The following is a 243,793-nucleotide window of genomic DNA, read 5'->3' on the forward strand; positions in this document are numbered from 1 at the left end:
CAGAAGCACATAGTCTAGCATCTGTGTTGGCTGTTACTAACAGTCCTGCCTCTTCTATACCAACTTTAATTTAGGGTATAAATGTCTAGATTTGGCAATTCTACATTAGCATTTGCTTTAAACTTTGGGGAAAAAAACCAAAAACCAAAAAACAAACAAACAAAAAAAAACTTTGGGACCTCTGCAGATTTAATAACCACAACTTGTATGTATTCAAGTTCCCACTGCTCAAAGTACAGGCTATGCCCTAGCCCCCTAGAAGTCTACCAGAAATGCAGAACCCAGGCTCCGGGTAAAGTGCAGCTACATTAAGGTTTGATTTAAGGCTCTGACAGAAATGACAAGGAGCACAGGGCTAGTGACAAATTCTTATGAACATACTCTGGAGACAACTCTTACATTTAATACTGATTAATGTTCAATTCTGACCAATATAATGAAAAACAGATTTACACAGGAAGGATTCTGAATGGTAGAGCAGAACCCAGAGGAAGGCAGGACCAGAGCAGCAGCAGGAGCTCCTGGACCCCTCTGGGGTATGGCTTTAGACGCCTCAACTCCACCTGCCTGTGTATTCCATTCAAATTTCCTCTTACTGGTCCAGTCTGGGTCAGTGTCTTCTACTCTTGGACCAATCAACACTGGCCAGTCTTGAGTGGGCAGCCAGGAAGGTGCTAAGCCAGAAGCTAACCTACTTTGTATCCACTACAAAACCATGTTCCTAAAAGATATGAGTCCACCTTCCTGCTTGGAATAGCTTTTACACGTGTCCATTTAAATGAGCAATACTAGGGGCACCTGGGTGGCTCAGTCAGTTAAGCGTCCGACTTCAGCTCAGGTCACGATCTTGTGGTCCGTGAGTTCGAGCCCTGTGTCACGCTCTGGGCTGATGGCTCAGAGCCTGGAGCCTGCTTCTGATTCTGTGTCTCCCTTTCTGTCTCTGCCCCTCCCCTGTTCATGCTCGGTCTCTCTCTCTGTCTCAAAAATAAATAAACGTTATAAATAAATAAATAAATAAATAAATAAATAAATAAGCAAGCAAGCAAGCAAGCAAGCTATACTAGTTGTCTACAATGGATCCTAAACAAAGTTAATGCCTAAAGTTAGGCATCCAAACTTACCTCAAAAAAAAAAAAAAAATGGAGAGGGTTGCCTGGGTGGCTCAGTCAGTTAAGCGTCCTACTTTGGCTCTGGCCATGATCTCCTGGTTCCTGAGTTTGAGCCCCACACTGGGCTTTGTGTTGACAGCTCAGGGCCTAGAGCCTGCTTTGGCTTCTGCATCTTTCTGTCTGCCCCTCCTGTGCTCACGCACTCTCTCTCTCTCAAAAAGAAATAAATGAAAAAAAAAAAAAAAGAAAGAAATGTTTAAAAAAAATTTTTAAATCTAAAAAAGAAAGAAATGGAGATAGGAGGCTGACTTTGAGAGATGTTATTTTTGAAGGATAACAATATATTTACCTTATTAAATTATTAAAAACAACAGCTAGCACATTTGATGTTTGTTCTTAGCAAAGCTTTCGTTTGGAGAGTTTAATCGGTCAGAAGATTCTTCTGGAATTTTAGCTTCCTCCAAAAGCACTAGATCTAGAGGAACAGATTGTTCTGGGTCTGGAAAATAAAGCTCAAATTTCCCAGCAGGCCATATTTGAGAACTGATGTTAGAATAGGGGCTATGGTAACCTGAGGGAGAAGAATGAACTCTATACCTTCATCTGACCCATTGTTTAATCTGTGACAAAAACATGCATGTTGATAAAATCTCAACCATCTGGAACTAAGGTCAGGAAAAGGAGAGGCACATTTTTGGTTCCCAGTCAGCTAAGGTATTAAAGGAATATTGCAGCCAATATTTTGAAAGCAATAATCCCACTGTTCTTTGGAACAGCTAAGCTTTACCTGGAGTGTGTTCAGGCATGTGTGCTACAGCCTAGGAAGGGCATTGGAAGCTAGATGGATTCCAGGCAAAGGGCATCAGGAGAATGGGTAGCATGGTTTCCAGAACTTTTTTCCAAAGAACCATATAAAATAGAACCAGGAATTGGGAACCATGGAATTTAGCTGGAAGAAGCATCTTCAGCCAGGGAGGCCATGTGAGAGACACCACAGATGAACTAAGCGGCAAACTAAGGCCACTGAGTGGCAGTTTTGAAGAGAGGGTTTTTAGTGAATCCAAACATCATTTCTTTATCTCTGGCACAGAATTTATTTCATGGAGAAAACTGTCTATGATGGGGGAAATGTCTTAATAAGTCTAATTTGGAAAAGAAAACCAAAGCTGGAGGCATCACAATCCCAGATTTAAAGCTGTATTACAAAGCTGTAATCATCAAGATGCTATGATACTGGCAAAAGAACAGACACTCAGATCAATGGAACAGAATAGAGAACCCAGAAATGGACCCACAAATGTATCGCCAACTAATCTTTGACAAAGCAGGAAAGAATATCCAATGGAATAAGAACAGTCTCTTCAGCAAATGGTGGTGGGAAAATTGGACAGCAACATGCAGAAGAATGAACCTGGACCACTTTCTTACACCATACACAAAAATAAACTCAAAATGGATGAAAGACCTAAACATAAGACAGGAAGCCATCAAAGTCTTCAAGGAGAAAGCAGGCAAAAACCTCTTTGACTTTGGCTGCAACAAGTTCTTACTCAACATGTCTCTGGAGGCAAGGTAAACAAAAGCAAAAATGATCTACTGGGACCTCATCAAGATAAAAAGCTTATGCACAGCAAAGGAAACAATCAGCAAAACTAAAAGGCAACCGACAGAATGGAAGAAGATATTTGCAAACGACATATCAGATAAAGGGTTAGTATCCAAAATCTATAAAGAACTTATCAAACACAACACCCGAAAAACAAATAATCCAGTGAAGAAATGGGCAAAAGGCATGAACAGACACTTTTCCAAAGAAGACATCCAGATGGCTAACAGACACATGAAAAGATGCTCAACATCACTCATCATCAGGGAAATACAAATCAAAATCACCATGAGATACCACCTTACACCTGTCAGAAGGGCTAATATTAACAACTCAGGCGACAACAGATGTTGGCGAGGATGCGGAGAAAGAGGATCTCTTTTGCATTGTTGGTGGCAATGCAAGCTGGTGCAGCCACTCTGGAAAACAGTATGGAGGTTCCTCAAAAAACTAAAAATAAAACTACCCTATGACCCAGCAATTGCACTACTAGGCATTTATCCACGGGATACAGGTGTGCTGTTTCGAAGGGACACAGGCACCTCAATGTTTATAGCAGCACTATCAACAATAGCCAAAGTATGGAAAGAGCCCAAATGTCCATCAATAGAAGAATGGATAAAGAAGAGGTGGTATATATATACAATGGAGTATTACTCAGCAATCAAAAAGAATGCAATCTTGCCATTTGCAACTACGTGGATGGAACTGGAGGGTATTATGCTAAGTGAAATTAGTCAGAGAAAGACAAAAATCATATGACTTCACTCATATGAGGACTTTAAGAGACAAAACAGATGAACATAAGGGAAGGGACACAAAAATAATATAAAAACAGGGAGGGGGACAAAACGAAAGAGACTCACAAATATAGAGAACAAACTGAGGGTTACGGGAGGGGTTGTGGGAGGAAGGGATGGGCTAAATGGGTAAGGGGCACTAAGGAATCTACTCCTGGAATCATTGTTGCACTATATGCTAACTAATTTGAATGTAAATTAAAAAATAATAATAATAATAAAATAAAATAAATACTTTATTGCCAAAAAAACAAAAAGACGTTTCCCTATGGTTTCTGATGCAATTAGAAAACAAACTTAATTTTGGAAACCACAACATTAAATGACTTTTAATGTTTCCTTCAATTCTAAACATTTTTTAAAATTCTTTGTTTATTTTTGAGAGACAGAGCACAAGTAGTGGAGGGGCAGAGAGAGATAGAGGGAAACACAGAATCTGAAGCAGGCTCCAGGCTCTGCTGTAAGCACAGAGCCCAACGTAGGGCTTGAAACCACAAGTTGTGAGATCATGACCTGAGCTGAAGTGGGACACTTAACCTGACTGAACCACTCAGGCACCCCTAGTACTAAACATTTTGAATGGCATGAAATGTCAGCTCTTACACGAGGTTATCTCATGCACATATATACATGGATATGATAAAACCATTAATCCTTTGATTTACAAAAATATGGTAATAATTACTGCAATTTGCTCTGTACACTTGATAATATGTGTTAAGGATCTTTCTATGTTAGTACATACACAGCCACCTCATTCTTCTAATGACTGCCTCATGTTCCTTTGTAAGGCTGTATCATAACATAATAGACATTTAAGCTGTTTCCAATTTGTTACTATTACAGCCAATGCTGAAATAAACATCACTGTAGTATACTGATGTTTATTACAAGCATGTATTTGGCACACATTTCTAGAATTGGAATTTTGAAGACATTCCATAAGACCCTACCAGTTTATTCTCATACCACCAGCTGAATAAAGATTTTGTTTCCCCATCCTTCTACCCTTCAATGATACTATCAATCTTTTAAATTTAAGATAATCAGATGCATGAAAAAATCTTATTGTTTTAATTTGCATCTGTTTGGTTGCCATTTCTGGCACACAGCTCCTAAAACCCTTGGAATTTCCTGAGTGACTTTTGCTATTCATAACAAGCCCCTTCCAGCCACACCTGAGTTTGTGTTAACGAGGTGACTTTTGGAAAGCACCCAGGGATAGGGGCCGGTTGCCAGGGGAACCAACTTTATGGTTAGAGGGATGGAACCTTCAGTCCCATCCCCTGATCTCTGGGGATGGAAGAAGTGTTAAAGAGTGACTGAGTCACTAATGGCAAAGATCTAATCAATCGTGTGTACATAAATGAATCCTTCACAAAACCCCCGAATGAGGAGCTCAGAGAACTTCTGGGTTGGCTTCCAGGAACACTTTAAAGTGCCTGAAGGTGGTGCATCTCAAATTCAAAGGAACAGAAGCTCTGGAACTTGAAAGATGTACTTCTTCATCTGGTTATTCATTCGTATCCTTTAATATCCTTTGTAACAAGCCAGTAATCTAGAAAGTACTGTTTTCCTGAGTTCTGTGAGTGGCTCTAGCAAATGAGCTGAGCCTGAGAAGGGGGTCATGGGAACTTCTGATTTATAGCCAGTTGGTCACGAGTTCAGGTAACAACCTGGACTTGTGATTAGCATCTGAAGTTGAAGGGAAGGGCGGTCTTCTCGGATTGACTTTGACTTTGTGGGATCTGATACTATCTTCAGACAGAGTGTCAGGATTGAGTTAAATTATATAACAGCCTGCTGGGGTTGCAGGATTGCTTGGTGTGGGAGAATTACCACACATTTGGTGACCAGAAATAGCAGAAGTGAAGTAGAATGCTGGGACTAGAGAAGACACGTAGGAGTGTGTTTTTTCACAAGAATCTTTGTTCATTTTTCTATTAGGTTGAAACTTCTTATTGATTTATGAAGGCTTTTTATTTATGATGGTCTGTCTTAGTTCAAGCTGCTGTAAGACTGGGTGGCTTAAACAACAAATATTTCTTACAGTTCTGCAGGCTGGGAAGTCCAAAATGAAGGTGCTGGCAGATCCTGCGTCTGGTGAAGGCTGACTTCCTGGTTTGCAGATGGCTGTGTTTTCATTGCAAAGAGAGAGAAGGAGAGAAGAGAGAGGAGAGAGGAGAGAGAGGAGAGAGAGAGAGAGAGAGAGAGAGAGAGAGAGAGAGAGAGAGAGGACCTTTAGTATCTCCTCTTATAAGGGCGCTAACTCCATCACCAGGGCTCCACACTCATAACCTAATTACCTCCCAAAGACCCCCATCTCAAAATACCATCACTTTGGGGGGTTAGGATTTCTTTCTTTCTTTCTTTCTTTCTTTCTTTCTTTCTTTCTTTCTTTCTTTCTTTCTTTCTTTCTTTCTTTCTTTCTTTCTTTCTTTCTTCTTTCTTTCTTTCTTTCTCTCTCTCTCTCTCTCTCTCTCTCTCTCTCTCTCTCTCTCTCTCTCACATTTATTTTTTGAGAGACAACAGAGCACAAGGTGAGTGGGGCAGAGAGAGAGGAAGAGACAGAATCTGAAGCAGGCTTCAGGCTCTGAGCTGTCCACACAGAGTCTGATGCGGGGCTTGAACTCACAAACCACAAGATCATGACCTGAGCCAGAATTGGAAGCTTAACCAACTAAGTCAGGATTTCAACATAAAAATTTGGTGGTGGTGGTGTGTGTGTGTGGGGGGGGGGGGGGGGGGGTGGGGGGGGTGTCACAGACATACATTCCACAACATTCCATGACAAACATTCAGTCTATAAGATGGCTGTTAGTCTTTTATGTAGTTTCTCTAGAATGTCATTTAACTTTTGTATTTAATTACATTTTAAAAATAGTTATCTTACAAGATTCAAAAATCAAAACTATACAGAAACAGAGAGCAGTCTCATTTCCACCTTTATCCCTTCACCTTGTTCCTCCCTATCCCCTGTATGAAATCATTTTTCCTGTTCTTCATTTTGTAAACATAAGCAACAATGTCCATATAGTCTTTCCCCTCATTTTCTTAATAAACTGTGTCAAACAGTAGACAATGTTCTGACCTCTATGAAGTGTTTTCACTTAATACACATTGTAGATATTCTAATAACCACTCCGCATCTTCCTCATTCTGTTTCTCTGCTTCTTCAGACTCCATTGTGTGGATGTAACTGTAGTTTATCCTGGACACTTGGGTCGTTTCCAACTATTTTACCATTACAAACAACAATGAAATAAATAACTTTTGGGATATTCTGTTTTGTATCCGGAAGTGTATTTGTAGGAGACAGATTCCTAGGAATGAAATTGCCAGGTCAAGGAACTATCACTTGCTTTTTAACTTTGCCATGACATCTTTCATTACGGAGATGTTTTAAGTTTTTATGGTGATTTTTTTCTATTTAAAACTGGAAGGTGGGGGCTGGGTGGCTCAGTCGGTTGAGCATCTGACTTCAGCTCAGGCTTTGCGGTGGGTTCGCACCCTGTCTCTGTCTCTCTCAAAAGTAAAATAAACACGAAAGAAAATTTTAAAAAATATGTTGAAGTGGCTACCTACCGCTTAAAAGAAAATGTCATCTTTGTATTATTCTTTGATTCACCCTTAATCTTCTTTATATCCTTTCTAAGTATTTTTAATCTTATAAGCATTCTTTTACATTATGTTTAATATATTTTTGAAGTCACTGCTACCGAGGCACGATTTATATTTATGTTAAAGTTTCACTTTTTCAAGTGTATGGTTCAATGAATTTTGACAAACGGATGTGGTTGTGTTACCACGGCTTTAATCAAGATGTAGAACGTTCCCATCACCCCAGAAAGTTCCCTCCTGCCCTTGTCGTCAAACGTTGAATTGATGAACTGAATTATCTGTTGGTAGACTGGGCTCCTGGAGTCTCTCTTCCGTATTTTATTTACAGACCGCCTCTTCTAGGTGTGAGGACAAAGGTCTGGCAGAGACAGAAGTGGTGGGGACCTTCACAGCACCCAGAAGATCTGGGAAGTTTATCTGGAGCAACTAGCGGGTGTTCAGTTGGGCTGGGATCAGCCAGTCTGCGCGGGGAACCCACTAACGTCAAACCCACCTGGGAATGTTTCTTCTCAACCAGAGTGTTCAGACCTTCGCGATTTATCTCCCTTTTAGTTTGCACCCATTCTCGCTGCCCAGATACTTGTTATCCTAGCCTCCTGAAGCCTTGAGCTTTCTCTGAAGCCTTGAACTGTTTTGGTCTGAAATTCACGGTTTGTGGATGTCTGTGTGGGCTGGACACGTATGCTCTAAGTGTGACCTTCCTTTGAAGGGTCTGAACATAGAAAGAGAAAGAGGACGCTAGCAATGAAAACCTCTGCAGAAAGAGGTTTAGGGATGTGTGCTCTGATTCACAGGGAAGTGTAACAAGTAACAAAGCTCATGATTCACATGTGGATTCAGCAGCTGTGCAGAGGAGGCAATGAGACACTAGTCAAAGTTTGATCTCCTTGCTGACTGTAAATGGACAAAGAATAAATATTGCCAAGCAGTCATAGTCTATATCACCAGCCTTTCAAAGGAATACCATACACTGGTATTCTTTTCTGGTCTTCAGGATTTACAACCACCATGCAAGACTGTTTATTTTGACAAACAATGTATGCAAGTAAGTCAAAGTGGCATTAATGTCTAAAGAAAGTCTTACTAATATAGGCAGTATTAGATAATCAATATATCAATAAGAACATATTAATGGATTTTTAATCAATTTATTGGTTATCTAATACTACATCTATTGCTATAGAGAAATAATTCCCAAATGTGACAGACTCTTAGAACTACCTTTAGAGCTTGTTGAAGATACAGACGTCCTGGAGAGTCTAATATAGTCATCAGGGAAGGTTTCTAGAAATCTGCATGCTGATCAAACTTCCTAGTTGGTTCTCACGTTGCTTTCTAGGGTCTATCCTTTAAGGGCATTACATTTGAAACTGGAAGGCTCGGGTTCCAGAGTTCTGGATTCTAGGCTTCCATTTACTGTCTGTGCAGACTTGATTTTAGCATGCCATTGCTCTGGGCCTCAGTGGATTCATTTGGGAAATGAATCACAAGCAGTTTTTTGGGCAGGGCAGACACAAGGTAAGAAGTATGCTTTTGAGAGGTTAAGCTGGTGAGTCCCTGTGGATAGGGTAATAAGGGCTAAGACATGGGGGCAGGAGGCTAGTGAGGAGGAAGTCACCACAGTATAGGAAGACCTGTAATGAGAAATGATGGGAGGAAAAGCAATGAGGGGTCAGAAGTGACAGAGGACACAGAGTGGGAGTCACAGGACTTGGTGACTGATTGGATATGCAGCGTTAAGCAGAGGAAGGGGAAAAGGGGGCTCCAGTGTTTCTACCTGGGTGACTAGGTCAATAGAGGCTGCATTTCTAGAAATAAGGACAGATGGATGAAACATGCAACAGCCCCCTCAGAGGATACTCCCTAATGGTACCGTGTTCTATTCCAGAACTTTCTTCCCCATCCTGACTGAAGAAGGATATGGGAATGCGCTATGGAAGATGCAGCTACCAGCTGGACTCCTTCCATCACCTTGAGCAAATCATCTCACCTCCCTCCTCCCTGGAACTTAGTTTCCTCATTTGTAAGTGAAAGAACGTGAACCAGAACTTCTTTTGGGATCCACGGACGATCTGCAGGGATTCCATGGACCTGCTGAAACTGTGCACAGGACTTTCATACATGGGTCTATCTAAATTTTTCTTTTTCTTTTTTTAAGTTTATTTATTTATTTTGAGAGAGAGAGAGAGAGAGAGAGAGCACAAAAGCAAGCAAGAGCAGGGGAGGAGCAGAGAGAGAGGGAGACAGAGAATCCCACGCAGGCTCTGCACTGTCAGCACAGAGCTCAACGCACGTCTCAGTCTCACGAACCATGAGATCGTGACCTGGGCCGAGATCAAGAGTCAGACGCTGAACTGACTGAGCCTCCCAGGTGTCCCTAATTTAAATTTTCTATGGAAAGGCCCTAGGCTGTCATCAAATTCTCATCAGTTAGTGACCCAGGAGGAAGTAACAGCTATTATTATAACAGATAACTTCTTAAAAAAAACTTTTTATCATGGAAAACTTAAAATACACATACACACAGGATAAGTGAGAATTGTGTCCTTGTTAGTCAAGTTTTAATAATCAATATGGTCTCTCAAGTCCTTTTTGAAGTGTTAGTATTTCATTGAATGTAGGTACCATTACTTCTGTTTGACTTTTTTTTTTCATGTATTACCTCTAAATGGGTTTTATTCTTTAAAAATTGGAGTTGGGGCACCTGGGTGGCTCTGTGGGGTAAGCCTCTGACTCTTGATTGTGGCTCAGGTTATGCGGGTTCATGGGCTTGAGCCCTGTGTGCTCATGCACTTGCTCTCTCAAAATAAATACATACACATTTTATTTAATTTTTTTGTGTTTTTAAAAATATTTTTATTTGTGGGAGAGTGCAAGTGGGGGAGGGACACAGAGAGGGGGACAGAGGAGCCCAAATGGGCTCTGCACTGACATCTGACAGCAGGGAGCCCAACACGGGGCTCGAACTCACAAACTGCGAGATCGTGACCTGAACCAAAGTTGGACACTCAACCGACTGAGCCCCCCAGGGGCCCCAAATAAATAAACACTTTTCAAGACAACAAATAAAGAAGTAAATAGTGGGTCTTTAAAAGAGGGAATGGTAAAATTCACAGACCTCCACTTCAGCCACTCATTCACCACTCGGGATTCTCTGTACATGGTGGTGAATGTGCTTGCTTCTTTCCACCCAGGTGAGATGTTGTGTTTTTTGTTTTTGTTTTTGTTTTTGTTTTTTACTCCTGTCAATTTCACTGTGTGTTTTTTTATTTAAAAAAATTTTTTTTAACGTTTATTCATTTTTAAGACACAGAGAGAGCATGAACAGGGGTCAGAGAGAGAGAGGGAGAAACAGAATCCGAAACAGGCTCCAGGCTCTGAGCTGTCAGCACAGAGCCCTACACGGGGCTCAAACCCACAGACCGTGAGATCATGACCTGAACTGAAGTCGGCCGCTTAACCGACTGAGCCACCCAGGCGCCCCTCACTGTGCGTTTATACCAAGAGTCAGTTGTATCTGTTTCCAAAACTGTGCCAGTTGTGGTAAGTATTAAAAACATGTAATTTCCTTCAACGTGTACCTAAAGTATTTAGTAAGAGGTCAGAGCATATAAACTGAAAAAAAACCAAACCAATCCACAACTTTACTCTTTGTCACCTATGCTGGTTTGAATTCTCTCTCCGCCGCTGGCCAGTCTCTCCCGCAGATGTCCAACATTTCTACTCGCTTTCAGCTCTCGGTGAGCAATCTCACATTTAGTCATTCACAAGGGCAGACCAGCTAGCTGTCTATCAGAGCTTTACCTCCTCCTCCACGGTGGCCTCGCGGATTGCCACTGAGGGAGGAGCTGGTTCTCAGCCTTCCCTCTTCCTCTGCCGCGGCTCCTCCCTCCCTCTCTGCCCCGCATCCGAACGAGCAGGCTTGGAATCAGGCAGGGAAGGACAAAGGACGCGTTTGAGACCAATGACTCTGCAATCTGGCACCAGGGCTCCCGAGGGACAGACGCCCAGATATTTGCCCGTTCTCCACGGGGCGCTTTTGGGGGTTCCCGCCTCACCACGGACCTCCCGCTTCACCACGGACCTCCCGCTTCACCACACCCTAGTACAGGCGCTGCTTCTCCATTTATGACTTTCCACTCAGCTCCTAACTCCTGAGGACTATGCTGGGCTCGCAGGCGGAGGTCTTGGACAGGGCTGTTGCACGATGATCAAGTTCAGCTACCTTCAGTGAGGTCCCCTCTGACCACTGGGGTGCACACCTGCCTGCCCGCCACTGGGGAAGCCTGATGATGGTAGGAGTGCCCTTGTTCTCCCTGTGCACTCTCTTCTTCTGCAGCCAGGGGCAGCTTCCCGCTTTAAACTTTTCTAGGCACAAGTCCAGCTTCAGGTCGTAGTGACCTTCCTCTCCAGGGTTCCACATCATGCTCTGCTAGCTGTTCACTTGAAGGTCACTTTCTGACCTTATCTTCAAAGAAATTCCTTCTATCAACCTCCTCCCTTTCTCGTGTAGCCTGGAAGTTGGTGATAAGCTAAGTTGTGGTGGAAAATTTTGGCCATGCCCCTTAGCAAATCGGGCAAAGATGATGTGCGTCCTCTCTTAAGACGCGTGTACTCATAACCTTTATTCTCAGTTGTTGGGCCTCAGGCAAAATTGAGATAAGGGAAGTGTGCCATTTAAACATCCACTGTAGAAATACCACTTAAAATGGGAAACGGGGAAAATGTGAGTGTGAAAGGGAGTTACTTCCATGAAAGCTGTTAAACGTTTGGGAAAGGCAAAAAAACAAAAGAGAAAACCCGAACCCAAATCATTACAAAGATCCTATAGAAATAGGTGCAGGTGAGATGCCTACTGATTTAGAGAATCATAAAAATCAGTAAGATTATGTCCATAGTGTTCAAGAACTTTAAGTTCCTGCTTCTCCCTTTTTTCCCCCCTAAGAGAAAAATTTATTATTTGCTGCCACACAAAGAATAATATAGTACTTAAATGCACATTGTTGGGGCGCCTGGGTGGCACAGTCGGTTAAGCGTCCGACTTCAGCCAGGTCACGATCTCGCGGTCCGGGAGTTCGAGCCCCGCGTCAGGCTCTGGGCTAATGGCTCAGAGCCTGGAGCCTGCTTCCGATTCTGTGTCTCCCTCTCTCTCTGCCCCACCCCCGTTCATGCTCTGTCTCTCTCTGTCCCAAAAATAAATAAACGTTGAAAAAAAAATTTTTTTAAATGCACATTGTATCTATGGGGACAAAAGCACGCCAGGCAGTTACGTTTTTAAAGCAAAGAAACAACAGAATATTCATCTACTTTCATTTTTGAGCGTCTACAAACTTAACTCTATTATCTGAAAAAGTCACACGTTTCTGAATTTGTACTTATAAATCTTCAAACACTTGCAAGTTCACATTAGACAATAGATGAAATCTATAGCCAGATTCCAAAAATTCAGGTATGTGAATGGAGAGTTCATACATGGCTCGGGCGTGTCACCAGCGGATTTCAGAAAAATCCCGTCATCCCTCTTCTGAACTTCACAACCCATGGTTTAAAGTAAGACAGCATCTGCCAAGCCCCGTTCCTCTGTCTTTGTGGTCAAATCTTGGTTTTGGCTGCTGTCTTCCTTCAGGATTCAGAGAGCATGCACCACCCACTGGGCCAGGAAGGGGTTATTGTCATCGGTGCCGCAGCTGTCTAGAACCAAGAGAGTGCCATCCAGCTCATTTGCCTTGCCTTGGATATCTTTATTCTCATAACGTAGATTTCCAATCGGACAAATGAAATGGGACTTCTACCCCTTGGCCACATCGGAGATGTCACCTGCTGCTTTTATGCAACCAGAGGTGCTGAACATGTTCGTGCGGTCTTTTCCGGCTCCATGAATCAGTCATAAAAAGATTAGATTACTAGGTTATTGTAAAAGGATATAACTCAGGAACAGCTAGAGGGAGGAGAGGTATAGGGCAAGGAATGGGGAAAGGGCCTGGAGCTGCCAAGCTCTTTTGGAGGATGCCACTCTCCCTCCATCTCCACGTGTTCAACCAACCCAGAAGCTCCCTGCTTCTCTCTAAAGAGGGTGTGGTGATCTCCACTGAGAGGATCCAAGACTAACTGCAATCATCTGCCTTGTACTCAGGGAAAGTGAAGAATGACATACTGTGTTGTGTTAGAAGTTAAAAGCAGCATTTAAGGGGTGCCTGGGTGGCTCCACTGGTTGAGCGACGACTTTAGCTCAGGTCATGATCTCACAGTTCATGGGTTCGAGCCCCGCGTCCGGCTCTGTGCTGACAGCTCGGAGCTTGGAGCCTGCTTTGGATTCTGTGTCTCCCTCTCTCTCTCTCTGCCCCCCTCCTGCGTGCACTCTGTCTCTCTCTCAAAAATAAATAAAAATTAAAAAAAATTTTTTAAAGCAACATATAAGGTAAGTATCATTGATATGTAAATATCTTCTTTGTAATTCCATATCTTCTTTGTAATTCCTTCCTTTAACTAACTTCTTAATTATCAAACACCTACCAGTTTTAATAGAGTTGGCTAAAAGTTTTGCAGAGAATGCTGTTTTCCCTTCTCTGTACATTCTTCCCTTCTTCCATATTAATAGAGTTTCATTTTTTTTCCACTGGGCTCTAGCTTCCCAGAATAAAAATATTTATCTTTGTCTCTTGCAGCTTAGCATAACAACATGACTTAATCGTGGTCAAGAAATATATGTTGACATATCTTTTGGTAGCTTCTGGGAATGTTCTTTAAGCAAAAGCTACCATATGCCCTTGCCCATGTCTTTTATGCCCATCTTCCAACCTACTACCTGGAATACAGATATGATAGCTGGAGCTCTAGCCACCATCTTGGGTCATGAGGAAAAAAAAAAAAATGGAAGGCGGCTGGGTCTCTGAGGACTTTGTGGAACCAAAGTGCCAGAACAACATGGAAGTAAATGTCTGCCTTCTTTAAACTGCTACTGTTTTTGGTCTCTGTGATTCATGGTCAAGCTTAACCATAACTGAAATACAGGGCTTGGGACTAACTATTTTTTTCTGAGCAGAAATGCAATCCGCTCTGCATATTCTATTAAGAAACTTATGGGCAACCAATATCTATGTAGATTTTTTTTTTTTTTACAATACTCAGGAGCTTTATAGAGGGGCTACTTGAATTAGGAAGAGAACCCTCTTCAGGTCTTTTGGACTCAAATATTTTACAGTGCATCATTTTACTTGAAGAATATTCAGTTTTAAATCATTGCAAAGTCCATACTTTGCCCAGAGATCATTCTTTTAAAATCACTGATTTGGCTTACTGTTTCTGGTAAATGTTTTCATGTTCTGCAAAATTTCCTCAGGCCATATTGATTTATTGTCCCAAGTCTAACTCCAGAGCTGGGAACACACCATTTTAGAGCCAGCACCAATGTGCTAACACATTGTACCTTGGGGGCAGAAGGACCTCATTCCCTCAATTCTGAGATGTCATCACTAGAAGGTGCACCAAGGGTGTCCTGACAGCTTTTGAGAAAAGAGGAAAACACACTAAAGGACCCATATTTTTCTCGGCAAATGCTAATAGCATACGTATATATGCTCATTTACTCCTTTTTTATTTTTTTCATTCATTACTTTTTTTTCCTCCAACTTTGAATTCCAATCATTTTCACATTCAGTCTAAAGATTCTTTTGAATTACTTTTTGTTTCACGGCACCCTGACTCTTTGCTTTATTTAACCAGTTCTTGCATTTTGGAGTCTTTTGCCCCTTCGTTACAACACAAGGAATGATTAATGCTATGTGCTCACATGTAACTGTGCTGAAGTATGGTTCTTCTCATCCCTTCCTCTATTTTTGCCCATCAAATCGGTCTTTAGGCCGGACTCTTTTGAGAGTTAACTAATAAAATTCCAGACCATGGCTCTAAGTTGCAACGCTTCACTATGAGCAAGATGGCGTTGTCTCTCCCCAGTGAAGCCCCAGAGGGAGAAGATCACTACGTCGTTGCTCAGTTAAAAGAGTCATCTTGGCAAGGTGGTAGACTGAGAGCCCTCACAAGCACATTGGTCTTGTTTTCCTGTGCCACGCAGAGGCCTGTGTGAAGGTATATAATTAGCAACCAACTGTCCTTGGAGGTACAATTTGAAACAAGGAGTTTTGGAAGACGCTAAAGACTTTAGAAACATGTTGCCACGTCCTGTGAAAAATAATTTCCGAAAGAGACCTACAATTCTGACTGGCTGATGGCTTTCCTTAAATAAGTTGCTGCCTTGGTCCTAATGTTGAATTAACATCTCCATGTCTTTAACAGTATAAATATTTGCAAGATGGTTCTGTCAGATGAGAAAAGGATGATTAGCTCTTTCCCTGTCGTGTACGTGATAGAAATAATAAATGCTTACCACTCATTTTAACAATGGGATGAAGAGTCCTATCTCATTTAAATTTATATTATAATTTCAGAGCACATTAAAAAAACATCAGGGCACTGGATATCCTGGTAAGACTTTTTTTTTTACATCAGTTGTGAGACAGCAGTTGGATTTCAGAGATGCAGCTATTTTCAGAAATACAGATTTTTAAAGGCATTTTCACATCAAGAAAACTTTGTATTTTTATAACGTAATTCTTGTCATTGTGTGTGTGTGCCAACAGATATTTAATTATCAGTCACATTTCTGTAATTGCGAGGCCATTCTTAACAGAGTATAACATTTAAGAGAAATTACAGCGAGTGTCCTTCTCTCTTATCTGTTAACATTTCATGCTGGGGCAATCTGTTTAAAATCACTATCCAGAACAACTTAAAAGGTCGATGACAGTGCAGTATCTCAAGGAGGCAGTGCCTGGCATTTTGAATGGTGTGTGTGGAAGTTCCTGGGAAGCCTTGATGCTTCCTGGCCATCCATCAGGTGACCGATGAGATACGGAATATTCTGTCTACCTATATATGGACACTCGAGGCTTTTAGCACAACCCTGGGTGGCACCATTTCTGCTTCCATCGGCAGGCTGCTGCCTTCTCAAATCCTTGGCACAGCACTGGGCGTCTCATCTAAGCGGTGTGGGACCCAGATTGTTCCCTTTTGCTCTGCCCGAAGGCAGTGTTGTCCTAACTTCAGTCATTCAGGTCCCACCTCTATGGTTCCAGCTATATCTATATTATTTATTCAGTAGGGGTGCCTGGGTGGCTTAGTCGGTTAGCACCTGACTTTGGCTCAGGTCATGATCTCCTGGTTCGTGAGTCTGAGCCCCACATTTGGCTCTGTGCCGACAGCTCAGAGCCTGGAGCCTGCTTCAGATTCTGTGTCTCCCTCTCTCTCTGCCCCTCCCCTGCTCACACTATGTCTGTGTGTCTCAAAAATAAGTAAACGTTGAAAAAAATTTATTTATTCAGTATTTTTATACTTGTACTCTGTTTCCTTAAATGCATTTGCTTTAAAAGAAAACTTTCTACTCTCTTAAATGGCAAAATCAAGTATCACACTATAAATGGAAGGCAACTGTAGGTCAGAGATGGAACCATATCAGAAAAACCCAGAATTTAATCATGTTCTCCCCACTTAACACAACCAATTTCTTCTGAACACCTCTCCCAGATGACAAAGTTCTGTGGAACCTGGTCTCCCAAATACTACTCTTGGCTTTGCCCTCTAAAGTTCTGGCCCATGATCTTTTCCCTAGACCTTAGGCCTACCAAGCTCACTCTTCCTCTGTATTTGGCATGACCAGCTTCCCCTTCACTCCAGGGGCAGCCTAAGTGACCTGACTCCAGGAGGGGAGTGGTCACTGTTGGTGTCCTGCCCAGAAATCCTTGAATACGATTTACTAGTTCCATTTCACCACTTTCTTTCTCCAAAATTCCCCAAAGCACCAACAGAATACTTTATTTACATATACATATGTATATATGTATACATATATACATATAACACATTAACTTAACTTATATATATGAATACATATAATAAAATACATATTATACATATACACATATGTATATAACAATGCATATTATAATACATAATATAATACATGTTACATATATACATGTATGTACATATATATAAATATACATATATAGTTTACAATTTATTGAATAGCAGGGGGAACAATGGTAAATGGATGGATCAATACATTTGAAGTCCTGAAATTAATTAGTTGATGTGAATAATTCATTAATTGAAAAGGCAGAAAACGTGTTAACTATTATGCATTTGTAGAATCATTTTCAGAACAGCAGAGAATCAACTAAGGGAATGGTACTAATACAGGAACATCTAAGGAGGATTTATCAAGAGGAGGCATCATAACCAGAGAGGGCCATCCTGGGTGAGTCAGCACTGAGGAGGAGGGAAGATCTGCTTATCTGGGGACTGGCACAAAGGGAAAACCAAGGACAAATTTATTTTCTCTTCGCTTCCGTGAGGCAAATGCATAAAATATCTCAGTTTTGGTGCAAGGCAGACTGAGCCTTCAGGAGACACAAAGCTCACTGCCAGTATCTGGATACCGTACTCGGCGGGCTGGAAAGTGGCTGAGGATGCCACCCGAAGGGGCCAAACATGGCTGTTTCAGATAAAACTCCCGCTGTCCCTGGCCCCATTGGGATTTGATTTCTGAATTCCCAGACTGATAAGAACCTCCCAGTGTGGAGAGGCTGTGAATCATCTGGCTGCACGTCTTCCTGTCTGCCTTCCTCCCAGCTCATCGGTTGGGTTGAGCGCTAAGCAGTCTGATTCCTGCTGAGACAACCGTGTAAGTCCTACTCTTTACTCTCCTGCTCTCCCGGATGCACGGACACGCTCCTAAGAGGAGATGAGCTCTCAGAGTTAGAGCAATAATCTAATCTATTGATCGGGCTCTTCCAGTTGCCTGTTCTGAGAAGACACATTACCGTGAGGGCAGGTGTGGCACTGCTGATGTTTGCAGGAAAAAGAGCTTGCCACAAGGTATTGGCACAGACTGAGGAACCATGATATGGGGAGCCGGTGCCTCAGGAGTACTGCCACTGATTCCCCAGGCCTCCCTGCCCTTGGTGGCCCATTGGTGGCCTGCCCATTTGGCACTTCAGCGGATACCAAATGTGCACATGCTCACCGCATCACACTAGAAGCTCAGACACTGTAAGCAACAAGACAGGGGAGAGGGAGAAAGGTGGCACTGGGGCACCTTCCTCACTCAGAACCTCTATCCACATCCTCCAAAGCTGCCAGGGAAAAAAAATCCATATAATGATTGTTTCTTACTAGGCAGTTTTAAAACAAGTAACTTAATACCTCTTCTAACCATGAAGCTGCCCATGAACCCCTTCTGGAAGAAAATTCTGAACCTGCAAACTTGGCAAAGAATTCTTCCCTAAGAGAAGTTTTATGAGTTAGAGTAGTATGTTTGTCATTATTGTGTTGACCAATATCTGCTTCTTTTCCTATTTTAGGCATATGAAAGTCTGCCCTCCTTAGTCTCTGCAGTCCTTGCAGTTGGACAGGGCCACGTGACTAGTTGTGGTGGCCAATGTAATGGCATATATCATTTCCAGGCTGAGACAGTGAAATGCCCATGTGTGATCCTCTAGGCTCTTTCTGTTACACGAAGGAAATCACAGAGAAGGCCTTTTGCTGAGATAGAAGGCCCAAGAGTTTGAAGCAGCCAGAAGAACTAAGTCTTTATGCAGGGGATAACTGCCCTGGAGAGCTGCCTGGGCCCACAGAGGATTTTGCATGAGAGAGAAATAAACCTTTGTTGCATTAAGCCTTTGAGATTTGGAAATTGCTTGTTAGTGCAGCATAACTTAGCCCACCCTTACTAATATAGAATTCATGTTCCATAGAGTGCCTGTTGTTTCTCCTCTGACCCCATCCTTCTCCTCTAGCCAGGTATTCTTTTCTAAGCTAGACTTCTCTCCTGCAATTTTCTGCTTGGCCAGATACTCCTCTCATGTCCTTCTTCCCCCCGTCAAACCATCCTCAGACCCTGCTCAGTTATAGCGTTCATGCTTCAACTGCTCAAACCTTACCATCCTGAAATCTTTCTCAGCCACAATGGCCTAAGTAAGCAGGAAATTCTGCTGAAAACTCACCCAATTGTTTCATGAAACTGAAACTGTCAAGCCCCATGGAGAATTAGTGTAAGTACCGAGGGAGGAGAAAATATTTGGCTGTCTTTACTTAATAAGTATTTTTACCTAACTAAATTGTGGAGCAAGTCAAGATAAGACGACTTTCCTTTCATCCTGACACCTATATGTCACCCTTAGGACTTAAAATGTTGCTGTAAAAATAGTTGTTTTTCTGTGAAGTTAACAGCTAAGTGTCTGGGAGGCTGTGCTACTGACCCAAACTTGAGACACCAAGCATTTGTACGGAAAGATGCCTCCCTGGCCAAAGACAGTGCCTCCTTTGCCTGCAAGTCAGCAAGTCAAGCTGGTAAAGGGCTCCAGTGATCTGAAACTTCTCACTCTTACACCGTGACCGCTGGAAGGAACGCTGGTAACTAACACGATCACCATTCTCTCTGATCACCTGTGAGCTGAGCCAAGCAGCGTAAACAAAACAAGGGGCCCGTAGATGTGCTTTGAGAAATCTACTGAGATGAACCGTGGAGTTCGGAAGGTAGACACCGCTTGGATGAAATGCCTATTTGCCATTATGACTTAGTTAGAAGCAAATAACAGAAAATCTCATTATAGAGCCTTAAACAACTGGCAGTTTCATTGACCATTTCTCGTGGTTTGATACCTTAGAGCTTCAAAGAACTCTCTGAAGGTGAGAAGTAGACCTCCGAGAGTACCAGAATGTTATTCTGGCCCTCATGATACAGGGCTCTGTCAGCTATGGAGAGGTCAGAAAGCAGTTAAACGTGAGAAAAAGCCTCTGTGGACCATGAGCAGGACAAAGAGGCTCCAGGACAGAGACAAAACTGATCCACTTTCTGTAGAGGATGTTATCGGTTGCTTCAGGGGTAAACCCTGTTAATTAATTATCCACCCCAAATCTTATGTCCCCTTCCCCTTCCTTCTACAATTCTTCTGGCGTGGCAGGCAACACATCTGATGATAAATCATTCCTAAATATAAACCAATCATGACAACACTATTTCCTGCTTCCTCAGACTCATTTGCAGATAAGAATGGCCGGGGACCTCATCTGAACCAACGGGTATGTTTGCTAGGGGACTTCTGGGAAAAATATGTTGCATTTAAACTGAAACGGACAAGCGTGGCTGGCAAGAAATCCTCGGTTAAATGTAATGACAATGCTCAGTGATACAGTAACCGTTTGTGATCATGACTAGGCCCCACGCATGAGGGAAAGCTTCCAGAGAAAGATGAAGATTGTAGACACCCCCTTGCCCCTCAGGGACTTCTGTTTCTGGCTGAGATGGTGTAACAGGGATCAGATTTACCCTTCTACCTGAAGTGAACATAAAAGAGGACAGAATATATGAAATGACAGATTTCAAGACCCAGGGACATCAGGCAATGAAAAACGTTGATGCATAAGAGGCCAGAAAAAAAGAATGCGAGGGGCGCCTGGGTGGCTCAGTCGGTTAAGCGTCCGACTTCAGCTCAGGTCATGATCTTGCGGTCCGTGAGTTCGAGCCCCACATCAGGTTCTGGGCTGATGGCTCAGAGCCTGGAGCCTGCTTTGGATTCTGTGTCCCCGCGTGTCTCTGCCCCTTCCCCGCTCATGCTCTGTCTTGCTCTCTCTCTCAAAAATAAATGTTAAAAGAATTTCAAGATCCAGGGTTTGTGTATCCATCATGGAATTCTTGAACTTTCCCAAAGCACAGGAGTGTGCTATTTTGCTGAAATATTTCAGTAGTATTTTTAAAGATTTATGGCATGCTGTACTAGCTTCTAGAGTACTTCTTTTACTGTGAGTCTCGACTTTTATCACAGCAGTTATTTCAGATATTAAGAAGCAAGGGGCGCCTGGGTGGCGCAGTCGGTTAAGCGTCCGACTTCAGCTCAGGTCATGATCTCGCGGTCCGTGAGTTCGAGCCCCACATCAGGTTCTGGGCTGATGGCTCAGAGCCTGGAGCCTGCTTCCGATTCTGTGTCTCCCTCTCTCTCTGTCCCTCCCCTGCTCATGCTCTGTCTCTCTCTGTCTCAAAAATAAATAAACGTTAAAAAATTAAAAAAAAAAAAAAGAATGTGAGCCCTATAGTTGCCCCCAGAATTCTGCCTTGAAAGAGTATCCAGGCTGTGGAGCAGGGAGGGGAAAACCAGGTAGAGCCCAGCAGACTCCTTGAGTGGAGGTGAGAGGGACAGAGTTGGAGGAGACCACAGCAGCTAGAGTTTGCAGGACAGAGAACCAGAGAAGAAAGAGCTGTATAAAGAGAAAAATCCAGAGATCTGCAGAGGGCCCTCCTTGAGTTTGAGCCAATTATTGATTAGGACAGGCATGTAAGAAAATTACCTAAGGCTGTGAAAAAGAACCACCTGAATGGATTATGGTATGTTGCCTGACCATAGGGAATTAAATTAGAAATGAATAACAGAAAGTTCTCTGGAAAATCCCAAAATATTTGGAAATGAAACACCTTTCTAAAAAAAAAATACGATCAAAGAAATCAAAAGGAAAATTAGAAAGTAGTTTGAACCGGAAAAAAAAAAAAAAAAGAATACAACATATCGCATTTTATGGGATGCCACTAAAGCAGTACCTGGGGGAGGGGGGATATCATAACATTAAACATTTATATTAGCAAAGAAGAAACATCTTAAAATCAGTGGTCTCAAATCACTGGTCCAAGTTTCTGTCTTAAAGAACTAGAAAAAGAATCAATGAAACCCAAAGGAAACAGGAGAGTGGAAATAATTAATACCAGGGTAGAAAACACTGAATTAGAGGAGACAGGGATAGGGATAGGGAGAGGGAGAGGAAGAGGGAGAAGAGGGGGAGGAGGAGGGGATGATGGGGAGGAGGAGGAGGGGAGGAGGAAGGGAGCGGGAAGGGAAGAGGCAGGGGCAGCAGCTGGTGATGGAGGAGGAGAAAGACCAATGAAACCAAAAGCCAGTTCTTTGGGAAGGTCAGTATAATTGATAAATCTTATTAGGGGAAAAAAAAAAAAGACAAATTACCAATGTTAGAAATGACTGAAGTATTATCACTATAGATTCTATCAATATTAAAAAGATAGTAATAGGCTATAATGAATGCTTTTATGCCAATAAAATTGATAGCTTAGGTGAATGGAAAAATTCTTTGAAAGACAAATTATTAAACTCACACCCACAAAGATAACCTGACTAGCCCTATTGAAGAAATTGAACTTGTAGGTAAACAGTTTCCCATAAATAAGACTCTAGATCCAGATGGCTTCAATCGTAAATTCTACCAAACACTTAAGAAAGAAATAATATTAATCCTACAAAATATCTCCCCCCAAAATTAAACATGAGGAAAATATGTCCCAACTTATTCTATGAAGCCATCATTACCATTAGACTAAAACCAAAGACATTACAAGAAAACTAGAGCCAGAAATGAAAGACTGGTTTAGCATTTGAAAAAAAAAAAAATCTATCAGCAACAATCTATCAATAATTCACTATATAAACAAACTAACAACTTAATAAAACAACTCTACAAGATGATCTCAATAAATGAGGAAAAAAGTTAACAAAATTCAGCATTCCCTCCTGACATAAACTCTTAGCAAACTAGGAATAGAAGGAATTTTCCTAAACCCAATAAAAGACATTTGCAAAAATACACAGTTAATATCATTTTTAATAATGAAAGACTAAGAATAAGAACAAGACAAGGACGACTCACTACTTCTGTTCAACAATGCCCTTGAGGTCCCAGCCAGTGAAATCAGTCAAGAAAAAGAAATAAAAAACACTCAGATTGGAAAGAAAGAAACAAAACTGTCCATTCACAGACAACATAATCTGTAGAAAAAAAAGCTACAAGAATGAGAGTTTGACAAGTTAGCAGGATACATGCATAACGTATAAAGATCAATTGTATCTTTGTATACTCGCAGTGGACGATCAGATATTTGAAATTAAAAAAAATTAGCATTTATTCATTTTTGAGAGACAGAGAGAGACAGAGTGCAAGCAGGGGAGGGGCAGAGAGAGAGGGAGACACAGAATCCGAAGTAGGCTCCAGGCTCTGGGCTGTCAGCACAGACCCCAACACGGGGCTCAAACCCACGAACCATGAGGTCATGACCTGAGCCAAAGTCAGATGCTTAACCAACTCAGCCAGCCAGGCGCCCTGAGATATTTAAACATTTTAAAAGAATACTAATTACCATACATAAAATATATGAAAAACTTAAGGAAAAATCTAACAAAAAGGTACAACATCTGTATACTGAAAATATTACTGAAAGAAAATTTCCAATATACAAATAGATGGACAGATAAACTGTGCTCATGGGTCTGAAGACTCAATACAACAACAATACCATCCCTCCTCAATTTATACATTCCATGAATCCTCGGGCACCTGGGTGGCTCCGTCAGTTAAGCGTCCGACTTCAGCTCATGATCTCACAAATCTCACGATTCGTGAGTTTAAGCCCTGCATCAGGCTCTGTGCTGACAGCTCAGAGCCTGGAGCCTGCTTCAGATTCTGTCTCTCTGTCTCTCTCTGCCCATCTCCCACTTGCACTGTCTCTGTCTCTCTCAAAAATAAATAAAACATTAAAAAAAAATTTTTTATAGATTCCACAAATCCCAATCAAAATCCCAGGAGGCTTTCTGGTAGATATTTGAGAATTCATATTATAATGCAAAGGACAAAAACTAGCCAACCATCTTTGAAAAAAACTATAGGACTTACATTACCAATTTCAAAACTTCTTTATTATTAAGCTATAATAATTGAGACAGGGTGATACTGACACAAAACTAAACAAGTAGATGAAGGGAGTAGAATGGAGAGATCAGAAATAAGCTCAAACAAGTTTTCACAAAATTACAAAAGCAATTCAGTAGAGGACAGTCTTTTCATCAAATGATGTTGTAACAAGTGAATGTCCATCAGCAAAAAGAAAAAAAGTGAAGGCTGATCTAAACCTCAACTGCATACAAAATTTAACTCACTTGGCCTAAGTGTAACATCTAAAACTTGTTCTTAAAAAGCTTCTAGAAGAAAATGTAACCTTTGTGACTTTGGATTACACACAGATTTCTTAGATACACCACTAAAAGCATAATTCATAAAATAATTTATCAATTGAATTTTGTCAAAATAAACAACTTCTGCTTTTTCAAAGACACAGGCAGAAGAATGAATAGATAAACTGCACACTGGGAGAAAATATTTGCAAATCATATATCTGATAAAAGACTTATTTCCAGAATAAAGAATCTTCAAAACTTGAAAAGAGGAAAACAAACAACCCAATAAAGAAAAGGACAAATTTTTGGATAGACACTTCACCAGGAAAATGTTAAGAAATAAACACATACAGAGGATACTTAACATCATTAGGGAAATGTAAATTAAAACCACAATGTGATACCATTATATGCTTATCAGAATGGCTATAGTGAAAAAAAATGACCATACCTGGTGTTGCCAAGGATAGAGAAGAACTGGAACTTTCTTACACTGCTGGTAGCAATGTAAAATGGTGGAATCATGTTGGAAACAGTTTGGCACTTTCTTTAAAAAAAAAAAAAAAGAAAAAAAAATCTACTTATCAAATGATCCAGCCATTCTGCTCCTAGATATTTACTCAAGAGAAAAGGAAATACATATCTGGACAGAGATTTTTACACAAATGTTCATGGCGACTTCATTTGTAATAGTCAAATTCTGGAACCAATTGAAAAAAAAAAAAGTTTGGAAACGATGTCAATACCCTTCAATGGATAAACAATCTGTGATATATCCATACAGTAGAATACCACTCACTTTGTAATTAAAAGGGATAAATTACTGATACATGACACAACATGAATAATCTCAAAATAATTATACACAGTAAAAAAGTCAGGCAAAGAAGGGTATATACTATTGATTGCATTTATAAAAGTTTCTAGAAAATGCAAACTAATTTATAGTGACAGGATGTAGATCAGTGGTCACTTGAGGGGTGTGAGAAGAGACAAGAGGGAGGGACTAAAAAAGAGAATGAGGAAACTTTTGAGGGTAACGGGCATGTTCACTATCTTGAGTGTTGTGATGATTTCACGGGTATATACATGTGTCAAAATCCATTAAATGGTACAGTTTCATTAGTGGAGTTTATTGTAGGTCGACTAAACTTCTACAAAGCTATAAAAAAGAAAAAAGAAGATGCTGTCCCTGACATTGTTGAGCCATTCGACCAATGATAGATAGCTATCTGTCTCCAAATTTTTGATTATGAAAAACAATGTAAAGAATTAAGCCATGGCAAGCCATTTTCCCCATATTTGCAGCTGGAAACAAAATTTGCTGCTACATCAACCCCAAACCGTGGCATACATATAAAGATTACAGAAAACTAAAGCTTGAAGGGACATTGCAGATTAGCCATGCAAAGCCTTCCCAGGCTCCCCCATTAAAAACAAAAACAAAAAGGAAACAGAAAACTAGAGGGACTTGCCCAGATCTGTTGGAAGATCCAGAAAAGACTCACATTGTCTTGACTCCCAAAGAGGGGATCTTTCTAAGTACAACATACTGCGGTGTGCCATTTCAATCATTATTTTCTAAATTGTATTTTCTTAAAACAGCAAAGACAAAAAAAATGCAGAGTGAAATTGAATGCGTACAAGAGGAATTAGCAAGAAGAATGGTTGTATGTTTTATAAATGAGGTAACGGAGCCTTGAGGTATGGGAAAGAAAGGTGATATTTTCTCCTAGACTCACAAGGCAAACATTGACACTGGTCTCTTGAGGTAAGTAAAGGAAAATGACACCGCGTGCCTTAAACAATATCAAATGCAGAATTACTTCCAGGAGTCAACATCTGTCTCTGTTAGGTGTCCCTCTGAGCGTATGTGTGTGCCTGGAATAGCATCAGACATTTCAATCCTGATGTTTCCGAGGGTGTTCACATGTTAAAAGTGAAGTGTAAAAATTCAGTCATTCTGTGTTAGTTGACATTTTTTAAATGGCATATCTTTTTTGGTAATTTCACACTAAATTTGTTTCAGATTAGGCTTACTCATGAAGGGCTGAAAGTTTGTTTTATTCCTGAAACGGTCTCATCTTTGAGCCAAAGCCAAAACAATGAAAATTCTAGCTGAGGTAGAATAAGGAAATGAATATTTTGCCAAGTTATGGGTGATGGAAAACCTTCCTGGCTCCATATGCTATCAATATCTTATGTGTCAAACCAAAGTTAGGAACACGGCTTTCATCTGCGCGGTTAACTTTATTTTTCTGGGCCACAGCACCAACGCACATACTTTATAGAACTGCCCAGCTGAGAAAGGCTGATCTCTACTATTCTTCCTTTATAGGAAGAGTAACTCCAAATCCTGGTTCCCCAGGGATGTTGGAAAGTCAAAGGGACTTGGGGAAAAGTGACCGAAATGACTGAATTTTGAAAAATACAAACAAACTGTGAAGGAAGATGAAAGGAATTGAAATCACTCAGCCTCAGTGACAAGTTAAGAGGATACTGAATCTCCACTGGGTATTATCTTCCAGCCTCCCTGTCCAAATTCTGCTGGAATTCTTCATGACGTTAATGACACCATATGGTAGACACTGATATTTGCCTGCCCAATATCCATTCCGGTCTCATCCCCATAAACAGAATCAAGGTCTTGTTTAGGAGTGGCAGTGCGCCCACCCAGACTACCCTCCCACATTCCCTTGCAGCAAGGGGTACCCATGTGACACTCATCTGACCAATGAGAAACAAGCTAGGAGTTTCTGGCCGGCTTCTCCCCCTGTTCTCCTGCACCACTCCCTCCAAGCCTTTTCTGTCACAGAGGCAGGAAGCCTGGAGGGACAGCAGCCATCTGGAGATAAAGGTAATGAGCATGAAGATGACGTACCAGGTAGCCAAGTGACTTTGTGAAACTCTCTGCCAGGAAGAATGCCCCTCAGGCATCTCAGTCACAGCAGGCCCAAAAGGGAACCCAGTATCTGCTCTTAGAATTTTCCTGTTTTGGTAAATGCCATCACCAGGCATGCCGTCACTATCATCAAAAACTTGGAAGTCACCCTCGACCTACTCCCCTCACTCCCAAATCCCTACAATTCTGCCAGCCAAACATTGCCCTTATTGTGCTCTCTTATTGTGGTGAAATACACATAACACAATTTGCCATTTTAATGTATTGATTTGGTGGCATTTACTACATTGACAATGTTGTGCAAACATCGCTTCTATCTTGTTCTGGAATATCATCATCATCCCCTACGAAAACCCCATGCCCTGTAAGCAGCACTTCCTATTCTCCCCTACCCCTGCCTCCTGGGGTAATTTGCTTTCTGTGTCTATAAATTTGTCTATTCTGGATAGTTCATGTAATTGAAATCACACCACATGTGGCTTTTTGTGTCTCGCTTCTCTCACTCTGAGTAGTTTTCAAGGTTTATCTGTGTTGCATTACACATTAGTATTTCATTCTCTTTTATGGCCAGAGTACCCATTGTGTAGCTAGATCACATTTTGTTTATCCACTCATGAGTTGAGCGGTGTCTGCTTTTTTCTACCTTTTGGCTATTGTGAATCGGGTTGCTATGCACATTTGGGGATGTTTTTGTTCGAGTACCTGTGTCCATTTTCTTGGGATACCTGCAGGTGGAACCAGGTCATATAATAAACTACATCGAACTTACTGAGGAACAGCCCCTATTTTTTAACAGTGGCTGGAAAATATTACATTCCCACCAGAAACTGGAGGGTTTCAATTTCTCCACATCTTCGCAACACTTGTTATTTTCTGTTTTGTTTTCCTCATAGTCATCCTAATAAGCGTGAAGTGAGATCTCACTGTGGTTTTGATTTATACCTCCCTAATGACTAATGACATTGAACATCTTTTAAGTGCTTGTTGGGTGTTTGTGTACCTTCCTTGGAGAGGTAATTGGCTTGTTTGGTGTACAACTGCTCACGTAGAGTTCTTTATACATTAGATATCAGATCCCTAGCAGATATATGATTTCTGAATTTTTCCATTCTTGGGTTGTCTTTTCATTCCCTTGGTAGTGCCCTTTGATGCACAAAATTTTTAAATTTTGATGAAGTCCAATTTATCTATTTTTTCCTTTCATTGTTTGTACTTTTGGTGTCTTACATCCACCTTTGAGTCATTTAATACATTCACAGAGCAGGATGATATTTTACATACTTAAATCTGATTATCACTCCCCTCCTTAACACCTTCTATAGTCTTCCATTGCACTTAGGATAAAGCCCCAAATCCTCCCCATGGACTACAAGGCTCTGTATATATAATTTGGTCCCTGTCTTTCTCTTTATTTTTTTTTTCAATATATGAAATTTATTGTCAAATTGGTTTCCATACAACACCCAGTGCTCATCCCAAAAGGTGCCCTCCTCAATACCCATCACCCATCCTTCCCTCCCCCCGCCCCGTCTTTCTCTTTAGTCTCATTGTTCCCCATTTCCCATCATCCTCTTTGCTCTCAGTTTCTCAGGTATGCCAGGCTCTCTTTAATCCCAGGACTTTATTTTTTTTTTTAATGTTTATTTATTTTTCAGAGAGAGAGAGAGAGAGAGAACATGAGCGGGGAGAGGAATGGGGGGGGAGACATAGAACTCGAAGTAGGCTCTGTGTTGACAGCAGAGAGCCCAACATTGGGGCTCAAACTCACAAGACACGAGATCATGAGCCAAAGTCAGAGGCTCAACCAAGTGAGCTACCCAGGTGCCCCTAATCCCAGGAGTTTCTCCTGTCGGGAATGGTCTTCCTCACCTCCTCTGTATTTAGCTAATTCTAATTCAGCCTTCAGGTTAAGGATATCACCTCCCTAGTGTCACCTCCCTTAAGTGTCACCGCCCTAGGCGTCTTGCTTAACCCCCAGCCTCAAACTTGTTCCAGCTCGTGAGAGGTGCAGGTTTGCAACTAGATGTTAAGCAGGATCATTAGAAATTAAATTATATAAACACAAATGCATTATATTAAGAACAAACATGTGAAACATTGCATCCTGATTATTTATTATGTTGTACTATTTAAAAAAAATTTTTTTTTATCGTTTATTTTTGAGACAGAGACAGAGCGTGAACAGGGGAGGGGCAGAGAGAGAGGGAGACACAGAATCCAAAACAGGCTCCAGGCTCTGAGCCATCAGCCCAGAGCCTGACGCGGGGCTCGAACTCACAGACCGTGAGATCACGACCTGAGCTGAAGTCGGACGCTTAACCGACCGAGCCACCCAGGCGCCCCTATTATGTTGTACTATTATCCACACTCCTGAGACCATCTACACCTGGCAGTACCATGTACTGGTCTCCTACCGTGTATCTCATCCCAACTCTGCCTTTGGTGGCAGGGACAGCCTGAAATCAGTCACAGTGGCAGCATTTACACAAAGGACACAAGGCAGGGTATTTTGGGGGTGGAGTAGGGGTAAGATTTACCAGCACAGCACCATCAGATCTCCCCCAGGTGCTGACATGGCATCCCAGACTTTGGTCTTTTCCACTCCCGTGATCTCTCAATTTATTATTGAAATAGCGGGTTTCCTGTTGGTGCTTCTCGTAAGGATGCCAACTCCACGAGGGAGGCAAAGCTGTACCTGCCACCCCCTGTTGATCGCTGCACTCCCAGTACCCAGCACAGTCAACAGCATACGATAAACACTTAATGATTTTGTTGACAGGTTGTCAACAAGGCCCAAGGAGCAAGCTCTAACCTTTTAAACACAGAGGGGTTGACAGCAGGGATTCATCTAGATGAGTATGAAATCTTCCATTTCACGGACTGGGCTATCTTGAGGATGTACACACTGGTGATCACTTAATTATGTTCTGAACTTGACCAGGCTTGAACATGGCCTTGAGGATTTTTTCATTAGAAGATAGTCAGTGATGGCCAACGATGCTTTTCACCTTGGTTCTCTATACAGACGTGCTGGTTTTCCCACCCTGTCTGTTGGTTTCCAGCAGCCTACCTCTGGCCTCTGCTCCATTCCACATGGCGTTCTTCCTCATATGTTTTCAACATCATCTTACAAGGACATCAGTCATACTGGATTAAGTAAGGGCCTACCCTTGTCCAGTGTGACCTTATCTAAACTAACTGCATCTGCACAGACCCTATTTTCAAATAATGTCACATTCTGAGGTACTGGGGCTTAGGTTTAACTGTTAACTAGTAAAATACAACCATCTTGGCAAACAATTCTTTTTTTTTTTGTTTACTAAATTTTTTAAAATAATTTTTTATTTATTTTTGAGACAGAGAAAGACAGAGCATGAACGGGGGAGGGTCAGAGAGAGGGAGACACAGAATCGGAAGCAGGCTCCAGGCTGTGAGCTGTCAGCACAAAGCCCGATGCAGGGCTCAAACTCAGAGTGTGAGATCATGACCTGAGCCGAAGTTGGACGCTTAACCGACTGAGCCACCCAGGTGCCCGTTGGCAAACAATTCTGAAGGCACTGGGTCTGGAGCTTTGCAATCCAGGTTCATTTTATTTAGAGACTTAGGAAGAATCACACGTCGTCAGGTCTGATCAGAAAAACCAGTATCATATGCCAGGCTAGCACTCTTACTTCCGAGAGGCCTATGTGGCTCTCACTGTATGTTCCCGGGAAGCTAAATGAATTAAAAGTGATTGTCAGAGTTATATATTGATGTTTCTGAAAGGCTCTGGAAAGTCTCTGGTTAAATGTGGCAGACTAAACACTTGCTTTTATCTCCACCATCTCCTGAAATCCCCCCCAAAATGAGAGGGAAAAAAAGTAGGGGAGGAATAGCCATAAATCATAATTTCTAAGAAAATGGAATGGAGGTAACTAAGATATAACAACAACAACAACAATAACAATAACAAAAGGTGTGGGGAGTTGGAAAGAGAAATAACTGTTACCTGACTTATCAGACCAAAGAACACAGAAACCTAAGGCTGCAGTTGGGGAAGCCAGCAGGAAGGGAGTTAATTTCCCCCCGAAGAACCCTGAAAAGCCATGGGAATCTGAGAGCGAGAGGCACAGAAGACGCTGAGAACTGACAGATTGGTCGCAGTGAGGCAGGAGGGTCTATCCTTGACCTGGCAGGAAACTGGACATGGACTCTGTGAAGAAACTGAGTCACAGAGGGTGTGGTCTAGGGGACCCAAGACAGGGCTGGCAAATGTGTGTGTGGGGGGTGGGGGCCTGTGTCTCACAACAAAAACTGGAGTCTGATCTCTCAACGGTGGCTTCCAACTTGGCCGCACATTGGAATCACCTGAGGAGCAAGGTAGGCTCCACTTCCAGAGTTGATGAAATTGCTCTGAGGTGCAGACCGGCATCAGGAGTTTTTTGTTTTTTTTACATTTATTTATTTTTGGGACAGAGAGAGACAGAGCATGAACGGGGGAGGGGCAGAGAGAGAGGGAGACACAGAATCGGAAACAGGCTCCAGGCTCTGAGCCATCAGCCCAGAGCCCGACGCGGGGCTCGAACTCACGGAGCGCGAGATCGTGACCTGGCTGAAGTCGGACGCTCAACCGACTGCGCCACCCAGGCGCCCCAGCGGCATCAGGAGTTTTTAACGTTCCCCAAGTGATTGTAATGTACAGCCAAGCCACAGAAATTCTACTTCAATGTAACCTACAGGCAACAGCTTCTTGTGTGTCATTCCTGATCTTTTCAAAGAACCAACTTTTAGTTCTACTGATATTCTCTATTCTTTGTCCATTTCCTACTTCACTCATTTGTCATCTTATTTCCTTTCCTCTCCTTTGCTTATTTTGGGTTTAATTTGCCCTTCTTCTTCTAGTTTCTTAAAGTGGAAACACGAAGCATGGGCTTTATGAAGACTTTTTTTTTTTTCTAAAAGTAGCATTTAATGCTATAAATTTCCCTTAAAGCACTGCTGTAGCCATGTCTCACAAATGTTACGTTGGGTTTTCTTTTTGATTGTGTTCCAAATATTTCTTAATTTCTCTTGTGATTTCTTCTTTGGCTTATGAATTATTGAGGCATATCCTTAGTTTCCAAGAATTTAGTATTTTTTTTTTTCTGGACATCTTTCTGTTATTATGTTTAATTCTATTGTATAGAGAATAATTTTGATCCTTTTAAATTCACTGAGACTTGTTTCATGGCCCAGAATATGTGACACCCTGGGGCATCCTATGTTCGTTTGAAAAGAATGCATCCTCAGTTGGGTGAAATGTTCTATAAAGGTCAATTAGGTCAAATCAGTTGTGAGTGTTATAAAACTGTCTATAGGCTGACTCATTTTTTGGTCTGTTTCATCTGTTCATTCTTGAGAAAGGAATATTAAATCTTCAACAATAACTTTAGCTTTGCCTAGAAATTTCTCCTTTCAATTCTAAAAGTTTTTGTTTCAAGTATTTTAAAGCTATGTTATTGTGTGCCTACACACTTTGAATTATTACGTCTTCTCGATGAATTGTCCCCTTTACCATTACGAAAAAGCTCTTTTTATCCCTGCTAATATTATTTGTTCCAAAGTATACTTTATCTGAATACAATTCAATATAAGCCTCTCTCTAGCTTTCTTATGATTAGTAATTGCACAGCATGTCTTTTTCAATTATTTTGCTTTTAGTCTATTTGCTTTTATACTTTAAGTCAGTTTCTTGTAGATAGGGTATAGATGGGTTGTTTTATAAGATCGTGAGATTCTTTTGATGGGAGGTCACAACAGAATGATGCTAGGATAACAGAAAGGCAGAACTGTGTTATTTACAGCTCCAAAGGGGAGCAGGCTGTCAGGCAGGGCCACACAGGGCTCTGCCCATAGGGGACAGGAAGTCTGAGCTGCAGGCAACAGTTTTTGGGTTTTTTTTTAAATTATTTTTAATGTTTACTTATTTTTGAGAGAGAGAGAGAGAAAGAGAGAAGGCACAAGCGGGGGAGGAGCAGAGAGAGAGGAAGACACAGAATCCAAAGCAGGATTCAGGCTCTCAGCTGTCAGCACAGAGCCCGCCGCTGGGCTCGAACTCACAAACTGTGAGATCTTGACCTGAGCTGAAGCCGGAAGCTCAATCGACTGAGCCCTTAGGCGCCCCTGCAGGCAACATTTTAGATATGGTAAGTGGGGTAAGGTTAGCTAGGTTTCGTGGGGCCCCTTAAATAATATCAAGGGCTCCAGGGACAGGGGGGCTGTACCTAGCTGTTTGGTACCTGACCCTGGTTAGTTAGGGCTGGTGCACAGTGGTGTGGGGTGTGACAGCCCTAATAAAGGAAGTTGTAGGAGTGCAGACTCCATCAGTGCTCAAGAAGAGGAACTCGCTGGCTTCCAGCCAGGGACAAGATTGGATCAAGACAGCAGTTCAAAAAAAAAAAAAAAAAGTTGTTTTTTAAATCAAGTGTAATAATGTCTACTTTTAATTGGAGGGGTTAGATAATTTACATTTAGTATTTTGGTTAAGCTTAAGCCTATTACCTTGCCTTTTGTCTTCTATATTGCTATTTGTTCCTTTCCTCCCTTTTCCTGACTCTTTGTATTTATTTATTTTTAAATGTTTATTTTTGAGAGAGAGAGAGTGAGCACTCACAAGCGGGGGAGGGGCAAAGAGAATGGATCTCAGAGGATTAGAAGCCTGCTCTGTGCTGGCAGCAAAGAGACCAATGAGGGGCTTGAACCCACGAAGAGATCATGACCTGAGCCGAAGTTGGGTGCTTAACTTAACCGAATAAGCCACCAGGCGCCCCGCCTGCCTGCCTCTTTTTAAATTTAGTATATTTTATGATTCCACTTGATCTCTACCATTGATTTATTAGTTATATACCTCTTTGCTGCTTTTCATTTTTTCCCCCACATACTGTAGTTTATATTTTTTGTTATAGCTTTTCACTTTTAAATATTTGCCCTAGGGTTTCACTCTATACCTTTAACTTATCACAGCCTCCATCCAAATAAAAGTATGTCCTAAGGACCTTGTAACAGAGAACTTCCATTTCCTGAAAACCACCCATTCTTTGTGCTGTTTTTGTGATAAATTCTGCTTTACATATGTTTTAAACCCTGTAACACATTTCAGTGTTTACAAACTTAAACAATTATCTTCTAAATAGTTTTTAAATAAGGAACAATGTTTTTTATGATTATCTACATATTTATAATTTCCAGCATGCTTCATTTTTTATGTAAATCCAAATTTCCATGTGGTGTAAATTTGCTTCTGCTTGAAGATTTTCCTTTAAGGTTTTGTGTGTGTGTGTGTGTGTGTGTGTGTGTGTGTGTGTGTGTGTGTGTGTGTTGCAGGTCTGCTGGCAGTTTATTCTCCCAGCTTTTTGATTGCTTGAAAAGCCTCTATTTTGCCTTCATTTTAAAAAGATTTTTTTGATAGATGTAAAATTCTAGATGGACCTTTGTGTTTTTGTTTTTGTTCAGGGCTTTCAAGATGTCACTTTAGTGTCTTGTGGATTGAAGTTTCTAAGGAGAAGTCTACTTTAATTTTTAACTTTGTCCTGTAATTTGCTTTTCCCTCTGGCCGTTTTGAAGATTTTCTCCTCATTATGGATTTCTGGCAATTTGACTGTCATTTTCTGTCTGGTTTTTGTACTTGGATTTCCTCGAGTTTCTTAGCTCAGCGTGCTTATAGTTTAATCAAATTTTGGACTTTTTGGGACACTGTGCTCAAAGATTTCTCCTGCTCCCTCTCCCTCCACTGCACGTATGTTATGCACCTTGAGGTTGTCTCAAACTTCACTGAGGCTCTGTTCAGGGGTTTCTTTTGTCTTTCAGTTCAGGCGGCTTGTATTGCTACATCCTTAAGTTCATTGATCTTTTCCTCTGCACTAAATAGTTAATCTCACCCAGTACCTATTTCATTTCAGATATTTTTCACCTCTAAAAAGCTTCATTTGATTTTGTTAACCATTCATCTTTCTTGTCGTCACATCCATGTTTCCTCTTACATCCTTGAACATAAGAAGCACACTTATAATAGCTGTTTCACGTCCTTGCTGCTAACTTCATTTTCTCAATCATTTCTTAGTTCGCTTTTAAAGGCTGCGTTTTCTCCTTCTTATGGGTCCCATTCTCCTGCTTCTTTATAGGGCTAGTGATTTTTGACTGGATGTGAAACATTGTGAATTTGTTATTACCAAATGCTGGGTTTATATTCCCTTAAAGAATATCAAACTTTTTCTGGCAGGCAGTTTAAGTTGCTTGCGGATTAGTTCGATCCATTTGAAGTTTGTTTTGCAGCTCTTTTAAGGGAGGTCTAGGGAACCCACTAGCCTAAAGCCAATAGAATCCCACCTTTAAGGCATGGCCCTTCTGGTCTCTACTGAATGCCCAGGCATTCCGTGAGACCTTTCCACCCTGACTGGCGGGAACTTACGTGGTTTTCAGACCTATGTGAGATTTAAAATCTGTTTATGGGGGCGCCTGGGTGGCACAGTCGGTTAAGCGTCCGACTTCAGCCAGGTCACGATCTCACGGTCCGTGAGTTCGAGCCCCTCGTCGGGCTCTGGGCTGATGGCTCAGAGCCTGGAGCCTGTTTCCGATTCTGTGTCTCCCTCTCTCTCTGCCCCTCCTCTGTTCATGCTCTGTCTCTCTCTGTCCCAAAAATAAATAAATGTTGAAAAAAAATTTTTTTTAAATCTGTTTATGTCATGGCTCCCTGTCAGTTATTCTTTTCTCGAAAAACGTTGTTGTCCACACTAGTGAAACTCTACCATGGGCATGAGCAGATTAGTATTTAGCCTAAACCTCAAGAGAGACCATATGCAGATTTCTGGAGGTCCAACTTCTGCCTTTTAAGTACTCTGCCCTGAAAAGTTTAGCCACCTTGCCCTCTCTAAATTCCATTCTCTAGTTAGGCTTCTTTTTTGCACCATGGTCTGAGCATTTCTTCCCAGCAGAAAGCCTAGGTGATAGTAAGGCTCACCTCATTTTTCTCCTTTTCTCAGTTTTGTGCTGCGTGTTGTCCAAGTCTGAAAACTGTTTTTTCCTATGTGGTTTCCAGTTTTCTAGCTGTTTATGGTGGGAAGATACTTCCGGATGATCTTATCAATAGGAGCCCAAGTACCCCGCTCTTTTTCTATTCTTTTCTTTTCTTTCCTTTCTTTTCTCTTTTCTTTCCTTTCTTTTTTTCTTTCCTTTCTTTTTTCTTTTCTTTCCTTTCTTTTTTTTCTTTCCTTTCTTTTTTCTTTCCTTTTCTTTTTTCTTTTCTTTCCTTTCTTTTTTTTCTTTCCTTTCTTTTTTCTTTCCTTTCCTTTTCTTTTTCCTTTCCTTTCCTTTCCTTTCTTTTCTTTTCTTTTAGCACTAGGGTTTATTAAGCTGTGCCTTAGTACAGACACTAGGGCTTGCCCGTGGTGTTCTTCATGTATAAAGCCTGGACATCCTGCCAATTCTTCTTGAGAAATTACATGAGGAGATGACAGCTAAGTGGATGCTGCACACACCTTCATTTTCTGTCATCTTTACACGGTCAACGGCCACTACCAGACAGAGCACCTTCTTCATCTGGACTGTGATTACAGACTCCACTTCATCCACTGTGGCCACCATATTCTCATTGTGGGTCAGTCAGAAAGGGAACTTGCCCGCCTTTTAAAGGCCTGGGCCCAGGGTTCATGAGAGTTGCTTCAAGAGAGATGCTGAAGCAAAAAATAAGGCATCATATTTCTTGGCTAGCTTCTTGATCAATTTCTGATTTTTGTTGAGTTTCTTTAGTGCCTCAGTGTCCATGTGGGGAATATCCACCCCCTTGGCCTCATCACAATGCTGCTGGTCCCCCCAAAATAGTTTGGGGTGGGGAGTGGACCCAAGCCTGATGGTGCCCCAGAAGTGTTCGTCCTTCTGAGTGTCACAGCTCTTCAGGCTGACCTGCAGCTCCGCCATGTCCCGACAATTCAGCGCTCACAGTAGTTCCCACGCAGGACCTCCCGCACCACCTCCCACAGGGTGTCTTGGGAGACTTTGCTGCTCATGGTGTGGAAAGCCACTATAACCAGAAAAGAGAGCAAATGCCCCACTCTTAAATTTCAGTTTCTGGCAGCAGATTACCTGATTATCTGAGGACTCCCTCAGTAAGAAACAGACACTAAAAGAGGAAAAGAGGAAGAGGGACCAAAGAAAACAGATAATGCCAAGATCAAAGTATTTTTTTAATGTTTATTTTATTTTTGGGGGGGGAGGGGCAGAGACAGAAGGAGACACAGAATCCAAAGCAGGCTCCAGGCTCTCAGCTGTCAGCACAGAGCCCGACGCGACACTCAAACTTACAAACCCGTGAGATCATGACCCGAGCCGAAGTCAGATGCTTAACCGACTGGGCCACCTCAAAGAACAAAGTATTTTAAGAATTTATAATTAAAACCCTAAAAGGGACCCAGGAAGATACCACATCACTGAAATCAGAGAATGCTGTGAAAATTTTTTCTAATTCAGGGAATAAGAAAGTTTTGAAATTAAAAATATGCTAGCAGGAGCTAAAATTTCAGCAGAAAGTATGAAAGGTACAACTGAGGAAGTTTTTTTGGCAGTTGAACAAAACGACAAGGAGAAAGAAAATACAAGAGAAGAGACAAAATCATTACAGGACTGATCAAGAGATTCCAAATTGTCAATTGAAAGGATCTTTAGAAAAAGACCATAGAAAAAAAATGGAGGACAGGAAATTACAGAAAAAAGAACAGAAAATTTCCCAAATCGCAGTGTGAACCTCTAGATTTAAAAGAGCCAGTGACTGACCAGCTCAATGGATTAAAAAAAAGAAAAAGGATCCTTACCAGGTAAATATGACAAAATCTCAGGACGCCTCAACAAATGAGATGCTCTCAAAAGCAGACAAGTGGTCAGAAATTAGAGTGGCACAGAGACACAAGAGATGAGAGGGTAATGGGCTAGTGCCTACGACTTCTAAGAGGATGTGACGGACATCCAGAGATTCATACGCTAATTATCAAGTGAATTTAAGGGCCTAATAAAAATATTTTCAAACAGGCAAGGCAACAGAAATGTGACTTTCTATACATTCATTCTCATGGCAGAACAGAAGGATGTACTCCATCAATCACAGCGAAAACCCGGGGGAAGATACAGGGTCCAGAAAATGAAGCATTTCCTTTTTTTTTTTTTTAATTTTTTTCAACGTTTATTTATTTATTTTTGGGACAGAGAGAGACAGAGCATGAACGGGGGTGGGGCAGAGAGAGAGGGAGACACAGAATCAGAAACAGGCTCCAGGCTCTGAGCCATCAGCCCAGAGCCCGACGCGGGGCTCGAACTCACGACCACGAGATCGTGACCTGCTGAAGTCGGACGCTTAACCGACTGTGCCACCCAGGCGCCCCAAAATGAAGCATTTCCAACAAGAGATTGTGGGAAGCCCCTGGAAAGTTCTGGAGGGAAATTCCAGGGTCACAGCTGTGTAGCCAGCCCAGAGGACAAATAGCATAGGCCTGAGCAGGACAATGGCAAGGGCATATGCAGAAAAGCAGACAAGGGGACCTGACTATTGACTTGATGTGACTGTATTGCTAAGACTTTTTCTTTAGTGTGTTATTTAGAATTACGAAGGCAATACAAAACATTGCAAAGATTTAAAAATGGTTGCTCTACAACGTGGATGGAACTAGAGAGTGTTATGCTGAGTGAAATAAGTCATACAGAGAAAGACAGATACCATATGTTTTCACTCTTATGTGGATCCTGAGAAACTTAACAGAAGACCATGGGGGAGGGGAAGGAAAAAAAAAAGTTAGAGAGGGAGAGAGCCAAACCATAAGAGAGTCTTAAACACTGAGAGTAAACTGAGGGTTGATGGGGGGTGGGAGGGAGGGGAGGGTGGGTGATGGGCATTGAGGAGGGCACCTGTTGGGATGAGCACTGGGTGTTGTATGGAAACTAATTTGACAATAAATTTCATATTAAAAAAATAAATAAAAAATAAAAATGGTTGCTCTGGGTAGTGGGTATTGGAGATCCCAAGGGCCTCGGGGAGTGACTGTCAGTTTTCGTTTTAACCCAGTACTTCTGTTTAATTTTTAAAAACTTTTCATTTATTACTTTGATAAGAAAAAATAATAATAAAAGGGTAAGAGGCCCAGAAACAAAAATACACAAACACTAGACCCATTCCTGGCACAACTTCTTGGCTGCTCCCCCAAGGATGTGGGACTGTGGCAGGTGGTCAGGTCACCCCAGTGGGGTGGGGTCAGCTCAGGGCCAGAGTGTGGTCTTCCAGCCCTGGAGACGCAGCCCTAATATCCAGCCAGGAAAGCTAGAGCCCTGGACAACTGGAGTTCCCATTGTGAATTTATTTTTAATTTATTTTTTTAAGTTTATTTATTTTTGAGAGAGACAAAGACACCATGAGTGGGAAAGAGGTGGGGGGGGGAGGAGAGGGGGAGGAGAGGGAGAGGGAGAGGGAGAGGGAGAGGGAGAGAGGGAGAGAGGGAGAGAGGGAGAGAGGGAGAGAGGGAGAGAGGGAGAGAGGGAGAGAGAGAGAGAAAATCTCAAGCAAGTTCCTCACTGTCAGGACAGAGCCTGACACAGGGCTCAAACCCACAAAACCGTGGGATCGTGATCTGAGCGGAAACCAAGAGTCAGACACTTAACTGATCGAGTCACCCAGGTGCCCCCACCCAGTGTAAATTTATAAGGGACTGCACCAGAGGGCCAATTTAGTGAGAAACAGAATCGTGAAGGCTGATTGGAAATTCACATGAACAAGTCGACACATTCTCTCCCGAATAGAGAAACAAACTCAAGAAGTCTACATTCAGAAGGCGGCTTGATAAAGAGGGAATCAAAGTGTAGGGAGTCAGATAGTTCTCAGAAATACTGTAAATACTTAAATAAGATATACGATTAAAATAGCCTGGTGAGTCACCTGCTCCTTTAATGGTTATCAAAGATCAACAAACTTTCTCCGTAAAGGGCTGGATATTCAAAGTTTCCACTTCACAGGCTGTCCCTGTCATAACTGGTCAACTCAGCTGTTACAGCTGGTCCTAAGTTTTATCTGACCTGGTGTTAGAGATAGCGTGTTCTGCCTTTTCATTCAAGTCCTATTTTTGTTTCTGTTCCAAGAAAAATAATAGCAGAATTTGCACCAGTGGATTTTCTAGAACAAGTTGGTTAATGGCTAAGATGTCTGGAAGCATCTATGCATTTTGGCTTGTCATTAAGATTTCACTTCATGAAAGGATGTTTCATGAGATTCTTACACACAAGGACAATTTAAGGTTGATTCTCTGAACTTACAGATGCTCTTAAAAGAATTGAAGAGGTTTTCTTACAGCTTGGCTATCTGACCAGCTCTGCTTTTTGTGTTCATTTGTTTTCACCACAATTAAAAACCACAGCAATCACTCAAATGCAAAGAACTGAAACAGCAAGAATTATCGTTTGACTCTTAGAAAGTGAACATTTTGCTTTCCAGTTGCTACATTCTGGCTTATTTAGTCTGCTGAGAGCAAAAGGGTAAAATAAGCACTGTTTTCCAAGAGTTAACGTCAGTTCAGATGACAAACAGCAATTGTAGGGTCAGCCACAGAAAACTCAGAATTTTAGTCATTCAGCACCTATTTACTAGGTGTTTACTGTGTACCTGGTACACACACAGAACAGAGTGCTGAATGAAACACCTTGGTCCCTGGCCTTTTGGAACTTAAGCCTAGTGGGGGGAGACATAGGTTTAAAAAAGAAAAACACTTGGCATAACATCCTCCAGTTCCATCCACGTAGTTGCAAATGGCAAGATTTCATTCTTTTTCATTGCCGAGTAGTATCCATTGTAGATATATACCACATCCTTTTTATCCATTCGTCAGTTGATGGACATTTGGGCTCTTTCTGTAATTTGGCTATTGTTGATAGTGCTGCTATAAACATTGGGGTGCATGTGCCCCTTCAAATCAGCATTCCTATATTCTTTGGATAAATTCCTAGTAGTGCAATTGCTGGGTCACAGGGTAGTTCTATTTTTAATTTTTTGAGGAACCTGCACACTGAAGAAAGACAGCACATGATTTCACTCATATGTGGAAACTGAGAAACTTAACAGATGATCATAGGGGAAGGGAATGAAAAATAGGATGAAAACAGACAGGGCGGTAAACCACAAGAGACTCTTAAATACAGAGAACAAATTGAGGGTTGATGGTTGTGGGGAAAATGGGTGATGGGCATTAAGGAGGACTCTTGGGATGAGCACTGGGTGTTGTATTTAAGTGATGAGTCACTGGGTTCTTCTCCTGAAGCGAAGACTACACTGTATGTTAACAAACTTGAGAATAAATAAATAAATGAATAAAAAACAAAAGAAAAACACTTGTAATTAAAAATCGTGATAATGGCCATACAGGAAAAGTAAATAGAGGAGAATATCATTTAGACTGTGGTATCTAAGGAGATTCTCTCTTTAGTATCTGAGGTATCTAAGGAGGAGTCATTGGAGAGATATTATTTGATCTGGGACTTACAAGTTATGAATAGGAATTTCCAGGCATCTGTACCTGCATGACAAACCACCCCATACCTAGTGGCACAGAAGACTCTTTTGTGCTCAAAAATAGGTTAGGATTTCAAACAGGGCATGGTGGTAACAGCTTATTTCTGCTCGACTTGTAGGGTCTTAACTGGGAAAATGGGAATGCCTGGGAGCAATTCCAATAGCCAGGGACTAGCATCATCTCTGGGCTGCCTCACGCACATGGCTGGTGCCGCATTGGGCTGGATGGTGGTTCCAAAGACATAGATGCCCAAGTTCTAGTGTCACTACCTGTGAATAGGACCTGATTTGGAAAATGGATCTTTGTAGGTGTGATCAAGTCGGGGATCTCAAGATGAGATCCCTCTGGCTTTAGGGTGGGCCCTAAAGCCCATAACCAGGGTCCTCCTAAGAGACAACAGAGAGAGAGTGGAGAATAGCAGGGGCACAGGGGAGAAGGGAAAATGAAGGAGGAGGCAGAGACTACAGGGATGCATGTACAAGCCCATGAGTGGCAAGGATGGCTGGCTACCACCAGAAACTTGGAGAGAGGAGCGGGTCAGATCCTCCCTCAGAGACCCCAGAATGGGGGGGGGGGGGCAACACCAGCTGACCCCTTGCTTTCAGACTTGTGGCAGATTTCAGAATTGCCAGACAATGACGTTCTGTTGCTTCAAACCACCAAGTCTGTGGTCATGTTATTACGACGGCCACAGGAAACTAGGACAGGGGCCTAGGCTGGGATGACTCAAGGATGCAGCAGCCACAGGTGGCCGGCCTCTTTATGTGGCCTTGGCTCCTCACAGTGTGGCAGCAAGGTTCTGAGACAGAGCTTCCTGAAAGCAAGGGACCCAAGAACACAACCTTCAAAAGACCAGGGCAGAGGCTTTCCTTGCCTGGCCTGGGAAGTCACACTGCAATCACCCAGATCAGAGGAGAGGAGACACAGGCTCCACGTCTCAATTGTAGAATTTGTGAGCATCCCCTAAAATCGCCTCGAGGACTCAGCCGTTTCTAGTAGGGAGCAGAGTGAACAAGATCCGTACTGTCCATGCCGGCAGCTGCAGGCCCCCACACGGCTATTTTTAAAAAATTTTTTTTTTCAACGTTTATTTATTTTTGGGACAGAGAGAGACAGAGCATGAACGGGGGAGGGGCAGAGAGAGAGGGAGACACGGAATCGGAAGCAGGCTCCAGGCTCTGAGCCATCAGCCCAGAGCCCGACGCGGGGCTCGAACTCACGGACCGCGAGATCGTGACCTGGCTGAAGTCGGACGCTTAACCGACTGCGCCACCCAGGCGCCCCTCCACGCGGCTATTTACACGTGAACTAACCGCCTCTGAAGTACTCCTTTGCCACACGTGGCTAGAGATGACCAAGTTTGACAGTGCAGACAGAGAACATTCCCATCACCGGACAAAGGTCTAGTGGACAGTACTGCCCCAGACTGAGGTAACACTATGGGTCAAGTCTAGGAGCTAGAAAATAAATGGCCTGGAAAGTGGAATGGAGAAACCTGGCTTTAAGGACAGGTGTTTGGGCTGGTTTTTGTTGCTGTATGCCCAGCATCTGGGGCAATTTTGTTTTGTGGAATGAAAGGATGCATACATAAGGCTTAAAAGTATGCCATGTGTCACGCTAGAGAAAAATGCCTCAGAGTAGATTGGAGAAGTAGACAGGGGTCAAATCACACAGGGCCTTTCTGAACACTTTATGGAGTATGTATTTTAAGTAAAATAGAACTTGCAAAATATGTTGTTTCTTATTTTGAATATTTATGACAGGCCTAAAAAAGAAATACATTTATTGTGGCTAGTTGGTTTATTTGTTAGTGAAAAAGGCAAGAGACAGAAATCCAGAAATAACAAAGGTTTAACCAAATTAGAAATCTATTTATCTCCGTTTATAGAAATGTAGGCTGCTATGGCAACTCCAGAATCATCAGGAACCCAGGCTCGTGGTGGAAATTTCCCCCTTATGCTCTAGGATGTCTACTTTGGTCCAGACAGGAGATGAGAAAAGGGGAGAGGGAGAGCTTCTGGCCTTCATATCCCGGATCATCTCACCTCCAGATCCTTAACTTCATTATGTCTGCAAAAACCCTCCCTCCAAATAAGATCATATATACAGTTATGGGGTAGAGGTCTTGGACATCTGCTCAATTCAAGGACACTTGTCAGGAAGTTGCTTGTAAAACTTTCACTATATCCCTTCGACCAGTACTTTATTGTATGACCACACATACCTTGCAAGGGAGGCCAGAAAGCATAATATTTATCCTGGGAAACATGTACTGAGCTAGCAAGGAGAGTTCTATTACTACAGAAGAAGCAGAGATAAGACATGAGAGGCACCAACTATCAATCTCTGGCATAAATGTATGCACATGTGCATTTCCACTAGACCATGAACTCCTGGAGAATGAGTCGGTCTAATTCAACCCCGATCCCTAGCACAAAGCACTGTGCTCACCATGCAGTAACTCATCACTGATGGTGTGCTGAACTGTATGCTTTTCAATTTCAAGGGTCTTAAATTCCAACATCTTTTTCAGAAAGATTTATTTCCTAGAAGCCACGTTCCCCACCCCCCCACCCTTACTTGCTGAAGCATGAGGGGACTTTTCTCCGGGCTTCACCCTGAGAATCTGATAAGGCTCCCGGACATTAACAGAAGTGTAGGGTTCCCCTAAAATTCCTTCCCACCCCTATCTCAGGACTTTGAACTCTCACCCCTAGCAATGGGCCACTTACAGTTGAAGTAATCCCTCTGGTGCTGGCTCCAGCTGTGAGCTTGTGCTCCTGGTAAGGACGTTGCCTGTCTCTCCAAGTCTCAGGGTGATGGTGGGCCCTGGGAAATCCGTTCTCTGAGGGATCCAAAAATAGTTGTTGATTTTCAGTTTGTTCATCTTTTTTTTTTTTTTTTTTTTTTAACTGCAATGGTTCGGAAGAGGAGAGATTGGTAGGGGGACAACACGAGAGAAGGAAAAGGTGAGGGTCAGTGAGGAGAGGCAGGAAGCACAGGAAATGAAGACGCTCACGAGCCAGGAGCTCCACCTTCCCGTAGCCCCCGCCCCCTTCTTCCATCCGGCCAGGTGTGCCCCCCACTGGCCACCCAATTCCTGCTGCCACTTCAGCCTCCGAACACTTTTCAACTCTGATTGGTCATTAGAATCCCCTGGAGGGCTTTGATAGTACCCTGCACCTCGGTCTCCCCTAATTAGAAACACTTCCGGGGCTTCTAATGTGTAACTGGTGTTGAGAACTAGCGGTCTAGATTCTTGCTCCTCGGAGGAAGGCCCACGGACAAGCACCATCGGCATCAATTGGGAGCTTGTCAGAAAGGCAGCGTTTCAGGCCCTACTCCAGACCTACCGAGTCAGAGTCTGCCTTTTAACAAGATCCACAGGTGATTTCTATGCACATTCAAGTCCGAGGAGCTTTGAGGAGGTGACCCTCCTATAACCCCAATTATGGCCGTCTTTGTGAAGAGGACAGCTCTCTGAGAAGTGCTGTGTGAGCCGGGCGTCCTACGGAACACACGGTCTGTGGAAAAGTCTGACGCAGCCGGTGTAGACGGCATGTCTGCTGTCATTCCCCAAGCATAATATATTTGAAATAAAGAGAATTACATCCTCCAAAGGGAAAGGGGCTTGGGCCCTTTAGTCTGAAACGCCAATACGGGGTTCAGCAACTTCAGGGTCCACCAGAGGAAACACCGCTCTGATTCAATTAATTGAATAGGTTATAATTGAAGAACTGGGGTTAACTTGGAGCCTGGGGTTGGAAGCAGGCATAAGAGACTTTGGCGTGAAAACAGGGTCAGGCATGAGGCCAAGAGAATGACATTGAGATTAAGGAAGTAAGAGCAGGAAGATCACAGGTCAAGTCAGCTCGGGGGTGAGGGGAGCACCACAGAGAGGGCTGGTGGCCTCCAGCAGAGTGACGAGGCACAAGAAAGGCAACGATGACCCTCAGGACCCAGGGTCTCCAAGCCCCACGGATGTGTCCCTCAACCCTGGCTTCCTGTTTACATCCATAAGCTCTGGTTGCCTCCTTCCCTACAAGATCTCAGCACCGTGTGGAGTAAAATAACCACAGGCATGTGTCTGGTACTTTCCTGCTCACCGGGACTGGTGCATAAAGCACAGGTGTTATCAAGTGGCTAAGAGCGTGGCCTCGGCAGCCACAAAGCCTCAATCCCAACCTCAGCTCTACCGTTTACCACCTGGTGACCTTGGACAAGTCAGCTGACCTCCTCGGGGTACTTCGTCGTCTACAAAATAAAGATGATATAGGCAACCACTCATAATGGTAAAAGCAGAAGGATTGGAAGCAAAGAGTATCATGCTTGGCACAGTGATATACACACACATATGATATATTATTTACACTGAGACCTGATTCTTTTGGCTTTTTTTGTCTGAAGATTGTAAACCATTCCATGTTACCTGTTAGGTTCCTTTGAGAGTACTAAATGAGAATTACAACACTTAAAAAGTTCTTTGCTTTCTTTCTCTCTTTATTTTCTTCCTTCCTTCCTTCCTTATTTTAGACAGAGAGAGAACTCTAGCAGGGGAGAGGGGCAGAGGGAGAGAGAGAATCCTAAGCAGGCTCCACACTCAGTGCTGAGTCCAAAGCAGGGCTCGATCCTACGACCGTGAGATCATGACCTGAGCTGAAATCAAGAGTTCGATGACTGAGCCACCCGGGTGGCTCAAAAAGTTATTTTATTTATTTATTTTTTTTCCGTGAAAAAAATTTGGTGTTTCGCAGTCCTCCCTCACCCAAGAATCCCTATTAAATTCTAACTGTAACTCCATTACATTTATAAGTTGATTTTGTATCCTCATTTTAAGGGTGGGAAACTGAAGTTCAGTGGGGTAAGTTCTTCCCCCAACAAAATTCACTTGGTCCAAAGAGGCAGTTCTGGGACTAGAACACAGATTTTCTGGTGCTTAAATCAGTGTCCTCTCCACCAAAACAGCTTCTCAAATTTTAATATGCATAAAATCACCTGGGACTCTCATTAAATGCAGATTCTGATTCAGTAAGTCTGGGGTAAGGCCCAAATTCAGCATTTCTTCTTTTTTAAAAAAAAAATATTTATTTATTTATTTTTGGGAGAGCGCAAGCCAGGGAGGCGCAGAGAGAGGGGGACAGAGGCTCTGAACTGGGCTCTGAGCTGTCAGCACAGAGCCCAACGTGGTGTTGGAACTCATGAGCTGTGAGATCATGACCTGAGCAGAAGTCGGATGCTCAACCAAGTGAGCCACCCAGGCACCCCCAAATTCAGCATTTCTAATAAGCACCCAAGGGATGCTAATGCTTCCATCTAAAGATGAGATTGAGTAGCAAGGGCATTGTATCTTTCAATCCATATAGTTCTGACGTGGCTGCTACGTATTAGTTGTTAGGTCTTGGGTGCCCCTGCTTAGAAGAAACGGTCACTGAAAAGAAAACTTCTTTCTTAGCTTGGGCTGCCTTGCACCCACCAAGCCTAGCTTCTGTTCTTTCCTAAGGATATCAGAGCAACTGCCTTGTTCCTGAAGTCCCCAACTGTGTCATTTGTCACAAGAGGATTCACAAAGCTGATCTTGTGGTGCCGGCCCATTCTTCGCTCTTGGGAAGAAACCTTGGTGGTGGTGATGTCTAGGCCTTCGTAAACCTGCACGGAATCGGCACTGACGATTTCGCCACCGAGGGGTCGGCCTAGCTACAACATTAGGGGGTTTCCCGGTACCCGTGGCCCCAAGAATCACTACAAGATGCAGTGTCCTTGGCAGGCCTCCTAAGCCCAGAGCCCACGGAAATAGCCGCCACCGCCCCCATCTTGAAGATCTCTCCGAAGAATTATTTTTAACAAATTAATGCGCAGACCTTGTCTGGATCCTGATTGCAACATGGTGGCTACAAAGACATAGCTGGTAAATTTTGAAAATGGACTCAGTGTTACATATTAAAGAATTGTTAATTTTGTTAGGTGGGGTAATGACCTGGTAGTTATGTTAAAAAAAAAAAAAAAAAGAGTCCTTAACACTTAGATTCATATGGAAGTATCAGGTAAGACCATCAAACGTTGCCAACATTTGCCTGCCTTTGACCTATAAAAGCAGCAATTGCAAATACCTCAAACATGGACAGAACAGGAGTGTGTCCGGCACTTTCCTGCTCACGAGGACCAGAGCATAAAGCACAGGCAGGCTGCATATCGCTAAGGGAAGTGTTACGATGTCTGGGATTTTCTTTTAAAAATGTTTCTGGGGAAAACAGGGTGGAGGGATAGGCAGATGGAACAAGATGGTCACAATGTTAGTAAACGTGAGGCTGGGTAATGAGCATTTATCATGCCATTCTCTCTACTTTTGTGTTTGTTCGAAATTTCCCATAGTAAAATTATTTTACAGTCTTGTTTGGTGGCATTCAAGTGTATATTCTTATTCTTTACGCCTACAGCTGAAAGAAACTCAAACCGGTCTTGTTTAAACAAACAAAAGGAAGGCTTTAATTGGGCTAACTGACCAGAGGGCAGGCTGGAGCTGGTCTCAAGAAAGATGGGATTTAGCACCTTTGAGGATCCTTTCTCTCCTTCTCTACTTCTTCTCTGTTCCTTGTGGCACATTGACTTCATTGGTTGATACAAACTTGTCCGGGTGGGGTTCGGAGCTGCCCATGGCTCATGTGCCTGTATCCTTGGGTTTTTACGATTAGAGACAAACAAGAGGTCTATCATCCATCTATCTATCTATCTATCTATCATCTATCTATCTATCTATCTATCTATCTATCTATCTCTTTTTCTTTTGGAAATATGGGTCAGCCTCTCTGCTTTCTTTTCAGGTACAAGAGGTTCTAATCCCCTGACAGGAATTTGGAAAGTCCCAGGAACCCCAATTAGCCTAATTGGTCCACGCAGTAGACAATCACTGTGGCTATGGTGGGGGGCGGGGGGAGCTGTGCTTGCTCGTTCAGTAGTCAGGAGGACTGTTTTCTGAAGATTCGGGGAGGGAGGAGGGCTGCGCAGACAGAAGTGAGAGCCACTCTTATGAGGTCTCTGGTTATTTGCACTAGCTATTAGATTATAAGAAAAGTTGCTTACAGATCATGTCTTTTTCCTTCCTGGTTGCTTAATTGGCTTTTTTCCAGTTTTTATTTTAAAGTTTATACAGGTGGTTGCAAACTTTGTTGCAAAAAAGCGTAGCAGCTTCCATTTCTTCCCCCATTTCCCTTCCCCAGTGGCAACTAGTTTCACCTCTCTGCATTGGTTCTTTCGGTTTTATTTCGACCTATCTCAATGACATTTTTGTATTGCTAGGCTTGATTTTTCAGTTTTAGGCATTATCTATTGATTCCTAGCATGGGAGATAAAATCTTTCACACACACACCCACACTTCCCACCCCACATATTCATCCTTTCTATCCCCCCAAATTCATAATAAATTCTCTCAGACCCTATTGATGAGATCAATATTTAAAATTCACATGTTAAATATTACATGATTAACATTATCTGATCATGACTGTGTGAACAGTATGTCCAACTGAGTCACAGGCACAGCTACTCAACTTTCTGTTCTTCTTCTTTCTTCTTATAAATGTTTCCCATAGACATTCAGTCCCTCATTCTCCACTTGGTCTAATTTGCCTCTAAACAAATACATTCAGACTTATGAGGTCTCTATATCTTCATCTTCCTGAAGAAATATCTGAAGCTTTCTGGCCTACTCCAGCGGGAACGGGATGCCACCCTTCCTGGCACCTAGCTCCCATCCTGGGATACCCCTTCATCATCGCTCCAAGGATCCACTTCCCTTCTTTCCACGTGGGATCCCCGGTTTCCTGTGGAGGTGGCCTTCCCAACGACAATTGGGGAAACTACCTGTAAAGCTGGATCGATGATTACCCTGAATAAAAAAGAATTAACAGCCAGGAAGAGTAAATGAAATCATGGGCCATACTTACCGCCATGAAAATCACCTGTTCCCCGTTGCTGTTTAAAACAGTGGGAAATACTCTTAAATAAAAGTAGGAGCTACTTTCCCTTAGACAGATACATTTTTCTGAGTTTTCTCTGGCCGATTTTTTTTTTTTTTGAGTTTCCACCCATGGCTAAAGTAAAAACTTAGAAACATTTAGAGGATGACATATAACTCGGTATCTATTTTGCTTTGACATTCCTATAGTAGCTTGAAACAGTGAAGAGTTAGAATGATATGGCTGTTTCAATATTTTTAAATTTTTTAAGACGGTTACATTGAAATGCTCATGAAATATTCCATCTGGGTAGTCTGTCTCAGCAGCACACATCGTTAAGGGAGTTAACACACAACTCTGAATTTGAGACTTCACCACAATAATTTCAGGTTGGGGTTCCCGGGTGGCTCGGCTGGTTAAGTGTCTGTCCGACTCTTGATTTCAGCTCAGGTCATGATCTTGCAGCTCATGGGTTTGAGCCCCACAACAGGCTCTGTGCTGACAGCACGTAGCCTGGTTGGGATTCTCTGTATCTCCCTCTATTTCTGCCTCTACCCTCCTGACTTGTTCTCTCTCAAAAATAAATAAACATTAAAAAACTTTTCAGGTTACCTATACCCCCAAAGTTCATTTGTTTTTTTGTTACATTTTATAAAATAGTGGGGCGCCTGGGTGACTCAGTCGGTTAAGCGTCCGACTTCGGCTCAGGTCACGATCTCGCGATCCCTGAGTTCGAGCCCCGCGTCGGGCTCTGGGCTGATGGCTCAGAGCCTGGAGCCTGCTTCCGATTCCGTGTCTCCCTCTCTCTCTGTTCCTCCCCCGTTCATGCTCTGTCTCTCTCTGTCCCAAAAATAAATAAAAATGTTGAAAAAAAATTAAAAAAAATTTTTTTAAATAGTTACAAATAAGGCAGTAATGTGGTTGACGATAATTTTAGGAGGACCTGCAGTTATGGAAATATATCAACTTTGGTCATAATTAAAAACAGGTAGAGTGGGTTTCTGCACGGATCCTACTTAGGATTCTCTTTCTCTCTCTCTCTACCCCTCCCCACTCATACACTCCCCCCCACCTCTAACAATAGATAGATATAGATGTAGATAGATATAGATGATATAGGTATAGAATATAAATAGATAACCACCTCTTCAACAACGTAGAGACAGCATATAGGGCAGAGCATATAATCTATTTCTGAACTTCTGATCACAGCTTTTTAGGATCTTGAGGTATGTGTGCTTATTGTAATATTTGGTGCTTTCTATATGCTAACTTGGCCAAATGTTTCTCATGTAAAGAAATAATTTCAGGAAAGATATCCTACAAGTGGTTCTCAAAGTGGGGTTTAGAACAGCATCAGCAAATTCTCCTCTCCATCCACCACTCCACTTCAAGACAGAGTGAAGAGGGCAGAGGGGGAGCAATTTGTATTTTAACAAGCCTCTAAATGATTCTGCTACAGACTAAAGTTTGAAAACCATTGTCCTCAGAAACACTGTAAGTTAGGGATTATGCTCCACTGTTAGGAATGGAGAGCTGAGGTCACAGTAGCTCAGAGTATGTATCACCCATAAAAGAAGACGAGATAGGTGGTCTTGGATGGTTCAAATGTTGTATTATTTTTCTCTCCTTGCTATAGAACTTGCATCCGCATGGTTTTAAAATGGCTGCTGAGATTCCAGCTATTACAAACACATTCTAGACAGTAGGAAAAGCAAGGAAGGTGGAGGGAAGGCAAACTAAGTAAGCCATCTTTAAAGTGTATTCTCGGATGCCCCACCAATGACTTTTGCTTTTTCTTATCTGCCATCCCTAGTTGAAAGGGATGGGAAATAATGGTTATGTTGTTGCTCAGAATAAAAAAAATAAAACACAAAAAACACAGGAGCCAAGGAGAACGAGTACTAGAAGGAACTGGCACCCTTGAGAGCTGTCCTGGAACAGAGTTCATCATCAAAGGCAAAGTTTTGAGAATATTATTCTGAACGAGCACTTCACTAACCATACATTAAAACACCTTCTTTGATCTGTTAGAGGAACGGCTGCCTCCTTGCTTTAGATAAAGGTCTTTGCTACTTTGAAAATCACAATAGTCATTTATCAGAATAAATAAATACAGTTGATTTCTTTAAAAAAATTTTTTTTAATGTTTATTTATTCTTGAGAGAGAAAGAGAGAGGGTGTGAGCAGGGGTGGGACAGAGAGAGAGGGAGACACAGACTCCGAAGCAAGCTCCAGGCTCTGAGCTGTCAGCACAGAGCCCAACACAGGGCTCAAACTCCTGAACCATGAGATCATGACCTGAGCCGAAGTTGAATGCTCAACCAACTGAGCCACCCAGGCACCCCAAATACAGTTTATTTCACATAGGTTGAGGCTATGTTTGATATATACCAACCAAATGTCCTATGCAATTCTTTGACAGGGTGATTTATAACATATGAAAAGCAATCAGAAAAAAAATATCCATTCTCTTCAGAACTGTAATTCTTTTTCAGAAAGTAATTCAAGGAAAGGAGAAGCTATATGTATAAAGCACAGCACTATTATCTATGACAGCAAAGGGAAAAAAAAAGTAATTTACAATCCAAATGTCCTGTAACAAAGGAAGGGCTGAGTGAATTATGGTAGGACCATTAGACAGCCATAAAGATCATGCAGCAGCATGGGAAAGTGGTTGCAAATACATTGGTGGGAAGAGAGACAAAAAGCGTATATGTATATGGATAAGGTAGGAGAGGTATTCTGAGAACTATAATGGTTTGGTCAGGATGTGAGAATTATGAATACAAAGGGTTTCTGTTTAAATTTCCTTTATTCTAGGGGCGCCTGGGTGGTGCAGTCGGTTAAGCATCCGACTTCAGCCAGGTCACGATCTCGCGGTCCGTGAGTTCGAGCCCCGCGTCAGGCTCTGGGCTGATGGCTCAGAGCCTGGAGCCTGTTTCCGATTCGGTGTCTCCCTCTCTCTCTGCCCCTCCCCCGTTCATGCTCTGTCTCTCTCTGTCCCAAAAATAAATAAACGTTGAAAAAAAATTTTTTTAAATAAAAAAAATAAATAAATAAATTTCCTTTATTCTATAAGGAGCAATGGCAGCAATGACAACAAAAAAAGTAAGATAAATTCACCCAATCACTGACCATAATTTTTCCTCAAATTCTCTTCTGTTTGTCTTCTGCATGATTCAGTGCCAGGGGCTCCCAGGAAGGGCTCTGCTGCTCTATCGTGAAGGCTACACCTGAGGCCAGGCGGATAGTCTTCCTGTGGTTTTTACACACCCATACGATTTGACACACTGATTATCTGTCTCCAAAGCAAAGCTCAAGCTGTTCATTACACATCCTCATAGGAATATTTTTCCAGTAGTGAGAATAAATTTGCAATCATCTGCTCTCTCTCCTGCCAGGCTGTCCCCATAATCAGTTTCATGAAACGAGAAGCCAGTTGTCCTAGGTTATATGTAGATTTGTAGACCCCAAAGGGAACAAAAAAATATGGAACTAATTATCTAGGAATCAAGCCTATGGGTCTTTAATATGATGCCGAGTACCCCCACCCCCAACCACTACTGAAAGAAGTCCAAATCCTTCCATAACATTGCTGTGGATTTGTATGGTTGTCCAGCTTGGCAAGACAAAGAATTAACCATAGGTTAAGAGTAGATTTAATTTTTATTATGTAGAAAATTCCCAAAATGGCCTTACTCCTTGAGCTAGATTGTGATTTGTGACAATGACATTTATACTCCTTGCCAGCTAGGGAGGTTGGTGACGGTTACAGCTTTAGAAAGGGTGACAGAGGAAAACTGGCCACTGGGATTTTCAGAGTGGTTGGAAGGCATAGCAATCAGCAACAACAAGTAGTCCTTAGCTTAGTAGGGCTGGGAATGGCATTATCCAGAACAGAGGGGCAGTTCATCAGGAATAAGCAGCCAACCAAGCCTGAGGGCCGGGTGGAACCACAGTGAAGGAGACTCACACCAAGGCAGGAGTCCTGGTAGAGAGAGAAAAAGAGTCTTGATTTTCCGGGAACTGAAGAACCTGAGATGAAGAACCTCAACATACTGTATTAAAAACTGACTTCCAAGGGCTCCTGGGTGGCTCAGTTGGTTAACCGTTCAACTTCGGCTCAGGTCATGATCTCACGGTTTGTGGGTTTGAGCCCCGCGTCGGGCTCTGTGCTCACCGCTCGGAGCCTGGAGCCTGCTTGGGATTCTGTGTCTCCCTCTCTCTCTGCCCCTCCCCCACTCATGCTCTGTCTCTCTCTCTCTCTCAAAAAGTGAATAAACATTAAAAAAATTTAAAAAATAACTAAAATCCATAAACTCATCAAGCAAACATGAATACTTGTCTAGATAATTAATCTTGGAGGAGAAGTCAGTCTGAAGGAGAATGAAGACAGAGATCCTGGAAAACAACTCAAGTTTGTGTGCCCATATTTTGGGTATAATCCACACGCTGAATTCTTTTACTCTGAGTGAAATTAACTTGCTCTTCAAATACTGGGCAAGTGTCATAAACTGAAAGTCTTTGTGAGGAGCCAGCACAGGCAGAGAAAGGAAATATAAATTCCAGGGACTTGGGGGCACCTGGGTGGCTAGGTGGTTAAGCGTCTGACTTTGGCTCAGGTCACGATCTCGTGGTTTGTGAGTTAGAGTTCGGCATTGGGCTCTCCGTGGTCGGCACAGATGCTGCTTGAGATCCTCTGTCTCCTCTCTCTGCCCATCTTCCGCTCTCTCTCTCTCCAAAATAAATAAACATTAAAAAAATAAATTCCAGGGATTCGGCTTTTGGAGCACATTTTTATTTTATAATACCAGAGAATTAACATCTACCAGCCACACAATACCAAAATGCAATACCAATCTATTTAAAACTCACAGAATGGGAAATATGCTTTTCAAAAATGGTAAAAAACAATAACACAAACAGCTGTAACATACACATAGGACATTCACTTTACATTCACAAAGAAGACTGTCTTTTTGTTTTCAGGAAATATGTAAAAAATATATATATATGTATGTATAATATTCACATTCTGGAAGGCAAGAGAAATCTTCATATTTAACTCTGCAAATTTAAACATTATATATATATGTATATATATATATATACATATATATATATGTATATATATATGTATATACATATATATGTATATATATATATATTTTTTTTTACTTAGAATAGCCAAAACATTAAAAATAGCAGCAACATTGATCTTTAAATATTATAATGTTAGAGTAGATTATTCACATAATGTAGATATATTTTAGTAGCTTTCTAATATCTAACACAACTTACAAACTTCAAGTCCTGGTCTCATTGCCAAACAACTTAGAATCTAGATTCAATAAATACTATGCAAAGAATGATTATAAAACACAGACTGTAGAACATTCTCTAGAGCAGGAAAAATCATACCAAAAGGTTTTAGGGGAGAGTCAGGTCTGAAGGAGGTTTGAAGGCCTATAAGGAAACTGTAGGATTCCCAAGGCAAAAGAGATGACCAGACAAGCCCCCTGAAATGTTGAACTGAATCATGGGAAATGTGTCACTGGGGAAAACAAGGTGCTGTCATCTCTTTGTGGTGGCATGTTTCATGTGGATATGGTGTGAAAGTGATTAACAACTGGAAAATTTCCCAATAAACAGGCGATAGAATCATTTGTCACCAAGAGGCAAGACACGGGACAAGGAGATCGAGTTTTCAGCCTTTACATTTATTCTGATGACCAAAGCCATAAAAACCAAGCTGTCTGTGAGAACTTGTGTATTTAAGACTAGAAGGTAGGAAAAACAGTTCTACCCCTAACCTCCATCCAAGACACGGGATCAATCTGCTAATCATATTGGCTTAAAAAGAACCCCAGATGTGGTGACAGGGGTTTCTTTGTACCTGGATTCATTTACAGAAGTTGCTCCTGCAAATGTGGCTTCTTTTATATTTCAGAGGTTTTCCAGAAAAGGTAAAGGGTTAAGCTTCACAATGGGGTTGGATCTCTGTTTTGCCTTATAATAAGACTACTCTCTGATATTTACTGTCAATAGTTTGTCTCCATTTTCAAACCAGTTCACATATTTCAGTTGATTCACACACACACACACACACACACACACACACACACACACACACACGTGTGAGGAAGCCAGGGTAAGCATCCAAGTGTTCACTTTAAAGATCAGGAAACCTGAGGCTCATAGAAAGTGACTTAGCGTCTCACAGTCACACATGCTAACAAATGGTTAAGTATCTTCTGCAGAACTTAGCTCTGTCCAAGGGTGACTTATTTTTAAGAACAGGGGCTTGGTCACAGTTTTCTGAAGAATGAAGTAATTTGGAGGTGGGGGGAAGGGGGAGGAAGAAAAATGAGTTCCAGAGAAGAAGAAATGGAGAATAGTGATCCCGCTTGGCAGTCAGTATTATATACTTGAAAACAAGCAAAGTGCATTTCACATGGAGAACACAGACATTTTAGAAAATATTTAAATACATAGATTCTGCAGCCGACATTGAAACATAAGATCAGGAAGAAATTTTTACATGAGCTCCATGATTTCCCAAGAGACGTAAAAATATTACAGCCTGTTCTCAGGACTCTGCTCCTGTCCCATTTCAACTCAAGCACAATATAGCTACATTGAGATAGATGTATATTTGATTCATTGTGGTAGTTTTCTAAGGAGTAGGTTTTACAAAATACCATTAGTGAAAATTCTTGCTATGTCTTAAGAAAATTAACGTTTTCTCTCTCTGTATCTAAGCTGAGAAGACTTCAGTGAACTTAGAGGTTTTATCATTTTAAGTCTAGATTCTATTTGGATAGTTACTGGAGATGTAAGCAAGAATTTTAAATGACCATAACAGTTGATTTAGAAAGCTGTCATATTTTATACAATCTTTTTGAGAAAATTCAGTGGCTCTTAGCTTAATGGTTCCATAAAACAAAATTATAACAATTCCACTGTAAAAAAAAAAAACACATACTTTTAATGATAATCTATGAACTAGAAGACTTAGGTTTAACGTTCAGGAGTGTGACATTTAGAACTACTAACCAAGTTCTTATTTTTCATCAATAAATGTGTTTTAAAGAAATAATTGAACTAAAAAAAGGAAACCATTCATGAAATTGTTGTGTACGATGATGCAAAAATCCTGCAAATCCCCTTGTTTCTCTTCAGGCACCACCTGTCCCAATCCCCTCCCCCCCACCCAACCTCCCCAACATTCATACACTATAAATGCCCCACTGACAGAGTCTTGCGACTCCGAATTGAAAGAGTGAGGCACTAATAGGTAAATTATGCTTTGGCAAACAGGAAACTGGACATTCTTTGAGCTTTCCTGAGGTAGTGGTTTCTCCTTCTAATATTCTTTTTTTTTTTAATTTTAATTTTTTATTTTTGAGAGAGAGAGCATGAGCAGGGCAGGGGGCAGAGAGACAGGGAGACAGAGGGAGGGAGAGAGAGAATCCCAAGCAGGCTCTGCACTGACAGAGGGGTTCGAACCCATGAACCAACCATGAGATCTTGACCTGAGCCAAAGTCAGACGCTCAACCAAGGTATCGCACACGCCAACACCTTTTCGGTAGAATCCTGATGGCTATGTGGAAAACTTAAAGTATTAAGTGTGATTAGGGTAAGCCTTGAGGGCATCATATGACTCGATCTCTGATTTAGCTCCATAAGATTACAAGGAAAAACAAACATAAAGATCACCCGACCAAGTGTAGTCTTATTGTCATCAAAGCCTAGGTCATTTTGCCTTATGTGTGGAATTTTGGACACCTCTCCAACTATGAGAAGGTTAAGCTCACGTGGTAGTGGGCATAGTATAGCACACAGTTCCATATTAGCTCCATTTATCAGATAGCTTCTTTCTGTCATGATTTTATCATGATGTGATTATGGGACTTTTAGCCATGAATAACTTTTTTGAAGACAAAGTAATCCATTCTCTCTGCTGTTCTTCAAGCTTTTCTGCCAGGCATTTAATCAAGACAGGGTCCACCTTAGAATCAAATTTATTAGCAAACCAATGTCCATCATTTATAAGCCACCTTAATTCCGCTGCTCCGTAGATACACACACTTCGAAGGTGGGAGCCAGTACAACGGGGATACAAAAGGCCTTCATGATAATTCCATTTGACAAGGCGGGTCTTACTCTGTAAGTCAGACACGTCCTGGGCTGACCTAGAAATCTCCCCAGGTATTCCTGGTACCCGAATTAAGGTAGCCCAAAAATGTTCATCAGGTGAGTACGTATCTTTAGACCAGGCAAAAAAGTCCTTAACGAGGGAGTTGTTGAAAATATATTTAACAAACGCCCGACTTAAAACAAAATAAGCACTTCCAACAAATATCTCAATGTTATGAGGGGGGGCTTCCTTGGAGATGTTTGTCCTTATTGGTAGCTTCACATATTCATAAGGCACCTGTCTTAGTTCATGGTGGTAAGTGAATCTTTCCATTTTACTGTTAGGGGGTTTTACCGTTTCTAACATATTTGCCCCATTGAGCTTCTTCAGCTCTGACACTAATTCGAAGTTTGACTTCAAAGGAAAATCTTGCCCACACAGATTGATAACATATTTCCACTGAACCGAAGACTTGAGGAGGTCTGACAAGCAATTTAAATCAGCTTGGAGTCTGGAAATGTGGGCATATTGTACTGTCTCTATTTTGGAGGCAATGAAAACATTGGAGAAGCACTTAGCTAAATTGTTCATGGCAACTTTGAAGGTATCAGGTGACTTATAGTCATAATGGATGCAGTAAATATTGTGCTCGTTGTATATAGCATGGATTAGTCTTTCAACCATAATTGCGTCTTTATGAACAACCAAAGAATAGGCTATCGGGAAGCTTCTCTCCTCCCTTGAAACAGGCTTTTGATGGTACCTTCTTAGGGTCTGATAAATGTCACAATCACTGGTTATTGCCACGACATCCTCATCATCCAAGTCGATGATTTCTCTCCTTCTTATTTCCAGACTCTTGCCAATTTCCAAAGGTGCCTGTTCATAGACACCTGAACAGTTAACTTCATACCTGATTTCATTCTTAACATTGGTGTATCTGTTTCTTACAAAAGGTGAGGTACTCAGGGAGTATTCAACCAAGTAAATGCCTCTTTGAGGGAAGAGGAGTCTCCTCACATTTAGAAGTTTCAACAGGGAGAACAGCCATAGAGTTAAAAATAAGACGAAAACTTTCTGCTGTGCTGGGTATTTAAAACAGCATTTGAATGTCTTCATTCTGTAAGAAGGAAAAGGAATAATTCAGGTGGAATAAGAGAAAGACAACTAAGAGGCCGTTAGTTCAGTTCAATCAACATTCACTGGGTACCTTCCACATGCCAGGCAGAAGGCTGGGCCCAGAGGTAAATAAAACAAGGTTCTCACCCTTGTAAGAGGATCCAGAAATCAGGAAGTGAGAACACACAGAATGGTGGTATTTTGTGGTATGCTGTGTTAACTATACCTAAATTCTGAGAGACATTGGTTACCAAATAAAGGCAAATAATGTAAGCGCCTAAAATCTAGGTACTATGTAACTTTCACTGTCTGCATTTCTACTTAGAGTATTTGGGGAGAGATTACTCTGGTTTGGGCAGAGGTCTACAGAGTTAGAGGTCATTAAGGGGTCATCAGAGATGCAAATGGCCCACTGAGCCTGAAAGTAACATCCATCTTGATTCTACCTGCAGATCCTTATTAGATATAGATCTGAAGTCAGACAGGAAGAGCCCAGTGAACCCCACTGCTATAGACTGAATGTTTATGTCCCTCCCCAAATTCATAGGTTGAAAGCTAAGCCCCAGGGTAATGACATTAGGAGGCGGGGCTTTGGGAGGTAATTAGAACACGAGCGTGGGTCCCTCATTAATGGATTAGTGCCCTTATAAGAAGAAACCCCCTCCCTTATCCCCTCTGCCACCTGAGGTATGGATTAATTACATCCACACTATGTGCAAAAGCTGGAGACAAAACTGCATGTGCCCATGTGGAACAATTTCCAGGATATACTGTGAAATGGAAATAAGCGAAATGCCTAACTGTGTTTAGTGCACTCACATGTGTGTCAAAAAAAAGATGATACAAACCGTATCTACAGAAAAAGGGCACACGTTGGCAAACTTTTCTTTCCCTGTCACAAGTACTCGACTCTGCCACTGGAGTGGGAAAGCAGCCACAGATAACACACCAATGAGAGGGCATGGTTGTGTTCTAATAAAACTTTATTTATGAAAAGGCAGCTGGCTGGCTATTTCCTGAAGGATACTATGGAGACTCGACATTGGGAATGGGAGCTGCTTTGCAGGGTGAGGTGGGAGAGGGTGGAGGGTTAGGGGCCCACGTAGGAGGGAGATGTACTTATCCGTGAATATCCTTTTGTATTTGAATTTAAAAAAATGATTATACCACTTTTTTTTTTTTTTCAGATAAAAACAGGCTAATCAAGTGAGGGCACAGATGAGTTTATTTTGGGAGCAGTAGGAAGGGGGGAACCAGAAAGTGCTATTGCAAGGCTTGAGGACAGGAGGACCAGCTGAGTTCACAGAGCTGCTTCAAAGAGGTTCAAATCCTGAGAACTGGGAGGTCTGAGGGTCCCATGAGCAATTTCCTAACACATCTCAATAAATCTTAGATGAGGACATAATCATTGTTCCCAATTGTCTTAGAATTAACAAGCAATCTGAACCTCATTTATTTTTGTAGTTCAGATGAATTGAACTAGCTCTCCTGGGAAGGTCATGCCCTCACTCACTTTGTTTGAATCACTCTCGTTACAGAACAACACCTTATGGACAACAGACTGTCCTGCAGAACCTGGTCCTCCCCAGCCACCTCGCAACCTCTCCTCGGGTTTCCCCAGCGCCCTACTTCAGCTCACTGCTCTTCTCGTGCACACTCTCCCCAGCCCTCTGGATGCTGATGTCCACACACACATTGCCAACACCTTTATCTCCAGTCCTCACCTGCTGCCCAAGCTTCTGACATGAACATCCAGTTGCTTGACGGACATATCCACATCTCCACTAGATATCCCACAGGCACCCAGCTGAGTCCAAAACTGAATCTGAATCTCGCCTGTGTTTTCTGTGTCAGTTTATGGTGACACCACCCATTCAATGACCCAGGCTTGAAACTGGAGGGTCATATGACTCTTTCCTTTCCCTCACGTCCACATTAACAAGCCATCTCATAAAGACGCCCAATTCCATCCCTTCTTCTCCATTCTCATTAGCTGAATCAGCACCCAGGTCACAGAATCCCCGTTAGGCTCATGGCTCTGGGTCCCTTTGTTAGGTCTCAGGCTTCTCCTCTGAAGCAAAACGAGTAGGGTTCTATCCACACCGGCTCAAGGCCAACGTTCCTGCCAGTTCTTACAGAGCGTGGGAAAACTGACTCCCCATGCACAGGGCAACAAGGTTCTTCAGAAGTTGGAGCACATGTTTAGAAGCAGGTGTTGTGATAAAGTTTGATTCCGAAGATTCATCAATCCCAAATCAATCTATCTCATCATGGTCCTAGTTCATGGCAATTACTCATACATAGGAAGGAGCATACATAAATGGCTAGAATTAGAATGAATCTTACCCAAAGTAAAATTTTGCTTTGTCTTTTCCGGTCCACGGGATCCCTACTTAGCATCAGTCAATAGTTCCCCCTGATACCATAGTGGTAAAATGAAAAAAATCTCCTTACATTTCTAAAGAGGTCTGCAAAGTCTTCCAGAGTTATCATGGCATTTAAGATGTACCATTTAACTATCATCTTCACACTTACATAAAAAGGCAAAGGCTGGCTCCCTGTCCTGTCGCCCGTTTTCAAGGGCTCCTCTGTACCCACGCTTCCCCTGTCCTTCCTGAGAACACCTGGAGCACACACTTCCTGATTCCAGCCTGGTGCCTAGTCGGTTCGATTTGGGCTAGCGGGCGTGGCTGCCTGCCCACAGAGGGCAGGTGGCAGGGCATGTGTGGAAGGGAGACATGGCAGGCTTGCTGTGAGAAGTCCTGTGGGAACTGGTTCTGGTTCCACGTCTGAGCTTCGCCAGCCGGGACGAGAGTTAATTTTAAAGGAACGAGGGGAGGGAAGTGGGACAGCCCAGGCATCTGGCTGTCTGATTCTCCTTTCCTCCTCTGGGCATCTTTAAGGAGGAGAGCTCATATGTCTACGGGTCAGCCCTAGATGTCAAGGGATCTGAGCAGCCCTCCAATACCACCTTGTCCCAGGTCAAAGTAAAACCCCTCCCCTTGCTTACCATGGCCAGAAATTCCTTTGACTGAAAGGAGATGTGGTATAGACATACGATGGAATACTGCTCGGCGATCAAAAAGAATGAAATCTTGCCATTTGCAACAAGGTGGATGGCGCTAGAGTGTATTATGCTAAGTGAAATTAGAGAAAGATAAATACCACATGATTTTACTCATATGTGGAATTTAGGAAACAAAACAGATGAACATAAGAGAAGGAAAAATAAGATAAGAACAGAGAGGGATGCAAACCATAAGAGGCTCTTGAGGACAGAGAACAAACCGAGGGTTGCTGTAGGGCTGTTGGGTGGGGGGGATGGGCTAAATGGGTGATGGGCATTAAGGAGGGCACTTGTTATGATGAGCCCCGGGTGTTATATGGAAGCGATGAATCACTAAATTCTACTCCTGAAACCAATACCACACTCTATGTTAACCAACTGGAATTTAAATAAAATCTTGGAAGAAAAAAAAAAATGCACTCCTTTCCCCACGTGAGAAGTCCGAAAGGGGGAAGTGAATAAGCTTCTGTCAAATCCTGAAAAGGGCTGTGGGCCTCTTCCCAGCTTTGGTGAGAAGTCAGCAGGACATCCGTGGGCACAAAAGCCTGCAGGAGGTTAGAGACCACAGTTTCCAACCGTGGCTCTGCTGTTTCCTGGACAGAACCTGTGTGTGACATCCATGGTCAGGAGCTGCGGAGGGCAGACGCGGGCAAGGGGTGGGGGTGGCAGGCACCTGCCCGTTGTGGCGCTTCCTCCCCTCCCTGCCACCGGCAGCCCAAACTCACGAGTCCCCACGAACCTCAGGTTTGGAGGATGGAAACAAGCTCCTGATGGCTCACGAGAGCTGGCGGGTGCCAGACTTCCAGTTCTACCGGCCATATGGTTCCTAGGAGACTAGGGCAGCAAGGCCACCTTCTGCAAACACCCCACCCTGGCTCCTTCCCTGTTACAGGCCCTGAGCAGGAAGCAGGCTGGGGTTTTGCTGCCAGGAAGTGGTCTTACAATTACAATACAAATGAGCGCCCACCCACCTGCCCAGGCAAATAAGGAAGCTCGGCCCGCTGCCAAGTTCACTGCCACATAGGTACGAGTTCCTAGCGATGAAGACAGGGCTGGAAAGGACATGATATCGCTGTAGCGAAGCGGAAACAAGCTGTTAGGATAATTCAATAAAAGCCCAACAAAGATGCTGAATGAAGCCTTTCCCCCAAACCATCTTCTATTCCCAGTCCTTCCAGGGGCTGATTACAGTCTTAAAAGAAACAGCAGGCACACTCAAAGTGAACTCAGCTAAGTGGTTAGAACTGTAGTCAGGGCTAAGCGGCCACAGCCATTAGCAGCTCGTCCACAGACTCTCCTTAAGTCAGCAGTTTCAAAACCCAGGACTGTCCAAGAGGGGGGCACTTGGGAGAAAAGAAAAAGTATGCGGGCTTCACGATGCCCCAGACCCGGGCTTGAATCCCTTGGAGGGACGCTGAATCCAACGAATTCACCTCTGGAGCCCAGTTTTCTTATCTCAAAACGGGAACGACAAATCCCCTCCTGAATTGCAGGGAGCAGCTGCAAGGGGTCAGGAGACTCGGCATGTGAACGGGGTCACCCCGCAGAGGTGCGCAGCTTGCCTGACTCCAAACCTTTTCCTAGTTTTCTAGGTTTTCTAGTACGTCACACAGAATGCGCGGAAATGCAGACAGTGTTGACCTTCTCTTTTCTGGCCAAAGTAGGAGGTGGAAACATCGTAAGGGAGCAGCCGACAGCTAAGCCCTCGCTCAGGGGCTGAGCTGGAAAAAGCAGAAGCCACGCAGGGTCCTGCGATACACGTTTCACCCTCCGGCCACACAGCCAGGACTTCAGCTCAGAGGAGACCTCCTTTCAGCTCAGGAACAGCCTACTGACCGCCTGGACCCTGGACAAGTTGCTCAACGTCTCCACATCTCTGTGTCCACATCAGTAGAAGTACGTTAATACTAGCAACTACCTGTGGGATTTTGAGGTAAGTGGGGTAACGCATGCAAAGCCCTTTAACACAGTCCTGACGGTGACTTGGCCAATGCGGGCTGTGGCTTCATCTTCATCAACATCTTCACCTGGCCTAAGCTACCCTCCTCCTCCTGACTTCTTTAAAGATCCTGCCCCAGACCTATGGCTTACTGTCCTATTTTTTCAAATCTATTTTCTATTTCCCTCCAAAGTTCTGACACAAATGCAATGTTTTAGAATTAATGCCTGAATGCCTCCATGTAGTGCTCCTTACTAATTTAATACCATCATTATTATTAATGAAGATTCACCAAACAAAGAGGTGTTACCTGGGGCCATGTTCTGAGCCCTCTGCATGTACGCAATCCCCTCACTGGGTCAGTGAGGTAGGGACTACTTTTATGGTTCTTTACAAGACAGGAGACTGAAACATGTGGTAATTAAGAAAGTCCCCCAAGGTGAGCTAGGATCCCCGTCACATGGAACTTGAACCCAGAGACTCTTGCTCCAGAGAGGTACTCTTAACCTTCTAGGTAATACCGTCTTTTACAACATAAAGGTTTCCACAGTGGTTTTAGTCCTTGACTGAAATTTCTCATTACTATGTCTTACCGATCCGTCCTAAAACTGAAACAGGGATGAACATAAAATCGCCAAGTCCTGAGACCTTCGCCCAGTTTAAGGGATTATATACCTGGAGAATCAGCCTGCAAGGACACTGGGGGAGGAGCTCATTCTATTCCTGCAGGCAGAGGCAGCGGCAAGCCAGGTGCTACTGATGAGAGTAGTCAGTCTTCCAGCCATGGAATCCATCGAAGGAAAAGAAAGCCAGCTCATCCTATGGGACTCTGACGGCAGTTATTCTTGTCTCATATCCTGTCACTGACTACTTACCGATTTACTTGTTCTCGTAGTGACCAGTCAGTCACTGAGAGTTCAGGCTCTCTGAGAATTAGTACCTAGTTTAAAAAGCTTTCTCTCCACATGAAGAATATTCCCTCTGTGGGCCACCTTCGAATTCTTAAACATAATATCCATACATGTTAGTATGAAAAATAGGATTTGAAGACTTTATTGATTTAGAAATATCAGGATTTTGTTTCTTCCTAAAGTTTTCCAAAGAAGAATCGTCACTTAAGTACACTGATATAAAGATGAATTCATTGGGGCGCCTGGGTGGCGCAGTCGGTTAAGCGTCCGACTTCAGCCAGGTCACGATCTCGCGGTCCCTGAGTTCGAGCCCCGCGTCAGGCTCTGGGCTGATGGCTCGGAGCCTGGAGCCTGTTTCCGATTCTGTGTCTCCCTCTCTCTCTGCCCCTCCCCCGTTCATGCTCTGTCTCTCTCTGTCCCAAAAATAAATAAACGTTGAAAAAAAAAATTAAAAAAAAAAAAGATGAATTCATTAAAAAAAAGAAAAAAAAGTCCTGATGTAGTTGAATAAGCTAAGGTCCTTCTACCGCAGCTCCTTGATTTCAATAAGGTCATTGATTCTCCCCTTGATGACATGCTCATCACCAAACCGAGAGAAAGTTTTCAAGTAAGACCATTCGTGGGAGGATGACTCAGCCGGGATGCATTTCCTCAACACCCCCACAGCACCCTACAAGTTCCTAAAGAAGCAGAAAGGCCACAACTTCTTACTCAACATGTCTCCAGAGGCAAGGGAAACAAAAGCAAAAATTAACTACTGAGACCTCATCAGAATCAAAAGCTTCTGTACAGCAAAGGAAACAATCAGCAAAACGAAAAGGCAACTGACAGAATGGGGGAAGATGTTTGCAAATGACATATCAGATAAAGTGTTAGTATCCAAAATCTATAAAGAACTTATCAAACATAACACCCAAAAAAACAAATAATCCAGGGAAGAAATGGGCAAAAGACATGAACAGACAGTTAGTTCTCCAAAGAAGACATCCAGATGGCCAACCGACACATGAAAAAATGCTCAACATCACTCATCATCAGGGAAATACAAATTAAAGCCACAATGAGAGACTACCTCACACCAGTCAGAATGGCTAAAATAAACAACTCAGGCAACAACAGATGTTGGTGAGGATGTGGAGAAAGAGGATCTCTTTTGCATTGTTGGTGGCAATGCAAGCTGGTGCAGCCACTCTGGAAAACAGCATGGAGGTTCCTCAAAAAACTAAAAATAGAACTCCCCTATGACCCAGCAATTGCCCTACTAGGCATTTATCCAAGGGATACAGGTGTGCTGTTTCAAAGGGACACATGCACCCCCATATTTATAGCAGCACTATCCACAATAGCCAAAGTACGGAAAGAGCCCAAATGTCCATCGATGGATGAATGCATAAAGAAAATGTGGTATATATATACAATGGAGTATTACTCGGCAATTAGAAAGAATGCAATCTTGCCATTTGCAACTACGTGGATGGAACTGGAGGGTATTATGCTAAGTGAAATTAGAGAAAGACAAACATCATATGACTTCACTCATATGCGGACTTTAAGAGACAAAACAGATGAACATAAGGGAAGGGAAACAAAAATAATATAAAAACAGGGAGGGGGACAAAACAGAAGAGACTCACAAATATGGAGAACAAACTGAGGGTTCCTGGAGAGGTTGTGGGAGGGGGGGACGGGCTAAATGGGTAAGGGGCACTAAGGAATCTACTCCTGAAATCATTGTTGTACTATATGCTAACTAATTTGGATGTAAATTTAAAAAAATAAAAAATAAAACAAGTTAAATAAAAAAAGCAGAAAGGCCAGTTTCTTGCCCAGATGACCTTATATTCTCATTGTTCTAGAAGACGGCAAAGCAAATAATGATCTGACTGTGAGGAGATAAACAGTGAGCATACAAAACATAAGAATGGCCTGATTGGTCCAGAAAGACAATACAAACGGAGGACAATTCCTCCACTAATAAAAGGTTATAATCTCAAAAAGGAAAAAGAAACGCTTTTCCATTCTCCGTTTACAAAAGTAAACACTTCCATTTAAAAAAAAAATGAACAAGTCCATAAAGTGTAAGGAGGGAACTAAGGCTCACCAGTAACCCATCACCCGGCAAAAGCATTCTGTGGACCTTCTGTCCTTCCAGACCATTTTCAATAACGACACCTTTGTGGACTTGCTTTTGTTTAACAAGAAGTTTCACTATACAGATTCTGTCTTATCTGTTTTTTTCATTTCACAATATACTGTGATTAAGTCCTATCCTGAACTGTGTCTATAAATTGTTCGAAAGTAAACAATTTCTAACTGAGGTCAACATACTTTTCTGTAGGAAAAAAAAAATTCAATAATAGAATTTACTTTTCTGGGCCTTCTTCACCAAAGCTTAATTATTATCCCATAATTCCTGAAGAAGCCTAGAAGCAAAATCCTAAAACTGACAAAGGACTTTAATGGTAATTGAGTCCAAAGTCCTCCTTCTCTAGATGAGAAAACAGAGTCCTAGCTGTCATTTAACACTGTTTCACTCTTGGGATGCCAAGAATATGTTTCCTCCATTACATACATGGGTTATTTATTTTTTTATGTTTTTATTTATTTTTGAGACAGAGAGAGACAGAGCATGAGCAGGGGAGGGGCAGAGAGAGAGGAAGACACAGAATCCAAAGCAGGCTCCAGGTTCCGAGCTGTCAGCACAGAGCCCGACGCAGGGCTCGAACTCACGGAGTGTGAGATCATGACCTGAGCTGAAGTCGGACGCTCAACCGACTGAGCCACCCAGGTGCCCCACATACATGTTTATACATCCAACTGCTCTCCCTCAAAGGACTGGACAGAGGGGGAACTTCTGTTCCCCAGTATCCAGAACCCTCATGGTGGTACTCAGTCCAGCCTGGCTCCACTGCCCCCTCGACTGAGTCTGTTGGTCAAAGTCAACAAAAATTGTCATGCTACCAGATTCGGTGGACACATACCTGTCATTTCCTAATGGGCTACACTGAGCACTAATACTATTTGTGTTCTTTATTCCCTTCAATAAGCCTATGAGGTTTATTATCCCTATTACTCATTCTTTATCCCCCCTATCAATATCCTCATTTTTCAGATTAGGAAACTGAGTCACAGAGGATAAATAGCTAGTATGTAGAGGAGCCAGGACTTTCAACTCTGGCCCAATTTCCGAGCTTACACTGTCAACCACAAGGCCAGCCGCCTCTCCAATCTCTTGGAGGAGAACCCTGTTGGTTCTAAACGTGTTTTGAATCCATCCACACCTTTCCACTCCACCGTAGGCCAAGTTACCATCCACTCTTGCCTCTAAAGGAAATAACTTCCTCACTAGCCTCCCTCGAAAGTCCCTCTAATCCATCCTCTGTACTGTTGCCAAAATGATCGTTTAAATACATAAATCAGACCACTCCTGCTCCCTCGTCCCACTCCCTACACTTAAAACCCTTCACTGGGAATTCTGTTGCACTTAGAATAAAATCAGAAATCCTTTCCGTGGATGGCCGCAAGGCCTAGCCAGTTCCTCTCCCTACCTTCCTCTCCAGCTTCATCCTATTCTGCTTTTCTTGCTCATTCTACTCTAAGCAACACTTGCCTTCTAAGTTTTGGTTAGCAAAACAGAGCCCTGCTTCCAGCTCCGCACTGACAGTGTGGAGCCTGCTTGGGATTCTTTCTCCCTTTGCCCCTCCCCCACATGCATGTACTCTCTCTCTCAAACTAAATAAATAAACTTAAAAAAAAAAAGTTTCTAGAACACTAGTCTCCTGCCTCGGGACCCCTGCACTTGCTGTCCCCATGTTCAGACAATTTTTCTCTGGATCCTGGGGTTACTGGCCCCCTTCTGTCCTTCAAGCTATTTTTAAAAAATGTTTGTTTATTTTTGAGAGAGAAAGAGAGTGAGCAGGGGGAGGGCAGAGAGAGAGGGGGAAACACAGAATCCAAAGCAGGCTCCAGGCTCCAAGCTCTGAACTGTCAGCACAGAGCCTGATGCAGGGCTTGAACCCACAAACCACGAGATCACAACCTGAGCCGAAGTTGAATGCTTAACCAACTAAGCCACCCAGGCACCTCTGGCCTTCAAGCTAGAATAGAAATGTCCTTTCCTTGGGTTGTCTCTGATCACCCTTCTCCAGTCTTTCTCCTGACTATTGCACTCCTTGTTTTCTTCCAAGCACTTACCACAGCAGCAGTTACTTTGTTTGATTGTTTATGCCTGTCTCCCAGACAGACCTTGTTCCCGCTCTACCTCCAGCCCCTGGAACATACCTAACTGGCACAGAATAGTTGCTTGGTGGGACAAAGTCAGAAGACCCAAGTTCTAGTCTGGGCTGTGCCATCAAAAACTCAAGTCACCCTGGGAAGTCATTTAATCTTGGGTAAGTCTTTACTTCCCATGTGTTAAATGGAATAATGGTTTTCTATGCAGCAATGCGATCATGAAGGTCCTATGACACAGGCAAGTCAAAGGGCTACAGAGAGCAACTTTGGTATGCAAATGTTGGTTACCAGGACCTCTAAAAGAGGAATGGTTTCTTGGGAAAACCAGGAATGAGTCTGTATGCTGTGGTTTAGTTTTATTTTTCTAAAATTTTTTTTAATGTTTATCTATTTCTGAGAGAGAGAGAGAGAGAGAGAGAGAGAGAGAGAGAGAGATAGAGAGAGAAAGCATGAGCAGGGGAGGGGCGGAGAGAGGGAGACACAGAATCCCATGCAGACTCCAGGCTCAGAGCTGTCAGCACAGAGCCTGACGTAGGGCTTGGATTCACAGACCGTGAGATCAAGACCTGAGCCAAAGTTGGACACTTAACCGACTGAGCCACCCTAGGGCCCCTAGTTTTATTTTTCTAAAACAGCACATGCATTGCTTCCTTCATTCTGACATTCTAATTATTTTTTGTTTTTCACTCCCTGACAACGGTCTTTTTTGTCAATGTCTGGTATATATATTGTTCCTAAAGACATACACCTATCTTGGATCTTGAAAGACAGGAACATAGTTACTCTAGTTAATCGTTAGAGGTTTTAATTTTTTTTCCCCTCCACCTGCTCGTTATCTTTCGAAAGACTGATAACCAAAGAATTCCTTATCTTTTAGATGGTATTATGATATTTTTGTGCTTTTCCACTAGGATTTTTGGCAAATATTCAAACATTGCTGTATTACATGCCTTCTGAAAAGTTTAGATTTCTGCATTAAAAATGTATGCAATTATTATTCATAAAAAAATAAAGATACCTAGGGAGACACACGTAGCCAGTTCTGCTCAGTCACGTTCAGCTAACCAGCTTCTGTAACTACGGATGGCAGAAGCTATACAATTTTCCCCTCCATTCAGTATGTTCAGGGGCAATGCTTCTCCAGACAGTACAAAGCTGCAGTGACCCGTTCGGGCGTCCCTGCTTGGCAAAGCCATCCCTAAGGACCACATCACAAGCAAAGCAGCTCTGAGGACTCTACAGCAGTGGGAGCGCACAACAGCCTCAACGAGGGCCTCTGCCAGTGCTCAAGGGCTCAGAGGGTTAACACGGTCTCGGTGCAGGAAAGTGGGACGCCCCTCATCCAAAGGGGATGTGGTGGGGGTGCCGGCAGAACGTGGCACAACTGACAGCTTCCTCCACAGGCCCAGCGCTTGGCCTGCGAGTGCAAACAATGCGGTCACCACCTTTGAGAGTAAAGGTCTGGATGAAAATGCTGGGCGTGAACATCAGTTTGTCAACCACCTCTTGATAATCCTTTCAACCAGTAACTTGAGCGGAGCCCCTTAGTTTCGGGGCGGGGGGGGGGGGGAAGAACGAGCAACCCACGTCAGGATGTATTTACCGGACGGTGGTCCCTCAAGGTCATCTGAAATCTGGACTGCAGCAATGGAGCGAAAGAAGTGCCGAATTCAGCCAGGTTTTTTATAGTCACAAAAACTGGGAGGTGGCCAACTTTGCTCTGGCTTCGTTGCCTTTGGTTCACAGGACAAACATCAAAAGCTGGTTGTATATGGGTTTTTTTGCTTTGTTGTTGTTTTTGTTGTTGTTGTTGTTGTTGTTGTTTGAGGGAGAGAGAGTGAAAGGAGGGTAGGGGCAGAGGGAGAGGGAGAGAGAGAATCCTGAGCAGGCTCCACACTGTCAGCACAGAGCCCTGTTGGGCTCTATACCAAGATTCTGTGAAATCATGACCTAAGCTGTAATCAAGAGTTGGACACTTAACTGAAGCAGCCACCCAGGCACCCGTTTTTGTTTTTGTTTTTATGTTTATTTATTTTTGAGAGAGAGAGAGAGAGAGAGAGAGCGAGCGCACAAGCAGGGGAGGGGCAGAGAGAAGAGAGGGAGACACAGAAGCTGCAGCAGGCTCCAGGCTGTCAGGACAGAGCCTGATGCAGGGCTTAAACCCCCAAACCGTGAGCTCACGAGCTGAGCCCAAGTTGGACGCTTAACTGACTGAACCACCCAAGTGCCCCCCATGTACCCCTGTGTGTGTATCTTATTGGGCAAAACCACAGGGCTAAGTCTTTAGCAGGAAATCTAAAGGGCCATAAATGATACTACTGAATGAAGTGTTTACTTTTTTAACGGTTTGTGACCCTCATTATGTTGCAAAACATTAAGAGCTTTTTTTCTACAGGAAAACAAAAACAAAAAAGGAAAGGTGGATTTCAAAAATATCTATGCTCTTAAATTTTAGCTTGGATGGAAACAGCTTAAATGAAATGTTACTTCCTTTGCAGATACAAAAGATAACAAAAAAGAGGTTAATTGATGTACTTGAACTTTGCCTCTCAAGCTTTATAAACCCCAGTCTTACATTCTTTCTTAGATTCTCCTTCTCTTCTCTGCCTTCCACACTTAGCTGGACACAATACACAACAAAAATATATTTAATATTCTAGATGTAAAATGTGGATTGAGTATATCTTGGCTTCTTTTTCTACAAAGAAGAAGAACTGAACTGAAAGACACCAGTGTCTTTTTTTTAACTGTATGTTTAGTGTGCTAGAAAGAGAAAAAAACTCTTTCCCCACCTAAGGTCTGCATGGTATATGATTCACCGCCCACCCCGAAATTTCTAGAAGCACTTATTTGCTATTGTACGGCTAACTTCATATTTTACACGGGCCAAAATGAATTCCTCAGAGGTAGCAGCAGAAGAGACACAGCTACGCTGATTTCCATGTGTGCACTTGAAGTAGAATCTTTAATGTTCGTCACCACATCACAGAGGCGGCGTGGGGGTAAACAGATGTGGATGAAGAATATGGATGGCAGGGATGGCTTAAGGCCAGGCCACACTCTCTACGAATGGATTGGACACACTCAATTTCACATCTTCAGAAGAGCGCCTTTGTTTGCTGGGTTTTGGCGATGCGGTGGGGGGCTGAGCTGGAGACTTCAGTACACTTCTCTACTTCCACTAAAAAACTCAAGCCCAGCTACTCTGGCCTGACTCTACCATTCCGTAAGATCTGTGTTCTCGGTTTACAATGTACAGATTGCCCTGAGAGCTTGTGTGCCTATAGATGCCACAAAGTTAAGGCCCAGGAATTTACAATTAAGATAAACAGGTGGAACAAAGACAATCAGCAGCGCTCGAAAAACTTCTGCCCAAATAGGAATTTTCAAAGCAGGATTTCGTGGAAAGTGTCCCCAGAAAGTCAAATCTAGAAATTATTCCAGGAAGCTCTCCAGTTGGCATCTGCTACAAGGATGTATTCTAGCAATGGTTTTAATGAAGATAACAGGTCTCTCAATACGAAGGTTTAGATTTTGGATTATTGTAATAAAGAAGTCGAAGACTTGAGTGAAAAACCACCTAAGCAAACTTACATGCCAACGGTACAGAATGCAAAAGTAAGAACCAGCCTCTTCAGATGTTCACGTGGATTATAATGTTACAATCATCAGAACAGTCGGGTGCTGGTACCAGAACAGACACAGATCAGGGAGCTGAAAGTCAGCAACAGACCCGGTACATAAGGACTTCATCTATGGCTCTGATAGAGACGGCCGGTTGCTTTCCAACATCCATCCTCCCTTCCTTCTTTACCAAGCAAACCCCTACATTGTTGGCGGTAGAAATATACCCCTCTAAAAGCTTTTTTCTTCAGCCTCCACTGAAGAGGAACAGTCAATAACAGTATATTATACTGTGGGGTATCTGGGCAAGTTCTCTAAAGGAACCTGATTCAGGGGGAGGTACGCCATTTTGTCCTTTTTTTGTTTTTGTTTTAAATAAACAAAGAACGCACTTTTCTGCCTGGAAGTCCAACATGACGGCTAGAGTTATAGTAGCCATGCTGGGACCATGAAGAGCAGGCTGAGAGAATATCAGCAACCACAGCCCAGAAAGCCTCAAACCCCTGACCCAGCCGCAGCAAACATCCACGCTGTATTCCTGTCATGTGAGAAAAATAAGCCCTCACATGTTTAAGCAACTTTGCAAAGATGCACTTTGGAAGATAAGCATTTGAAAAGGGGAATGTTTCATGCATATCAAGCAAGCTTCACACACAAGCAAGATTAAGCTTAAATGGAAATGAGGTTACAATATGGGGGCGCCTGGGTGGCTCATTTGGTTAGGCATCCAACTCTTGGTTTCAGCTCAGGTCATGATCTCACGGTTTGTGAGTTCGAGCCCCGCGTAGGGCTCTGCGATGATGGCACGGAGCCTGGAGCCTGCTTGGAATTTTCTCTCCCTCTCTCTCTCTCTCTCTCTCTCTCTGCCCCTCTGCCATTCTCTTATCAAAAATAAGTAAGTAAATACTAAAAAAATAAAAATATATAAACTAGGTTACAACGACTAGGTACAACTACTTGTCCAACAGTACAATCTGTATGTGGTCAAGGGTGAAATTCTAGGTCTCAGGCGGAGCAAACTAGAGGCAGGTGGAGGCTTTAGGTAAACAGCTGAAGGAAAGTAGTCTCCACGATTGACCAGATTGCCTCTGATACTGGCACAAACCGTGCAGTCTGCACACCATGCTTCAGGTACAACACAACACAGCTCTCGGCAAACCTCTACTTTGTATGGTTCTGGTCACCAGCAGGGGGAAGGCCACATAATCTCTCAAAGTCAACTTGGGCAGGCTGCCTTCTTGTGAGTTTATCTGTAACAAGCTTCTTACCTGTCAAGGAAGATAACAGCGCCACTTAGGGTGAAACATGCTGAGTAGTTCCGATCGCCCCCTCCCTCCCTGACCTGCCTGACCCCATTCCTCTCTTCCCTGCCACACTTGACCCCTCTGCATCATACCCTCCTGCTCTACCCCTCTATTTACAGCATAGCCGGTTTGGAACTTAAAGCCAGCAGTTCTGAATTTAAGTCCTGACTTCACTAAGAAGCTGTCACCAGTCTAGTCAGTCCCCTGCCTCCTTCCCTGTGAAAGAGGCCAAGGTGCTGACTCCCATGGGTACTGTGATGACTGACTGAGCTCCTGCGTGGGGTACATTCTGGCAGGAAAAGCAGACGGGCACATAGGTTGCATGACAGTAAGGGGTCAAAAGCATTTAAGCAAGAGGAGCACCCAGTACCATAGTCCAGGGGCCGTTCTGCAGGCAGGGACTGGGCTCATCCTCAACGTGCCACACCGGCTCCTGCACCCAGACACCACCTCCAGGGGGCGACAGCCAGGGCTCTCCATTGGGCAGGATGGTGCAGAAGCCATAGCAAAGCCTTCCACATTCACCTGCTCCAGGGGAAATGAGGCCGTGCCCACTGTCGTAGTCCTACAACTTTTCTGTAGGCTTGAGATTTTTTTGAAAATAAAATTTGTTTTTTCTTTTTTTAAAGTGGGAATCAAGGGGGTAAACGGGAGTGCGCAGGACTGCAAGGCTTCCAAAGTCTCCGCCTCATACGGAGATGCAGGCAACGCATTTTTAGTAGCATGGTCTTAAACATCTCAGTAAGTCTGGGGTCACTGCTGTCGTCCTTCTGTAAGTACGTGTTCCAAGTATGACCTGGTTCGCTACTTTGTTATGAAAATATCTTCTCTCTTGTTCCGTATTTACGAACTAGTCGATGATCATAAAAATATTCTTTCTTCTATTATTTATTGTGGTTAAAATATACTTGATATAAATTTTACCATTTTAATCATCAGTGCTAAGAAGTCTCTGCTTCCTAGTTTATCCTAGAAAAGCCATTCCATAAATGATGGAGACATCGTGGGTGGATGAGGGTGTGGACAAATGGTGGATGGATGGGTGGATGGATGGATGGAGAGGTAGAGGGACATGGATGGATCAATGGTTACAATTTTAACCATTTTTAAGTTCTGTAGCATCAAATATATTCACATGGTTGTACAACCATCACCACCGGCATCCACAGAATTTTTTCCTCTTCCCCAGTGGGAACTTTGTATCTGTTAAACACTAACTCCTGATTCCCCCCCACTTCTGCAGTTCCTGGAAGCTACCCCCCTACTTTCTCTTTTTATGAATTTGATTCCTCTGGGAACCTCGTAGGAAAGGAATCACAGCCTCTGTCCTTATTTTACTTATCATCATGTCTTCCAAGTTCATTTGTACTGCAGCATCCATCTGAAGTTCCTTCCTTTGAAGGCTGAATGATATTCTGTTGTACGTATACACCATGCTTTGTTTAGCTATTTGTTGGTGGATGCTTCAATCTTTTGACTATTATGAATAATGCTGCTACAGACGTGGGTGTACAAATATCTGTTCATGTCCCTGCTTTCACCTCTTTTGTACACACCTTCATGCTTGTATATCCTACTTCCATCCCCCTTCAACTGCTTGCCTGTCCATCCAGCAAACAGTCTACTGTGTGCCCACCCTGTGCCAGGGAGGCGCTATGTTAGATTCTGGAGAGATAATAGAAACTGTCCTGCCTGGAGGGATCCAGAGAGAAATAAATAGCGAGGTCCCAAGAAATCCCAAGTTACTTTGGTACCTCTGAATTTTATTGTATAATCTCTCAGAATTATAATCACCAGGTGGCATGTAGAAATGATTTTTATTCAGGGAGTTTCCTGGCACAGGAAGGATCCTTTTAAGGATCTCTTCTCTGGTTCCACATCCCCTTCCTTCAGCTCCATGACCTCCGTGTTATTCCATTAGTACTTTTTCACGATCTAGTCTTTGGAACTTAATTTGTGTTTGCCTTGAGCGTCACTCCACTTCCGTCTCCTGACCCCTCGGATACTATGTCCAACTCTGTCTGCCCGAGAGTATGGCAGGGTGCTTGCTGGGATGGCTGCAGGAAGAAAGAACCTGGTGGAAGAGGGTGGAAGAGAGAGAGCCCCTCCTTGCTGCACCCAGGCGTTACGTGGGGGTGTGGAGAAAGGACACGACAATGCAAATATTCCAAATATGCCACCATGATGCAGAGGAGCAGAAGGAAGAGAGAAGGAAGGCTGGCCGGCACAGGAGCTACGTTAGGCTTTGCTCTTCCTGGTCCTGGGCACAAGTGGCCACCCTCTGCTGCAGTCTGAATGAGCTGCTGTCACTGGCTGTCTGGATCTGGAAAACGACCAGGAGAAATACCACGGTTTGCAGAACTTTTAGAAACAGGTCCAACCTATCCAAGAGCAGACAGGCTGACTGTCTGAGCCTGAACACAGACAGGAAACTCTCCTCCAAAGGGACCACCTCACCTGTTTGCCCCTTAACTAGATGAGGAAAGCAACAGAAGGGACTGGGGAAGGAAGAAAAGCAATCAAAGAGCTAGAAGTCCAGAGTATTCAGAGAGATTACCTTGAGGTTATCACCAGGCACTTTTGTTTTGCTTGCCACAGCAAGCGAGCACATCACCTCAAAAGGCGTTTGGTAGCATCTTGGATGGGAAAGCAGGCTTGAATTTTATGGACATCTTTGCATTTTGGTTTAAAGCTAGTCTTTCAGGGCCCGGGGAAAGTACGTGGGAGAGGGCTTGGGTAGGACTGGATACGGCTCATGAATGATAGCACAGTGTTGGATGCCAGGCACTCTTTCATGCTCTAGCAACCATGGCTAAAAGCATTCTTGTCATAGAGCTGTTCTGCTTTTTACATTCTTTTTTTTTAATTGTTTTTTAATGTTTATATTATTTATTTTTGAGAGAGAGAGAGAGAGAGAGAGCAGGGGAGGGGCAGAGAGAGAGGGGGAGACATAGAATCTGAAGCAGGCTCCAGGCTCTAAACTGCCAGCACAGAGCCCAACGTGGGGCTCAAACTCGTGAACGGCAAGATCGTGACCTGAGCCGAAGTCAGACGCCCAACCGACTGAGCCACCCGGGGGCACCTGCTTTTTACATTCTTAAACTTTGTGCAATTAAAGTATTTAATTATATTCCTTTAAAAGCCATACATGGACAAAATTCTACATTAAAAAAATTTTAAATAACCTGAATCTCTTCGCTAAAATGTAAGCTTTAGCACAAAACCCTCTTCAAGTCTAGAGCTTAGTGGTGGTTGTGAGGGGTGGGGTGAAGGAGAGGGAAATGACAAGGCACAATTATTGCTTCCTATTATTTTGAAATATCTGAATCCATCCTAATCTGACCATAAAGAAGCTGAAATTTACCTCTGTGTCACTTACAGAAAACCCCCTAAGCTGACAGTATAAACCAATCAGGACAACAAGAACAGTCATGGAGCTCCTGACCTTAAGCTGCCAGTGACTATAAGGGGTGCGGGGTAGGGGGACACGGAGGCTGGAGTCAGAGAAGATGGTCCTCTCGTCCTCTCCCTCTCTCGGAGCAACCGCATGGGGACGCTTCAGAGCAGCTGTAATTTAAACCAAACAACGATGGGCTGACGACAATTCTTCTGATGTCAGCCCCACAAGGACTGCAAAAGATGCCAAGTTTTTAAGCCTCATTAACCGTGAGGAAGGCCTCTACCAAAGCTACTCACATTGTTATTAATTCCTCTGGCCAGGACATCAGCAGCCAGATCAGCAGAGGACATGAAGGTTTATACGAAAGAGGACAGAAGGAGGATCCAAACAGATTTGGACAGGCTTGAATCCAGTAAGATGCAATCTAACGTCAGTACCAAGACCAGCGCTTAGGTCCAAGAAATTAACTGCACTCACAGCAGATGGAGAAATGGGGTTTAACAGGAGCATCTGGAGAGAACAGTTCAGGGTTTGGCGGACTGTATGTCTGGGGGGAGTAACAGTTTGTTGGGGATGAGACTGCCAAAAGATGTTTTTTTTTAAAGGCAGCAGATGCAAACCAAAACCCAAATCAGTGTGGTTCTGGGAAGCATGAGAACCACAGGGCTGCACAACCTGAGAGCTTAGAGGGCCCTCAGGAAGCATCTTCCCCGGGGTTAGACCCTGGGGCGGAGGAAGGGATGGGTTTGTGTCTGGGTACAACCCCCCACAAGGACACTGACCAGCAGAAGTTAAGCAGAACAGTGAGAAGCTCGTGAACACAAGAGGGAAACGGAAGGTCGAGACTGAAGAAACACAAATTCAAGAAGAATGAAAGCTGGCTCCAAATATTGAAACACAGGGTGCTGGGCCCCATCCCCAGAGGTTCCCATTCAGCAGATCCGGGTGGTCTCGGAATTTGCATTTCTAAGTTCCCAGGGGAGGCTGACGTGGCTGGTCCAGGGACCATACTCTGAGAAACAAAATTGTAATTCAGAAAAAAACCTGTATGTATTTCTGAGATTTTACTAAGATGCAATGGCCATTCCCCAGCAAGTCCAAATTAGGGATAATGTATTGGTTTTAAAACCCCACATATTGGGGCACCTGCGTGGCTCAGTCAGGTAAGTGTCTGACTTCAGCTCAGGTCATGAGCTCATGGTTCATGAGTTCGAGCCCCACGTCGGGCTCTGTGCTGACAGCTCAGAGCCTGGAGCCTGCTTCAGATTCTGTGTCTCCCTCTCTCTCTGCCCCACCCCTGCTCACCATCTGTTTGTCTCTCAAAAATAAATAAACATTAAAAAAACACACATTTATTTTTAAGATTGTGCTCTTTTTAAAATTTTATGTTGCTGAACAGAAGTTTCACCTTTACTTCTGACCCTTAGCATTTCTTATTAGTTCAGCTTCATAGAGCAAAATTCTGTCTCTCTCTCTCTCTGCTTCATTTCTTGCATTTTACGTAGTGGGCAGTCTCCTTCTGGTATTCTTCCATGCATCCTGTCCTGATGTATTATATTCGGCGGGTCAAGCCTCATTACATATTAAAATGTGACCTGCTTTCATCAAATGGTATCTGGCTTCCCACATCTGCTAAAATAGTAAATACTGATCTAGTCCTTTCCCCCTAAAAGCCCACACTGAGCCCACCATGCCCAGGGGCCCATTAGATTTCAAACCAGCTGCATTCAATTCCTGATTAATTTTTATTTGATCTTATATACTTGAAGCTTTAGCCTTTCGATCCCAGTAGGAAAATTACCAGCATATGGAATGCATATACAATGACATGCAAAGCAATGCAAATTAATACAAAACATACACTTCTAAATTGCTTGGGAAAAGTCTGTAAGCTTTGACATTGATATTATCTGCTTTGCTTCTCTACAGTCTGGCGAGCAGTGACCAGATTCTTTTATTACAGTTAATTTTATATGGCACCTAGCACCTGACACTGGTTAGCCTGTTAAATGGAAGGCGCCCCTGTCCGGGAGTCAGGCAAACGGGATCCTAGCCTGAACGTGGCCACTGTTCGGTTCTATGGCCTTGTACAAGTTCTCCCAATTCTCTGGTTCTCAGATCCTACATCTGGAAGTCATGAGGTGACATCATCCTAAAACCGCCAGCACTAAGGCTTACAGGCCGGCACAATGCACACATCGTGTACACGTTGTGCGTGCGGGATGCACACGTGCAATCCTCACCACAGCCCATGAGAAGGTACGATCAAGCGTGCGCCCCGTCCATGTGGTGTCACTTCAGAGGCCAGGAAACTCTCATGGGTAAGCAAGGGAGCGGCACAGCCAGAACTGGCCTCAGCAGTATCGCTCCAGGGGCCACTCAGTGGAGCTGCTGCTCTGTTGCCCCATTTCCAGCTGTGTTACTACGAAACATTAAGTTTGCATGATTCACGAAGTCAAAGTTCACATCTCACAGTCACATGTGCTTCAAAGTACTGTTTCTGTGAGATGCTGAGAGTTACGGGAGTTCGATGTCAAAATGCCAGCCCAATCAGACTGTATTCACCTGAAGGGACTCCATACCTTCGTTCCATCCCTTTCATGTATTGTGTGTGAAGCTCCGTCATCTCACAAAAGCCATCCCCCTTTCCCTCCTCTCACCTGAGGAGTGGCTTCCAGGGAGGCAAGCGTGGAGGCCACTGCCAGTCCTCAGCCCGCAGCGCGCCCCGCAGACCTCGCTCCCATGTGTGAGACGCGCCCCCCTGGCTCTCACCTCTCCCCATGAAGGCAGGGGCTCTGTCCCAGGTCCACACCCCTGCCCCGGCCACCCCAAACGTTAAATAGTGCCCCAGCACAGGTGACGCCTACTCCACTGGAGCATCAGCCAGGGTCTCAGACTCAACCAACCGAACGTATCTTTCCTCCAAAACCTGCCCCTCCTCTAATGTTCCCTTTTTTATGAATGGCAGCAACATCTGCCACAACCTGGAGAGAGTCGCCCTGCCCTCTCCACACAAAAGTCGTCACCAAGTCGCTCCAGAGTCTGCCTTGAATGCAAGCACTTGCTGCCACGGCCTCAGCCCAGCCCAGCCCCCCAGGCCTCTCAGACCCTTGGAACAGCCCTGTTTACCTTCCCGGTACCTCAGATCCATTCTCACACAGCAAACCTAGTCTTGTTTTGTTTTGAATGCAACTCTCACCAGGACACTCTCAGGTGTGAAACTGTCCAGAGGATTAATTCCACAAAAGGGCCCCAAGGCCTGGCATCATGTAGCCCTGGCACCTGCTCACCTCACCTGTGCCACTCTCTCTTCACATCAAACTGGACCTCTCCATTCCACAAACCCTCTGCTAGTCCTTCTGTCTCAGGGCACGCTGCTCCCTGGGCAGGGAGAGTGCTCCTTTCCCCCTTCTCTTCCGTGCACTTAGTGGACACCACTCCCACTCATCCATGAGGCCCACCTTAAATCTCCCCCAGAAGGCCACCTGCCTCTTTCCCAGACTCAGCACATCTGCCCCCTTCCCTCCCCCCCACCCCCCCCTCCCCCCAGCACACGGCACTGGCCAGACCCACAGTAAGGTCTCAACAAATTTAGATTGATGAATTGACTTTTCAACCCGGCATCACACAATCCCATTCTCGTGCCGCCTTCTTCCACTTCCCAGCCTAAGAAGGAAATCCTTTCTTTGAAGGAGACACAGTTTACTTCTGGTAGGGGCCCTAAGATAAGCCCCAGGCTACCAACCAAACTAGCAGCTGCAGTATTCAGTGATTTTCAAGGGAGAAAACAGAAGCTGGGCACAGTCACGTACATTCCCTACTTCCTCACCCCCCACCCCCCACCCCCCACTGCAGCCATGATCTGCATTCATCCAAAGTCACATTGACAACTATTTACTGCCTGCCTATCTTGAGGGTACTTACTTGGCATGGTGCGATCAAGTGCCGACTTTGACTTATTCCCCAATTATGCCATTCACTCCTACCTACCACCGTGCTGATAACTGTGGCATTTAGCAAATCACTTTCGAATGAGTTAACTCTGGAATGAGTACAAGCAATAAACAGGAAGGAACCCTGCTCCTCATCTCCCCCTCCCCCAAATTCTTCTATCAGCTTTCCGAACTCCGGACCACACAACCAAATTCTTTGGCTATTGTTTCTCTGCTAATAAAAGAGGTAATTCAACAGCATCTTAATCGGTCATTTCTCAGACAGTATTGGATCCTTGGAAAGTGCAGCACAGAAATGTTCCCTGCCATCATTCATTTATTTTTAAAGATTTTACTTCCTCAAGACACTATCAACGAAGGCTGTCAAAAGGGACAGTTAGGTTCTAAAATGCCTTAGGCTGATAAGTGGTTTGATAAGGGCACGCTTCATGCACGTAAGATCAAGAAGGGTGACTTCTCTGTCTACCAACTCTCACGGGATACTTAATATTAGCCCTAATTCCCTTAATATTCTGGGTTGTTCCTCTTCGACTGTACGGACGAGAAGAGGGAAGGGTAAGGTCTGAGGGCTAACACCACCTCTTCGTGTGCCCAGGTAAGGGGGCAAATCACAAGCTTCCCGTGCGACAACAACCCGGAAAACCTCCCCAAGACCGAGAACTTGGTTCTAAAACTACCAGGCAATACCAGCTCACTCACGCCGTCAGTCTAAGTAAAGATGGTAAACTGACTCGAGAGTCCAGACCTCTTGGCTTGGATCCCCGGAGGCTCCAAGCCTGCCTGAGCGGCGCGGCCACCTCGCAGGGGGGACGTCCTGGTCAGCTCTGCGGCATGAAAACTTGACCTTAAAAAGCAACGAAGCTCGTCCCTGCGGAGGGCACCGCCAGGAGGTCCGCCCCACAGCTTGCGATCTCCAAACTGGTGAGACCTCACCCCACCACCCCACCCCACCCCTCCCCTCCGCCCCAGAGCGCCCAGTGCTAATGGACAAGCCACTGGTGCAGCCCATCCCCGAGCGCCTCGTCCCTCTCCCGCCCACGCGCTTCCCGCCTACCAGGGACGAGGACGCCAGGGACCCGAGTCTCGGGCAGCGTCGCAGGCGGCGCTGGGGCTGCGGTGAGGCTGGAGCGCTGGGTTGGGGGGGGGGGGAGGTGGGAATAGCCGGCGTCGCGCCCCCTCCCACTTGGCGCCCCTCGCCAGAGCGGCCCTTGTGCCGCGGGACGGAAACTGCGGGCCCCCAGCCTCGGAAAGGGCGCGTGCCGGAGCCGCGTTCTCACCGTTCGGGGAGAGTCCGGGGAAACCCTGGTGCGGACACGCCGCGCGGGTTCCCGAAGTTGCGGCGTCCGCGAGTGCCGAGGCGGGGTCACCCGCAATAGCCCCCGACTCCATCTCCGCCCGCCGGGTGCCCGCGCCCTTCCTCCCGGCACCCGCTAGGCGCGCAGCCAGGCCGGGGCTCAGCCCGGGATCCCGCTGCGGCACCCCGTGGTCGGCGTCCCCGCCCCCACCCCCCCCCCCGAGAGCAACGCGGCGCCCAAGTTTTCCCTAGCGGGAAAGTCAAAGTCTCGAGGAGGAGAGGGTCCGGCCGTCCCGGCCACTCCGGGGCTGGGATCGGAGCCCTGCACCCCGGCCCCGGCCGTTCCTCGCTGGCCTGCGCGGCCAAGTCGACTTACGAAAGGGAGCAGGGGAGCCCCGGACGCGGGGTCCCCGCGGCTGCAGAGGCCGTCCGGGAGGGGGCCGCGAGCTGCCCTCCGGGCTCCCAGCCCCTCTGCGGCGGCGGCGGCGGCGGCTCGCTCCCGCCTCCTCCCCTTTCGCCAACTCGGCGGCGCGCCCTGCTAGGGAGTTGCTTTCCCTCGGCCGGGGGTGGGAGAGCGCCGAGCGGCCCCCGTGACGTGGAGGAGAAAGGAGGAGCGCCGTCGCCGCGCTCCCGCAGCGGGAGCTCCCCGCCCCTGCACTCCGGGGTCCCCGCTCCAAGCTTGGGACAAAGTTGCGAGGCGCGCGCGGCGCGCTCCGCTCCGGCCGAGCCGCGCGGCTCTGCGCCGCTGCCCTGAGCGTCAACCAGGTTCGGGTGCCTCCCCGCGTTAAACAGACAAGAAATCCGAGGTCCGGGGAGCCAAGAGACTTGCCCAAAGTCGCTCAGAGGGCGGTGACAAAGCAAACTTACATCTGCGACTCCTTGCTTTCCCCCAAGGCTGTGCTCTGTGAAGCTCGGGCCCTGCAGGATTTGCCTCGCTCTCATTGGTGAGACTGGGACAGTGTCCCACGCAGCCGGGAGAAATATCTAGGAACAGCGTGGGAAGGTGGAGCTTTATGGCCAATAAATAGGGTACAAAGTTGTTTTCCGTCAGTGCCTACATGCCAGATAGACACTCGAAGGCTTCCTTTTTACCCGAGAAAGCGGGGCGGGGTGGGGGTGGGGGGTCGGTGAGGGCGTCAGGCCTTGAGGGCGTGGGATCCGGTACCAGTCCTGATCCCGGAATAATTGAATGAAAGCAAGCTCAGACCTACTTAACCAACTAAGAAATATCTACAGCTTGAAATATACTAATTTTTGGAAGTGGATGTGATGCAGGCAGGCCAGTCTGAGGACACGGGAGAGGGGCCCCAAAGAACGAGCCAATAGGATCCTTGGCTTCGGGCAGGATAGAAATCACCTGTGAAAAGTTTATGGCATAGCGGGAGTGACCGAGAATAGCAGAGGGAGTGTCTGGGAGACTCCAAAGGGGGAATGAGTCTAGGGGTTGCTTTGGGTTAGGGATTTATATTGGAAAGGTGTCCAGGGTATGCGTTCCTTGAGGATTCCAGGAGAGGGGCCAAAGGCACATGACAGGTGAATATTAGGTGTTATTTTAGAAGGTCCACGGTGTTGATGCCAGCCTCAGCCCAGATTTGATCGAAGCTAATGTCCTGGAATGAGTTTGGGATCTGGCTCTTCTTAGATGTTATCCGGTGTCTGAGAACTTAGGACAGAACTCAGAGAATAACTTTCTTATTTCCCCCTTGGAGTGGGAACATAGCTCCTCTGGTTTATGCAAACGCAAAAAATAGAACATGAGTAAATGGGGCCTAGCAGAAGAACAGCAGAGATGGAGCCTTTCTAAAAATGGAGTCCCTTCCGTTTCCCTATCTCAGATGCTTTATCTGTGCTGGCAGTTGTCTACTTCCAGAAGTCTCCTGCAGCACTCCTGTTCCTTTTAGGGCCAGAGGCTCCTAGGGCCTGACTTTTAGACCAGGAGGCCCACGAGGCAAGTCAGTCACAGCTGGTTTGCTGCTTCCTTCAGTGTCAGTCCGTGTTGACTAAGGGCTTGCCATATGCCTGGTTGGTGGGTGGAGAGCCAGATAAGACCAGACTCTGACACCCAGTGAATCCCAACTAGGGAGCACTGCATAAGACTCCGTATCCTTTACTCCCAGGATCTAGAGTCTGTCCACAGTAGTAGAGACTCTGAGACTACTCTGCCTCTTAAAAACTTCTCTGTGCCAGGGGAGCAAGTACTTCAAGATCCATTTTGCAGGCACTTTCAAGTAAATGGCCAGCTTTGCACTCATCTCCTTTTCCCCAATGGGACCTCCTTTTTCCGCAAGAGTCACTAAAGATCAGGTAATTCACTCTGCTTGTCTCCCCCGTCTGCACACGAAGAAGATGATGATAAAAACAAGTAAGGCTTCTATCATCCATCTTGGGTGCTATTCTAAGATATCTATACAGACTCCTTTAATCATCACAAAGTTACGAAAGAGGTGCCATTTCTATTCTGATTTTATAGATGACAAGAGGGAAGCAGGTGAAGTGAAATAAGTTGCCAATAAATGGAAGAGCCATAACTCAGACCCTGATGGGCTGCCCCAAGTATCCATGCTGTTAACAGCTGAGGAGACTGAGGCCTCTGAGACTGGGATTTGAATGGCCCACCGGCCCACACCAGCCCCCACTCGCACCACCGAAGCTTCTGGTTATCTCAAGCAAGGGGCGTTACGAAAGCCACACTCACAGAATTCCTCCCAAAGAGACCAGTTTTCTTATTCTGAATATATCCAATCAAAAGTGGTTATCCAGGGGCATCTGGGTGGCTCAGTCGGTAAAGGGTGCAACTTCTGCTCAGGTCATGATCTTGCAGTTTGTGAGTTAGACCCCGCATCAGGCTCTGTGCTGACCTCTCAGAACCTGGATCCTGCTTCAGATTCTGTGTCTCCCCCCTCTTTCTGCCCCTCCCATGCTCATGCTCTGTCTCTGTCTCTCAATAATAAATAAATGTTAAAAAATTTTTAAAAAGTGGGTATCCATTCACTCACTTGCTCCCCTGTCTCCAACTCCCAGATCAACCTACTTACTAGTCATAAAGCAAACTGTTTCTATGATGGGACCTTAAAAAACACCTTTAGCATAAAGTTTGGGCACGTTGTTTTGGATTGTTCTATATTCAGACCATGCCCATTCTCTCCCTGCCCTCTCTATTCACTGCCATCAATTAGTCCCTTTCCTTAAAACAGTGCCCCAAGTCTTCCAAAAGCTGATTGTCCAAGGCTGGATGGTGGCCATGGAAGGTCTCTGCTACGCTGTGCAGCACGCTCAGTATTCCTGTTAGTTTCCCAGAGCTGCCGTAACAAATTACCATGAACTAGGTGACTTAAAACAGTAGAAATGTATTCTTTCACAGTCTGAACCCAGAAGCCTGAAATTAAGGGGTTGGCAGGGCCATGCTCCCTCTGAAAGCTCTAGGCAAGAATACTCCTCTGTCTCTTCCTCGCTTGCGGTGGTCAAGGGCACTCCTTGGCGCTCCTCGGCTTGCAGAAACATCACTTCAGACTTTGTTTCCTTTACTACGTTAGCCTTCTTTTGTGTGTGTGTGTGTCTTCTCTGTGTCCAAATTTCTGTCTTCTTTAGGGTTATGGGACACTGGGTTTAGGACCACCCTAATCCAGTATGACCTCATCTTAACTTGATTACATCTGCAAAGACCCTATTTCCAAATAAGGTCAGGTCCACAGGTTCTGGGTGGACATGAATTTTGGGAGGACCCTATTCCACCAAGTACCAGCCCTAAAAGTCACTGTTAATGAAAATGTTTGCTTGAGCTAAGAATGCAAAGAGTTATAAATCACAGGGCCTCTCCTCCAAGTAAGACATTGTTCTTACAGACATAGTCCCTGTACCCAGAACATCAATAACCAACAGGACAGGAGATGCCAAGCGCCAAATGATGGGCCAAATGACAGCCATGCTCAGGAAGTCAGCCAAGGGGACACAGTCACTGAGGACACCACTAAAGCACATCACTCTGAGCAGAGGGCAATCTAAGCACACCCTTGTAGGAAAGCAAAGATAAGTAAGGATAGCTTATCAAAAGCACAGCTGTGAGTGGGGAAGGCGTGCCTGGCAGAATTTTACTTCTGAAGTTTTACTGCAGAAATGAGAGGCTAAAAGGACACCTACCATATGGAGTATAAGAACATGGTAGATTATTTGGCCACAATAATGGTATGTTGCAATGCCATTGCAATTAGCATGCTTTAAAGTGCTCTTTCCTTTCATTAATTTCATTCGGTCTTTTTTTTTTTTTTAATGCTCTATTTATTTTTGAGAGAGCACAAGTGGGAGAGGCAGAGAGAGAGAGGGATGAAGGATCTGAAGGGAGCTCTGAGCTGCCAGCACAGAGCTGGATGCTGGGCTTGAACTCACGAAACACAAGATCATGACTTGAGCCGAAGTTGGATGCCCAACTGACTGAGCCACCCAGACGCCCCTCATTTGGTCTTTATAACAGAGTGTCATCAGAGAAAAGGACATTATATCTTACATCTAAGGATCCTGGGGCTCAAAGGGGGCAAATAATTTGCTCAGGTCAAACAGCAAATCGGTTGGAGAATTGGTATGAAACACACTGGCCTCAATAGTCCTTGTTCAGGAATTTCCTTACCAAATGATGTTTTCCCCCGGGTGAGCCTTCCAGGACTGGCTGTGTTATCCTTGGCCCAAGGAAAGCATCTCAAGAACAGGGTAATCCTGTAAGAAATGAAAAGCCCTCCTAAAGCCATGTGAATTCCAAATTGGAATTGTGATAAACCTCCCCCAGACATCTGAATTGGTTTCACTAAACCTTCTGAGTATTTTTGGCTGTATTAAAGAATCTCCTTTGGCCTTCTAGAAACATAATAGGATACAGTGGCCTTCTGAGAAGCTCAGCTGATTACCTCATGAAAATAGAAGTTGGAGAAGTTGAGATGGTGGATACAAAAGGCAACAAATTACATCACAAAATGGTAAGCTGACAGAAACTGATAATCACAATTTCGTGTTGGATCTCACCAGTGTGGAGTCGTGCGCAGATGACCAGATCTTGGCATGTTTGAAAGATTTTCCCCTAAGAATCTGTAACTGTGGCAAGCAGCTGGAAGTAAGCAGAAAGTCTAACCTTGGGCTGAGTATCTGATGATTGATGTGTGTTTTCCTGGATTTTCCTTTACTTAGTAATCAGGGAACTTGCTGTATCCTCTGCTGGCTGTGTTTAATGGTATGTTTAAGGATGAAATGCTTTTGAATCCAGTGTGATTCACTGAGTTCTTACCTGTGCAAAGTGCTACACTGGTTGCTACAAGAGAATACAAAAATATAAGAGACAGTCCCTGACCTTGAAGAAAAGCCCATATCATTTAGGAGAGATGAGACCTAGAGATTAAAAATGGTATGAGTGGGGCTGCAATGATATTCTCAGCAGTTTCTCATCAATCAGTTGTCTGTTCAGATGCAACTTCTCTTGCCACCCTTTTTACAACAATGGCTTCCTGTACCTCCATATCACCTTCTAGCCCTTTATTTTGCTCTCTGGCCTTTATGACATTTGTCACTGTCTGAAATTAACTTCTTTGCTTGTTTACTCTGCTCCTAGACAGAGGACATGGAATTGTCTCATTTTTTGGTGTATTCCTAGCAGCTAAAAACAATGCTGGGCACATATTTGGTGCTCATGAAAATTTTCCAGACAAATGAATGAAGTACATATTAATCAACTGAAAATGGGCCAAGATAAGTTGAATTAATGTAGTGTTTCCCACATTTGACTGATAAAACTTATATGGGCACTATCAAAAATTTTTTTGTGAAGATTTTGATTCAGTAAGCCTGGAATGGGGCCCAGGAATCTGTATTTTTAAGAAGCATCCCAAATGATTCTTTTAATGGGACAAGTTTCAGAAACACAGGATTAATGCAGTGATTGATGCATTGATGGTGGTTGGAAAAAAAAACAAAACTGAAGTTACAAGATCAGTTTCCAAAGATCAGTGGCTGCTCACTGGAATCACCTGGGAGAGATTTAAAAAACCCTGTGGGTGCCTGGGCGGCTCATTTGGTTAAGCAGCCTACTCTTGATTTCAGCTCAGGTCAGGTACTCATGGTTAGTGAGTCAGCTGTGCGGACAGCACAGAGCCTGCTTGGGATTCTGTCTCCCCCTCTTTGCCCCTCCCCCCCACATGGGTTTGCATGCTTGCTCTCTCTCTCTCTCTCTCTCTCTCTCTCAATAAATAAATAAACTTACAAAAAAAAAATCCCGACAGCACAGACACTACTCCAGATCAATGAAACTAGAATCTCTTGGGATGAGGCCTAGATTTGGTCTGGGTTTTAACATTCATCAGGTGTTCCTAATAAATATCCAAGACTGACAATCCCCTGAGATCTGCAGAAATATTTTATAAGTACTTCATGTATATTGCTAGGTTGTGGTCCAGTGGCTTCCAGCTTATTGTGTCCCACAGCTAGAATCCTTGATCTCCTAGTCTGGAAGAAACACATGCAGACACTTACACAATAACCCAATTTGGGGAGAACTATAGTAACTTTTTGCTATTGTAAAACATGTTATTGGGGCGCCTGGGTGGCTCCGTTGGTTAAATGTCTGATTTCGGCTCAGATCATGAGCTCGTGGTTGGTGGGTTCGAACTGTGTGCTGACAGCTCAGAGCCTGGAGCCTGCTTCCAATTCTGTGTCTCCCTCTCACTGCCCCTCCCTCGCTTGCATTCTGTCTGTCTCTCTCTCTTAAAAATAAACAAACATTAAAAAAATTTAACAAAAAAGGTTATTTAAAGCAACAACTGAATAAAATCTCATGTACTTCATGGCCAGAGAAAAAAACACATACAATATTTTGAAGGTGAGAAAGCCAACGCCCCTTGGGCATAGCCTAGATGGTTAGAATGAGTCATAGAGAGTAAAAATGCTATGCTTATAATAAAATGGGAGAAAACAGGGGCACCTGGATGGCTTAGTCAGTTAAGCGTCCGACTTTGGCTCAGGTCATGATCTTACAGTGTGTGGGTTCAAGCCCCGTGTCGGGCTCTGTGCTGACAGCTCGGAGCCTGGAGCCTGCTTCGGATTCTGTGTCTCCCTCTCTCTCTCTGCCCCTCCCACACTCACAATCTCTCTCTCTCTCTCTCTCTCTCTCTCTCTCTCTCTCTCTCAATAAATAAAAAAAAAAAAAAAAGGGAGGAAACATAGGAGAATCCTGAGTTTCTCTCGGAGGCCTACAGAAAGGTGAGAGGTGGCCCAGGAAAGAGAGAAAGGGGAAGATGTGGAAAGAGTCTGTAACAGTGGTTCTCAATCTGGCTGCATATTAAAATCACCTAAGGTGCTTAAGAAATTACCGATCCCAGACTCGTTCTCAAAGATTTTCTGTATTAAGTATAGGGATGCAGTGTGTGTGTGTGTGTGTGTGTGTGTGTGAGATGCAGCAAGGTTGTTATTCACAGGTTCAGAGAGGGGAGCCCGGGCAATTTACCCCTCATAACAACAACAGCTATCATTTATTTTTTTTATTTTTTTAATGTTTTTTATTTTTATTTTTGAGAGAGTCAGCACAGAGCCTGACTCTGGGCTTGAACCCACAAACGTGAGATCATGACCTGAGCTGAAGTCCGTTGCTCAACTGACTGAGCCACCCAGGCGCCCTGACAGCTATCATTTATTGAGCAACCCCTCTGTGCCAGCCACAGTGGCTGATGCCTACTTTATGCAGCTTACCTCATTGAATCCTCACGTACATCTGAGGAGGAAGGTACGTTGGTAGCTCCATTTACAGACATGGAAACCTAGAGAGGGTCACAAGTTTCCCTAATTAGAGAGTGGCAGAGCTACGATGTCGGCCCCGAGCCTGCTCTCATATCCACTATCTTGTCCTGCTTCAACCAAGGCAGGGTGTGATGAGGACGTCCTTAAGGAGAAACTCCCTGTGGCAGAGGTCATGTCCAGTCATTAAGTTTTGTGCTGTACTGTGCTGGAACTCCTTCCCCTTTATCACGAAGCCTTCCGGGAAGCCCCTGCTCCACAACAGCTGGGGTGGGTGGTGCTTTGGGGAAAGGACCAGGTGGGGTGAGATCAGCATGAGGCAGAGGGATGTGGGAGGTGGTGAGAGCGTTAGTGGCTGAGAGCAGTGTCCAAGGACCAAGCTGACCAGTAGGCTGATGGAGTTTCATAGAAAAACAGCTACAGTAGAGAATGTAGAGAAACAGCAGCAGAGGGACCAAAAATGGGGCAGTGGCGGACTTTGCCCTGTGTGTTGACTGAGCGGCTCGAGTCTGTCCCCTTGGCTTCTATAGGAAAGGGACCTCCACCATTTTAGAGAGGGGCTCTCTGGGCTTGTGTTACGACACATAAAGTAATTTGTGACAGAGAGCCAGGTTCTTCCACATTTGACTGTCTACTTGTTTATTTATCCTGGATACCTTTTTTTTTTTTGGTTAAGTATCAAAATTTTCTTAAACCTCTCCATATCTACCACTAGCATTTCTGTTTCGGGGACCTTTTTACACGAGGAAACCTAATTTTTGTTTTGTTCTGTTTAGTCATTTCGTAACAGTTAATGTGTAGGCATAATGAGCAGAGAACAAAAATGCTGTGCTGAGGTGAAGATGTTGGGTGATTGGCAAGTCTCACCCACCAGCTGGGTAACTTGTCTCACCACTTCCTGGCCTCCGGCTTTGAAGGACATGACCCAACTTCATATCTCAGCCAGCCTGCCAGACGTCATGGAACTTTAAGGTGTCTTGTGAAAATCTAAAAACAGAAATGTTAACTGCTTTTACTTTTAGAAATACCACTATTTACATTACAGCTTCAAATGTTTGCATCTGCCGTTCCTACTTTAAAGTCCCTGGCAAAGTAGCCTAAATGAAAGAATGTGAAGTAACAAATATGTCCAAGGAATTTAAGGTTGACCATGCAGCCTGTACTCAGGGCTTAAATAGAGACTGAGGCAAGCTAATCTGACATGGCCTCAAATTCTGTTCCTCTTATTTAGGTCCATAAAAGAATTATGGACGTGAGAACGTTATGATTAAGTTTAAGCAGAAGCTTACTGTATTTCTTGGCTTTAACAAGTTTAAGAATGATATAGCCCTGGTATCCTTCTGTGAAATAGGCTTCAACATAAATGTGCTGAGGAGAAATAGGAGAGGGTGTCCAAAGAAATACACATGGTGGGTATGTGCTGTTATTCCTCATGGAACTGAGAATCCAAAGGGACTTAAAAGTCCAGGTCCTCTGGGCACATGCATTCATTTAAAAACAACAGGACAGTTTCCCATGAAAATTGAGTTTGGGCAATATTTCAGATGAATAAGCTTTACTCATTCTTTGCACTGGAACTCCCTAGATTGAGAAAGAGAGAGCCCAAGAACAGATACCAATGTGTTCATATTGCAACTCATCCAGTAAGACTGCTGCATTCCATTTGCCACTTATGTCTCCGTCTGCCATGACTACCTGTCATTCACTGAAGTGAGCAAATACTGACTCCCTCAGAGTGTGTAGGAGGAAGGAGTCGATACGGTCGTCATCACTCAAAATGATGTCAATACTCTTGTAATCATTTTGTATATATATAATCAGGCAAATACTTTTGGTTGAGAGAGAGGAAATAGATGGTAGCTGACAGCATGAGTTCTGAAGCCAGATTATTAGGTTTGAATCCCAGCTTTACCACTTGGTAGCTGTGTGACTTTGGGCCAAGTTACTTCATTCTGTCCCTCAGTTTCCTTATTTGTAAAACGGGAATAATATCTCTGCCTCATAGGGTGTGGTGAGGATTAAATGAGTTATTACATTGAAAGTGGTTAACAATGACTGGTACATATTAAGTGTTCAATAAATATTGCTCTTAGCCCAACTCTTACCCCTCACACATATGTTTGGTGTTTTTGTTGGTTTGTTTTACTGACAGATTCTGGAATCCGTACAACGGACTACTCTCCTGCACATGGGCAAATCCTTTTTCCTCTCAACCAATCAAGTTAATCCTACTTCCCAGGCCAGTGACTAGTTTACAAATGGGCAGATGGTATAATTCTAGCCAATGAGACACAATGTACCGGGGTGGTCGTGGTGCTCGGAAAAGATGTGCATTGGAAGAAAGTTATTTCTGTTCTTCTTCTAATGAGGCTGTTTCTACATGTACACCTCCTGTAATAGCCCAGCCATCTTGGCACTGTGAAGGGAGCTGGAAGAAAGATGGAAACAATGTTGAGTTGAAGAATTAATGAAGTCTAAAGTTTCTACCTCTGGACTCATTACAGGAAATAAATTTTCCTTATTGTTTAAGCCATTTTTGAGTAGAGTTTTCTATTATTGTACCTGAAACCTTCTAACTGGTTGATATTTCTTGAGCATCTAGTATGTTTGAGATATTTTATGGAAATAAGGTATAAATCTCTAAGCCTGATATCAACAAGTTTTCCAGCTATTTGCAGGGAGATGAACTATGAGAACGAATAACACCAAGCTGTAAATATTCGGTGCTTGGATCAGGGTGGTCTGAGAAAGCAATACATGAGGTCATATATGAGGAGAGGGCTCAAAGAGTAAAGAACACATAGATGGGCAGAAGAGAGAGGGAATATTCTAGGTAGTATAAACAAATGTATGGGAGAGTTAGGGATTGCATTAACTTGCTCAGAGCGCCATTACAGAATACCACAAACTGGGTGGCTTGAACAACAAAAAGTTACTTCTCATAGTTCTGGAGTGTAGAGATCCAAGATCAAGGATTCAGCAGTGTTGATTTCATTCTGAGCCCTCTGTCCTTGGTTTGCAGATGGCTGCCTTCTTGCTGTGACTCACATAGTCTTTAAAAAAAATTTATTTTTAATGTTTGAGAGAGAGAGAATGAGCAGGAGAGTGGCAGAGGGAGAGGGAGAAACAGAATCCGAAGCAGGCTCCAGGATCTGTGCCGTCAGCACAGAGCCTGATGCGGGGCTCGAACCCATGAACGGCAAGACCAAAGTTGGGCGCCCAACTGAGCCACCCAGGCGCCCCTCACATTATCTTTTATTTGTACATGTGCATCTCTGTTATCCCTCAATGTGTCCACATTTCTTCATAGAAGTACAAGAGATTGTATGAAGACCTACCTTACTGCCATATTTTAATTTAATCACCTCTTTAAAGGCCCTATTTCCACATATAGTCACATTTTGAGGTCTCAGGGGTTAGGACTTCAACATATGAATTTTGAGGAGACACAATCCAGCCTATAATAGGGACAAAGAAAGAATGACTTGCTTTTAATAGTGAGTCAAGGACTGGAGATTATTGGCAGATGAAGCTCGAAGGTTATGTTAGGACCGGAGAGTGGGGGGACTGGAATGTTGGGCATAGATTTTACTCTTGCAGCAGCAGGGAAGGAAAAGAGATCTTTAAGAATAATTTGGCACACTGTGCATGTTTTATAAAGAACTGGGTGAGGGAAATGGGGTAGGATTGCTGTTGCACATAGTCTAGCTATGCACTGATAAAATTACTGAACTCAGGGAAGTAAGGTGGAGGGAAATGAACGAAAGAGAAATTGAGAAAAGAACAAGATGTATGCTTGGACATTCCCAGCAACCAGACCCGTGGAGTCTGTGCCATAGTAATTCAACTCATAAAAAGAAATATGATTTTATCATAATAGGATTGTGAGGTCTGGGACATTGTGGTTCCAGCTTCCCAACAGGACTGACTCCCTGTCTGAAAGGGAATAGGCTTCTTTGTTGAGTATGGAGTATCCTAGAGGTGGTCAAGAAGTTAATGTTATAGAAAGGATACAAATATCAGGTAGAAGACTGGATTGTTAGCTATTCTTGGAGGTCCCATACATGGCTTAAGGCCAGAAGCTTGAGGGCTTCATTTAGGCCTCAAAATAGCCAAAACATCTAGCAAACACTCCACACTGTTGTTTTCTCACGGGGATGATCTGGGGTATCCACAGCTCTCTGAACTCCAGACCCTTTGGTTGTTTAGTTTGGACGAGACTCAGCATGCCTCAAGGGCACTGGGGATTATGTTAGTTACCAGCTGGTAGATACATTCTTAATGGGCTTAGAAAATTAAGTTTAAGAATTTGACCATTAAGATGAAAACTCAGAATTTTAAGTTCTTGTACTATCAACTTAGAATGTATGACTTTTGTAAATTGTAATCACTAAACAAAATACCTGCTTAAGTTATTCTTTAAAAACTTTTTTTAAGTTTCAAAAGAAGCATGTGTTGGTTTTTTTTTAAGTTGAATCTACACTGCAAAAGCATCCTTCCACCCTTCCCAGTCCAACTCTCTTAAGGGCAGACACTACAAATTGTTTTCTTTCTGGCATTCCAGAGCTTTTACTCGACATACCTGCACCCCCCCCATGCTCATTATCTACAAGTACACATTTCATGACTCATCAAGTATATGTCACACACATAATATAAATACATGCATATTTATTGGCTATAAAAATTATATACACACTCAAAGGCACATTTTTTATTCAACACAATCAGGACTTGCATTAACCACTACCTATCAACGTGAATTTTTTTCATTTATATATATAATTTCTCATGTTAGTACATATATTTGCAAATGAGTCATGTTTTAAACATTTCCTTAAATAACAAAAGCCAAATAGGCCACCTCATGTACATTATTCAAGATTTAGGGGCACCTGGGTGGCTCAGTTCATTAAGCGTCTCTTGGTTTCAGCTCCGGTCATGATCTTACGGTTTCATTAGTTTGAGCCCCACATTGAGCTTGGGATTCTCTCTCTCCTTCTCTGTCCCTCCCCCACTCACTCTGTCTCTCTCTCATAATAAACGAATAAACTTAAAAAAAAAAATTTACAAAAATAGGGAGGCCTGGGTAGCTCAGTCGGTTAAGCATCTGGCTCTTGATTTCAGCTCAGGTCATGATCTCACAGTTTGTGACATCAAGCCCTGTGTTGGGCTCAGCGTGGAGTGTGGAGCCTGCTTGGGATTTTCTCTCTCCACCGCCCCTCCCCCCTCCCCACCATTCCCCTGCTTGCGTGATCTCTCTCAAAATAAATGAATGAATGAATGAATGAATGAATGAATAAATAAATAAATAAATAAACAAACAAACAAACAAACATTAACAAAATTCTATAATGTTAAAAAAAAGAATTAGAAAAATATGGTAATCTGAAGAAATGATAATAGCGTAAGAAACTTGTTAGTTCTCAAATATTAAGACATGTAGGGGTATTCTAACCTGAACATTTTCAATGGACTCTCACAAGAAGAAAAATGATCCAAGATGTCTTTACACTTTTATTAATATGCAAACCTTTCCAGGTGCTTCCTTTTCAGATATTTAAAATTTTTACTTGAACAAGAACACACGCATAGTACGCATTTCAAAAGGTGCCAAAGAGCACATGTGGTTCAGAGTCCCCCTTTCTTCTCAGTTCACTAGCCCCACGATTTTTCTTCCCACAGACAACTGTTAACCAGTTTCCCATGTATTCTAAAGATATTTATGACTCTATACATTTAAAATAAGAAAATATCAAAAAAGCAAGATTGTATCTCCCAAAGTCTAACACTTATGAGAGTAATTTTTATCACAGTTTGGTTCCTCTACCCAGATGACTCAAGCCACGGAGTCAAAAAGCTTCTTTGGGTGCCTAGGTTAATGACAGATAGGCAAAGAATAAGATGGCAATCACAGGATTAAGATAGACCCTTGAGGGGTGCCTCGATGGCTTACTGGTTGAGTTGGACTCTTGATTTTGGCTCAGGTCATGATCCCAGGGGCAGGAGATTGAGCCCTGTGTTGGGCTCTGCACTGGTGTGGAGCCTGCCCAAGATTCTCTCTCATTCTGTCTCCTTTGTCCTTCCCTCATGCACACATGCATCCTCTCTCAAAAAGACAGACAGACCCTTGAGAACTCTTGCCAAGTTTCTTTTAAATTTATTCAGGGGAGGGGGGGACAGAGAAAGAGAGAGAATCCCAAGTAGGCTCTGTACTGACATGGTGGCTCTATCTAAGGGATCCTGAGATCATGACCTGAGCAGAAATCAAGAGTCAGATGTTCAACCAATGTGCCATCCAGGTGCTCCCCAAGTTTCTCTTATAAAAATCTTTCTTACAAAAAAAAATAAAAATCTTCTTGACAATGTAGCAAAAGGTTAAGTATATCCTATTTAAAATAATCAGCCACCAAATCAACATTTGATTCATTTTTTGTTCTAAGACTTACCATAGTTACAGTTTTATCTATGCTAAATTTTATGAAATTTAAAATAAACCTCTTTCATAATTTTATATTTTGGTCACAAGATAAGTTCCAAAGTAAATGGGGGAAGGTACCAGGACATTAAGTTCTTATTTTAAGTAGATACACTTTAGCCTGGCCTTTTCAGGACCATTTATCAATCTTTTTTTAATCCTTACTTCCCTTTAGTTAACTGTTATTTATACAAAGGTAGAAGTATTGACTGAAAGATGAGTTTTACATTTATGTTAATAAAAAGAAAGCCAGAGATTCAATGCGGTTTAATTCAAAAATGCCTTTATTACAATGGCAAAAAAGTATTTTATCTAACTACAATAGTTTGAGCTCTATTTTTTCTTACAATAGTAAACACACATCTTAAGTAGCAACTCATAAAGTGTGTATTAAAATAGGCCCTCCGGCCCTTATAAGATAAAATATGAATGTGGCTTAATAATATGAACAAATACCTATTAAATTATTAAGAAAACAAGGTTTTAGAATGTTAGCTCTTCGCATTCCACATAGAACTTCCAATGTTGATCCATTATATGACATGGGAGAAATTCTTGATCGCTGATTAATAGAACTTCTTTTATTTGTAGATAATGTGGGATGCTTTGCATTGACTCTCTGGAAGTTCCTATTTAAAGAAGAACCGACAAATTAAACCCTATTTTAAAAAAAATAGTATTTAAATTTGCTTATTACAAATCTTAGACCCTAGTCAAGTCTACTGAGCACAAAATTAGATTTCTGACCAAGTCATAATTCACTCACTCCATTTTCCATACCCAAGATAAAGCTATAAATCAGCTTTGACTTCTTGGGAAAAAGAAGCCTATCTGCAGTATAAAACACCAAGGCAAGAAAAGGATGACTGCAGCTTCTGAAGGTGGTTATATAAACCCCTCTGTGCCATAATTTCCAGTAAACTGAGAATGAAACAGAAGTGAGGACTAAATGGGCTAATGCATGTCAAATGACTGGCTACTGAGTAGCATATAGCAAATACTCAATAAATATAAGCTGCTATTATTATCGTTATTTCTTACTGAAAATAGTATTAGGCTGGAAGACAGATAATCAGTTTTCTAGGCCACACGAACTTGTGTTGTCTCATGCAAGTTTTATGGCTTCTCCGGCCCAGTACAACTCGGAAAATAGCCACAGTGTGAACATTTGGCTCTTCTCGTTCCTCCTCGTCCCCAAAAAAGACCGCACAGCTAACTAATGAACCATTCTACTCATGCAAGAAGTAGGAAGAAACCCATTTTCCTCAGGCGAGATCACCAAATATTAGATATTCTGCACAAGTCTCCTTAAACTGAATTGCTAGCTTCATCACTAGGCAAAAGGAGAGGCCCATGCACCTATTCATGTTATCTAGTGGCCTAAATTAGCACTTCAAAATGACAAGCTAATTAGTTAGGTTAAAAATAATTTTAACTTTTACTTTTCTTTCTCCTGTAACATTTTAAAAAATTCCCTTAATAGATCGTAAGTAAAAATAATCAGACTCATTATTTTAACTGATAGTTCACTCCTCAAACATCACTAACCTACGTACTCCTTTCATTCAACCCATGTTACCTCTCTGGTTCTCAGTTTCATCATCTGTAAAATAGGTCCAAGACTAGATGATATAGAAATTTCACTTCTTTGCTTACTCTAGTTATAAATGGAAATGAATATATATATATATCATTTTCCCTTTGATTGGAATTATACTTCTTGTTCAGAAGTGTGTATATATATACATACACATTCTCATTCTGAACAAGAAGTATAATTCCAGTCAAAGGGAAAATGATTAGGAATTATTTTAATAGATTGTAAAAGTACATCTGCTATAGTTACACTGGGGAAAAAGTCAATTACAGCTATTTAAATACAAAATTCAATGCCTTTTTAAAATAAAAGGATTCTAAAGGCTAAACATGGTGGTAGAGTATTAGGTGATTTGATATTTAAAACTAAATTAATAGTATGAGATAGATTTATATTGATAAGATCAAAAGCCATCTGTGAAAACTATACTGGAATCAAGAAACAGACTTGGACATTATATTTTGAAGTTTAAATTATTTAAGCCCTTTCTTTATGGGAAAATAAATTTTATACGTGGTTTCTTAAGCTGAACTGGGTTTGAGACAGTTGACTTTATATGTAAAGCGTTCATGTTTTTTTCTGTGTTGTACAGACATCAGGTCTGGAGTTTTACTAATAAGAAACTCATCAAAGGCCTAAGGTATGTAAAACAATCTGGCAGAGGGCCTGGCACACGGCAGGTGCTCAACACATAAATTAGTTTTCTTCTCTTTCCTCCCCTATCAGTGGATATATATCCTCCACTTTAAGAATTAGGTCAAAGTTAATCATGATACTAGGATGAAAAAAATTATGATTAAAAGTAATGAAAAACAATCAAGAATCATCAACAGGAGCTGAAATAAACACCTTCTGCTCTGTTATCAGACACCCATCTTCCTTAGGTGTTTAAGTTTGAAGAAGTTCTTAACCACATAAAACAGAAGCACCTGTGAATGTTTGTGCTCTCTCTGTTACACATACTTTTACAGAGCAATGAAGCACAGTAATAGCACTGGAACGAACAAAACACTTTCTTTAAAGTAATTTATTTACAACATATTATCAGTAGGTCAAGGACAGTTTTTAGCAAAATCAAAAAAGAGTATCTTTTTTTTCTGAAAAAGCATGTTCTATTTTCAAATGAAGAAATGATGAAAGAAAATGATATAATTAATATGCATTAAATGATGGCTTGGGAAAAGAAAGACTTCAGGAGATACTCTTTTTTTCTTAGATGAATACATTTGACATAATTTTCTTTGAGTGTTTTACTACTGTGCTGACAGGGGACATAGATATATATAAGTAAGATTCACTTTCTGAGTAAATAATGAATTGTGATCTGCATTAACAGATTTTTTTTTTAAGTACTGTAAAAAAGATTGATATGTTTGTACACAGTGATCACAAATTATGTAGAAGTTTGGGAATGTTCATTTTTTCCTTCCAATTTATTCTGAAATATCAGTGAAGATTTCCTCAATAACACAGAAGAGAAACTACAGCCAAGTAGGCAGAGGCTTAGGAGGAAGTTGTGAAATTTCAAGGGAAAATGCACCATAGATTCACTCCATCTTATAGCTTCTAAGGACTTTAGTGATATATATATATCAGGATTTCACCAACATAATTTCATTTTTTAAGGCTGGTGTTTGATTAAAATCTTTAAAAAAAAATTTTTTTTTTTACATTTATTTATTTTTGAGAGACAGAGCCAGACAAAGTGAGAGTGGGGGAGGGGCAGAGAGAGAGGGAGACACAGGATCTAAAGCAGGCTCCAGGCTCTGAGCTGCCAGCACAGAGCCCGACACAGGGCTTGAACTCATGGAGGGCGAGATCATGACCTGAGCCGAAGTCGGACACTCAACCGACTGAGCCACCCAGGTGCCCCTGATTAAAATCTTTAATTACAAATAGCATATACCTTCAAATCTGTTATTGTACCACATTCTAGCACTCTGGAGTCCACCAACACATTCACCTGAGTTACCAACTTGACTAGTTTTTGTGCAGGACTAAGAATAAAGCTCTTCCATCATCTCTGATTCATTGGATAAAGTCTCAAAACAACAAGATTAAAAACTTTTATCACTAATCTTCGTGACTCAGGATTTTTTTTTTTTTTTGAGAGAAAGAGAGAGGGATTGAGTATGCGTGTGCCCAAGTGGGAGTGGGAGAGGGACAGAGAGACTGGGAGACAGAGAATCCCGACACTGGACTCGATCTTATGACCGAAATCATGACCTGAGCTGAAATCAAGAGTCAGATGCTTAATCAAATGAGCCACCCAGGAGCCCCTAGGATATTCTTGATACCATGATTCCAAATGATATGAAGAAATAAATTAGTTATTGAGTTTGCTATTTGTCCCATGAAATGCTGACATCATCTGATTAAAGAGGTTTAGGAAATGTTACCAAAACTAAACAGATTTATTATTTATCATGAAGAGGGGGAAGTAGAAGGATATAGCTCTCTTTTAAGTATCTGGTTGAAAAAATGTGAAGGGCCATTAGTCTTCTATCTCACAGTCAGATGTCGAAAATTCAGATAAAGGAGATAATATTACCTAACCGAAATCCTATTTACAATCTGTTGAATTCTTCACAACAAATTCCATTAAGCCTGTGAGATCTAGGCATGTCTACTTCTTAGGACAGTCAATCACAAGTAAATTCAGTTTTAAATCAGCAGTCCTTTGGATCATATTCATGTATCCATTAATTCATTATTATTTGATGAACATTATTCAATGAACATTTACTGGCAAGCTATTGTGCTAGTCTTTGGGGAATATAATAAGGAGAAAAACCCCAGAAAAGTCTCTCTGAACTCAAAGATCTCAGTCCATCAGGGGGTTAAGATTAGGTAGCCAGCAATTATTTATAATATAGAGTGCTGGGGCACCTGGGTGGCTCAGTCAGTTGGGCGTCCGACTTTGGCTCAGGTCACGATCTCACGGTTTGTGAGTTTGAGCTCCGCGTCAGGCTCTGTGCTGACAGCTCAGGGCCTGGAGCCTGCTATGGATTCTGTGTCTCCCTCTCTCTCTGCCCCTCCCCTGCTCATGCTCTGTCTCTCTCTTTCTCTCTCCATAATGAATAAATGTTAAAAAAAAATTTATAATATAGTGTTATGCATAAAATTTGACCATCTATTTGCACAACAGTATGTAAGAATCTATATAGTTCTTATAGAGAACGAACTGATGGTTACCAGAGGGCAGATGGGTGGAGGGATGTGTTAAAAGGTGGCAGGGATTAAGGAGGGTACTTGTGATGAGCACCACGTGTTGTATGGGAGTGCTGAATCACTATGTTGTACACTTGAAACTAATACTACACTGTATGTCAACTAATTGGAATTTAAATAAAAACTTTAAAAAAAGTAAATGAAATTGGAGAGTTTCTCTTTTTTTTACCTTGTCCAAATTTCATTTTTTCCAACACCTATTTGCTTGGTTCCTATACTAGGTCATCTAAACAAGGCGCATCTGGAAGTCAAAGGGAGTGCTACTAATAAATTTGCTGGATTAAGGACTGCCCTGGCCCAGCTGGGATGCATAATCACCCTAGGTCTGGGAAATGTAAATAGGTCTTCCTAATTTCCTTACTCCCAGAAAGCACTATTCTGAAGAGTGTGACCATTAAAAAGTGTAGAGAACAGATTATGTTCATGATACGAAGCAGGCTGATGAAATCTGTAAGGCCTTGTTTTTCCTTCAAACTTTGTGTATCCTAGAATGTCAGATCCACAATTTCCATGACATTTTGATATGCAAAAGAGGGAAAAAGATTTTCTCTTCAATGGTTGGCTTGTAATAAGGTTATAGAGTTTACATTTTTCTAATCTGCCAGGTTGTTGGATTTCTGTCAGGTACTACAAAACCAGGTACAGAAGAGTCCTAAATTAAAGAGGTTCAAATAAAGTTCCAACAGCAGCCTACAGAATGCCAGCAGAGACCTGAAGCATCCTAGGCCCATATCGGCACTCCATAGTTCTCAAATTAGCATTGACACTGTGTGAAATATCTAAAGGAAAGAAAATTCAGTATTTCTGTAAACAGTGTTTACGATTTAGAAATTTGTTTATATTGCAGGCAACAGAAGCAGCAGTTCAGAACCCATTTTTTATTTCATGCTCACTTAGCAGGGGAACCATGAGCCCTCTGAGGAAGGAGAGAAATGGCTAGGGTTGGAAATGCCTGCCTAGAGCTAAGAAACCTGAGGAGCAGGTAACTTCTGTGAAATAGGAAATAGGGAAGATGCTGTATTTCTGCTCTAATTCTTGAGGTTAGATAGAAACCAGGAGGATAAAGGGTTTGCTTGACTTTCCTGTGTGTGTGTGTGTGTGTGTGTGTGAGAGAGAGAGAGAGAGAGAGAGAGAGAGAGAGAGAATTTGTGTTTTACCAGATCTATTCTCCCAGAATGATGAAAAGCACTCTTGAGGCTATCTTCAGAAAAATGGGGAAAATGCATCCTATTCTAAAGCCAGTTTTTGAGACAAAGAAGGACCCTAGGAGGTTACAGTGGATTAGGTATAAAGTTAGGAAAGGAAAGTCCTTGGAATTATTAAGGTTTGTTGTAGGAAGGATGGCCCTGGGGAGACTCTGGTTAGGGGCTTAATGATAGTAATCTCTGTTTGGTTGTTGACTCTGGTTGTCACAGAACTATCATCTTCTGTATTGTACTTCCATTTCTGCTTATACTGTCCCCAACTGGTCTGAGGCAGGGACACTGGGGGAAAAAGAAAAGGGTAACAGAGACTTAGTTATATTTGTTTTATAGAAATGTGTGCAGCCTCTTCCCAGATCATTTCAAAATCTGCTGCCTAACAATGAAGACGACATTCTCTTCAGCTTTCTTGGGTTAAAGTTGATTCCACCAGATAAAGCACATTAGTTTACACTAACAAGCAAAGATTTATTTTAGTACTTGATTTTAGAAAACTAACCAAATCATGCCTGCAGGAAGGAAAAAAGTACCATTTTTCCTTTTATATGACACTTAAAAATCTACCCAAAGTAAGTATAATATAGATTTAGAGAATGGAATTGTGAGAAAAGGTGTCATTTAAAAAATTCTCCTAGAATCAACTATGCTTAAAAATGGAGTGCTATAAACAAACCAACAGAAAATAAGTGTTGGTGAGGATGTGGGGAAATTGGAACCCTTGTATGTTGCTTGTGGACATGTAAATGACTCAGTTGCTGTGGAAAACGGTTTGGCTGTTCCTCAAAAACTTCAACATATGATTACCATATGATGCAGCAATTCCACTCCTAGGTATACATCCAAAAGAACTAAAACCAGGTTAAAATATATGTATAGACATGCTCACAGCAGCACTACTTCCAAAAAAGGGAAACCGAATGTCCTTCAGGGCAAGATCCTTAAAAGCATTATGCTAAATGAAAGATGTCAGACACAAAAGGTTATATATTATATGATTCCATTTATATGATACATTCAGAACAGGCAAATTCATACAGACAGAAAGTAGACCGAGGGGAGCAATTGTTGAATGGGTGTGGAGTTTCTTTTTGGGTAATGAAAGTTGTTTTGGAACTACACAGAGGTGGTGGTTGCTCACCACTGTGAGTGTACTAAATGCCACTGAATTGTTCACTGTAGAATGGTTATTTGAATGTTACATGCATGAAAATACAAAACAAGGAGTGCTTTCTCAGTAGCTTTGGGCACTTTCCTCACAACTAAGAAATGGGTGTTGGTCTGCACGTACCTGGAAGACAAGGTTGATGTTGCTGAGGCGCCATGTTTGGCTCTGAGGGTACGGGTATTTCCTCAGAAACATACTTTACAAGCTCTTTCCCCAGATATGTTACCTGTACACAAGTAAGCACAGAATTCAAAAATTCTACATTTCAAAAGAAGCAAATACACGTCTCTCTTGCAAATTGTAACTTTGGTAAAGTATTGACTGTTGTCTATCACAGAGTGGCAAACCATAGTCCATGGACAAATCTGGCCTGCCCCCTTTGTTTGTAAGTGAAGTTTTATTAGAACACAAAAATACCCATTCATTTACTTACAATCAATGGATGCTTTTATGCTACACCATCATTGAATATTGGTGACAAAGACCATACGCCCATGAAGCCTGAAATCTTTATTATTTGGCCCTTTAGAGAAGAAATTTGTTACCCCTGCTTTTTATCATTAATTCTCTTTCCATTCACTTAGTAAACAACCATTAAACCAGCATGGGCTACTTTATAGTGTTAAAGAAGTAGCGTTGTACTAATAAAATTAAACCACAAAAGTTAATAGTACTTTTCAAGAAATAAGACATTTAACTGTTCAAATTAATATCATTTCAGGACTATGCATCCAATTTTTTTGGGTTTTTCTGGTTTGTTTGTGAACTTAGCTATTGTTTATCAGCCTTGAAGGTCAGATCTTAGAGATCCCTGCACACAAATGGGCTAGGCTGAGGCACACTGGCGAACATTTGCCACAGGGTCCTTGGGTTCTCCACTCTTTGTTCCAGGGCAGCCTAATAATACGCCTCAGAAGCTAGGCTCACTGTGGCTAAACCATCCAGTCTCAACTCGAACATCCCTTCCTCCAGGTTGCTTTCTTAGAACTTCTAGAAACTTAGGCAATAACCTTCCTCTAGACCCCCATAATTTCTGCGCTTATTTTTCTGTCAAGGAACTTATCTCATTTAAATGAAATTATGTGTTAAGAGGTCTGCTTCCATTAACATAAACTCCTTGAAGACAAGGTCTGTGTCATATTCATTTTTATACTCTTAGCACTTCGCATACTGCCTGACAATCCTGGGGGGAAAACCTCTGCAGTCTGAGCTCTTAAGCAAGATTCTTACATTCTTTGAGCCTCTGTTTGTGCATTTGTAAAACGAGTACCTCCAAGCTTATCAGGCTGTTGTGAGGATTAGAATACATGAAAAGCATTTGGCATACTGTCGAGCATGTCCTGAGTGCTCAATAAAAGCTGTTATTTAACAGAATGAGGCAGACATAAGGAATCTGGAAGGTTTAGGCACCCTCTGGGCTCAATCCCATGACCAAACAAACTTGGTAATGGAAATGGAACAGATCTGTCTGACCCACTGTGCTAACCCATCCCCACCTGCCACAGGAGAGATGAGGCCTCTGAATGCCATCTGTCAGTTCTCCCAACAACTAACAATTAGAAACAACAGATTTTGTTCACGTTGTGCCTTGATAATATCCAAAATACCTTACAGGCCCATCAATATGCAGGCTCAGTATATTCTCACCTGTACTTCAGATTTAAAGCAGATTTTAATCAGTTAGTACTGGGTAATATAAAGTGGTAAAATTGTACCTTAGTAGCCTTAGAAGCCATGAGTCCGCATAGGTCTTAAACATAGCACTAGGGGTAATTCAGACATAGAACACAGCTTTCAGAAAATCCACGGAGTTAAAGATCTAGTTTCTTCAAGGTGGGGGTAATTTATTGAATGAGGATAATAATATATAGACCTCAAACTGAACAGGCACTAGTCACTCCTGGAAACTGTCCATTTCATAATAGTGTCTGCGCTCTAGTTGTCTAAAGCATAAGAGCCAACAGTCATCATATTTGCATATAACTCAAACTATGAATCCTAAACTAAATCTGGAATCCAAATCTAGCTCGTATGCCTGCTCTGATAGAGGCATGTAGGATGAGCTGTTGGTGAGGTTTTTAGGGTCTTGGACTACATAGCTGCCAGCAATCTTGACAACTTTACCACTCAAAACCCATTGTGATGAGGGGCAGCTGGTGGGATGCCACCTCCCCCCAGAGGAGAACAGTAATAAAGCCGGAGTTAGGGTAAGATGCATGCCGTGAGAGTTATCTGCAGGTTGTGGTGGTCCTGCTTTTCTAAAATGTATAACTACAGGAGTGCTTCATCCGAAGGCCACTGATGCTTTCCTTGAGGCTTTTAGGTAGAAGGTCCATTATTCTTCAGAAATTAGTTCATTGTGATTTCCTAATATTATACTTGGGAAAGAAATGGTGTGCATTTGTGTGTGTGTGTGTGTGTGTGTGTGTGTGTGTGTGTGAGGTAGATGCATGATTCAGTTAGCCACTATTCTGGAAATGTAGTTAATCAGCCAAGTGAAATTATTAATTAAGTTTATTTTGGTATGGTCTCTGAAGAAATAAAGTACAATCTCAATTGTCATTAACTGCAGTAACAAATGTTTCTCTATATCTTATGTTCTAACGCATCAAGAGAAAATATAAAACATAACCTGCCTTTGAACATTAAAGAGGTGTCCAAGAATTTACTTCCCTGCTGGGGCTCTATTTTATTTGAAAGTATCAGTCCATTTTTCGTATGTCTTCAGGAAAACCATTTGTTGGTACTGACTAATGGGAATCTGTTCATGGATGATCAAATGACTGTTTTACTTCCATTTCAAGTTTTATGAAGCAAGTCTAAACAAATTTACACTATCCCAAAAGGAAGAAAGAGGAAAGGAAAATTGTTTTTGTTGGAGGATGGGAGAGGGGGCAGAAAAGAGCAAAGAAACAGAAAAAAACTGTAGGTTTTTCTTTTAGGTTCACTGTAACACCAAGACATATTTGGCTAAAAAATTAAAATAATTCTCAAATATTTGAGAAGGGAGGATAAAAGTATAATAACTGCCACAAAAGACAGATCCTGGGGAAATATGATGGAAGTGAGGTTCACTTTCACACCGCCCCCCTCTTCCCAATCCCCATCCTAGAGCCTTCTCCACTTCCTTCTCCACTTCCCCCAGGCAGTCTATGTAGCTCCAGGCAAGAGAAGGGCAGTAGGCCTTTCATATTATTTACAGTCTTCAGGATTCACACCTCTTGGATATTTGTATTTTGAAAGGGCCCACGTCTCCAGAGTAGAAGCAGGACTCACAGACGTTTAAGTTAATTAAGACACTTTGGGAATGATTAATTGACTCAATGAGGCTGGCTGGCTGTCCAGATCAACAATTCCCATCACTTTCTATACTCCTACCTCAACCTTTCCCTACCTTGATATTCCTAATCATGGTGGTGGGAGGAATTATTTTAGAAAGTGTTAGGGTGAGGGGTAACCACAGAGAAAAGTTAATACTAGATCCAAAACAGTGAATTTATAAGGGTCGAAACTCAGAGAGTGAGTCATTTGGATGGAAAGTATGTTTGCCCAAGAGAGCGGTCACTGCTCCTTCAGTCACTGCCCAAAATGGCAGTGTATTCTTCATCTGCAAAGATCCAGTCCTGAGCATTCACAAAATGAACGGTCACTGCCATTCTTACAATTTCCTACCCCAATTGTATCACAGAAAGGCATTTTTTTCTGCTAGAAGTGAGCAATTTTTTGCTGCACAAGAATGAGGTTTTGCATAAATCCACAAAGACAGCTAGGTAACACTGTGTGCTCTTTTCAGTTCACGGCAACTGGTTTCCAATGAAAGGAATGTGGGCTCCCTTGTGTTGTAAATGTAGAAAATAATGTCCTTCTGTCCTTACTTGTTGTAAATGTGGAAAATAATATACAGGGAACCAAAAGACCAGATTCTAATCCTAGTTCTGGCACTTGCTGGCCTTGGGGGTAATCAACTCACTTAATCTCCTATAACTCTGGTTTTACATCCATAGATAGAGAAAATAGTTAATTTTCTTGCCTCATGGGGTTGTTGTGAAAGAATACATGTAAAAGCCTTTATAAATCACACATAATTATCCAAGTCCTAGAATTTCCACATTGGAAGGGTCTTTAGAGACCATTTAGCACTACTACTCATTTCATACATAAGAAAAATGACGTTCAGAAAGGTTAAGTGACTTGATCCAGATCAGTGATTCTCACTCTAGGCTGCATATTACAGTTACCTGGAAAGCTTTTTCAAATATTGCCACCTGGTCTTCAGTCAAGACTATTAGATCAGAAGGTATGGAGCTGGGGTCCTCCAGGCATTAGCAGTTTTTAAAAGCTCCTCAAGTGATTCCAATGTGTAGGCAGGATCGAAAAACATTCCCAGATCATGTAACTTATCACGAGTGGAACCGGGAACCAGCCTGGTCTCCTGTCTCCCTCCCAGAGATCACTCTGCCATATCAGGATGATACCTAATAGTCAGGAGACTGCAGGAGTGAGAGGGATCAGTGATGCCCAGTGGGAGTAAGCATCAGAATTCCCTGTATAGCAGCCCAGCTGCTTGGGTAGGAAGTATGAGTCATCTCTGTGTCTAGTGGCTGTTGTCATTCTGTCTGAGGCAGGATAAGACCTAGTTTTCTGGCATTTCTTGCCTGACAAGCAACCACTCCGGGACCTATAGCCACACCAGCATTCTCAGAATGAGTCAGGAGAAATGTTCACATTGACCAATGTAGCCAAAACGCCCTGTCACTCAGAAGCAACTGTGAATTCAGGAGTTACTTCAAGATAAGAGGAGGCAAAGGTTTCTGTGTTAAGTTTTAAAAGAGGGTTTTAAACACTGCAAAAATTTTTACTGGGGTAGTGTTTCTCAGCTTGGGGTATTTATTAAAAGTACATGAGCACCCTGTGGTAATTTTTAAGACTATTTTTGAATATTAAAAAAAATCTAAGCCTACTTAGATAATCTGTACAAATATCTTATACCCAATAATTCTTCTAATTTTAGCACCCACATTCGCCTTTGACTTCACTATCACCTCGGTATTAAACCATATGACTAACTGACATGTCCAATGAGAAAAGACCATAGGCAATGTGATATATAAATGAGGCTTAAGTACAGAGTGAGGGCCAAATGATGTCACAGCCAGCTATTCAAAAGCAGAAAATGCAGTAGTTCCAATAAAGAAAAAGAGTGGGAGAACTGAGTCATCACTGGGCACACTGTAGCAGAGGCATGTCGAGCTCAAAAAAACTAAACTACAGAAATCAGAACCATATTCAGGCTGTGAGCATAGACTATTTCAACAAAATGATAAAATCTATCACAAGTTTGAGAAACTTTTTAATAAAAAGGGATTTCCAAGGGTAAAATGTTAATTACTAACATGCAAATATGACTTATGAATCCACAGAAAGGACTGGGAAGGGTAAATTGAAAGCAGGTGGCCTGGTGACTCCAGGGGTGGGAAATAAACAACTAGAAAAAACCTTTAAGAAAAAACCCATAAAGACTATAAAGTAGAAAAAAATCCAAGATGTATTGGTGTAAGTGAGGGAACTACAACACAATTTTGGAAGCACCTGACACAAAGGTCTAGAACACTGGAAAGCAATTTAGGGATGCAGAAGGAGAGGAGAAACTAGGAGGGAGGGTGGGCAGAGCTAAGTGGGACAAAAAAGGAGAGAAGAAACTGGGCCTTTTATTACTAGTACACTGAGGCTTACTGTAATGGCTAGTGGAGGCTGAAGGCATCTGCAATTCTGTTTAACAGTAATGGTGGATGTCTGATGATTCACACTTTCCTGGGTGAATCATTCCAAGACTCTTCCCTGAAGTGTGACAATGGATATCTGGAGGTGGCTGATCTTGGCCATCAAAGGTGTCAGTCATTAATTGTCTTCAACTGGTGGTTAAACTGGGCTTACAACTCAGAAGACAGAACTGAGGGGAAGATTACTAAGTCTGGGAAGTCAGAATGAAAACAAGTATTCCTTTTTGGGGGTTTAGCAATTGATGGATAAGACTGAGTTCAAACAAAAGTGCAGCATAACCTCTGTGGGTCTTAGGCTGCTTGCTCCTTCCTGTGGTCTTGGGGAAGATTTTCCTTCACTGCACCAGAATACTAACATATTAATTATCAATACATCAGAGGTCCCAAATTTTCTCTAGGGAGTCACAAAGACCTGAAATCACCTGGGGGAATCCTAGGGGGGAATCAGGGCATTTGAATTTCTGAGACTAGGTGAGGAACAAGGATGGAGAGGCTCAGTCAGCTGTCCAAGTCTGCCCCTGGGGAATTCTGTTAAACAAGAGTTGTAGGGGAAAGCACGTAGCATATTGTATTAAGGATATATGAGGACATAAACGAGCTTGGAGAAGTTCAGATTTCTTAAAAATAATAGTTTTATCATAAAAATGTACATTTCTATTTGAATATGAAGTTACAGATAAATTAAGAATGACCCACCTTACTCCAAGCATAATTCCAAGTCACGTAACTGTCGTCTCCTAGAAGATCCTTGAGCCAGGTGACTGGATTTTGATAAATCTGACCATTTTCTACCTTAATTTTACCACTCAATAAAACACTGGCTTTGTGAGTAGTCTCCTGAAGTGAAAAATAAAAGAAAAATTAAGAAGGAAAAATACCTGAAATATGTGAACATCTGCTTTTGGCCAGGATGAAGTAAGAGGAAGCAGATTTGTCCTAACACGAACAAAAAATAGACAACATATATAAAGCAATAGTTTGTAAGATACCAAACAACATCAGGCAACAAAGGACAGTGATCCCTGAGAAGTGAGAAATTAATGAGGTGAGCCTCCCAAGTGTCCCAGCCATTGACTTGAGAGAATTTCCAAGTCATGGTGCAGGGAGAGGGGATCCAGGCAAAGCCTGTGGACTCCCTGAGGTGAAGAGGCAGAACAGAGTATAGGAAGGCAAAGTGCCCAGAGTCTGTAGGACAGAGTACTGAAGAAGAGAGAAATACAAAGAGAGAGAGCTCTGTAGATCTTCAGAGGGTCCTCTTTGAGTATTCAGCTGAGTAGTGATTAGAGGTAATGACACCTGGCATTCAGAAAGGGCAAAAATAGTGCCTGTTTCCAACAGAAAACCTCAAAACTGGTGGGGCACTGGTAAGGTACACAGAAGAAACTTACTTAAGTAGTGAGAAATAATTAGCCCTAGACTGAAAACATGCTCCAATCCTGCCTACCACATCTTAACAGCAAGACTTAAAAGGATCAAATTGTTTCCAAGGAACTTACCTGTGTTTTGGAACAAATATATAAAATGTTTATAAGACTACAAAAATATCCAGCATCCAACAAGGTAGATTTCACAATGTGTGGGATTCAATAACAAATTAACAGGCCTGCAAATAAGTAGGAAAACGCAACCCATACAGAAGAGACAAAGCAATCAACTGAAAATGACCAAGACTGATAAGAATGTTATAATCAGCAGATAAAGACATTAAGTAGTTATTATAATCATATTCCACATGTTCAAAAAGTTATGTGGAGGCAGGGAAAATATTTTTTAAAAGACTCAACTCAAAGTTCTACAGATGCAATTACAATGTGTGAGATGAAGAGTACTAGATGGGAATAGCATGTCTAATAATAGATTAGACATTGCAAACAAAAAGATTGGAAAATTCAAAGATAAAGCAATAGGAACTGCATAAAAATGAAACACCGAGAAAAGAGAACTTAAAAAATGAACAGATAATCAGTGAATTGTGGAATGATTTCAACCAATCTGTGTGTAATAAGAGGTTAAAAAAGGCGGGGAGGGAAGAAAAAACACTTGAAGAAATAAATTGGCTGAAATTCTTCCACATCTGAGATTCAAATTTGGAACCCAGAGACTCAAGAAATCCAATAAACCCTAAGTATAAGAAACATGAAAAAAAATTATGCTAATGCATCTCATAATCAAAATTGTTTAAATCCAGAGATGAAGAGAAAGTCACTAAAAGCAGCCAGAAGGAGCAAAAAGACACATTATGTACAGAGGGACAAAGTTAAGGACAACAGTGTATTACTCGTTGAAAACAATGCAATCAAGAACACAGTCAAGCAACATCTTTAAAGTACTCAAAGAAAAAAACCATTACAACCTAGAAATCTGTATCTAGCAAAAATATCTTTCAAAAATGAAGGTAAAATAAACTTTTTCACACATGCAAAAATCAAAAGGATTCATTATCAGTAGAAGACCTTCAATACAAGAAATGTTAAAGGTAGTCCTCCAAGAGAAGAAAATGATAGCAAATGGAAATCAGGATCTACACAAAGAAAAGAAAAACAGTAACAGTAATTACATAAGAAAGATATTTTTCTTTTTATTTAAATCTCAGGATAATTAGCTGCTTAAACAAAAATAATGATGCAGTATGGAATTTATAACATTGGGTAAAATATATAACACAAAGGTCAGGAGTAGAAAAATGGAAGCATGCTACTTTGCAGTTCTTATAGTATACATAAAGTGGTACAATATCACTTAAAGGCAGACTGGGGGAAGTTAAAAATATGTACTATAAACTCTAAAGCCACAACTGAGTAAAAAGAGTTGTAGCTAATAAACTAACAAAAGAGATAGAACACAAAAAAAAAAAAATGAAAAAGGGAACAAAGAAGAGATGAGAGAAATAGAAAACAGATGTCATGTGATAAATTTAAACCTAACTATATCAGAAGTCTCACCAAATATAAATATTCTAGAATCAACTTCTGGCATGACAATGTGAGGATCCACTCCCAGGTGAAAAAGCATTTAAAAATCGTTTAAATCTCTGAAAATGGTCATAAAGGCATGCAGCAAATAGACATCTATTCAGCTAAATCTATGACAATTAGGTTAAAAAAAAAAAAAAAAGGGAGTCTGTGGTATGTGAACCAAGATTGCTTCCTTCTTCCCTTCCCAGTTCAGTGAGGTGCAGATTCTACTCCAGAATGTGTAGCCACAAACACAGGGCTCCCTCTCCCTACAGCCCCTAGTCAGAGGGCCACCTTCTTGTCAAGGGCAGGATATCAACATTTCTCATCCTGCCCTCAGCTATTTGTTGCTAAGGTTAAGTTGAAGGTAAGTGCAGCCAAGAGGCTGGATGCCTGGGTGGCTCAGTCAGTTCAGCATCTGACTTTGGCTCAGGTTATGATCTCATGGTTTGTAAGTTCAAGCCCGCATCGGGGTCTGTGCTGACATCTCAGAGCCTGGAGCCTGCTTCCAATTCTGTGTCTCACTCTCTCTCTGCCTCTTCCCCACTTGCACTCTATCTCTCTTTCTCAAAAATAAACATTAAAAACATTTTTAAAGAAAAACAAAAATAAAAGAGGCAGGGGATCCCTTCTGCATAGCCTGCACTGGCGAGGTAGGGGCTCCACCTTTGGCATGGTGTCACTATGACTACTGGGACCCTGATCACCCTTGCCTGGCTTAAAAGGTGGTGGTTTCACATCAGGAGAGAGAAGCTGTAAAGGCATGAAGCTACTGTGCCTGCCTCAGCTAAATGCTCAACTACTAAAGCCGGGGTGCCGTTCAAAGAAAAGCTGCTGTGTTCTCACCCAGCTCCCGAGCTAAGGTACAGAGATTTTGCCTGGGAAAAGAAGGAAGCCTTAAAACAGATGGTTCCTAATCTCCTCCAAAGGAAATGACTTCATTTGCAACAGAACATAGAAGTTCAAGCTCAAAGGCACTTTAAAGGCAGTACAGGTTGTGGTAAAAGGCAATTGAAAGTAAATTGGTGGATTCATTGGAGATACAGGCTAAGCTGTATGCTGGCTAGTTTTCAGGAGAAAATTGGGAAAATAGATAGTAGGGCAGAGACTTCTTAAAGTCAGAATAAAACTCCAACACTGACCTCAAAAACTATCCCTTCAAAGGAGCACACATTTGATTGGATTAGTCTGTAGCAATTTATGCTTCAGGTCATTGTTGAAAACAATAGAACAATGAACCAGCAATAAGTGGAGCTTGATGGTTAGGTATGGTCAGGGAAAGAGACACAGAGAGACCTGCCAAGGCCTAAGTCCATGTGATATAATATCAAAAGTTTAACACTATAGTAGGTAAAAATAACCTCACTAAAACAATCTATCCAGTAACTAAATAAGCAGGCACATAACAATAACAAGCCTAAGAGAAGGTGGAAGCCAGTACGCAAATTTGCTATAATCCATGACCCATTTAAAAATATCTAAAATGTCCAGTTCCAACAAAAAATGATGACAGATGTGGGAAAACAGGAAAGTAAGACACATACACCAAAATAAAGCAACAGAAAACATCTGTGAGAGTGACCATACGTTGGATTTAACGAAGACTTCAAAACAGCTATTATAAAAATATTGAAAGAACTAAAGGAAACCATAATTAAACAAGTAAAGGAAGGAATGATGACAATGTCATATCAAATAGAAAATATCAATAAAGAGACAGAATTTAAAAAAGAGAACCAAGTAGTAGGTATGGAATTGAAAAGTACAATAACTAAAATGAAAACTTTACTAGAGGGACTTCTAGTACTAGAAGGACAAAAGAAAGGAATAGAAAATATACTGGAAAAAATAATGGCTAAAAACTTGCCAAATTTATTGAAAAACATTAATCTGTACTTTTCGAAGGAGGCTCAGTGACTTCTAAGTAGGATAAACATGAAAAAGTTCATAAACAGAAACATGCTGAAAGTCAAAGACAATGAGAAAATAATGTACAAAAGAGAAAAATGACTCATTACTTACAAGGGGACCCCAAGAAGATTAACAGCCAGCTTCTTACCAGAAACAAGGGAGGCCAGAAGCAGTGGAATAATATATTCAAAGTGTACAAAGAAAAAAAGTGTCAACCAAGCATTCTATATCCAGCAAAGCTATCTTTCAAAAATGAAGTTAAATAAAAACATTCCAGAGGAAGATGGCTGTGTAGGAGGACGCTGGGCTCACCGCCTCCTGCTGATCACTTAGATTCCACCTACATCTGCCTAAATAACCCAGAAAACTGCCAGAAGACTAGCAGAATGGATTCTCCGGAGCCAAGCATAGATGAGAGGTCCACGGAAGAGGGTAGGAAGGGCGGAGAGGCGGTGTGCACGACACGGACTGGTGGGAGGGAGCCGGGGCGGAGGGGCAGCCCGCTGGCAAAGGAGAGCCCAAGTCTGGCTTGCAAAAGCGGAGGGGCCAGACGGAGTGTGTTCTGACAGCAAGCGGGACTTAACATCTGGAAGGTTATAAGCTAACAGCTCTGCTCGGAGAACGGGAGGGCTGGAGGACAACAGGAGGGAGAGTTGTTGAGCTCCGGACAACAGAGGGCAGCCTGGAGGGGAACAAAGGCACTAGCCAGTGCCATCTCCCTCGCCCATCCCCCAGCCAAAATCCCAAAGGGAACCCGTTCCTGCCAGGGAACTTGCTTGCACTGTGCAAACACCCAACGCTGTGCTTCTGTGGATCCATCCCTCTGGCGGGTCTGACTTCCTCCCGGTGCCACAGGGCCCCTCCCAAAGCAGATCTCCAAAGGAAAAGCAAGCTGAGCCTGCCCCTCCCACCCCTGTGCACCTTGCCCATCTACCCCAGCTAATACGCCAGATCCCCAGCACCACAAACCTGGCAGTGTGCAAGTAGCCCAGACGGGCCACGCCATGCCACAGTGAATCCTGCCCCTAGGAGAGGTGAAGAGAAAGTACACACCAGTCTGACTGTGGCCCCACCGGTGGGCTGGGGGCAGACATCAGGTCTGACTGCGGCCCCGCCCACCAACACCAGTTATTCAAGACAGTACAGGGGAAGTGCCCTGCAGTTCCACCCCACTCCAGGGACTATCCAAAATGACGAAATGGAAGAATTCCCCTCAAAAAAACGTCCAGGAAATAATGACAGCTAATGAACTGATCAAAAACGATTTAAACAGTATAACAGAAAGTGAATTGAGAGTAATAGCCATAAAATTAATCTCTGGGCTTGAAAACAGTATAAAGGAAAGCAGAGAATCTACTGCTACAGAGACCAAGGGACTAAGGAACAGCCAGGAGGAGCTAAAAAATGCTATTAATGAGCTACAAACTAAAATGGAGACGACCACGGCTCAGATTGAAGAGGCAGAGGACAGAATAGGTGAACTAGAAGATAAAATTATGGAAAAAGAAGCAGCTGAGAAAAAGAGACATAAAAAAATCTAGGAGTATGAGGAGAAAATTAGAGAACTAAGTGATGCACTAAAGAGAAATAATCTACGCATAATTGGTATTCCAGGGGAGGAAGAGAGAGGGAAAGGTGCTGAAGGTACACTTTAAGAAATAATAGCTGAGAACTTCCCTGATCTGGGGAAGGAAAAAGGCATTGAAATCCAAGAGGCACAAAGAACTCCCTTCAGACGTAACTTGAATCGATCTTCTGCACGACGTATCATAGTGAAACTGGCAAAATACAAGGATAAAGAGAAAATTCTGAAAGCAGCTAGGGATAAACCTGCTCTAACATATAAAGGGAGACCTATAAGACTCGTGACCGATCTCTCTACTGAAACTTGGCAGGCCAGAAAGGAATGGCAGGAGATCTTCAATGTGAGGAACAGAAAAAATATGCAGCCAAGAATCCTTTATCCAGCAAGTCTGTCATTTAGAATAGAAGGAGAGATAAAGGTCTTCCCAAACAAACAAAAACTGAAGGAATTCATCACCACTAAACCAGCCCTACAAGAGATCCTAAAGGGGATCCTGTGAGACAAAGTACCAGAGACATCGCTACAAGCATGAAACCTATGGACATCACAATGACTCCAAACCCGTATCTTTCTATAATAACACTGAATGTAAATGGACTAAATGTGCCAGCCAAAAGACATAGGGTATAAGAATGGATAAAAAAAACAAGACCCATCTATTTGCTGTCTACAAGAGACTCATTTTAGACCTGAGGACACCTTTAGATTGAGGGTGAGGGGATGGAGAAGTATTTATCATGCCACTGGAAGTCAAAAGAAAGCTGGAGTGGCCATACTTATATCAGACAAACTAGACTTTAAATTAAAGGCTGTAACAAGAGATGAAGAAGGGCATTATATAATAATCACAGGGTCTATCCATCAGGAAGAGCTAACAATAATAAATGTCTATGCGCCAAATACGGGAGCCCCCAAATATATAAAACAATTACTCACAAACATAAGCAACCTTATTGATAATAATGTGGTAATTGCAGGGGACTTTAACACTCCACTTACAGAAATGGACAGATCATCTAGACACACAGTCAATAAAGAAACAAGGGCCCTGAATGATACATTGGATCAGATGGACTTGACAGATACATTTAGAACTCTGCATCCCAAAGCAACAGAATATACTTTCTTCTTGAGTGCACATGGAACATTCTCCAAGATAGATCACATACTGGGTCACAAAACAGCCCTTCATAAGTATACAAGAATTGAAATCATACCATGCATACTTTCAGACCACAATGCTATGAAGCTTGAGATCAACCACAGGAAAAAGTCTGGAAAACCTCCAAAAGCATGGAGGTTAAAGAACACCCTACTAAAGAATGAGTGGGTCAACCAGGCAATTAGAGAAGAAATTTAAAAATATATGGAAACAAATGAAAACGAAAATACAACAATCCAAACGCTTTGGGATGCAGTAAAGGCAGTCCTGAGAGGAAAATACATTGCAATCCAGGCCTATCTCAAGAAACAAGAAAAATCCCAAATACAAAATCTAACAGCACACCTAAAGGAAATAGAAGCAGAACAGCAAAGACAGCCTAAACCTAGCAGAAGAAGAGAAATAATAAAGATCAGAGCAGAAATAAACAATATAGAATCTAAAAAAACTGTAGAGCAGATCAACGAAACCAAGAGTTGGTTTTATGAAAAATAAACAAAATTGATAAACCTCTAGCCAGGCTTCTCAAAAAGAAAAGGGAGATGACCCAAATAGATAAAATCATGAATGAAAATGGAAGTATTACAACCAGTTCCTCAGAGATACAAGCAAATATCAGGGAATACTATGAAAAATTATATGCCAACAAACTGGACAACCTGGAAGAAATGGACAAATTCTTAAACACCCACACGCTTCCAAAACTCAATCAGGAGGAAACAGAAAGTTTGAACAGACCCATAACCAGCAAAGAAATTGAATCGGTTATCAAAAATCTCCCAACAAATAAGAGTCCAGGACCAGATGGCTTCCCAGGGGAGTTCTACCAGACGTTTAAAGCAGAGATAATACCTATCCTTCTCAAGCTACTCCAAAAAATAGAAAGGGAAGGAAAACTTCCAGACTCATTCTATGAAGCCAGTATTACTTTGATTCCCAAACCAGAGACCCATTAAAAAAAGAGAACTACAAGCCAATATCCCTGATGAATATGGATGCAAAAATTCTCAGTAAGATACTAGCAAATCGAATTCAACAGCATATGAAAAGAATTATTCACCATGATCAAGTGGCATTCACTCCTGGGATGCAGGAATGGTTCAACATTTGCAAATCAATCAATGTGATACATAACATTAATAAAAGAAAAGAACCATATGATCCTGTCAATCAATGCAGAAAAGGCCTTTGACAAAATCCAGCATCCTTTCTTAGTAAAAACCCTCGAGAAAGTCGGGATAGAAGGAACATACTTAAACATCATGAAAGCCATTTATGAAAAGCCCACAGCTAACATCATCCTCAATGGGGAAAAACTGAGCGTTTTTTCCCTGAGATCAGGAACACGACAGGGATGTCCACGCTCACCGCTGTTGTTTAACATAGTGTTGGAAGTTATAGCATCAGCAATCAGACAACAAAAGGAAATCAAAGGCATCGAAATTGGCAAAGATGAAGTCAAGCTTTCACTTTTTGCAGATGACATGATATTATACATGGAAAACCTGACAGACTCCACCATAAGTCTGCTAGAACTGATACATGAATTCAGCAAAGTTGCAGGATACAAAATCAATGTACAGAAATCAGTTACATTTTTATACACTAATAATGAAGCAAGACAAAGACAAATAAACTGATCCCATTCACAACTGCACCAAGAAGCATAAAATACCTAGGGATAAATCTAACCAAAGATGTAAAAGATCTGTATGCTGAAAACTATAGAAAGCTTATGAAGGAAATTGAAGAAGATATAAAGAAATGGAAAAACATTCCGTGCTCATGAATTGGAAGAATAAATATTGTCAAAATGTCAACACTACCCAAAGCTATTTACACATTCAATGCAATCCCAATCAAAATTGCACCAGCATTCTTCTCGAAACTAGAACAAGCAATCCTAAAATTCATATGGAACCACAAAAGGCCCCGAATAGCCAAAGTAATTCTGAAGAAGAAGACCAAAGCAGGAGGCATCACAATCCCAGACTTTAGCCTCTACTACAAAGCTGTCATCATCAAGACAGCATGGTATTGGCACAAAAACAGACACACAGACCAATGGAATAGAATTGAAACCCCAGAACTAGACCCACAAACGTATGGCTAACTAATCTTTGACAAAGCAGGAAAGAATATCCAATGGAAAAAAGTCTGTTTAACAAATGGTGCTGGGAGAACTGGACAGCAACATGCAGAAGATTGAAACTAGACCACTTTCTTACACCATTCACAAAAATAAACTCAAAATGGATAAAGGACCTGAATGTGAGACAGGAAACCATCAAAACCCTAGAGGAGAAAGCAGAAAAAGACCTCTCTGACCTCAGCCGTAGCAATTTCTTACTTGACACATCCCCAAAGGCAAGGGAATTAAAAGCAAAAATGAACTACTGGGACCTTATGAAGATAAAAAGCTTCTGCGCAGCAAAGGAAACAACCACCAAGACTAAAAGGCAACCACCGGAATGGGAAAAGATATTTGCAAATGACATATCGGACAAAGGGCTAGTATCCAAAATCTATAAAGAGCTCACCAAACTCCACACCCGAAAAACAAATAACCCGGTGAAGAAATGGGTAGAAAACATGAATAGACACTTCTCTAAAGAAGACATCCAGATGGCCAACAGGCACATGAAAAGATGCTCAACATCGCTCCTCATCAGGGAAATACAAATCAAAACCACATTCAGATATCACCTCACGCCAGTCAGAGTGGCCAAAATGAACAAATCAGGAGACTACAGACGCTGGCGAGGATGTGGAGAAACGGGAACCCTCTTGCACTGGTGGTGAGAATGCAAATTGGTGCAGCCACTTTGGAAAACAGTGTGGAGGTTCCTCAAAAAATTAAAAACAGACCTACCCTATGACCCAGCAATAGCACTGCTAGGAATTTACCCAGGGGATACAGGAGTACTGATGCATAGGGGCACTTGTACCCCAATGTTTATAGCAGCACTCTCAACAATAGCCAAATTATGGAAAGAGCCTAAATGTCCATCAACTGATGAATGGATAAAGAAATTGTGCTTTATATACACAATGGAGTACTACATGGCAATGAGAAAGAATGAAATATGGCCCTTTGTAGCAACGTGGATGGAACTGGAGAGTGTGATGCTAAGTGAAATAAGCCATACAGAGAAAGACAGATACCATATGTTTTCACTCTTATGTAGATCCTGAGACACTTAACAGAAACCCATCGGGGACGGGAAGAAAAAAAAAAAAAAAGAGGTTAGAGTGGGAGAGAGCCAAAGCATAAAAGACTCTTAAAAACTGAGACCAAACTGAGGGTTGATGTGGAGTGGGAGGGAGGGGAGGGTGGGTGATGGGCATTGAGGAGGGCACCTTTTGGGATGAGCACTGGGTGTTGTATGGAAACCAATTTGACAATAAATTTCATATATTGAAAAAAAAACAGCTTAAAAAATCTGTTGTTTATTAAAAACAAACAAACAAACATTCCCCAGATAAACAAAAATGGAGACAATTTGTTGCTAGAGTACCTGAGAAGAAATACCAAAGGAAGTTTTTCATGTTGAAAGCAAGTGACCTCAAATGGTAATACAAATCCACTTGAGAAAACAAAAAGCATCAATAAAGGTAATTATACATTATAGAACACAGAATGAACAAATATTTATTTCCCTTCCTTAACTGATTTTAAAAATCATTGTATAAAACAATAGGTACATAATGTATATATTTAGAAATAGCACAAAGGAAGTGTGTGGGAGCAAAGTTTTCTTGGGCTAGGGGAATGATACCAGATGGTAACTCAAATCCACAGGAACAAATGGAGAGAACCAAAAAGGGCAAATAAGAAGGTTAATAAAACAAAACCTATAAATACATACTTGCTTTCTTTTCTATTTCTTTACAAATCACAAAGTTTTATGAAGTCATAATTACAACAATGAATTGTTGCATTTGAGATATAAAAGGGGGAGAGAGGGATAGAGCTATACAGGAGTTACAGTTCTTTATCTTACTAGAATTAATTAGTATAAATATGAAGCTGATTCTGATAAGTGAAGATATCATAGCATAAGCATTATGGAAATACTTCAAAAAATATGTCACTAAAGTCACTAAAGAAAAGTCACTAAAGAAACTAAAGTCACTAAAGAAACTAAAATGCTACACTGGAAAATATTCACTTAATGCAAAAGAAAGCAATAAAGGAAACACAGAGGAACAAAAAAGACATGAGACACATTAAAAACAAAAAGTAAAATAGCAGACGTAAGTCCAACAATATTAATAATGTTAATTAAATGAGAGTGGATGAAAAAACTTATTCAAAAAGTAGAGGCTGTCAGACTTAGTTAAAAGAAAAACAAGATGTATGCTATATGCTGCATATAAAAGACAGATTAAATTGAAAGAGACAAGAAAATTGAACTTGAAAGGACGGAGAAAGCTATATCATGCAGACAGCAACCTCAAAAAACTGCAGCAGTTATACTAATATCACACAAAATACACTTTACAACAAAAAGTATTACTAGAGATAACAAGAGACATTTTATAATAAGAAGAGGGTTAATGCATCAGGAAAATATAACAATTATAAACACACATGCACCTAATAAAAGAGCACCAACATACATGAAGCAAAAATTAACATAAATAAAGGGCGAAACAGACAATTCAACAATATTATAGTTGTCAACACTCCACTTTCAATAATACATAGAACAAACAGGCAGAAGATCAATGAGGAAAGAGAAAACTTGAGCAATATTATAAACTAACTACCCCAACAGGCATCTATAAAAAACCTTCTAACAACAGTAGAATAATTATTCTTCTCAAGTGCACATAGGATGGGCCACATGCTAGTTAAGCCACAAAGTAAATCTCAGAAACTTAAAAAAAATTTTTTTTTCATGTTTTTATTTATTTTTTTGAGACAGAGAGAGACAGAGCACGAGCGGGGGGGGGGGGGGGGGCAGGGGGGACGGGGTGAAGAGAGGGAGACACAGAATTCGAAGCAGGCTCCAGGCTCCAAGCTGTCAGCCCAGAGCCTGACGCAGGGCTCGAATCCACAGACTGTGAGATCATGACCTGAGCTGAGGTCAGACGCTTAACTGACTGAGCCACCCAGGCGCCCCTAATCTCAGAAATTTTAAAAGGACTCAAATAATACTAGGTATACTCTCTAAATGCAACAGAGTGAAATTAGAAATTAATAAAAGAAAAAAATGGAACACTCACAGTTATGAGGAAATCAAACAACACACTCCTAAATAAGTAAAGTATTAAAGACATAATCAAAAGGCAAATACTTTGAGATGAATAAACAAACAACATACCAAAAATGATGGGATGCAGCAAAAGCAGTAGGCTAAAAGTAAATTTATAGCTGTAAATGCCTATATTGAAAAGAGAGAAAAATCTCAAATCAATAACCTGCACTTATAATGATGACACTGAAAAAAGAACAGCAAACTAAACACAAAGCAAGCAGAAAAAAGGAAATAATAAATAGTAGAATGGAAATAAATAAAATAGGCAATAGAAGAACGATAAAAATCAATGAAATCAAAGTGGTTCTTTGAAAATATTAACAAAATTGACAAAACTTTAGTGACAGCGACCAAGAAAACAAGTGAGAAGACTCAAATTACTAAGATCAACAATGAAAATTAGTACACTACTACCGACCACACTGAAATAAAAGGGATTATAAGAGAAACTATCAATAATTCTATGCTAATAAATAACAAAAAATAGACAAATTTCTAACAAAATAAAACTACCAAAAATGATTCAAGAAGAAATAGACAATTTGAAAAAACCTGTAAGAGACTGAATTAACACTCCAAACACTACGTACATAGAAAGAAAAGAAAATCCAGGTACAGATGGCTTCATTGCTGATTACTATCAAGCATTTAAAGAGAATTTAATACTAATATTTTGGATTACCAATATTCTAAAAATAGAAAAAGAGAAACATTTTTGTGAGATCAGTATAACCTTAATACCAAACCAGACAAAAGACAACACAAGAAAACTAAAGACCAATATCTTTAATAAATATGGATGCAAAAATCCTCAAAAACATATTAGAAAACCAAATCCAGCAACATATAAAAAGAATTATATACCATAACAAAGTGGGATTTATCTGCTTTTCCAGGAATGCAAGGTTGGTTTAATATCCAAAGATCAATTAATGTTCTACACCATTATCAAGAGAATACAAAACAAAAACCATATGATCATCACAACCGATGTGGAAAGAGCATTTAACAAAATCCAATACCTGTTCATGATAAAGACACTCAAGAAACTAGGAAAAGAACTTGCTGAGCCTAATATAGGGCATCTAAGAAAAAACCTATAGCTAACATTGTACTTAACAGTGGAAGCCTAAATTTTTTCTAAGAAACATAGTCTCATCTTAGGGAAAAAACAGAAGTGTGATCTCACTGTTTTATTTCAATACTGCACTGGTGTTAGCCAGTGCAGCTACACAAAAAGAAATGAAAAGCATTCACAATGGAAAGAAAGAAGTAAAACTGTCTTTATTCATAGCCAACTTGATCATCTATGTAGAAAATCCAATGACTTCTACAAAAATTTACAGGAAGTAGTGAGTTTAGCAAGATTATAAAATAACATCTCAATATACAAAAATCAATTGAATTTCTACCTATGAGCAATAAACAACCAAAAATTGACATTTAAAAAATATCATATACATTACTATCAAAAACATGAAATACTTAGGGATAAATCTGGTAAAAGATATGAAAGACCTGTATACTGACTCCTACAACTGCTGGGAAAAATCGGAAAACGTCTAAATTAACAGAGAGCTATATCATGTTCATGATTTGGACAACTCAATATTGCTGAGATGTCATCTGTCCCAAAATTCATCTACAGATTTAGCTCAATACCAATATAAATGACAGCATCCCCTTTTTTTAAAAAAAAGAAGCTGACAAACTCACTCTAAAATTCATATGGGATTGCAAAAGACCTAGAATAGCCAAAACACTTTACAAAAAGGAAGAACAAAACTGGAGGACTAACACTACCTGGTTTTAACCCTTATTACAGAGCTGCACTAATCAAGACAGTATTCACAGTAAGATAGACAAATAGGTAAACAGAACAGGGAGTCCAGAAATAGGCACATATATGGACAAATGATTTTCTACAAAGGTGCAAAGACAATTCAATAGAGGGCAATTTTTTCAACACATGTAGCTGGAAGAATTGAATACCCATATTCAAAACTATGAATTGGGATCTTGCTCTGTACTACATAAAGAAACTAATGGATCACAGACCTAAATTCTGGGAGAAAATCTTTGTGACCTTGGGTTAGACAAAGACTTCTTAGATATGATACTAAAAACATACTTAGTCAAAGAGCAAATTGCTAAGTTGGACTACATCAAAATTTTAAACTTCTGTTCTTTATAACACAATTTTGAGAGAATGAAAAGGCAAAACTATATTAGGAGAAAATATTTTTGCAAAGTATGTATTGGATAAAGGACTTATATCCAAAATGTATCAAATAAGAGAATGAGCAGCCAATAAAAAAACAGGCAAATATTTGAAAAGGAACTTCACCGAAGAATAAGTATGGATGGCAAAGAGCACACGAAAAGATGCTCAACATAACTAATCATTATGAAATGCAAAATAAAACCACAATAATAAATTACTATACTAAGTGAAATAAGCCATACAGAGAAAGACAGATACCATATGGTTTCACTCTTATGTGGATCCTGAGAAACTTAACAGGAACCCATGGGGGAGGGGAAGGAAAAAAAAAAAAAAAAAAGAGGTTAGAGTGGGAGAGAGCCAAAGCATAAGAGACTGTTAAAAACTGAGAACAAACTGAGGGTTGATGGGGGGGTGGGAGGGAGGAGAGGGTGGGTGATGGGTATTGAGGAGGGCACCTTTTGGGATGAGCACTGGGTGTTGTATGGAAACCAATTTGTCAATAAATTTCATATATAAAAAAAAATAAAAAAAATAAAAATAAAAAAATAAAAATAAATTACTATACATATATACATATTATATACATACATCTACATTATATGTTAGTATGGCTAAAATTAACAGACGGATCATACTAAATGCTAGCTAAGTAAGAATATGGAGGAACCACAATACTCATCACAGCTGGTGGGAATGTAAAATGTTACTAACAACTTTGGCAGTTTTTTTAAAAGTTAAATATATACTTACCATATTTCATCCAGTCACTCCACTCCTAGGTATTTACCCAAGAAAAGCAAAAGCCTGTGTCATACTGAAATTTGTACACCAATATCCATAGTAGCTTATATGCGATAGTCAACAACTGGAAACAACCTAAATGTCTATCACAGATGAAATGACAAATTGTAGTACATACATACACACTCTAATGAGGATGACTCTCAAGTAATTATGTTCAGAGAAAGAGGCCAGACAAAAATGAACACATATGGTGTAATTCCACTTTTACAGAATTCTTAGAAGCGCAAACAAAAGTATAAGGACAGAATGCAGACCAGTAATTATCTGGAGTTCAGCATGGGAAGGAAGAAGTATGAAGGAGGTATACAAAATTGCAAAAAGAAATTTTTGGGGGTGATGGATATGTTCATTACCTGTTTGTGGTTATGGTTTCACAGATATATACATATATCAAAATCTGTCAAAATGCTTAATTTAAATACATATAGTATGTATTTACTATGTAAATACATATGTAAAAACATATGTAATTTAAATACATATGTTAATTATATCTCAATAAAGCTGTTAATAGCTGAAATATGAAAAGTTATATTAAAATTTTATTATAGCTGCTCCAGAGAAGTAGCCACACCTGCAAAAATTTGAGTTAATGTAATTAATTTACTAACTAAAATCTGAGTTTCTCTGGCTAATCTGATGTAGGTACTACTTAGCAGTAACTGGTTGGCAGGCAAGCAAACAGGAACATCAAGAGACCTGAGATCAAGCCACTAATTTGGTCTTTTTTTTTTTTTTTCAACGTTTATTTATTTTTGGGACAGAGAGAGACAGAGCATGAATGGGGGAGGGGCAGAGAGAGAGGGAGACACAGAATCGGAAACAGGCTCCAGGCTCCGAGCCATCAGCCCAGAGCCTGACGCGGGGCTCGAACTCACGGACCGCGAGATCGTGACCTGGCTGAAGTCGGACGCTTAACCGACTGCGCCACCCAGGCGCCCCATGGTCTTTAAACTACAATGTGAAATTTTGAAATTAATTTTTTTGCTCCTAACTTATAAGTAAAGTTTTTTTAACTAGGAAAAGCCTTATTAACCAGCAATGGAAGGACTAGAAACAGTGGTCATTCAGATTAAATTCCAGTTAGCCTGGACCAATTTCTATTGAACTGGTGGTCTGTTAGCAAAGAAACATTCCAGGATTCTTAAAATCACTGCCATTCTGAATTCCTCTTTCAAAAAGTCAATGTAGGGAAAGGGGACAGGATGCCTGTTTTGTAGGCATTTTCTAGTAGAACAATTTTTTCCTCTTCTATTTATTAAAAAATTTTTAAATGTTTATTTTTGAAAGTGAGAGACACAGAGTGTGAGTAGGGGAGGGGCAGACAGAGAGGGAGACACAATCTGAAGCAGGCTCCAGGTTCTGAGCGGTCAGCACAGAGCCCAACGCAGGGCTCGAACTCACTAGCTGTGAGATCATGACCTGACCTAAAGTCGGACGCCTAACCGACTGAGCCACCCATGTACGCTTTCTTCTTCGATTTTTATGCATATGTGATATTGTTTTCATTGAGTCAGATTTATCCAAATTCCAAGTCACTTCTTATTTCTAAATTGAACTTCTATAGAAGATGAATTTATATCTATCCTTTATCTGGGTAAGCTTCAGCAGTGCACAGTAATTCCCAAAACTGTGGAACCAAAGATAGCTCCCATTTATTATTTTTATGTTGTTCTTAAATTCTTCCAGGGCCAATATAATTGACTAACTCTGGCCTGAGAGCCCAAAGGTGCTAGTGACTAAAATGTATAGAGCAACCCAAAAGCATGATTTCACTGGCTAAGAATACAACGTTTTTGTCCCTTCATTCAAGAAGCCCAGCCAAACCCTACATCCATAATCAGAGCTAAATGCCTACACTTTATGCAAGAAACATTTATTTGCTTATTTATAAAATTACATGATTTTAGAGAAAAAAAAGGATACCTGTGTTTTGAATTCCAGAATGTTATTTCCTGGATTAATTCTTCCTAGTAATATCAGATCTTTTATCTGCATACATTTCTTTCTGGGAGCTGTGCTATTGTTTAAAGGGTTTTTTATAATATGTTGACGGCCAGATCCCGAGGAATAGGAGCTCTCACCATCATGAGCATGGGGAACAGCAAAAACTGATTTTTTAAGATATGATTTCATCTGATGCCCAGTAGTACTGCCTAAGGCATCAGTCCCTTGGTGTGCCAAGGATTCTAATGTCCCCCTAGGTGGCTGCTGGGAAGTTATTTTCCTGTTTCCTCTTTTCGGATCACAATTGGTAGGAGCCTGATCGCAAATAACAGTTGATAGATGGGCATCATTTTCGGCAAGTCTGCTTGTAGTCTCTGAAATATTTAATGTGCCAGTTACTGCTGAAGGACTACTGTAAGATTCATTCCCTTTGGCTGGAGTTTCTGTAAGATCATTTTCTTTTTGTGAATATTCTGCTTGAGCAAGAAAAGCAACAGGCTGGGGTGGTAATTTAATCTTCTTAGTGCCATCTGAATGTCTGGATTTTGATAACCCATCCAAGGTACAGTCATTGACATTCTGTTTAGAATTCAGCTCATTTCCAAAAAATTCTTCCCTTCTCACTGTCTCTGAATTTACACAAGTGTTGGTATTTTGGCTGCCATTCCACGTTTCCAGAGATGACTGTGTTTCCTGTATGCTTCCACAAATAAGGCTGACAGGAGAACATGAACCTGAATGGGGCTGCACTGAATTTCCCAGACTGGTAAGCCTTTGGCTGTCCTTTTCACTAGAGATTTCTGAGCTGGATGGCAGCCTCTTCAAACCAGGACCAGACGCAGATGTAATGTTTTTATAGTTTTGAATTTTCTGGCTAATTTTTTTCTGTTTTTTTGCCACAACTAAAAGGCTCTTCTGTCTTGTGGCCAAATTAGCCAGTTGTTCTCTGAGGACTCCTTGCTTAAATGATTCTATGGACACTCTAGAGAAAGAAACAGAAAGAGAAAAAAAAACCCAAAAACAATAGAAAACTTTTTTTAGCAATCATGTAGATTTTAAAGATACTTTGTCTCAATTTAAATTTTAATCAGCCCAAAGTACACAAGTATTTCCTCTGAAAGGAAAATGACTCCTAAGGTAAGTAAGACTGCCTTTTTCAGGAAGTGATGTTGTGGTTATCCACATTTATATTATTTACCAGTTGTGAGTCAACCCTGAAAAAAAACAAATGTGGATTGTTTAGTTGGAAGGAGGAACACCATTTTTAAATTCAGAGTTTGCTTACCTGTTTATAGTGGAAAGGTGTATCGGGAAATAAAATTTGGGAGTAAGTTCCACTCAAGTTCCCTTAGAGCTATGGAGGAGTGAGACTGTTTTGAATATTTATATCTGAGCTGGACCTGAGAAATGTCAATCCATCAAGTAATTACTGTAATTGTACTTTGAACCTGTATTGAGGCACTTTCGGGTCCAGAGGGACTACCAGGACAAGGATTAACCTGTGTGACCACAATGGGCTTGAGAGCGAGAGAAAATGGCTGCTTCACACCCTTCTTTTGGGTATACCCATCTACACTACAGTGCCCTTCAGGATACTGGATTCTTTGTTTCCAGTAGTTCTCAAACTTTTTGGCTTTATGACTGTTTTATACTCTTAAAAATTGAGGATCCCAAAGGGCCTTTTTTCATATGGGTCTATCTATCAATATTTACTGTTCTACAAAATAAAACAGAAAATTTTGAAACACAAGAATATACAAAGATACATCCCATCGGCTATTAGAATAATGATAGCACCACACATGTGGCCTCTAGAAAATTCCATTATACACTCATGAGAGAATGAGAGCCAAAAAGTTTCATTATAGAAACAGTTGTGACTTCATACACCCTTTGAAATGGTCTCAGTGACCTTCAGGGATCACCCTAAAGCAGCTGCTTTAAGGGATAGCAATAGTATCACAGTTTAGGGTTGTTGGTACTGAACTTCAAGCAGACCAGATGTTAGAGTGAATAGTAGACGTAGGTGGAAGAAGCATTAAGAAGAAATATTAGCAAACAGCTAGTAGCATAAAATACAAGAAGCTGAACAGAGGAGAAAAAATTAGTAATATCACATTTAAAACAGAGTTCAGACAAAAAATAAAAACGGTTTTAAGATTACAAGATTTTAAGTCTTACAACAGTATTAATAAGGACTTACACACCTACAAACCCAACTGCTTGGGAACTTCCCAAAACTCCAGGTATATTGTTAATCATAGAACATAAAGGAAAACTGAAGCTAGTCTTCTCCAAAGTTTACCTTCTCCAAAGGTAATTGACCTACCTGTAGGTCCTATAAGCTCACTTGCTTTATACTAACAGGAAAACAGAAAAGAGAAATAATCTGTAATATTTATTCACTGGGGAGAAAAGCAAAATGAAGATAAAATATTTGTGAATGAAAATAGAAAACTGATTTTTAAATAAGTTCAGAAAAAAATGTCAAATGATTATACGAATATAAAGAAAATTACAGGGGTGCAGGTGGCTCAGTCATTTAAGCACCCGACTTTTGATTTTGTCTTAGGTCATGATCTCGTGGTTTGTAAGATCGAGCCCTGCATCAGCATGCAGCCTGCTTGGGATTCTCGCTCCCTCTTTCTGCCCCTCCCCCACTGGTACACACGCACAGCACTTACACTCTCTCTCTTAAAAATAAACAAACTTTAAACAGAAGAATATAAAGGAAATTAGAAAATAACAGGTGAATAAGGAACAAGATCAAAAAGATAACTGCAACCCCATATTCACTGCAGCATTATTTAACGTTTATTTATTTTTGGGACAGAGAGAGACAGAGCATGAAATGGGGAGGGGCAGAGAGAGAGGGAGACACAGAATCGGAAACAGGCTCCAGGCTCCGAGCCATCAGCCCAGAGCCCGACGCGGGGCTCGAACTCCCGGACCGCGAGATCGTGACCTGGCTGAAGTCGGACGCTTAACCGACTGCGCCACCCAGGCGCCCCCACTGCAGCATTATTAACAACAGCCAAGACATGGAAGCAACCTATGTGTTCATCAAAGGCTGAATAAAGAAGATGTGGAATGTGCAAATGTACACACACACACATACACACACACACACACACACACACACACACACACACACACAGAGGAATATTATTCAGACATTAAAAAGAAAGAAATCCTGTCATTTTTGACAACATGCATAGACCTTGAGAGCATTGTGTTAAGTGAAATAAGTCAGACAGAGAAAAACAAATACTGTATGGTCTCACTCATATGTATAATCTAAACAAACAAAAAACTACAAAACACAAAAAAATGAACTCATATATACAGAGAACAGATTGGTGGTTGCCAGAGGTGGAAGGTGGAGGGTGGGTGAAATGGCTCACCCATTTTGACCCCAGGTCAAAAGGTACAAACATCCAGTAATAAAATAGGTCAGTCATGGAGGTGTAATGTATAGCATGGTGACTACAGTTAATAATACTGTACTGCATATTTGAAATTTCTAAGAGAGTAAACCTTAAAAGTTCTCATGAGAAAAAAAAAAAAGAAGGCATAGGTAGCTAAGTCTATGTATGAAAAACTAATAAAAATATGCCCAAACAAGAAAACAATATATCTTTCTCAAAAAAGGGAAAAGAAGAGGATATAATATAATCAGGATAAAACCCCTTAAAAGCCCTGAGAGTTTAAGACATACACAAAACCACAAAAAAACACATGGTTACACCACTTAGATAACATTTGTGATAGCAAAAAGAAAAAATTTTAGTGTAAAAAATCTGAGTTTACTATGGAAAGAAATTTATTTTGGGGATTCATGACCAGAGAGGCTGTCATAAAATTCTTGGCTATGGACAACTTTTTAAGATACTAAAATGTCCTCTTTTGAATATTTCAAGTAATAAAAAAGAAAAATATCTTTCTGGGAAGTACAATTCCCCATGAAGGTAATAGATTAGATGACCTCATGGTCATTCTTTGGCCCTAAGCAACAACTGTATTCTTAAAAAATTCCAGACCTAACTATTGTAGCTAAAAAGGGATAAATTATGAAAATTCTAAAGCAGTTCTACTTTTTTCACTCACCTGTATTTTTTAGCCAGATCATCCCTTTCTGCCTTCTGTTTGGCAAGCACATTATCCATAACCTCTTTTATCTCTAACATCTTTTCAATGTATTGTTCTGGAAACATGGTAATAAAATAAAAAGTTAACTGAGAGATAGCAATTGTTACATTTGATCACAGAGGACTCAGCCTTACTGTTAAATTTTAAAAAATTTATTTCCCTACGCTGCTCCCCAGTATCAATGGCCCAGATATATAAACCAAGACTCATTGAATTATGCCACCCTATGGAAGTACCCTGAAGAGGGCAGGCCAGCTTGAGTTCTAATCCTGCTACTCCACTAAGTTCTGTGACTCTGGACAAGACATATGACCCCTTTGGTTACTTTTCTTATTTGTGAAATGAGGGTAGGAAATAAATATTTTGTTCAACTTACTTTTTAAAACACAAAAGGAACACATTGTAAGAAAAATTTTCAAATAATATGAATGTTTACACAGAAGAAAAGTAAAAAAGAGTATCCCACTTTCACCCCGTTTCTCTTCTTTTTTACTCCACAAAAGAGACTACTGTTAATACTTTGGGAGGGCACTTGTTGGGATGAACACTGGGTGTTGTATGGAAACCAATTTGACAATAAATTATATTTAAAAAAAAAGAATAAAGAAAAGATCTATTCTTGATTTGAAAAAAAAAATACTTTGGTAGCAGGGTACCTGTTTGTGTGTGTCAATTTTTTTTTTAAATTGTGTATTTATTTAATGTATTGTTCTATATATTTATACTATATGTAACTATTTATTGTATTTACCTAACAATAAGAATCATGCCATCAGTTCTTGTTCTTTACACTTAGCATTTAGATAGGGCTATATGATATCTAAGTTCACATAGATCTATATATAATTATTTTTATAATAATTACTTAAAATTTTCCTATTTTCTTCCACTGCTTCCTAAGTAACAGCATCATGCTCTGCCCCATCCATCACAAGTCCACAGATTTACACACAAATGCCAATTATGTCCAAGTCCACATTCCCAAGTAGTAAATGGAAAGGCTTAGATGAATACATTTTCTTTTAAATGACTTTTTTAAATTAAATTAAATTAAATTAAATTAAATTAAATTTTATTTTATTTTATTTTACTTTTGGCTTTGTTTCTTACATTTTTTCCCTAATTATTTTAGACCAATGCATATTTTTCTAGATAACATAGAGAAAATCAGTGGTGGGAAATGACATGAAGTTCAGAGTTGAAATTTTTTCCAGAACTTTCCTTTGCAAATCAGACAAATGACTTGATCAGTAAAGAGTCAGTGTTCCCAGAGTAGTTTCTGCCCATCACGCACTTGAATTTTAAATCACAGGTAAAAATAACATTATCATAGTAATCAAGAAAATTCTATGTATTGCTATAAAAAAGGATAGAAAGAATTTTACATGTAACTTGACACTATATACTTATTTATCAGATACATTAATCAGTGGTATCTTAGGGAGAACCTAGAATCGCTCTAATATATGTAAGATTTTAATATATGATAACAAAGAATGTGGATGACAGAAATTATTCAACAGATAAGAGGAGGGAAATGGAACAGTTATGTGGGGGTGGGGGACTCTATTCTATCCTCATCTTGTGCCACGTGTGGAAAAGAGATTTCAAATGAAGAGCAGAGTTGAAATGCATAGGAAAAAACCAATATACAAAATGTTTAAAGTAAACATCGTTTTGGTCAGTTTGGTTGAGGCACTAAGGTTTCTGACATCAAAGTAAATACAAGACATCGATAAGAAAAACCTACAGAAGGGGCACCTGGGTGGCTTAGTTGGTTAAGCGTCCGACTTTGGCTCAGGTCATGGTCTCATGGTTTGTGAGTTTGAGCCCCGCATCGGGCTCTGTGCTGACAGCTTGGAGCCTGGAGCCTACTTCAGATTCTGTGTCTCCCCCTCTTTCTACTCCTCCCCTGCTCACACTCTGTGTCTCTCTGTCTCTCAATAATAAATAAGTGTTAAAAAAAAAAATTAAAAGAAAAAAGAAAAGAAAAACCTACAGAAAAATGTACAAAATGGGATCTGTCATTCCTGGACTCCTCAGCCAAATCACAGATATAAAAGGTGTCAGAAGGGGCGCCTGGGTGGCGCAGTCGGTTAAGCGTCCGACTTCAGCCAGGTCACGATCTCGCGGTCCGTGAGTTCGAGCCCCGCGTCGGGCTCTGGGCTGATGGCTCAGAGCCTGGAGCCTGTTTCCGATTCTGTGTCTCCCTCTCTCTCTGCCCCTCCCCCGTTCATGCTCTGTCTCTCTCTGTCCCAAAAATAAATAAACGTTGAAAAAAAAAAATAAAAGGTGTCAGAATAAGGAAGTGGTGAATTTGTAAAGACACTTCTTCAGAGAGCTATTGCTCAACTGGATGGGAATCTCCATTCTCAACAGCCAGACTGAGAGGTGAGGTTTCTCTCTGTCTCAAGCCTAAGGAGGGCAGTTTCTCAAAGAACTGTTGAAGAGAGTAATAACTTTCTTTTGAGGTGATAATGGACTCACACCTGGCTTCCTCCTTTGAAATCTAGAGGTTGAGGCCCTGCAGGGCAAGACATGTGGACACCAGGGAAAAGGGAGAGTTGCTCTTGTGCTGAAAGTTAACTGTCCTCCTTTCTAACCACAGGTCCAAAGTGCCAGGATCCTGAAGACTTGGTATGGAGCCTGCCCTGTGCCTGTGAGACTATGGAGACTTTTACCTGAGAGAGAGTCTGTGTAGGTGGACCACCAAAAAACAAAACAAAACAAAACAACAACAACAAAACCAACAAAAAAACAGCAGCAGCAGCAGCAGCTGACGGAAGACAAAGAGGAGCCAGAGAAAGGAAAATGTGCACTGCCCTGCCACACCACAGGAGCCATATACAAGTTCAGAAAAGCCTCAGAAAATTGCTCTGAAGAGACTAAGTTTTAGACATCCGCCAAAGACTGATGGAGTCAGTAGCAGTCAGTACTTAGCCTAGTATTTAGGCTAGCAACTGCTAGCCAAGAACTCTAGAGTCCCGTTGCCTTACCGTTCCTCCCTTAAAGGGGCAGTGGGATGAAGATAAAGGGGTCCTGACTAGTCAATGTGTTGGTCATAAAAGAATAAAATTAATTTACAAAGCCTAGGGATGGGGAGGGAAGAAAAGTTTCTAATCTTAAAAGCATTAAAAGAAATAGCAAAGGAAAAAGGCTGATATGTTTTATTATACAGAATTTGAAAATGTATGTACTTAAGCATAAAAAGACAGTTAAGTGGCTGAAAAACATATTTGCAGCAGTTATGGCAGAAAAAGAGTCAATAACTTGATTGTATAAAATGGCTCCAACTTATTAACAGAGAAACAGGAACAGTCAATTCACAAAGCAGGAAAAAAAATTAGAGAAAAAATACCATTAATAATAAGGTAAGTGAAAATATGAGGCACATTTTTCTCATTAAACTGGTAAAATTAATTTAAATGAAAATACTGTTGCTATTAGCAGTGTAAAGGAAAACAAACACTAATGTGTGTTGGGGAAAGTGCAAATTAAATTAATATCTAATACTTTATGAAATAATTTATCAATACAAATTAATAGATTTTAAAATGTTTATAAATTTTTGAGCCAGTAGTTCCAAATCATTCCTATGAAGACAGTCCTAAATTCAAAAGCTATATACTATAAAATAGCAAAGAAGTAGAAAAATGTAAATGCTCAAGAAAAACGGAAAAATTAAGCCCTGGAACATTTACAAAATAGGATACTAGGTAAACCACTAAGAATAATGGCTCTAGAGAGAAAATGTAAAGTTGGCAAGTTTAGCATGATCTAAACTATGTTTTTAATAATTTTATTGAGGTGTCACTGCATAACCAAATTCTTAGAAGAAAGGAAACAAATACAACAAAATACTGTGGTGGGACAGTAGGTATTTTTAGCATTTTTTCCTGGTTTTTTGAAGTGTATTTATATGCCTTTTAATAAAAAATTTTTAATTGGAAAATTCATTTTAGGTATATAAGGTATTATAAATACTAAATAAAATATATGAACTATTCACATTTGTTTGGGAGTATACATTACAGTATTTTGTATTATTTTCCTCAAAACATAACATGTTTACCATGTGTTAGGCCAAGATGAAAGAATGGGTATAATTTAAAAGGAAATAATTTTTTAAAAGACTGTACAGTATGAACTAGGATAAGAGATGAATAGCTGTATCCTATTACATTAAAGATTGAGGAGATACTTTTAACTACTTAAACATTCAGATCTAAATCTATCAAGACCCAATTTTTACCTTGTAATCGTTAACTCATGAAAACACAACTGTGAGCTATCAAAGATGTACAAATATTCAGTGAACTTTTGAGAAATTCCGATTAGTAGGTCAGGGATCAAAGTCAAATTTACTATTTTGAATCACTTGTGTTTTGTAAACAGGAAGACATCTATGCTAAGATACTTACCTGGTGTATCTGCTCATCTGAAAGGTCTGAGGATTTGCCCTACTTGAGTCACAACTGCATATTCCTCTGCAGATCTGTTTTTAAAGGGCTACCATAGCTGCAGGGAATAACATAATCTCCTCCCTAGTCACTATATTGTGCTTTCTTTTTTTCTTCACATCTTCATCGAAACATATCACCAGTAGTGGCTTATCTCTGATCATTGTTTCAAGTGTCTCTCATGTTACTTATGCTATACTTTGAGTCTTAGAAGTATCTTGATCAACAAGAACACTAACTACTGGTTTGCATAAATGACTTCTGATGCTCATTTCTGGCACTTTACCATCACAAAAAAAAGGCTACTTTCAGCCACTGTAAGCTTTGACATAAACATGTACCGTAAGAAGTTGAGGTAGGAATGACCTTGGATGTACGAAATAATCAAACTTGAGTATGGGTGCATACTTACCTGCATCTTCAGGGGTTCTTATTTCAAATTCTAGTAACCTTTCTTGTTTTTCTTCTATGTCTTGTAGAATGGCACTGATGGTATGATGCTATCAGATAAAAATATTAAAAACTTCATTACAAGAAGGTAGGTATTTCTCTCTGATACGCAATTGTCAAATGCACAGTAAAAGTGCTAAAGAAAGTGCTGCTACAATGCTTATTTTGCTTTATGTTCAAAATGTGTTCATGCTTTGTTTACCTGTATAAATGTTGCATACTTGAGGGGAAAAGTAAACTTAAATGTTTTGATTTATGTAGCAGATCTACTCCTGGCAAAAAGACTGTAAGAGTAGCAACCGTATAAAGAATCACAATTTCTCACTGACTTCTGTTACAATCATAGCTGTAGGTGAAACAAGAACAACTGAGAGCACATGATATTTAAAGACCACATATATGCAACAAGTTTACTTTAAGGCTCTGTGACTATCACTGCACACTATTGAAATCTCACACATAATCTTAAAATACAAAACACTACTCTCAAAAATTCACAAACGGGATTTAAGGCCCCCTCCCCACGCCCTTGTCAGTAGTGACTGTCTTGCCTGGAATGCCTTCAGTTAACTTTGCCCAGATCCACCTCTTTCCTATGAGAGATGTAATCATGGAGTCGATTCTGGAACTAGGCTGCCTGGGTGTGCTCTGGCTTCACTTCTTCCTAGCTGGGGGGGGGGGGGGGGGGGGGGGGGGGGGGGGGGGAGGGGGGGCTCTAGCAAGTTACTTGTCCTCTCCTTGCCTGAACAGACTAACACATGTAAAATGCTTAGGACAGGGCCATTGCAAAGTAAGAATTCAATAAATACTGCTTATTATATAAAACCCATCTCATACATGAAACCTCTGACAAATCTAATTCATACTGATTTCTCCTTTCTCAGAATTACTTAAGAATTGCAGTGCTACAAAACTTAGCATTAATATATATAATATCTTACATATTATATTTCTCCCTCAAAATAATAAGATCTATAGGCAGGAGCATAGCTTTTATATTTGTGAATGATTTCCAAACTGTTGGATACATAGCTGGTGCTCAATAAATGAAAACTGATGGAGTGACTCATATTATCTATTCTTTAATATATTCTCAATATACATTCATTTAAAAAATGTGTCAGTCCTCAAAGCCTTCTGAAGTATACTGCCCTGAAATTCTACTTTGGTGCCTACAAGGGACATGAAAAATGCACATAATAAACGTATCCAATTATGTGGAAAAGCAATCTCACTGCTGTCATTTATGAAATGCATCAAAGCAGAACTATAAAATATAAATATGCAAACAAACAAATGAGATTTATTTCTTTTTATACCAAATGGCTATAAAAGCAAACTAAAGGTCTGAACTGGCTACGCCTCTACCTACAGGTCAGGATAAAGAAAACACTTTCTGGAGGTGATTTTCCTTTCTCTTTTGCTCATATTGTGGATGCACTCAGTCTTGGCCACTATGGGCAATAACCTTTAACTCCACACAAGCTACACCTTCCACCATGGAGGGTCCAGCATAATCTTCCCCCCAAGAACCTCTTCTTTAGTCCTTCATTACTTGTTGTTTACCTTAAAAAAAAAAAAAAGCACAACAAAAAACCCAACCTAGGATCTGTCTTTGGAATAAGCAGCTTTACATACTTTATATTGTGCTTACTAAAAGCTTCACGAAAATTTTACTCCAATTTCCTATTTTTACTGTGGTAGGACCATCTTTGTCTCGGACACCTTTACAATTCTGTACAATATGGCACAGTGGTAAGAAGCACAGGCTCTGTAGCCAGACTGCCTGGCATTGCTTTAGTTCTGGTACTGCTACTTAACAGAAATGTATTTGGGGAGAGTCTGTCATATAATAAGTACTCAGTGAATACCAACTATTAGTATTGTTATCACTTCTGTACTTCGTCTACGCGGGTATAGAGGAGGCTGCCTACATGTTTTGATTTGATGGTGTTACAAGGTAGCACCAAACTAAAATCATCTCATTTCCTTTCTATCTGGCCATAGGGTCACCCCATCCCCAATGTGATTTGAAGTTTCCAACATTTAAAAGTTCACATTTACAAAAGATTCTTAATGACTTTAAAGTCCTTATATTTCTTTTGAGTTTTTCCTTCTTTTTTTTTTTTTTGACTGGGAAATTCAGTTTTATTAGTTTTTTTTTTTAATTTAATTTTTTATTTTTTTAAATTTACATCCAAATTAGTTAGCATATAGTGCAACAATGATTTCAGGAGTAGATTCCTTAATGACCTTTACCCATTTAGTCCATCCCTGTCCCACAACCCCTCCAGTAACCCTGTTTGTTCTCTGTATTTAAGAGTCTCTTCTGTTTTGTCCCCCTCCTGTTTTTTATTTTTGTTTCCCTTCCCTTATGTTCATCTGTTTTGTCTCTTAAAGTCCTCATATGAGTGAAGTCATATGATGTTTGTCTTTCTCTGACTAATTTCACTTAGCATAATACCCTCCAGTTCCATCCACGTATTTGCACATGGCAAGATTTCATTCTTTTTGATTGCCGAGTAATACTCCATTGTGTATGTGTATGTGTGTGCATGTATATATATATATATATATATATATATATATATATATATACCACATCTTCTTTATCCATTCATTCATCGATGGACATTTGGGCCTTTCCATACTTTGGCTATTGTTGCTAGTGCTGCTATAAACATAGGGGTGCATGTGTCCCTTCGAAACAGCACACCTGTATCCCTTGGATAAATGCCTAGTAGTGCTATTGCTGGGTCCTACAGTAGTTCTCTTTTTAGTTTTTTGAGGAACCTCCATACTGTTTTCCAGAGTGGCTGCACCAGCTTGCATTACCACCAAGAATGCAAAAGAGCTCCTCTTTCTCCACATCCTCGCAAACATCTGTTGTCGCCTGAGTTGTTAATGTTAGCCATTCTGACAGGTGAGGTGGTATCTCATTGTGGTTTTGATTTGTATTTCCCTGATGATGAGTGATATTGAGCATTAGATTCAACAAAAACCGACCATCAACAAGGCATATCATAGTCAAATTCACAAAATACTCAGGCAAGGAGAGAATCATGAAAGCAGCAAGGTAAAAAAAAGTCCCTAACATACAAGGGAAGACAGATCAGGTTTGCAGCAGAGTTTTTCTTTGTTAAAGTTGGTTTTCTTTTTAGGGGCACCTGGGTGACTCAGTCGGTTGAGCATCCAACTTTGGCTCAGGTCATGATCTCAGAGTCTGTGGGTTCAAGCCCTGCATGGGGCTCTGTGCTGACAGCTCGGAGCCTGGAGTCTGCTTCCGACTCTGTGTCTCTCTCTCTCTCTCTCTGCCCCTCCCCTGCTCATGCTCTGTCTCTCTCTGTCTCAAAAATAAATAAAAACATTTAAAAAAAAAAAGAAAAAGAAAATCAGAGACTCAAGCCTATACTACACATGTGTGTAAGAACTAAATTTATATAATTTGTGTGGTTCAGGAACTCAAACTGAGAAATGAGCATAAAAACTTGTGTGAAGCTGATAAACTTCTAAGGGCCCCAGAAGAGGCAAATGTTAAACACGAAGCCTAGGCACACCAAAATTCCCATAGTAATCAGTCCTCAATAAAATGAAATCATAACAAAAAATTAAAAACCACATAAAGAATCATGTTATCATGTGAGACTCAGGAAGAGACCTTAAAATTCCTTTTAGTTTTATTTTGTTCTTTCTTTAAAACAAAAATTCGAAAAGCAAAGAATTTCTAGAAATAAAAAAGAGTCATTTATTTTTTTTTTATTTTTTTTTTAATTTAAAAAAAATTTTTTTTCAACATTTATTTATTTTTGGGACAGAGAGAGACAGAGCATGAACGGGGGAGGGGCAGAGAGAGAGGGAGACACAGAATGGGAAACAGGCTCCAGACTCTGAGCCATCAGCCCAGAGCCTGACGCGGGGCTCGAACTCACGGACCGCGAGATCGTGACCTGGCTGAAGTCGGACGCTTAACTGACTGTGCCACCCAGGCGCCCCAAAAAAGAGTCATTTAAATTAAAGTTTCAACATATGAGTTAAAGAGAGTAGAAATATGGGTTAAATAGAGGAGAAATATTTGAGGAGAGAAATAATGAAGCAGGAGAGAGGTCAAAGGATAGCACACAGAATATAGTTAAAGAGTTGGAAAGTTAAAGAGATGGAAAATATGAAAAAGATACTAGAAGATATTAAGACTAGTCTAACCAACATCTAAAGAAAAGTTCAAAAAAAAGAAAAAAGAAAAAAGAAAATTACTGAGATGGAGGCAATTTTCAAAGGTATAAAGACTGAAAGTTTCTGGAATACAAATGAGAAATGTGCCTTCACATTAAAGGAGTATTTCTAGGCCTTAGTTTAATTAATAAAATGCTCCACATTTAGACACAACTTAGTGAAACTGGAGAACATAAAAGCTACAAGATTATCTATAAGGGAGTGACAATTAGATTGACAGGTGACTTTCTGTCCATTATTAACAGATACCAGGAACCAACGTAAATCATTTTCAAAGTGCTAAGGCAAATGCAATTTAGTTTTAATACAACTTAAAATATTTATGCTATAAATTAGTTGATTAACAATAGTTGAAGTTCAAAGAATAATACTGTCTTCTCTACAATGACTAACAGAAAGCATATAAGAGAAGTCTAACTTTTCTTCAAAATAGTATTTCATTGAGGATGCTACTTCACTTAAGAAGTTAGCTTCTAGTAAGCTTTGCATTCTTATCATGTTACACGAATCTTATCAATTAACATATTTTTTATTGAGCAACTACTATGTTATTTTTGTAAAAATATATTTTTATATGAGGAGTTTCAAATACAGCAAACACTACCACTATAAACCATGCGATATCCAGATTGGCTAACCCAGGTTGCTTTCCTCTTTTCTGTCTGGAGTCCAGGGTCCACTGGACCCACTATGAATCCTAGACATTTTTACCCACTATGAATCCTAGACATTTTTTGGGAGTGGATGGGTGAAGACACACTATGATAGTGGCAGGGTCCATGGGACTAGAAGTAGCTAAAGAACCCAACCTAGGTGTAAACAACAGCAGCTAATCCATATTCTGTATTCAGTGCAGACAAGTGAGTTAACTACACAACATATTTTCTTGGCTCATTTTGTTCAATTAGCTATCTTATTTTCTTGTGACAAAAAATACTTTCAACCTGTGCATTCTTAAAATGGAAAGAGTACTGCCAACAGTTAATGACTGACTAGCCCAAAGAATGGCATTTTCTAAGCTGAAAATTTAAAGGATTTCAACTTCAACTCACCACAGGATGGCTTTCTCTTGTTTTTCCTCTGCGTGAAAGAAAAGGTGGATCAACACTTTTGCAGTCGTCACTAAAACACTGTTTATGTCTTTTTGGTCGGGCAGCAGGAATTTTGACTTTAAAAATTAAAATTAGAAAATATAGTAAGAATGTATAAAAATTTAGCTTCATTTTATCAATTTTAATGGTGACAGGAATGGAAAGAATAAATTAAGTCTACAATTACTAAAATATCTTAATTTGGGTCAGCATCTCATTGTTTATTCTCAATTGCTTAATTACAGCTAACATTTACTGAATACTTATCACATGCTAGATGTCAAACTTCCTGAGCCATCTTATTTAATCTTCATACAAGCCCTGTAAGACAGGTAGTTTATTCTATGCATTTTACAGAAGAGGAGAGTGAAGCTTAGAGGGATTCAGGAAGTTTTCTTAATGTCACATAGCTAGTATTGAAATCGGATCTGACTCCAAAGTCCGTGCTCTTAAACCACTACGTCTATGATTCATTGTCTCTGATCCTTTCCCATTCTGGATTCCCTTTCTTCATATAACTATTGTTCCCCTACGTCCCTCATCCCTTTACGGTACCTGACCAAGGAAATGTACACACAAGAAACAACAGACAAGTGGGAATTGATACAGCATTTCATAACAGAGTGCCCAATAACTCCAAATACGGCTGTGGAGAGGGAGAGATACATGGCTAGGGCTCTAAGAAAGGCTCTGACCCTATATATTTACCATATGGTAGCAGGTAATGAAAAGAGGAAACCTTGTATCAGTCTTGACCTTGACCTACATGTGATCTAGCTCACTAGTAAAATATGAGACAATGATTATCCTTGGCTCTGACCAATCGTAACAGTAATATGATTCCTCTCTTGAAAATCAACAATTGTTAAGGATAGTATAGGCTGGGAGAAAAGTGACAGGGATTCTTTTCCCAATCTTTCTGCCTCACTGGAAGAAAGGGCAGATATGTTCCTGGGTTTCTTGTATGAGTCAAGCAGGACAGAAAAGGAAGAACAATTCATTCTCCTCAACATTTAATAAATTGTGTTTAACTGTTTGTCTTCTGGTTGATCTCCACACAAGACTGGAACTTCCTCAAGCGCAAGTACATAGTTTGCATAGCAGGTGCTCAACAAATGTATGATATCTAAATTAGTGTTCACTGAATGCCTAATTCTTGTAGATAATTCATTATATTATTTAAATGCAAACTATTTCTAAAAAATGGTTCATAAAATTTTGCCTGGCTGTACATTCCCTTGAAATATTCTTTACACTATACTCACACATACACATATGTATACATGTATATTTCCTTAACAAATTCATATTCTGGCATCAGAACATGAGATTCTTGAAAAGTTGGCATCAGTCCAACTTTCACATGTACCATTACAAATTTTGAAGTAATGGAATCTTACTTCCAAAGACTGAGTATAATGTCAACCTTTTCCAGCCCCTCTACGAGTAAGCCAATCTGTGTGGATTCAATTACATCTCTATCTCAGACCCAATGTTAGAGATTAATAATGGTTTAATGAATAATATGGGCTCCATTTCAACACATAATTCCAAACCAACAGGATCATATGGTATATAAATTAAACCAAATGTGGAAATGCTGATTTCTAAAAATAATGCTTTTCAAGAGTTTAATAAACATATAAAACATCTACCCCAGTCATGAAACAATTTACACTATAAATATGAAGGTTTTATTTTTCTAAGCAGAGGCATACACTTGTATAAAAGAGCAGGCAATACTTCCACACATACCAGTGACTGTAGCATTACTTTCATCTCTATTATCAGTCTCAACAGCATCATAAGATTTCAGCAGCTCTTTCGTTTTTTCATCATCTGCTTCATCCAAAGCAGTATTCTGCTTTTGATTCTTTTGATTTGGGTTTGCTCCATGTTGTAGTAGAATCTCAGCTGCCTAGAAGATATTTTCCCAAGGTTATCTCCATAGACACCTTTCTGCTTTCATTTTAAGACACCACCATTAAAAGTTATCAAAGTATAAAAAGCTATCAAAAAAGTTGGCAAACTCTGGTCAAGAAAATTTTTGATTAAATTTGATATGACAACTGTAAACTGATCCACTGATTTGGCCTGATCTGTCCTCACAGGAGAACCAAACATGATGACATGAAAGTACCAGATATGCAGCCTTCAGGGCAGTTAAGAAGCAAATATAGGTAAAATGAGGTGCAAGATTTACTCTGTCTCTTTAACAGAGCTCTTTGTCTTCCTCCAACCTGCATTACTATATTTTAGGTATGTTACTTGTTTAAGAAATTTTATGAGCTAGCATGAGAATCCATAACCCTCCTAATAATGTCTATGCACGTCTATTATGCGTCCTAACTTACATGTTAAAGGTAAAAGGCAACTTAGAATCTACTCCAACCCCATCATTTTAAGGAAGAGGAAACTGAGGTCAAAGAGCTTGTGACATTGGGTGGAGGGTGATCTCTAATATAAATGAATTTGTAAGTTTACAAAGTCATTTATATTAGAATATAAAGTTGAATAACTCAAAGTTGTTGCATATTAGAAATCAGTGAATGACCAAAGTTAAAGATGTTACTAATTAGTTTATAGTATAACTCAGTTAGTGAGCAATAGCCAATGAGTCCATCCGCGGGAGGAAAGTGATTCAAATCACTGAAAAACCTGATCAGGAAAAGATGGCCAGGATTTTGTTAAAAATAGAGACATACTATGTGTCAGTGGCTTTTCTCTTTCTCCTTATGTCCAGGTATGGAGAAGCAGAGATACTTAGGAGCAGATGGGCCAGTGAAGATGACAAGGACAGCCCCTCATTTGTTCCATCAGCCCAGGGTTAGCATAGCATAAAAGAAAACACATTTGTTTTCAAGTCAAGCATATAGAACTCACTCCTGCTACTTACTAACTGTCCTTGAAGAAGTTTATTTACCATTTGAACCTCATTTTTATCACCTTTGAGAACTAAATGTGAGCCCTTGTCCAATATCTTATACTAGTGGGTCTTTAATGAAAGCAGTCCCGTCTGAGTAAAGGCATTTTGTTTTGTTTTTACAAGAAGGGGTGAGCAGTACCTCAATCCAGTAGTTTCTAAGCCTGAGTGATCAGTAAAGTCACCTGTGGAATTATTTAAAAATACAGATTCCTTATACCCTCTTTCCACTACTATATGGGGGAGAGAGGAAGCTTGTTTTGTTTTGTTTTTTTTTAACAAAGGAAGCTTTTCTAGAGTTAAAAATTATGCCATATAAATAATGACTCTTCTGTGTGTTAGGATGAGGCCTTCCTCTCAGGCCTTGACCTTTAATGTATTAACAAGGATTCATTTAATATATTAGTTCCGAGGAAACAGAGAACTCAGCTCATTGGAATGGGACCCTGAACAGCTATTTTTCAGTAATGCCCAAAAGAACAGCTACAGGGCCACAAGGCACTAAACAGGAATGGCTAACAGAGAGCTCCAGGCAATAAGATAGGGTGGACCTGAGGAGCAAAGAGCTTGACAAAAATTAGGTGACCAAGAAGTAGGCCCCTTGCTTAACTTTTTTTTTTTTTAATCCGCTTTACTAGGGTAATCACGATGACAACCATGACTTAGAAACATTCCATCATCATAAAAAAATTTATTATGGCTCTCTGCAGTCAATCTTTTCCCACCTCCCTTTGGCCCTTGGCACTCAGCAATCTGGTTCAATCACTATAAATTTTGCCTTTTGTAGTATTTCATACGAATGGAATCATACAGTATACAGTCTTTTTTGTGTGTGGCTTAAGTTAGCATGATGTTTCTGAGATTCATCCATATTGCTGTATCGATGGTTTCATCTGGCTACTTGCTAGCTGGTATGGGAACAGTGTTATAACAATGAATGGAAGTTACACCTATTCTGCCACGCAGACAGACGTGTTCAGGAACGCCTGTAATGAAGATGTTTCTAAGAATGCTACTTGCTAGCTATGATGAGAAGAGTGTTACTTCAGGGAATGGAAATTACATATCATTTGCAATGTATGTGGTACTAAAGGACACTTGTAGTAAAGATGTTTTTAAGAAAAAATAGTTTGTTCCTTTTAATGATGTACCTGTGTATCCATCTATTTATCTATCAGTTGAGAGACATTTGGGTTCTTTCCAGTTTCTGGCTATTATGAATAAAGCCACTGTGAACATTTGAGAATATATCTTTATGTAAACAAAAGGTTCTTTTTTAAGATTTCTGTCTCTCTGCTGGACCTCTAGTTTTGTTCATGTATTACTTTCCCGATTTTACTGAGTTGTCTTGTAGACTGCTGGGCTTCTTTAAAACCATTATTTTAAGTTCTTTGCCAGACAATTCATAGATTTCCATTTCTTTGGGGTCAGTTACTGGAAAATTATTGTGTTCCCTTCTTGGAGCCATGTTTTCCTGATTTGTTAACGTTCCTTGAAGTCTTGCATTGCCATCTTCACATCTGAAGAGACAGTCACATCCTCTAATCTTCCCTAACCAGCTTTGAAAGAGACATCTTCACCAGTCAGTCCATCTCAGGATTCTGAGGCTTTCTTAGATTTTTTTCTATAGATGTATTTGCTGCACATTTCTTGTTTTCTCTTGGGGGGAGTTCTTAAAACTGTATGCCTTCTATTGATTCCATGAAGCCAGGCCAATTGGCTTTTGTTTTTCCAAGGGGGATTCTCTAAAATGTCCCCTGAAATCCTACAGAATTGAACTTTCTGTGTTGGATTACTAGCAAGTCTGCAAAGGCTTACTTTTGCTGCCCACGAGAGTGCACAGAGAGAGCTGGCCACAGAGTAGGGTAATAGAAGGGGTACGTGGGTGAGGTGTGCAGAGCATTAGGGAGATCCAAGGAGCTACGTGGGGAGTTCTACAGGTGAGGCATCTCCAACAACCTGTAGGTAGGCTTCCTGGAGTCCACAAACTGGTTAGTTGGAACAACTGTGGAGCAGTTAGCACCATCACAGAAGCTGGTGAGTTCTAAGCCTTTGCTGCTATGTCCCCAGCCTCTCCCAGACCTTCAATCTTGCAGATCACCTCATCAATTCAGGTGAGGCAAAAAAGAAGTGTGTCTCTTGGTGTGTATTTGTGTAAGAGAAGAATTTCCTAAGAGAAGAATTGCAATCGCCAGCTATGATAGTGGATTTCCCATTTCTTTTTTAAAAAATTTATATATGAGAGAGAAAGAGAGAGAGAGAGGGAGAGAGGGAGGGACTGAGAGAGGAGACACAGAATCTGAAGCAGGTTCCATCTCTGAGCTGTCAGTTCAGAGCCCGATGCAGGGCTCGAACTCACGAACCGTGAGATCATGACCTGAGCCAAAGTTGGATGCTCAACCAACTGAACCACCCAGGTGTCCCTATTTCCCATTTCAATTCTGCTTTTACTTCATTTATTTTGAAACTCATTACTGTGTGCACCCACTTTCAAAATTGCTATGCCTTCTTGGTCAAATATTCCCCTTATACTTATGCAATGTCCCTCTTTATCCCTGACAATATTCCTTGCTCTGAAATCTACTTTGTCTTAAGCTTCCAGAGTCACTCATTCTTTTGATTATTGTTTTCATGGTGTATCTTTTTTCCTCATTTCCTCTTCTTCATAGCCCCTGGGAATCACTAATCTACTCTCTGCCTGTATGGATTTGCTTATTGTGGACATTTCATATTAATAAAATAGTATGTGGCCTTTTGTATCCATCTTCTTTCATTTAGCATAATGTTTTCAGGTTGATCCATGTGGTAGCATGTATCAGTACTTCTTTTTTTATGGCTTAGTAATATCTTATTGATGTATACCACACTTTGTTTATACACTCATCCACTGATGGACATTTGGGTTGTTTCTACTTTTTGGTTATTTGGAAAATAGTGCTATGGACATTCATATACAAATTTCTGTGTGAACATATGTTTTCAGTTTCCTAGGCTATATACCTGGGAGTAATTTGCTACATTATGTGGCAACTTGGTTTAACTTTTTGAAGGAACTGCCAGACTTTTCTATAGCAGCATCACCATTTTACATTACCACCCGCAATGTATGAGAGGCCCAATTTTTCCACATCTTTGCCAACATCACCTTTACTTTTGAAAGATTTTTTGCTAAGTACAGAATTCTAGGTTAACAAGTTCATTGCCTCTTGTAGTACTTTTTAAAGATGTTGCTCCTTCATCTAGTGGCTTGTAAAATTTCTGATGAGAGGTTGGCTACCATTCTATTTGTTCCTATATACACGTTTTTTTTTCCCAAACTTTCTGTTTCTCCCTTTTTCACTGGTTCTCAGCAATCTTATTATGGTATATGTTGGCACAGTTTTCTTCATTTTTCCTTTACTGGCAAGCTGGTAAGATTTTTGGTTCTGTGGATTTACTGTTTTCATCACATTTGGATAGTTTGGTCTTTATTGTCCAAATATTTTTTTCTGATCAGCCCCCTCCTTTAGGATTAAGCTTGCATATAGATAGATAGATAGATAGATAGATAGATAGATAGATAGATAGATAGATATACATATATCTGGGAGTATATGTCTATAGATATATAGGTATACATATATCTATATCTATATAGGTATATCTATATAGATATATATAGATATAGATATGTATAATATAACTTGATATTGCCCTACTGGTCACTGATGTTTTCTTATTTTGTCTTTGTTCTTTCAGTCTTTCTTCTCCCTTTATTCTGTATAATTTCTAATGTTTTATCTTCAAATCCAACGCACTTACTTTTTAGTATTTATATGCTGTTAACCAAGCCATTTGGTGAATGTTTCATTTCACATGTTTTATTTTCATCTCTCATAGTCTGAGTCTTATTTACACCTTCCATTTCTATTCTCATCCTGTTTCTGTTTTTCTCCACCATCTTAAACATAACAGAGTGTATTAGTTTCCTATTACTGCATAACAAATTACTACAAATCTGATAGCTTACAATAATACAAATTTATAATCTCACACTTCTGTAGGTCAGAAATCAGAGCGTGGTATGGCTGCGTTGTCTGCTCAGATTCTTCACCATGCTGAAATCAAAGTGTCAGCTAGACTGTGATAGTCACCTAAGGTTTAGGGTCCTTTTCCAAGCTCACTAGTTTTTTGGCATAATTCACTTCCTTGAAAGTTTATGACTAAGCTTCCTGTATTCTTCTTGGCTGTGGATTAGGGACTGCTCTCAGCTTCTAAAAGCTAGCTGCAGATCCTTGCCATATGGTTCGCTTTGATGCTTTCCTTCTTTTAAAGGATTTACCTCATTAGGTTGGGCCCACTCACACTCAAAGGGAGGGGATTATACACAATGTATATAGGTCAGTGAGTGAGAATTTTCAGGACCATCTTAGAATTCTGCCTACCACGTACAGTATGTAATTATAATATTTGTTTAACATCCTTTTCTGCTAATTTTATTATCTATGTCATTTCTGGGTCTGTTTTGCATGATTATTTTTATGCCTGCTTATAGGTAATATTTTATACTCTTTTATTTAAACAATTTTTTTTGAACTGGTTGATAGACATTGTGATTTTTATATTGCTGAATGCTGAATTTTACTGTATTCCTTTAGATGTTGTTAGGCTTTGTTCTGGGATACATTTAGGTTATTGGAATCAGTAGGATCTTTTTGATACTTTCTTTAAAACATTAGAAAAAATTTACATTTATTTATTTTTGAAAGACAGAGAAGGACCAAGCACGGGCAGGAGAGGGGCAGAGAAAGCACGAGACACATAATCTGAGGCAGGCTCCAGGCTCTGAGTTGTCAGCAGAGCCTGACCCAGGGCTCAAACCCATGAACTGTGAAATCATGACCTGAGCTGAAGTCAGACGCTTAACTGATGGAGCTACCCAGGTGCCCCATATTTTCTTTTAAATTTTAAGGTGAATCCAGAGAAAGGACTAATTTGACTCAACTATGCAAGAAATACCTATTTGATGTTTCCATGTTTTATGAGTTCCTACCATTCTGGCTGGTGCAAACATAAACTACTCAGCCCCCTGTAAGCTCCAGAGATGATTCTGACAATCCTTCCTGCTACCTCTTTGCCTAACCTTACATGGTTTTCTTAAACATATTTGTAGATCAGCCAAGAATCAAGGTGGTTTCCTTCAAATTTCTGGAAAGTTCTCTGTGCAGATCCTTTCTCTCTGGTATTTTGCCCCATAAATTCTAGCTGTTGGAGACTTTTAAACTCCAAATTCTATCTTCTTAACTTGAGACCATAGCGCTGTTTGTTTTCTCTCTTCCTGTGTTTCTGCCTGGAGACACCTAGTCCATATGGTAGGGCAACCATAGGATTTGCTTCCCTTCTCTAAAGGAGAAGAATGTCCTGTGCTGCATGTTGTACAATGTCTCAAAACTGCCACTTTATGTATTTTTTCACTTTGTAGTTGTTAAGAGGGGAGGGCATATCTTGTCCCTCCTAATTTTTCTGGTACGAAAATGCATGTCCATCCTCACCCACTTTGTATCTTTTTCTCTCACTCTCCTTTTCCTCTTCATTTTACAAGGTGAAATACAGGACCATTTTGGAAAATAACTTAAAGCAGAAACGAAGATTTAAAAAGAATTTAAAAGTTGGAAAAAATAGGCTGTTGAGTAACTTTTCATGCAGTAATGCAAGAATAAAAAAATAAAATATAAGAATTAGCTTTATAGGATATAGAATTGATACTGATTAGGTCTCTAATACCATATATTTACCTCCCCTGCTGTCTTTTTAATCTTTCTAATTTATCAATATTCTATCTCAAGATAAAGAAATAGGGACAAAGGGGAGGAAATTAGAAATAAAATGAGCCACTGATCAAAGAACTGCCACACAGAGGGAAAATGAAGGAAGATGTGAGGAAAAATTCTGGCAATATACCAGAGTCAAAGAAATTAAAATATCTTTAAAAATACCACCTCCTTCTTTCAAATAGAACATTTCTCTTTAAAATAAAGGCAGTACTGATGTGGAAGGTTAGTCTAAATGCAAACTTTGTCTATACTGCCTTAACATAAGGTCGAGCAATAGCAAACTACGGCCCATGAGCTAAGTCCAGGCTGCTGCATATCCTTACAACAATGCTGTACGAAATCTTAGCTATGAGCACCACTGAATGCTGAGCTCTAGAAGTCCTTCTAATAAATTCTAAAATATAGGGGTGGTACTGGGGACCTCCTTATTTTGTTTTATATTCTATTTTTCAGGATAATGTCTAAAAACCTGATTTTCCTACTATGAAATTTTGGCCCTTATTTAAGTGGTTTCACTTTAAGTGGCCTTTTCCTGTACATATAACCAGTAAGTTCATTGATCTAATGACTCTTCCTGCTTCCTTTCTTCCATTTCATGACTACATAACCTTGAGACTTTATCTTAGAGACCAAAGGGCTTCTTTGGTCAAAAGAAGCCACTCTGGACATTAGCCCACCCATCTGGTATTATTCTTTTTTTTTTTTTTTAAATTTTTTTTTTTTCAACGTTTATTTATTTTTGGGACAGAGAGAGACAGAGCATGAACGGGGGAGGGGCAGAGAGAGAGGGAGACACAGAATCGGAAACAGGCTCCAGGCTCTGAGCCATCAGCCCAGAGCCTGACGCGGGGCTCGAACTCACAGACTGCGAGATCGTGACCTGGCTGAAGTCGGACGCTTAACCGACTGCGCCACCCAGGCGCCCCTGGTATTATTCTTAATCATTAGTTTATATCTCTTATCTCTGCAAATCATAAATTCCATAGTATTCCTTCACATGACTACCTTTAAACTGAATAAAGTGGGAATATGCTTTCATGAAATTAACAAAAAAATCAGCAGGCTCTTAAAAATATCTAGGGACAGATAAATTGGTGTTAGTGAGACGTTCAAGGTATTTTTTACATGAACCTTGGTTTTAATACTGTTATTCATAGTGGTTTCCTTAACTGTTTTCCAAAGTCAGTGATTTTTCCTGAAACCTGTACTGCCTATTGATAACAACAGAAGTCTTCTCAGATTTGTCAAACAAAGATGAGTCTAAAAATCTTAGGAATTTTAAGGTATAGATGTGAGATTCAGTGTTACTGAAGTAATTACCTTAGTAATTTTTTCTTGTGATGGCTGTCTGATTAAGAGAAACAAAGGAGAAAAATACACAACAAATCCTCAGGAACAAGCAACATTCATTTGTACCCATTTTTTTGAAACCTCAAACCCACTGAGAAATTTTGAGTTAAAGTCTGTCAACATATATCATCACTATAATTAGGCTCTTATGCACAAGAGCCAATCATTTACGACAACATGAAACGTATTAAATTTATAGCCTGTGTTTACCCTGAGCCCTTTCATTTTATTCTGACTCATGTGAATTCTATGAACAGAGACAATGTAAAAATGATTCATTAGGAAATATGATTTTTCCAATCTATACACAATATCTTATTTTCATTTATAATTTTAAGTAGTTTTAAAAATCATTTAAGGAATCACTTTAGTGCTCAGTTTAAAATATCTTCATTTTCTTCATTCACTTTTCTAAGGAAAAGTAATAGGAATGCAATCTGATGTGCACTGTACCTTTAAATGACTGCTGGAGGCAGCATCATGTAAGGGCAGAATCCCACCTACATTTTCACAATTAACATTAGCACCAGCTTTTAACAACTCTACAATTATATCATTAGATCCCTTACTAGATGCCTCATGGAGTGGTGTCCAACCTAAAAAAAGGAAAAAAGAAAAAGCCAAACAAGCTGCTGCTTAAAAATCAACATTCATGTAATATCTCCATTCTTAAGTTTATTTGCACTAATGTAATTAGTATCTATATTGATTCAAATGTATACACTAAGCATTAGACAAGAAATTATACTGAAAACCGTGACCTTAAAATGTGTTTCATTTTGGGGGGCGCTTGGGTGGCTCAGTCAGTTAAGTAAGCATCTGACTCTTTGTTTTGGCTCAGGTCATGATTTCAACGTTCGTTTGAGCCGTACATCCAAGCCCTTGCATGGAATTCTCTCTCTCCCTTTCATTCTCCCTCTCTCTCTGCCCCTCCAGCTCTCTCTCTCTCAAAATAAATAAATAAACTTAAAAAAATGTGTTTCATTTTTGTCAACAAATTGATCTCGGGAAAAAGTATTTCTTTTTTTTTTTTTTAATTTTTTTTCAACGTTTTTTATTTATTTTTGGGACAGAGAGAAACAGAGCATGAACGGGGGACAGGCAGAGAGAGAGGGAGACACAGAATCGGAAACAGGCTCCAGGCTCCGAGCCATCAGCCCAGAGCCTGACGCAGGGCTCGAACTCACGGACCGCGAGATCGTGACCTGGCTGAAGTCGGACGCTTAACCGACTGCGCCACCCAGGTGCCCCAAGGGAAAAAGTATTTCTTGATACAAGGGTCAAAGAAAAGACTCAGAGAACATAAAATATAATGGGACTAAATTTTTTCACCTCAGATATTAAAATAGAGTACGATCATGTCTGACTTTCTCATTTGTATCACTGCATTGTCACTTATCTCTTTAAAATGATATATGATTCTTGAAGTCAACCTCTGAGTTTTTCCCTCTGTTAATTCCTCATACAATGTTTGTGCTTGAGCAAAATGTTAGAAGATCAATTTAAAAATGGAGGCTTAAAATTAAAATTAACAAAGAGAGACAAAAGGAACTATGTAAAGAGAGGAGAAAGAGAAGGGACAGGGAAATGGGAAAAAATTGGCATTCTCTCCAAAGTGAGAGAATAGTATTAAGGCCTCTAAGGAAAAGGCCTAAATAAAGCTCCCCTTACTCCCCATTCTGTATACTCCCTCTGAATGCTCCCATATGTATGTTAGAAACTGCTTCAGAGGAGGTTATTCTAGCAACTAGAGAAAACCAAGATAAATTTAACTATTCAACTAAATAATATATTATAAAAAAGAAAGTTCAAAGTTAGCAGCCAGGATCAAAATTGGGAGGGGGGATGAAATGTGTAGTTCAGTGAGTTCAAGTGATAAAGACAATTAAAATTTAAAGAATCCAAACCTGCATTATCTTTTGCATTCACATCTGCTCCGGATTCTATTAGCGCCTTCACCAGAGACAAATTTCCTCTTGTGGCAGCCAAATGAAGCCGGCTTTCCCTTCTGGCATGCCTCTTACTGATTCCAGCTGTTTTCATTTCTGAAAATTTGCCAAGCAAAACTGAGGCTTCTCTTCTGCCAGATGCTGATTATTACAAAGGAGCTTAGAAAATACAGAGCAACTTCCTTAAAATACCCTAAGTAGGGTACACTATACAAAACATACATCGATATCATCATTGCTATTACGGTTTTAAAATGTAACTTGTGGAGAAATTGTAGAGCATCTAAGCACATTACTTTGCATTCATTCTAACAGTTACTCACTCAATCATAAGATTAAAACAAACTTACTACAGTTCTACACTCCTCTCATTCTCAGTAGTCCTGTAATAATGGATAACATTTTTCTTAAAACAAATTGTGATTTTATAAAACTCCTCTATTCTCTATCTCAGTGAGTGTGTTTCTGATCACAAAAGATGCCAAAAACCGAATTATGGCCTATTGACTGGTTTTTCTTCCATAAAGCATGTAGTACAATATCATTATCCAAAGGTTTTAAAATATATTTATTTATTTTTGAGAGAGAAAGAGGGTGTGTGTGTGTGCATGAGGAGGGGAGGGGTAGAGAGAGGGAGGGAGACAGAATCCCAAGCAGGCTTTGCACTGTCAGAGCAGAGCCTGATGCAGGGCTCTAACCCCAAGAACCATGAGATCATGACCTGAGCCAAAGTCAGGAGTCAGACACTTAACTGACTGATTCACGCAGGTGTCCCCAAAGATTTTTAAAACTCTTTTCTTTGCACAAGTTAGAAAGACCTAAGTTGGAGCGAAAGCACACAAACCAACAACAACAAAAGAACCATATTTCCTTCTTAATTTCTTCCCTAAACCATGTTAAAATGATCGTAAAAGATTTTTTTTTAAATACCATATAAGGACAAAAGAAGAGGAAACAATGGAGGACAGAGGCGTCAACAACTTTTTGGGAATCAGAAAATTAGTGACAGAGAAGAGTTAACTGACTTGGTAGACTGGGGGAAATGACTCAACCCAAATGGCTGCAAAAACAATTATAGAGAAAGAGAGTCCACCTGAACCCCAGCGCTTGAGGACATCAAGTACCATGGAAGGCAGGGTGCATGCAACTGGGCTAGAAGTGCAGAGATTGACTGAAAAACAAAAAACAAAAAACCATATATAGAAAAGTTGGGAATCCAAGTTCCCTTCCCTAATCCTGTAGTGTCTGGCAACCATTCCTCTTACCAAGGTCCCCATCCCCAAGCCAGGTAACTGGAGGTTATTTTCTGTAGAAATTGTATCAGAGAAGCTTCAGAGTGAGACATAAGGCAAAGTTGAGGTTTAGAGTGATGAAACAGAAAGGATATTCATTATACCAGTAGTTCTCAAATGTAGTCCCAGATTAGCAGTTATCAGTATGACCTGGGAAATGTGTTCAAAATGCAAATTCTCCAGCCCACTCCAAAAGCCTACTGTAGAGGGCAGACTTTAAGATAACTCCTGGGGAGCTTGGGTGGCTCAGCCAGTTGAGTGTCAGACTCTTGATTTCTGCTCAGGTCGTGATCTCAAGGTTGAGACAATGAGCCTGTTTGGGATTCCCTCTCTCCCTCTCTGCCCCTCCCCTGCCTGCGCATGTGCTCTCTTTCAAAATAAATTAACTTAAAAACAAAACAAACACAAAACTTCTAATGATCCCCATCTCCTGGTATTTATGGCCTTGGATAATCCCATCCTCTTGAATAATTTGCTTCTAACCAATAGAAGACCTCAATATCAAGAGTATATTTCATTCCTTTCATTAGGCTACAAGAGACTAACATTTTCTGTCTTGCTAGCAAATTTGCGCTATCACCTTCAACGTGCATGTTTTGATGAACCAAGTGGACATGCTGGAAAAACTCATGAAGGAAGAAACTGAGGATGACCACAAACTGGCCACAACCCTCAAGGAACTGAATTCTGACAACCACCACATGAGCTTGAAAATGGATCCTTCCCTTGTTGACACTTCAGATGAGACCTGTCTTGGCCAACAGCTTGCTTGTAGCCTATAAAATAAACTGAGCAGAAGACCTGCTTAAGCCATACCCAATTCCTGACCTGCAGCAACTATGAGGTTGAAAAATGTGTGTTGTTTTAAGCTAAGTTTGTGAATTTGTTCTATACCAAGAGAGAACACACCTAATAAATCAGATGTTTTGAGGCTAGAGTCCAGCAATATGTATTTTAATAAGCTTTTCAGGTGATTTTGATGCAGGATAAGGTTTGCAAACCATTGCTTTAAACCTTAAGACCCTCTCCCTGCTCCATTTCCTAAATGCCAGCAAGAGGATTCTTTGATTATATGAATCACAGGAATAGTAACAGCCTCATGGCTATCTTCCAATGACATCCAGACAAAATCATATTGCTCTTCAGAAATTTGTGCTTAGTGGGGTGCCTGGGTGGCTCAGTCAGTTAAGTGTCTGACTTCGGTGCAGGTCACGATCACAAGATTCGTGGTTCCGAGCCCTGCGTCAGACTCTGTGCTGACAGCTCAGAACCTGGAGCCTGCTTCAGATTCTGTGTCTCCCTCTCTCTCTGCCACTCCCCTGCTCATGTTCTCTCTCTCTCTCAAAAAAAAAAACATTAAAAAAAAGAAGAAGAAATTTGCACTCAGCAATTCTTTACTGGAACAATAAAGACATTTTATGTCTATTATATATATTCAATATTTTATATACATATATAAAGAACATATTTTAAAATTATGAAATACCCAAAATGGCAGACCTGCAGTTTTCAAGTTTGAATTGAAAAATCTCTCCCAGTCATTGTTACTGTTAATGGTCCAAACCTTCTCACCTTGTTCTTTGTGTTATAGCAAAGGAGGTAGGCACATAATAAACATTTTGGGGCAAAAACTCTAAAATTCTTCAAAGTTATTGTCATCATAAATTTCTACACCATGTAACTAAAATTTTAAAATAAAATCTGGAAAAAAAAACTAGAAAGGAAAAAAAGAGGACTCAATTTAAACTTGCAAAAAAACTTCTTCATAAAGTCAACTGTTGTTAATACTAGGTACTTTTTAATAGCATTATACTTTATTAATAAATTAATAAATATTAATAATTATTAAAAATATAATATTGAATACATGGTATTAAGATTTATTTTTAGTTTGTGAGTTGGTTTTTTGAGAGTGAGTAGGGGAGGGTCAAAGAGAACGGGAGAGAGAAAATCCCAAGCAAGCTCATGCTGTCAGTGCAGAGCCCGACACAGGTCTCGAACCCATGAACCATGAGATTAAGAGTTACCTGATCTGTAACCAGGAGTCGGAGGCTTAATCAACTGAGCCATCCAGGCACCCCAATAATATTATTTATTAATAAAGTATAATGCTATTAAATACTCAGCTTTCAGTTACTTTGTATGTGATCTATTCTTTACTCTCTGGAAGCTCAAGATCCTTAATTATATCTGCAGAGATTCTTTTTCTAAATAAGATAATATTCACCTCTATATAAAATAATATCACAGGTTCCAGGGATTAAGACATGGACATGTTTTGGAGGACCACTATTCAACCCACTACAGGAGGGATGTATAAGAAGGTCTTTAGATTACACAAGAGAGGGACAATGGGACAAGGTTCTCAGAGAATGCCTAATCCAGTGTTCTTCCTACCTCTTAAGAAACAATAGACAAATGAACTTTTCAGTGTTTAATATTTAACCTGAAGTGGCTTGGCCCAGCCTATTGTTCACCACAGCCTTATCTCCAAGGACCATCAAAAGAGAGTTAGCATGTCTATATTGCCAAGCACACACAGTTCATTCATCTGACAAAATGAAAACCAGTGGCTACTCTTTAATTTCCCTTATGTTGAAAGGGCTCTCTGGAAGCTGTTAAGTGATCTGGCACAGTTCAGATGTGCTGCCCCCACTCAATATCATTGCTGTCTGCTTATTTTACCTCCTCTAACATTTCAAGTTAAAAGTCTTAGGCAGAAATATGACAAGAATGTATCTGAAGACTAATGGATTCTCAAGTGGCACTTTATAGTAAAACCATCTGATAAATATAGCTGAAGTAATCTTATAGCCTAGTGAATGAGAAAAAAAATCAACCGTAAATGTGAAAGTTTAGCAATTCCCTGAAGTAGAGTGGATTGCTGGGATTGATCATGTCAACTTTTACCTAGACAAGTATAGAAATACAAACCTTGGCTGCAGGTAGCTTTCAAAAAATTTTGTCTTTTTCTCAAATTCCGGACTTTTTTGTGTTTCTGGATACCAGTAGACATTTGAATTTCAGAATCTGTTTTTTCTTTTTTTTCAGTGTTTCTCACAGAGTTTTCATCTCCATTGATATTAGTTAATTTCTCACCTGAAAACCAAACATTTTGCAACATACAGTTTTCCTTACTAGCTACATGATTAGAAAAGAGTCTGGTCACATAACTGTTTCAAGTTTCTGTTCCTACCTGGACTAGTGTGTGTGTGTGTGTGTGTGTGTGTGTGTGTGTGTGTGTGTGTGTGTGTCTGTGTGTTTTAAGGGAATGAAAGTCTTAAAAAATGTTTTTAGGGGTGCCTGGCTGGCTCAGTCAATAGAGTATGTGACTCTTGATCTCAGGGTTATGAGTTTGAGCCCCAGGTTGAGGACAGAGATTACTTAAAAATAAATTCTTAAAAAAGTATACCTTTATATAACAAAGTGTGCTAGATACAATACTTACAGGAATACAGTGAACCACTGAAATCAAATAAGCTAACAATTTCCTGCTATAGAAACTTCTATAAATTATTAACTTCTATAAACATCAATTTATCAACAATCTTTGATGATAATAGTTTGATTTTCAAGTCAACAATATTAATTAATAGTATCCCTAAATTATACTCTACATGTCCTGATTCTGGTCAGTTTGGGCATAAGGTGAGTGGAATTCAGTTAGAAATTTCTATCAAATAAGTAAATCTATTGGAAATGTGTACTAATCAAGAAATATTATTAATACCTGGTATATGAGAAATTTCTTTCTCTTCTTTTTGTCTAAGTTGTGAGACATTGGTCAATTCCTTGTTAATATTGTCGGCAGAATAAAAAATTATATTATGTATGGTTTTGTTCTCTGGAATATCTTGTTTCCTTTTTTCAACTGTAGTTGTTTCTATTACATGAGAATTAACAACTGCAGACAAAGGCCCTTTGGAAGAATTTGGTTTTTGACTTTCATCGTTGTAATCCCTTTTAGCATCTTCTCCCTCATTTACCTTTTCCACAGTATGCGTATCTGTTTGATCCATTAAAGGATCTTGAGGCCTTTTGAATAGCTCCACATGACTAGTCAACTTTGAAGTTCCCTGTGTTGAAAATGTTCCTGGACAAAGCTCTGGACTGCCATGTGAATGATCAAAAGAAGTTTCATATGTGCATCGTCCGTAATTTGCAACATGTTGTTCAGGACCTATTGTATTACCTGACTCAAAAAAATCAACAGCTTCCTGTTGTGGAAATATGGTTAGACTGCAAGCTTTTAACTTATTTTCCTGTGAAATACAGTCTTCAGAAGGGAAAACCTGTTGAAAATCCATTTCTTCTCTATTTGTTATATTCTCTTCACAATTATAGTGGTTTTTGCAACCCGTAGAACATACCACTTTTTTAGGTGTTATAGTCTTCTCAGAGATATAGCAATCATCATCATCACTAAGATTTTCCTTTATAAAGGATGCGAAAGAATTTTCCCACTCATTAAGGCTCTCACCTTTTTGACCCAAGTTACTATTTTCATGAGAAAGGCTAATGTGCTGTTGTTCTTGGTGAGTGTCAGGCTGCTGATGTGTAGTAACAAGTGGTAACTTGATTTCTTTCTGTAAGGAAAGTCCTGAGAAAAAAACAGCTTCAGCTCCATGAGTGGATTCCAAGCATTTTGTTTCCTGATTATCTGATAAATCCAGGCTGTGGATATGTGTCTCTTTGAGAACTGAACAAGCCTCCATACTATTACCTAATCCATTTTTCAGGCTTGACGGAGCTAGGCTAAAAAGTTTATGTGACTTTTCTGGAAGGTCAGCAAAGCCTTGGAGAATATCTTGTTGACCAGTAACCAATCTATTTATTCTTCTGGAAGAAGAAACAGCGACTGTCTTTCTTGGAATGCTTTCTTGTTTTGCATCATCCACTTGAGTTCTTTTATGCCATGTGTTTCTTCTTCCTCTGGCTTTAGACACATTTGTGCTAGGACCTTTGATATCCTGGAGACTGTCTTTCCTGAGTCCTCTAATAGAGTGTATTTGGTTAAGAGCTGATTGCTTATGCATGGATTTACCAAATTTTGTGTCTTTGGAATCTCTTCGGTAATGTTCATATACATCTTTATTTATAAATAAACCTTCTTTGCTTCCTTTATCAACTTTTACATCTTCTGATTTCTGTCTGTTGGAATTTTCATCACAAACAAACCCAATGAGATTTTTAGAACTGAATTTTGGTTTCTAAAGAAAGAAAACATAGTTAGCTTTAATTTTCCGCTGTAGCTCTATATTCAATTAACTCAGAATTGTCGATAAATGAAATCATTATGCCATTCAATGTTATGATTTGATCTAAACACAGCACCTGATGGCATATATATACAACGTCGTATTTCAAAAAAGGATTAACAGAAAAAGGGAAATGTAGTAGATTAAGACTCATTATGTGTACTAATCCATATTTTTTGGTTCACATTTTGTTTTTGCCAGTATTCAGCACTGTTCCTCTTATTAGGCATAATTCAAAATTTAATCTACTTAATTTTTATAGGCTTTAAACATAACCCAATGAGAATGCTTTAGAAATATTCTCCTCTCCCAATTGTTATACAGATAGAGCTAGAATTGAGAGTTTTTTCATTTAGTATCTGACAGACTATAGGTAGGGCAGGAAAATAGGGGATTTAAAAACAAGAAGATAGCCTGAGTGGCTCAGTCGGTTGAGCATTAGACTCCTGATTTCGGCTGAGGTCATGATTCCAGGGTTGTAGGACTGAGCCCCATGTTGATCCCATGCTGAGTGTGGAGACTGCTTAAGATTCTCCTCTCTTCCTCTGCCCATCTCCCCTGCTGGCATTCTCTCCTTCTCTCTCAAAATAAAAAAAAATAAAAATAAAAACCAACCAACGAACCAACCAAAAAAACCCCAAAAAACAAACAAAACAAAACAAAACCCAAGAAGGCAGATAGGCTCCCAAACCAATCTGCATGAAAAAACTGTTGTGGGCTGCTAAGATTAAAACAGGGACACTGCTTCCTCTCAGTCACCACAAACCAAGCCCCAAATGAAGAGTAATGGCCCACAGTATAAAGTTTGAAGGAATGGGTTGACACCTCTGGCCAGAAGAAATTTGACATGGATGATAAACCCCATGGCTCCATGAAGAGGAGGAAAAAGGAAATGGCTATTGACACATCGGTGTGCCAAAATATGCTACCTTTACTCAACTGCTTCCTGAACTAACAGCCCAGAACACTGATTCTCACGTAACTATTCCAAAGTTTCTTAAAAGCAAGGTGAAGTCACTGTTCCTGATGAATGCTTTAACCATCTTTCTTTCCACTCTGATAATCTATAAAATGGGCAGCGTGTGCAATCTATAAAAATGTTTACTGCTAAACAGCGCTATACCTTGTGCTGGTGTACATCCTCTATGTCTGATAGGTCAGTGCTATTCTTTTGAGCTGTAAACAAAAAGAGAAAATCAAAGAAAACAGCCTCCTGTAGTCAGACTCTAGACTTCTAAAACCCAGAAGTCCTTTGCCATGAGAAAACCAGAGGATAAGTGAAATTATGCAAACATTTTCCATTCAAATTGGCACATATAACGTTCCTATAACTAATAACTTTCATATTTATTAGAAACCCCGTACTATCTTGAGAAAGCTGAAAATATTTCTGTAGGAAAAGCAATATGGCCCCAACAAAATAACAACAAAGATGGGCAATGAACTATTTCTATATTTCCCACAGATATATCCAGATATGGAGCAGTCAGCAAACTACTTTTATATAGCAAAAAATTATTTCATAATTAACTGGATTATCATTTCCTAATATGTCTGCTTAATAAGGTTCTAGTCTGAATGCTTTGTTCTCTTAAAAATGAAACATACATGCATAGAAAAGGCCAGTCTTGAGAATACGTAAGAAAAAAAAAATGGCTTAATAAAATATACCTAGGTTAATAATAAAAGTACTTTAGTGTCTCTTTTAAATCCTAGAGGTAGAATTAATTACCTATATATACATTTGGCCTCAAAAGACAAAAGCCTAGAAACAGTGCCTTATACGTAGGAGGTATTCAATCATTATCTAATAGAAGAAGGAATAATGAATGAACATCTTAGGTGTGATATGTAAACAATTTAAAATTCTTTAAATACACTAAGAACTAGAAATATAAAAATATTTTAACAGGGATGTAACTGGAAAAAGAATATTTTATTTCTTGGGAATAATTTTCATGATAGCAATCAACTTACAACGAGCATAATGAGGCCTGGCATTCACCTACTCACCTCATACAGAAGACAGTAAGTTCATAGGATGTCCTTCAATGAAGCAAACAGGCTTGGAGCACAGTCTCTGGAGGCTACTCCTGAGTTTCTATCTTTACTCATTTGCTTAGCAGCTGGGTGACCCTGGGTAAGTTTCTTAGTATCTCTGCCTCAGTTCCATAAAATGAAGGTAGTAATCGTCCCTATCTTACAGAATTGTTGTGAAGATTCAGTAAGATAATCCATGTAATCCATGCACAGAGTTTAGAGGAGGTCCTGACACATAGAAAGTGCTCCATTATTAATTTTATTATTTTTTTTTCAAGAGCAGAAAGGACTCTGTGCCTTTTCCTAACTGTGGTTCTTAAATAAGACAGCAAGAAAATATTTCACAGGAACCACCATTTTGGGCATGGTTCCTAAGAGAATCTGGAAGCTAGAAAGGGGCTTTAATCTCCTCTCAGTTTCAAGAGTCTATATGCTCTAGTATAACCAATTTAACAAAAAAAATCTATACAAGTATCAATTCTGAGGTGGTGAATGTTGGTGATGTAGCTGTAATTTTTTTCACTCTGTTATTTCAAGCTTCTGTCATATGTAAGGTACTGTACTGAAGCATCTTACATACATCAACTCTAATCCTCACAGTAACAATCCCACAGGTATCTAAGTAGAGGAGCAGATATTAGAAGCCCAAATTTACAGATAAGAAAACTGAGTGTTAATATACCTCAGGCTATAAAGTTACTAAGAATGAACTCCTGTCCTATACCAAAGAAGATGTATTTTACTCTAAGAAAACCACCAAATATTATTGCATGAGGGAGGTTTTTTTATCCATCATTCCCGTAACTAAAAGCTATTCAACTCAAATTTAAAAACAGAAACTCTCAACTAGTTTTTTCATTTATATTGATGTCAGCTAATAATTAATGACAGACTTCAAAACTTCAAACAAGAAATATTCAAACCACCTACTAAAGCATGATAACACAGCCCAGCTTCGTAAATTCCCTCACCAAGGAAGAATGGAAGCTAAATCCTAAGAAAAAAGGCTTGGGATCCTTTTCCATGAAAGAAATTCCCTTGGGTAGGTGTAGGTCAGAAGTGGGCATTAGTGAATGGGAGATTCTAGATTTGGAGAAAGGACTATAATGCTGGAGAAAGCACTCTCAGAAAAGGAAAACAATGCATGCTATTAAAATAGAGCAGTAAAGAAATTAAGCAGATTATCAAAGCAAAAATTTCAAAACATACATGCTTTGGCCTCCAACTGAATATGTGCAATTTTCCACATAGCTTGAAATGTAAATATAAGTGCAATAATTTATCTCAATGAATGGAAGCATGAATAATCTATCTCAATGTGCTTTTACAGACCTGGCCTCAACAAGGTGTAGTCTGTCCCTCTTATTTTCTGATGAGACTGGGCTACAGGGGAAGGAGTGTTTTGTTCTAAAGAACCATTAACTAATTGCCTCTTGGTGGCCTTTAATTCTCAATGAAGTTATCTCGTTATTATAAAGTAGGGTGTTGGGGTGCCTAGGTGGCTCAGTCAGCTGAGAGTCCAACTCTTGATTTCGGCTCAGATCATGATTCCAGGGTCTTGGGATCCAGCTGTCAGGCTCCATGCTTAAGATTCTCTCTCTCTCTCTTTCTCTGCTCCTATCCACCACTTGTACTCTCTCTCTCTCTCTCTCTCTCTCTCTCTCTCAAAAAATAAATAAATATTGCTTCTCGGCCTTTTGGCTAAGATCAAGTGTAAAAAAATAAATAAAATAACATAGGTTGTTTTCATCCAAGTCTTAGTTGTTTGTCAACAGCATTCAAATAGTTACCTCTTAGGGAAAATGTTATTAACATATAGTTTGGTAAAAGTGAATGAAGCACACATACAGCTCCTGAAGGTAAAGACTTTATTTTGTTTGTTTTGTTTAAAAGGACTGACACACTACTTATTCAACAAATATTTACTCAACGCCTACTGGGTACAAGGCACTTAAGTATTCATCACCAGACTAAACACAAATCCTTTCCTTCATGGAGCTTAGATTCTGGTGGGGGAAGACTGAAAATAAAAAATAAACAAATTGTCCAATGTGTTAGAAGGTGTTAAGTGCTATGGAAAAGGGATAAATAGAAGAGTAATATAAGGTAAGAAGGATTGGAGTGTGGCAGTTTGAAAAATATGTTCATAAAATTTTTGGTATTTCCTCCTTTCAAAAGGTGGAACTTCGTAGACTTAGTGACTTACTACAACAAATAGAATATGGCATAAGTGCTTCCAAGATTAGTTTATAGAAAGCTTGGGGCCTCTGTCTTGGGTGCGTTCTCTCTTAGATCACTTGCTCTGAGCCAGCTACAAGGCTGTCAGCAGCTCTATGGAGAAAGCTCCGGTGGCAAGTAATTGAAACCTCCAGCTAATGAGCAGTGAGGCAATGAGGCCTGCCGATAACCAGGTGAATGAGCTTCAAAGTGGATTTTCCTGCCCTAGCCGAGCCTTGTGATGACCATTCCTCACTAAGAGCTTGGCTGCAACCTGTAAGAGACACTGATTCAGAACTGGTTACTCAGTTAAACTGCTTCCAGACTTCTACTCCTCAGAAACTGTGAGAGATAATACATTTGGTATTCTGAGATGCTAAATTTCGGGTAACTTGCATAGAGATAGGTAACTAATATGGTGAGGGTGGGAAAGAGGTAGGTTGCAGTATTAAATAGGATGGTTGAGGTCTCCCTGAGAAGATGACATTTAAACTAAGACTTGAAGGAGGTGGAAGAGGCATATTTGAGAAACAGCAAGAAAGCCAGTGTGACTGAAGCTGAGAGACAGAGGTAGAGAATGGTAGAAGTTAACTGGTTGGGTGGCCAGCTCATATAGGGGCCTGTATGCCACTGTAAGGAGGCTGACATTTCTTCTAGATTAAATGGGAAGCCACTGCAGGGTTTGAGCAGAGGAATGCTGTGATCTTACCAAAAAATCTAACAGATGCATTAAGGAGAATATAAAGAAAGTTTCATGCATGTAAATTATTCTTATAACTTTGTTATTGACAACTATAAATCAAGTTCTTTGGTAGTTCAATTTTTAACAGTGTAATGGATGACAGGGCAAAAATATAACCATAGGAGAAGATTCTTAGGGGATGGAAACAAAAACAATCCTGACCATACTCATCGAACTACATCATATCATGTTAGCCAAAAAACTGTCAGGGGAGTTGGGGGGGACCAGAACTTTATAAAAGTTTTCTTAACTGTTTGTAATGCACAACTAGGAAAAAGTACCTTTGATATTATCCCTTTTTTCTCTTTGTTCTTTTGGAGTCCTTACATTATGTGCATTTGCAAACAAGTCAGTGTGCTTTACTAAAGGAATGGAGCAAGGACACCACTGGATAGACATTCTCACAACTAAGGAGGAAAGGAAATTAAATTTCTGTAATTCTAAATTCAATTCCTGTAACTCTCTACCAACATGATGAACAGATATAACAGGCCAGTTTAATCTTACCTGATGTAAGATGTTTTTGGTGTTTAGGAATATATTTCTCAAGGAGACGCTTCATACGTGAATCTTTGGCCTCATCCAAAGCACACTTTCCATTGTCACTTCTAAGTAAGGGATCAGCTCCATTCAAAAGAAGTAACGCTGCCACCTACAGGAAGACCGTTCATGTGAGCGTGCCCAGACAAAAGGTATATTATTGCAAATGTGTGCTGGCTTACAACTCTAAGCAACATCGGATATTTCTTTCAACAAGAGAGCTTGGGTTTATCTGTAACATCTTTGCCCAATAAAAAAATTAATGCAACTTACTGAATCATAATTTGTTGATATACATATCCTTTCTCTTACAAAAATAGAGAAAAAGGGGGAAAGGGAGGGGGCAGAGAGGGAGAGGGAAGGAGGGAAAGACTGAGGGAGGAAGGAAAGATCAGAAATATAGATAGTTCAGGTGCTGGTGAAACGGATCTAGAGGTACACCGAGAATTAGGCGTCGGTTCTGTAGTAGTAACTACAAGTTTGACATGTTCCAGGAGATGGTTATGTCATCTTTCATCTGTAGCTGTGTTGTCGTTGCTCCTCCCCAGTGTCAGGGAGAAAGAAACCAGTCAATCCTTAATTGTTCCTACTCCTCAAGTTACCTCCTCATGATGCTCTCCCTGACCTCCTCATCCACTGCTGCTGCCTTTTTTTGGGTACATATTTTATCATAGTGCCCAATATATATTACACTTATTTCTTATTAATCCGTCTCTTGGGCACTCTAAGGTTGTTGAGGGTGGGACTATGTCTTTCTTTTAAAATTAATTACATATGAATAGGAAATTAATGAATATAGTTCAAAATATAGAAGACTCAGAAAAGTATACAATGAAAAATAAGTTTCCTCCTCTATCCCTGAATTTCAGTCATCTAATTTTTTTAAGTACTATAGTTTCTTCTGAATTTTTTGAGTTAATCTAGTCCAACATGTATATATGTATGTATACATACAAATATGTACAGATTTTCTTCTTACACAAGTGGCCATAGAATATATACATTCCTCTATATCTTGCCGCCCCTCCCCCAACAAAAGAGCTTAGAAATTGTACCATGTCAGTATAAAATGAACTTTCTCATTCTTTTTAGCAGCTGAGTAATAGTCTACTATTGAATGTACTATATGAATGTACTGTATTTTATTTTATTTTTTAATTTTTTTTAATGTTTATTTTTGAGAGACAGGAGAGACAGAGAACGAGCAGGGGAGGAACAGAGAGAGGAAGACGCAGAATCCGAAGCAGGCTCCAGGCTCCGAGCTGTCAGCACAGAACCCTATGCGGGGCTTGAACCCACGGACCGCGAGATCATGCCCTGAGCCGAAGTCAGTTGCCCAACCGACTGAGCCACCCAGGCGCCCCTGTATTTTATTTAAGTACCCTATTGACAGATGTTTAAGTTGCTTCCAAGTTTTTACTACAGGTATATGTCTTAATCATCTTTATATTCCCAGTGCCTATCTCAGTGTCTGACAAACAGTAAATATTCACTAAGTACTGTTTAATGCATGAAGAATATAGGGGCGCTTGGGTGGCTCAGTCGGTTGAGCATCTGACTTCGGCTCAGGTCATGATCTTGCGGTCTACGAGTTCGAGCCCCGCGTCGGGCTCTGTGCTGACAGCTCAGAGCCTGGAGCCTGCTTCAGATTCTGTGTCTCCCTCTCTCTCTGCCCCTCCCCAGCTCATGCTCTGTCTCTGTCTCTCTCTCTCTGTCAAAAATAAATAAACATTAAAAAAAATTAAACAAAAAAGAATATAATCAGGGAGGATGTCGGAAGTAGGCTTTAAGTAACACTACAAACACTAAATAGAGCCTAAATTTCCATGTTAGTATCTGGAATGACAGAAAGGACCTAAATTTGTGTAAATTATATATACCCCCAAATTAAATATATATACATTTTTCCTTTTATAACAAAGCATTCTAGGAGTGAAAAACATAACACTACAAAGGGACAATATAAGCTAGATCCTCTAAAAATTATTAAGACTCAGCAATTCTACTTTTCAAATTATTATGAGAATTTAATATTAGATAGGGAAATAGAAAGTAATAATAGATATAATTAAACCTGTAATTCATATACAAGCCAGGTAACAGTAGATAACAAATTTATGTCTGGATCTTCATGTTTTGTTCAGCAAAGAAAATACAGAGTACACAGCTTTCTTTTAGGAAAAGAAGTTTTCCAAGGGAGTTGCCAACAGGGCTGTGCTGTTTATCTCAAGATTCTGTGTCAAATAATAATCCACGCAGTGAGGATGCACAGAAAGATGATCTCTTTTGCACTGCTGGTGAGAATGCAAACTGGTGCAACCACTCTGGAAACAATATGGAGGTTCCTCAAAAAATTAAAAACAGAACTAGGCTACGACCCAGCAATTGCACTACTAGGTATCTATCCAAGGGATACAGGTGTGGTGTTCCAAAGGGGCACATACACCCCAGTGTTTACAGCAGCACTATCAACAATAGCCAAAGTATGGAAAGAGCCCAAATGTCCATCAACAGATGAATGGATAAAGAAGATTTGGTATATATGTATACAATGGAGTAGTACTCGGTCAAAAAGAATGAAATCTTGCCATTTGCAGCAACATGGATAGAACTAGACGGTTTTATGCTAAGTGAAATTAGAGAAAGACAAAGATCGTATCACTTCTCTCAGATGAGGACTTTAAGAGACAAAACAGATGAACATAAGGGAAGGGAAACAAAAATAATATAAAAACAGGGAGGGGGACAAAACATGAGACTTATAGAGAACTGAGAGTTGATGGAGGGGTTGTGGGTGGGGGCATGGGCTAAATGGGTAAGGAGTATTAGGAAGACATTTGTCGGGATGAGCATTGGGTGTTATACATAGGAGACAAATTATGGGAATCTACTCCTGAAATCATTATTGTACTATATGCTAACTTGGATGTAAATTTAAAAAAAAAAGCGTTTCAACATTTACCATAAAAGAAAAGAAAAAACATCTAGTGTGAGAGTGACTTAGGAACAAGGAGCATGAGAAAGAGGACTGGGAGAAAGGAAAAGGCAGGGGCTAGAACCTCACTTTCCTAGAAATCCGAGTTGGTAATTCCCAGGGAATGGATACATTACTTTGAGAGTCTCTGATTTAGACAATGGATAGTTTGCTTCACCAAATATCCACACTTACTCTTTCCCTCTCTAGCCTTAATATTATGAATTCTGCTTTACATATCCTCTAATTTGAAGCACTCTCTTCTCACCAAAAGGCAATAAATAAATGCCTTTTCCTGAGTATTTCTCCCATACTTTAAACCTGCATTTAGGTTCTTTATTAGCTCTTTTTGGCTACCTAACAAATTACCCAAATTTAGTGGCTTGAAACAAGAATAACTATTTATAATCTCACAGTATCTGTGGATCAACAATTTGGGAGTGGCACAGGTAGGTGGTTCTATCTGAGTTTCTCTTCTCTTCTCTTCTCTTTTCTTTTGCCAAAGAGTCTAGATGGGATTACTGTCATTCAAGTATTTCATAGAAACAGGAATGTAACGACTGGGTCCAAGTAGCATGAAAAAGTAAAAACACTGCAGGTTTGTACATGCTGCTCTATTTCCATCAGGAATGGGCTCCCCCGACATCAGACACAGCAGCTGTACTTGTCAGATGCGTCCTTGCAGATGCAGCCCTCAGCACACTTGGCACCGCCCACAGGGCAGCAGGAGGAGCAGCTCTTCTTACAGGGGTGCATTTGTACTCTTTGCATTTGCAGGAGCTGACGAAGGTGCAGGAGCCCATGGTGGAGCAGGAACAGCGTGGGTCTATTTCGAGCCAAGGTGAGGGTGGAGGTCCAAAGCAGGTGACCCGGGGAGACACTGGTGGGGGCTGGAGGTCTGGTCAGAGTTATATGAGGATGTAGTCAAGAGGTTGGTTGGAGATACGATTATATAAAAGCTTGACTGGGGCTGCAGGATCTGTTTCTAAGATGGCTCCCTCACATGGGTGTGGGACGGAGAGGCCCTAGTTCACTGTCACAAAGACCTTTCCATAGAGCTACTCACGTGTCCTCATGATATGACACCTAGCCTCACACTTAATGACCTGAGAGAGAGAAGAGAAAACGAGGAAGAAGCTACAATACTTTTAACATAGCCTTGAAAGTCATATACTGTCACTTCTGCTACATCCTAATTGTTAGAAGCAACTCACTGACACTCCAGCCCACAATCTTGGGAAAGAGAATCAGGCTTTACCTTTTGAAAGGAGGACTATTAAAAATTTTGTGGACATATTTTAAAGCTACCACAGGTTAACTGAAACAAGCAGAGCAATTTCAGGAAGTGGCTGGCATCACAATCCTCCTTATTTGGCTGGTCAAACAATAGACTCCTTAACGAAATACAGGTAGACCTCTGCTTAAAGTTTGCTTACGGATTTTCACCTCAAAGCATATTATTGAATCAAGTGCTTTCTTCCCTCTAAAATCAGCTGACTTCCTTGTGTAAGAAGCAAGTATGACAGAGAGTAAAATTCTTTTAAGTTTCTATTTAAATTTCAGTTAGTTAACATACACGTAATAGTAATTTTAGGTGTACAATAAAGTGATTCAGTACTTGCATACATCACCTGGTGCTAATCACAAGTGCACTCCTTAATCCCCAACACCTATTTAACCCACCCCCACCTCCCCTCTGGTAACCATCAGTTTGTTCTCTACAGTTAAGAATCTGTATCTTGGTTTGTCTCTCTTTTTCCCCCCTTTGGTCATCTGTTTTGTTTCTTAAATTCCACATATGAGTGAAATCATATGGTATTTATCTTTCCCTGACTGACTTATTTCACTTAGCATAATATTTAGAGAATAAAATATTTTCAAGTACTTGAAAAGACAGTATTTTGACTATACAGAACTAATGAAACCTGCACAAAACAGAAAAAACTACAAAAAAACCCTTCATTAGTAGTTTCATTGTTGATAATAACATTGTTAACATGGATAATAATATTGTTGGTAGTAATAAGTATATTATACAATAAAGAAATAAGTAATTTTTAAGAAACAAATGTTGAGCCTAAGAGAAAAAGAGACATAAGTATAAAATTAGTTAAATGTAAATGTGTAATATTAAGTTTGAAATAGTAGTATCAGTATGGGGTGCCTGGGTGGCTCAGTCAGTTGAGCGTCCGACTTTGGCTCAGGTCATGATCTCATGGTCTGTGAGTTCGAGCCCCGCGTCGGGCTCTGTGCTGACAGCTCAGATTCTGGAGCCTGCTTCAGATTCTGTGTCTCCCTCTCTCTCTCTGCACCTCCCCCCACTCACACTCTGTCTCTGTCTCTCAAAAATGAATAAATGTTAAAAAAAAAAAAAGAAATATCAGTATGAACTAATAATTTTTCTTTCTAAAAATATGTATTTTACTGAAAATGCCTAAAAGCAATGATATCCCATAGCAATGAGCACACCTAGTGCCTAGATTGTGATTTCTAAATAGACTATCCACTCACTTACAGACAATATAAGAAGAAACAAGCTATACAACACCACAAAAATAAAATTAGCCAAATCCAGAATTTAGGAAATTCTTTAAGACAAAAGCCAAGATTCTAGAACCCCTAAGAAAACACAAAATAGAGGAAGAACTGTTATAGGTTAAAACACACTTAAGACACAAAACAAACACATGTAGTATGTGGACCTTGATGGATCCTGATTCAAACAAAAACTTACTATAAAAACGCATTTTTTAGATAAACTGGGAAATTTTAATATGGACTGGATATTAAATAGTAAAAGAAACTATATTAGGTAGGATGATGTTGTGGGTGTAAGAAAAGTTCTTATCTGTCAGAAATGCAGGCTCAAGTATTTATGAGTATAATGGTATAATACCTGTGATTTCTTTTAAAATATTTCCAGTATCAACAACACACAAGTCGTGTTCCAGCCTGTTGAGGGAGTTTGGCTCTTTATAGTGTAACAGAATATACAATCAAACTTTAGAAGAGATTTCACTACAGATACATGTGGAATGAATAATCACCATGTTTAAGGGATGTTTTTCTCAATACATGTGAACCTAAGTAACACTGTCAGCCAATCTCCAAGTCAACATCTCATATACTCATACACCATACAACACTTCATCAAATAAAAGCTTTGTTAAAATCATGATAGCTTACACCAACTTGTCATGCCATTTCCTTCACCTATTAACAAAGTAAACCTAATAAAAGAGAAGTCAAGGTTAGCCTGACATGACTTGTTCTTAGGGATGCCTACAGATTCTCAAAGATCACTGCATTCTTATCTAAATGTCTCCTATGTGTCTAATAATTTGTTCCAGATTTTTCTAAGGAATCACAATGAGCCAATCATTTGTAATTCTCAAATCCCACCTTTACCATATTGGAAAATGTAATTATGTTGACATATAATTTACATGCCATACAATTCACCCATTTAAAAAGTACAATTCAATGGTTTTTAGTATATTAAGAGAGTTGTATAACTATAACCCACCATCTAATTTTAGAATATTTTAATTTCTCCTAAAAGAAACCCTTTAACAATGAACTGTTACACCCCATTCCCCACCTTCCTTTATTTTTTTTTGTTTTTATTTATTTTTGAGAGAGAGAAGAGAGAAAGCAAGCACAAGTTGGGGAGGGGCAGAGAGAGAGGGAGACAGAGAATCCAAAGCAGGCTTCAGGGTCTGAGCTGTCATCACAGAGCCAAACACGGGGCTTGAACCCACGAACCATGAGATCATGACCTGAACTGAAGTCGGACGCTTAACTGACTGAGCCACCCAGGCAAGTCCCCCCACCTTCCATTCCTAATCTTTTCTGTCTCTAAAAGTTTGGACTACTGCAAATATTTCAAACAAATGAAATCATACAAGGTATTTTTAATGGCTTTTTAGCTTTTAAAAAATAGGTTATTATCTTTTAGGATCTCCCACCTTTTAGTATAAAAGTTAATTCCTGTAAGATAATACATTCAAGTTCCTTCAACTCTGGAATATTTAAGAAACTCACACTCTCCAGGTGCCTGATCCAGTATCAGGTTCCCAGGACTTCCTTGGTTTGACATTTTTAGTCCTATAACAAGTAATGCATGGGAGCAATACCCAGAGTCTAGACCATTTCTCTGATCATCTTTGCCTTACATATGAGATTCCCCAAGGTTAGCCTAGATCCTCATCTGATGCTCAAGCTATCCCTACTCCATCCTCCAAAACAACATCCTACCCTACTTTGATTTTTAAGGCTTTGGTTCTTAAGTCAGTCCAGAACTGACCTGGAATTTTGGAAATCTCTCTTGGACCGGGTGAAGTAACTTTCTGGCTCCCCCCAGCTAAACAGAACGGGAAGGGACAAAGAAGACCGTGACTTCATCCCACCCCACCAGGTTTCAGCTTTTAATTCTTATGACTGTTCTCTGGACTTCAACTTCCATCTTGCCATTCTCTTTTCTCCCGCCATCAGTCAGGATACGCCATGGTGCCAAAAGCACATCAGTTATAGGAACACAAAGGTTGGCATGAGGGAGTGAGATAGGAGCGAGGTAACTAGATTCTGGAGTCAAAAGTGTGTGTCCTTGGTCCCTTTTACTTCACTGAGGGAGTAAGAGAAGGCTACATGTCTGCAAAGGCGAGACAGAAGATAGCCAGTTATAGCCTGTGAGGCAGAAACTGACTAAAGCCGAGTTACCAGATGGGACAAAGGAAGAACTGAGAAAGAAAGGAGGAAAAAGTGAAGTGGTCAGGGCTCACATTGCCCAAAGGGGGAAAAAACTTTTGACTAGGGTTAAGTCAGCCCTGAATAGTTGGGAAAGCAGATGGGCCAAAAGGAGAGGGAAGAACTGCTTTGGCATGAGGTTTCTCTGCTGGAGGCCAGCTTTGAAGAGGGAGTAAAGGACAGAGAGGACTCACACCACCACCTGTCCAAGCCTGCATTCTTTTGGCCATTCAATTAGGTCCCAGGCAGAATTCCCCTCCCCACCCAGCTTTCTCTACAATGTGGAGGGTGACCACCTACTAATAAGTGATATAGTATCAAAAGAAGGCAAAAGAACCTAAACTTTCCTGAAGTACTGTTTCACATTAGGAAGGGTTATGCTGTGTCCATGCCCATGGCTCCCAGAAGCCTTCCCCAGATCTATTTGTTAGACATTTCTTCTTGGAAGCAAGTGTATCATAACTTCCCGAGCTCAGCTGATTAGCTCCCTTTTCTACCCTAGGAGTTTGAACCCAGAGGCAACTTCCAATACATGAGATAAAAAAACATTAATATTTTCAGCAAGTATCTCAATCCAGTAATGTGGTGCCTGAACCAGAAAATGTCTGGCAAGCTCAGAATGTAAGTTTATTTCTGAAATAAACTGCACGTGCTGAAACTGATCATCTTAATATTATCATTATAGTAGCTACCAATTTGTATGGAACTATAGTATTTTGATATTTTAAACAGTAGTACATCTATGCTAGTATGTACTAGTTAATCATTAAATCTAAGAGATTCCTATCTTATATGGACTCTGAAAGTAACACTAGTGTCCAAAAAGGTGTATGCCTCCTATCGGGACTGGACATCACTGTTTAACACTCTGTAAGCAGAAAACGTTCTGCTAAAACCTATAGAGCACCATACTGAAATAGTCTAAAGAAGTATATAAGTTTAAAAAATACTATGTGAGGGCACCTGGGTGGCTCAGTTGGTTAAACACTGGACTCTAGATTTTACTCAGGTCACGATCTTGCAGTTCGTGAGTTTAAGTCCCTCATCAGGCTCCATACTGACAGTATGGAATCTGCTTGGGATTCTCTCTTCTCTTCTCTGTCCCTTCCCCACTCTCTCAAAAATAAATAAACTTAAAAAATAAAAATAAAAAATACTATGTGTACCCACGGGGCGTCTAGCTGGCTCAGCTGGCTTAGAGTCTGACTTCAGCTCAGGTTGTGATCTCATGGTTTGAGTTTGAGCCCCATATTGGGCTTGCTGCTGTCAGTGCAGAGCCCACTTCAGATCCTCTGTTACCCCCTCTCTCTGACCCTCCCCCACTTGTGTTCTCTCTCAAACATAAAGAAACATTAAAAAAAAAATACTATGTGTAACCAAACACTACCTGTAGTTATTAAAAGTAACACATAAAATAGCATCTACCATATTAGACACAATAAGTCTATCACAAAGTAAAACTTTATTCCACATTCTGAGTACCCATTAGAAGAATAAACTATAACTGAATCCCTATTGCTAGCTTCCGGAGATTTTTAGTATCTGTAGAATGTAGTATTTGATTTGCAAACAAAAGCATCACAGTACCTGATAACGTCCATTTATGACAGCATCATGTAGGGGAGTGATCTGGTACATTCCTTTGATATTTACATCGGCTCCACCTTTTAATAGTTCACTTGCTGTCTGATAAAATCCTCCTACACTAGCTTCATGAAGTGCTGTCCAACCTATTTTACAAAAAGGAAATGGTATTTGTTTATGTTTGGCATCTTAATGTTTTGTGCTTGCCCTTATAAACTATATAAACTCTAAGTTGTTTCTTTAAAAATATTTCGATTAGATGAGACAAGATAATCCCACCATGAAAATAAACTATTATTAGGTGGATTCAATAAATCTGAAGGCCAAATAAAATTCCTACCCCCAACTCAATTGTGAAAATATGAAAAATATGCAAAAAATAAAATATTTGAAACTATTCTTGTCCAGCTCAAATAAAAACGCTGTAAGGGAGTCATTGTTAGCTTAAAGAAATGCTAATTATAGGCTACTTTTTTGCAAAGAGGGAGAAAAAACTTTATTTCTAGCTCAAGGTACTTCCATTAAAGTAACCCAGCTGTCAGGAATGCACAGAGGTCACTTCAAAAATATGGGCTCATTTTTAAAAAGCTCATTTGTAAAAAGCTATTTACAGTAGTTCTAACACACACTATTGTAATAAAACCAGGCATACAAGTAAGTATCTTATGTATCCTTAAGTATGACTTATGTATCCTCATTAGCCAGAGACAATGGTACGTTATATTTATTCAATTCCAATAAATCATATGATTGATGTAAGAAAACCTAAAAGGTGCATGTTAAAAGTGTATTAAAAAGGGGGGGGGGTAATATTTCATTTACTCTTTCCAGAACCTTCTCCATAAGCTAGGGTTTCTCTATCTCAGCACCAACATTTTGGGCCGGACAATTCTTTGTTGTTCTGAGCATTCTATTAGATACCAGTAGCACCACTCCCCCATTCCAGTTGTAACAACCAAAAATGTTTCCACAAACTGCCAATGTGCCCTAAAAGCCAGTATCACCCCAGTTAAGATCTATTGTCATAAGATGTTATAGAAAGAGTTTCTCCTATAGTATTAAATAGAAAGCTTTGAGGAAGAAATGAAGAGCAACAAAAAAGGTAAATATATAGTTAATAGAGGAGTTTTTTCCTATAAATTTCCTTAAAATGCATGTGACCATTTAAATTGAAAATCATAACATTATATTTTAGTGTTATTAATTTATATAGCTGTTATATGGCATAAAAGATAAGGGAGATGTGTTCAACATTCTGACATTTTATAGAAATATTAACATACTAACCCTGAAAAGAAAGAAACATTAAAGATGTACATTGCAATCCCCGGGGTAATCACTACAAAAAAAAAAAATGCAAAGACACAGAAAGGAAAAAAAGGATAACATACACGAGGAACAATTAGTAAAATCACAATCCTCACTCAATCCTACCTTTTATATTAAATTAAAATTGGCTAATTGCCCCAATTAAAAGGCAGAGATAGTCAGAATTTATCTATTTCTTTTTTTTCAACATTTATTTATTTTTGGGACAGAGAGAGACAGAGCATGAACGGGGGAGGGGCAGAGAGAGAGGGAGACACAGAATCGGAAACAGGCTCCAGGCTCCGAGCCATCAGCCCAGAGCCTGACGTGGGGCTCGAACTCACGGACCGCGAGATCGTGACCTGGCTGAAGTCGGGCGCTCAACCGACTGCACCACCCAGGCGCCCCTCTATTTCTTTTTTATCTAAAAGCTATCTATAAGAAATATGTATGTATGCTATCTATAAGAAATAAATTTTAAATATAAAGAGGTTGAAAATAAAAGGATGGAAAAAGAGCAAATAGACAAGAAACATAAGATACAGCTAGGATGTCTATATTAATATCATATACAGTAGCTTCAAGACAAAATGTATTACTAGAGACAAAGAGAAATATTTCAAAATAATTAAAAGGTCAATTTATCAGAAGACATGACAATTTACAACTGTGTATGTACCTGATAACAAAGCTTCAAAATACAGGAAGCAAAAATGGACAGAATGAAAGGGAGAAACAGACAACTCCACAATCATAGTTGTTAATATTTCAATATTCTTCTCATGAAATGACAGATAAACTAGACAAAAAAATCCATAAAGAAAGACATGATCTGAACATTATTAATCATCTGCATCTAAGCAACAGTTAGAGAACATTATATAAAACTGAGGAATAAACATTCAAATACACAAGGGATATTAACCAAGAAAGACTATATACTAGGAAATTGACCGATTCTCAATACTTGTAAGAGGATAAAATTCACAGAAAGTATATCCTTTGACCAAAAGTAATTAAATTAGAAACCAATATCAGAAAGATACCTGGACATTCTTCAAATACTTAAAAATTTAACGACTTCTTGGCACAAAACCAGACACATAGACCAATGGAACAGAATACAGAACCCAAAAATAGGCCCACAAATGTATGGCCAGCTAATCTTTGACAAAGCAGAAAAGAGTATCCAATGGAAAAGTCTCTTCAGCAAAAGGTGTTGGGAAAACTGTACAGTGACATGCAGAAGAATGCCACTTTCTTACCCCATACACAAAAATAAACTCAAAAAGGAGAGATATCAAAATCCTAGAGGAGAAAAAAGGCAACAACCTCTTTTACCTTGGCTGCAACAACCTCTTGATAGAGGTTTGGGTTACACAGGTGAATATATATGTCAAAATTCATCAAATAGCACATTTAAGATCTGCATGTCACCATATGAAAATTTTACCTCTAAAAAAATTGAACTCTAGTTAGAGATATTATTTCTCAGGTGTTTAGTGGTAAAATGTACTAACTTTCTTTGAACTGTGTCAACATAAAGATGGATTGATGGACAGAGATTTATAGACGTAAAGGTATGATGGATAGGCAGGGGCTCTGCCCCCTGGTTCCTGGCACAGAATGTCTAAACCCTTTTAAACACGGGTGCTAGGAGAATCATTTGTTCTAATATTTGGTCTCTCACCCCAGTTACTCATACAGAATCCCCAAGACCTTTACAATTTCCCAAGTGATAAAAAATGTCTGACACAAAGCTCCTAAGTCCCTTATTCCCTGGGTGATAAAAATATCTTTTGTTCTAGTGAGGCAACTTTTGGTGGGCTCCCAGGTTGGGGCTGGTCATAAGAAAGACTAAACCATGATCAGAAACTTGGAACTTTCAGTTTCATGTCCTCCCAACCCCCACCCTGCCTTCATGATGAAGAATCCATGAAAACCCCAAAACTCTGGGGTTCAGAGAACTTTTCCACACTGGTGAACACAACTACGTGCTAGGAAGGTAACACTCCAATTCCACACGGACAGAAGCTCCTGTGCTCAGGACTCTTCCAGACCTCACTCTATGTATCTTCATCTGGCTGTTAGTCTGTATCTGTATCCTTTGTCATATCCTTTATCATAATAATAAGTAAACTTACATGGTAAACATACGTAAGTGTTTCCCTGAGTTCTGTGAGCTACTTTAGGAAATGACTGAATCTGAGGAGGGGACTGTGGGAACCTCCAATTTGTAGCCAAGCTGAACAGAAATTGTGGGCAACCTGGGGACCTACTACTTGTGACTGGCATCTGAAGTGGGGGTTTCTGACTGAGCCCTTAACCTGTGGGGTCTGTGCTAATATGGGTTAGTGTCAAAAATGAATTAAATTGCAGGACACTCAGCTGGTGTTGGAGAATTGCTTGATGTGTCCAAAACCCACATATGCGATATCACAAGTGTTAGGAATAAAAGTAGAAGAGAAACACACAAGTGTTCTTCCTTTATAGTAAGTATGTGATGAAAATAAATATGTAGAATATGGGTATTAGGTATACAGATGCTTACTGTAGATTTTTTTTAACTTTTCTGTATGTTTGCAATTTTTCATAATGTCATAAAAATTTCAAATAAACAGCTCACTTGTGAACTTTTGAAACATAAGCACTTAAGGACTACCTATTTTTAAAAACGTAACATAAAAATTAGGTCCCTCCAAGTACTTTTTCTGATAAAAAGTGTGAACTTGTTTAGATTTCGGGACCTGTGGAAATTTGCTTATCAACGCATATACTGATTAACCTGATTATCTGCCACCAGTCTAGGATGAAAAATGAAACGTGAGAAATCCAAAAGTTATTAAAGAAGATGATAATTTTCCTTCTAGAAAACTTCCTTTCCTTATTTAGGTTTTGATTAAACTATAATAAAAGTTAGTTTCCTAAAGGGGCAAAAATGACTGCTTTAGGAATGAGAAACCCATAACAAAAGATTAGTTTGTTTTCCCTGAGCCAGAATGATGAAAAACATAAGGTAAATGTACAGTGAAAAGCTAGTCTCCTGTTTTAAATTTATTGCAGAAAATTCCCAAAGAAGAGAATTACTGCATGTCAGTAATTCAGAGTTAACGGTGGGGCCTCAAGGAAGGAGTGAAAAACGAATGCTACTCTGGAGACCTAAACAAGAATGAACCAGTGATGAATAGTACCAGTCTTAAGGATGAAAGAAATTCCCAGCATCCACAAAGCCAGATGGACCTTTATTTTGCAGACAGAGCCATGGTAGACCAGATATAGCTACACATCTGACAGAAAAAAATCAAACGGGGGTGCCTGGGTGGTTCTGTCCATTAAGTGTCCGACTTCAGCTCAGGTCATGATCTCGCAGTTCACTGGTTCAAGCCCCGCGTTGGGCTCTGTGCTGACAGCTCAGAGCCTGGAGCCTGCTTCACATTCTGTGTCTCTCTCGCTCTCTACCCCTCCCGCACTCAACACTCTGTCTCTCTCTCAAAAATAAACATTAAAAATTAAAAGGAAAGAAATCAAATGTACAAAGAATTTCCCTTCCCTTAGGGATTACTCCTTCTGTGTTATAAAAACACTCCTTCAAAATAAAGATGGATCACACTTTACAACAGATCTTTTATCTCCCAGATCTACCAGTGGAAGATCCTTTTCTTTTTAAGTTTATTTATTTATTTTTGAGAGCGTGCGAAAGCATGAGTGGGGGGAGGGGCAGAGAGAGAGAGGGAGAGAGAATTCCAAGCAGGCTCCACACTGTCAGCACAGAGCCTGATGCAATGCCTGAAATCATAAACGTTAAGATCATGACCTGAGACAAAAAATCAAGATGCTTAACTGAATGAGCCATCCAAGCACCCCTACAGGTTAGAAGATCCCTGAACATTTTTTTTTTCTTTTTAAAAATTTAATCATCTTGAAGGAAATATCTTTAAAGCTTTATAGGATTATAAATTTCCCAGAAAGAAAAGAAAGAAAGAAAGAAAATATAACCTAACACATTTTTAATAAAGATTCAAGATCCTAACAATCATAATATTAGTTACATGCTCTAATGTAGCAATTGTTAACACCCACGGAGGTCTAAGTGCATGCTTTACTACATTATACAGTCCTCAACAATGTGTCCTCCCATTTATAATTTTTTTGTCTCTTGCCTTGTTGTTAAACTTCTTACTATTATCAACATCCTGGTCTGTGCCAATCTTTGCTTTCATTTCTACTGTGCCATAAACTTAGGAATCAGATAGAATTCTGTGTAAAATAATGCTAAGAGCATTGGTGTGAGATGGTTTTAGCGAAGAAGCTTTATGAAATCTGTTTTGGGTATTCAGACTTCAGCCTATTTCCTGGTCGTCACCTTTGTTTTTGATAAATGAAGAATTACTGCAATTGGTTTTTTAAATCAAAGAAAAAGATAACATAAAATGTAAACAAGGATTTAAAATGCAAATGTCAACCTATGACAAGACTATTGGTCTGTTATTGTAACATTTTATTAATTTCTCAAAAGGCACTTACCTTTTTTTTGGATTGTATCACAGAATATATTTAAATTTTTCTAGTAAACGTGTCTTTCTGTTTTCACAGCACATGGCACATAGGAGACATACTATAAAAGCTCACTACAATGAACTGGTTTATTACATAGAGGTGTACACCTCTTGCCAGTAGTTGCCAGTAGTTCTTGAACTTTAGTGAGAATAAAAATCATTGGGGGAACATGCTAAAATACAGATTTCAAGGTTTTAACCTACATATTTTGACTGTGAGACTGGGTGTGAATATGTGTGTTTGGGGGGGTGAAATAAAGGCTACATTTTAAACAAACACTGCAGGTGACTCTGATGAAACAAATAGTTACAAAGTCTTTAAAAATGCTGCCCTCTAGGGGTGCCTGCGTGGCTCAGTTGGTTGAACTTCCAACTTCAGCTCAGGTCGTCATCTCATGCATGGTTCCTGAGTTCGAGCCCTACATCGGGCTCTGTGCTGACAGCTTAGAGCCTGGAACCTGCTTTCGATTCTGGGTCTCCCTCTCTCTCTGCCCCTCTCCTGCTTGTGCTCTAAAATAAATAAACATTAAGAAAAAAACCAACACTGCCCTCTGCAATTTTATGGGATGTAATAGCCAGAAATAAAGGTAAGAGCTAAGATGAAGAGTGAGAAGGAAAAGTAGACAACAAGAGAGACTTCAAAAAGTCAGAAAAGTATGTTAAGGATAAAGAATTCATGAAGGTCACAGAAGTACCTGGGGCAGTGAGGAGAAAGTGCACAATAAATGGCCAAAGACAAGGAGGGAAGAGACAGCAAGGATGTTAATGGCGCAGACAAGGGCTAATGAAAAGAAACATGTTAAGAGATTTTTGGGAAATCCATAAAGTAAAGTTAGCTGCATGCAGAGCTACTCCTGAATTTAAGGAGCAGATAGAGATTAACAAAAACTACCAGACATTTTTTGTGCACTGTGTCATAAAGTCTAGAAATGGCAGAAAAAGTATGGGTACATAAAAGCACTACCCAGGCTGGCCCAGTGCTGCTCAGTGCCTTAAGTACTTAAGTGTCTTTAAGGAATCATTCTTGTCCAGGGGAATATAAGGTTCTTTCTGCAAAAAAAGACTACCAGAGATCCAGCCTTGTAGAAAGAAAGTTCTGAGCTCCCTGTCCCACCCTCTCTATCTCATACACCCTTCTCTCCATTTCCCTGGCCATTGCCCCTGTTATACACCTGCAATGTTATCTCAATTTCCGTCACATCTCAAGTGTACCATCAGCTTCTTTCAGCTTTTGACCTCACTTCTCTTCCATTCAAAGCTGAGTGTCACGGTAACAACGCCCATGCAAAGCCAGCAAGTCAGCCCCAAGAACGGCATTCTTCTGTGCAAGCCAACTGCACGTGACCCACCTGGTGGGCCCTCAGCAGGCATAATCTTTGAGGGTTAAATATACTACTCTTCTCCTGCTCCTCTTTCCCCTCGTTACCATTTCCCAAGGAGATGATGATGATCAGCTACTCAAGCAGGAAAATGACCTGGAAACTCTGTGTGAGACTTGCCTCAGGTCCACTTTGCCATACTTTCACAGAAGTGACTCTGCAGAAACTACGAACCACCTTCAAAATAATGTGGGTGGTAACCCCAACTTACCAGCATAACTTTGTTGATTAACATTTCCCCCTTTTACTATAAAATGATGAACAAGGTCAGGGTCATTGTGCAGAGCAGCCTGATACAGTAAGTTCTCTCCAAAAATGTTTCTACGGTTAATGTTAGAAAGAGGTATTTCATTCATCTTCATTTTTCCTGAAATGAGGGAATAAACAAAAGAAAACAAAAAAATAAGAATCCTTATTTGAAAATCAGAAGGAATACATGTAATAGAGGAATCTAGTCAAGATTCTGGAATTATATTATGAAAAAGTATTGCATCCGTTTACCCAACATTATATAATGTTATCTACAGGCAAAAAGGTGAAAGAAAAAATGTCATTAGTTTGAAAACACCTGCAATACATGATAAATCATGTAAGAAGTTTATATTTATTGAAACCCCATGAAAAGTACACACTTTAGAAGACTAACAGATTCTTTTAAAAAAAAAACAGATTATTTTAAGAGTTCTGGTGAAAAGGATTATTTAAATCTAGATGTTATTAAACCCCCCAAAATACTATAGTACTAAAATGTCTTATACCACCATGATGAGAAACTCTCAGAAGTACATAAGGAAGATATAAAAACTAACCCCAGTGAGTCCAGAAAAGGCTAAATTTTCTTTCTTTGCTAAAAAGAGCTGTCATAAAATTAAACAAAGAAATATGATCTTGATCTGTACAATAGTTTTGAACTCCTAAGCCAGAAAATATACAATTAAAATAGCTTCCCAGGTTATGCATATCATTTCTCCACTGTGTCTCCGAAAATACTGCCATTCCTCATAAGATACTCCAAGTCCTGTCAATTTTTATGGATAATACTTCATGTGGTTTTCCCGAATTTGAGAATAGCTTTGGTTATAGCTTTTCCAATTTGAATCTAGCTAACCTACCCCTCCTAAATTCTCACAAAGGTAAATGAGTACAGCAGCCCATTTTTTAATGGACTATAACTTATCTGCTTTGCCTTTATTAGACTCCCTCCATTCAGTTCCACTGTAAAAGAAACCAACTTCTGGCCATTTAACCTGCTTCCCCCCGTTCTGCTCCTACGAGAAAGCATTCTGCTCCTACAAGAAAACTGTATGCTTACCAAAACCCAGTAGTCTTTACTCTAAGATCTTTGCCAGTTATATTTGCTATTCTAGTTATGTAATTTATTAAGGTAACAAATTAAGAAGAATGCCAAATTTTTCAATGAAAACTAAGTTGGAGAAGACATTCACTTCTAATCATGACTAGACAAAATATATATGGGGTAAAACAAAACAAAACCCTAATATTCAGACACTGGAAAACAGGCAGTTCACATCTACAACTCGTCTGAGAGGAGGGAAACAAAGTGAGCCCCAAGAGCACTCCAGTTTCTTGTCTGCTGGACAGAAACTGTCTGGATGCACTTTCCAGAACATAGCACAAGCATAGCAAGGTGATCCTGCTGAACTGAGGAGATAGAGATTAAAGTTTCAGGAGGCTGAGGTGATTAGATTTTGCAGGGCAGGATACCAGGGATGAGGGAGTAAAGAATAGGTACCAGAAATCTAAAGAAGGGACTCCTTGGGCCATTATCTGAATACTAAATGGCTCATATGGAGGAGGAGTCTTCATGAGGCTGGGCAAGAACAACTATCCAAGAACTATAAAATAATAATCGTGACAGGTCACACAGGCCTGGGTGACATTTACATTCCTGACAGCCTGGGGAGAGAGATCTTTTTGAACAACCAGGGCATTAGTGGAAGACAAACCAATGACAAGTCATGTCTCAGTAGGAGGAGTTTAACTAGCTCCAGGATAAAGCCTACACCAAACATGCCTAACTACAAGGTTTTTTAAAAAGTGCTGAAAGGATCAATTTTTTCTTCAAGTCACCGTGGGCCAAAACAAAATGCAACATTCTTAAAATATATGGAGACATTCAATAACATTTTGTTGCATGTGGATGTCCAAGTGTTCTCCTCCACAAAAGCCTTGTGCCTTTGTCAAAATTCAGGTTTTACTTCTGAACTCTTGTTACATTGCTTTCCCTATCTTGACGCAAAAGTCATGCTGTTGTGGTTACAATAACTATATAATTCTTAAAATCAGGCAGAGTGTTAAGCCCTCTAACTGTTTTACCAGTCTAGGTCCTCTGCAGTCTATTTGAATTTTAGAACCAGCCTGTAAATTTCTACAAGAAACCATACAGGAACTTTGACTGGGATTGTATAGAATCCATAAATAGTATCTAGGGAGAAACAGCATCTTAACAATATTGAGTCTTCTGACTGATGAACAAAGCAACAGACCTCCATTTGTCTCCATCAGATTTTCTTTGATTTCTCTGAATAATGTTTTGTAAGTTTCAGTGTATCTGTCTTTTACAGTAGTTTGTCAAATTTATCCCTATGTAGTTCATATTTTTTGATACTATGGTATCAATTTTCACTGTCACTAGAATATAGAAACACAATGTTTGTGTTTTCATCTCGTATCCTTTAATTGTGCAAAATTCACTTATACTTGCTTTAATATAGATTCCATTAGATTTTCTATATAGATGATTATGTCATTTGTGACTAAACAGTTTTACTTCTTTCCCCGAATGAATGCTTTTTATTTATTTATTTTTTCCTGATTGCACTGGCTAAACCCTCTGGTACAATGTTCAACAGAAGTAGTGACAGCAGACATCCCCTGCCTTAGTTTTGATCTTAGGGGAAAAGTATTCAGTCTTTAAGTATAATACCTGTAAATATTTTTGTAGATGCCCTCTGTCAGGTTAACAAAATTCCCCTTTATTCTTACTTTGCTGAGAGTTTTCACGTGTGATGGATGTTAGGTGTTGTCAAATGTTTTCTCTGCATCCAATGAGATGATGATATGGTTTTTCTTTTTTAGCTTGTTAGTGAATTACAGTAATTAATTTTTAAATCAAAACTAATCCTGCATTCCTCAGATAAACCCCACTCTGTTATGATGAATTTGATTTGCTAAAATTTCATTTAGATTTTTGGATCTATGTTTATGAGACATTCATCTGTAGTTTTCTGTTCCAGTGATGTCTTTGATTTTGGTTTCAGTTCATTGGTGGTTTCATAGAATGAATTGGGAAGTATCTCCTTATCTTCAGCTTTTTGGAAGAGTTTGTGGAAAACAGGTACTATTTATTCCTTAAATGTCTAGTAGAATTCACCAGTGAAGGTATTATGAACTGAACTGCATCCCCTCAAAATTCATATGTTGAAGCCATAATAAAATAGGACTGGTGTCTTTATAAAAAAAAAAGGTAGAAACACCAGACCTCTCCACACATGAAGGAAGGACACTTCAAGAAGATGGCTGTCTGCAAGCCAGGTAAAGAGGTCTTGCCAGAAATCAAATTCTCTATTACCTTGATCTTAGACATCTAGCTTCCAGAATGGTGAGAATTTGTCATTTAAGCCATCCAGTTTGTGGTTTGGTTATGATAACCCTAGCAGACTTACCTAGAAGGCATTGAGCCTACAAGTTTTTTGTTTGTTTGTTGATTTTTTGGTGGCAAAGTTTTTAACTACAACTGCAGCTTATTTAACAGATAATATTATTATTCAAGTTGCTCATTTCTAATAATTTGTTTCTTTCAGGGAACATGTCCATTTCATCTAAGTTGCTGAATGCATTGGCAAAAAGTTGTTCAGAACATTCCCTTATTATCCTTTTCATATTTGTAGACTATGAATGATGTTACCTCTCTAGTTTCTGATATTTGGAATTTGTATCTTCTTTTATTTCCTCATCAGTCTGGCTATAGTTTATCAATTTTATTGATCGTCTCAAAGCACCAGCTGTTCACTTCATTGATTTTCTCAACTATTTTTCTGTTTTCTATTTCACTGATTTCTGCTTTACCAGTGCTTTCTCTTTTATTATTTCCATTCTTTGGTTTACTTTGGATTTCATCCACTTATATTTTTCTAGGTTCTTAAGGCAGAAGAAACTGATGTCCTTAATTTGACAGTGTTCTTCATTTCTAATATACATATTTGGTACTATGTTTCCCCCTTAATTACTTTCTGTGACATCCCAAAATATTGCTATGTTGTGTTTTCATTTTATTTTAGTCAAAAACACTTTCAGATTTCCCTTTCAACTTCCTTTTTGACCCATGAGTTACTTAAAAGTGTGCTATTTAATTTCAAAATATTTCAGGATTTTACAGAAATCTTTCTATTACTGATTTCTGATTTAATTCCATTGGTATAAGAGAACATACTCTTTTAATTTAATTCTGTTAAATTTATTGACACTGGTTTTATGGCCAAGAATAAAACTCTTAAAATATTCTGTATTTGAAATTCTGTATTGTGTATTTGAAAAATATGTGTGATCTTCTGCTGATGGGTGGAAAGTTCTAAAAACTTTAAGTCAAGCTGATCAATAGTGTTGCTTAAATATTCTGTATCACTACTGATAATTCCATTTGGCTTTTTTAAAAATAATTTAAATTTTTTTAATGTTTATTTATTTTTGAGACAGAGATAGAGCATGAGTGGGGGAGGCAGAGAGAGGAGACATAGAATCCAAACCAGGCTTCAGACTCTGAGCTGTCAGCACAGAGCCCAATGCGGGGCTCAAACTCACAAACCATGGGATCATGACCTGAGGTGAAGTCGTCGGAAGCTTAACCAACTAAGCCACCTAGGCACCCCTATAAATTTTTTTTATGTTTATATATTTTTGAGAAAGAGAGACAGAGTGTGAGTAGAGAAGGGGCAGAGAGAGGGAGGGAGACACAGAATCCAAAGCAAGCTTCAGGCTCTGAGCTGTCAGCACAGCCCATCACAGGGCTTGAACCCATGAACCATGAGATCATGACCTGAGCCGAAGTTGTACATTCAACTGACTGAGCCAGGCAGGTGCCCCTGGTTTTTGTTTTTTTTTTTTTTTTTAAGTTTATTTATTTATTTTTGAGAGAGAGAGAGAGAGAGAGAGAGAGAGAGAGAGAGAGAGAGAGAGAGAGCGCGAGCAGGGGAGGGGCAGGGAGAAGGAGACAGAATCCCAAGTAGGCCCCGCACGGTCAGCACAGACAGGGCTCAAACCAACAAACTGTGAGATTATGACCTGAGCCAAAATTGAGAGTCAGATGTTTAACTGACTGAGTCACCCAGACACCCCTACTTAGCTTATTATAATGACTTAACAATTGCTGAAAGAGTGGTACTGAAATCTCTAATTGCAGATTTGTCTACTTCTCTTGGCAATTTTATCAGTTTTTACTTTATATATTTTGGAACTCTATTAAAAGAGAAAACTTGCTTATAATTATGTACTCTTCATGAAGTGGCCTCTGCATCATTATGAAATAGCTTTCTTTATCCCTGCTAATATTCTTTGTTCTGAAATCTATTTTGTCTGATATTATTAACACATAATGACTCTAGCTTTCTTTTAATTTGTATAGTAGGCTAAATACTGGTCCTCCAAAGGTGTTCACATCTTATCTCTAGAGTCTGAGAATGTTACCTTAATATCAAAAGTGACTTTGCAGGTGTGACTGAGGAGCTTGGGAAGGGAAGGGTACTTGAATTGCCTGGATGTGCCTTAAATGTAATCATGAGAATCCTCATAAGAGGGTAACAAAATCAAAGAGGAGAAGCAGAGACTGACTGACGCAGCCAGGAACAAAGGACTGCCACAGTCTCTAGAAGCTGGAAGAAGCAAGAAACAGATTTCCCCCCTGGAACCTTCAGAAGGAATCAGCCTTGCTGACACCTTGATTTTTAACTCCTTAATAATCATTTGGACTTCTGACCTCAGATCTATAAGGAAATAAATTTCTGTTGTTTTTAAGTTACTACATTTGTGGTAAATTGTTATAACAGGAAACTAATACAATTGAGTATTCCGTCGTCCCCCCCCCCGCCCCCACCGCCCATTCTTTTAGTGTTAACCTATTTATGTCTTTATATTTCAAGTGTGTTTCTTAAAGTCAGCATGTAGTTGGGTACTGCTTTTTTATCCAATCTGACGATCTCTGCCTTTTAATTGGGAATGTTTGACTATTTACATTTACTGTGATTGCTGATATGGTTCGGTACGAGTAATCATCTTGCTATTTGCTTTTAGTTTTTCCTATCCTTTTTTCCCTGTTCCCTCTTCTTCTACTCTTTTTGGATTAAAACTGAATTATTTTTTGTTATTCCATTTTATCTTCTTTGTTGGCTTATTAGCTCTAACTTGTTATAAGAATTCCTTTAGGGTTTATAATATACATTATTTTTTTTTTATTTTATTTTTTTAGCCTCAACATTGGATTTTACTTTGGGCAGAGGTGTGGGGAGAAGAAGAAGGGAAAGGATGGATAAACAAGGTCTCACTAAAGGCTCCAAAGTATATAAGACTGATAGTACAAGGATGGGGGAAGATGGCCAGGTAAATTAGACGGAGGGCCCCCAAGATTCTTTTTTGTACTGATTTCCATACTCCAATGAAAAATGATATGACATATGTGTAACTGCCTCGCACATGGTATTCAATAACGCCAGTCACTTTTTCTAGCGCTATTCTCCACAGGCTATGCCATACCTACACATCATCATCCTTCTCCTTTAGGGAATGAAGCTCATCTAGAAAACTAGGGAACTAAAAGCACAGTACAGTTCATGTGATATAGTTGGCTAGCTGGCTCAGTGGAGGGTCTCACTGTTTTGCCATCTCACCAACTTCACCCTGCCAGGGTAGGGTTGAGAGTAGTTTCCCTAAGACCAATCAGTTTATCCTAGAAGATTACATGGGGAGGGCTGTGGGCTGCAACTCTGTAGGGAATACTCCTCTTGATGATTTTGTGGGCTGTCTTCAGGATCCCAACAGCCTAGATGTACTCAGTATCTTGGAAATCCGTATCATTCACAGGCAGGACTTGGTCCCTTCCCTGAAGTCCTACTCAATGTACGTCAAAGTTAGGACTCACCTTAGAGATGAAAATGCCTAGTTGGGAGATCTTTCCTCCTCAGATATTAAATCCCAACAAAGCTCCAGGAGGCTTCTTCATTAAGACAATTCAGGGCAGAAACTGAGTCAACTCAATGTTGCAGTTAGGGGGTGTACCCTCTCATGAGGAGGAATACACACTGGGGGATTCTCACAGAAAGGCAGGAAAACCACGAGGTAGTCATTGTACAGAAACAAGCTGTCCATCTGTGGCAAGGTCCTCACCCACCACAGGCCTCAGCCACCCTAGGCTCTGCTCACCACCAATTCAGTCTCCATAGTATACACCTATAACCCAAGAAAGTCTACCTTCAAATGTTGTATCCTTAAATACATTTTACAATAGTACGTTTCCACTTCTCCCCTCATAGCCTTTGTTATTATTGCCACACATCTTATTTTTATATCTGTTAAAAAACCTCATAATCCATTGTTGTTTTTTTTGTTTAAACAGTCAACTATCCTTTAAAATTGGTTAAAAAAAAGATAAAAATCTTGTATTTTTATCCATACAGTTACCATTTCCAATGGTCCTCATTCCTTTGTGTAGATGCAGATTTCCATTTAGTATCACCCTTCTGCCTAGAGAATGTCCTTTAGCATTTCATACAGTATGAGTCTGTTGGTATTGAGTTCTCTCAGCTTCTATGTGTCTGAAACTTCATTTCACCTTAATTTTTGAAAGATATTTTGCTGGGTATAGAATTTTATGTTCTAGTTATAGAACTCTAGGTATAGAAATTATTTTAATGCTCTAAAACTGCTACTCCACTGTCTTCTTGCTTGCATTGTTTCCAACCAGAAATTGTGTTATCCTTATCTCTATTTTTCTGTATATAACACACATTTTTGTTTCTTAACAACATATATATATTCTTCTGATTTTTTTTAAAGTTTATTTATTTTGAGAGAGAGAGAGAGAGAGAGCAAGCGAGCATGCACAAGCAACTGGGCGAGCAGCAGAGAGGGAGTGAGAGAATCCCAAGCAGGCTCCACGCTCAGCACAAAGGCCGACACAGGACTCCATCTCACGAACCTTGTGAGATCATGACCTGAGATGAAATCAAGAGTCGGATGCTTAACTGACTGAGCCACCCAGGTGCCCTATCTTCTGACTTCTTAAATGACTGAATATTACTTCAATGGTTATATTACAATTTATTAACTATTCGCCTAGTTTAGACTACTTCTAGTCATTATGATAAACAAAGCTGTAATGAACATCTTTAAAAAAATATCTTTATGTATGTAAGCAAGTATAGCTACAGAATAAATCCCCTTAAGTAGAATTGCTGATTCAAAAGAATTGTGACTTACAAGTCTAATGAATATAAATAAACTGCCCTGTGAAAAGACTGAACAACCTTACACTGAACAAACCAACTACATATGAGCATGCTTACTTTTTCCACCTTCTTTCCACTGGGAATTTTCAAATGTTTAAACATTTGACATTCTGTTAAGTGAAAACTATACTTCTAATTTACATTTCTTTAATCATAAGGAAGATGCTAATCTTTTCAGTTATTTAACTACATCTATCTATCTATCTCACACTAAACTATGTTTTTTTTGAGCAAAATTGTAATGCAAAATCCAAGGTGCCGTGTTACTTACTTTATAGTTGAGTCCATCAAAGCCTCCTGTTTCCAGAGAGTGAAAGGTATCAGGTTGACACTTGATATTGCATTATTTATGTGTTTACTACTATTTGCAATAACAAAAGCTATTAGAAGATGGGTGTCCTAGGATCAAATATCCCTGCATGAATTAGGTTTGCTGCTGATTAAAAATGCCTTTGCCCATACTTTGCATCTCCTCTGGATTATGATTTCTGAATATAGGATTTCTTTTGGGGGTAGAGGTACACTATTATGTTTCTCTTAGTGTCAGATACATACATAGTGTATATAGTTATACACATATATATATATGTATATGTATATGTGTGTGTGTGTGTGTGTATATACATGTATATATATATATATATATATATACATGTATACATATATACACACACACACACACACACATATACATTTTTTTTTCCGTGAAGTGCTTGTTCGTGTTGCCTACCAACTTTTCTTTATCCTTACTGTTTTCTAACAGTTCTCTGCATGTTAATGCAATTAACTCCTTGTTATGTGTTACTAATATTTCTTTTGTGCTTGATGTTTGGTTTTCTTTAGGGTGTTTTTCATACAATTTTTTTAAATGTATGTAGTCAGTTTTATCATTCTTTTCCCTCCTGGATTCTGAGTTTGTCATTCTTTGAAAAGGTGCTTTTCCTTGAAGATTATAAAAAGATTCATTTATGTTTTCTTCTAGAGCTTTTTATTTTTAACTTAATCTTTGGTCAAACTGGAATTAAATTTAGCATAAGGAATGTTATAGGTATCCAATTTTATTAATGTTTTCATTATTTATTACTTAGTCCTTCTTTTTGCCACCAATTTGAGATGCCAGCTTTATCACATACCTTCCCCAATATACACACTGTACCTGGCTTCTAACATCTAAATTCACCTGTTTCCTTGATTTATCTGTCTATTCCTGTGCCAAATTACTTCAATTTCTATGGCTTTCTAATTGCTTTCATATTCATTACAGCAGGTTCCAGTCTCTCCACTCTTCCTGTGCTTTTATTTTTCAGAATATTCTAGGCTAGTCTTTCATATTTAGTATGATTTTATAACATTCTTATAGCTAATCTCCAGCCTTATAAAAAATAATACAAAATAAAACAATTGACATATAAACAATGTTGTTTTTTTTGTTTGTTTTTAAAAAAAATTTTTTTTAACGTTTGTTTATTTTTGAGACAGAGAGACACAGAGCATGAAGGGGGGAGGGGCAGAGAGAGAAGGAGACACAGACTCCGAAGCAGGCTCCAGGCTCTGAGCCATCAGCCCAGAGCCTGACGCGGGGCTCGAACTCACGGACCGCAAGATCGTGACCTGAGCTGAAGTCGGACGCTTAACCGACTGCGCCACCCAGGCGCCCCTAAACAATGTTTTTGATTGAGCTCTCATGCATTTATAAAGAGACTTAGGGACAAATAAATTTCTTATGACACTGAATACTTACGGTCAAGAGTAAGGTTCTTCTTTCTGTTTATTCAAGTTTTTTCTTATATTAGCAGAATTTTTAAAGTCTCTTCTTTATAGGTAAGGTACATTTCTTATTAGTTACATAAGCAGGTATTTTCTCTCCTGTGTAATTATTACAAATGGGACCTTCTCCTATATTTTCTGAGTAACTTATATATATGAAAGGCATTTATTTTTGTCTTATTTTAGTTAAATGAATTTTTTAAAAGTTTTATTTGGAAATAATTTCAGGCTTACAAAAAAGTTATAAAAACAAAAGATTCACCCATTGTTAGCATTTTGCCACTACTTTATGTCATTCTAGCTCCTTTTTTATATAAACATATGCATGTACACAGACATTTACATAAATAATAACTTATATACACCATGACCCTTTTGTCACTAATACTTAAGTGTTTATTTCCTAAAAACAAAAATATTCTCTTAAGTAACCAAATTATTATTAAATTCAGGAAATTTAACAATGATATATTATTATTTAACCTGTAGTTCGTATTTTAATTTTTCAACTGTACCCCTATTATATTTTAAACAGTATTTCTAGATTCTTATTGTTTCTGATAGTTTGTTAGAATATTCTTTGGGGTTTTTTTAGGAACAAAAATAACATCTTAGAATAACAATAATTTTGCCTTCTCCTTTCCTCTATTCATTCCTCTTGGTATGATTTCTCAAAGTCTTATGCTACGTTGGTTACATCACAAATAGGTCAAATATGTAAATTTGAAAAGAGTTCTGTAACTATTCTCTCCAAAGGAGAAGTATAGAAAAAATGCCAGCCTATAAGCCAGAAGTTAGTGATCAAGTCCTAGTTATGCTACTAATGAGCTGTGCACTACCAGGAAAAATACTTAACCTTTCTCAACTTCTTCATCAGTAAAATGAGAAAGTTGAGACAGATAATCTAGATCATCTCTAAATCCTTTTCAGTACCAAAATTCTATTTTTTTCTAAGCTACTTAGTTAAAAAAAATTATAAAGAAATCAAATATGCCTCACCATTTTTTCCAGCAAGTTTTCTGTTTTTCCTGATCTGTTTTCCACTCTTGAGTCTGGCTGAATGCATATTCTTCCTTTTACCTTTAATCATTAAAGCAGGATCCTGCATTCTTGAAAAATAAGTATGTTTTTAAAATTACTATCATGTCCTCTACAACCATTCACAGAGAATCATATCAAATGTTGACTAAATTTTGAAAACTGAAAGGTATTTTACTGAGCTACTGTCAAGCAGCTGGCAGTTTTAAATATGGAGATTGCAGGGCATCTAGGTAGCTCAGTTGGTTAAATGTCCGACTTTGGTTCAGGTCATAATCTCAAGGTTCATGGGTTTGAGCCACGCATCGGGCTCTGTGCTGACAACTCAGAACCTGGAGCCTGCTTCAGACTGTGTGTCTCCCCCTCTCTCTCCCCCTCCTCTGCTCACACTCTGTCTCTCTCTCTCTCTCTCAGAAATAAATAAACGTTAAAAAAAAAAAGACTAGGGGCGCCTGGGTGGCGCAGTCGGTTAAGCGTCCGACTTCAGCCAGGTCACGATCTCGCGGTCCGTGAGTTCGAGCCCCGCATCAGGATCTGGGCTGATGGCTCAGAGCCTGGAGCCTGTTTCCGATTCTGTGTCTCCCTCTCTCTCTGCCCCTCCCCCGTTCATGCTCTGTCTCTCTCTGTCCCAAAAATAAATAAACGTTGAAAAAAAAAATTTTTTAAAAAAAAAAGACTAAAATATGGAGCTGACTTCTGAATAAATTGCAGATAATTCTGTGACAGGCATGTCAGTCAGTGTGATTTCTAGCCTTTTCTTTGTACCTGAATTTCTTATGGGCTTCTCTCCTTTATGAGAAGTCATCTATAAGTATTCTGAGTCTCTTGCCCCTCACTCCCCAAATTGGCATGCTACTATCTATTCACCTTCTAGGGAAAAAGAGACAGGTTCTTTGCAAGAAAAAAGAACTTGCCATATGGGATTGCAGTGACCAAAAACTGCAAACTACTGGCATAAAAATAGACACACAGGTCAATGGGACAGAGTAGAGCCTGGAAATAAACCTACATATATATGGTCAATTAATTTACAACAAAGAAGCCACAAATAAACAATGGGTAAATGATAATCTTTTTAATAAATGATGTTTTGAAACTGGATAGCCACATGCAAAACAGTGAAAATGGACCACAATCTTACACCATACAAAAAATCAACTCAAAATGGATAAAAGACTGGATTGTAAGACCTGAAATCATAAAACTCCTAGAAAAAAACACATGGGTTAAGCACCAGAACATTGGTTTGGGCAATGATTTTTCGCCTTTGGCACCAAAAACCAAGGCAAAACAAGGAAAATAAACGAGAGCTACATCAAACTAAAAGCTTCTGCACAGCACAGGAAACCATCAACAAAATAAAAAGGCAAGCTACTGAATGAGAGAAAATATTTGCAAGTCATTTATCTCATAAGGGGTTAATATTCAAAATACATAAAGAACACATATAATGCAATAGCAAATAAACAATCCAATTAAAAAATGGAAAAGGAACTAAAAAGACATTTTATTAAAGACAACATCCAGGGGTACCTGTGTGGCTCAGGCCTGTGTGACACTTGATTAAGTGTCTGACTTGATTTCTGCTCAGGACATGATCTTGCAGTATGCAAGTTCGAGCCCCATGTTGGGCTCTGCGCTGACAGCTCAGAGCTTCCTTGGGATTCTCTCTCTCTCCCTCTCTTTCTGCTCTTCCCATGCACTTGCTCTCTCTCTCTCTCAAAATAAATAAACTTCAAAAAAAGACATCCAAATGGCTAACCGGTACATAAAAAGGTAACCCACATCACTAATAGCATGAAAATGCAAATGAAAACCACAACGAGATATTACCTCACAAGTGTTATTTACAATGGCTACCATCACCACTTCTGGATATTTATCCAAAGAAAATAAAATTACTATCCTGAAAAGATATCTGCACCTCCAAGGCCATGACAGCAATATTTACAAGAGCCAAGGCATGGAAACAACTTAAGTATCCACCGATGGATGAAAGGATAAAGAAATTTGGTATACAGTGGTGCCTGAGTGACTGAGTCAGTTGAGAGTTCAACTTTGGCTGAGGTCATGATCTCACAGTTCATGAATTTGAGCCCCACATCAGGCTCTGTGCTGACAGCTCAGAGCCTGGAGCCTGCTTCAGAGTCTTGTCTCCCTCTCTCTCTGTCTCTCTGCGATTTGCACTCTGTCTCGCTCTCCCTCGAAAATAAATGAACATTAATAAAAAATTTAAAAACGAAAATTAGTGTGTGTGTATACATATATATACATACATACACATACATACACACATATACATACAAATACATACACACATACATACACACACAATGGAATATTATTCAGCCATAGAAAAGGAAATCCTGCCATTTGTGACAACGTGAAAGGACCTAAAGGGTATTATGCTAAGCAAAATAAGTCAGAGAAAGACAAACGCTGTATGATCTCACTTATATGTGGAATCTAAAAAAAAAAAAACCAAACTCATAGATACAGAGAACAGACTGATGGTTGTCAGAGGCCAGGGGGCGGGGTAGTAGGTGAAATGGGTGAAGGTGATCAAAAACTACAAACTTCCATTTATAAGATAAATAAGTCCTGAGAATGAAATGTACAGCATGGTAAATGTAGTTAACAATTCTGTACTGTATAGTTGAAAGTTGTTGAAAGAGTAACTCTTAGAAGTTCTCGTGACAAGAAAATTTATAACTGTGTAGTGATGCATTTTAACTAAACTTATTTTAAAAAAGAATGAAAATTAGGATTAGGCTGAAATACACCAAATCTCCCATTACCTTTAAAAAAAAAAGTAGAAGAGTTTTCTGGGATAAAAAAATAACTGTATAGTAAATAAGGCAACAACAGTAAAAAATAAAGTTCTTCACTTAGGGATAACTGTACAGTAATGCTAATGTTCCAATCATAGATTTATCTATAAAGTCTATAGCATATCTAGAGAGAAAGAATAATTTGCTAGCATACCTGAAATTCTTAGTTGAGGACTTCTTATTTGTTTGATCCTCACAGACAAGTATCTTTTGTAAAATCTTTTCTGGCATCTTATACATGTCATCTGTGTGCTTTGCATCTCTTCCTGCTTTCAGTCTGGATGATCTCCTCAACACGCACAGAGTGTCCTGGTCAGACCTATTTTCCAATGACTGTGAATTTTCCTTATTATTTAATAGTGAATCACAAGTGGTGACATTGTGATGAACTGAAGTTTGCAATCCAAATGGATTTGGATCTTCTAGAGTCTGCAATAAGATGTAAACACATAAAGAAATAATTCTAGCAATGCAAAAAATCTGGAATGAGAAGAGGGGCACCTGGGTGACTCAGCTGGTTAAACCTCTGATTCTTAATTTTAGCTCAGGTCATGATCTCACAGTTCGTAAGTTCAAGCCCTGTGTCAGGCTCTGCGCTGACAGCACGCAACCTGTTTGAGAGTCTCTCCTCTCAATCTCTCTGCCCCTTCCCTGTTCGTGTGCACTGTGTCTCTCTCTCTTCCTATCTCTCTCAAAATAAATAAACATGAAAAAAATTTTAAATGAGAAGAAATTAAGTATTATCTTGTCCTTTGATTACATAAAAATGCCTCTTATAAGATGAAAGTACAAAAATTCACATAGTGAAAAATTTAATATTACAATAATAAAGGATAATGCAGATTTAAAAACCTAAGAGAAGAAGAGGAAAAATAAAAACTATTTTTACCACTATTCATCCCTAAATTTCAAGGGTAAACCTAAGGTTACTCTAGGTGCTTTAATGTCACAGGAAATGGGTAGCAAAAAATGATGAGACATATAAAAACAATAGAAACGTCGCACTAGACCAGATCAATGTTCTATTCAGCCCAGTGTTTGTTGTTTGACAGTAGGAAGGATATTTTGTGGACAAGACAGTAGATAACTTCTGTTACATTAATTTTAAAAGATTACCAGTATATCATGAATGACTCTAACTTACCCTTAATAATACATTATAGATTTAACCTTCATGAAGATATAAGTATTTTTATACATATCATGTAAACCTTTCTTCAGCTTATTTATATATCCAGCTTACAAAGTTTTTTGGGGTATAAGTTCCATATTTTTATTACAGCTGAGTAAAAAGGTATTTAATTTGTTCTAAATCAATCTCTTTTTTAAAGAATTTCTTTTTTTTTGAACACTTGCTAATTCGTGCTCACTCTATTAATACCGATCAACTATAATTTCCTACATTTTACTCATATTACCTCTTTTCAGATTAGAATACCACAATATTTAATTTAACCTTCATGCCCTATCCCCATGATTGGTTTTTATTTTTCTAGATTTTTTTAGTTTTATTATGTCTGTATTAGAATGCTTTTTATGAGAATTTCACGCAGCATTATGCCAGGTATGTATTCTTCAACATGAGCCTAGTATCACGTTATATAAAGTGTCCCAGATATATTCATTAGAGTATCCTGGCAGTAGCCAAAAGCAAAAGAAGAAAAGAAAGAAAACAATCCAAATGATCATTAGTGAATTAGTTAAATAAATTATATTTTATACAATATATGTATACACACACACAAAATATCCATATAGTGGAATAGTATTCAGCATGTAAAAAGATTTAAGTAGTATGCTACACTTGCCGACACAGATAACCAAGATGTATTATTATTAAATTTAAAAAACAAGTTCCAAAATGTCAACTATACTTCAATTAAAAATATTTTTAAAAGTCACAAAGTATTATGTATAATAGAGTCTCATTTATATAAAGTAAACTTATATAAAATATGCACAGAAACAGGGGCACCTGGGTGGCTCAGTCAGTTGAGTGGATGACTTCGGCTCGGGTCATGATCTCACAGCTTGTGAGTTCAAGCCCCGCATCGGACTCTGTGCTGACAGCTCAGAGCCTGGAGCCTGCTTTGGATTCTGGGTCTCCCTCTCTCTCTCTGCCCCTCCCCCGCTCACACTCTGTCTCTCTCTTCCTCTCTCTCAAAAAATAAATAAACATTAAAAAAAAATAAAGAAAAAAAATATGCACAGAAACAATTGGAGACAGATATACCAAACTGTTAATAGTGATTATTTCTGAAATGTGGAATTGTGGAGGACTTTTTCTTCTTCTTCTTCTTCTTCTTCTTCTTCTTCTTCTTCTTCTTCTTCTTCTTCTTATTATTATTATTATTATTATTATTATTATGTATTGCTGTAATATTTGATTTTTCTTTATAATCAGGATGCATTACTAATGCAGTCAGGAAAAACATTTTCTTTAAAAAGTAAAAAACCTGTCAACATAAAAAAGAGACTTGGCAAGCGGTAGCCCACTGCAGGGCCTCCAGGCATAATACTGCAGGGATTCTAAACCCAAGGAATTGCACCACTTCACAGGATCCTCAGACACAGACTTCAAAGTTCTGCTGAAGCCACGCATAACTTTTCCCTCTCTTGGAAGCTCAACCACATATGTTCTATCCTTAACCAGAAATTAATGTGCAATATCTCATCTCTACTCCACACCCAGGGAGACATAGTGATTTTCTGAGCTAATGGGAAAAATTCTGGTAAATTATTTCCTTCAAAAATACAAGCAATATAATGATACGGCTTCTCAGATCTTTTGGTGAGAAACTTATATATTTTGACATTTAGACGCCTTGAAAAGTCTATCCCAGGCATCTCTAGAAAGATCAGTTTATACTTTAAATTCAAAAGCATCTTCTGAGCATTGATATTTGGGTAGAAAATATGAATTTAAAATAAAGTATATGGGCAATGAAGACTTGCCAAAGGTCATTATAAAAGGCAAAATGACAGACTCATACTTGCACTTACATGCTGCAGTGAAAGATGCTTGTCCTGCAGCTCAGCTAACTTAGAATCTTGGTCAAAAAGCCGAGGAGAACAAAGAGACTCCAAGTTCATCTCTGTTATTTGTATACAATCTTCACCGGTCTAAGACATCTTGGGCTCCACTCCTAAACATTCATTTCCAGCAGTGAGACTGCTGCCTCCCTCTGTTTTGTGACAGATGGATCCCACAGTGGCTTCTGATAATGTGTTTAAGGCTGCTAACAATTCAGTTGGCAATGCATTATCCTTTGTGTTTTTTAGTAAATCTCTGTGACATGTCAAAGACACTGATATGGAACTTGGAGACTTGCTCAATGGGTTGGTCAACTCTTTAGGATCGAAATCACTCATTATTTCAAATAGTCTTTCCTCCTGAGTGATTTCTGGTGATGTGAGTGACCTTTCTAAGGTAGACACAAATGTTTTAAGAGAGCTTTCTTCATCTTTGGTTTCTTCAGAATTCATAGTCGACATGGCTTCATTTCTAGACTCAGAAAACATATTTGGTACTGCTAAGATCTTCTCTGGCTCTATTAACGATTTCTCCTTTACAACCACCACACTGGATACTCTAAGAGCAGTACGTGAGAATTTCAGGAGAGTCTCTGTCTGTGCTTAGTTCCTGTGTGTTCCAAATAGGAATTCCATCATTATAGCATATATAAAATATTAAAACTTCATAGTTTTCTAGTTTATCATCTTGGGAAATTACCACTAAAAAGTTTCAACAATTTCCTTCCGCTTCCATAAATAAAAACACTCTTTACTAATTTCCTATGCCAAATCACTAATGACTCTGAATGCATCTACAGTGGACCAAGAGTAAAAATGGATGGGTCATAATTATAGATGCCAATTATTTGTTTAGCTAAGATTAAATTATCTGTGCTTAAGAGAAGAGGCAGAGATGGCATGTATAGTTAAATTAGAAACTGATCTCAAAAATTCACTGGAGTTAATAACCATAAAATTCTCCTTTGTCTAAAATAACATTGAAATTTTATTTACTTATAATGTTTATTTATTTTTAAGAGAGAAAGAGCAGGGAAGGGGCAGAGAAAGAGGGGAACAGAGGATCTGAAGCAATCTTTGTACTGATGGCAGAGAGTCCAACATGGGGCTCAAACTCAAGATCATGACCTGAGCTGAAGTCAGATGCTTAACAGATCATGAGCCCCTTAATCACTACTAAATTTTTTTTTATTTTTATTTTTTAGCGTTTATTTACTTTTGAGACAGAGAGAGACAAAGCATGAACGGGGGAGGGTAAGAGAGAGGGAGACACAGAATCTGAAACAGGCTCCAGGCTCTAAGCTGTTAGCACAGAGCCCGACGTGGGGTTCGAACTCACGGACCGCGAGATCATGACCTGGGCCGAAGTTGGCCGCTTAACCGACTGAGCCACCCAGGTGCCCCACTACTAAATTTTTTAAAGATCAATAACCAGTAATAAATTTGGTGTAGTTTCACCTACTTTTTATTCCCCACCTCAGTATGAATATGTAAATGTGAAATAAAAGGCCAAATGACAAAAGGTCAGAGGAAAACAGAGAAGAAATAAAGACATGGTTCTATGTAAATATTAAAAGCCCCAGGTATAAATCAACTGTGGTTGATTTAAACACATAAAACAAAGCTTATATTTTTAAGTGACTATTATTTTTCAAAGGCATCATCTTAAAATTTTTTTTCAACGTTTATTGATTTTTGAGATAGAGAGACAGAGCATGAACGGGGGAGGGTCAGAGAGAGGGAGACACAGAGTCTGAAACAGGCTCCAGGCTCTGAGCTGTCAGCACAGAGCCCAATGCGGGGCTCGAACTCACGGACCGCGAGATCATGACCTGAGCCGAAGTCGGCCGCTTAACCGAATGAGCCACCCAGGTGCCCCCAAAGGCATCATCTTAATAGGTTATACCTATTCTTATAGTTTTTCCAATGTTCAAAATATCATTAGACTTCCTCTTTTTAAATTGGTTTCAAAAAATATTGATAAGCCACTCAAAAAAATGTCTCAATACTTTAAAGACACTGCACTTTTTTCTAACCATTAAAAACTGTTAATTTGCTTGACCCTAAGTAACAGAATGAGTTTCAATGACTTTTGGCTATTTCTAAAAATCAAATCCACCTTCCAATGACCAGCACTCTAATAGAATGCATTGTAATTTGTAAGCCCTCCAATGTTCTGATTTGATTTGAATAAGAGAAGTGAAAACCATTTTATTCTTCCCATCCTTTCCAACTGCCACCATTTAACTTCTCTGTAAACAGCATACAGAGTTTAAGAAGACATTTATTTATTAGTAAACTATAATTTGCTCACAAAAGTAAAAGGAATTTAGAAAAAATTCAAGAACCCAGATCCTATCCATTCTTTAAGTCACAGTACAAGGTCTCATTCCTATTTGAAGGCCTTATATCTACTAAATTCAAGGTCATTGGAGCACCTGGGTGGCTCAGTCAGTTGCACATCTGACTTTGGCTCAGGTCATGATCTTGAGCTTCGTGAGTTCGAGCCCAGCATTGGGCTTGCTGCTGTCAGCCTGTAGGCACAGAGGCCACTTCAGATCCTCTGTCCCCCTCTCACTGCCCCTTCCCTGCTTGCGCTCTCCCAAAATAAATAAATATTAAAAAATAATAAGAAGAATTAAAAAATAAAGTCATAGATATAATAAAGTACATATGTTGGACTCTGCCCTAAAGGAACTTAATTTCTAAATGGAGATTGAAGGCATAAACACAAAGACATCAAATAAAGTATAAACAATGTCAAAAACACTTTATGAATTCAAATGAATGGCATAAACAAAAGAGCCTAGTGTTACAAGAAGTTTTCTGGGGGAAAAAACCAGAAGGTAGAAGAGGGTTCTCATGACTGCTTGAAGAATGGTTGGTTAAACAAAGTTAAGCAGGTTTCTTTACCATAAGACTTTTCAGAGCATGTGCATTAAAATCTCTGAGGAGACTTTAGGATATAGGTTCTCCAAATTTTTTTGTTCACAAATATCCTTTTTCTCAAGATCTCATCTACTAATGTCATAGGATGCAAGTGACTGAAAAATGCTGACATAGTCAGTGAATAACGAATGCTTAAGAGGGAGCCATTACTTTGGTCAAGATTACCAGAGTCATCTGAGACAGATCCACACAGGAGAAAGGACTTGAACCAGAAATTAATTTGTGAAGGATTTAAAGAAGGGAAAAACACATATTAAGTACCACCTAGGTGCCAGACACCACGAACTATCATTGCTCTCAGTCCTCACAGTAATCTTGTGAAACATATTGCTACTGGTATTTTACACACGTAAATGGACACACTTGTCCTTGAAACACACACTATCTGGTTCCAAATGTTATGTTCTTTCCCTTGCTTTCTGGCTCCTGACTTAAACAAAAGCACGGAGATGGTAATGTATAACATATAGGTGAGATAAAATAAGGTACAAGTATGGCAGGGTGGACCTGGGGAGGTCCTTGACTACTTGAGTCTGTTGTGGGCAGAGTCAGTCTTACAGTTCTCTGATTCCCCATGGCACTCAGCAGAAAACAAAGCCAAAACAAGCACTCAACACATGGTTAGTGATTAGCGACTGAAGATGGGAAACAGTATCTAGCAGGAAATATTGAAGGAACTGGGGTAACACACAAACAGAAGGCATTTCTGCTACACCATCTCAGCAATTAGTTTGATAATAAGTTACATACTTCTCCTCTAGATAAACGGTAAGAGACTAATAATGCTGGGTAAGAAACACAGATCAATATACAGTATAAGGAAGATGGCAGAATAGAAAGACCCTAAGCTCACTTCATTCCACAGATACAACTAGATAACACATCAGAGTAAATAACTCAGAAAACGACCCAAAGACTGGCAGGACAAACTCCATAGGTAAATATAGAGAAGAGGCCACACTGAAGAGTATAGGAAAGACAGAGATGCAGTGGGGAGCTAAACAGACCTGAGGAACCTTCCCTGAGGGAAGAACTCCAGGGGATGGAGGGAAGAACTCCAGGGGATGAAGAGAGGAGAGAAACATACCATCACACTGACGGGAAGGGACCCAGGTAAAATAAATCCCTGTAACGTTTGGCTTTGAAAACCAGAGGGGCTGAATTTCATGGGTTTTCACAACCAGTGGGACTTAAAACCTAGAACTTTAAAAATCAATAGGCTCACCTCTTGGAGAGCCAGGAGGGTAAAAGGAAACTAAGTCCCCACACTTACAGAGACAGCACAAAAAAACAGCCTACAGAGATATACCATAGAAGCAGCAGTTTGGAAAATACTTGGGGAACAGGGGTGGGGAATTTGTTTACTCATCTCAGAATGTGTGCCAGAGGTGCAGGGATAGCTGGAAGACTTCTCCAGGAACAAAGTAGCTGGCAGGTGCCATTTCCTTCCCCATACTAAACACCTGGCCATATAGGGGGACCAGTGGGATACAGACAGTTGCTACCTACCTTCTAACAATACACCTGCTCCCATGGATTTTATGGATCCTCCCTTCCAACCCTACCAGGCTTGGTCCCCACCTGTACAGGACTGGGAGCAAATCTTGGTAACACTGTGGTCCCACCACTAAGCACTTTTTGGATCCACCCCCTCCAAAAAGCTCTCAGTCACAGCCCATCCAAAGAGATGCAATTAAGACTCCGTACAAGCTGCCCTGACAGGGGCCAGCACCACTTCAAAAGAGACTCCTGCCCCAGGGAGAAAGAAAAACCACAACATACACCAGTCTAAATGCAGCCCCAGTAGTGGGTGAGGGGCAGACTACAGCTTGCAGCTTGGAGCCTACTTCAGATTCTGTGCCTCCCTCTTTCTGCCCCTCCCCCACTTATACTCTGTCACTCTCTCTCTTTCTCTCTCTCAAAAATAAATAAACATCAAAAAAAAGAATAATTAATATCTATTGTTCTCAAACTATTCTAAAAAATGAAGAGGAAGGGAAGCTATCAAATTAATTCTAAGAGGCCAGTATTAACCTGATACCCAAACCAGATAAAGACATCACAAAAAAAAATGACAGGCCAGTATCTCTGATGAACACAAATGCAAAAATCCTCAATAAAATGTTAGCAAACTGAACCTAACAATACATTAAAAAATCATTCACCCCAGTCAAGTGGGATTTATTCCCAGGATGCAAGGGGTGGTTCAGTATTTACAAAACAATCAACATGATATATCACATTAACAAGAGAAAGGATAAAAACCATATGATCATTTCAATCAATGCAGAAAAAACATCTGACAGAGTACAACACCTACTCATGATAAAAATCCTCAACTAAGTCGGTTTAGAGGGAACATACCTCAACATAATAAAGTCCATATAGGAAAACCCACAGCTGATGCCATACTCACCTAGGTTAGGAATGAGACAAGGATCCCCACTCTCACCACTTTTATTAGTGGAAGTCCTAGCCACAGCAATCAGATAACAAAAAAGAATAAGATATCCCAACTGGGAGGAAGAAGTAACACTTTGACTATTTGTAGATGACATGATACTATATTTAGAAAAACCTAAAGACTTCACCAAAAAACTACCAGACCTAATAATTCAGAAGGTTGCAGGATAAAACATTAATATACAGAAATCCATTGCATTTCCATTAACTAATAATAAAGAAGCAGAAAGAGAAATTAAGAAAACAATCCTATTTACAACTGCACCAAAAAGAGTAAAATACCTAGGAATAAACCTAGCCAAGGAGGTAAAAGACCTATACTCTGAAAACCATAAAGCACTGATAAAATAAATTGAAAACAACACAAAAAAATGGAAAGACATTCCATGCTGATGGATAGGAAGAACAAATATTGTTAAAATGCCCTTATTACCCTAAGCAATATACATATTTAATGCAATCCCTATCAAAATACCAACAGCATTTTCCACAGAACTACAACAAATAAACCTAAAATTTGTATGGAACCACAAAAGACCCCAAATAGCCATCTTCATTCCAAAGTTAATAACTTTTGGATTTCTCACATTTCATTTTTCATCCTAGGCTGGTGGCAGATAATCAGGTTAACCAGTATACACAGTGATAAGCAAATCTCCACAGGTCCTAAAATGTAAACAAGTTCACACACACTTTTTTATCAGAAATAGTGCTTGGAAGGACCTATTTTTTATATTACGTTTTTAAAAACAGGTAGTCCTTAAGTGACTTTGTTTCAAAAGTTCACATGTGAGCTATGTGATGTTTAATTAACTGGTGTTGACTTCAAACAATAAAAATTCATTAAAAGCCATATTGATACATTTAAAAAAAAAAAAAAAAAAAAAAGACCCTGAATAGCCGAAGCAATCTTGAAAAAGAAAAATAAAGCTGGAAGTATCACAATCCCAAATTTCAAGTTACACTACAGAGCTGTCATAATCAAAACAGTATGGTATTGGCACAAAAACAGACACACAGATCAATGAAAGAGAATAGAAAGCCCAGAAATAAACCCATGATTATATGGTCAATTAATCTTCAACAAAGGAGGCAAAAAAATGAAATGAGAAAAAGTCTTCAAAAAATGGTGCTGGGAAAACTGAATAGCTACATGCAAAAGAATGAAACTGGACCACTGATACCATACACAAAAAATAAAATCAAAACTGATTAAGAACCTAAATGTGAGACCTAAAATCATAAAAATCCTAGAAGAGAACCCAGGCAGGAATGTCTCTGATATCAGCCATAGCAATATTTTTCTAGATATGGTTCCTAAAGCAAGAGAAACAAAAGCAAAAATAAACTCTTGGGACTACAAATAAAAAGCTATGCAGCAAAGGCAACAATTAACAATCAACAAAACTAAAAGACTGAATGGGAAAAGATATTTGCAAATGACATACCCAATAAAGGATTAGTATCTAAAACATATAAACAATGTATACAGAAGTGCCCGGGTGGCTCAGTCAGTTAAGCATCTTACTGACTCTTCATATCAACTCCAGTCATGATCTCACGAATTGTGAAATTCCAAATTATAGAAGCAGTGCAAGTCCATTGATAGATGGATAAAGAAGAAATGGTATATACATAATGGAATATTACTCAGCCATAAAAAGGAATGAAATCTTGCCATTTGCAATAAATGGATGGATCTAGAGTATAATGCTAAGCAAAGTAAGTCCGTCAAAGACAAATACCATATGATTTCACTCATGTGGAATTTAACAAAACAAATGAACAAAGCAAAAAGAGACAAACCAAAAAACAGTTAACTATAAAATACAAACATGCTTATGGGGGGGAGGGAGATGGGGGTAGGGGTGAAATAGGTGAAGAGGATTAAGAATACACTTAATTCTTAATCTTGATTAACACTGAGTAATTTATAGAGTTCTTGAGTCACTACATTGTACACTTGAAACTAATATAACACTCTGTGTTAATGACACTGGAATTAAAATACAAAAAAGAAACACAGATCAAGACAATACTATTAAAGATAAAGGAAGAACAAATACTGGAAGGGGTTGTTAGACAAGGATACATTTCTATTTATTGAAATGGTTTAGTCATATTCTCACAGAGGGAAAGAATCTAAATGGCTAAACTTTAATCAATATAATGTTTTAAAAATCTAAACACATGATCTGCATAGCCAATCTCTGTTATATAAACCAACCTTTTCTGGGTGTGGTAAAATTTCAGCATTTTCAGCCTCAGGCCCTAGAAGATAACCATACATTTTACTCCAGTTTTATTAAAGCACTAAAAACATACCCTCTCACTTAGCATTTCTTAATCATGTAACTTGAAATGACTCCCTCAGACATTCATGTGATTTATAAAATATTTTATAAATATTATACCTATTTATTGATGTAAAAGTATCATTACACTGGCAATAAACTAACAAAAGAAAATTTTTTCCATTTCTTTAAAATATACTACTTTACATGAAGATAGGTAAAATTATAATTATTTAGAATTGGTTCAGCTAAAACCTAGCTTCTCTATTTCGGCTGAGTGATTCTAAGAATAGGTAAGTACAAAGAGCACAAAATCTTATCTCCTTTCTCAGGGTCATGATCTTCTCCATTATGGGTAATAGAATATAAATTAATTTATGCTGTCAAGTTAGGCATGTAAAGGAACACCCCATGTAGGGGCCAAAAGGAATCAGGAGGTTGTCCTAAATATGACTTCCCCTTTACCTCCTCACTCTGCTCCCTCAGCAATTCATACCAAGTGAAGTTGAAGGAGGATCAGGAAAAAAGGTATTTCTCAAATTCCATTCCTCTTGCTTCATACCTTCACCATCAAGGACCAAGTACTCTGACATACTTAGGTAGGAATTTAGGGCTCTTTGGAATTTCAGGCATATGCTTGAGTCATTCACTGGTTTCTTTTGATTAGGCAGTATCTAGAGCTACAGCGTAATCCAAGTAATTGTCTGGTAACCTTACCATGCATCCTCACAAGCAACACAGGTTTTTCAGGAAAAAATAAGCATAAATACGCTTATCACATGGTGCAAAAATCTGCATCTTACTGTTTTTTTGTTTTGTTTGTTTTACCTTTGCCATTTGATGATGACAAAGCTATGAAAATCAACTAGGAAGGCTAACATCATGGCATTGCACACCCTCACAGGATGAAGAGCAAAAAGTTATTATGAATAAATAACTTCTTATCCTTGCATTAGAATTCTTTGTGCCAAGCAATGATGATAATACATGATACTGTGTATATCTTATCATTTAAAATCTTATCTCTAGTTGTTTAAAATTTTAGCACAAATGAAAGAAACACTGTAATACAATAGATACATTTTCAATTATCTCTTTTTTTTTTTTAACTGTCTGATCCTTGGGGAGTTAGTTTAAAAACACAGAAAAAGACTTCATCCACTTTTGCCTTCTCTAAATTGTAAAGCAAATCCTCAAAACCACCTCCTTCTACATTGTTTTTAATCACCTCATCACCAAAAATGATCATTCTTCTATGCTAATACTTACTATTTTTAAAATTTGACAAGCTGGTATAATAAAATATAGTATACTAGTTTGACTACTATATTAAAAATAAATGTTATTTAGAGAAAATTCTCATTTTCTAGCTACAAAATTTACTTAAAACATTTTTTACAAATTAAAAAAATTTTGTGGAGTTTTGGTCTTTTAATAAATTATTAAAAGATTTTGTACATTTCCTACTAACACTTGAGACAAAATGTAGTAGTAACATGAATGTAGAAAAAAAGAATTCTAAAGTGCCAAATGAGAAGAAAATGCTCAGAGGAGCTAAATTTTAACTCATAAACAATTACAACAATTACTAATTTGTTTATTTTGATCATTCTACAATTTGGTTAGTATTACTTTTGAACGATTGTATTAGAACAGAGCTAGCAATACTAGCTAACAATTTAATAGTTTCCTTACATGTAATTTAACCTAAAGTCTAGAATGATAATAAAATGAGCTTCCTGTTCTGAACACTCTGAAAGGAATAAAAGGATGAGGGAGTTGCAGTGAAGTGCCAGAAGGGAAAAGGAGCATCTAGTCACAGCAGCTTCATGGCAGCAAGAAAAACCACGAAGTCAAAATCCTGGTGCCCATGGCACTTTTAAAGGCTTGCAACTCAGAAGTTCAGTGAGGGTGGTGGTAAGAATGCACAGATAGCAACAGCATCATATGGCATGCGTGGCTTTCAGAAGGCCAAATGTCTTGCATTTCCCACACTTTTAACTTCCTACTCATTTGGCCTTCTGAGAGCCATTAACGCAAATAAATCCATATCTAACTAAGCCTTCTATTTTTAGGCAAAGAAAAATTTACTTTGTATGACTCTACCCATAAAAACATACCTTGAATGCTTCGGTGGTTCAGTGAAAGTTCAGCCTGGGGAAATGATTCAGTGACCACTGGAAAACTTTTTCTATGCCTAAAAAATCAATCAATTAATAAATAGATACAAATTTTGAAACGTTAAGAAAAGAACACTTTCTCATTCAAATACAATTTAAACTTTTTTTTTTCATTTAAAGGAATTTCAAAATTGCATGATTTTTTTTGCTCCATCATTTTAATTACTTTTACAATTACTACCAATTTGCTAACATTTACACTTCAAGTATTTACAAAAATGAACAAGCTGAAAACTTAATGGTGAAGTTCAGGAGTGTAAACATGATAACCTTACATTTAGATGTAGAAGTCACTTTGGGATGACAGTACCAAATAGGGATAGTGGGGGAGAAAAATTGGTCCTGGTTTATGTATCTCGGTTATCGAAATCCTACAATACACTGAAAGCTTGTCATTATAGTTTTAAATGTAAGTGAAAGTCACTAATGAGAAAATTCTCAGATATTTATAATATCTTGTATTTCACAGTAGGCAAAGAACACATATAAAATATTGATGGAAAGAGATTGAAAGCAAAATAGGAGTCATGCTACCCTGCAATTTTATCATCTGCCCTGGGATAATTAAAAGTTGACTGAAGAAAAGCAGTCAATTATTTTTTCCTTAATCTAATTTACTACACAAAGGCAATCAAGATACCTCTCTTAAAAAAAGAACAAAACCGGGGCGCCTGGGTGGCGCAGTCGGTTAAGCGTCCGACTTCAGCCAGGTCACGATCTCACGGTCCGTGAGTTCGAGCCCCACGTCAGGCTCTGGGCTGATGTTTCAGAGCCTGGAGCCTGTTTCCGATTCTGTGTCTCCCTCTCTCTCTGCCCCTCCCCCGTTCATGCTCTGTCTCTCTCTGTCCCAAAAATAAATAAACGTTGAAAAAAAAAAATTAAAAAAAAAAAAAAAAAAAAAAAGAACAAAACCCTCTTGTTCCAGCTGTTTTGAGAGAAGTTTTACACATCAGGCATGGTTACTTGAAGCCTAAGCAAGAATAATTAATTGAACACTCTCTCCTGTCTAAAAACAGAAGTGATCAATATACGCTACCTTGAAAATGGAACTGAAGCTGCTCATACAGAATAATTTCTATGAGGCAAATAGGAATGAATGTTGATTTTTTTCCCCTAAAATGTGATTCTTTGAGAAGAACAAGCTGACTTAAAACAAAATAAAATCATAGTCTGAGTCAACGAGCGAATGTTTTTCCTTAATTACAAAGGAGAATTTAAGACATAAGTCTGAAAATAGAGCAAACTTTCAACTAAATTATTAAAAAATAGTTATTTATATTAAGTAACAGAGCAAATAATGTACATGTCTAACAGAGGAATAATTAAACGCATTATTAGTATACAGTCAAGTTATACAGTGAAATATTGTGAGGTCACCAAAATTCATGTTTTTAAATAATATTAATCACATAAGAAAATAATTTGATAATTACTAAAAATTTTTAAAAAGGAAACAAAAAATTATAGAATGACTCTAATTTTGCAAAAATATATAAACAGAAGTAAAACTATAAAAAAGCCTAAAATAAAATGTACCAAAATGTTAACAATGGGTCTCTAGGGCATGGATGCTGTGTTAGCCTTACCTAGTCTTCTTTCTTCCTCCATTTCTGTAGATGAACTTACAGTGCTAATATATTCAATAATAGAGTTATTTTAATAGGGTGGTTCTCAAACTTTTTGTTCTTTGGTCTCCTTTACACTCTTAAAAATTACTGTGAAACTCAAATGGCTTTTATTTATGTGCAATGTATTATATTTACTTAATACAATTTTTATAATTTTATATTTATTTGTAAATATATTTATATAATTATTTTATATATAATATATATATTTAAAATATATACTTATATTTATGTATAATTTAAAATAGAGAAATTTTAAAAAATAATCATTAACTTAAAAATAACAGTGAAAGCACATTTATCACGATGAGCACTGAGTAAGATACAGAATTGCTGAATCACTACATCATATACCTGAAACTAATATAACACCGTATGTTAACTATACTGGAATTAACATAAAAAAAATAAAATTAAAAATAAATAAAAATAAAAATAACAATAATCCAGTAACGTTAATATAATTTTATGAAAATTTATTATATTTTTCAAAATGAAAATGTGGCATTATTTAACATTTTGAAAAAATTATGGCTTCATATAAGCCAGTTGTCATCTCATTATCTGCTACTGCATTCAATTTTTTGCCAAGCGTTGTTTTTTTAGTTCTTTGTTTTGAGAGAGAGAGAGAGATCTGGGGGTGGGGAGGAAAGGGGCAAGGGGGAGAGAGAGCGAGAGCGAGAGCGAGAGCGAGAGCGAGAGCGAGAGAGAGAAAGAGAGGGAGGGAGGGAGGGAGGGAGGGAGAGGGAGAGGGAGAGGGAGAGGGAGAGGGAGAGAGAGAGAGAGAGAGAGAGAGAGAGAGAGAGAGAGAGAATGTCTCAAATAGGCTCCATGCTCAGCACAGAGCCTGACCTGGGGCTTGCCATGACCCTGGAATTATGATCTGAGCCGAAATCAAGCGTCAAACACTCAACCAACTGAGACACCCAGGCGCCCCACCATACAAATACTGTTTTATTTGAAGTATATAACAAAAATCTGGCCTCATACAGGTATGCACTTGGAAAAGGAAGGAGTATTTTAGTAGTCTTTTTGGATAACTCTAGTATCACACCAAAACTCTAAAAGGAATAACTTTACAGGTGAACTGGAAATGTAGAAATTGAAACACCAATGAACTTTTTGTATTCTGTCACATTATAACCCATTGGTCTATTTGCACTTTGAATGGATCTTTCACCTGCATGTGATTTTGTGACATTATGCATTTGTCTTTTAGAAAATACTAATTCACTGAGTTATGCAGATCTTCCTTATACTGACAGATTATTAAAAATCAGAAAGATCACTTTTATAAATATTACCACTGATCTCACTGGAAAATTTTAAGTACTGGGAAGCCATCAAGGTTGAGGTGGTAAAAACAAGTTTTCCTAACCTCTAATTTTCACTTGAAAGCTAGAACTTTTTCATTGGCAACAAATATCATAAGCTTTTCCTTGAAGTGACTGGCTTACTTCATTCATTTTCAAGACGATGTCTGCCATATACCCAAGTATGAATGTTATTTTGTCTGTCAATTATTCTTCCAAGTTCAAAGAAAAAGTGAGCTAATTTTCTTACAATGTTTATAACTCGAACAAATGCACAAGTGTTCTTAAGACAACTATCATGCTTCAGTATGCACAGAAGTACTTAAGCATACTTTCCCATCATTGCACAACACATCAAGAAGATATATATTCAAGGGTAGGAATTCAATAAAACAATAACCTTTCTGCTTCATCAAATGCATTAAGTGAAGCTGGGTGTTTTCTTCCTTTTCTTTTTTAAATGCTAGTTCATGGGAGTGAAAATTACAGTGACTACTAATACTAATGGGTGCCACTGCCCTGATTCTTACTAAGGCTCCAGCATTTTACCCACCACTTACTTTAGCACTGTATGTGCAAATGGCAATACTATGAAAGAGGCAAATAATGTGTTAGTATTATTATGAAAATGCCTTTTTAAAAATTTTTTTAAGTTTATTTCTTTTGAGAGAGAGAGAGAGAGAGAGAGCACAATCAGGGGAAGAGATAAGAGAAGTGAAGAAAAAGAGAATCCCAAGCAGGCTCGGAGCTTCAGTGCGGAGCCTGATGCAGGACTCAATCTCAGGAACCATGAGATCATGACCTCAGCTGAAATCAAGAGTCAGATGTTCAACCAACTGAGCCACCCAGGTTCCCATGAAAATAGTTTTGATCTCACAGACCCTCTAGAAAAAGTCTCAAGGACTCTGAAGGGGTCTGCAGACCATACTTTGAGAACCGTTTTTTGTTGTTTTTTTTTTTTATATGTTTATTTAGTTTTGAGGGAGAGAGACAACAAATGGAGGAGGGGCAGAGACAGGGAGACAGAGTGGACTCCGAGCTGACAGCAGAGAGCCTGATGCAGGGCTCGAACTCACCAACTGTGAGATCATAACCTGAGCCACAGTCTGATGCTTAACTGACTGAGCCACCCAGGTGCCATGCGAACCATTGTTCAAAAAAAAAAAAAACTGAAAGGATAAAGCCTTTTAAAATACAATAATTCTACAAAGTCTAATTTCAATAAGGTCTACAAATTCTTCCTTCATGTCTTGTTATAAATTTACTTTTTAAATAACATTAATAGAGAATCAACTTAATATGAACCAATCCTCATGAAATGAAACTTATCTATAATATTTGTAAATAACACTTATGCTGCTAAAGGGGCATTTGTTTTTCTTCCAAGATTTTATTTATTTTACATGTTTTTTTTTTTTAACGTTTATTTATTTTCGAGACAGAGAGAGACAGAGCATGAACGGGGGAGGGGCAGAGAGAGAGGGAGACACAGAATCTAAAACAGGCTCCAGGCTCTGAGCTATCGGCACAGAGCCTGACGCGGGGCTCGAACTCACGGACCGCGAGATCATGACCTGAGCTGAGGTCGGCTGCTTAACCGACTGAGCCACCCAGGCGCCCCTTCCAAGATTTTATTTAAATTCAAGTTAGTTAATGTACAGTGTAGTACACTTTCAGGAGTACACTTTCAGGAGTAGATCTAAGTGATTCACCACTTACGTATAACACCCAGTGCTCATCCCAACAAGTGCCCTCCTTAATGCCCATCACCCATTTAGGCCATCTCCCCACTCACCTCCCTCCATCAAGCCTCAGTTTGTTCTCTATAATTAAGAGTCTCTTATGGTTAGCCTCCCTCTCTGTTTTTATTTTATTTTGTTTTTTAAAGGGACAACCATTAAAAAAAAATACAATAATTCTAAAACTCCTGAGAAAATGAAGACTTGTTTTAGTGTGTAAAATTACAAAAAAAATCTACAATATAACAAAGCCAGAAATTAATATACTTACTGGAATAGAGCTTGACTTTGTTCCATTTCATCTTGAGGTTGCTGGGGGCGGGGGGGAAGATTTTGTTTCTAAATGATAAATGCTAATACAAGAACTAAAAATTTAACATTTAAAATAATCTTATGTTATTGTTTCTTAGCATTTTTTGTTGTGGTAAAATATATATGTAAACACAAAATTCACCATCATAACCATTTTATACATACAGTTCTGTGGCATTTTGTGCACACTGTTGTACAACCATCATCGACATCCAGCTAGAGTACTTTTTCATCTTTTTCAACTGAAACTCGATACCTATGAAGTACTAACTCTCCATTCACCCCTCTCCCAACCCCTGGTACCTACCCTTCTACTTTCTGTCGCTCTGAAACTAAGTACCTAATATAAAACGAACCATATAATATTTGTTCTTTTGTGTCTGAACTTATTTCACTTATCATGTCTTCAAGGTTAACCCATGCTGTACCATGAATCACTATCTCCTTCTTTTTTAATTCCACTTTATGTATGTACCACATTTTGTTTATCCACTCAACTGTTGACAGATGCTTGTGCTACTATCACCTTTTGGCTACTTGAATAATGTTTCAGTGAACATGGATGTACAAATATATTTTGGAGTCACTGCTTTCACTTATTCTGGGTATATACCCAGAAGTTCCACATGAAAGAGAGATAGATAAGGAAAGTAAAGAGAGGAAGAAATGAGACATTTTCAACATCCCCCTTTAAAAAAAAAAGGCTTGCGGCGCCTGGGTGGCTCTGTCGGTTGAGCGTCCGCGTCAGTTGAGCGTCTGACTTTGGCTCAGGTTATAATCTCGTGGTTTGTGAGTTTGAGCCCTGTGTCGGGCTCTGTGCTGACAGCTCAGAACCTGGAGCCTGCTTCAGATTCTGTGTCTCCCCATCTCTCGGCCCCTCCCCTGCTCATGCTCTCTCTCTCTCATTAATAAATAAATGTTAACAAAAAATTTTTTTAATAAAAATAAATAAATAAATAAATAAATAAATAAATAAATAAATAAGGCTTTCACCAAAGTTACAACAAAGAAACAGAATGACTGGCTAAGAAATGGTAAAAAACTGAGCAAGGGAAGAAAGAAAGAAAATAACAGACAAAAGGAATTAATCATTAGTAATTTGTCACTCTTTGAGATAGCATTTCCAATTTGTAATAAGTATGTATTTAATCAACATGCTACCTACCTGTAAGACTGCCTTGTCATTAAGAGGCATTATCTTACTTTTACTCATTTGCTCTTGGGGATTATCTCTCAGTTTAAACCCAAGTTGAATCTCAGGAGAAAGTTTGCCTAGAATGAAACAATCATAAATCCTTTGAAAATAGTCTCATTGCTCTGCTTTGGCAACAGCTCTATGATTTTATAGAAACTACAAAATGTCATTTAAATTTATTTTGTGGATTGTAATTTCCTAACTGCCACTTCTGTATATCAAAGTTTTTAAGTTATTAATTTCAAAGAAACATATATACTACACTGGAATAAAACAACACTTGATATTTATTGTTTCAGGATGAATGAATGCAAAGGATAAGTAAGGACAATATACAGACTTAAGCCCCACTAGAAGGAGTATTTTCTTTTTTTAAAATTTCATTTTAGGTCATTTTTAAAAACTTGTAATGCTAGTATAAAATACAAAAACAGAGTTTTGTGTTTTTAAGATGGGAAATTGAGCTCCTATTTTAACTTTTCATCTCTTCTTAGTTCCTGAAAAGAATCCAAACAAAGGAGTTTTTTTTTTTTTAAATAAAATCTGAAGCAGCAATGAGAAAAAATGAAATATACCCACCAAGGATCAAAATGAGAATGTGTTAAAGGGAAACCAGAGGTGCCTGAATGATCAGTTGGTTGAGCATCTGACTCTTGAGCCAGAGTTCAGGTCATGATCTCGTGGTTTGTGGGATCAAGCCCCACGTTGGGCTCTGTGCTGACAACGCAGAGCCTGATTGGGATTCTCTCTCTCTCTCTGCCCCTTTCCCACTTCTGTACTCACATGCACGTGCATGGATCCCATCTCTTTCTTAAAATAAACATTTTTTTAAAAAAGGGAAACCAAACATTGGTAAACAGTATGTCACTCAACAAAGGAAAAGGAGGGGCTCCTTCAGAAGTAACTATTTGGATTTCTTCCATCAGAATCTCAGAAAACCACCCAGCTCAGAGCAAATCCAACAAAAAGATTGAAGAGGGTACACTGGAAGCTCTCAGTGGGTCTCACACTTCACTGAGCTTGCTGTTTGTACCAAGGAGCTCAGGATGAACGCTATGGCCAGCTACTCTCTGTGGGAAGGTATCTTCCCTACCAGATACAGAAATGTACTTAAAACCGAGGTTGATAAAATAATGCAGTGATGGCACAGCAGTAAAAAGAGCCAAAGAGATCAAAGAAACAAAAAAAGTGGAAAGATATATATATATATATATATATATATATATATATATATGCGCCCTACAATGTATCTGCCCCCACAATAATGGTATTTTAAACAGTGGCAGGGTACCTGGAGGGCTCAACAGATTGAGTGCCCAACTCTTGGCCTCAGCTCATGTCATGATCTCATGGTTTGTGGGACTGAGCCCTGCATCAGGCTCTGGGCTGATAGCATGGAGCCTGCTTGGAATTCTCTCTCTCCCTCTCTCTCTCTGCCTCCCCCACTGGCTTGCATGTGCTCTCTCTCTCTCTCTCTCTCTCTCTCTCTCTTAAATAACATTTTAAAAAAAGAAACTTTTCTTCTTTTCCATACCTATTTTCAGATATCCATAAAAATTAAAAATGGTTCACAAGAAGAAAGCACAGAAGAAAATAATCTACCACTTAAACAGCTACTGCAGAATTGCTCTTTTTGAACAGTGATGATTGGTGACGAATTTTTCTAGAAGTATTTAAATTGACCTAGAAGGTGCCTGGGTGGCTCAGTCGGTTAAGCGACCAACTCTTGATTTCGGATCAGGTCATCCTCTCACAGTTGTAAGACTGAGCCCCGCATTGGCCTCCGCTCTGGGCATGGAGCCTGCTTAAGATTCTCTCCCTCTGCCTTTCCCATGCTCACATGTGTGCTTTCTCTCTAAAACAAACAAACAAACAAACAAACAAACAAACCTAGAAGTGGACCCAGGAAGTATAGAAAAGTGGTAGGTGAAAGGTATTTTTTAAAAATATATGCACTACATATCAATGAAACCATATTGTATTTGTCTTTTTCAGTCTGACTTATTTCACTTTGCATAATCCCCTCTAGGACCATCCACATGTTGCAACTGGTATGAGCTTTCTTTCTTATAGCTGTGTACTGCTCTGCTGTGTATATATACCACAACTCCTTTATCCATTTTTCTATCAATGAACACTTAGGTTACTTCATATCCTGGCTACTATAAATAATGCTGTAATAAGTATAAGGGTACATATGTCTTTTAAAATTAGGGCTTTTATTTTCTTTGGGTGAATGTCCAGTAGTGGAATTATTGGGTCATATGGCATTACTATTTTTAATTTTTTGAGGAACCTCCACACTGTTTTCCATTGTGGTTGTACCAATTTACATTCCTACCAGTAGTGCACAAGGGTTGCTTTTTCTCTATATCCTCACCAACACTTGTTATTTCTTGTTGTTTTGATTTTAGCTATTCTGACAGGTCTAAGGTAAAATCTCATTGTGATTCTGACTTGCATTTCCCTGATGATTAGCGATACTTAGCAAAAGACATACGTCTGTTGGCCATCTGTATGTCTTCTTTTTTAAAAATGTCAGTTCGAGTCCTCTGCCTATTTTTTACTTGGGTTATTTGCTCTTTTAGGTGTTGAGTTGTTTAAGTTCTTTATATATTTTGTAAATTAACGCCTTATCAGAGATAGCATTTGCAAATATTTTTTCCAGTTCCGTGGGTTGCCTTTTTCTTTTGTTGATGGTTTCTTTTGATGTAGTCCTAACAGTTTATTTTTGTTTTTATCTCTGTTACCTTAGGAGACAACTAGCTAGAAAAATGTTGCTAGGGCTGATACCTGTGATCTCTTCTAGAATTTTTATGGTTTCAAGTCTCATATATGTCTTTAATTCATTTGAATTTATTTCTGTATATGGTGTAAGAAACTGGTCTAATTTCATTGTTCTGCTTATAGCTGTCTAGTTTTCCCAGCACCATTTATTGAAAAGACTATCTTTTCCCCACTGCATATTCTTCCTAATTTGTCATAGTTTAATTGGCCTCATAAGTGTGGGTTTATTTCTGGGTTCTCTATTCCGCTGCAGTAATCTTTTGTGCCGGTACCCATCCTGTTTTGATTACTACAGCTTTGCAGTGTATCTTGAAATCTGGGATTGTGATACCTCCAGCTTTGTTCTTCTTTCTCAAGACTTCTTTGGCTATTTGAGCTCTTTTGTGGTTCCATACAAATTTTAGTATAATTTGTTCCAGTTCTGTGAAAAAATGTTGTTGGTATTTTGATAGGGATTCACTGAATCTGTAGATGTCTGTGGATCATACGGGTGTTTTAACAATATTAATTCTTCCAATCCATGAGCATGGAGTATCTTTCCACTTGTTTGTGTGATTCCAGAGTATACTTCTTTCATCTCCTTGGTTAAATTTACTCCTAGGTATTTTACTCTTTTTGCTGTAGTTGTAAATAGGATTGTTTTCTTAGTTTCTTTCTGCTACTTTGCTAATAGTGTATAATAAGTCAGACTAGGAAAGACAAATACCATATGGTTTCACTCATATGTGGAGTCTAAAAAACAAAACAAATAAATACACACAGAAAAGGTGAATCTGACCTGTAAATACAGAGAAGAAACTGATGGTTGCCAGAAGGGAAAGGGGTGGGAGGAATGGAAAAAAATGGTGAAAGAGAATGGAAGATACAGATTTCCAGTTATGGGATGAATAAGTCACAGGAATAAAAGGCACAGCATAGGGAACACAGTCAATGATATTGCAATAATGTATGTTACAGATGGTAGCTAACACTGTGGTGAGCCTAGCATAACCTATACAAAAGTTAAATCACTATGTTGTACACATGAAACTAATGTGACAATGTGTCAACCGTACTCAAATTTAAAAATTTAATATATACAAATAAACCAAGGATATTTGGACCTTAATTTCAGCCTGAAATAATCAGATTGGTTATTTAAAAAAATTTTTTTAATGTTTATTTTATTTTTGAGAGAGAAAGAGAGAGAGACACACACACACAGAGTGCGAGTGGGGGAGGGACAGAGAGAGGGGGAGACACAGGATCTGAAGCAGGCTCCAGGCTCCAAGCTGTCAGCACAGAGCCCAACGTGGGGCTTGAACCCACAAATGTGCGATCATGACCTGAGATGAAGTTGGACGCTTAACCGACTGAGCCACCCAAGTGCCTCAGACTGGTTATTAAAAAGTACTATTCACTTCTGCAAATATGCAAGTAGTATGGTTAAACTGGAAATTTTTGCAAGGAGAAGAGCTATCTGGGTATCATTGGCATATCTCTGTAGTCCCCTTTAGGAGCCATGAACATCTTCCTGAAGTTAGAATTCCCCTTGCTATTGTTATAGTAATAGATCTTAATAGACCTCAGGGTCTATTACAGATGAGTATAAGAAACTAATTCTGTGTAAAGTTAAAAACAAAACTAACTATAAAAGGATAAGTTAGTAGAATATTAACACTTTGGAAATTAAAGTGACTACTTAGTGAAAAAAATTATTTCTCACCTTTGCACCTTCCACTTATACCAGGATGGAGACTGAACTCAGATCTAAGAGATGTGTCTTCATCAAAGAGCAACCTTTCAAATACCAAAAAAGAAGATACAGATTGTTATGTTTCCTAAATGCAGACTAACAATTTAACTGTAATTATTAATTATACCTAAACTTGTTAAAATTCTTAGTTACACCACTGTTAATATCTGTACCAAAGTATTTTTTAGTAATGTATGCTTTAATTAAAAACTTATACAAGATGAAAAATACTTATTCATATGGTCATGCTCATTTTTACAAATACCCCATTATTTCTGAGTACTTGGGAGTAAGGAAGGGAGTAGTTTTTGAATGAGATGAAATTAGATGATTTAAGGGAACAGTGCTGGTAGGTTTTCTCTTTCACATTTCTCTATACTACAGAAACTGTGAGATTAAAATCCCAGGGTTAAATTTGGGTATATGTTTTCAGAACACAAAATGACAGAATTCCTTTAATTTTTGGATTCACTTCTTACTATGTTCTAGGCAGCACCAAGGTAACAAAGAGAGAAGACAAACAGTCCATGCCTCAAGAAGCTTCATTTATAATGATGAATACAAAACTAAAAACAGCAATGATACACCATGGCAAGTGTGCTAGTAGGCAGACTAAGTGTTTATCTTTTCTATTTAAAAACACCCTTACAGAATTCAAAAATAGGCAAAGGACTTGAAAAGAAATTTACCCAAAGAAGATATACAAATGGCTAATAAGAACATGAAAAGATCCTCAACCCTACTAATTAGGAAAATGCAAATCAAAATCACAGTGAGATACCACGTCACATCCATTAGGATGGTTATAAACAAACCAAAACAAAACAACAAAAACAAAACAGAAAATAACAAGTGTTAGCAAGGATAGAGAGAAATTGGAAATCCTGGGCATTGCTGATGGGAATGGAAAATGGTACAACCATTGTGGAAAAAAGTATGGTTGTTCCTCAAAAAAGAGATCTATAACCACCATTTGATCTAGTGATTCCATTTCTGGGTATGTCCGCAAAACAACTGAAAGCAAGGATCTAAAAAGATACCTGTACACTCGTGTTCAGAGAAGCATTAGTCACAGCAGCCAAAAGGTAAAAGCAACCCAAGTATTCATCAACAGATATGAGTGGATAAACAAAATGTGGTATGTACATAAAATGGAATATTATTCAGCCTTAAAAAGAAAGAAAATATTGACACATGCTATAACAGAAACAGACCGTAAAAACATTATACTAAGTGAAATAAGCCAGATACAAATGTACCAATATTATATGACTCCAGTTATATGAGATAGCTAGAGTGGTCAGATCCATAGTGACAAATTAGAATGGTGGTTGCCAAGGACTGGGAGCAAGTAGGAATGGGGAGTTAGTGTTTAAGGGATACAGAGTGTTAGTTTGGGAAAATGAAAAAAGTTCTGACGTCAGAGGGCAGTGATGGTTGCATAACAATATGAACATATTTAATGTCACTGAAATGTATGCTTAAAAATGGTTAGAATGGTAAATTTTATGATATATATATATAATTTTTTTTACCCACAATAAAAAATAAAATAAAAATCTTTCCAAAATCTAAAAATGTAACAGTGTACCAAGGCATGAACATATAATTTGGTACTAAAGGCATTCTTTTGTCATTCACTTACTTATTTCATTTTGTTTTTCACCTTTTAAATGAAAATGAAAAATAAAAGCAATAAAAGAGGTAACAGTACACTTATCGTCTAGGTCCAACAATTATCAGTACACAGACAATCTTGTTTCTTCTATAATCCTTCTGCCATCCTCTCTATTCCTGCCAGTCTCTCACTAGATTATTTTGAAACAAGCCCTAGGCCTCTTATTCTATTTCAGCTGGAAATATTTCAGTATGGAACTCTAAAAGATATGAACTCTTTTCAAGCATTACCACAATAATCGCAACTTTAAAAAATAACCATAGTACCTTACTTTCTAAAGCCAAAAATTCCTTAATATTACTATATTTACAGTCTTCAGTAAGCAGCCTCTGAAATGTCTCCTGGTATTTATGCCCTGTGCCCCACTGTGAGTACAGACTAGATGCAGAAAGTCTTCTAATGAACACAATATAGCAAATGTGTTGGGATGTTATTTTTGAGATTAGGTTACAAAAAGACATTGCCTTTCATCTTGCTCTCCCTCTTTTATTCTTTTGCTTATTCCTTCTCATGGATGTCAGCTTGTCATGTTGTGAAATGCTCTGTGGAGAACCCTATTTAGCAAGAAACTAAGGGAGTCAACCATCAGAGAGGAAGTGAATCTTAAGAATCACTATGCAGGAAGTGAATTCTTCTCATGAAGATTTCAGATGAATGCAGCCCTGTGAGTCCCTGAGCCTGATGACCCAATAAAGACACTCCTGGACTCCTGACCCAAAGAAACTACAAGATAATGTTTATTGTTTCAAGTTGTTAGGTTTTGGAATAAGTTGTTATACACCAATGGAAAACTAAATGGATTGTAATCACATTTCTCCAACTGTCTCTTTTTAGTTGTTTTGTTCAAAAGAGGATCCAAACAAGGTGCAAACATTGCATTTGGTTGCTATGTCTAAGTCTCTCTTTGAATCCATAATTATCCTCATCCCACTACAATTTATTAGTTGGAAAAAAATAGTTTTTTCCTGCAGTTTCCCACATTTTGAATTTTCTAACTGCATGTCATGTAACGTGTTCCTCTATCCCGTATATTTCATATAAACTGGCTATTAGAGCTAGAAGTTTGACCTGATTCAAGTTCAAATGGGGATGGGGTGCATGTGTATACTTCCTATAGGAGATAATAAAGTACTGTTGAGAAGGTAGTCTCCTGTATAGTCTTTCAACTCCCTCTCAGCTTTCGGCATGGAACACTTTCTTACTAAGAAAGTGTTTCCCAGCGTGTGTTGGATTTATGACCTTGTGTGGGAATACCTTGCCCTGTTTCAGACTCAGTGTGTACTCTTTTATTGTGTAATTGTATGTGTCATATGGCACCTGGCAAACCCCACTACTACATTTGTCCTCTGTGGGGACAAGATGAAGTCATGCTTTGGCACAAGATGGGTGTATGCAGCCCAATCTCTCTGCATCAACTGCAGAGAGTGACTGCTAGCTACGGGGGACCAATGCCTACTATTGAAGCTGATCTTGTGCTTCTTCTCAACGTGAGTAAAGTGCTGTTTCAGCCAGTGCTTGACTGCATTTTGTTTTCCTTGGTGATCCTGATAGAAAAATGGATAAGGCAGAAGTGTCTGCATTTCTGGGGAGCCTGGGTGGCTTAGGCAGTTAAGTGTCCAATTCCTGATTTTGGTTCAGGTCATGATCTCATGGTTTCATGAGTTCAAGCCCCCCACTGGGCTCTGGACAGACAATGCAAAGCCTGCTTGGGATTCTCTCTCATTCCCTCTCTCTATGCCCCTCCCCAGCTTGTGCACACTTATGCACTCTCTCAAAATAAATAAATAAACTTAAAAAAAAACAACTATCTGCATTTCTACTCATGATGATTGGCAACTTGCTCAACAGTGTGGTTGTCACTCTTCTTAGTGGCCACTTATGAACACTGCCTAGGTCTATTCATTATCTTATTAGACCTATATAAAATGGTGGTATTCTACTTTGCCACTTTCTTCATTTATTAACGGCCACTGTTACATGTTAAAAGAAAATTTTTCATAGGGTACCTGGGTGGCTCAGTCAGTTGAGTGACCAATTCTTGATCTTGGCTCAGGTCATGATCTCATGGTTCATGAGTCTGAGCCCTGAGTCAGGCTCTCCGCTAACAGGGCAAAGCCTGCTTGGGATTCTGTCTCTCCCTCTCTGTGCCCCTCCCCAGCTTGTATGTGTTCTCTGTCTCACTCTCTCAAAATAAATAAACTTAAAAAAAAATTTTTTTTCACTCATCAACTATATCATTACATTCACAGTCAAGCCATGTTACTCAGCCAGGTTACCTAGGTCCAGTTTGCACAGGAAAGAAAAAATAAATGCTTACTTCTTTCTCTTTCTTGACCAGTTTTCAGAATATTAAGACCATTATGAATTCATAGATTTAAATCCACTGCTGTTATTATTCTTATCAATGCTCAAATTGTCTGGTTTTTACCTAGTGGGAAGCCCTTCAAAGTGGCTCATGGAGGCAATTAAGGTTAAAGAAGGTCATGAAGGTGGGGCCCTAATCTATTATGACTGGTGTCCATATAAGAAGACAGACACCAGGGATGAATACACACAGAGCAAAGACTGTACGAGCACACAGCAAGAAGGCGACCATCTGCAGCCAAGGAGAAAGCCCTCAGGAGAAAGCAACCCTGCCACCACCTGATCCTGGACTTCCAGCCTTTAGAGATGAAAGAAAATGAATTTCTGTTAGTTAAGTCACCTAGTCTATGGTATTTTTTATGGCAGCCTCAGCAAATTAATACATCACTAGTCTTCCCTAGCTTCCCGGAATAAGATATTCTAGGCTCAGCTTATATATCTCTTGCCTTAGACCCAGAACCACTCATTTTGCACAGAGCCTTAAGTCCACCATACTAATATTATCATTAACAGTGTGACTATTGACGTTACTTTGCAATTTTTTTGAGAGAAAGAGAAAATTATGTGCACCAGCAGAGGAGGGGAAGAGGAAGAGGGAGAGAGAAACTCAAGTAGGTTTCATGCCCTGAAAAAAGCCTGACATGGGGACTTGATCTCACAACCGTGAGATCATGACCTGAGCAGAAATCAAGAGTCCCACACTTAACCGACTGAGCCACCCAGGCGCCCCTAAATGTATTCTGCAATTCTTTATATCCTGAGAGTTAATCTTGTCTGGTATGTTCACCTAAATTCTGTTTTAAAGGCACTCAGGTCCTTTTTGTGTAATTATGCTACCAAGTCAATACACAATTAGATTCACTTGTTTAATCTTGCCTTTCCTTTTTAGAAAGCTTTTTCATGGTGATTTAATTTTGTTTTATAATTATGTAAACTATTTACATCTTTCCAAAAACAAATGTAAAAATAAGATGTATTTAGGGTTAGCCTAGCATCTATTCTTATCTTTCACTCACCTGTTCCCTCCCTTCCCATTTTTTAAATATTGTATGGTTTATCCTTCCAATGTGTTTTTGGAAATATAAGCAATATAAGTATATATGCCCTCACCCATTCTTAAATAAGCAGTAGCATTCTTTATATACTTTACTTTCCTTTTTTTCCTAACAATATATCCAGTAGATTGATCGCCCTAGAGGAAAGAGACTATCCTTATTTCTTTTTATTAATTCATAGTATACCACTGTGTGGATTCTCACATTGTTTTAAAAGCTTAGTAAAACATAACTGTGGAGGCAAAAATTAAAAAAAAAATTGGGGGAGCTGTAAGAAAATTTACAGAACTATCTCATGTTTTCCATTCCCAGTTGCAAATATACATCACATACATAAAGAAGAAAGAACAGGCTACTAAGAAAAATAAGTCACCATTAAAAAGAAAAAACCCCCGCAGCACCTGGGTGGCTCAGATGGTTATTAAGCGTCCAACTTCAGCTCAGATCATGATCTCACATTCATGAGTTTGAGTCCCATGTTGAGCTCTGTATTGACAGCTCAGAGCCTGGAGCCTGCTTCAGATTCTATGTCTCCCTCTCTCTCTCTCTGTCCCTCCCCAGGTTGTGCTCTTGCTCACTCACTCTCTCTCTCAAAAGTAAATGGATAAACATTAAAAAAAACAAAAACAAAAACAGGGATTGCCTGGGTAGCTTAGTTGGTTAAGCGTCTGACTCTCAATTTTGGCTCAGGTCATGATCTCATGGTTCATGAGTTCAAGCCCAACGTCAGGCTCTGTGCTGACAGTGCAGAGCCTGCTTGGGATTCTCTTTCTCTGCCCCTCACATACTCTGTCTCTCCCTCTCTCTCAAAAGTAAATAAACATTAAAAAAAAGAAAAAAACCCATATTTCCTAGTAGTTCTCAGCACAAGCAAAATTAACAATGTAAAGGACTCCAGTCCTTAACCTAACATACTCTCTGTAAGAGCAAATATAGTCTCCTACTATAAGGAGAAAAAACTTTTTTGGCTCAATTACTACTGGTCATTGCTAAGGATTGAAAATTTCATTATTCAAATATGGATAATACCATTACTTTAGTACATTTTTCTAAGAAGTAAAACAATCTATTCATCTTAATGTCCCTAAAAGTCAGAATTATTTTATTTTTTAAAAATTTTTAATTTTTAAAATCTAAAAATAACACAAAAAAGGCATGAAGGAATTTTGGATGGTAATGGTACTATTCTATATCTTCACTGTAGTAATGGTTATTACACAATTTTGTATGTGTTTGTCAAAACACACAGAACTGTACACTAAAAAAATGAATTTTCCTATATGTAAATTCTACCTTAATAAAAAAAAGTACAAAAATTAACATGATATCAATTTTCCATCAGTAAATTTATAAATTTAACATTATACTAATACAAATACCAACAAGACTTAAAAAAATTTTTTTAAGGTTTATTTTTGAAAGAGAGAGAACAGAGCATGAGTGGGGGAGGGATAGAGAGAGAAGGAGACAAAGAATCCGAAGCAGGCTCCAGGCTCTGAGCTGTCAGCACACAGGCCAACACTGGGCTTAAACTCACAAACCATGAGATCATAACCTGAGCCAAAGCCAGATGCTTAACCAACCGAGCCACCCAGGTGCCCCCTCCAACAAGACTTTTTATTGAACTAAACAACTAATCCTCAAATTCATCTGGTAAAATAAATAAGAACAGTTAGGAAAAAATTTTTAAATAACAATAAGGAGGTAATAACCTACAGAACATTAAAATATTTTTGGATAGAAAATGTTTCTAAAGGGGCGCCTGGGTGGCTCAGTCGGTTGAGCGTCCAACTTCGGCCCAGGGCATGATCCCGCACTTCGTGAGTTCGAGCCCCGTGTAGGGCTCTGTATTGACAGCTCGGAGCCTGAAGCCTGCTTCAGATTCTGTGTCTCCCTCTCTCTCTGCCCCACCCCTGCTTGCACTGTCTCTCTGTCTCCCCAAAATAAACATTAAAAAAAATTTAAAAGAAAAAAGAAAATGTTTTTTAAAAATGAAACCAGCACATAAAATGACGCACCAATAAACAGAATAAAATCTCCTAAATAAACTCACCTACATAGGAAATTTAGTATATTAAAATGGTGGTTGGGGCATCTGAGTAGCTTAGTCAAAGGTCTGACTCCTGATTTTGGCTCAGGTCATGATCTTACGGTTCTGAGATTAGGCCCTGCATTGGGCTCTGTGCTGAGCATGGAGCTTGCTTGAGATTCTCTCTCTCTCTCTCTCTCTCTCTCTCTCTCTCACTCTCTCTCTCTCTGGCCCCCCATCCCAGCTTGCATGTGCACATGGGCACTCTCTCTTTAAAAAAAGCGGGGAGAAGGGAACCTAGGTAGCTCTGTCAGTTAAGCTTCTGACTTCGGCTCAGGTCATGATCTCATGGTTCATGGGTTTGAGCCTTGCATCAGGCTCTGTGCTGACAGCTCAGGGCCTGGAGTCTGCTTCGGATTCTGTGTCTCCCTCTCTCTCTGCTCCACCTATCCCCAATCACACTCTGTCTCTCAAAAATGAATAAACGTTAAAAAATATTAAAAAAGAAAAAGGCAGCATCTAAAATCAGAGGAAAAGATAGGATTTTTCAAAAAATAATACTGTGACAATGAAGGGGACATCTGGAAAATAATTTAGTTGGATCCATACTTCACAGTGTACTCCATATAAAAATGCCACATGAATCAAAATGTAAATGTTTAAAAATGAAACAAAAAGTATTAAAAGAAACAAAGGAGGTATTCTGTTATAAGTGTGGAGGAAAGAAAGCCTTCCTAATTATGATCTAAATCCAAATAAATCAATTATTAAGATTATAAACACCCGGGGCGCCTGGGTGGCGCAGTCGGTTGAGCGTCCGACTTCAGCCAGGTCACGATCTCGCGGTCTGTGAGTTCGAGCCCCGCGTTGGGCTCTGGGCTGATGGCTCAGAGCCTGGAGCCTGTTTCCGATTCTGTGTCTCCCTCTCTCTCTGCCGCTCCCCCGTTCATGCTCTGTCTCTCTCTGTCCCAAAAATAAATAAACGTTGAAAAAAAAAATTAAAAAAAAAAAAAAAGATTATAAACACCCATACTCTTTGACATAGTTCTTCTATTTCTAGAAAAAAAATTTACATATGCTCTCAAACATATACACATAACTTATAAAATATCTTTGCAGGGAGCCCTGGGTGGCTCAGTCGTTTAAGCATCCAACTCTTGATTTTAGCTTAGGTCATGATTTCACGGTTTGTGAGTTCAAGACCCCCATCGGGCTCCACATTGACAGCATGGAACCTGGTTGGGATTCTCTGTCTCTCTCCCCCTCTCTCTACCCCTCTCCCACTTGTGCATGCTTTCTCTCTCTCTCTCTCTCTCTCTCTCTCTCTCTCTCTCTCTCTCTCTCAAATTAAATAAATAAAAAAAAAAAGAAAGAAAAGAAAATATCTCAGGGAGGATTAAATATATCAAATATATTGGCTGTCTATGGAAAAGAAAAATGAGTAGCTGAGGAGATAGGGATGAGAAGGAGATTTTTACCCTTTATACTTAAAATGTTTTGAACCATGTAAATATATTATCTATTCAAAAAAAACTATACAAAATGTGGGCACTAAAGGGAATTATAAATAAGAATACAGAAATCTCCTATAATTCTCTCTGTAGTAAGACTTTGGTGTATTTCCTTTCAGCTTTCTTTCTATGAAGGCTAATGTGTTATAGAACCATTAATTTTACAAAGTTTGGATTGATCTGTATAAAGTTTTAGAAACTACATTTTTCACTTAACAATTATATTTAAACATGTGCAATGTCATTAAAATTCTTCCTAAAACCATTAAATATTGATAATACTCCCTCACAAGGATGTATAATTTATTTAGGCATTATATAATTCTAAAACATTTGTTTTTAAGTATTCATTATTGCAAATAACTCTGAAATAATTTCCTAATACACATAAATCTTTGGTCTTCTTTTTTTTTTTTTTTAACTATTTCCATAAGAGAATAGTAAGGAATATTTTTATACAAAAAGGAAAACCAAAAGACTGGGGGCCAAAAAATTACTTATCCAAGTTCTCAATAAAATAGGGGCACCAGGGTGGCCCAGTCAGTCAAGGGTCCAACTCTTGATTTTGGCTCAGGTCATGATCTTGTGGTTCGTGAGACTGAGCCTCATATGGGGCTCTACACTGAGAATGTGGAGTCTGCTTGGGATTACGTGTCTCCTTCTCTCTCTGCCACTCCCCTGCTCATTCTCTCTCTTTCTCTCTCAAAATTAACATTTAAAACAAATAACTGAAAAGAGAACATTAATTTCAAAGTGAATTCTAGTCAAACTACTAGACTACATTAAGAGCTAATACACCAAAAGTCACTGACCACTTCATTACAGATGCATATTTTCTCTAATTTTTTTAACATTTATTTTTGAGAGAGAGACAGAGACAAATCACGACTGGGGGAGGGGCAGAGAGAGAGGGAGACACAGAATCTGAAGCAGGCTCCAGGCTCTGAGCTCGAACCCATGAACCAAGGGGTCACGACCTGAGCCAAAGTCAGATGTTCAACAAACTGAGCCCCCAGGTGCCCCACAGATGCATATTTTAATAATAAAATATAATTTTAAGATATTGGAAAATGAGATAGTAGCAAATACTAACTATAAAAAAGGGAGGGAGAAAATAGATGGCTGGATTAAAAGAAAAACTTTCAGGCAAAATCTGAAATTCTCAAATAATTTTCACTGTTTTGTTAAAAATACGCTAACATTTTTTGGGACAATCAGAGTTTCAATTTTATATGTTCAAAGTTTATATGTTATCAAAGTTATCAAAATAGCACAATTCTAATGTCATGTCAAGGCTTTGATTCATAAAAAAATCTAATTAAATATCCTTTCAGTGTCACAGTTCTAAAAATAGCACTTGGCACCACTGTGTTTAATCAATGGAGTTGCCAGTATTTTGATATACACCCTGACCAAAATGTTGCTTTCTTTAATGTGGTTATTAAATTTAATGTGGTTATTAAATCCTTGTCTCCTTGTACTTTGCTTTCTTTTCCTCCCTTTCCCAAGTATATCCTTTGTAACAAGTATTTTCCATCTACACAATTCACATGAAGACAGTGTTGGTCTGTCTTGAGGGACAAAATTAACACTCATCTTCCAGGGTAATTATGTTGAATTAGCTTTTCACTGTATGCAATTACAGTGTTCAGAAGACATGTGACCTGAACACATATACAAACCCATGTAGCAATGAACTATCTAAGGTGGTTCTATAAATGTACTCCACAGGATTAATTTGAGATATATCCCTCATGTTATAGAGCAGTTAACCTTACCAGAGGCTGTAAAAGAATACAAGGGTTGATAAAAAGTTCCCAGGGCACATATAAGAAAAATGAATCCTGCCTCTTAGAAAACAAATCACAAGCCAACAAAATCTAATTAGTCAGCAACTTGAATTTTCACATAAGACTAGTAGCAACACCTATCAAGTCACAAAAAGGAATGGATGCATTTTCAGACATGGTTTCCAGAGGGAAGGCTAGGACTAAATCCAGGCTCTCAGAGAGTGCTTTTTTAGACAGTGAACACAACTATACGTATTGCCTCCTGGGGATCTTTATTAGGAGCTGTATCCCTCATTCCAGTTAAAGTTGGGAACTTGTGCATGAAAAATAGCCAAAACAAACATATACAAGCAAAGAAGATGAAGAAAAACAAAATACAATAGTCCAGCAATTCAGCTTCAGCAATGCTTAAACTTTGACCATATTGCCATGCCAATAAAAACACCAATTTTTAACCTTGAGCTGTGAGGTCTGAAAAAATGATGTCTGCATGGTACTGCAGAGAAGCATTTTAAGTGACTTAGAGGGGAAGAAAATGATTGGCCAGCCAAGAAAGAGTAAACCATCTATAGCCTATTTCTCCATTCATTACAAATAAAAACTCTGGTAGAGTATTTCTTAAAAGCTACCTGAGTAATATGAAAAGTAAACAATAGCAGGCATATTGGGGCTGAAGTCAAAATCTAAACAACCTTGTAGTTGATGAGTTTCAGAGTTTGTTTCATTTTGTTGGTCCTTTATTTGTCTCCAGCTTTGATCCAAAGTCTAATCCTGAAGCTGCACGGTGGGCTCAGACAGCAAAAACTCCAGAAGAAACCCCCATCTCTATCCAGAAGACTAGGGAAAGGGATCTGTGAATGCGAGAAGGTGGGGGGAATCCCTGGGTTGTATTTGTTTTCTTTGGCCTCAGAGATATAGTATTACCAAACATGGCATCTTAGGCACTTAAAACCCAAGAGAAAGCCTGTCTCTCTTGCTAGAGGAAGCAAACACTAAGGAGTATGGAGAGCATCTCCTTTATTTTCTTCTCTTAACACTCCACCATGAAGGTTGCCTTAGTTTCAAGGACTGCCCTAAAGCAAGAAGGCTAACACTGACAGAAATCTGGCTTTCTGGTCATAGGAACCAGCATGTGTGCATGGGGAAGGAAGGGTGCATGAGACTCCTGTAGGGAAAAAAAACAAACAAAAGGGGAATCACCTAATTCTGTATACGATTCAACATAAATCCTAGGCTCAACCTTGAGCTGTCCACATAGAAAGCAGATTCAAAGAAGCATAACAAAGATTTAGAGAACTCAACTACAATATTAACTACTGCCCAAGTTCCAGATTAACCCGAGTGGTACATGAGTCAGAGTCAAATAGCATAGTAAAGACTCTGAAAATTGGACTGAGGTAACCACCACCCAAGGAAGGCAAAATAGAATGTGCAGTAAGAACCTAATGAGGCTGATTACCTGTCAAAACAAAAATCAACACCCTTAAGAGGGTTTTAACAGGACCAAGAATCCAGAACATAAGATTTAAAATACATAGGATATAATCACAATTACTCAATATACAAAGAACAGGAAATCTAATTCTTGAGAGAAAAGATAATTAACAGATGCCAACCGCACCCCCATGACCAAGATGTTGGAATGATACGACAAAGACTTTAAAGCAGCTATTCCAATCATTCTCTATGAGAAAAGGTAAACCCTCATCAAGTAGATGAAAACATTGAAGTTCTCAGCAGAGAAATAAAAACTAAAAAAAGAATCCATTTTAGAAGAGAAAATGATAATATTTGAAGTTAAAAATGCACTGGATTGGCTCAACAACAGAATAGAGATGACAAAGGAAGGAGTAAATAACTCTGAATATAGAGCAATAAAAATTGTACAGTTTGAAGAAATGAGAGAAAAAAAGGGAAAAAAAATTAATTCCGCTTCAGGAATCTGGGAACCAGTATCAAAAGGTCTAACATTCATGTAGACCATTAAAGTCTCAGAAGAAGAGGAGAAAGATACTGGTACAGAAAAAAATATACAAAGAAATCATGACAGAAAACTTCCCAAGTTTGGTAAAAGACATAAATTTATATATTCAACAATCTCAGTGAAAAGCACCAAAAAAACCCATGCCTAGACACACTGTAATAAAGCTAAGAACCAAAGATAGGGGGAAGAGGGCTGAAATCAGATAGATTAAAAAAAAACCATGATTTTATACATATAGGAATAGTGATTTAAATGAGTGAAAGGACTTGACTAAGAAGGGCAGCACAAGAGAGGTGTTTTGTTTTGTTTTGTTTGGAGTGATGGAACTATTCTGGAACTTGATTGTGACGGTTGTTAACAGACTCCATGTATTAGCTGAAATGCACACCAAGGGCAAATATTGCTGTGTGTATAAATAAATGAGCCAAAAACTTGGGTATCATCCCTTACTTGCTGCTCTTCCCTCATCCTCCATATCAGATTAACCACCAACTCCTGCCAAATTACTTTCTCACGATTTCTTAAATTTGCCCTTTTCCTTCCATTCCCACTGTTTCTTCCTAGTTGAGTTCTCGTCATCCCAGCCTGTTGCTACTTTAATGCCAAAGCTAACCCCTATACCCTTGCTTTGCAAAAGGCGATCTCTGCTCTAAGTGATACCAACTTTAACCCACAAGCTTGCTAGAAATGCAGAATTTCAGATCCCACCCTAGAACTCCTGAATTGGAATCACACTTTAACAGGATTCTGGAGTGATTTTATAAGGGCATTAAAATTTGAAAAGCCCTCGTGTAGGGAGGGCATCCTGGAGAGTGAAAATCTGATTATGCTGCCCCTCCACTTAACATCTCACAAAGGCGTTAAGGATATATGAGGCCTTACATCACCTCACTCTACCTTCCTCTCCAGGCTCATCTTCCACCACTGCCCACGCCACCATTTAACACTTCACTTCAGTAAGACTTAACTATTTGTACATTTCAAAACATAACAATGCTATGTCCCATCGCTACACCTTTACCCAACCAGTTCCCAGATTAGGATACCTAATTTCTCCAGATTAGGATACCTCTTCATCTGGCTAATTCCTAACCCACCTTCAAGCCTCTGTTCAGAAGTCAACCCTAGCAACCTCTGAGGACTACCTGGGTTGAGGTGAGAGTCCCTCTGGTTTCCTAAACCAGCCAAGGCATGCTTCCATCCCTGGACTTCCCACATTTTACTGAAATTACCTGCTTATGAAAAAAAGCAATTTATCTGTTTATGTGTCTTCCCTGGCCTGTCAGTTTCTCAAAGGCAGTGGCCTCACCTCTTCCATAGTTTTATATCTAGCATGGAGAACTAGTTATGTTCAAGAAGGTTTTGATGAACTGAACTACCATCTTTGATGCTTATAAGATTATTCGTTTCCAGTTTGGTAGTAACCGGTTCCCCCATCACACATTCTTTTCTTGAAAGAAATGATGCTAACCATCTCCTAGTTCAGAGCTTCGAGTTACTTAAAACAAACTGCATCTCAGAAGTTTAGACCCAACACTTTTTTTGCCTGTGCGAAAGGACTTAGACTCAGGCTAAAAAGGTATATTATATTATATTATATTATATTATATTATATTATATTATATTATATTATATATATCATATCATATCATATTATATCATATCAGCCATCTACCAGAAAGCTCATTTTGTCCTAAACTGGGCCGGGGGGGTGGGGGGGGGGGCCGTGGTGAGGTTATTCACAAGTTCTTAGCTCAGGCCTGGCTGCCTCACAAGACTCGAATCCCGCCTGCAATGACACATTTGGGTGCCAATGATTTCTACCCAAATCTCCGAGGGCTACTCCACCGCCAGGCCTGGAGCCAACAGGTGGTCACCTTCTCCAGGGCAGCTCCTCTTCTTCCAGGTCGCTCTCCGTCACCGACTCGTCTATCACCGTCTCATCACTGTCCCAGTCCGGGGCCTGGGAGCCTTCCTCCATCTTTGCCTCGCACCTGGAGCCTTTTTTATCCTCCTTCTCCACTCCCCGCTTCCCGAGAAAAGAAAGCGCACTCAGAGAGCCGGGGGAAATTGTGAGCAAAAAAGGAAATTCGAGGCTGGAGGCGGGAGGCGGGCCTGGAAAGAAAGGCTGAGCGCACCGAGGGGCAACGACCGTCGTACGCGGCGAGGCCTTCCAGCTCCGCCGTCTCGCTGCACGCCGCCTACAGGGGGAGCCGCAGGCCCCACGTCAGAGCCGCGTGCGGCCCCGCCCCCGACTCTGAGGGCCGGAAGTGGCTGGCAACGCGCGCGCCCGCTCTGGATTTCCCGGCCGCCTGGGGCGTGGCCTCCCACCGCATCCGCTTTCTGTGCTTTTTTTTTTTTTTTTTTTTTTTTTTTACCCATCTTGAGCTGGGCGGAGGGACTGCGGTTGCGGTCGTGGGGACCAGAAAGGCAGCGATGCCACAGTAAAGACCGAAGTCCGAGTCTGCCTAACGCCGTTGGCAGGAGCGAGACCTAGGTCACCTTACCCGCCATGCGCTTCATGCTTGTGAGACCCAGACCCGAAAAGAACTGTCAGCAGCTGCCCGGCCCGGCAGCCCCTGGGCTGTCAGTCTGACATCCTGAAGCCAGAATGTTACCTGACCTCGTAGAGTGTTTTTTGCAGTCCACCAGGTGCTGCCTTTTTCCCTTAATCCCAGTGACACCCTCTCCCCAGGTGTCCTCAGATAGGCAAGACAAGCATGTTTATCATTAGCTTATAGATCATCAACTACACTAATCAACGTATTTTGTTTGTATTTGTATTTTTTCCTCATTAACTCTTTAATTACCTTGAAATACAAGTTGTGTAGAAACAGTAGATATTTTTTTCTACATAAATTTTTAGAAAAGTGGTAGTCCTAGCAACTTTCAAAAATAGCCAATTACGATTTTTGATTGAAGTACTAGATTTTTATATATCTGATACATTGTATCAATATAACTTGAAACTTTTTAATTCAATCATTCAAAACAAAGCCAAGTGAACTCCATCTGCCAAGCGAGAGGTAGATTCAGGATAAGAGAGAACCCCTTCTGCCTAGCAAGTGTTTAGTATTCGCTTTGAAATCTTCAGTGTCTAGCACGTATTCAGTCTTTAAAGGTTTGTTGAATAAATGGCTGGACCTAGGACTTTCTAACTCCCCAATTCACTGCTCTTTTCTCTACATGCAATGGCTTTCACATTCTTATTATCTTACTATTTAGATCTTATTTAAACCACTACTATTTAGATCATATTAAAACACTTGGCTGCTGGTTGTCTTTTGAACTTACTTGATTATTCTTCATTTCCACTCTGTAAATTAGGTGGGACAGTAATAAATATGCATGAAACTAGGCCTCTTTGTGTTTCTCACACCTCTCCACCTACATCCTCCATGTTTAAATCAGTCCTAAATTCCTATCCACTCTCCTGCTCGCCTACTCCTTTGATCATCTAGCTCTGTTTCCACTTTTTAGGTTTTTTTTTAAGTTTATTTATTTATTTTTGAGAGAGAGAGAGCAAAGGAAGGGCAGAGAGAAAGGAGAGAGAGAATCCCAAGCAGGCTCCCACTCACAAACGGTGAATTCATGACCTGAGCCAAAATCAGGAGTTGGATGCTCAACCAACTGAACCACCTAGGCGTCCTTCTGTTTCTACTTTTTAAAAAGTGTTAAGTAATTACCAGCAATGGAAAGTGCATATCCAGTAAAAGGCTTGTGGGTGGCTCTAAATGCCCTACACCAGAAGGCAACTTTCCACTAGTAAAAGCACTTGCTCCAGGCATCTGGTAACTTTAGCTAAGTATAGAAAACTTCTAAGCCTGAGATTCAAATTCCTTTTTTTAAAATGCTTTCTCCTTTGGTGGAAAAGAGTCGGTTATTTGTGTGCCTTCAGTTCTTTTATTTTATTCAAGAGACTTGCCAAGATTCAAAGCATAAAGAAGGAATAGCAAAGATGATTCGCATAAATGCCAGCATGATTTTATAGGAAACTTTTTTGTTTTTTAAAATCCAAAGTTTCACTGCAGGACAGGGACAGAAGAATGACTGATCTGTGTTAGAAATCCAGGCTGCACATGACAAGAAAAGATACAATTCAAACTGATTTAAGCAGATAAAAAGGGTGTGTTGGATCCTGTAACTGAACCATCCATAAGTACCCAGGCATTTCAGGTGTGTTATGATCCAGATATTCAAACAATGTTGAAAAGAAATTTAACTCAGCTTCCTTTTGAATTGGTTAGTTTGAGTTAAACATTCAAATAAATTGAAACACATCAAATGTATAAAAATCCAGAACTTCCATTTAAAAATAATAATTGGTATTGGGGCACCTGCATGGCTCAGTCAGTTAAACGTCCGATTTCAGGTCAGGTCATGATCTCTTGGTCCGTGGGTAGAAGCCCCACCTCGGGCTCTGTACTGACAGCTCAGTTCGGAGCATGGACCCTGCTTCAGATTCTATGTCTCCCTCTGTCTCTGACTCTCCCCACTCATGCTCTGTCTCTTTCTCTCTCAAAAATAAATAAACATAAAAAAATTTAAAAATAATAATAATAATTGGTACTTTAGAAGGTTGATAGGCACCATTTTATTATTCTAAAACAAAAGGGAGAAAATAAAGCATTTATCCTGATGTTTCTACACCATAAGTTTTTCAGGATGATTGAGTTTATTGGGGCAAAATTTCTTGATAGAAAAATTACAGCTAACAAATATGAGCGGCATAATAGAATTAGAAAATCACCATTTTGCAACCCATGAAACAATGGATGTAGGCAATGCTCATCAATAGATGCAATGGTTATGCAGAACAGTAAAACAAAACAAGCAGACAAAACAAAACAAAAAACCAGAAAACTAGACCTCTGTTTTTTCACACCTGTCCACCTACATCTTCCATGTTTCAATGAGTCATAAGTTCCTGGGTAAAAGGCTAATGGAGAATTTTATAATGGATGGATTAGGCTGACAACCCTTAAGTCCAATGATAATCTTTATGTCACTAAAAGTGAGATAACCAAATATTATGTACCTCCTGGCACAGTACCACAAAAATAAATGGCACTTCCTGATGAGGTATTCTAGGCACTCCCCCAAACCTCACCAAGCCTCTAGATCTATCAGTTATTTATATTCATGGAGGGGGGACAGAGGAATATGTTAACACCATGAGATGAAATTAACTAAGCCCAGGATGTGGGAAATTCTATAGGACAAATGACCTGGTTTCTTTCAATAATTAAATATCACGGAATTTTAAAAAAGGGAATGAAAACTCTTCTAGATTTAAAAGACCCTATGAAAAAGGGAAAAAATCAAGTAGTTAAAAAAGAGAATAGATTGATTGTTAATATAAATACTAATAAAGAGAGTGAATTAGCAAAAAAAAAACCCTTTTTAAATCAACGAATATTTGTAAACAATTTAACAATACAAGGTAGAATAAAATTAAATTTGATTATAGAGAAATTTGAATCATTGACAAATGGTATTATGTACTAAATTCATAAAATGAAACCAAGTAATCCTTAAGAACTATAATTAAATTTGTTGCTTGATTCCATTTAGATTGTAAGTCTTTAAAGAAAAAGTCCTGGGGCATCTGGATGGCTCAGTACGTTGAGCATCTGACTCTTGATTTCAGCTCAGGTTGTGATTCCAGGGTCGTAGGATCGAACCCTGCATCGGGCTCCATGCTGAGTGTGGAGCTGGCTTAGGATTCTCTCTCTCTCCCTTTGCCCTTTTCCCCTGCTCACACACTGTTTTTTTAGAAGAAAAAGGAGGAGGAGGAAGAAGAAAGGGAGGAAGAGGAGGAGGAAAGAAAAAGTCCTATTTGGGAATTCTTTACTTGTTTTAAAGATGAATTAAAAGGAGGAAGTCAGTTCTATCACTTCCTTCCTTTCATTAGGAAGGAAAATTCCAAAATCATACCCAATTGCATGTACGCTAACCCACAAATGCTATGAGGCTCAGCGCCCTGAAGGAGGACTGAGAATAAGGGCCCTTCCCTTACTGGCCTCGCCTTCTTATGGATGAAGCCGACACTAAACAAGTACATGAATAACTAAGATAATCCAGAGAGTGATGCATGCCTGAAAGAAATGAATAGGTTGCTGATACAGAGAATGTGATCAGAGATGGCCTCTCTGAGGAGGTGACCTTTGACCTAAGACCTAAAACATGAACATAATTGCAGAGGTTCTGAGGCAATCTAGAACAGAAGGGAGGCATGTGTGCCTGTAGCCCTTGAGTAAAGGAAGTGTGGGATGCAATGAGGCCCAAGCACTAAGCAAGTAGAGTATGTGTGAGGTTAAGGTAATGAGATTTTTTTGAAAGTGTGGATTTTGAATAAAAAGTCTCATTATTTTGTGCTTATACAATATATTTGCTTTTATGATTAAAATCATTTCGGCCTATAGCTGCGTATCATTTACATTCTATCCAGATTGCTTTATATCATAGAACTGTGAAAGCTGAGACTTTCATAGAAGACTTGATTTATCATAACTACAACACACCAGGAATCTCTAAAAGAGTAAACCCAGCAGCTATTTTTTCCTAAGTAATATTCTCCCCACCCCAAAATAAAGCTATATGAAGTGTTTCACCAAGTACTTTATAAGAATTTTAAAATACAGTTTCCATAAGGATCTTCATTTACTCAAAGATTTAAACATATTTTAGGTAAGTGTTGCTGTCCACTGACCCAAGCAATTCACAGGGCATTCAGCACAAATTAAAACTGTTTTATGAATGAGATATATACACAACCAGAAAAATCAGGATACCTGAGACTATTTCTCAAAAACTGCAAAACGTAGTGGGCGCCTGGATGGCTCAGTTGTTTAAGCATCAGACTTTGACTCATATCATGATCTCATGGTTCATGGGTTCAAGGCCTGAGTTGGGCTCTGTGCTGACAGCTCAGAGCCTGGAGCCTGCTTCAGATTATGTGTGTGTGTTTGTGTGTGTGTGTGTGTGTGTGTGTGTGTGTGCGCGTGTCTCTCTGTCCCTCCCCTGCTCACACTCTGTCTCTCTTTCTCAAAAATAAATAAACGTTAAAAAAAAAAAAACTTAAAAAAACTGTAAAATGTGGGAGCACACAAAGGCAGGCTTACACAGGATTAGATGTTGGTTCAGTACCTACATGTGTTTTTTTAGTGGTCACTATAGTTGATTCACTCTTATAGGGGTTTACTAACCACAAGTCCTGTAGGTATGTCCTTTCTTCATGCAGAATTTAAGATAGAAGCTCAAATTTAAATTTAAAAAAATTTTTTTGTTTATTTATTTTTGAGAGAGAGTGAGAGACAGAGAGCCCATTTGAGTGGGGGAGGGGTAGAGAGAGAGGGAGAGACAGAATCCCAAGCAGGCTCTATACAGTCAGCACAGAGCCAGATGTGGGGCTCGAACTCATGAACTGAGAGTCATGATCTGAGCCAAAATCAAGAGTCAGATGCTTAACCGACTGAACCACCGAGGTGCCCCAGAAGCTCATCTTTAAAATAGCATAAAATAGATATGAAAATACTTCAAAAAGTTAAAAGTACCATGAAATTTAAGATAATAATCTAATAGATATTTTGTGAAATATTTTGTGATGAAAACTTTTCGAGAATAACTAATAGCTTCGATTATTCTGTTAAATGACAAAAAGGTGTATTATCTTATTGAAGTCCACTAAATGGGCAGAGGAACCTGAGAAACCCAATAGGTAAGAAGCTGTGACTGGTTCTGAGAGTAGAACTTAGGGACTGATCAGTGTGCACCACCAATATGTGTTCGAGAAAACAGTGTCTCTTGCAAGCCCAATAGGAGGTATGCTCAAGAAAGAATCAGGCTATTTATGTCCCGTCAAAAGGGTAATCTGGAAAGCGAACAGTCCTCAGAGAAGTTGGAAGTGGACTTCTGCATTCTGAATTCTAAGGAGAGAAAAAGCGTCATCAAATAGGATATAGACTCCCAGATCGAAGGAACTGCAAGAGAGGGATCACCAGTGGTGGGCAGGTCTCCAAAAACATTACAAAATCACTTATGATAGTGTCAGCTTTAAATAAATACTGGCGCCAGAAGAGTGAAAAGCTGCCTTAGAACAAGATCCACTCAATGCGATGCTGGTAAATGTTTAACAACCTGCCCTCTAGCGGGGAGTGGTAGAATTGGCAGGTTTTTGTGGTGTAAATACTCCAAAAGGTATTCCTCGCATTATTTCTTCTTTCCTCGTTTTCCTCCTCCACTTAGTTAACCATAGACTCTGGCCCCGTGGTAAAATTTAACAGAATAATGAGGAAGTGATGAGTCTTTGGTGTTTATTGCCTTTATTTTTAAGCTGTTTTATTCAATTAGAAGTTTATATACTTTAATTTTTGATAGTGACTATATTTAATAACTTACAAATTCCTGAAAATTTAACAATTAGCTCTTGCAAACTAGTAGAAGCTGCCTCCAGTCCTTCTTTGACTCCACCCTAGTGGAGTCATCCCTGTCTTGCCCACACTCCAGGGCCAGAGGGGCCAGATCTTACAGTTAGCTGAGGGGCGAGCTAGGAAAGAAAGAATCATCCCTGGAATAGGTTTTGGAAGTCTCAATTCTCGGAAAGTCCTGCTTGGGGGAAGTGAATTAGTCCTTCATTCAACAATGTAGATATTTTAGTAGGAAGACCATGTAAAAGCTGGAGGATGGAAGGGAGGCAGGCAAGAAAGAAAACAGAAAGTTAAATGATTGTTGAAGGAGAACGGTGACAAAACAAAACGATGACCACTCTACTAGGGCTGATGTTAATTGTGGCTGCATCTCCTGGGCGTAAGTTTCCTCAGTCAGTGCTTGCCAACACTGGTTGACTACTACTTTTTTAATGATGTAATTGGCTTGGAAAATGATGAACTAGATGTCAACTTTCACTGCCACACAGAAGTCATGGTACTTTTCTCTGTTAGGACACACTCCCAACTGAAAAGCCGATTCCAGCTTTATGGCATTCTGTGCCTGTGCATTCAGTCTTTCTACCTGGACTGTCCTTTCTCCCTTTGCTTTGTCTGGAAAGCTGCTTAATCTTCCTTCGTCTCATTTAATGCTTTCCTCTGCTGAGCCACCCCCCTTCTTTTGTAATTGTCTACAGTGTGTTATTTTAAACTAACGGACACACATTCACATTTTTTCATAATACAGATGATAGGAGAAGAAACCCACACTCTATAGTCTAATTATGCTTTATCTGTCTTTAACTCTGACGTATCAGGGAACAAGCCATGACTGTTTTAATAAATGGAAGCACCAGGTCAATTAAACAAAGAAAGGGTAACCTTTTTAACACAAGGTGCTAGAGCAACTGGATATTCATACGGGAGAAAATAATCACACTTGTCCCCTACATCATTACATACACAAAAAAATAATTTGGGATAATCATAGAACAAGTGTCCTATAATCTGGTGATTCTACTTCTAGAGAAATTTCTGCACATCAGTATCAAGACAAATGTACATTACTCCTAATAACCCAAAATATAAACAAACTCTAAGGGATAATTTAAAAAGAAAATTCAGGGGGATGCTTGGGTGGCTCAGTCAGTTAAACATCCAACTCTTGATTTCAGCTCGGGTCATGATCTCCCAGTCAAGGGGTCAAGCCCCACGCTTAGCGTGGAGCCTGCTTGGGGTTTTCTCCCTCCCTCTCTCTCTCTGCTCCTCCCCCACTTGTATGCTCTCTCTCTTTCTCAAAAGAAATAAATAAACATTTTTAAAAAAGAGAAAATTCAGGGTAGTGATTACGTCTCTGAGGAGGCATATGAATGGTATGGGGAAGAGTTCACAGGAAACGCAAATGAATTGGTAATGCCGTATGTCTTGAGTTGTGTAGTTCATCACAGGTGTCTATTGTTTCTATGTTTCATAGCTTCCATGAGATAGATAGATAGATAGATAGATAGATAGATACACACATATATAACATAAAACAAAATTATATGTATATATATACATAAAATATAGGTATGCAATATTTTATAATAAAACATAAAAGTTATATGTATATTTTCATGTATAATTAAATAAGAATTATAGTGTATATATACTATATATACAATATTTTATAGTTAAACCAGAAAGTATACGGAAAAACAGAAGGGAATGAAACATGCTAAAATGCTAACAGATAGTCACCCTGAGTGATAGAGTAATGTAATTATTCTATGTAATTATTTTCCCCATTATAATTTTCTACGTTTTACTAATTGCTTAAATGGTAATATAATACGTTTATAATAAGAAAGTAATTTTTTTGATGTCACAATATTACAATGACACAATGCTAATGCACAAATTTCAACAATGCCAACTTTGCCTTTAAATACTCAGTCCTCCTTAGTCAGGCCTATCTTTTGAGGATATACTTCCCGTTTCTGTGTTTAGGCTTCTATCCTTACTATTTCTGACAGCTCTGTGGTTCCTTTGAGCTCTAATTCAGTAACTCTGAAGACTTGGATGAAAATGAAGATTGCTTCTTCCACAGCCCTTTAGCAACATCTAGTGGGTATTTAAAGATAGGACAAGACAAACATTTTCCTACATAAAGAGCAACAGTTTTGATGGCAAATCTGACTTAGCAAAATAAGTCTTAAGTCCTCAAGACGAAATAAGCTCTTCTGTGATTAAATAATAGATACATGGGTGTGCATGCAAGCACTTATGATAAAACAGCTGCCATCTCCTTGTCTAGCCTGCTGTGAACTTAACATTTGTTACTGCATTATATAATGAGCATTATCATCAATGCATCAATTACACCAGAGACATGTCAAAAAAAAAGGATGAACTTGTGGAGGATGGCATTTATAAGGAATGGAAGTTTCCAGAAATATAACCAAAGAGTAAGAAGAGTGAATA

At 39.7% G+C, this 243,793-nt stretch overlaps 2 protein-coding genes, 2 long non-coding RNA genes and 2 pseudogenes across 21 annotated transcripts; 1 reads left to right on the plus strand and 5 right to left on the minus strand.

Annotated features, from left to right (window-relative positions):
- Positions 1–4,013: 4,013 nt before the first annotated feature.
- On the minus strand, positions 4,014–44,697 carry LOC123386659. Of its 2 annotated transcripts, none has more exons than XR_006600900.1 (3): positions 44,383–44,697; positions 24,651–24,746; positions 4,014–5,648 (listed from the first exon to the last, which is right to left on the minus strand). It is a non-coding gene; the product is annotated as an uncharacterized LOC123386659 (long non-coding RNA). The 2 variants fall into 2 exon arrangements; XR_006600898.1 differs by lacking the exon at positions 4,014–5,648 and adding an exon at positions 12,267–12,309 and having other exon boundaries at positions 44,383–44,696.
- LOC101098683 lies at positions 36,425–37,264 on the minus strand (annotated as a pseudogene).
- A 9,685-nt stretch (positions 44,698–54,382) lies between the features above and the next one.
- Positions 54,383–91,359, minus strand: GCNT4 (glucosaminyl (N-acetyl) transferase 4). 9 transcript variants are annotated; one of them, XM_019835593.3, is made up of 3 exons: positions 90,311–91,359; positions 87,213–87,298; positions 54,383–58,867 (listed from the first exon to the last, which is right to left on the minus strand). In XM_019835593.3, the coding sequence occupies exon 3, from the start codon at positions 58,864–58,866 to the stop codon at positions 57,502–57,504; it is 1,365 nt and encodes a 454-aa protein (XP_019691152.1). In that variant the 5' UTR covers position 58,867; positions 87,213–87,298; positions 90,311–91,359; the 3' UTR covers positions 54,383–57,501. The 9 variants fall into 9 exon arrangements, with proteins under 9 accessions (XP_019691152.1, XP_044918084.1, XP_019691146.1 ...); XM_045062149.1 differs by lacking the exons at positions 87,213–87,298; positions 90,311–91,359 and adding exons at positions 62,905–63,005; positions 64,548–64,996; XM_019835587.3 differs by lacking the exon at positions 90,311–91,359 and having other exon boundaries at positions 87,213–87,392.
- Positions 82,079–92,888, plus strand: LOC102901186. 3 transcript variants are annotated; one of them, XR_006600971.1, is made up of 4 exons: positions 83,399–83,535; positions 84,709–84,895; positions 87,441–87,555; positions 92,508–92,888. It is a non-coding gene; the product is annotated as an uncharacterized LOC102901186 (long non-coding RNA). The 3 variants fall into 3 exon arrangements; XR_006600968.1 differs by lacking the exons at positions 83,399–83,535; positions 84,709–84,895 and adding an exon at positions 82,079–82,218; XR_006600969.1 differs by lacking the exon at positions 84,709–84,895 and having other exon boundaries at positions 83,482–83,620.
- A 4,206-nt stretch (positions 92,889–97,094) lies between these two features.
- On the minus strand, positions 97,095–235,138 carry ANKRD31 (ankyrin repeat domain 31). Of its 7 annotated transcripts, none has more exons than XM_045062118.1 (24): positions 234,782–235,136; positions 220,464–220,537; positions 215,942–216,048; positions 214,736–214,776; positions 209,725–209,801; positions 207,538–207,581; positions 197,020–197,294; positions 193,996–194,105; positions 182,925–183,080; positions 175,474–175,616; positions 166,134–166,278; positions 161,751–161,803; positions 159,100–160,579; positions 158,304–158,468; positions 154,036–154,218; positions 152,582–152,724; positions 143,798–143,960; positions 142,004–142,119; positions 136,684–136,771; positions 131,770–131,866; positions 127,642–128,644; positions 110,505–110,645; positions 104,152–104,254; positions 97,095–97,462 (listed from the first exon to the last, which is right to left on the minus strand). In XM_045062118.1, the coding sequence occupies exons 1-24, from the start codon at positions 234,883–234,885 to the stop codon at positions 97,317–97,319; spliced, it is 5,157 nt and encodes a 1,718-aa protein (XP_044918053.1). In that variant the 5' UTR covers positions 234,886–235,136; the 3' UTR covers positions 97,095–97,316. The 7 variants fall into 7 exon arrangements, 6 of the variants coding, with proteins under 6 accessions (XP_044918053.1, XP_044918068.1, XP_044918048.1 ...); XM_045062113.1 differs by lacking the exon at positions 97,095–97,462 and adding an exon at positions 101,783–103,145 and having other exon boundaries at positions 234,782–235,137; XM_045062116.1 differs by lacking the exon at positions 97,095–97,462 and adding an exon at positions 101,784–103,145 and having other exon boundaries at positions 154,036–154,173; positions 234,782–235,137.
- LOC102902477 lies at positions 168,882–173,239 on the minus strand (annotated as a pseudogene).
- Positions 235,139–243,793: the final 8,655 nt, after the last annotated feature.

This window comes from Felis catus, chromosome A1, assembly GCF_018350175.1.
Source record: "Felis catus isolate Fca126 chromosome A1, F.catus_Fca126_mat1.0, whole genome shotgun sequence".
Lineage (NCBI taxonomy): Eukaryota > Metazoa > Chordata > Mammalia > Carnivora > Felidae > Felis > Felis catus.

What these genes read in the sequence shown, in the direction of transcription:
- GCNT4 (XM_003981090.6), bottom strand. Translation starts at nt 83,533, where the DNA reads ATGAGAGCGAGGCAAATCCTGCAGGGCCCGAGCTTCACAGAGCACAGC. An exon ending in GGGCTCCCCTGCTCCCTTTC is followed by an intron (nt 58,868 to 82,967) that starts GTAAGTCGACTT and finishes TCCTTCTTACAG; the next exon opens with AATGAAGACATTCAAATGCT.
- ANKRD31 (XM_045062113.1), bottom strand. Translation starts at nt 234,885, where the DNA reads ATGGAGGAAGGCTCCCAGGCCCCGGACTGGGACAGTGATGAGACGGTG. An exon ending in CAAGAGAAAGCCATCCTGTG is followed by an intron (nt 136,772 to 142,003) that starts GTGAGTTGAAGT and finishes TTTATCTGATAG; the next exon opens with CATCATACCATCAGTGCCAT. An exon ending in AAGAACCCCTGAAGATGCAG is followed by an intron (nt 131,867 to 136,683) that starts GTAAGTATGCAC and finishes CCATGTTTCCAG; the next exon opens with AACAATACATTGAAAAGATG.